This window comes from Phocoena phocoena, chromosome 11 (assembly GCF_963924675.1).
Source record: "Phocoena phocoena chromosome 11, mPhoPho1.1, whole genome shotgun sequence".
NCBI classification, from domain to species: Eukaryota; Metazoa; Chordata; class Mammalia; order Artiodactyla; family Phocoenidae; genus Phocoena; species Phocoena phocoena.
In genome coordinates, this window is record NC_089229.1 from 53,453,905 (window position 1) to 53,742,262 (window position 288,358).

General features: G+C 35.6%; 2 protein-coding genes and 1 non-coding gene across 6 annotated transcripts in view; 1 reads left to right on the forward strand and 2 right to left on the reverse strand.

The window, feature by feature from the left end:
* Nucleotides 1–12,384: 12,384 nt before the first annotated feature.
* On the reverse strand, nucleotides 12,385–135,157 carry MON2 (MON2 homolog, regulator of endosome-to-Golgi trafficking). 3 transcript variants are annotated; one of them, XM_065888023.1, is made up of 35 exons: nucleotides 135,047–135,157; nucleotides 120,483–120,546; nucleotides 111,701–111,828; nucleotides 111,059–111,190; nucleotides 108,195–108,324; nucleotides 105,794–105,891; nucleotides 104,564–104,689; nucleotides 100,135–100,329; nucleotides 88,811–88,935; nucleotides 88,285–88,421; nucleotides 87,341–87,494; nucleotides 78,238–78,473; nucleotides 75,965–76,046; nucleotides 74,645–74,829; nucleotides 73,746–73,858; nucleotides 73,296–73,400; nucleotides 72,862–72,942; nucleotides 72,710–72,783; nucleotides 72,529–72,619; nucleotides 67,454–67,555; nucleotides 66,246–66,356; nucleotides 64,595–64,770; nucleotides 62,618–62,780; nucleotides 56,631–56,924; nucleotides 54,167–54,365; nucleotides 49,246–49,874; nucleotides 45,141–45,284; nucleotides 44,509–44,526; nucleotides 44,092–44,220; nucleotides 40,549–40,739; nucleotides 34,361–34,421; nucleotides 33,110–33,233; nucleotides 29,770–29,977; nucleotides 27,213–27,295; nucleotides 12,385–12,548 (listed from the first exon to the last, which is right to left on the reverse strand). In XM_065888023.1, the coding sequence occupies exons 1-35, from the start codon at nucleotides 135,155–135,157 to the stop codon at nucleotides 12,385–12,387; spliced, it is 5,163 nt and encodes a 1,720-aa protein (XP_065744095.1). The 3 variants fall into 3 exon arrangements, with proteins under 3 accessions (XP_065744095.1, XP_065744097.1, XP_065744096.1); XM_065888025.1 differs by lacking the exon at nucleotides 44,509–44,526 and having other exon boundaries at nucleotides 74,714–74,829; XM_065888024.1 differs by lacking the exon at nucleotides 44,509–44,526.
* On the forward strand, nucleotides 127,264–127,370 carry LOC136131672 (U6 spliceosomal RNA). Its single transcript, XR_010656402.1, has one exon. It is a non-coding gene; the product is annotated as a U6 spliceosomal RNA (small nuclear RNA).
* A 56,784-nt stretch (nucleotides 135,158–191,941) lies between the features above and the next one.
* Nucleotides 191,942–288,358, reverse strand: part of USP15 (ubiquitin specific peptidase 15) — a 130,911-nt gene continuing 34,494 nt past the window's right edge. The window contains exons 4-22 of one of the 2 annotated variants that reach the window (XM_065887755.1): nucleotides 275,819–275,945; nucleotides 269,454–269,599; nucleotides 264,874–264,935; nucleotides 249,540–249,626; nucleotides 240,810–240,954; nucleotides 217,207–217,380; nucleotides 215,359–215,517; nucleotides 215,055–215,279; nucleotides 207,618–207,701; nucleotides 207,433–207,527; nucleotides 207,144–207,335; nucleotides 206,120–206,235; nucleotides 205,665–205,937; nucleotides 205,216–205,286; nucleotides 204,754–204,869; nucleotides 202,899–203,048; nucleotides 200,785–200,888; nucleotides 197,412–197,500; nucleotides 193,723–193,905 (exon numbers count right to left, since the gene is read on the reverse strand). In XM_065887755.1, the coding sequence (XP_065743827.1) occupies nucleotides 193,723–193,905; nucleotides 197,412–197,500; nucleotides 200,785–200,888; nucleotides 202,899–203,048; nucleotides 204,754–204,869; nucleotides 205,216–205,286; nucleotides 205,665–205,937; nucleotides 206,120–206,235; nucleotides 207,144–207,335; nucleotides 207,433–207,527; nucleotides 207,618–207,701; nucleotides 215,055–215,279; nucleotides 215,359–215,517; nucleotides 217,207–217,380; nucleotides 240,810–240,954; nucleotides 249,540–249,626; nucleotides 264,874–264,935; nucleotides 269,454–269,599; nucleotides 275,819–275,945 (2,598 nt within the window). Of the gene's footprint in view, nucleotides 193,906–197,411; nucleotides 197,501–200,784; nucleotides 200,889–202,898; nucleotides 203,049–204,753; nucleotides 204,870–205,215; nucleotides 205,287–205,664; nucleotides 205,938–206,119; nucleotides 206,236–207,143; nucleotides 207,336–207,432; nucleotides 207,528–207,617; nucleotides 207,702–215,054; nucleotides 215,280–215,358; nucleotides 215,518–217,206; nucleotides 217,381–240,809; nucleotides 240,955–249,539; nucleotides 249,627–264,873; nucleotides 264,936–269,453; nucleotides 269,600–275,818; nucleotides 275,946–288,358 lie in introns of both variants that reach the window. The other variant, XM_065887756.1, reaches the window with a different exon arrangement.

Consider the following 288,358-nt stretch of genomic DNA (forward strand, 5'->3'; position numbering starts at 1 on the left):
CCAACTCTCAAATATTTTATGCATTTTAAGATTCAACGTAAGGTTCTATACTGTCCTTCCCACAATGAGGCAGCTCCATCCAGATGAGATCAGATTGAGCAAGGTTCTCTCTCAAAGCTAAACCAAACCAAACCAAGGCATACTTATTAGATAACTTTTGAATTATGAAAGCATCAAACTCCTCCTGAAGGGGACAAAAAGGATTCGGTTGGCTTTAGTTTTTTTCTCCTTATATGTGCTTTTTTTTTAGTAAAGAATTGCCTTAGTTTTTTTCAATTATGCATCAAAAATTAAACCGCAGAATGTTTGTGATTACATCACAAAGCTAATTATTCTGCACAAATCAAAACCGGATCAGTTTTCTAAGAAAAGTACTAAAATTTACCACCAATTTCTCTCAGTGAAATTAAAATTTTAGAAATACAATCATCTTTTCCACCCAGACTTCAGGGTATTTAAAATACCGAGTAATTTCATTAGTTTTCCGAACTACATTTTCTTTATAAAAATCGGATCTTCCTGCTTGGCGTAGTGGTCCCTCACAAATCAAAATGGGCAATCTTAGATTTTAAACTCAAAGTATCCAGAAACCACACTTCTAGCTCCTACCTAGATCCTTTTCTCCCACACTGAAATGCAATGATATAAATGATTACAACATGAGAGTCAAAAGCCAAAAAATCCCACCACACCGGCAGAATCTGAGCCCCCAAAGTTAAACTAAAAAGAAAGGAAAAAAAAGCACAGCACACTGTAAAGAGAATTTATTTGCCTCATACATTAAAAAATCTCAATAGTGCATTTAACTATAAATTCAATCTTCTTATTCAAAGAGTTGCAAAGTTTAAACAGGAACTTTTAATTGCTTTGGGTTTACATTTTAAAAGCTCTTAGATTTAACGAGAGAACATATCAAAAAAAACAGATTTGAACTGTTAAGGCATAAACTTTATAATTAATGGGTCTACTATTCCGCCCCTCTGCACAAGATACCTCACACCACTCCGACCCACAGATAAAGAATTAAGTAAAATAGGTACAAACTAAATCTTGCATCAACTACTGAAAGAAGCGGTAAAATTATTTAGGGTGGAAAAGTTATGTGTCAATCTCTCTCACAATTTCATTCCTTCCTTTTCGAGCAAATAGCGAATCCAAAGACTTAGGTCTTCCCCAGCTTTACAAACGTCCCCGTCCATCCCTCTCCCCGCAGTCCCTTCCTCCCTCCGGGAAAATGTACAACTAACGGTTTCCGTGGTGGCCGGCCCTGCCGGGGCTCGGCGGGCTGCCCCCGCGCCCCGGAAAACAAAGGGGATTCCCAGCCATTGTCCTCCGCGGCGCTGAGCATCACCAGCACTAGCAAGGCAGTAGCTTGCGCAGTTATCTCCACAGCGGGCAATGTCACAACCCGACCAACAGCACAAACTACTACCTCAGCCAGGGCCATGGTGTCAGGAAGGCACCGGACCACGCTGAGGCGAGCGAAGCGGCTCCGGCGCTCCTTCGTCCATCCTCACCCGCCGACGTCGGCCCGGCGCCCCTGCCCTTCCCCGCCGCGCCCGCAGACCCCGCCCAGCGTCGAGCCGCTCGACCGCACCAGGCGTGCCCCGGGAGCTCCGGGCATCACAGCGGCGCCGGCGCCCGGGGGAGGCCGGGCCGGCGTCCTCTACGTAACCGACAGCTCTGGAAAGAGAAAAGGTGCGGAGGGGTCCTAGCGGAGGCAGCCGCTCCCTCCGCCGCCCCGAGGGGACGCCGTCCCCCGGGCCACTCGAAAGCATGAAATGGGCGGCAAAAACACAGCTGACGCCTACGGGACCTGGACGGTCCCCGAGAGGCAGCAAGCAGCGCTCCCGCGCTTCGCCCGTCGCGCTCCCGCCACGTCTCCGGGCTGTGCCGCCCGCTCCCCTCCCTGCGGTGGGGGCTGGGCGGCGGCTGGGCCCCCACCGTTGCCGCGCTCCCCACACCCGCGCGAGGCCGGCTCTCCGCCCGGGAGAACGCCGGAGCGCTTCCCGCAGAGGCAACACCGACTCCGGCGCCGCAACCAGAAAACACGGCACAGCCCAGAAGTCCCCAGGCCACCGGCTCCCCAGCACCCTTCGGGGAAATCTCGTGCACCTCTGCAGGAGGCGAGAATAAAACAAAAACCCCGTAAAACTGAAACCGGGCCGGGCGGCGGCATGGGTGGCAGCGGCAGCAGCCCGGCGAGCGCGGACACACGCCCCGTCTCGCGCTCCGCTGCTCCAGTGAGTCCGGACGAACCATAGAGATCACTTAAGGAGGCTCGCGCGCTACTCCCCACCACGTGACCGCCCCGCCAGGCCGCCCCCCGCGCCGCCATCTTACATCCGGGACCGAGGCGGCGTCCCTTTTCCCCGACTTGGTAAAACTTCGACGTGTCACTAGAAATCAGCCCCCATAGGGGGGGACCCCGATTCCACGTCACCAAAGTGCTGAGGCCGTGGGCCATTCCCCCCAATCCGCTTTACGGGGCAAAGTGGAGCCCCTAGCTTCTCTCAGTCTTTGCCCGCAAAGAAAATGGCGGCACTTACCGCCGTCTAAGTGGACACGTTGTCTTCTGGCCGGGGTTTAAAGTTTCTGGCACCTCCTTTCGCATCCGGCAAGGACACCGCCACATGCGCTCCACCCCGCGGCGTGGCCGCCGTGCTACATTACGCAGAAAACCGGCGGGAAAGCTGCTGCACTGCTTACTTTAACGCGCAGGCTCCTGGGACTTGTGGGTGGTTTCTTTTCTTTTTTTTTTTTTTTAAAGGCCAAGTTTGGGAAAAGGCCGACTGCCGTAAGCCCCATCTGCTTTGGGGCCAGGCAAGTTACTTTTTGTCTCCCATTTTGAGACTTTCTGTGAAGTTAACAAATCATTGTGAAGAAAAAGTAAACAGGGGTTGCCAGTTAAGATACGGAGCGTCTAGTTAAATTCAAATTTCAGATAAACGAATAGTTTTTTTAGTATATGTATGTCCCATACACACACACAAAATTGTTTATTTGAACTTCAAATTTAACTGGCGTCCTATATTTTTATCTGCTAAATCTGGCAATACTGTTAGTCATCACGCTCCTGAAAATCCAGACCACATAACAAAAGTAAGGAATGGAGGAAGTGAAGAGTGTGTTCAGATTTGGAACTGACTCTGCGTGGAGACTTTGATCCCTTCACGAAGGCCAGAGAGCTGAGGTCCAGACTCCAAACTATGCACAAGGGACATCCATGTGCTTTTTGGACAAGTACGTTTTCTATTCCTTTAAACCAGCACAATCTAATTTTGATAACATCCTCTCAGCCAAAGAATTTCATGCAAATTAAAGATTACGTAACACTGGGTTTTCATTTCTATTCTATATAGTATTGGTGATGGGACACAATTTCTTGAACAAATTTTCAAATTAAAAAGCATCCTGCCTGACATGTTTCAAAACAAAATTTGTAATATGCAAATTAAGAAAATAAAATATACTTGGTTTATTTGGGCTTTTTTGGCTGTGCCACTTGGCTTGTGGGATCTTAGTTCCCTGACCAGGGATAGAACCCAGGCCCTTGGCCTTGAAAATACAGAGTGTAACCACTGGACCATCAGGGAATTCATTAAAATATACTTGGGGGGCTTCCCTGGTGGCACAGTGGTTGAGAGTCCACCTGCTGATGCTGGGGACACGGGTTTGTGCCCCGGTCCGGGAAGATCCCACGTGCCGCGGAGCAGCTGGGCCCGTGAGCCTGTGCTCCGCAGCGGGAGAGGCCACAACAGTGAGAGGCCCACGTACAGCAAAAATAAATAAATAAATAAAAATAAAATATACTTGGGTATGCCCACTAACTGACCGATCTCAATGTCATGCTTGTACGCATTTTAAAGCAACTGCTAAAGGCAGTTTGCCTGCGATGTCCAATCTGAACTACTTCCAATTAACAATATGTATTTTTGTACATATTGAACATACTTGCAATTAAGTGCCCTACTTGACAAAGTTGACAAAATTGACTGCATCACAGTGATGCTTACCACAAAGTCTGTAGAAACTTCACTAATAGTTTATGATTCACACCACCTTGTTCCCATAAGCAATGATTGGGTTGCCATGGCCGTCATCCCCCACTGCTCATTCACTGTACACTGGACCACATTATCCTCCACCATAGCAAATGTCATTTGTCTTAATGGTCCAGATATTCAAATGGTCATCAAACAGTTATTTGGTCTACAGTATACAGATACATTAGAGCAATAAAATTTCCAAATAAATTTAGTCATTACACTAATTGTATCAGATTCCTTTCCACAATTAACCTGTTTTTGACAGTGTTGACACCAATGTACTCATCATCCAGACACAATGTGCTGTTATCAACTCTTTCTTTTCCTCTACCCATAATATCCAGAATCTGATCATCCTTTCCTTTCCTAATGTGAGCATGCTCACTTATCAATCCTTCACCATGACCTCACAGCAGAAAAATTGCAACAGCTGTAGCCTACCTTAGCTCTCCCTACTCTATATTCCTTCCACTTTATCCTGCTTATAACTGCAAGTTTATCTTCCTTAGTTTCATAATACACTCCTAAAAATAATCACTCCAAACTCCTGCCACCTCAAATCTAAATTACTCTGCTTGGCTTTCAAAGAATTTCATGAACGGGCCTCAATCCTTTACCATCAACCTTGTTTCACACAACACATCGAAATGTACTCTCTCAGTTTCCTCATATCTCAGATATATGCCTTGCTTGCATTATTTGTCTTTACCTGAAATACCCTCAAATATCCTTTGGACCCAACTAGCTATCAGCACCTGGAAGCCCCCAATGACTTCTGTCCATACAGCAAGGATACAGTTATGAATATACACATAGTAGGTTCTCACTATGCTGTGGTTGTCCAGTAAAAGACAAAAAAACTATCTTTTTGTGAGAAGGTATGGGTTTTCTGACCATTTCTTGAATGACGTGGGCCAAAATTTTTGTTTTATGTAACATCCACCAGTTACCGTGTGCCCTGGGACAGTTCTTCACAACACTCCTTTTTAAAATCCTAATAAACAACTCTATGAGTTAAACACTACTATGAACTCTATGTTACAGATGAGGAAGCCAAATCAGATTAATTAACCCAAGGTCACACATCTAGTAAGTAACAGTGCTGAAATTTGAATCTAGGAAGTCTAGCCCCAAACTCTGGGCTCTTAACCACTAAGCTATTGGTTATAATATAACCCTCTTATAACAAACTACAAATCAGTAAGATGTTTTAAACTCTCTTGAACCAAATAAAAACCCAGTGCAGTTCTGGAGGTCCCAGTCATTAGACAAATCTTTTTTTCACAGTACTTCATAGTTATGTTCAAGTGTTTTTGTCCCAATTCCTATTCATAGAAATAGTAATTGTCTAAAAAGCATTTTCAATTTACTTCAGTAAGGCTTGGATTTTAATGAAGTGCGGATCATTTTTGTAAAACGTGAATCTAGCATGGTGTAGAAAAAACTGCTTTTGAAATAAGAGATGCTTATTCAGGGACTTCAGCTATGTGTCTCTAAGTAAGTCACTTGACCCGCTAAACCTTGACTTCCTCCTCTGTAAAATGAGTAAAATTAATACCTTCCTTGCAGGAACTACTGTGAGAATTAAAAGGAATAATATAGGCAAAGCCCTGGCTGACACATACTAGGTCCTCCAGAAATGATGATTAAAGTTAGAAAAATTACTATAACCACACTTGACTTCTGTAAATACTGTGGAGGAATCTTTCAGAATACATTTATCACACAAGCCAGGTTTTCAAGAAGGAAACTTTAAAACAAATTATTTGTCTTTGAGAGGTGGAGGGATGGTCTGTCATTGCTATAGGTAGTCAGTTCCAAAATTAGCCTCACTAAATTAAAAATAAATAGGAGGGCTTCCCTGGTGGTGCAGTGGTTGAGAATCCGCCTGCCAATGCAGGGGACACGGGTTCGAGCCCTGGTCCAGGAAGATCCCACATGCCGCAGAGCAATGAAGCCTGAGCGCCACAACTGCTGAGCCTGCGCTCTAGAGCCCACAAGCCACAACTACTGAGCCCCCGTGCCACAACTACTGAAGCCTGCAGCCTAGAGCCCATGCTCTGCAGCAAGAGAAGCCACCGCAATGAGAAGCCCACACACCGCAACAAAGAGTAGCTCCCGCTCTCCACAACTAGAGAAAGCCCGCACACGGCAACGAAGACCCAACAGTCAAAAATAAATAAAATAAATTTTAAAAAAGTAATAAATAGGAGTGCTCATAAAACAAAAGAGATAACTGAGTCTAATCCAGATGAGGATTATATTCTTTACTTGACCTAAAATTTTAAGTTACAAATCTTTTTTCTAAACTGCTGATATTTCATAATGTCCTTCTGACTGTATATTCTTTTCTTCATTTTATATATTAATAGTTTCAACAAAGGTCTCAAAACACATCTCCATTATTATATTTTATGAAAGTTTTTCCAAGTTCATACAAATGTTTGAATCACTTATGAAGTCTTTAAACAGAGGCAATGACAGGGGATGTCACTGAAGTGTTGAACCTCGTGGGGATGAGGATGCAAACAAAGTATATGAAAGAAAAAAATGAATAATTTATCAGATCTGAAAGTAAATTCTCAAAGTGGTTATGACTTTAAGTTATACTGAGAAAACTAGTACTGCTGGAACATAATTTAAAACCTAGAATCACGCTGAGTGCTAACTGTAAAGCAAATTAAAGATCTATGTAATCACAGCCGTATCTATGCAGTTTTTGCGAAAAATCTATCCTAGGCCACAAAGAAAATTTGGGTTTGAAGCCAAGAGACTTTCGTGATTATAATACATAACTGATACATCTCAACAACATAAAAATTGCAAGGAGGAAGTGTAACAACAGCAGTATTACTTTCAAGAACTGTGTCGGGAACTAAAAAAGAATCTCACAAAATTAGATAAATATATCCAGTCTGACATAAACACCATATGGTAACTGCCTTAAGAGACAGGAGTTGTATGTTATGTGTTAAAATTATGACACAGAGGTAGTAAAAGCTGGAAAGCAAATGCAATTTGCACAGTTGGGTCTGAAGTCTAATATTTTATTTTTCTAGATAAAAAGAATAAGACTGCAATATTATAGCTTTGGAGTTTTTCTCCATCTAGTAAAAGTTCATGGAAAGGAGCAGTTGGTATTATATTGCAATAGTTTCCCACAATGGTGGCATGGTTTAGCAGATCTTCCCTGGTGGCACTATTTATTGAATGTTTAAAATAAAATTTAATATAGCCACACTTGCAGCAACTGAAAATGATCTCAAAATTCAAGGGTACAATCATTTTCTTTTTTTCTGAGGGGCTAGAATCAATCCCACAGTGTGATTAAGAATGTTTCAACTGACCTCTGTATCATTACAAGCATCAACCATATGGATACCAAATACACCCAAGAAAGACTTGAAGATGAGTACTATAACATTCCAGGTCTTCTATCAAAGAATACTGCTTTCAACAGAAAAATAGAAACAGCTGAAATACATGGGCAATATGCTGCTTCTAAGTCCTCCTTGAAAGTAGGCACCATGCAAATATTATAAATCAACGAATATTTAGATAACATAAATAGAAAATAGTTCAAAGTATCTGCCTCCAAAAACAAAAAGACCTCCCCCCCCAAAAGACAAAAAAACCAAAAACTCATGAATGAGTCTAAAGACTCCCTTTTGAGAAAAGTGGTATGATCTCTCTATTTACATAAAAGACATGATTGTTCCAAGTTTAGCTGCTGAATTCATCATATTTATAGCAATCTCATTTTGTGAGCATCCTGGCTGCCGAATCTTGTAGATTCGGAAAGATAGTAGGAGCTATAGCCACATATTACTTTAACTTGTTCAGCTAGTTTGAAATGGCAGGGGGACTCCACCTTTGCAAAAAACCAACTGTGGCCAAAGTAGAAGGTATTTCCAGAGTCTCATTTAATAGAAAGGCAACTGGCAGTGGCTCTACCACTAATAGCTCTGTTTCTTCTGAACAGATATAGGTGAAATTAGAAGAAAAGCTGGAGAAAAGAGGCAGAGAATGAAAGAGAAATGAGAGGAGAAAAAGAGAAACTAGGGGAGTGTATAAGAAAGGAAATAAGGTAAACATACAATTTAAAAAAGGAGAAAAGGGTAGAAAAATATATAGTCAAAGATCTCAATTGATAGTACAGTAATAAATTTATCAAACAACTACCCCAAGAATGTCATTACCAAATCAACTCAAAATTCAAACTATTTTGTTTTCTCTAAAGAATGAGTGAGTAACTCATTATCATCTGTTTTAGAGATAAGAAAACAGAGGCTTTGAAAAGTTAACAGGCTTGAAACTAAATAAGAGGCAGAGCCTCAGCTTCTCACAGCCTCACAATTCGTCAGGATTACTAAGAGTTGTTTATATTCACAAAAGGATCACAACATGCTCCTTATTTAAAGAGAGCCAACACTGCTAGACATTCAAAATTACTAGATTTGTTAGAAATTGGTATTTATCTAAATCCTCTGAAATAGTTTTTATATAAGATAGACATTATAACTTTCTTTCCCAATCTATAAAAACTCTTCATTCAAACTGAAAGCACTACTCTACTTAGCAGAGATTAAAAACAAATTTAATTCAAGTGATTTTGAAGCATTAAAAGCTGCTTTCCCATAGTATATAAATTGGTAACACACCAGGCGGTATGAACTCCTGGTTCTTCTCACAAATGGTTAAAAAAAAAAAAAAAAAAAGCAAAATTCACTCTAATAATGTAGATAAATACAACCCTGCAACACTAAGCATAGTAAAATGTGGTACTTTACACAAGATGAGCATATCTGCCCCAAAGGCCAAACCTGATAAGCAGAAATCTAAAGAACATACTAGGCTGCTGGCAATGCTTTCATGAGACCATTTTTGTCTACATTTGTGGTAGTTTTCCATTTACAAAAAAAGAGTAATCAACAATATTCTCGGCCTGGACATAGATTAATTCTTCAGAGGCTTCTAAATCTCCATGATTAATTTCTATAGCAATCACAGGTACTGTGAATCACAAGAGCTGTGCCTTGGCTAGCCAGATGTCACATCACCTACAGCAGACTCTTGAGGATTTGGTCGCTCATCTGAATTATTCTACATTTGAGAAGAATATATTAGTCATTATATAATAACTACACTGTCATTCATTAACACAGTGTAACAATGATAACCTCATTAATACTCTTGAGTTGACTCTTTGGCCCAATGGTTACCTAGGACTAGAGGTACCAAACTGTGGTGATGAACAAAATACTCTAAGGTTACAATGAGAAAGGACAACCTAGTTATTGGCCTGCTACAGAATTAAATTAAGTGAACGTTATTCATCACAGTAAAATATATGTGCTGAATTGTTCATCTCTTCCTTCTGGTACTAAATATAATTTAAGGAATATAGCAAGAGATGAATCATCATCACACAAGGGAAAAATAGGTAAGAAACAACATAGCTGTTAATAAAATTTAAAATGAAAGCAAGTGAAAAGTGGGTCTCTCTAAGCCAGACTTTTATGCACCTAACAGGCTTCTCAGAAATGAATGTTACTCACAAAAGTATACAGTAAAACTAACAAAACTTAACACTAGTTTTTATAAAGAAATACTAAATAAGAAACTACAAAATGACCTTTTCCTTTTTGGCATTATAGGAAACTAAAAAGTAAGTTATTCAAGTTGAAAATTAGTTTGTCTCCTTTTTAGTGGAAAAAATAGCTAGAAAAGGACTTTAATCCAATTGTTGGCATATGCCAGCTGTCCTGCAATCCATATAAGACAGGTACTGTCAGGGACAAAAGGTGATTACGTGAGGCTTAAAACTCATTGTATTTATAATATGTATCCCACAGGACATTATTACTACTGTTTCAAGGACCAGTCATAGTCTCAAATGTGCTATAAAATGATCTTAGCTTTGGGAGCTTCCTTTTTGAATCTTCTAGCATCTATCAATAGTAATCTCACACAGCCCAGTTCTTCTAGTAACTAAAGAAGGCAATTCATACCAACAAGACAAGGGCAATGTGTTAACCTCCCCAGGGATCAGGATATTTTAGAAAATGCAGCCTTGACTCAAGGGAATGAATTGCTAGTAGTGATTCTTGGGGGCGGCAGGAGATATTTATTCTGGGAGGAAACACCTGTCAAATTATACCACGAAGTGGGCAGCCCACTTTGCTTGTCACTAAGACTGGGATGATTACCATACTATATGGTATTTACAAATTCACTATATTTATGCCTTTTTTTCTCCTGTAGGGCATGGTCCTAGTATTGAAAACTAATACGGTGTTAGCTAAAACTACTCAGTTTATATAAGTATATGCTGCATACCCTTGACTCACATCTAACTTTCACTGGAGAATAATTATTCTGATTGCAATTGATCTGTTATTTCTCAAGAACAGACATATTTTTACTTCATGTAAATTCATGGCAATATTTTTAACGTGTTACTGAATTGGAACACTACCCTTCTTATTCAATTTCAACACTTTATCAGTGATATGCAGATTTTTCTAATTCCCAGTTTAACATATCCAAATACAGAAAATAAACTAAATACAGAGATTGAATTTTTTTTCCACAACTTTCTTTAAGGAAATGCTGAAGATAGAAACTAGGAAATGCCATAGTTTACCTTAATTTTAGGTGAAATTATAAAATAGAAATTCATTAATTAGTGTTAAGAAAAATAACATCCCCTCGGAAAAAAAAAGATCTTATCACATGTTTACAGATACTAGTGCAAATTAAATAAATACACAATTACAACAGCCTCAACATTGTATCTAATTCATTACTCAATTTTAACATCCTCTTGTAGTTTTATACTTATTCTAGAGAGGCTGAAATTTATAAATTCTATTAAAATTAAAGGCCTTCCAGAACACTAAAATAATACTAAGACCATCGTAATTTCTTGCGAATAATCATTTTTAAACATCTTTGAGTCTTCACATAAATAATTATGAAAATTTAACTAAGAAAAATATAATATCATAATCCATTAAAGAAAAAATACAGTGAGCTAGGCCAGTCAGTTTTTTAAGAAATAATTAAGTTAGTGTATTCAAGAGCACTCTTCTTCACTAAGATAGGAAAGTGAAACAAAATTAGCATTTTACTCCATGACAGAAAGTTTACTGTACTTCTAAATGCTTCACGTCTCTAAAAATACACTTCTCATTGTTTTAGAATACACACATATTTTATATTTGTGGGTTAGCACAGTTATTTGCTTCTTGAGAATATGTTACAAAATGAAGCACTCAAATGAACAAAACCTCACTGCAAAATTTTAGGAAATCTAAGATTATCTTGCCTGGGTCATATTTCAAAGACAGTGATCCATGTTGTTAGTCAGTGGGGGGAAAAAAAAAGATCAGTAGAAATATAAAATAGTCTTTAAAATCCAGACAGCAAATATAAAAAGAGACAGACTTAAGTGAAATCTGGGAAAGATATTTAAAGAAATGAGGTATGATGGAGCCATAGTGCTACAATTTATCTCAATATATTAAGTTTTAATAATAACCTATACTTCAAAGTTGCAATATCAGCAAATCATAAACTATCTGCTGTTGTGTTCTCATGACCTTTCTGGTCAGATGTTTAATAGTCACTAGTAAATACATTTAAAATAAGCATTAAGCTAACTGCATGATCATACGATAAGCATATCTGCCACTTAAGAAGGCAAATTATAAGTAAAAATGTAAGCAAACAATTTTGTATTAATAATAAATACAGTTTCAAGCATTTAACATTATCAATATTTTAAAAATTTAAATAATAAATGCAACTATTTTATACAGAACTGTACCATTTATTATACACACAAGTATATCAGTTCCCTTTGTTTACAAAGGCTGGTTATAGACAATATGGAATGTTACAGTACCATCTTGCATAAAATTTTAGTACAATTTTGTACTAGAAAAAGGGTGCAAAAACACCAGCCTAATAAACCTGACAAAATGAAATATCTTTTCTTTCTTTTTAAAAAGTACATCATTAACACATACACCACAAACTGTACATAAGCTTTTAAATCACCAACCGAAGATATGGTAGCAGGTATGTTGTAGTATTAACTATCTCTCCCATCAGTTTAATTTATTAAAGGCTTGCACTGCTACTCATTCAGGAACCTTTGTTGACATGTAAGCTTGTAATATGAATTACTTAACTCAGGTAAGTACAATTTAAAGGAGGCTAACAACAGCTGCCAAGAATTATTTGTAGTAAGAAACGTCCTTCTCACAGAAAATTCACTGAGGAGCAAACATTTTTGTATATCATTCTTCTTAAAATTTATTGTAGCTGGTCAAGATTCTCCATTTTGAACTTTGGATGCTGGTGGTTGCATGAAATCCTTAAAAGGAACTAGTGCCTCTTTAAGTGCAGAGCAGACTTCGGAAGATGAGCAGGTGATGCATTCTACTAAAGTTGGGTATAAGGCAATTACTTGTGCCCAGGTATTTCCATCAACTGTAACGCAAAAAGTATAAAACCTCAAAAAAGAGTGGATTGAAATGGCAGATTACCCAGTTAACATAAACACAATCCTTTAAACACAATGCAAAAAAAAAAAATCCAAAATATGGAAATTCCTCAAGCTTGTACCTTTTCTTTCTTTAAACTTTGGAAGACTTCCTGCAATATTTAATAAGGTATGAGTGAAAAATACACGATCAGTGTGCAGAATCATCAATACCACCAAATTTGACAAAGTACATTTAAAATGATACTTAAATATGTGAAGGTCTTGGAAGCTAACAAAACAACTCAGAATAATTCAAACCTTTGTCATTTTCAGTATAATAGCCAGAGAAGAAAGTGTACTTTTCAAGAACAATTAGAAAACAATTCAACTTTTTATGCAGTTATATGCTAAAAATATACATATATCTTAAATAATTTTCCTAATAATGTCCTCAATATTGATTTTAACTTCAAATGACCACACATAGATCCATTCTTCTCTTACAATGTTTGCTAATCTTTAATGTATCTGACTAAGTTTAAGCTGTAGTGGGGAGGGACATTTCTGCCTTCCTCATCACTATTATGAACAGCTAGTACAGTTAAATGTTATTTGGTGAATGGACAAAAGTGTTGTATTGGGCTTCCCTGGTGGTGCAGTGGTTGAGAGTCCGCCTGCCGATGCAGGGGACACGGGTTCGTGCCCCAGTCCGGGAAGATCCCACATGCCATGGAGCGGCTGGGCCCGTGAGCCATGGCCACTGAGCCTGCACGTCCGGAGCCTGTGCTTCACAACGGGAGAGGCCAAAGTGACAGGCCCGCGTACAGCAAAAACAAAAGTGTTGTATCACAATTACTTCGTGATTTCCTTATACTCTGAGATCACATATTACATTTCTATTTTCCTATAAGTACTGTGCGTATTGTTGAGAGTGCAATACACGATAAAACCTGATGACAGAGTTTTCTTAGAAAGTATATGTATATGGCACTTGGCAGAACAAATCTCAAATTGCTGAGGCAGTGTAGTATAAAAGAAAGAACACTATACTACGCATAATGAGCTTTGGTTCCGTTTTTCACTCCAATTTACTGAGTGTCAACTAAGTGTCTAAAAACCTTTCTGAAATAAGTTAGTGCTGGGTGCCCCTGAACAAGTCAAATAATTTCTCATATCTTGACTTTCACTATAGAATAAAGAAATGAGGTTCTCAAACTAGTGTTTTTCAAGTTACTTCTTTAAAAAAACTGATGGTCAAATAAGTTTGGCAAATGTTGTACATATAATCGTCCTTTTGGGGGATTCATAATTCACACAGGTTCATAGTTAAAGAATAGGTTTAACTCTTATCCAATCCAAGGTTTCCAAAATTAATTTGATTATGGAATTTTTCCCCATTCAATATCTACTGACATCCCTCATCATTAATATTCATTCCTTAGTACATATCTTGGGAAATGCTAACCTGCTCATTTAATCTCTTCGCCACCTCAACAAGGGCTTCCTCAGAGTGGAGGTGGGAAGAAGAAAAGGGGTGTGGAGCTGACGGGTATTGGTGAGGGAGGGAATGTCAGGCCAGAGCTGCTCTGCTTTTAGCTGTTTTGTATGTTGGAAATCCACATCAGATTTCATTTGTAAAAAGAATTTTGCTGCTTAATAGCAACAACAAAAAAGAAACATTAAAAAAACCAATGGCCTAAGTAGTTTTAAACAGTCTGCTCCAGCTGTTGTCTATAAAGCTTTCCACTAATCATTTAACAAAAGATTACATAGAGAGAATTCTGGGAAATGGCAAAGTAGTAAGTACCAGGAATCTGTCTGTCCACCTAGACAACAACTGAACTGGCAGAATTTGATGCAACTATCTTGGAACTCTGGAGTCTACCGAAGGCTTGCAACTTCCAGAGGAAGACCTGGATAGTATATTGCAGTTAAGTTTCGTCAATCTAAGCCCTTAGCACAGTAGCAGCTACCCATCCTCTATTCCTAGCCATGTGGTAAGCAGTTGTGCAGGTGTTCCTGGAGCAGCTTGCACGCAGCTTGTGGGAGGTCAGGGTGGGAAAACAGGATTCTATACTCCAAATATCAGGGGTCTGTGCTCTAATTGCTGATCACAGAGGTGCAAAGAGGCTTCAAGAACAAAAGAAAAAACAAATAATTCAAAAATGGGCAAAGGACTTGAATAGACATTTCTCCAAAGAAGATATACAAATGGTCGATAAAGCACATGAAAAGATGCTCAACACCATTAACCATTAGGAAAATGCAAATCAAAACAACAACGAGATACCACCTCATGCTTAATAGAATAGCTACTATAAAACAACAAACAAACAGAAAACAAGTGTAGGTGAGGCTGTAAAGAAGACAAAACCCTTGTTCACTGTTGGGGGGAATGTAAAATGGTACAGCCACTGTGGGAAACAGTATGGTGATTCCTCAAAAAACAAAAAATAGAATTTACCATATGACCCAGCAATTCCACTTCTGGTATATACCCAAAAGAATTAAAAGCAGGATCTCAAAGAGATATCTGTACACACATGCTCATAGCAGCATTATGCACAACAGCTAACACCATGGAAGTAATCCAAGTGTCCACCAATGGATGAATGGATATATAGATATACACACACACAATGGAATATTATTTGGCCTCAAAAAAGAAGGAAAACTGCAACATACTAAAATATGGATGAACCTTAACAACATTAGCTGAGTGAAATAAGCCAGTCACAAAAAGGCAAATACTGTATGTTTCAACTTATATGAGGTACTTAGAGTAGTCAAGATCATAGAGAGAAAAAGTAGAATGGTGGGCTTCCCTGGTGGTGCAGTGGTTGAGAGTCCGCCTGCCGATGCAGGGGACACGGGTTCGTGCCCCGGTCCGGGAAGATCCCACATGCCACGGAGCGGCTGGGCCCGTGAGCCATGGCCGCTGAGCCTGCGCATCCGGAGCCTGTGCTCCACAATGGGAGAGGCCACAACAGTGAGAGGCCCGAATACCGCAAAAAAAAAAAAAAAAGTAGAATGGTGATTACCAGGGGCTAGGAGAAGTGGGGAATGGAGAGTTATTGTTTAACAAGTACAGAGTTTCAGTTATAAAATGAAAAGAGTTATGGACATGGCTGGTGGTGATGGTTGCCAACACTGTGAATGTATTTAATGTCACTGAAAAACTGGTTACCATAGTAAGTTTTGTTACATGTATTTTACTGCAATAAAAGAATTTGGGGGGAAAAAAAAAGACTGCATAGATTGAAAGCTATCTAGATTGGCCCAGATAGTCAACTGACCAAACTTATTCTTGGTTTATTATAGGAAAACACAAAAATAAATTATTTAAGATAACACCTTAAATTCAGGGGAAGCTACTCAAATTTCTTAAATTAAAATGTTTTAAAAAACTAACCATAGGGCTTCCCTGGTGGCGCAGTGGTTGAGAGTCCGCCTGCCGATGCAGGGACACGGGTTCGTGCCCCGGTCCAGGAAGATCCCACATGCCGCGGAGCGGCTGAGCCCGTGAGCCATGGCCGCTGAGACTGTGCGTCCGGAGCCTGTGCTCCGCAACGGGAGAGGCCACAACAGTGAGAGGCCCGCGTAGATTGCAAAAAAAAAAAAAAAAAAAAAAACTAACCATAGATCTTCATGGGCACTTTGGATTTAACTATGAAAAACAATGAAAAAGCTGTATGTATTGATATAGAAGAATCTCCATGATATTTAAAGAAGTGGAAAATATGAAGAGTGTTCCGAACAGTAGGTAAAACCTGGGGCTATTATGCATATTAATTCGTGTTGAAAACTGGGGGTGTACTGGAGCACAGTTGACTTTTGAACAACACAGGTCTGAACTGTGTGGATCCGCTTATACACAGTAAATACTATAGTGCTACACAATCCCCAGCTGGCTGAATCCAAGGATGTAGAACCCCGGATACAGAAGAACCATCTAACTGCTTGGAAGGTCAGCACCCCTAACTCCTGCATTGTTCAAGGGCCGACTACATATGTATTTTGTATTTACATAATAAACTTATGGAAGGATCCACAAACTAATAAAAATGGTTGACTACGGTAATGTAAGAGCTGGGCAGATACAGAACAGGGGAAAGACATGTTCCCTGTACATCTTTCAATATTTTTGAATTTCTGAACCATGTATATGTTTACTACCTATTCAAATTTTTAATTAAAGATCAAGTAAGGTGATAAATAAGTCCAACAAATGCCTCCTCTCCCACTAGAAAACCCTAAAACAAATAAAAAATGTTCTAAACAAATGCTGGGTGAACACTGGTTCCAAACCTTGTAGCCATCCCCTAGAATTAATTTTGGACTGACTACTTGCATGTCCAACATATTTCTGCTGGGAAGGCCTGGACTTCTCTAAGTTGTCTTCTTCTTTTCTGTTTCTTAATGAAGCTTATCATACCATTTTAATATGTTACCATATCATCATCATCATTTATGGTTACATTTAAATCTTCACTTAATATGCCCAAAGGTATAATTCAAACTCAAACAATTTTTAACATTAATTTAGTTAGATCATCTATCATTACTAGGCTGCCCTACCCATGGCCCATTGACTTTGTAAAAAGCAGGTTACTAAGTTTTCCTTCCCTTTTCTTCCTTTATACAAATTCTGGTTACATTCTTGACAGCTATCTAAAGATCATAAAAAATAAAAATAAAAAATAATGCAAGTACTATGCACTGAAATACATATGCTGTATTTAATACATCTATAGCAATAACATGAAAAATAGAGAAGTTCCTGTTTATTTCTTAAGTATAACATATTTCTAAGAATCAAATTCTATCCTGTGATCTAATAAAGATTTTACTGGTCTCCAGGAAATCAATGCATGGTCTCCCTCTCTGAAAATTCAACCAGAACATTTTATTAAGATAACTCAAATTTGAACTTGATGGGATAAATTAAGGACACTGTTCCAGAATTTTTCTTAGAAATTCTACTCCTTCTTTTGGGTTGAATATACACAAGTCTACTGCCTCTTAATATCCAGTATAATACTCATGCTTTCTAGGCCAAAGTAACAGTCAGTGAATTTTGAAAACAGAAAAATATGTATTTAATTGTGTAACAACTGACAGGAACAAATATGCTGGGACTCACTTATTAGGCATTTATTAGGAACCTACTTTTTTCTTGGTTATTAAAAGTAATGCTGGGCTTCCCTGGTGGCGCAGTGGTTGAGCCTGCCTGCCGATGCAGGGGACGCGGGTTCGTGCCCCGGTCCAGGAAGATCCCACATGCCATGGAGCGGCTGGGCCCGTGAGCCATGGCCGCTGAGCCTGCGCGTCCGGAGCCTGTGCTCCGCAAACGCTGCTTAAAGCGCCAGTCTGCTAAGGTGCTTGTGCCTGAATATAAGTAAACACACTTCCTTCTATAACAAAGTCTTATATAAAAAGTCAGCTGAACCAGTGTTCTCAGTGACACAATTGACTTATACTCTGATGCCAGCTCTTTATCTTGTCCTGGACCAGTAGCTGGTCCAAAAAAAAAAACACACACACACACTTTGAGCAGCAGTCTTGTAAAGGATTCAAAATAGGATAAAACACGGTTCAAATAGCCTGTCAAGAAGTTTACACTTTAAGAGGCAAGAGTCATGTACGTGCATAACTATAATACAAACAGAGTGCTTTAAGACAAAGGCACACATAAAAGAGCTACAAGTTCGCCAAAAAAAGAAATTGCTCACCTTTAAGGAATAAAAACAAGGCTTAAAAGTGGTGTGATATCTGAACAGGGTGGATATGGGCAGGAGAATGGAATGAGCAAAGGACTAGGAATACTTGGATAGACTAAGAATTTTAGTTTGGTGAGAGAGTAGGATATATGAAGTCTAGTGGGAAATAAAGCATGAATAGAATGGAGTCAGACAGTAGTACTCTTTGTATTTGGTAGGTTATGGTTAATGAAAACGATTATTTTGTTTTGTTTTACAAGGATGGAAAAATGAATGACCAAAGCTACACTTTTGGAAAAATCATTTCTGGCATTAATGTAAGAATGGATTGGATAGAAATGAGTGACAGAAAGAGGAAACAAATGAGAAAAGGCTATAAAAATAATTCAAAGTTTCTTATATCTATATGATAAATCACTACAAATGCAGAAGCCTCCTACAACCCCAAAAAGTCAGTCATGTTCTACATTAAAAACATATAAAATATCGGGGCTTCCCTGGTGGCGCAGTGGTTGAGAATCTGCCTGCTAATGCAGGGGACATGGGTTCGAGCCCTGGTCTGGGAGGATCCCACATGCCGCGGAGCAACTAGGCCCGTGAGCCACAACTACTGAGCCTGCGCGTCTGGAGCCTGTGCTCCACAACAAGAGAGACCACGATAGTGAGAGTCCCATGCACCGCAATGAAGAGTGGCCCCCGCTTGCCACAACTAGAGAAAGTCCTCACACAGAAACGAAGACCCAACACAGCAAAACTAAATAAATTAATAAACTCCTACCCCCAACATCTAAAAAAAAAAATATATATATATATATAAAATATAAATTATCTATATTCAGACCAATTTAGTTTAAAAAAATCCAGCCAGACTGTGAAGTCAAGATCATAGCAGTGTGAGAAGCTCCCTTTGTCTCTTCCCTTCAATCTATAACTAGTAAAACATCCATAACTCAATAAAAGTGTCTCTGCCCAATACACCAGGATTCCAGAGAATTCCACACATCTGTACAACTATACATAAGAGTGGATGGACTACGAATTCTCTGGTGGTGCAGTGGTTAGGACTCCGCACTCTCAATGCCAAGGGCCTGGGTTCAATCCCTAGTCAGGGAACTAAGATCCCACAAGCAGTGTGGCCAAAAAAAGAGTGGATGGGCTGAAACACACAGAGAAGGCAGGACCAGGGAAACAGTGGAGGTGGTGCCTGCAGTCCTAGATCCCCAGCCACAGCAGCTAAGCCTGCAGCCTCAGAAAACCTGGTAGCAGCAGGGCAGGTGATGCACATGACTCCAGCTTCTCAGCCACAGCAGTGGCTAAGGCTACAGGGAACTAGGCAACAACAGGGCCTGCAACGTTATCCCTCCAGTCATGCAGGCACATATGACTCTGGCCCTTTTGCCCATAGCAGCAGCGTCCATGAAACTGATAACCCTGGATGTGGCAAAAGCACCCAAGACCTCAGCTCCTCACCCCAACCACTCTCTGTCCCCACTGCACTGGACCCAGAAGCATGGATCCAGGAGATCCCAGACATGGTGGACACACCTGCTATCTCAGTGCCATAGGCAGTGACACCAGTAACAACAGCGACACTGGCAGCAGCAAGGTACCAGCAACCCTGAAAGCATAAGCAGTGACAACAAGGGCACCAGACAACACCTATAGCAGAGGCAGTGGAGGATGGAAAGTGTCATTTCTCAAATATAACCATAGGCAACTCAGGTAAGAGACACCAAAAACTTGTACTATAGTGCCACCTACTGAAAAACAAAAGAAAGGCCTCTAATTACTAACCTGTTCAATTGTTAGAGTCAAATAAAAAAGAAGCCTTACTAAAGAAGAGGTGTGTGTTACTTCAAATATACGAGAGGAACAACTCATCAAGCACCATGAAAAACCAGAGTAATATGGTATCACAAAAGAAAATGAAAGTTCTCCAGAAACCAAACTTAAAATTAAACAATACTGCAATCTAACTGACAGAATTCAAAATAGCTGTTCTAAAGAAATTCAACAAGCTACAAGAAAACTCAGAAAGGTAGTTCGATGAGCTTAGGAATAATATTAATGAGCAGAGGAATACATTACCAAAGAAACTGAAACTGAAAAGGAACCAAACAGAAATTCTGGAGCCAAAGAACTCAATAAATGAGATGAAGAATGCATAAGAACATATGGGAAATAGAGCAGACCATATGGAAGAGAGAATTAGCTAGCTCAAAGATAGAAATTAAGAAATCAATACAAGTAGAAGAGGAAAGAGAGCTAAGATTTTTAAAAAATGAAGGAATTCTATAAGAACTATCCAACTCTATTAGGAAAAGCAACATCAGAATAATGAGTATCCCAGGAGAAGGGGACAGAGGGTTTATTTAAAGAAATAATAGCTGAAACCTTCCTAAACCTGGGGAAGGAACTGGATATACAAGTCCATGAATCTAAGAGAACAGCTAATTACCTCAATGCAAAAAGACCTTCTCCAAGGCATATTAAAACTGTGAAAAATCAATGACAAAGAAAGAATTTTAAAAGCATCCTGGGAAAAAAGAATGGTAACCTACCATTAGGTAACTCATTAGGCTATCAGCAGATTTCTCTTAAGAAAATCTATAGGCCAGGAGAGAATGGAATGACATACTCAAAATGTTGAAAGATTAAAAACAATCAGCCAAGCATACTCTATCCAGCAAAGTTATCCTTCAGATATGAAGGAGAAATAAAGCCTTTCCCAGACAAACAAGCTGAGGGAGTTCATCAACAAAGACCTGCCTTAGGAGAAATGTTGAAAGGAGCTCTTCTACTTGAAACAAAGAGGTAAAAGTACACAAAACATTGAATAAGGTGATAATACAGACAAAATCTTTTAAATAATTATAGCATGAAGGTTAAAGGGGAAAAAGCAGTAAAAAATAACTATAACTATTTTAATTTAGTAACAAAATCACAACATAAAAAAGGATAATTTGAGACAACAAAAAACGCAAAAGGGGAATAGGAAAAGGACAGAACCTGTATAGGCAAATAACATGCTATCAGCAGAAAAAGAAATATTTCATCTATGAGACATGTCATAAACATCAAGGTAAACACAAAATATAAATCTAGAGCAGAGATTCAAAACATAAAAAAGGAGAAAACTGATAAAAACATCATAAAAAACCCAACAAATGAAACTGGCAGAAACACAAGGAAAGAGAAACAATGGAGATATAGACCAACCAGAAAACAAAAGATAAAGTGGCAGTACTCAGTCCTCATCCATCAATAATCACCCTAAATGCAAATGGATTGAATTCACCAATCAAAAGACACAGACTGGTTGGATGGATTAAAAAATAAGGCCCAAGTACATGCTGTCTCCAGGAGACTCGTGTCAGCTCTGAAGACAAACACAGGCTCAAAATGAAGGGATGGAAGATGATACTTCAAGCACATGACAGCCAAAAGAAAGTGGATGTACCCATACTCATATCAGACAAAATACACTTCAAGCCAAAAAAGGTAACAAGAGACAAAGATGAATACTATATAATGATAAAGGGGAAAATTCATCAAGAAGACATAACAGTTAATATATATGTACCTAACAGTTAATACGTATGTACCTAACATAAAAGCACCAAAATATATAAAGCAATTATTAATACATCTAAAGGGAGAAACTGACAGCAACACAGTAACAGTAGGTGACTTTAACACCTCACTTACAGCAATGGATAGATCATTCAGACCGAAAGTCAACAAATAAATAGTGGCCTTCAGTGAAACATTAGACCAGATGGGCTTGATAGATTTATAGAGAACATGCCATCCAAATGCACCAGAATACACATTCTTCTCAAGTGCACATGGAACATTATTAAGGACAGACCATATGTTGGGGTACAAGTCTCAATAAATTTAAGAAGACTGAAACCATATCAAACATCTTTTCTGATCACAAATGGTATGACACTAGAAATCAACTACAAAAAGAAAGCTGGAAAAATCACAAATATGTGGAAACTAAAGAAACATGCTACTGAACAACTATTGGGTCAATGAAGGAAGCAAAGGATAAATTTTAAAAACACCTGAAGACAAATGGAAACAAAAATACAACATTCCAAAATCTATGGAATGCAGCAAAAGTGGTATTTATGGGGAAGTTTATAGCAATACAGGCCTGCCTCAAGAAACAAAAATCTCAAAAAATCTAACCTTATACCTAAAGGAACTAGAAAAGGACAAATGAAGCCCAAAGTCAGTGGAAGAAAGGAAACAATAAACAGCAGAGCAGAAATAACTGAAATAGAGACTAAAAAGACAATAGCAAAGATCAATAAAACTAAGAGCTGCTTCTTAAAAAAGAGCAATAAAACTGAGAAACCTTTAGCTAGACTCACTGAGGAAAAAAGAGAAGGCTTAGATGAATAAAATCAAAAACAAAAGAGGAGATGGACTTCCCTGGTGGTCCAGTGGTTAAGACTCTGTGCTTCCACTGCAGGGGGCATGAGCCTGATCCCTGGTTGGGGAACTAAGATCCCGCATACCATGCAGCATGGCCAAAAAAATTAAAAAAAAAAAAAGAGAAATAACAACAGATACCACAAAAATAGAAAACATTATGAGAATACTATGAACAGCTATATGCCAACAAAATGGACAACGTAGATGAAATGGATAAATTCTCAGAATCATACAATCTTCCAAGACTGAATCATGAAGAAACAGGAAATCCGAATAGACTGATCACTAGCAAGGGGACTGAAACGGTAATAAAAAACCTCTTAAAAAAACAAAAATCCAGGACCAGATGGCTTCACAGGTGAATTCTACTAAACATTCAAAGAAAATTTAATACTAATGCTTCCTAAATTCTTCCAAAAAATAGAAGGGGAGGGAATGCTTCCTAACTCATTTTACAAGGCCGCCATTACCCTGATACCAAAATCAAATAAGGACAACAAAGAAAAAAGAAAACTGCAAGCCAATATGTCTGTTGAACATAAATGCAAACACTGTCAACAAAATATTAGTAAACTGAACTCAACAATACGTTGAAAGGATCATACACAATCATTAAGCAGGATTTATTCCAGAGAGACAAATTAATTTCAACTGCAAATTAATCAACACGATACACCACATTAACAAAATGGATAAAAACCTTATGATCATCTCAACAGATACAGGAAAAGCATTTGACAAGATTCAAAGCCTATTTTTCTAATAAAAACTCTCAATAAAATGGATATAGAAGACTGTACCTCAACAATAATAAAAGCTGTATGACAAACCCACAGCTAACATCATACACAGTGGTGAAAAATTGAAAGCCATCTCTCTAAGGTCAGGAAAAGGACAAGAATACCCACTCTCACCACTCTTATTCAACATGGTATTGGAAGTCCTAACCAAAGCAATTAGGCAAGAGAAAGAAATAAAAGGCATCAAAATTGGAAAGGAAGACATAAAACTATCACTATTTCTGGATGACATGATTTTATATATAGAAATCCTAAAGACTCCACCAAAACACTGTCAGGAATAATAAATGAATATATTAAAGTTTCAGGGTATGAAATCAACATACACAAATCTGTTGCATTCTGTACACTAGCAACAAACTATCAGAAAGAGAAGTCAGGAAAACAGTCTCATTTACAATCGCAGCAAAAAGAATAAAATACCAAGGAACAAATTTAACCAACGAGGTGAAAGAACCTGTACACTGAAAACTATAAGACACTGGTGAAAGAAACTAAAGAAGACGCAAAGGAATAGAAAGATATTCCATACTCATGGATTGGAAGAATTAACATTGTTAAAATGTCCATATTACCTAAAGCAACCTACAGAGTCAATGTAATCCCTATCAAAATCCCAATGATATTTTTCACAGAAATAGAACAAAAAAATCCTAAAATTTATATGGAACCACAAAAGACCCTGAAGAGCAAAGCAATCCTGAGAAAAAAAGAACAAAGCTGTAGGTATCACACTCCCTGTTTTCAAATTATACTACAAAACTGTAGCAATCAAAACATCCTGGTATTGCCAGCAAAACAGACACACAGATCAATGGAATTCAGTTGAGAGCCTAGAAATAAACCCACCATATATGGAAAATTAATTTACATCAAAAGAACAAAGAACATACAGTGGAGAAAGGACAGTGTCTTCAATAAGAGGCATTGGGAGAACTGGACAGCCAGACGCAAAAGAATAAAACTAGACCACTATATTACTTATCTTACACCAGACACAAAAATCAACTCAAAATGGATTAAAGACTTGAATGTAAGACCTGAAACCATAAAAATCCTAGACAAAAACATAGGCAGTACACTCATTCACACTGGCCTTAGAAATATCTTTCTGGATATATCACCCCAGGCAAGGGTAAGAAAAGCAAAAATAAATAAATGAGAGTGTATCAAACTAAAAAGCTTCTGCACAGTAAAGGAAACTATCAACAAAATGAAAAGATTACCTACCAAACGGAAGAAGATATTTGCAAATCATTATACCTGATAAGGGGTTAATATCCAAAATACATAAAGAACTTATACAGCTCAACAACAAAAAAACAAACAACTCTATTAAAAAATGGGCAGAGGATCTGAATAGACATTTTTCCAAAAACGACATATAGATGGGGCTTCCCTGGTGGCACAGTGGTTAAGAATCCGCCTGCCAATGCAGGGGACACGGGTTCGAGCCCTGGTCCGGGAAGATCCCACAGGCCGCGGAGCAACTAAGCACGTGCGCCACAACTACTGAGCCTGAGTGCTGCAACTACTGAAGTCCGCGTACCGAGAGCCTGTGCTCCGCAACAAGAGAAGCCATCACAGTGGAAGCCTGTGCACCTCAACGAAGAGCAGCCCCCGCTCAACACAACTAGAGAAAGCCTGCGTACAGCAACGAAGACCCAATGCAGCCAAAAAATAAATAAATTAAAAAAAAAAAAAAAGACATACAGATGGCCATAGGCACATGAAAAGATTCTCAACATGACTAATCATTAGGGAGATGCAAATCAAAACCACAAAGAAATATAACCTCATGCCCATTAGAATGACTACTATTGAAAAGGCAAGAAAGTAACAAATGTTAGGATGTGGAGGGGAAAGGGAATCCTTATACAATGTCAGTGAAAATGTAAATTTGTGTAGCCACTATGGAAAACAGTATGGAGGTTCCTCAAAAAATTAAGACTAGAACTACCATATGATCCAGCAATTACACTTCTGGGCATTTATCTGAAGAATATGAAAATACTAATCTGAAAAGATACATGCATCCCATGTTCATCACAGCATTATTTACAATAGCCAAGAAATGGAAACATCAATGGATTAATGGCTAAAGACGATGCTCTATACACACACACACATATATACATATATATACAATGGGATACTACTACTCAGCCATAAAAAAAGAAGGAAATCTTGCCATTTGCAACAGCATGATGGAACTTGAGGGTATTATGCTAAGCAAAATAAGTCAGATGGAGAAAGACATATACTGTATGATTTCACTCATATGTGGAATATTTTTTTTAAAAAATAATAAACAAACCAAACCAAATAAAAACAAACACATAGATACAGAGAACAGAGTAGTGGTTACCAGAAGGGAAGGGAGATGGGGGAGGGTGAAATGGATAAAGGGGGACACCTGTACGGTGATGGATAAAAACTAAACTTTTGGTGGTGAGCACACTAGTGTAGTATATACACAAGTAAAAATATAATGTTGTACACATGAAACATATAACGTTATAAACCAATCGTACCTCGATAAATAAAATAATAATAAACCACAAGGAGGTGTCACTTCAAACCTGTTTGAATGGTGTCATCAAAAAAAGAAGAAATATTAAGTGTTAGCAAGGATGTGGAGAAAAGGGAAGCCTTGTGCCCTGTGCATGGGAATGTAATTTAGTACAACCACCATGAAAAACTGTATAGTTTCCTCAAAAAATTAAAAATAGAACTACCATATGATCCAGCAACTCCACTTCTAGGCATATGTCCAAAGAAAAAGGAAACAGGATCTCAAAGAGATAACCGCACCCCCAATGTTCATTGTAGCATTACTCACAATAGCCAAGACATAGAAACAACCTAAGTGTCCATCAATGGATGAATGGATAATGATGTGCTACATGTGTATATGTATATTTATATGTATTTGTAAACACACATATACACACACACACAAAACAAAATATTATTCACCCGTGAGAAAGAGGAAAATCCTGCCTTTTGAGACAATGGGATAGACCTGAGGGCATTATGTTAAGTGAAATGTCACATAGAGAAAGACAAATACTATATTATGATATCGCTTATATGTGGAATCTAAAAAAGCTGAACTCCTAGAAACAGAGGGTAGAATGGTGGTTGCCAATTCTGGGAGGGTCAGGGAAATGGGTAGATGTTGGTAAAAGGGTACAAACTTCCAGGTATAAGATGAATAAATTCCAGGGATTTAGTATACAGCATGGTGATTACAGTTAATAATACTGTGTTATATACTTGCAAGTTGCTAAGAGAGTAGATCTTAAAATGTTCTCAGCGCAGACAAGGAATGGTAATTGTGTGACATGATGGAGGTGTTAGCTAACACTTCCATGGTAAACATATTGCAATATAAAAAGGTATCAAATCAACAAGTTGTATACCTTCAACTTATACACGGTTGTATGTCAACTACATCTCAAAGCTGGGGGGAAAAAAGTCAGCAAAATTTGCTTAAAATAAAGAAAACATTACAAAGTAATTTTACTTAATTGACATCCTAATGGACTTGCTGCTTTGTTGTCATAAGGCCTGGAGAAAAATGTCTTATAGCTGTTATGTTCCTAAAACTCAGTTAACTTAATAGTAGTATAAAAGTACAACACAAATAGAACATAAATGTTATAAATTTAGAATAACTGAGTTTCCAAGCACTTACCATTCTCAGGCTGAGTTTTCTTAAGTGAATCAATGAGAGTACTGACTGCTTTTAAGACAAATATGATTTCTGTTACTTGTTGCCTAAAAAAAGGATGGGAAATTATTTCCATCAAGATTTCAAGATATGCCATGTGTGTTTTGTACTAAGTTATACAAATAGACATACTTTGGAAAACATTAAACACAAAACAATGCAAAGCTAATATCAGTTTTAAATTCTTATAAAAGAAAATCATTTCATTAACATGTACTTCAGTGTGCAATTAAGATTTATAGTTATTCTAAGTTATCAACATTAAAATGGGGGAGGCAATCTACTCATGCAAATCTAAATTTATTAGTAAGGTATTTCATAGAACTACTTCAAATTAAAACACTGTAAAAGATGTGCTTTTAAAACTTCTACAGCAGTTTTTCTTTTTTTTTTAACTTATTAGTACTAAAAGAGATTTGCCAAAGCTTAAAGGGAAATAAAGATCACTATCACCCCCTTCACATATTTTATCATGCTGTGAAAAGTATCTTTAAAATCACCATAGTACTTATTTAACTTTCTAAAAAAACAAATAAGAAATATGCTCAAAATCAACCCCAAGGTGACACTGTTTGGAGACATTAGCAATGAAGAATAAACTTGGAGTAAAGGACCAACAAGAGTAGTTTGATTTCTTTCTTTCTCCTTGCAGAAATATATCTCTTCTGCTCTGTAGTCCTCCCCCACACCCTACTCCTGGTATGAATCTGTGTTATCACTCAACAGATAAGATTTTCCTAATACTATGACAGGGTACTATTTCAAGCCTCCCTTTGTAAGTATACAAATATTTTATTGTGTTGCAGTGTAGCTTTTTAGAAAATAATGCAATAATACTGCATCAAACACAGGATGATACAATGTAACAACTATAAATAAGACTCAATTTAAAGCAATAAACACTTAAAACACAAAAAATGAAGGAAAGCTGCTTTCTGAAATCGAATAATATCTTATACTCCAATAAAAATATTCCAATCAAGGCAACTCCATTACTGCTTTTCCAAGTATGCTTCAGAGGTCAATTTTAATAAATCAATTTTCAATCATGACAATAACCAAATTATTAACATGTCTTTGGAATATTTTTGTATAAAATCCACTAGGAAGGTATAATTTATGTTCTAGAAATTCAAAATACAGTGGATGCTAGAAGTAGAAATACAAATGGCAAATAAGCATTGGTAATTAAAAAAAGAAAAGAAAAATTTAAAAAAAGCAAACTACTATGTGGATATTTCTTCATTCATCAAATTTTTAAAAAGAAAAAATAAGTGATAAAATGGCAAATAATTTTAAACTGCTAAAAATTGAGGGAAAAGATAGTCATATACTCCTGGGAGAACATAAACTGATAGAAGTCTCTAACAGGCAATTTTTAATATATATCAAAACCTTTTAAAATGTCTATATCTTTTGACAGGTCAATCCCAACTCTGGAGATTTATTCTAAGTAAATAAGAATGTAAACAAAGACTTAGGGTTACTGATTTACTGCCTTATGAGATGGGACCTGGAATGATTTTCCTAACTCTTTCCTGACTTTGATAACTTTGTCTTCCAATATTATTTTCTGTTTGCTTCTTTGATAACTTTGTCTTCCAATATTATTTTCTGTTTGCTTCATTTGCTTTGCCTTAACCTCTAACTTACACATTAATAAATAGATTGGAGGGGCTTCCCTGGTGGCACAGTGGTTGAGAGTCCGCCTGCTGATGCAGGGGACACGGGTTTGTGCCCCGGTCTGGGAAGATCCCACATGCCGCGGAGCGGCTGGGCCCGAGAGCCATGGCCGCTGAGCCTACGCATCCGGAGCCTGTGCTCCGCAACGGGAGAGGCCACAACAGTGAGAGGCCCGCGTACCGCAAAAAAAAAATAGATTGGCAACATAACTGCAATTTATGATTGTATTTTTTGATGAATTCTGATATATACCCCAACTTTGATTAGCCTTGGCTTAGCAGAAAGACCTAGATCCCCTTCAACTGGCATGGCATGACTACATGAGAAGCAAATCAGTTTAGGTACAAGGGCTTAATTAAGCAAATTAGATGAAAAGAAGATCTAAGATATGGCTAGATGACTTACAGAGAAACCTAGAAATAACTGTAAAACAAATTAGGAAGTTCATAAAGTATGATTTATCTATTATTTTCTCTCTAGAGAGATTCACGATCATGTGTTCATACAGATCCACAAGTCCTTACCCAGAAATCTTTGAGAAGATATATTTTAGAATTCAATTTTTTTCGAATTAAAATAAGTAATTTGGTATATATACCATATATTACTTAACCTCCATGAGCAGTATGAAAAAGCACCCCATAATAAAACACAGTAATATATCTGCGGCAAAACTTATGAATATTTACACTGTATGGGATAAATAAAATTATAAACAGGCTCAGGTTAAGTTCAGATCACTTATGAAAACACTTGATTTCCAGAGCTTTTTAAAAGTATTAATAACTATGACAGTGTATTTCCTTCTTTAATTAAAAAAATACATATATACATATACCTTGGAAGAGGGCATTTACCACTTAATCTTTCATCCTCTATATAACGATGTAGTACATCTTGAGACCTCTTTAGAAGCACTGAGAGTGCCATCCGTGAGATGTAGCCTTCTTGAGGTGTTGTGACTTTATTGCTGAAGGAAAACTGGAGCAGTGTTTCAAAACACATTTTAGAAAATTCTTCTCTCAAACGAATATCAATCTCTGCTTCTGTAGAATTAACAATGTTTGATGGTTAATACAAGGTTAAATAAATACACCTTAATGACACAATTCTTAGCAAACTAGGAATAGAAGGAAATTCCTTAACTGATAAAGAGCATCTATGAAAAACTTATACCACACACACACACACACACACACATACACACACGCACACACACACACACACACACAGAGAAACAGTTTTCCTCCTGGCAAGGTCAAAAAACAAGGTAAGACTATCCACTCTCATCACTTCAACATTTTTCTTGTCTTGGTCTTTTTATACACTTCTACAGCACTAGAGTACCTCTCAACAATCTTCTACATGGTCAAACTTGGAATAATCCGTTTGTCTGTCTGTTTCCTTTTTTCTCTTGGCAACATCTTCCCTGGACCCTGACCGCTGCTCCAGTCTGGACTAGTTGCTCTCTGGACATACTGTCCAGTTATATCCTGGAACTAGTCTTTGGCCTCACCCTGTGAGTTGTTTTTTTCCTCTCTTGTGTTATATCTTATTTTCTAGACCTCATGCTTTCCCTATTTTTGATTTACTCCTTTGTTTTCACAGGGCATATTCTGTAGTACCTGAGAAAGTGAATGGGAAGTAAAAATTTTGAGACCTTACATTTCTGAAAATGTCATTTTACTGTGGTACTCAAAGTGTGGTTCCTAGCATTATCAGCACCACCAGAGAACTTGTTAGAAATGCAAATTCTCATGCCTCACCCCAGACCTACTGAATCAGAAACTCTGAGGTTACAGTCCAGCAATGACTTCACTCCAGGAGAGGATAATGCACACTGACATTTGAGCATTACCATTCTACACTCCTCACTTGGCCAACAGTGAGCCTAGGTATAAAACGCCATGTTAAAAATCTTATCCATTTATGACTATGAAACCATAGCCTCAATGTCTCTCAGCATGCAGTGTTGCTGAGAATTGCAATGTCCTTTTGATACAACTCTTTTGTGTTTGAACTTTTTTCTTTTCTTTTTGAAATCTTCTCTTTATTTCTATTATTCTGGTATTTCATGATGACATGTCTTATTGTGAGTCTTTTTTCTTTCACTATTCTGGGTACTGAGAGACCGCTTTTAATCTGCAGATTTGTATCTTCAGTTTGTTTCTTTGATAATTTCCTTTCCTAGCTTTTCTCTATTCTCTCTTTCTGGAAGACCTATTGTCAGATGTTAGATCCCTCGGATCCATTTTATTTCTTTCTTCTCATACTGTCCACTTGTTTGTCTTTGCTCTACTTCTGGGTTATATTTTCTTAATGTTTTCTTCCAACCCTCCATTGAACATATTTCAGCTATCATATTTTTAGCTTCTTTGAGCTCTTTCGTGTTCTGATTGTCCCATTTTAATATCATTCTTCTTGTTTCATGAATGTAAAATCTTTTATCTCCTTAAGCATCCTAATTATATATTTTTTTAAATAAATGTTTTCTATGGCTCTGCATTTTATCTCTTTCCTACCAGTTTCTTTCACCCTCTCATTTGTTTTGGTCTTTCTCTTTTGTGTTGGAAGATTTCCTCAAACGCCTGTGAGCTGTGGCTGTCAAATCATACTTAAGAGCAGGGGACCAAAAATAATCACTGGAACCTCTGTGTTTATAGCCTAGTCTTGTTTATTAGCAGGAAAGACTTTGTATGTATATGTTTAAAGAAAAGTCCAAGTTAAAGCTGAGAAATTTGTGTCCAATGGTCAAGTCACTGGAAGAACATACATGTACCTTCTTTATCTTGGTACATTTAATATTATAAATGGCAAGAGGTATCATCAGAAAACTGCTAGAAAAGTATACATGGTAACTTGGTAATCCTTATTTAGCTTAGAATATTTACATATAATTATAAACATGGTTCTTAAAATGTATTTTATAAAAAATTTATAATTTTTAAATATTCTTAATAAAAAGTTGACTAAATTAAGATAAATGGACTTCAAAATTTGTTCTCTGAGGTGCTAATGTTTTCAAACCTGTACTTTACCAGATTAATTTTAAAAACTGTCTGGGCTAGGAAAAAGAACCAGTTTGTGAAGTAAGCAGTATCTAGTGGTCAAACTGTACATAGAAATGCTCTTTAAAGTGTTTACCACAGTTTAGTAGAATTTAGTCACAGCTCCAGTAAATTCTGGGGACTAAGGATATGCATGGCACAAATTTAGAACTTTTTAATTATCTCACCAAAAAAATCACATTATGGTACCACGATTACATTTAACACTTGAGCATAGGTTTAAAAAAAAGAAATAATAGCAAAAACCAACTTACCTCTCATCTCCCAATATGGTACATCAAAAGAAGCATGTGGTTCTTTTTAAGGATGAACTTTGGTCTCCAGCCTTAAGACTGTGGGCAATTATTTTCAACCTTTCTAAACCCATTTCCCCTCTGTAATACAGTAGAACCTATCCTCACAGAAATGTTGTGAGGGATGAGATTAATATTCTAGCATAATACCCTGCACATTGTGGTCATTCACTAAATCTTAGTTCTAACAAATGTTAAGGATTTTTTTTTTAAATGAACTAGCTCTGCAATTATAGTCCTGAGAGGTTGGTATTAATATCTTTATTTTACAGATGACAAAACTGACACTTAGGGGGCTTCCCTGGTGGCGCAGTGGTTGAGAGTCCGCCTGCCGATGCAGGGGACACGGATTCGTGTCCCAGTCCGGGAAGATCCCACATGACGCGGAGCGGCTGGGCACGAGAGCCATGGCTGCTGGGCCTGCGCGTCCGGAGCCTGTGCTCCGCAACAGGAGAGGCCACAGCAGTGAGAGGCCCGCGTACCGCAAAAAAAAAAAAAAACCACACTTAACCAACTACTAAGTGGCAGAATACACATTCATTACCTCCCAATAATCCGTGACTTCACAAAACTGGTGATTTATGTCAGCCTGCAATGATTTAGGTGGATTCCATAAGTGCTTTGCAATTTAATTCATCACAGAATATTTACCATGTTTTCCCCTCATAAAGCTTAATATTCTATATCACATTCTTAACCATTCTCCTGTTTACATTTACCACAATTGTAGGAGTAAACATTTCTAGTAGAAGTGAACTTCTTCAAAAGTGCTTCAATACTTATTAACATTAAAAAAAAATATATTGAAATAACATACCTGTAAATGAAGATGACTGAGAATGTATTGATCCCTTATTAAGCATAGTCATTATCTGACCAACAAATTCCTTAGGAATAAAATTGGCATAAGGTAGAATCTCAGTGCTGATAAGCTGAACTACCTAAAACAAAAGATGCAAATTCAAAGGTATTTTTTTTTCTTGAAAGAGACTAACTCAAATGATAATTTCTAGAGTACAATTTAAATTTTATTTTAAAAGAAAATCAGTTAAAGAATCTTTCTTAATAGAAGTATACAACCATTTTAACGTTAATATGCAGGATAATAAGTCTGTTTCCCTCATCTGTCTTAGTAAATAACTTTATTACAAAATAGTCAATACTGTAAACTGTTTACTGTACAAAAACTTCAATAAATTTTGATCTGCAACATGATAAATGCAAAGAGCGCTCTGGAGAAAAAGATCAGCATATGAAATGTATCCATGTTAGAATAAAGTATCTAAAACAGGGTTAAGAACATGATTTAAATCTCCTTTTAGAACCATAAAAATGAGCCATTAAGAAGTTATATTCATTTTTGTTAAATAGTTTATTTCTAACATACAATGTGTTATTTTGCCTTTTGAAGAGAAAGAAGAAAAGTTTGAGGAGTTTTCAAGAGTTAACATAGCAATGGGACAAAAGGCAATATTTTGCATCTATATATCGATATGATGCCTATGCTTTCTATGTAATTTATTTGATTTGCTTTATTTAAAAGTTCCCTTATCCCACTTAAAGGGAAAAAATAACCTCCCCCAACAAAAAAAATCCATAACCAAAAACTACTTCTTTAAATTCCAGTTATATCAGCAAAATATATTCTTTAAAAAAACATTCATTATTTGCTTCTACATCTGGTTAAAAATAAAAAATCTGAGCAACTTATTGATTAATTTAAATACAAATATCTGATTTGTCAAACTATAAAGTATGCTCTCAAATACATGCTCACTGACTGATGGATTTATTTTACTAAACCAACTGTTTAAAATTATTAAATGGACACAGCTAAGTATCTGGACAACATGCACACAGCACAAAGCTAACAAATATAAGAAATTAATTTTTTAAATGTCAGTGCTTTAAAAATTAAACTTTAACCTTTGTGTTTTAATGCTTTTAGGTTCAAGCTCAACCTATCACTTTACTTTTTTTTTTTTTTTAGCAATTTTACAGTTTCAACATTTCTACTATTTGGTTTTCATAAATGGTCACAGGAAAATGTTTTAAATAGCTTCCTCACCTCAACATCAATACTTTCATTTCTTTGAAATTCTTGAATAGAGAGGTTATCTGGAGGTATGCTAAAAGAAAAATAAATAAAAGACTTGATTTTTAAAGGTAAAATATCTCCTTAAAATACAAACAGAAAATAAACAGAATTCGAGTATCAAAAAAATATATTTTCTCACCCAAGTTAGAACATTATCAGTTATTTAAAAGAACAGTATTTTTAATTAATTAGTATAAATGACTAAGCTAATTACAAACATGAAATTCTAGCTACAAAAATAATTAGTCCAATCTTGAACTAAATAAAACCTGTAGAACAAAACTTCTTTTAATACTATGAATGAAAAACGAAGAAAAGTAAAGATACTATCAACTGGAGTTACAGCAAAAATTACCACTGTGACAAAAACTGAATTCACTTATATTGTCAGTAATTTCAGAGAAAGTTAAAAGAGCCTTAGTCAAGATGCTGCATTATTCATTCAGCAACAGCCCACTGAGCATTAATTTGTAATAAATACAATATACTAAATATCTTTACAGTAAAAGATAGAGAACATCTGGAAAGAAGTGGACTGATTCAGACTTTCTAAAACAGAACAGTGTTCCAACAAGATCAGAATAAATCAACAGTTCCGAGGGAACCAAAGCTAATTCTAGACCCTGTGGCTCTGAATAAGAATGAGCAGTATAGTTCTATTAAACTTATGAAACAATGAAATATTAAGCACTTAAAAACAGCTGAGAATAGGATGGTAATGATTATAACAATAATAATGACAGCAAAAATTAGAGAGCCAGCCACTGTATTATGAGCTTTATTTACATTATGTCCTATGTTCCACAGTAACCACATGTATCATCATGTAATTGACAGAAGAGGAAACTGAAGGTTCGAATGGCTAGTAATATGACCAAGAACACATCGTAAATAAATGACAAGGCCACAATTTGAACCTAGATTTATATATTTGAGCCTAAGTTCTTTTCTTTTATAAAAGTTATAAATGTAAAAACAGTATTATCATATTTAGATTTAGAGGTACAGTATAGAGTTTTGTATCTAGAGCTATTTTTGCTCTATTTGGTATTATTTGGTTTATCTAACCACAGGTATTAAAATACACACACACACAAAGACAAATACCAATTGGCTAACTATTGTACTAATAAAAAAAAAGCTTATCAGGAACATACAGTATTAATATTATTGGGATCACATATCAGAAACACTGAACCTTATTTTTTTTTGAGACTTCCAATTTTTAAAATAGATTTCATTTATTTATTTGTTCATTTTTGGCTGCACTGGGTCTTTGTTGCTGCACGCGGGCTTTCTCTAGTTGTGGCGGGGGTGGGGCTACTCTTCATTGCAGTGCGAGGGCTTCTCATTTCAGTGGCTTCTCTTGTTGCAGAGCACAGGCTCTAGGTGCACGAGCTTCAGTAGTTGTGGCTCACGGGCTCTAGAGCGCAGGCTCAGTAGCTGTGGCGCACAGGCTTAGTTGCTCCGCGGCCTGTGGAATCTTCCTGGACCAGGGCTCAAACCCGTGTCCTCTGCATTGGCAGGCGGATTCTTAACCACTGAGCCACCAGGGAAGCCCCTGAACTGTAGTTTTAAAATATCTTATAATGAGGGAAGAGAGTAGCATACAAAGCTGAAAGGTTCACTCCTCCTAATCCTAATGATCAATAAAATCAGGAATTTATTCCATTGTGCACAGGTTGAATCTTCCGATCTCAGAACTCACACTAATGTTTATTTATTTTAATTTAGAGTTAGTATCCTTTCTAGATACTGTGAGCATATCAAAAAACATTGGCCGAGCTTTTAAAAACACAGATGATTAACAGAATTTACCTATCAATTATAAAGTGGGATAGTCAATATTGTAGGTACAAATGGGCCATATAAGATCCGTATAGTCTCTAAGCTTGAGGAGTACAGTAGTTAGTAATTTAAAAAAATTTTTTTCATGAATCTTTATTTGAAAGAAAAGAGGCTTCAAACTGATAAAGTATTATGTGTATTTTCATCAGTTCTCTCTGAATGGTACATTAAAATTATTTTTTGAGATATAATTCATACACCATAAAATTCACCCTTTTAAATTGCACAATTCAGCTTTTTAGTATGTTCACAAAGTTGTGCAATGGTCACCTCTTTTACTTCTAGAACATTTTCATCACCTCCAAAAGAAACTCTGTATCCATTAGTAGTCACTCCCCATTCTACCCTCCTCCCAACTCTGGTAATCATGAATCTATTTTCTATCTCTACTGATTTGCCTATTCTGGATGTATCACATAAATGAGACCATATAATATATGGCCTTCTGTGTCTGGGTTCTTTCACTTAGCGTAATGATTTCAAGATTCATCTATGTTGTAACATGCATCAGTATTTCACTCCTTTTTATGGCTGAATATTCCACTGTATGGATGTACATATCACATTTAATCTATCCATTCATCAGTTGAACATTTGGATTGTTTTCATTTTTTGGCTGTTATAATGCTGCTACAAACATTAGTGTACAAGTTTTTGTGTGAACACGTTTCATTTCAATTCTTTTGGGTAGTACTTAGTGATTTTTAACTGAAGGTCAACAGACTATTAATTGTATCAATTCCCACTAGCCCACGTGTCTTCTAGAGGACAAGTACCGTGTTTTGGTACTCAAAGGGTGGCTGAATGAATTCCTAACAGACTTTAAGTGTCCACCAGGTTACAGTCCTTATGTTTCTCATTTTTAATTGTTTTTCTTTCACTCATTTAAACAATTCATTCACTTATGATAGTCCTCAGTGATGTCAAAAGCCTCCTGTTTCTTCTAGCTGATTTTGGTTTTATTTGTTTTCTTTGTTACTGTACTGTTGCTGTTACTGTATGAAAGCAGCTTGCAGACCATAAACAGTTGGGAAACATCACAGAGAAAGGTATGGTTATTCACACAGTCTTTGAGTATCAGCAATTAGGTTAAAAAACTTATAAATGTTCCAATATAAAAGATACTCAACTATTCATATTATCTAAAAACCTAAGTCATGCTATTCCAAACACTCTTCCTACTGTTCAAATACTACTACTGATAGATTTCAATTATAGAACATTGTGTATATGCGCCATAAAATAAAATTTAAAATCTAACAGTTTGTGATTTTCCAAAGTAATCAATTATTTGGGAAACAAAAACAAAGGCAAAATCTTCTCAAGAAACTGTGAAAGTGTGCATGGTTTTTAAGTTCTCTTAGTGAGCACTGCATTTTTATCATCAACTAATAAAAGCTTTCACTTTGAGCCTTAAGGTATTTTTGGACTATGAAATAAAAACTAAATTGGCTTTATCAATGTAAACTATTCAATTAAAAACACTGATTAAAACATTAAGTCAAAATACATAAAATAATTGTGGACTTTTACAACTAGTCAAATCAGTTAATTTAGTCTTACAATTAAGGACAATGATGCCAACTGAGAGGAAATGACCAGTTCAAGGTGAACAGAAAGTAGGTGGCAGAGTCAAGAGTAGGCCTCTCCTCTCAATCAGATCTCCTCTCAATACAGGGTATCTTTCTATTACTTGATGCAGTAGAAGGCTTAAATGTATAACTAGAATAACCACAACTTAGAACACTGATTCTGTGTTACTTAGTACCAGAATTTAGTACCTTTATTTTTTTTCTAGCCGTTTAAAAAAACCCCAAATTTAGGGGTAAATTTCCTAGTCCCAGTTATTTAAAGTTTTGGTCTTTAAGTTTTTAGTTTAAAATATAGCTGTTTCACGGTAAAGGATATGGATAATGTCAGTTTCTCTTAAGTGAAAGAAATAATGATTATGAGGATAATAGTAGGAGCAAGCATTTTAATAGAAGCACTTACATTCCAGGAACTATTCTAAGCATTCATTTAAATGATTTAATCCTCACAATAACCCTATGAGTTAGGTAGCATTACTATTCCTATTTAGCAGATGAGGAAAATGAGTCACTGAAACATAAATAACTTGTACAAAATATCACAGTTACAAAGTTGTACAGTTGGGATTTGAATCCAGGTAATCTGGCTCCTGAGTCAATGCTCTTATCCTCTATGTTAACTGTTTCTTAAACTGTGTGATTTTTCAACATACTCAAACCTTTAATGTAAGTAGGGCCTCCAACAGGCAAAATACTGTAATGAAATTATACTACAACTGCATGAATAAAAAATTACATAAAATGTTAATTACCTATTATTAGGCCTTTGTTTCTCTACCTACTTTCCTGTACACAAAGAAAGTACTTAAGAAACTGAATTTAATAAAATAAGAACAAAGCTTGGAAAATGAAGAATGTTCAATAAGAAACTTGAGAATAAGAAAGATGGTGGAAAGACTCAGTCATAGGAAAAGAAATTCTTAAAGAAGTTTTACTCATTTCAAAAAAACTGATCTAAGCTCATTCAACTTATTAATAGGGCAACATGCATATACAGACAGATAATTGAGAAAGAAAAAGAAAAGTTTAAATTTCTAAATCTGTTTGCTTCATACAAATTAACGTAGTGACTTAGGCAACAGAGTCCACAAAGGAACTCAAATACCCAGGGTTATTTTAAAAATGAAAACAGAATTTGCTTAGATATGCTTTGTGAGTCACTATCATTTTCCTGCATATATTCAATATAAAGAATATGCTTGCATTGGTATTAATAAGATTTCTAGAGTTGAGAAATATATAAGAAAGCAAAACAAAGTCTGACCAGTTATGGAAACAGAAATTACGATCACATGTCATTACTTCCAATTCTGAAATATCAGAGAAGACTTTATAGAGAAAAATGTAAGTTAACCTTCTGCACTCTACAACTTTTCTTTACTTAATAACTAAACCACATTAGAAAGATAGAAACTTTTCAGTTAAATCATTCTGTGTAGACTCATCTGATCATTATCAATATGCCAATGTAGGTTTTTCTTCAAGTATATGAAATTTATAATTTAAATGGTTTCAAACTAACAATTTTTAATGATTAAATAGCAGTGCATGACACATTCATCCTTCTATAGTTTTAAAAAATGATTAATGGGGCTTCCCTGGTGGCGCAGTGGTTGAGAGTCTGCCTGCCGATGCAGGGGACACGGGTTCGTGCCCCGGTCCGGGAAGATGCCACATGCCGCGGAGCAGCTGGGCCTGTGAGCCATGGCTGCTGAGCCTGCGCATCCGGAGCCTGTGCTCCGCAACGGGAAAGGCCACAACAGTGAGAGGCCCGCATACCACAAAAAAAAAAAAAAAAAAGATTAATGGATAAAAAAAAATAGAAAAACTTTTGTTGTCATAGAATTTCACCACTCTAGCAAAAAGGAAAATTAGATTGTAGGAGTACTGAAGACTACCTACCTATCACAGCTATTACTGGTTAAGTCCATCTTTAGTAAAATGGCACATTTGAGATTAGTGCTGCCAAACAGAACTTCCTGTGATGATGGGAATGTTCAATGATCTGCAGTACCCACTAGAGCAACCACTAGCCACACATGGCAATGTTGAAACGTGGCTAGTGAGAATGAAGAACTGAGTTATTAATGTGACTTAGTTAATTAAAAATTTAAGTTAACTGTAGCTAGTGACTGCTGTATTAGATAGTATAGCTCTAGAGAGACTGCAGCAGACTCCTCATTCAAAAAATTCCGTATTCTAATTACCTTATTCTCATTCAGTGAGGGGTCAAAATAGTATCCTTAAGATACACCCTCAGTTGGAATGTATACAATGAAAATTCCATTCTTCTTTGCAAAACTTAAACATCTTAAAGAGCTGTTCGTTATTACCAATGATTTTATTTATTCTAAAAAAACTCATTTTCTGAAGTTGTTTTTCTCTTGTAATGCTAAATGGGCATCAGATTTTTAAAATGGACCTTCTTAACTTCATCGAGTTAAAACCATGGCTCCTTAATTATGATGCATTCATGTGACCTTATATATAGACCCCTGTCTTACAACCAAAACACTGTAAAGAGCAAAAATCTCCACTACTCACAGATAATGTACCCAGTGGATAAATGCCTAATCCACTTCTTCTTTGTATACAATCTAGCAATCTTAAGAGTCAATTACTTTGTTAATGAATAATGAGAAATACTGTTTTTAGAGCAATTACAGGTATAATGTGTACTTCTTGAAAGACTGTCTTAACTGTAAAAATGAATAAGCTGACCTTTTAGTAAAGAGAAAGTCTTCAAAAGTGTTGGCTAGTTCTGGCCACATACTGTCAAATTTTCCAGAAGAAGCATGCTGCCGGGCAACAGGTAGCCCAATAGAAAGAACTTTGAGGAGAGAAGATACTGCTAGTTTCCATGTGCTTTCAGAAGGGCAGGAATACTTCAAGCTGAGAGGAACCCTAAGAGTCTGTGAAAATAAAGACAGTTTAAGATAAGTACTAATTAAAACAAACACACACAGCTTTAATTACTTTTAAAAAAACTATAGCTGAGAGCAAAAAATAATAACATAGGTATTTTCATTTTAAATAGGATGTTATTTTCTAGAAAGACCAATTCTCAGACATGGTCCTCAAATCATACTGCCTAGAAAGATATACTTTTTTTTTTTTGGCCACTTCCTGAGGCATATGGGATCTTAGCTCCCCGACCAGGGACAGAACCCGCACCCTCAGCACTGAAAGCACAGAGTCCTAACCACTGGACTGCCAGGGAATTCCCTAGAAAGGTATACTTTTAAGTCCTGTGTCAATTTTATAAACAATGACCCTGAATAAGGAGTGAATAATAACCTTTTCGAACCTCGGTTTCGCATCATAAAAAATAGAGATGTTTTCTGAAAAGTTAAGAGTAAGAAACTTACAATTTTGCAGCTTCTCCAACTTGATGTTATAAAATTAGTTCTCCTGGCAGAAAATAATTTGACTGATGGGGTTTCTCCCATCCAAGAGAGATCAATACTGCTTATATTTTTTCACTAATGGTTAGGTAAACATGGCCTAGAGTATCATTACTTTGAAGTCTTATACTTTATCTTTAGAATTCTTTGAATTTTATACTCTACACTAACATTTTAATGTATTTTTTTCCTTTTCCAAATATTTGAGAAAAGCTGATAATTCAAGAACTTGGTTTATTTTATCATTAACCCTTGAGAACACAGCACAGCATCTGAACTATGTCTAGTGACTAAAATATTGAGACTTTTTAATTGGTCAACTTCTGAGACAGGTTGCTGTTAATCATCAAAGAACTAATTCAGTGGTTCAGAATGAATTTCTCTGGTCATAGTACTATCCAACAACTAAGACTAGACTGACCAAACTATCACAGTGAGTTATCCCAGAGCACCATCAATAAATAGTTTCAGCATATGGTAGTTTGATAATGTGCATTAGACTGAAAATTCAGCTTTTATATAAAAATTCTAGTCTGAGAAAGATAAAGAGTAGATGAGATACATTTTCATATTTTAATGTTATGGAGTGAACATAAAACCTGATTTCATCATCCTCCACACAAATGATTACTGAATACTCACACAGTGAACATGTGAACCATTACATATTAGCATGAAATGGGCCTCCACTAACAGATAATTAGCCTACCCAGAATCTATTTATCTCTTTCCCCTCCCCACATCCAGTTGGAAATTAGGGTAAAGAGATGATTAGTTTATTAAGCCAATCAATCTACTCCATTTCTCTGGCCATAATCACTGATTCAAGACTGGGCATGGGACTAAAGCCGATTCACTTAATTTTAGTAACTTAAGAAGAATCTGATAAACACACACCTGCTACTGACATATAATCCCTTTATTAGCCTACAACTATGAGAAGAAACATAGTTAGGATGCAGTCAACCCCTTGGAAAGCAGAACAGGGAAAAAATTTTTGGTTTTTGGTGATAGTACTGAACCACTGGATCAACCAATCCTAAAGCCCTCCATCTCTGAATTTTCCAACTAAGCCTGTCCCTTTATTGTTAAAGCTAGTCAGAGCCTGAATTTGTGTCATATGCAAACAAAAGAATACTAAATTATACACCGGCCACTCTGAATTAACATGTTATAACTCAAGATTAGATAAATGAAAAGTATGGTTTACTACTAGATTAATATTTTACCAATGTCAAGGGAATATTAAGCACAGCAAATATATTTGATTTATACATTTATTTTTTAAAATATTTAAGCAACTAATACAGAGATTGGCACAGAGTATATACTCAGTAAATGTATATGGAACTGGAAAATTCAGTTCTTGCTGTCACGAAGCTCACAATTTCTGAGGAAGGAAAAGCCTTGTCCAATTAACCACAATGCAATGTAGTAAGTGGCATCAATGAAGTGCTCTGGAGTACAGAAAACTGATTATTTAATGCCTTAAAAAATACAAGCTGATTCATGTCATTCCTCCATGTTCAAACCTTCAATGGTTAAAGAATAAAATCTGATGCTTTACGATGGCTTGTAATACCCATAGCCACTTTTTTTTTTTTTTTTAATTTATTTATTTATTTTTGGCTGTGTTGGGTCTTCGTTTCTGTGCGAGGGCTTTCTCCAGTTGCGGCGAGCGGGGGCCACTCCTCATCGCGGTGCGCGGGCCTCTCACCATCGCGGCCCCTCTTGTTGCGGAGCACAGGCTCCAGACGCGCAGGCTCAGCAGTTGTGGCTCACGGGCCCAGCTGCTCCGTGGCATGTGGGATCTTCCCAGACCAGGGCTCGAACCCGTGTCCCCCGCACCGGCAGGCGGACTCCCAACCACTGTGCCACCGGGGAAGCCCCCATAGCCACTTTTTCAGACCTATTCCAGGCCCTGCCACCTCGCTAAGTGGGATTTCTCAACACTGCTTTAAAAATATACCATGATCTTTTATATTGCTTAATTGATCTATATCTCCTTCTCCCTTTTTGCTGGTACTCCTTCTTCAAATGTTACTTCTGTTAATCCTTGCCAAGATCCCCATGGCAGTTATTTCCTTGTCTATTGAGGGAAGGGGGAACCTAACTTTTTATTCAACACTGACTACTTGGCAAGTATCATTAAATGCCATATCTCAATTGAATCTCTTAATGGTTAAGACATGAAATTTGTATTGGTATTACCCTTCTTTTACAGATGAGGAACACTCTCAGGCTCATCTGCCCCAAAATCATAGAGCATCCTGTCCTAAGAAACAGGATGCTTATTGTCTTATGTGGCAAAATTTAAGAATCATAAAAAATCGAATTCACTCTTACTTTAAAATATTTTTCATTAAAAAAACTTTCTCATTTTAAAGAAACGGCTTCCTGGGCTTCCCTGGTGGTGCAGTGGTTGAGAATCCGCCTGCCAATGCAGGAGACACGGGTTCGAGCCCTGGTCTGGGAGAATCCCACACGCCGCAGAGCAACTGGGCCCGTGAGCCACAACTACTGAGCCTGCGTGTCTGGAGCCTGTGCTCCACAACAAGAGAGGCCGCGATAGTGAGAGGCCCGTGCACTGTGATGAAGAGTGGCCCCCGCTCGCCGCAACTAGAGAAAGCCCTCACACAGAAAGGAAGATCCAACACAGCCAAAAATAAATAAATAAATTAAAAAAAACAAAACAAAAACGGCTTCCTAAATAATATCCATGAATGTTGGAGAAGAGTAACTATAAATAATAACAAATTATATTTTCCATTTATCTCAATATATGATAATATATTATTACCTAAAGAGAAATTTCAATAATACATTATTAAATGAAAGTATGGAAATTAAAAAAAAATACCTTAATAATATTCTGGAGTACTTTCTCATTCACCACTGCTTTGTGACAGGCTGTTTTTTGGTATAAATCCACAACTACTTCTAAAGACCTTTCAGCAAATGGTACATAATTCAAGGCTACCCATTCCGCCTAGAAAGTAATATTTTCACAGAGTTAAAATAAAAATGAGATTAAATGAAATCGTATTGTTTTCAAAGAGAAAGCTTCTTTGTCTTAAAGTTTAGGCCTTGGTTTTAGGCCAGATTATATTATGTGCAAAGTTTTCAAAGAGATATGTACTTCATGAAAGAATAATTTTCAGCCAGGCAAAAATTAAAACTATCAGGAAAAGTACATAGAGCATTCTATCAAAAACTGGGAAAGATGTACTTTATTTGTTGCCAATAGGTTAGGACAATTTTAGGAAATTTAACTCACCGGTGCAAATAGTTGGATCTATTGTGATTCCATTGTGTTGCAAGACAAATAGAATGAGAAAAGTTAATACACATTAAAACTACGTTTCGGACCATGTAAAATTATAATTTTTATGTTGAGTGAACAAAATCAGCATGTGCATGCATTCAGAAATTTACTTTTCCCCTAAGCCAAAACAAAGTTAAAATTTGCCAACTATGGCTATAAAAATCTTTTATGTAAAATCCAACTAAATTTCACACCAGTAGTAGACTTATTTAGTACACACAGATTTCTTCATTTTGTATTGCAGATATCTATTTTAGATAAGATTAGGCTTAGGGATTTAGAAGCCATTTTATAGCGGAATGAGGACACAAAGAAGGGAACTATGAAGAAAGAGTAACATGCAAGGCCAAACTTTCTGGAGAACCACTTGGGAAAAGAAAGTAATAAACAAACAAACACACAAAAGGAACACAGAAAAGGTCTTCCAAATAGTGTTTCTTTTCAGCTTAAACTATTAACATACATATGAAAGTTTATTTGTGAATGAAAATTTTCTGGGGTAATCAAAGTCCATCTTAAGTGGAACTGACTATATCTATAAGCCATGAAATCTTACAGAGTAAATATAATTTATAGCAAGTTACCTGATTATATTTTGCATTTGCAATGTGTTTTGTTTCTAGCTGTCCATACTGTGGAGGCTTACAGGAAAATTCTACAAATGCCAATAACTGGTCAAATATAGCTGGATACATTATCTGCATGTTTTCCGGTCCTATACAGATGGCCTATAAAAACAATATATGAATAGTAGAATGCATAATCTGAACTCCATTAAGTTCTTTACTGTATATGCTTTTGTTTAACCAAAGAATCGAAAAGGCTGTCCTATTTTATGTTAAGTATTATACAATTTTTTATAAGCCCTGAAGGACATTTAAGCTATTTTAAACTATTATTGAATAAAGTGTAGGCTAAATGTATTAATCAGCTAAAAAACGTTTTTTAATTAAAAGTGTGGCTTATTACTCAGCAGACTAAACAAAGGGCAAGCACTTAAAGAGAAAACCCAGGCAGTTCTGAGGTTCCACAATCTGATCATTTGTTCAGTAATATACCCATCAGACCATTTACAATGCTTCACTGACTAAGATGATATTGACTTCTACTTAAGTGATGGCTTTAATTTTTTGAAACGACAGCTGATTCCTGTATCATGCCTGGTCCACAGACTTTAACAAATAATCATGTTCATTACAGTCGGGAAAATAAGTTATGAATAAAAATTTGTTTCTAAAAGAAATGTATACAGTATATTAATTTTTAACAGAGCAGAGTATATTTAGTGTCTAATGTATCTAAATGTATAGACTTGATTTAAAACAAGAAAAATTTAATAGAAATTAAACTTAATGCTACAAATAATTTCATAAAACAAAGAATACATATTCTGATACTGCAGATTTTAACTATTTCAAATACATTGAAAATACTTAAAAATAAATCTTATGTTTTTATTTTCTCTAGCGACAAATGTGTTTTCTCCTCCCATCCTTTCATATTTTCCTGTTTTAATGTTCGTTTCTCTCTGTGGGAAAAATATTTAATGATATGTTATGGAGTATCTAAAATATATTTGTGCTTTACAAAACAAAAAGCATGATCATTCTACACTTGAGGTACCCTCAAAATACAAAATCAAAATTCAAAGCATTTCAAAATTTTAAGGAATTTCTTTAAAAAGATGTGCACAACATTTATATTTTCATGCAATCATGGCTTTTTTAACCTGTCAGATAAAAGACTAGTTTTATTTTCCCTCAGAGAAGAGGTAGCCATTTAGCTTTAACTGGTGTTTTAGATAAAATTATCTTGAGGTACAAAGAAGATAAGCAAAGTGCTGCCCATTAGTATGTTAGATTATCCTATAATTACAATGTGAAAGTAGAACAAAGATATCTAATACCATCTTTCCCTACTTGGTTACTTTCCTCAGAAACAGTGAATCATGAACTTGAAAGGTATACAGCCTAAAAAGATTCTCTCTACTAACTACTTTTAATAGTTTCACTGGTCTTCTTTATTAACCCCTTGCTGAGTCTTAACTCTTACAAGTAAACAAGTAGTAATTACTGTGGAAAAGATATAATTACCCTAAAATGAATTCTTTTATTTTCAGTGACAAAGCAAGGGAGGGAGGGAAAAGTCTGTGTGAAGACCTTAGAAAACTAAGTATCAAAATTTTTCTGAAAATACCTTAGCAACAAATAATGACCTGGACTATATGTTTTGATTTTCAGTGGTCCTTTATTAAAAAAAAAAAAAAAAAAAACTAATAGTGTTACAGTTGAATTCTGGAATCTTAAAATGCATAATATGGAACCAACTCTTTTTTTCTTTTTTTTTTTTACAACAAACTTCATTCTAAGAAAAAGTTATTATTGGCTTTCTTCAGTATTCTGAAGTTTATCAGAAAAGCCTATATATAAATCTGGTAACAGATTTTAATCCAAAAGCTAAGAATCCATAAGCAATCTGGACAACAGTTCTTATTAGTCCTTGAAAACTGTGTACGTGAAAAAAAGAAAAGAAACTGGACATCTAACCTCTCACATGGTTCAAGGTTTCTCTTATTAAGTCATTTGAAATAATTCAATCCGTGTGGCAATAAATAAGATAGATGCAGTCTCCTGATCTCAGAACTTAGGGAAAGCAGATAATCAAATTCTCAGGTCCCCCATGTATGCCAAAATATCTCGGTCAAAAAAAAAAAGTTGGCCTACATGACTAAATCATTTTGGTTGTGAACTAGTGATTTGAAAACCAAGGAAAAGACTATGACCCTGAAACCCTAAACAATGTAAGGGTAAACATGAAATTAGAAATGAGTTTTTCCTTTAGGAAGGAAAACTGCTTTTAATCAATAAAATGTTTTGCAGAATAGCTTATTAGTTTATGAATAAAGTCCCAAAGCAAGTAACTTTTGCTTGTGAAAAAATTTTCTGACACCTGTGGGGGGAAATATAAAAGCACCCTTACTTGGAAAAAGAAAAAGAAAGAAAAAATAAAAACACTCTTTACTAATAATGAAATACGTTTTCTGTTAGGAAATATTAAAGACCCTATATATTTGAATCACATTCAAGTATTATGAAACATCATTTAGATAATCACATAAGTAATAAACAATGGCTAGAGTGAAAATTAGTAATGCAAAATGATATCAATTTATATAAATAAAACTTCCTAAGTTTCCAACAATAAAACTTCCTAAGTTCCCAATTGAAGGTATATATTGCTTTCAAAGCCATTAAAAGTTCAAAGCTTAGAACAAATTCCTAGTAGTTGGGATGAATGATTCTACTTGTTTTCTTATTGCGAAAGCAGCAGTTTTTTTCCTAAATAAAATTATATGCTTTTTTCCCTGGAAAAAAGTTTTGGGGGTTTGTTGTTTCCTTTTGTTTACTATCCTCTACACATATAAAAGCTTGAATTAAACATCTGAAAGTTTTAGATTATGGGTATCTCACAAGGCCTATGCTCTCTTTCTCTAATATATTAACTTTTCCATTCCCTCTAAGGCAGTCTATAAGCAACTTATGTTCACAGTCAGGGAGAAAAAAGTTATTATTGACAGGCTACTTTTCTTCCCCCACTGAAAATAAAAGCAGCTCTTTTGATTTCAATTATGGAAAACTGATATCCCTACAATAAAGTTTTTTAAATGCCAGATTCTCTTAGATTTTAAGTTTCTACACAATTTGTTTCTCTGCACAGTGTAACTAGGGGTAAAGAGATCAAGGAATTACTGCTCGGCTAGACTTCCTCCAGAGTCATTCAAGGCATATTATGGTGTAGTAGAAACCACCATTCTTACTTTGAAAGTTTTCTTCAATCCAGTTGCATATAAGGCAATCATTCAATTAGAAAACATGATCTTCAGTACACAAATGGCTACTGATAACACATGTGTAATCAGAATCTAATACTTCCATTCTAATTTTGTTAGAATGTCATAGCAACTTTGTCGAGATTGCTGGCTCTTCAGGTGGCATTTTTTTTGTTTAGCATTTTGGTTGTTGTGAATTGTGCTAATAATTACCTTGACAGTTTAAAACGTTCTTTGATTTTGATCTGGTCTTGCTTGCTAACTGGAATGTGCTCAATAATTTTTAGGTCTGTCTTAATATATATATATACATATATATTTTGCAGTAACAAAACACACATAGGTTAAAACATATCTTTTTAAAATTTCTGTGAGAAAAATACTTTATAAATTTATTCTTACTTCTTTTTTAAAAAATATGGGCTTCCAACAATTCCAGAGCTAAATTTAAGTACAGATGAAAAAACCAAAATATAATCCTATGACTTATTAATTTTCTAATTATAGAGATACTTTACTAAAGTTGTCATTCCAAAAGTACATCCTCTTGTGAAGAGTTACATGAACAAACCAAAAAAGGCTGGTGAACAGAAGCAAGAGAATGCAGGCAGTTTCTTAAAGACTCTCAAAATAAACCTGAAATACCTTTTAAAATATATTAGAAAAATAAAAGTTTTAAAAATAACTGGATCTTTACAATCTTCTTTTTTGATCTTTACAATCTTGAATTCATCCCAAAGTATACACACACAACAATCCTGATGATCCAGAATTTATCCCAAAAAATATATAGCAAAGTAAAAAAAAGTTCCAGAGAACCATATTCAATATTGCTTAGATAGCCACTAAAATTCTATTACCTTTTGGAGAACATCTAGAGCTGTAAGTACAGCTTCCTGTAAACTTGTCAAAACTGCTTCAGTGTAAGATGGAAGAATGAAAGGGGATGCATCTGAACTTATTGGGACTGAAACGGCACTGTGTAGTATGACTCCCAACTTTTGCAAATCATCCATGTTGAAACCAGTTTTTATGTGTTGGTAAAGAGCTGGAAATATCTGAATTAAAGCTGTAAGAAAAGGCTGGCTGGGAATGAAAGTTAGTTTATCAAAAGTAATAGGAGGCTTAGTGCTTTCAGATCCAACTCTATACCAGGTATTCCATGCAGCCCACCAGAGATTCAAATCTTCAAGCTCATCAGTAACTACAGGTGGCTCAGAGCTGCTATATCTTCCAAGTCTTTCTCCAATGGAATCTGTTCTTACAAATGGCCTGTTCAGGCCAGGGCCTGATATGGACCCTAAAAGGACAGGCACAGGGACATTAACTGCAGGTGGTGTCTCAGGCTTATCTGAGTCTCTGACAGGGGTCACAATCTGTAAAATTTCCTGGAAGCTTTTCAGCGCAGCCAGAGATACTTCGTTGTTTTTGCTGAGTGCTGCTGATTGTATATGGTCAAGAAGAACATCCCATGCTCTTGAAAAATCTCCTATATTAGGAAGAGGAAAACAAAGTTTATCACCATAAAAGAGATCAAATTTTCTCTTACTATTAGACACTTTAAAGTTTATTTGCTTTATTTTTCTGCTTAAATTCCTATAGAACTAGAAAAAATACGCTAAGGTACTAACAATGTGAATTAAAATCATTACAACCCAAAAACCCAGTAAAAAATTTTTGTCAGCTACAGGAACAAACAGCATCAAGAAGAGGATAATGAGTATATCAAACAAGGTTTTGGTCTTAAAAATAAAACTCTGTAAATGTATGTATACATGTTTCTATTCTAGTACTTCTGCCTAAGGAGAACAGAATAAAAACTTAAGAGGGTGAAAACAAAAACTTTTCAGTAACATCTTCAGTCTAACCATCTACCTTTATTAATGATTAAGTAGGATGTTCCCATTCTTAAGCATATTGGAAAAGTTAAAACAGAATGATACACGTTTTTTAATCTGTCTAAATGTTTAAAATAAACTGTAAATCATACTCCATAAAAATCTTAACTTTACACTTTGGTTTTCATATTTAAATAATTTTACAGTTGTGGAATTTTCTTAAACATTTTTCCCCCATCAGTGAGTTGCCAGGAGAAAATGCACCATAAAGATTAGACTGTCCTTTTACAATGAGTCTAAATTTATTTCTCCCATGTAAAACCGAGTCGACTGATCTACCATCAGCAGAACATGGGCTGAATGGTAGCTGTTGTTTCCACTAATCAATTCAATCTCTTGCTCTACTCCTGTGACCAACTAAGCACGTTTATAATGAAACTCTCTATGGCCTGGTGTGGTTTGTTCCTATAAAGCCCAGCAAAAAATTATCTTGTTCCTACAGACATCTAGCCCAATGGCTTTGTTAGTAGCATGGATTATTACCCACCTATTTGTATTTAAATAATGCAAAAATCAGAGGAACTGACATTCTGCAAAGGATAACATTAAGTAGGCTATGAAATAGAGATAATCGAGGTTTAAAGAATTTCACTTCACAAAAGCTATCAAAGACTAGATGTTTTTTCAAGAAGGGATAAATCCATATGACTGAGGAAGCATTCAGTTAATTGGAAAGCTGGAACTGAGTCTAGTATAAAACAGTAAGTATTGCTCTGCCTTTACAGGATAAATGATAACACTTGCCCAGTTATATGCCTCTTCCTCTCCATACTTTAAAAAAAAAAAATTGAAGTATAAATTACATACAATAAAAAACAGATTTTTCAGTAAACTGTTCAAAGAGTTTAAAAAATTTTTGTCTAAAAACTATCAAAACAACAAAACAAAATACTTCTGCTTGTTGCCATTCCAGTCCAAAAGTCAGATGAAACATTACGTTTCCCTACCAGAATGGTGACCAAGTCTCAGATTTAGAATATTCCATGCCATAGTTAGGAAAAAACCCAGTAATTCTTTCATTAATATATTCTATGTCTAGGAAGAAGTCTTCTTTCTAAAAGACTAGGTATAATTATATATTGCACGTGGTTATGTTAAAAATATGAACCGCATTATTTAAAAATATTTTTTAAAATTTTTATACAATTTTTAAAGGTTACACTCTATTTACAATTATTACAAAATACTGGCTATATTCCAGTGTTGTAAAATACATCCTTGCAGCCTATCTTATATCCAATAGTTTGCAGCTTCCAGTCCCCCACCCTTGTATTGCCCCACTTGCCCCCTGTCCCCACTGGTAACCACTAGTTTGTTCTCTGTATCTGCGAGTCTGCTTCTTTTTTGTTATATTCACTAGTTTGTTTTATTTTTTAGATTCTACATAGAAGTGATATCATATCAGTATTTGTCTTTCTCTGTCTGACTTACTTCACTTAGCATAATGTCCTGCAAGTCTACCCATGTTGCTGCAAATGGCAAAATTTTCAACTACAAGAAAAAAACTGCAAAAAACCACAAACATGTGGAGGCTAAACAATATGCTACTAAACAGCCAATGGATCACTGAAGAAATCAAAGAGGAAATCAAAAAATACCTAGAGACAAATGAAAATGAAAATACAATGATCCAAAACCTTTGGGACGCCAGCAAAAGCAGTTCTAATAGGAAAGTTTATAGCAATACGAGCTTACTTCAGGAAATAAGAAAAATCTCAAATGAACAACCTAACTTTACACCTAAGGGAACTAGAGAAAAAAGAACAAAACCCAAAGTTAGTAGAAGGAAAGAAATCATAAAGATCAGAGCAGAAATAAATGAAATAGAGACTAAAACAACAATAGAAAAGATCAATGAAACTAAAATCTGCTTCTTTGAAAAGATAAACCAAATTGACAAACCTTCAGCCAGACTCATCAAGAAAAAAAGGGAGAGGGCCCAAATCAATAAAATCAGAAATGAAAAAGAAGAAGTTACAACTGACACCACAGAAATACAAAGAATCATAAGAGACTTCTAAGAACAACTATACACCAATAAAATGGACAACCTAGAAGAAATGGACAAATTCTTTGAAAGAATCTCCCAAGACTGAACCAGGAAGAAACAGAAAATATGAACAATTATTGGTTATGAAATTGAATCAGTAATTTAAAAACTCCAATGAACAAACATCTAGGACCAGATGGCTTCATAGGTGAATTCTACCAAACATTTAGAGAAGAGTTAACACCTATCCTTCTCAAACTACTCAAAAAAAAACTGCAGAGGAAGGAACACTTCTGAACCATTCTATGAGCATCACCCTGACACCATCTTATTCTAAAATAATAAAAACCATTTCCTAGTGTTCAAATTATAAAAAATCATCAAAGCTACATGAACTGCATCATGTCTTCATTTAAAAAAATCTAAATCTATTAGTTCTTAGCTTTTAAGATAAAGTAACTATCACAGAGGTATTAAAAACGATGCTTATTTGTCAAAACTCAGCAAACATACAGTTAAGATTGGCACATTTCATTATATGTAAATTTTACATGAAAACAAAAAACTAAGATTTAAAATGTATATGTATGTACATTATATATATATATGTATATATATATGTATATATAAAATAGAGAGAGCCCTAAAGTGTACATGATGAACACCACACAAAAATGCCCACGAAAAGAGTAAATATGCTTATGCTTTAACATAATGGGGGGGAAAGCCAACCATAAAATAATAAATTAAAAAAATAATATGTACTTGTTCACAATTATGTACAAAAGTACTTCTGTTCACTTTTCTCAACCACTCCCAGCCCTACCACCAGAATTGAAGGAAGTTATTATAATCTACACCAGAGTTTCTCAATCTCAATACTACTGACATTTTGGGTTGGATAACTCTTTGTTGTAGGGGCTATCCTGTGCATTGTAAGATATGTAGCAGCATCCCTGGCTGTTACTCCCCCAGAAGCCAGTAGTGCATGTCCTTCCCCAGTTGTGACAACCAAAACTGTCTCCAGACATTGTCAAATATCCTGTGGGGGGAGGGAGTAGGTTGGGCAAAATTGGCCCTGGTTGAGAGGCACTGATCTACACCACCAAGTTTCCTCACCAGTCTAACAGTATCCTACCATTCTTCTTTGTGGCCATTCCATTCCACACATACCATCTGAAGTGATATTTCTGAACTGCATATCTGATCACATCACATCATGGATTAAAACCTTCCAGTGCTCTTAGAATAAAGTCTTAACTTTTGAACATAACCTGCAAAGTGTTCCATGCTCTGGCCTCTCTCTACCTCTACAACCTGATGTGGAATTACACTTTTCTGTGTTCTCTTCATTCCAGACCTTCAAACATGCCGGGGTCCTCACCATCCCCATCTCCTCAATCTTCTCCCATCTCTTTTACACATTCTCTCTGCCTGTAAGGCTCTTCCCAGTTCCTCCTGCCCTTGCCCGATGAACTACTACGCAGATAAAATATTGCTTTCTCAGGGAAGCCTACACATACCTCACTGGCCTGGTCGAATATCTATTATAAGCACACAACCTACTATAAGCTCCTTTTAGCACTGATCATTGTAGCAACTTTGTATTTATTTATGTAATTACAGTTCTTCCCTCATACCCATGAAATAGCAAGGACATCGCATCCCCTAGAGACTCACCCGCAGTAGGTGCACATTACATATTTTCTCAGTGAAATGAATGAAAACGTGCATGCTCATGCACACACCACACATAACACAAAGACTGGCAGTTAAGATGGATTATTCTTGGAAAGTAGCATTGTATATGAACTTTAAAGAATCTCCTGTATTTTCCAAATTTCCTTTAACATTAATTACTTGTATACTCAGAAAAAAAAAATGTGTATCTACCTAAAGGTTGCAGTAAATATCTTCTAGTGTTGAAGATTCTTGCTACTCCGGCCAATGTTAAAACCCATGTCTCAGCCCATTGCTTCTCTGCTGTGTCCCTTGAATGATGAATGAGAATATTGCCACCTCCGGACTCAATCTTTTCTTTGTCTGCAGTGGTAGAAGACTCTCGAACTCGGTCCAATAGATGAAAGAGAACCTAAATATTTATAACAATGCATATAAAAAGTATTGATAACACAGCTTAAGTAACAGCATAGAAAATTAGGCATTGTTACAAAGAATTACACCTGACATTCTGATCAATCCCCATATATTAGACGAAACTGACCAACAGAGGTAACCTTATATTAAGTTTATCCTTAAGGTCATAGAATATGAAAAATTAAAATAAATTGGATAGACTATTGTCTAAGACTTACTGAGCTGAGGTGCCAATGGAGCACCTAGGGGGTAATGTACAAGAAGGGAATGAAGTTAAGGAGAGGGATCCAGGCAAATATATAACTATGAGTGACATCTGGACAGAGGTTACTGCTGAAACTTCAGGACTGGATGAAGGTGCTTGAAAAAAATCAAGCAGGAGGCGGTTGGGATTTGGGGAACGTTTACATTTAAAATGTAGAATCAGAGGAAGTAATAGGAGCCCAAAAAATAAAATAAAAATTGAGTAGAGAAGCACACGCATGCTGTGGAACACAAGCCAAAGGAAGAGAAATTTCAAGGAAAAAATAATCAGCAGTATTAAATGCTACAAAAAACGAGTAGGATAAGGATTGAGCATGGGGCAAGAGCCTTGGCAATTAGAAGACTACCTGTAGAGTCTATGAACAATTTGTGTGGTTCTAAAAATATGGTCTCAGAACCATCAGCATCACCCAGGAGCTTCACAGACATGCAAATTCTCAGTCCCTGCGCCAGGGGAAAGAAATCAGAAACTCTAGAGGGTTGGGGACAGTGGCTCAAGCAATTTGTTCTTTATTAAGTCCTCTAGGAGATTCTGTCACATGCTAAGGTTTAAGATACTCTGAAGTAGAATAATCTGGATATCAAATTACAAGGGGGTAAGGGAATGCAGGGGAAGTGAGAAAGAAAAAAAATTATTGAGATTTAGGCAGCAAGATTAACAATGAAGCTGTCTGAAAAGAAAACAGAAAGCAGAGAAAATATCAGTTTGTTTTTTAAAACAATAAAGGACTCTTCAGCATGTTTGTGAACTGAGAAGCCAGGGGATAGAGTTGAAACAGAAGACACAAGAGGGGACTTCCCTGGTGGTCCAGTGGTTAAGACTACTCTCCCAATGCAGGGGGCCCGGGTTAGATCCCTGACATCCCTCATGCGGCGTGGTGCAGCTACTAAAAAAAAAAAAAAAAAAAAACGAAAAAAAAACAGAAGACATAGGAGTGGGGAGCAGGGCTTTTAATTATTTTTATTACGGAACATACATTATTAATTTTTTAAGAAGACATTCTGGGGTCTTTTTATTAAACTGAAAACACTGTTAAATACAATGAAGGTTTACCATTTTGCCTACCAACAAACTTGCTGATTTCAAAAATTCACAAAAGCAATGGAAGGATTATAAATAGAATTTTATTAAAATGGAACAGATTAAACAAAAAACAGAGAGCTTTTAGCAAAGAGGGGATGCTCACTAACAAGCTGTTGACTCTGTAAGAACATTTTAAAAAGAAGATAAAATTGAAAAATTAAAAAAATGAAACTGCATATTTAATGAACGAACATGGAATTTACAAATTGGAGGTGGTTTTTGTTTGGTGAGTCTGCAAGTAAATTTCACTACTGGTGAAAATTTTCATTTGACTATATTATATTTGAATTATAGGTAGTGGTTTAGCAACTACTAGTTCTATTACCACAGGGGAAAACGAGGAGAGAGGGAAGTGCAAAGGAGATAAAGAGATAAAAAGATGAGGCTTTTAGTATTTAATCCGATCTATGTGAGGTGCAATTAAAAATACGACAAAGCTAACATTTTCTGTTTTGCCAAATGCACAGACAGAAACTCTTCTTTAAAAATTAATAGGAAGAGGGCTTCCCTGGTGGTGCAGTGGTTGAGAGTCCACCTGCCGATGCAGGGGACACGGGTTCGTGCCCCGGTCCAGGAAGATCCCACATGCCGCGGAGCTGCTGGGCCCGTGAGCCATGGTCACTGGGCCTGTGCGTCCGGAGCCTGTGCTCCGCAACAGCAGAGGCCACAGCAGTGAGAGGCCCGCGTAACGCAAAAAAAAAAAAAAAATTAATAGGAAGAAAAAGAATATATATGTATAACTGAATCACATTCAGTGAAAGTGAAACTAACAACATTTAAAATCAACTAGACTTCAATAAAAAAACTAAAAATTAAAAAAAAATTTTTTTAATTAATATGAACAAGTTTAATTGAAAAAGTATATAAGCATGTCTCAATTAAGAACTGATAACTCAAGCTATTTTACAGTACCTTCCAAATAACAGTGTGCCATGTTGAGGGCTGTAATAAAGTTCCATGTGCACCAATTGTCGAAAATAGAGTTTGCCCTGCACTCTTCCTGACAGCAGGACGGGGGTCCACACATAGTTCACCCAATTTTGCATAAAGACACAACCACAAACAATCAAACGGTGGTGCAGGGTGGAACGGCCGATTTAAAACCACTCCTTTCTCTTCTGCCTGCTTTTGCTGTGCTGCTTCTTCGTTATTTAATTCTTTTTCAATAGTTTCTCCTCTTTGGAAAAAATAATCTGAAATATTCCACTAAAAAGCAAAGGAGAAAATATCAATTTATTCATAGATTTTATTTTAAACACATAGATATGCAACACATACTTTTTCAGAATTAAAAAAACAATTATTTCAGAAACTCCTTTTCTAGTAGAATGGATTTAATGAAAATATCTCCTCTTCTGTCAAGTGTCTCTAACTGATTTCAGAATTTGAGGGAGCAATCTTGTGCTAACATTAATAATTTGAAAAAATTGGTGCAGTCAATGTGGAAAACAGTATGGAGGCTCCTCAAAAAACTAAAAATAGAACTACCATATGATCCAGAAATTCCACTCCTAGATAAATATTTGGAAAAAATGAAAACACTAATTTGAAAAGACACATGCACCCCAATGTTCATAGCAGCACTATTTACAATAGCCAAGATATAGAGTTACCTAAGTGCCCATCAACAGATGAATGGATAAAGAAGATGTGGTAGCTAGATAGGTAAATAAATAGATTGTATATATTATATATATATATGTATATCTGTCTATCTCTCTCTCTATATATATATACGTACACACACACACGATGGAATACTACTCAGCCATAAAGAAGAATGAAAATTTGCCTTTTTCAACAACAGGGATGAACCTGGAAGGTATTATGGTTAGCGAAATAAGTCAGACAAAGAAAGACAAATACTGTATGTTATCATTTATATGCAGAATCTAAGATGATTCAAACAAATGAATACAACAACAGAGAAAGAGACTCATACAGAACAAACTAGAGGGGAGATGGAAATGGGAAAGGACAATATAGGAATAGGAGATTAAGAGGTATAAACTACTATGTATAAAATAAACAAGCTACAAGGAAATATTGTAAAGCACAGGGAATATAGCCAATATTCTATAATAACTTTAAATGGAGTATAATCATAAAAATTTTGAATCACTATGTTGTATACCTGAAACTAATATAATATTATAAATCAACTATACCTCAATAAATAAAAGAAAAAAGAAAACAAGTTGGTTCTACCTAGAAAGTTGAACATGCACATACATAAAGACCCAGCAATTCCAATGTAGGCTATGTGCCCTCAAAAAGTTCCTTGGACAAGTGCAAGAATCTTTATGACAGCATTGCTCATAACTGCAAAGACCAAGAAATAATCCAAATGTTCACCAAAGGTAGACTGGATCATTAAATTGTGGTATAATCATACAATGAAATACTGCATGATTAAATCACCAGGAGTGAATCTCAAAAATAAATGTTGAGCAAAGAAACAACAGAAGATTAAAGTATGATTCTACTTATTCTCTTTCATAAACAGGCAACTGCAAACAATATATTATTTAAGTATAAAAGCATAAAGTGATAAAAACTATAAAGAAAAACAGGGAAGCAAGTAACAGAAATTTCAGGGTACAAATGACTTTGACAGAGGAGACCAGTGCAATCTGAGAGGGGCATATGAAGGGTCTTAAGTAGGGTGATGTGCCATTTCCTGGCTTGGGTGATGGGTACTGAGGTGTCTGGGTGTATCTTTACTTCACAGTAAAAATTAAAAGAAATGAAAAAGAAACAAAATGTTTAATATGAAAAATTTCAAGAACATACAGAAAAGCAGGGAGAGTATATCAATATACTGATATAACCACCACATCTAGATATAACAATTGTTAACATTTTGTCATATTTTCTTCATGCCTATATTTTATAATCTCTACTAGAAAAGGCTTTAAAAAACATAACCATGATACCATTATTAACCTAACAAAATTATTAAACAATCCCTATCATTTAATAATATTTTGTAATTTCATACAAGAGTAGTTAACATCTCCAAACATGTCTTATTGAGTTCACTGTCAACCACAGTAAGGTATGTGAATTAATGAGAATTACATCAGTTGTAAAAATGAAGAGAATACAATACCTATGAACATAAATGTAAAATAAAGGACATGATATCTAGCAGTAATTTAATCAACACTGAATTAACCAACCACCCTTTGGGAGCAATTAAATACTCAACATGCCTATGTTTTCCCCCATGATTACATTTTTAATTGTAAAATATTAACTTATCTAGTTGTAAGGAACATTAAGTTTGACTTTAAAAACTTCTGAATTATAATATGCATTTAAAAGACTCTAAATAATTGCCTTTAAATAAATATATACTGTTTACTTCTCTACATGTTTAATGTAATATTAACAATACCTTAACATAGATTTTATTATTTCTATAATCGATAAGTGAAATGAGGCTCAAGAGGTCAATAGTTTAACAATGAACAAGATGTAGACAGAATTAAAATAGTACATGTATATCTGTTTCCGCAGTCTAGGCTCTCTCACTATTATATGCTATCTCCTAAACACCTAACTAAGCAGTGTTGACACACTACAGGACGATGTAAATGGTAAAGTCTTTATTGAAGCTTTACTTCCTAAATAAGTAGTACATAAAAATGTTACTACTGTCAGAAAGAGAAAGAAAAATACCATATGATATCACTTATATATGGAATATAAAATACGATACAAATGAACCTACCTATGAAACAGAAACAGACTCACACACATAAAGAACAAACTTGTGGGTGCCAAGGGGAAGAGGGGTGAGGGATGGATGGATTAGGAGTTTGGGGTTAGCAGATACAAACTATTTAGAATTGATAAACAACAAGGTCCTACTGTATATAGCACAGGGAACTATACACAATATCCTATGATAAACCATAATGGAAAGGAATATAAAAGATAATGTGTATATATATATATATATATATGTATAACTGAATTACTCTGCCATACAGCAGAAATTAACACAACATTGTAAATCAACTATACTTCAATTAAAAAAAAATGTTACTATGAAAATAACATTAAAAATCAGTTACCCTTGAGACAGCAGAAGCAAGTGTTCTGCTTCTTCTCAAGTGCTCATGGAACATTCCCCAGGAAAGATCATATCTTGGGTCACAAATCAAGCCTTGGTAAATTTAAGAAAACTGAAATCATATCAAGTATCTTTTCCAATCACAACGCTATGAGACTAGATATCAATTACAGGAAAAAATCTAAAAAATACAAACACATGGAGGCTAAACAATACATTACTAAATAACCAAGAGATCACTGAAGAAATCAAAGAGGAAATCAAAAAATACCTAGAAACAAATGACAATGAAAACACGATGACCCAAAACCTATGGGAAGCAGCAAAAGCAGTTCTAAGAGGGAAGTTTATAGCAATACAATCCTTCCTCAAGAAACAAGAAACAACTCAAATAAACAACCTAACCTTACACCCAAAGCAATGAGAGAAAGAAGAACAAAAAAACCCCAAAGTTAGGGCTTCCCTGGTGGCAGAGTGGTTGAGAGTCTGCCTGCCGATGCAGGGGACACGGGTTTGTGTCCCAGTCCGGGAAGATCCCACTTGCTGCGGAGTGGCTAGGTCTGTGAGCCATGGCCGCTGAGCCTGCATGTCCGGAGCCTGTGCTCCGTGACGGGAGAGGCCACAACAGTGAGAGGCCCGCGTACCACAAAAAAAAAAAAAAAAAAAAGGGGTGCTAGGAACACTGGACAGCTACATGTAAAAGAATGAAGCTAGAACCCTCCCTTACACCATACACAACAATAAACTCAAAATGGATTAGAAACCTAAATGTAAGACCAGACACTATAAAACTCTGAGAGGAAAACATAGGAAGAACACTCTTTGACATAAATCACAGCAAGATCTTTTTTGACCCACCTCCTAGAGTATTGGAAATAAAAATAAACAAATGGGACCTAATGAAACTTAAAAGCTTTTGCACAGCAAAGGAAACTTTTTTTTTTTTTTGCGGTACACGGGCCTCTCACTGTTGTGGCCTCTCCCGTTGCGGAACACAGGCTCCGGATGCACAGGCTCAGCGGCCATGGCTCACGGGCCCAGCCGCTCCGTGGCATGTGGGATCTTCCCGGACCAGGGCACGAACCCGTGTCCCCTGCATCAGCAGGTGGACTCTCAACCACTGCGCCACCAGGGAAGCCCCAAAGGAAACTTTAAACAAGACGAAAAGACAACCCTCAGAATGGAAGAAAATATTTGCAAACGAATCAACGGACAAAGAATTAATCTCCAAAATATATAAACAGCTCATGCAGTTCAATATTTAAAAAACAAACAACCCAATCCAAAAATGGGCAGAAGACCTAAATAGACATTTCACCAAAGAAGACATACAGATGGCCAAAAGGCACAGGAAAAGCTGCTCGGACTTCCCTGGTGGTGCAGTGGTTGAAAATCCGTCTGCCAAGCAGGGGACAAGGGTTCGAGCCCTGGTCCGGGAAGATCTCACATGCCGCAAAGCAACTAAGCCCGTGCACAACTACTGAGCCTGCACTCTAGAGCCCGCGAGCTACAACTACTGAGCCTGCATGCCACAACTACTGAAGCTCACGGGCCTAGAGCCCATGCTCCATAACAAGAGAAGCCACCACAATGAGAAGCCCACACACCGCAACAAAAAGTAGCCCCTGCTCTCCACAACTAGAGAAAGCCCACGTACAACGAAGACCCAATGCAGCCATAAATGAATAAATAAACAAATTTAGAAATAAAAAAAATAAGAAGCATGAAGGCTTAAAAACAAAAAAACAAAAGCTGCTCAACATCACTAATTATTAGAGAAATACAAATCAAAACTACAATGAGGTATCACCTCACACTGTGTGGAATGGGCATCATCAGAAAACCTACAAACAACATATGCTGGGGAGGGTGTGGAGAAAAGGGAACCCTCTTGCACTGTTGGTGGGAATGTAAATTGATACAGCCACTATGGAGAACAGTATGGAGGTTCATTAAAAAACTAAAAATAGAATTATCATATGACCCAGCAATCCCACCACTGGGCATATACCCAGAGAAAACCATAATTCAAAAAGACACAGGCACCCCAATGTTCATTGCAGCACTACTTACAATAGCCAGGTCATGCAAGCAACCTAAATGCCCATTGACAGATGAATGGATAAAGAAGACACGGTACATGTACACAATGGAATATTACTCAGCCATAAAAAGGAACGAAATTGGGTCATTTGTTCAGATGTGGATGGACCTAGAGACTGTGATACAGAGTGAAGTAAGTCAGAAAGAGAAAAACAAATATCGTATATTAATGCATATATGTGGAATCTAGAAAAAGGGTACAGATGAACCAGTTTGCAAGGCAGAAATAGAGACACAGATGTAGAGAACAAATGTATGGACACCAAGAGGGGGAAAGGGGGTAGTGGTGGTGGTAGGATGAACTGGGAGATTGGGATTGACATATATATACTACTATGTATAAAACAGATAATAAGAACCTGCTGTATAAAAAAATAAATAAAATTAAATTTAAAAAGAAATTAATTACCCTTCACAGCAGAGTCAACTGAACATTTCTCTTGTATGTACTATTATTTGTTTACTAAATTCTCCCATAACAAACCTTACAAAAGCCAAATTTCAGCTCAATATATCAAAATTATTCCAAATACTCTGCTTTTAAATAATTATTTCTTAAATGATATTATTTAACCCTTCATACAAGGTATAAGTTTGGTACTGAAAAGTCATTTAAATGACTCCTATAGAGTCAAAAGCATAGCATTAGCTTGGCATTCACTCTCAGTTGCAAACAGTGATTTCTAGATTATATAAGGAAGGCAATGATACTTACCAATAAACCTATTGAAGTTAAACTAATATTAAGTTCTTGGTTATGAAGTCCAAAGCTACCTGCAACATCTACAACTATCTGCAGGCAAGTGCAAGGCATTGTTGGTAAAAAATCTGTCACAACCAACTGAAGACACTGGAATGCAGTTCGTATCAAGGATTCTCTGAAAATACAAAAGAAAAGAAATTTATACTCATGCATTTAACGGAAATTCAAGGAAAAATATATACCTTACAATAATTTGAAGTAAAATTTTCTTTTAAAATTCGAACAAGAAAATTTTCCCTAACATAGATCATAGAGTACTTCATCATTTACATAAATGTAAAAACAGATATGCTTACTTAAAAATAATTAACAAATAAAAAAAAGTACTCACAGGAATAAAATAAAATAAGTAAACAAAAAAAAAGAAACTATGTACTAATGCCATATTATTTCTATTGCATCAATTAGTCAAACAAAACATAGACATTGAATGAAAAAGGGAAATTGGATACAGCTACTTTCTCACCACTATACCCTCAGTAACTAGCATGGTGCCTAGCACAGGAGAATACACACAATTCACTCACTGAATGAAAATGAGTTCCTTATTCTTTTATATCTATACTATATTTTATTTAAAATTCTACATCTAGTCTGTAAAAGTAAAGAGTAATTTTGTATTTCAAATGAAGACAATAAGAAGTATATGGTTTTGGAGAAAAATTCTGGTGGTGAAAAAAATAATAAAAACATTAAAATAGCTAACACTTTGAGCATTTACTATATCATATACTTTCTAAGTATTTTACATGTATTAATTAATTTCATCCTTACAACACACTCTATTTTATAACTGTTCGGATGATCTAGGCTTTGGCTGATATCTTTCCACTTTAATCATCTTGTATTTTACAGTATATAAGGAAATTTGTTATTACAAATAAATAAGAAAAATTAATTTTCCACAGGAGTCTCAAGCATTTCAATCATGTAAAACTCCTAAACTAGTCATCAAAACAAGATAAGTCCTGCCACAGAATTACAGACAAATATATCCAAATGTTTGCTAAATCTCGCCACTGCAATGTACTACCTTAAATTAAACAAGTCCATACATTTTCTCCAACTGTGCTCTTCCTTCTGTATTCCCTATTTAGTTAATAATACCACCATCCACTGAGCTGCCTAAGTCACAAATCTTGGAGTCATCCCTGACTCTGTCTGCTATTTCTGCCTTCACCCCAACAGTCAATCTATTAAGTAGCTCAACTCCGTCTCCTATTTCTAGAGAGCGCTGCAGGATTTCCCATTTACCCCTCAATGCTACTGACATAATGAGGTATCTCAAACACATACCAAATCACATCATTCCTCTGCTTAAAATCCTAAAATTCCTCCCAAATGTACTGAGGATAAGTCCAAATAATTTATAAAGGCATATAAGGTCCTTTATAGTTTTGGCTCTGCCCCACTCCACAGGCATATACCCCTCCCACTGGAGTCCTACTCTTTTGTAGCATAACAAACTACTCTGTTACTAGGGCTCTAGGCCTTGTTCCTTTTCCACAGGTTTCTACTTTCAGAGCAGGAACTACTTATCCATGTAATCAGACTAACTAGCAAGTATAGTATATATAGAGAGGTCAAACACTAAATGCTCATTTACATCTTACCAAATTGTTTACCAAAAGGAAACTCAACCTTTGGATGTGTTTCAAAGTTTGTTAGATTGATGCATTTTTCTTATTGTTAAGTAAGAACCTTGTATTCATGTATAAATGGCAAAGAAACAGCAATTTTTCCATCCTTCCAAAACAAACATGAGCCCTAAGAATTCCCTATAGCCACCTGAAGGTAGGGTAAGAAAAACTATTCTAGATCTTAAACTTAAGCAGGAAGGGCATACATAAAAAATTAACCATCATCCCAAGATTTTAGGAGGGATTCCCTTTCCCTATCACTTTTTGGATGTTAATTTTAAACACTTACCCTTGATCATTTCTGATTGCTCCCATAACTCCAAGCACTAACGGCCATCCAGGCCCAAGACTGTCTCCCTGACTCTGCAGAATCTGCAACACACATTCTAATTGCTTGAGTCGGATATCTGGATGGTTAACACTGGACATCTCCTTTAATGGGTTCAGTAAAAGCAACTGCAGCCTCTGAAAAGGACGCAAGAAGCTAATTAGAAAGAGAAGTCCCAGAACACGGAAAGGCTCTGCTATTGCCTTTCAAGTTTAAATTCACCTCCACTCAGACTGCAATGGTAAAGAGAATTTTTTTAGTAAAATAAACATTGAAAAAGATTTCTCTAACAGTAATCATTAGGATTATTTTGTCATCTATGTCTTTTTTTTTAATAAGAGAAAATAAAAATCAATCTTCAAGATGCTACATTTCAGGATAAATAGGGAGTGATCTTATGTTAAAAGGTATTAATTATAGACACATATAAATGAATCTCACTAAAGGAAATATATCTATATATACCTAGCTCTATTTGGAGAGAAGAAAACAATTCCCAATTACCTTTCATTTACTCTAGTAATGCATACCCCATGTACTGAAATTTAAAAGTCTCAGTACTCCTAAAAATGAACAAGTACAGTAGACAAAGATGACAAAAAAACCACAAAATTTTTTTACTGTTGCAAAGTGAAAAAAGCACTTTGTTCTATTCTTTTCAGCATTTGAAAGCACTTGCTTCATTTTTAATTTTCTCTCCAAGGATTCATTTATTTGGTTCACTGACTGAACAAACATTTATTAAGCTCTCACCATGTGCCAGGTATTAAGCTGGATGCTGAGGATATATACACAAACACGGCTTTCGTTATAAAAAACTTAAATTGTAGTAGGAAAAAAATATGAAATCATTAAAATGAAAGCTCTATAAAAATGATCTTCTCTGTCCTGTTCATCATTCTATTCCCAGGCAGCTAAAATACTGCCTGGCATAGCATGCACTCAATATTATTTGTTGAGGAAATTTGTAGACTATAACTACATACAATACAGTGAGATAATAGGGCAATGGGAATGGCTATTAAATGCCTCATTCCTACTCAATCTTCAAATAATAAAACTTTGGTGTACTTTTTAGAAACTGTATAAGATATATGTGAATGATTATGGGAGTCAGGACAAAGGATTCATGACAAAAGTAAACTCTGAAAGTATAAAATAACCTTTAAAAGTATTTAAAAATAAAAATCTATTTTATTGTGCTTTCCTCTTCTGCCACTTGTTTCTCCCAATGTAAGGGTAATGAGTGGGAAAAATAAAAATAGAGACAGGTAAGGACCAAAGGAAAAGAGGCTAATAAAGTATGGCCCCCAAATGAAGCCTTGGCACTGCATGAAGAGGAAAACTTCTAGACCAGGAGACCAATTCTAGGTAATTTATTAACTTAGTTCAGTGTTATTAACAAGAAAAAATTTTAATACAGATAATCCTAAAAATCTAGACATATCAACCTTCTGTAAGAGATCCATGGCCTACAAATAAAATAGAATATTAAGCAACAAGACCCACTTTTAGACTATCATCTATTTGATAAATTAAGAAAAGTTACACATGGGAGAGGATGATCTTACAGTAAGTACTTTTAAAAAAGAGGTAAGTTGTTTTTTTTTACCTGGTTTTGTGAAAGTGGAGGATCATGGTTAAATGTTAATCCTGCTTTAATAAGTGAAGTTAAAGCTTCTGCTCCCCATTCTCTCATTCGAGAGTTTGGATGCTGGCACACCTAAGGGTACACATGTGGAAAAAAATTAATATTTAATTTGTATACTTCAGCTGTGCATCACACATCAGTTTGAGAAAAGAAAAATTAAAACATCACATTTTCTATTCTTTCGTATGTAAAAAGTTATATCAAATGTGCATCAATAAAGATTGAAGAATATATGAAAATGTCCAAAAGCTTACCTTCTGAATAAGAGGCAAGAGGAAGCAATAGAGAGACAGAAGATAAAAAATGAAACTAAACAAGTCACAGAAAAGAAAGGATTTCATAAAGGTAAATGATGTCATCAGAATAAACAAAAGCAGCAGATACTCAGGTTCCTAATCAGGTCTATCTTCATAATCAAACACTGAGCTAAAATTTGAAAAAACTTATTTTTTGCCATTTGATGAGAATTACATAATGAAGAAATCTACATATATTCTTTAATAGCTCATAAAAGTAATCCCAATAAAATGGAGGGAAAAAAAGAAAGAAAAGACAAGCACATCTTTTTCCTATTAAGAATAATACCTTTCTCAGATTACTAAAATAATGTGAAACAATCACAGCAACCTAAACCTAAACTGCATATAAACGTGTATTCCATAGAAGCAGCTAATTCTTCAGATTCACCCCAGTCTGAATACGGGAGAAGAGAAATCCAAATAAAATTCCCTGGCACTATTTATAATTAGTGATACCAAATAGGTTTTTTCCCTTTGTAGAAGAGCTACCTCATAATCACAGGAAAGGCTGTAAAGGAGCAGTGTTTAGTACTAAGTCTCAGTGCTAACTGCCTTGAAGTTTCAGAGCTAGCTGAAGGTGAGGGGATCAAAAGATTACATAATAAAAGAAAGGGGTCCCAAGCTATCAGCTGAAGGAGACTTCAGAGATTTCATTGATGTATCACCCATTTTCAGTCAAAAAAGTCAACCTATTCCTTTACCAAAACAATTACTATAAAACTTTAGTTCCTGATAAAATATACAGACAGAAGTACAAGGAAAAAAATGTTAATGCTGATTTTTCTTATGGTTATCCACAATTATTTATTCACTGTGTATGTCTTTATCCTAAACAAAAAGTAAATATAATAATTAAGAAAAAGAGGTTACCTCAAGTAGATGGCCAGTTAGAGGTCTCCATAGAATTTCTATTCGGTGCATGTTAACTAGACCAGTTTCTAACAATTTGGCAACAGCAAAAAGAGATGGTTCCTAGAGAGAAAACATAATACATTTTTATATTATAAGGAGAATTTGAGTATTTCACTTGTAAATAAAACTGAGAATACTGTGAAGAGCATGACTATAATTAATATATGATTAATTAGCAGTAAATAGAACAAAACCTCAGTTATCATAAGACAAGCCTTTCTGCCCACCCTCAAGTATCTAGAATAGCTCCTAATTGGAAAATTTGATTGAGAAGAGAATGCTTTAGTGGGGAAAGAGTGAAAATTCAAAAATTATACCAGACACATAGAATGGCTAGTCTTCTGACCAGAAGGAAAGAATTTGCCTATGGACTGAATTGTGACCCCCACCCCCCAAACTTCATATGCTGTAACTCTAACCCCCAGTCTGATGGTATATGGAGATAGGGTCTATATAGAGGTAATTCAGGTTAAATGAGATCATAAGGGTGGGGCCCCAACACGATAAGATTAATGTCCTTATCAGAAGAAACACCAAAGAGCTTGTGAGCTCAGGCACACTTCTTTTCCCTTTTCTTCCCACTTTTCCCTCTCCCTTTCCCTCTCTCACTGCCATGTGAGGACACAGTGAGAAGGCAGTCATCTTTCAATCCAGGAAGAGCGTCCACACCAGAACTGATCATGCTGGCAACCTGATTTTGGACTTCCAGCTTCCAGAACTATGAGAAAATTAATTTTTTTTTATAGTTTAAGTTATCCAGTCTACAGTATTTTGTTATGGCAGGCTAAGCTGACTGATCTATATTCTTATTAGTGAAGTCTTCAAATGCTCAGGGTTTATGTGTTAATATCAGGAAATATGAAAAAAAAAAAACCAAAAAGCAGAAAGGAGGCAATAGAGATCAGGGGAAAGAAGTGTGGCATCAAGAAGAGGCAGAGATAAGCGTTGTCAGTTTAGACACTAACAGAAAAGTTGCAGAGACAGAAGACAAACCCCGTTCCTCAGTCGCTGACATTTCAACAACAGAAAGGGAGTCAGTGTATCTCATAAGTGGCTAAATTAGAGTACCTGGTCCATGTGTTATAAGAACAGTTTCAGTAAAAAGATCAAAGGGCAACTATCTCTAACCCAATATTAATAGAGGTAGTAAAATATACTTAAATGAAAACTAAGCTAAAACCATGAGAATTTTTTGATGAGTGGTTGTGGTACTTCAAAAGGAGACAATGTATTAGAAAAAACAAAAGGCAACTGAAATTTTCAAAGCAAATTAAGAGGATAATAGTTTTACAATTTTTAAGGAAAAAGATTACATAATTATTCTATACTCAACATTTTTACAGGGCTGATAAAAATCTATTATGGAAATGTGTGATATTATCTTTCTTTCCTAGTAAAAGCCATTGAACCAAGTACCCTGGGGTCTAAGATAAATATAGTCAGGTTGACCCTTCCTGCGTGTGCTAATGCTGTAGGTACCCTAAAAATGTTTGTGGTAGAAAAATTCACCATTCTAGAGACAATATGATACAGTAGTTAAGACTGATGTCTATGAACTTTTAACATGTCAGTACTACCACTTAATAGCTATGTAACCTTGAGTAATTCTTTTTATTGAGGTATAACTGATTTATGATATTAGTTTCAGGTATACAACACAGTGATTCAAAATTTTTATAGATTATATTCCATTTATAGTTACTACAAAATATTGGCTATATTCCCTGTGCCATACAATATAACCTTGTTGCTTATTTATTTTATACATAACAGTTTGTACCTCTTAATTCCCTTACCCTATTTGCCCCTTCCTCCTTTCCTCTCCTCACTGGTAACTACTAGTTTGCTTTTTTCAAATTATATTCAGTAGTTTTTTTGGGGGGGTTGTTTTGTTTTGTGGGTTTTTTTGATTCCACATATAAGTGATAACATACAGTATTTGTCTTTCTCTGTCTGATATATTTCACTAAGCATAATACCTTCCAGGTCCATCCATATTGTTGCAAATGGCAAAATTTCATGCTTTTTTAAGGCTACTAAATTTTTTTAATCTATGAAATGGAGATAATAATATACAGAAATGACCTCATGTTAGAAAGTACCTGGCACATAATAAATCCTCATAAATTGCCTAGTATTACCTCCTCCTTTTCCTCCTTCTTATTCTAATGAGGATACACAGAGGAATCATGTAGCATTTAAAAGAATGTATATGTCCAGACCTCATACTCAAAGATTCTTATATTCATGAAGCCTAGAAACTGGCCCTGACTTGTGCATTTTTAAAAAATGCCATACCTGACTTTGATGCACACAAAACTTTGAGCCACAAGTGAAGTGGTTAAGAATGGAGCTCTGGGGCTTCCCTGGTGGCACAGTGGTTAAGAATCCGCCTGCCAATGCAGGGGCCACGGGTTCGAGCCCTGGTCTGGGAAGATCCCACGTGCCGCCGAGCAACTAAGCCCGTGCACCACAACTACTGAGCCTGCGAGCCACAACTACTGAGCCCGTGCGCAACAACTACTGAAGCCTGCGCGCCTAGGGCCGGTGCTCCGCAACAAGAGACGCCATTGCAGTGCGAAGCCTGCTCACCGCAACGAAGAGTAGCCCCCGCTCTCTGAAACTAGAGAAAAAGCCTGCGTGCAGCAACGAAGGCCCAATGCAGCCAAAAATAAAATAAAGAAAATAAATAAATTAAAAAAAAAAAAAATGGAGCTCTGGAATGAGACATATGTGGGTTCAAACCCAAGCTCTACCAATTACTAAACAGGTGACCCCAGGCAGGTTATTTAAGCTAGTTTTATATTTCATCTGTAAAAAGGGGTTATTACTACTGAACCTGACAGAGTTGTCTTAAGTGATTAAATAAAAATACGTTAGTACCTGACATACAGTAAGCAAAGAATAATAGCTCTTTTATTATTTTTGTTGTTGTGATACTGAGTCTGGTAATATGCCTGCACAAATATCATCAATATTGCCCCCTTCTAAGAAAGAATTTGCAAGCTTTACCATCAGCTACCTCCTCAACACATTAGCACAAATTCCTGAAGTGAGAACCAAAAATGAGATGACTGGTCACTTTAAAGCCACACCTAAAGGACAATGATATATACATTTTAATTCCTAAGCTATATAACTCACTCAGAACAGCTGACATTGATAAACTTTTTAAAAAAGTAAAAAAATACAAACATTTCTACTTATTTTAACATCTGAACATTTATAAATTTTTATAGAAAGCACAACTGAATAATAAACTGTTTTACACCTCCATAAAAATAATTTTTATAAAGTTCATACTTGAATACTTCTAAAAACTTTTATTTCCATTCCTTATTCACTACATTACTTTACAAAATTAAATCCTAAAATGGAGAGATGTGACCCCATTCTCAGGGAAGTCATCTGTATTCCAGTGTATCCATTTTCTCAACATCTGTTCCCCCCAAGCCTCCCTGAAATATCACATCTACTCCTACAACTCTATTGAAATTATACTCCTCAAGGTGAACAATAAACTAATAATACTCAAATCTATTTTTTTCTCAATCCTCATTGATTCCGACTTCATGTAACATTTTTCTCTTCTGACTTCCATGAACCTGCCCTTTCATACATATATATCTCCTACTGTTCCTTGAATATTCAGCTCCAATCACAAATTTAATTTATCTTGATTAGTTTTAATTCATTTTAGTAAAAATATGTACTAAAAAATCTTATGTAACAAGTCAATAAGGATTCAGAAAATAAGTCTCATATCACTTACTATCTATACCATTTATTTAGACTCTCTTACCACCTTAACTGCCACTCATCCATGGGCCAAGTGGTTTACATGCTCTTTGAAAGTAGAAATCTCACATTTCCTTTATATTTTCTAGCAGAGTGTCATGTACATAGTAAACATACTGTACTTGTTGAGTGAATACATAAATTCTCAAGCCATTACCATATAAACTTGCTCAGATTTCATTAAGGTACTCTATTAAAAATATTATACTTTTGTGTTAAGAATTAATCTTAAGGATGTAGGATTATTGAAGGTATCAAGAATTTGATTACTTCACTGTGTTTCATATTATCCTTGCCTTGATTTGGAGTAAACTATAATATATATTTTCAAATACCTGCATGTTTATGTAATTCTCTATGCGCTTTAATATACAAAACTTTGTCCTAATAAGATCTTATTGGCTAATCTTTAAATGAATTACATGAGCCAAGATGACAAGCCACAGTACCCAGAATTATAATTAAGGACTAGGCAGACAACATAATTTTGGATCCTACAGTTGGATATTAAATAAACCATAAGCTGCATTCTCTGCTTTTCTAATTATTTTCTGGGTTTCTTCATTTATTTGTAAATGGTCCAAGTACTATATTTATTCATTTTAAAATGTAGAAAGTATTTTATTTTAAATAATTTCTAAGGTATAAATAAACCCATATATTCCCACGCTTTTCCAAGTTTAACAGAAAATGATATTTTGAGTATAGAAAGAAATGTTCTTAAAAGTACTGTTCTATTCATTTAGTCAACAAACAAAGTAAAAGTTTAATTTTCAAGGTAGGGAGAATCATTACCTTCAGAAAGAAATGATTAACACCTTATTTTCCAGCCCAACGAAGGCAAGAGAAACTGAGACATATATTCCTTGATTTAAAACTTGTACTGCTCCAATCATAAGTTGTAGTCATGAGGATTATTGTAACATTTTGTGGAACACATTTATAAATGTGGTGTTGAATTATTCTTTATAGAAATATTTTAAAAAATATTCAGTATATGAGAGAAATGGACACAATTTAAAATCATAATACATATTGGCACATACCATAAGCCAAAAAATGTCCTCTTTACTCCCCCTTCAACAAATAACAACCATAAATATAAAAACCCAACAGAACAGGGCTAGCCTACAAGGTATTAGTCCCACTTGTAAAACGCTAAGATCATAATGAATATACACCTTATTAAACAAAATAATATACCATATTTAACACAGAAAGGTAGAATATCACACCTTATTATTTCCATAGGCCATATCCATTGCTTCTAGGGATAAGGAACAAAGTGCATTTATTAAATGATGCAATGATACATCATCAAGATACCTAAAAAAAAAAAATGAAGCTATAAGACATTCTGATCTAAAATATACAGCTAACAATGATGTTTGTATCAATTAAAAAACTGACTCTTACTGTGAGCTTTCAAACAATCTTGAAAGTATGTTGGAAATCACTGGCAAATCTGTCATCACTGCTGTTGTTAGGACCTAAGAGGAGAATAAAATTAAATGTAACATATAAACATTTTGCGAAGTACTAATTGAGTAAGAATGACTAGAGCTTACTGTACTGGGTCCTTCTACAGCTCTCCCAGGTTTCAAGGCACCACCACTACTAGGCTTTAATCCCAGAATCCATACTAGATGCTGTAAAATTAAAAAAAAAAATCAAAACAAAGAAATTTATAAACCTACAAAAATTCCAGTAACTAAAACTAAAATCAGTAGTAGGTATCTAATAACTAAATATAAATTAGTAATTGATATTCATACAAAAAACTTATTCCACCAAGCATAGGCAGTAGAACAGGCCATTATAAGAAACATCCCATTGCTTTGTACAATATGAGCCATGTCTTTTTTCTTTTTCTGACTTCTCCTTTTTCATACTTACTGTCTATTCAGGCCTGCCCAAAGGACCGATAGGCACTGGTGAGTTTAACTGTTAGCATTTAGATATAAAAACAACATTGGCCTCTGACCCAGAGGCTACAACATACCTGTAGAGTTGCCAAGACAAGTTGCCATGATGTTCCAAGAACAGCCCCATGGCAGTGTGCCAAGTTAAGTAAAGTCCTCATACACTGGATATTTTTGGAAGTTAGCTATATTAAAAAAGGTTATATTTGTAAGAACTGTTATGCATTCTTGAAAATTATAAGCTTATAAAGAAGTATTAACGTATTCAAAGTTTTTTACTAAAAAAACAAAAATATTAAGAAAATAGGCTTGGATGGTTTTGTACAGAACAAATTCATTTGCTTAAAAGCTGTGTTATCATAGTTGGTTATAATAATGTCACTCCCTATTTATCTAGTTTTTCTAAAAGAATCATTCAGATAAAAGTAAGTATAATGATGAATTTTGAGAAACATTAAAAAAGGTATGAAAGATTTCCTTGATAGTTAATTAGTATTAATTGGTTACCAAGAAAAGAAAAAGTACTTTACCATTACTGTCCCTTGAGGCTGGACTGCTAGCGGTTGACCCACTGCCACAACTTGCTGGTGAGATTCACTTGATGGACTGATCATCATAACACTTTGGCCCTGAATGGAATATGCTAGAACACAAAGGAAAACCTAAATAATTAAAATATACTTTTCATGTTGTACTCAAAGTAATGTTATATTTTAAAACATTTATCTGATTAAAATAAGTTCAACTATGACATTTATTTAGTTACCTATTATCTATATGCAAACATTTTGAAAACTAAGGAGGTGAAAAAACAAAGACAAGTTAGGCAAATATTAAGTAATTTTATATATAACTTTAACAAATTATAAAACTTTGGCAGACTGCTTCACAAGCAAAATAGAATTTAGGACACTTACTATTTTAAACATGTATTCCCAGTAAACTTTTCTACTTAAAGTTGAAGAGAGACCAATACTCACATTTTCAGTTTGAAAACTGAGCATCACACTGAAATTTTTTTATATGACATGTAACACGTAACAAAGTAATCAACAAGAAAAAAAATTTTTTTGAATGTCAACTTAATCTAAGTGGTGGCAAACATTACTGTTCTACTAGTTCCATTAAAAACAAAACAAACTAACCACTCCCATTTCAACAGTATGCTAGAGTTTACAAAGGACTTCTAGATTTATCTTCTTTTATCCTCACAATCACTGTTTAAAATTGGTATTATTCTGCCCTACTCCCACCTCCACTGTTTTAAAAAGATGGAAGAAATTGAGGCTCAGGGACATTAACTTCCCACAGAGGTCAGAGACTCAGTCAGTGGAAAAGCAGAGGCTTGAACTCAGAATTTCTATAATCTCTTCCCTATGCCATGTCACCCCGATAGATGAAGAGAACTCAGAGGAAGCTGAAATCTTACATTTGTTGGAAAGTGTGGCTGCAGTGGTGGTATTCAATACAGTAAGAGCATAATGGGGAGGCAGGGAACCTTTGCATATTGCAGTTATAAAGGCATCTCTTGAAGTTACAAGGCCCAGTCTTCCACAAAGAGCAGCCATAGTCAGTTCAGCTTTTAAAATATTCTCAGTGGCAGCTTCATCTGTGCTGAAAAGAAAAAGTATTTTATTTAGTATGATTAATTTCTTTTAAATTATGCTGCCAAACATGATGTGGAATTAGGCAGTCAGTAAAGTTTTAAGAAAATCTATTTAAAACATTGTCAAAATCAGTCTACTTAAGAAGAACTTTTAACTAATAAACATCTGAAAATTTGAACTGGTTAAAAGCAATTTATGACACATACATTCATTAATGAAGAAAATGGTCAAGAACTCAAAGATATAACTTAAAAATATCAAGCATTTTAAAATCAGTAAATTCTATAATTCTGAAGAAAAACATAAAAATTGAAAAATATAATCATCATCATTGTAAAAGTAGTAGTAAAGCTTAAAATGAAAAAGGCATTCTGTGGATAAAGAAGATGTGGCACATATATACAATGGAATATTACTCAGCCATAAAAAGAAACAAAATTGAGTTATTTGTAGCGAGGTGGATGGACCTAGAGTCTGTCATACAGAGTGAAGTAAGTCAAAAAGAGAAAAACAAATACCGTATGCTAACACATATATATGGAATCTAAAAAAAAAAGAAAAAAGATTCTGATGAACCTAGGGGCAGGACAGGAATAAAGACACAGATGTAGAGAATGGACTTGAGGACATGGGGAGGGGGAAGGGTAAGCTGGGACTAAGTGAGAGAGTGGCACTGAGATATATATACTACCAAATGTAAAATAGATAGCTAGTGGGAAGCAGCCACATAGCATAGCACAGGGAGATCAACTCGGTGCTTTGAGTCCACCTAGAGGGGTGGGATGGGGGGGGGAGGGAGACGCAAGAGGGAGGAGATATGGGGATATATGTATATTGATTCACTTTGTTATACAGCAGAAACTAACACACCATTGTAAAGCAATTATACTCCAATAAAGATGTTAAAAAAAAAAAGAAAAGAAAAGAAAAAGGCATTCTATTATTTTAGGATTGTATTTTCCATTATAACATGTGACAATAGGACGGGGGAAGAGGATGGCAGAAAAATAATAACATTCCACGAACATAAAAACTAGTATTAGGAAATAATTCTCAGGATAAATTTAAGGAAACCATTTTAATGGTTTGTTGTTTTCTTTATAACTGCCACATGCAATATAAAACTTACAAAGACTTAATACCTGGCATCAAGAAGGAGTGAGAGTGCAGCAAGCAGACCACACCAGCAGGCATTCACCATTTCTTCCCAAACAGCTCTACTAACTTAAAGGAAAAACAAACAATATTTAATGATAATTATAGATGTCACAGCACTTGACAATATGTCAAACTCTATAATCCCCCTTATCACTTGGTAATATAGCAAATATTCCAAAAACAACTCAATTATTAAATAATAAAGCTGTAACATTTAATATATATCTGAATAAATGAAAAATTTAAAACCATACCATAGTTTCAGAATTCAAGAAGTTTTTTTTTTTTTTTTGGTTGTGCTGTGTGGCTTGTGGGATCTTAGTTCCCCAGTCAGGGATGGAACCTGGTCCCTCAGCGGTGAGAGCGCAAAGTCCTAAACACTGGACTGCCAGGGAATTCCCAAGAAGTTTTAAAACTGAGTTGTTTTAACATATCAATGATAAGATCTTTCTTACAAAAGTGATTTTCAAAAATTATATATATATATTTATATATATAATATCAGTTCCTATTCCCTTCCATTTCATTGGGCCAAACTTTCGGCCTGTATGACCAGCTGGCAGTGAGACACTGTGATAAGCAGGCTCAGCCACGAGACTGGTTACATACACTGTATATCATGCAAGTAAGTAAATACACAGAGTAAAATAGGATCAAGTTTCTCACTGTTGGAGAAGGAAATTACAAATATGGAAAGTTAAAAGTAAACCCTGTGGTATTAAACTGGAATTGAAAAAATTGGTGTGACCTCATGGTATTTAATATAGAGATATATGTTTTTATTTTTATTTATTTATTTTTTAAAGATCCTTTTAAAAATTTATTTATTTATTTATTTATGGCTGTGTGGGGTCTTCATTGCCGCGCACAGGCTTTCTCTAGTTGCGGCGATTGGGGGCTACACTTTGTTGCAGTACGTGGGCTTCTCATTGTGGTGGCTTCTCCTGTTGCAGAGCAGGGGCTCTAGGCGCTCAGTCTTCAATAGTTGTGGCTTGCAGGCTCTAGAGCACAGGCTTAGTAGTTGTGGCGCATGGGCTTAACTGCTCCGCAGCATGTGGAATTTTCCCAGACCAGGGTTCGAATGTGTCCCCTGCACTGGCAGGTAGATTCTTAACCACTGCACCACGAGGGAAGTCCCAAGATACATATTTTTAAAATGTAGATAGATGTGTGCTCATGTATGTGTGTATTTCTATTCACGTACCAAGAAGCATACCTAATGCCCATGTGTTAGTTTCTAAATACTATTCTCCACTAAAAGGAACTAGGGCTCCCTGGAAAAATAACTGACTCCTAGGTTAGGCAAGAAAAATCCAAGATGACCTTAGAACATTTTGCTGTATCAGACAGTAAGGTAGTGCTCAGAAAATGACAGAAGGACATGGGATGATAAAAGGACACAGGGGCTAGCTTGAAAGGGGTCCCAAATGGCCACGTCAGGGATAATGAGCATTAAACCAAATAATGATAATCAAAGATTGTAACTCTTTGAATAAAACAGGAATCCGAGAGTCTACACTAATACAAATAAATAAATGAAACAAAATAAATGAGGAAGAAGGGAAAGCTCTCTTTTACAGATGTCTCAAAGTATTTCTCCAGAAAAAGTTAATAATTAACTTTATACTGAAGAAACAAGGCACACATCATACTAACCAAATGATAAAAGTTAACATCACCAGCGTATAGCAAAGCAACATTTCTGTGGTAGCTCTGCCAAAAATGAATCTATTGAATCTAATTATGAGGAAACAAAAACAAACCCAAGTTGACTGGGCTGTTCTCTTCAAAAATGGCAAGGTCATATAAAGCATGGAAAAATTAAGAAATTGTTCCATACTGAAGGAGGGTATAGAGACATGCAACTGAATTCAACATGTAATCCTAGGCCATAAAGGACATCACTGAGGCAAATGGCAAAATTTGAAGGACATTTGGGATTCGATGACATACTGAATTGATGCTAAATTTCAAATGGTGACTATACTGTGGTTAAGTAGAAAACTGTCCTTATTTTTAGAAAATACACTTTAAAGTACTCAGGGGTAATGGGCATCATGTCTGCAACTTACTCTCAAATAGTTCAGAAAAAAAGTATAGTGACATGTATATAGAGAGAATGATAACGCAAATACTGTAGTTAACAATTGGAATATCATGGTGAAGGATATATGGAAACTATTATTTTTGCAATTTCCCTGTAAATTTAAAATTATTTCAAAATAAAAATTAAAAATACAGAATCATAATAATATACCTATTGCTTTATCCATTTGGTCTGATGTTGACTGTAATTCTTGCTGTTCTGATGACTGTGCTGGTGAAGAAACTGCTTCAGTGGTAGTCGTCTGACATTCTGTTTCAACCTCTCCTAACTCTCCTTCAATCATACTAGTGATTCCACGTACAAGGTCTAGCAAACAATGGAATGCCACGGACATAGCGTAACCTTCTGGTATAGTCGGGGGCTCAACTTTGTCCAACATCTCTAGGCTGAAATTATGAAAAAATCAGATGCTTAATGAGAAGCCACAATGATGAAAATACATATAACTATTTCCATAATCTGTAGACTACAGAAATTAAGATTAACAGAATAGCAAAAGTAAATGGTCACTACTGGGTTTCCTTTGGAGGACAGATCCCTTCATGGTATTCTAAGAAACTGATTAGAAAAATTAGGGCCTGACCAGTATGATAACTGATTATTTTAATAATTCACTTTTTGCCTCTCCCCCAAGTTGTGCCAGTATTTTCCTTAATTGTTGACATTAGAAAAAATACTTACATACAAAATAGAAAAAGACAGATTACAAGCCATCTCAAACTCTGACTTAGCTGCTTTTAAAATAAGCTGCTATATAAAATTGGTAAACAACAAGGACCTACTATATAGCACAGGGGACTATACTCAATATCCTGTAATAACCTGTAATGGAAAAGAATCTGAAAAAGAGTATCTATAAATATTTATGTATAACTGAAATCACTTTGCTGTACACTTGAAACTAACACAATATTGTAAATTAACTATAATTTTTAAAAGGTAATAAATAAGTAAAATAAGATCTTATAAAATCAAATCAATCCTATAAAGAGGAAAAGAAGCTTTCATACTACGGAAAATTATTACTGTGAGATATCCAGCTCATCTGTCATCCTATCATCTCAGATACAATCAGCCAACAGGGTAAGGTAATACTTAAAGCATCAGTGTGTCACGTTCAAATTTTAGAGCAAGTTATACTCCGTAATTAGGACAGAGCTTTCAGACGGAAAGACAACAAACCTTTTGTTTCAAATCATGACAAACAGGTTTTAAATTCCTTAAAATGGAAATCTGTCAAGATAATTCAATGGAGAAAGAATAGTTCAATGGGGAAAGGACTAATGGATATTCACATGTAAAAGAGTGATACTGGAGCCTTACCTCATACCATATACAAAAATGAACTCAAAATGAATCAATGACCTAAATGTAAGATCTAAAACTAAAAACTCTTAGAAGAAAACATGGGCAAAAATCTTTATGACCTCAAATTATGAAATGGTTAGGTATGATATCAAAATGCATAAGTGACCAAAGGAAAAACAGATAAACTGAATTCATCAAAATTAAAAATGATCGTGCTTCAAAGGACACTATCAAGAAAATGAAAAGACAATCCACAGAATGCAAGAAAATTTTTGGAAATCATATATCTGATAAGGGACTAGATGTTGAATATGTAAGAACTTTCACAACTCAATAATAATAAAAAGAAAACACAATTAAAAAGGAGCAAAGGATTTCAATAGCTATTTCTCCCAAGATGATATATAAATGGACAATAAGCACATGAATGAGATGCTCAATGTCAATTTGAAACACAGTAAGATACCACTTACCCACTAGGACGGCTATAATCAAAAGACAGTAACAAGTATTGCTAAGGATGTGGTGAAACTTAAACCCTCACACATTGTTGGTGAAAATGTAAAATGGTGTGGTTGCTTGGGAAAACAGTTGGCAGTTCAACAGAAAGTAAAACATAGAGTAACTACATGACCCAGCAATTCCACCCCAAGGTATACATCCAGTAGAAATGAAAAATATCTATGCAAAAACTTGCAGGCAAATGCTCATAGCAGCATTATTCATAGCCAAAAAGTGGAAACAACCCAAATGCCCATCAACTGACAATGAGATAAACAAAATGTGGTACTACCATAAGGTGGAATATTATTCAGCCACAAACAGAAAGTACTGGTACAACCTGCAACATAGATGAACCTTCAAAACATTATGCTGAATAAAAGAAGCCTGACACACAAGAATATTTATTGTATGATTCCATTCATATGAAATATCCAGAATAAGCAAATCAATAGAGAAAGTAGATTAGTAGTTGCTAAGAGGTAGGGAAAGGGAGACTGCAGAATGACTGCTTATGGATATGGCTTTTTTTTTCTCTGGGGTGATGAAAAAGTTCTGAAATTAGATGCTGCTTATGGTTGCCTAACGTCTGAATATAATAAAACAATGAACTGTACAATTGTAAAAGGGCAAATTTAATCCTATGTTACTTCTATCTCAAAAACAAAATTGAAATCACTAAAGATCATAATAAGAAAAGCTAATAAAAGTAATTTCCAAACTCAAATTCTAAAAGTCTCCTAATCATAATCAGTATAAGGCAGGAAATTTATAAAGATGTAAAACTCACAATAAACAATAAAAACACCTATGTATACCTATCATTTATTGAGCAATTTACTCTCAGCCTGGGATACTAAGGGTTTTTTTTTTAATGTACCTCATTTAACTCCTCACAAAAACCCTAAGAGATACAGATGATGAAACAGTGAACTAGGGTGACAGTTATCAGTCAGCAGTTTTTAACCCAAGTCCGACTCTAAAGCCTATCAGTTTAACCAATATGGGCCAACTCTCAGTATTTTTAAAATTTAGGTAACCAATACAAACATATTTATATTACTGATCAAGATATTTAAGCTCAAATGGGGAAGTGAAGTTTATGGGTTTAATCTTTGCCAGGCCAATTAGCCTTAAAGAGCCACATACTAAACCAATCAGTGCCAAGCATCTTGTTAGACAAATCTCTGTTCTCAAAGAATATATCATCTATTGGGAAAATGCATCTAAAACAGATAAAATACTCCTAAACATCACAAACTCTAATTCCCAAATTCTGTGGTACAGACTTTAAGCACCAGAATAGTTAAGAGAAAAAGGTAATTTATACCACAAACCTGAACAAACCCACACTTTCTTAACTGTTTCAGTGCTGCTTTATTGTAATTACTACACAAACTCCACTTTTAGATTAAAGGTAACCCATTTATTTAAATATTTTAAAATTAAGGTCAAGTTGAAAAAACTGTCACAAGCCCAACTTTGAAGGGAGCCATAGTATAATAAATCTGAAAGAATATATTGTCATTAATTATGTCAAAACAACTTGTCTATATGTCACTTAAGTTTTCAAATTATTACACACTTAAGAAGTCAAAAAAGAACTGTATACACAATTAAGATTTATATGTATGTCTTCAAAGAAAACAGTGAAAATCATTTTATACTAAAACTCACAATGAATAAAAGATACCAATTCAACAGGTAGGTCCCAATGTGAGCATACTAACCCATTTACAAAAGAAACCCAATATTTTCTGTCTATTTATGATTTCAGAAGTGAGTATCGATACATATCGATAACTACCTTAAATGTAAATGGATTAAATGCTCCAACCAAAAGACACAGACTGGCTGAATGGATACAAAAATAAGACCCATATATATGCTCTCTACAAGAGACCCACTTCAGACCTAGAGACACATACAGACTGAAAGTGAGGGGATGGAAAAAGATATTCCATGCAAATGGAAATCAAAAGAAAGCTGGAGTAGCAATTCTCATATCAGACAAAATAGATTTTAAAATAAAGACTATTATAAGAGACAAAGAAGGACACTACATAATGATCAAGGGATCAATCCAAGAAGAAGATACAACAATTATAAATATTTATGCACCCAACATAGGAGCACCTCAATACATAAGGCAGATGCTAACAGCCATAAAAGAGGATATCAACAGTAACACAATTATAGTAGGGGACTTTAACACCCCACTTTCACCAATGGACAGATCATCCAAAATGAAAATAAATAAGTAAACACAAGCTTTAAATGACACACTAAACAAGATGGACCAGACTGATATTTATAGGACATTCCATCCAAAAACAACAGAATACACATTCTTCTCAAGTGCTCATGGAACATTCTACAGGATAGATCATATCCTGGGTCACAAATCAAGCCTTGGTAAATTTAAGAAAACTGAAATCATATCAAGTATCTTTTCTGACCACAATGCTATGAGACTAGATATCAATTACAGGAAAAAATCTGTAAAAAATACAAACACATGGAGGCTAAACAATACACTACTAAATAACCAAGAGATCACTGAAGAAATCAAAGAGGAAATCAAAAAATACCTAGAAACAAATGACAATGAAAACACAATGATCCAAAACCTATGGGACGCAGCAAAAGCAGTTCTAAGTGGGAAGTTTATAGAAATACAATCCTACCTCAAGAAACAAGAAACATCTCAAATAAACAACCAAACCTTACACCTAAAGCATTCAGAGAAAGAAAAACAAAAGAACCCCCGAAGTTAGCAGAAGGAAAGAAATCATAAAGATCAGATCAGAAATAAATGAAAAAGAAATGAAGGAAACAATAGCAAAGATCAATACAACTAAAAGCTGGTTCATTGAGAAGATAAAGACAATTGATAAACCATTAGCCAGACTCATCAAGAAAAAAAGGGAGAAGACTCAAATCAATAGAATTAGAAATGAAAAAGGAGAAGTAACAACTGACATTGCAGAAATACAAAGGATCATGAGAGATTACTACACGCAACTATATGCCAATAAAATGGACAGCCTGGAAGAAATGGACACATTCTTAGAAAAGCACAACCTTCCGAGACTGAACCAGGAAGAAATAGGAAATATAAACAGACCAATCACAAGCACTGAAATTGAGACTGATTTAAAATCTTCCAACAAACAAGAGTCCAGGACCAGATGGCTTCACAGGTGAATTCTATCAAACATTTAGAGAAAAGCTAACACCTATCCTTCTCAAATACTTCTAAAATATAGCAGAGGGAAGAACACTCCCAAACTCATTCTACAAGGCCACCATCACCCTGATACCAAAACCAGACAGAGATGTCACAAAGAAAGAAAACTACACACCAATATCACTGATGAACATAGATGCAAAAATCCTCAACAAAATACTAGCAAGCAGAATTCAACAGCACATTAAAAGGATCATACACCATGATCAAGTGGGGTTTATCCCAGGAATGCAAGGATTCTTCAGTATACACAAATCAATCAATGTGATCACCATATTAACAAATTGAAGGAGAAAAACCATATGATCATCTCAATAGATGCAGAGAAAGCTTTCGACAAAATTCAACACCCATTTATGATAAAAACTCTCCAGAAAACAGGCATAGAGGGAACTTTCCTCAACAGAATAAAGGCCATATATGACAAGCCCACAGCCAACATCGCCCTCAATGGTGAAAAACTGAAACCATTTCCACTAAGATCAGGAACAAGACAAGGTTGCCCACTCTCACCACTATGATTCAACATTGTTTTGGAAGTTTGAGCCACAGCAATCAGAGAAGAAAAAGAAATAAAAGGAATCCAAATTAGAAAGAAGTGAAACTGCCACTGTTTGCAGATGACATGATACTATACATAGAGAATCCTAAAGATGCTACCAGAAAACTACTAGAGCTAATCAATGAATTTGGTAAAGTAGCAGGATACAAAATTAATGCATAGAAATCTCTTGCACTCCTATACACTAATGATGAAAAATGTGAAAGTGAAATTAAGGAAACACTCCCATTTACCATTGCAACAAAACGAATAAAATATGTAGGAATAAACCTACCTAAGGAGATAAAAGTCCTGTATGCAGAAAACTATAAGACACTGATGAAAGAAATTAAAGACGATACAAACAGATGGAGAGACATACCATGTTCTTGGATTGGAAGAATCAACATTGTGGAAATGACTCTACTACCCAAAGCAATTTACAAATTCAATGCAATCCCTATCAAACTACCAATGGCATTTTTCACAGAACTAGAACAAAAAATTTCACAATTTGTATGGAAACACAAAAGATCCCAAATAGCCAAAGCAATCTTGAGAAAGAAAAACAGAGCTGGAGGAATCAGGCTCCCTGACTTCAGACTATACTACAAAGCTACAGTAATCAAGACAGTATGGTACAAAAACAGAAATATAGATCAATGGAACAGGATAGAAAGCCCAGAGATAAACCCACACACATATGGTCACCTTATTTTTGATAAAGGAGGCAAGAATATACAATGGGGAAAAGACAGCCTCTTCAATAAGTGGTGCTGGGAAAACTGGACAACTACATATAAAAGAATGAAATTAGAACACTGCCTAACACCATATACAGAAATAAACTCTAAATGGATTAAAGACCTAAATGTAAGACCAGACACTATCAAACTCTTAGAGGAAAACATAGGCAGAACACTGTATGACATAAATCACAGCAAGATCCTTTTTGACCCACCTCCCAGAGAAATGGAAATAAAAACAAAAATAAACAAATGGGACCTAATGAAACTTAAAAGCTTTTGCACAGCTAAGGAAAACATAAACAAGACGAAAAGACAACCCTCAGAATGGGAGAAAATATTTGCAAATGAAGCAACTGACAAAGGATGAATCTCATGCAGCTCAATATCAAAAAAACAAACTACCCAATCCAAAAATGGGCAGAAGATCTAAACAGACATCTCTCCAAAGAAGACATACAGATTGCCAACAAACACATGAAAGGATGCTCAACATCACTAATCATTAGAGAAATGCAAATCAAAACTACAATGAGGTAGCAGCTCACACCAGTCAGAATGGCCATCATCAAAAAATCTACAAACAATAAAGGCTGGAGAGGGTGTGGAGAAAAGGGAACTCTCTTGCACTGTTGGTGGGAATGTAAATTGATACACTATGGAAAACAGTATGGAGGTTCCTTACAAAACTAAAAATAGAACTACCATACGATCCAGCAATCCCACTACTGGGCATATGCCCTGAGAAAACCATAATTCAAAAAGAGTCATGTACCACAATGTTCACTGCAGCACTATTTACAGTAGCTAGGACATGGAAGCAACCTAAATGTCCATCAACAGATGAATGGATAAAGAAGATGTGGCACATATATACAATGCAATATTACTCAGCCATAAAAGAAATGAAATTGAGTTATTTGTAGTGAGGTGGATGGACCTAGAGTCTGTCATACAGAGTGAAGTAAGTCAGAAAGAGAAAAACAAATACCATATGCTAACACATATACATGGAATCTAAAAAAAAAAAGTTCTGAAGAACCTAGGGGCAGGACAGGAATAAAAATGCAGACGTAGAGAATGGACTTGAGGACACTGGGTGGGGGAAGGGTAAGCTGGGACAAAGTGTGAGAGTGGTACGGAGTTATATATACTACCAGTGTAAAATAGATAGCCAGTGGGAAGCAGCCACATAGCACAGGGAGATCAACTTGGTGCTTTGTGACCACCTAAAGGGGTGGGATAGGGAGGGTAGGAGGGAGACCCAAGAGGGAAGAGATATGGGGATATATGTATACATATAACTGATTCACCTTGTTATACAGCAGAAATTAACACAACATTGTAAAGCAATTATACTTCAATAAAGATGTTAAAAAAATAATAATTATGTCTTTGCTCACTCTTATTTCCTCAGATATATCCTTTCTGTTCCTATCTTCACTGTGATCACTCTCTACACCCTTATAACTTGCTTTTTCTTCAAACAGTGAACCATTACCCAACGTGATACTACATGTTTATTTGCATCTTTATTGACTATCTCACTCACTAAAATGTAAGGTCCACAAGAGCAGCAATTTTGTTTTGTGTTGGGATTGTTTTAATTTAAAAAATGAGGTGGGGTAATGAATGAGATAATTATTAATGTCTCCTTCAGTGCTAGAAATCTGATTCTTTTATAACTTGATACTGTAGTCTACTCAATCATTAGCCTTTGTAGCAAGGCAAAGCCTATATGAAACAGTAACTTCAATCTTTTAAGTGACTAAGAATAACAATATTTCGGTCCTCCATGACTCTTTACTTTTATAATTTTAGGCAAAATAAAAAGCTGCACAGTAAAATATCATTGTGATGATACAATGCAGGCTGACATATCATACAAATTCATGATTTAAACTAGTCAGAGATTCTGCTTCCCAGTTTAAGCCTTGATTTACTGTCACTGGAACAGTGTTTTAATTATGCATATCAATTACTCAAAATATATTAGTTAACTGCCTCACAACTGTGGCAATGTTAAACACATGCAGTATTGGTTGCTTTATCTCTGTAAGCACTACAGTTCACTAAGACTTACTTAAGAAAAATCAACAATACACTGTTGAATATGTAGTTGTTAAACTGAAATGTCTCATGACAAATTTTTGTTTTGTTTGTTTGTTTGTTTGCAGTACGCAGGACTCTCACTGCTGTGGCCTCTCCCGTTACGGAGCACGGGCTCCGGATGTGCAGGCTCAGCAGCCATGGCTCACGGGCCCAGCCGCTCCGTGGCATGTGGGATCTTCCCGGACTGGGGCACGAACCCGTGTCCCCTGCATCGGCAGGCGGACTCTCAACCACTGCGCCATCAGGGAAGCCCCATAATAACAAATTTTTAAATAACACATGTGGAATCCATTAAACACTTTAATTAATTAAACTAAAAGTTCCATGTGTTAAACCCTAAAAATGTGATCAGCCAAACACTTAACTATTCACATACAGAATCCTGAAAGGTAGATATGTCACTACTCCCATTTTATAGTTGAGTACATTGAGATTTTTAAATAGGTAAACTAATTTGCTGAAAGTAACTCAGTATCAGAAGACCTAAGTGCACAAGGCCTGAAATCAAGCCACATACTTAAATCAAAAAGCCATACAGAACAAGTGGATAGGTCCTTGGGTAAAGAAATCACATTCTGTTTTGTTATGCTGTTAATAGTCCTCAAGTAGTACAAAAGAAAACAAACAAAATCCAGTCCTAGATAAAATTCTCAAAATATAACAAAAGAAAATTAGTTCTTAAATATGTTAGAAATAGGTCTAAAATTTTAAATATAATGCAGAGAGAAACATTTTACTATAAAATATAAACCCCAACAATAACATTCCTTACAAAATAATGCTACTACTACTTACTAGGTTGCTTTAGCACTGCCTTGTACTGTTACAGTCAGAATAGGTATCCAAGTTCCCCTATATTCAAATGCTGGTAGCAAAGTAACACCTCCACCAATCCCCAACATTCCTGAGTTAGCTGGTGCCGAGACAGGGCCACCTGAATTATTGTTTCCTGTTAGATAAGGGAAAGCAAGCAAAGACACCAATTTACTACTTAATTACAAATCCATAATATTCAAACACTTGGTCAAGTTTTAAAAATTATGCTATAGGAATGGATACTGCACAAATAAATGAAATTTACCAATCCTATTTTGGCTACTAGAGAGTCTCCCTGTTTCCCCAAAACACCATTTCCTTCTTTATAATAAAGGTACTAATGAGTAAAAATACTGACAAACTATGTAACATACCTTTTGTTAAATCACTTTTTAATCAGAGGTGGGATTAAAGGACAAAAGAAACCACTAATCAGAAAGTTAAAAATGGAAGAGAAAGAAGTTAAAGGGAACAAGAAGCTATACACTGATTTCCAAACTTAAATCACATTCACCTGTTTTGTTAAAAGAATGACTAACAGATCTCCTTAGTTACTACCTTAGTAGTAACCACACTCTTTAAAGAGAGGCACCAAATGAAGATTCTTCTAAAATGAAAATTAGCATCTAAACTTTTGTTCTTATGTGATGAGAGGAACTGAAAGTATATCAGAGAAGAAAATATATTCTGGAAAGAAACATAGTTACCTCAGTGAAATCAAATTATTCTTTAAGTGTAAATCTTTATATTTATACATAAAACTTAAAATACTATAAAGAAATATAATAAATTATAAAATAACTGTATATGTTTAGGTAACCTCAATTTCTCTAGTCACAGGATTTCTGTAAATATCCTCTCAGAATACTGAATATTGTAAATTATGGCAGAATATAAAAACCAAAATATGACTAAGCCTTTACCAGCTTGGTTTGTCGTAGCAGGATTTCCAGTCGGAGGGACAAGAAACAAGGACTGGATAAAAGATCCCAGTGCATTCACAATATCACGAAAAACCTTGGTAGAATGCTGTTTCATATCATAGGACTGACAAAATGACCTGTAAAATAATTTTAAATGTTTTTGGAGAAAATATTTGATTAAAAATTTTTAACTTTTTTTAATAGCAAGTAATGTTGATAAATCAGTCTCAATGCTATACTTAAAACTTCTTCAGCACACCTGAGTGATTTTACTAACTCTGGACAAAGGTTCAGAATGAGGTCCGTGTTCTAAAAAAATTATCTTGGCCATATTAACTCAGTAAATTCAACTGATGGCAATCCCTAACCACACTTTTTGCCCACACATACACCCCTCCATATACATACAATACCCAATTTTCTTTGTTTAGAAATTATTATTATTTGAAATAAATATTTAAGCTCTTCCTGTTAGCATAAATATTAACCTATCCATTTAACAAAGTACTGCTGAGTAAAGTTTTACCTCAATAGCTGAGGCTGCACACAGAGTCTGTGTATTGATTCCACTGCAACAGCTCGTAGCCACTGTGGTTTATCTCCATCCAGAAATTTCACCAGAAGTGACAGAAATATTTCACATTCAGTTACCTAAAAAATACAACATTTTTAATAATATTTCTTTAAATCTAAGAATTATAAATTATACTCTTATTCTTACTCCTACGGACAAACCAATAAAATCTTTTAATTTTAAATAAATTATGATCCTTAATGGGGAGTAGAGAAAAAGAAAAGAAGGGAAAAGTAGTTATATATGGAAAAGATAACAGTAAAAATAATCAGTGTCTCTCTAAATATATCATCAAAAACTCACACTAATGATCTTCTAACATGGTTAATCTTTTATACCTATTCTTTAGAAAGCACTATGCACCATCATGCCATCCTCATTCCTGGAAGGCAGCATGTATCATGTACACTCATGTACCCTTCATTAATATCACAACACTTTTTCCATATGTTCTTATGCTGCTTCAGAAACAAAGAGGCAATAAGCCAAAGAATGTTTGGCATATATTTTCTAGTAGGAAAACAAGAAGGAACCTGTAGCAGTTGACAGGTGTAAGATATATAAAGTACTGAGAACAAGGCTTGGTACATAGTTTTGCATTATTAACTATTAGTTATTACCTTTGGTATTAATATAAGCCATCTCCTTTGCAAGCTCTTTATAAATAAATAACATTTAAAGCATATTCTTGACATTATTCATTAAATGTCTGATAACTGAACGAATGAACAAAGGAAAAGTCACCAGTTTATTCAAAGGTTGTTTCTGTTACATATTTGTTGAGGACACAGCAGGACCTCTGGGAGGTAAGAATTAACCTGGCATTGTGATCGCTAGGCCAAACTAAATCATACTTCCACACCAAGGACAGCAGGTTATTGGACGTTTTAGCTGGGGGTCCTCCAAAATGAGTGAGCATAATGCGAGGCAAGGAATTATGAGAACAGAGGAGCCCTCAGGATTTTAGCCCAAAGTCTCAGCAGTTGGTATTTTCTAATGCCTTTTAGGTAGGTGCTTAAAAATAGGACATAATTATAAGGATAAAGTAGGAGGGATAACTAAAAATAGTTTCATCCTTAGACTGCTATGACTGGGTAAGTCATAAGGCAGAGCTTTGTCACTGTCCTAAACTTGATATGGTTGAAAAGCACTAGAGCAGAATCACATGGCTCAGCTTCTTTATCCATCAACTTTGTAGATGACAACAAGCTAGGTAATCTTCTTATAAATAAAGGATAAAAGTACCTGTACCTTCCTGAGAACTCAAATGAGAAAAAAATGAGTACAAAAATCCCCTAAACATGACAAAGTGACATGCAAGTGCACAGTGCTTACTATTTTTTATAAATAAAATTACCCCTTTTACTAAAGAACTGAAAAGAAGAGAATCATGCTAGTGACTCACTGGGCAACAGTTTTATCTACTGAAGAGTTTTAACATGAGTAGGTCCTTCAAAATGTGTACTATCTGCTTTAAAGTAAAAGCAGAATTTAAAATGGTGACAGAATTGAAGCTCACTGGTTAGGTTTTCAAGCCAGAAAATAAAGGCTCTCAGAAACATCAAGTACATCACAGACAAAGGAATTATTAATGTTATAAAACTTGCCTTTAAGAGTTTCCTTTTACTTCCTCTCCTATGAAAAAGTGACTACAGTACAAATCAATCACTCAATTTTATACTACAGCCACTAAAATCTTGTGATTTGGGTAAAAGAGAGAGCCTCTCTCCTGGGGTCTGGAGCTTTGCTCTTGCTTCTTCCCTCCTTGCCAAGTGTGAAACTCTGATCAGAGAACTAGTGTCTGAGGACAATGAATTGTCCTCAAGGGTATCTAGCAATGGAAGGTGCCTATTGTGAATCTAAGTTAAGCCTTTCCTCCAAGAGGTTGCACTCATATGAAACAGGTATCTATGGTCCAAGTCCAACTCTTGTGGCATAAAAGTACTCCGTGAACACCATTATACTAGCATGAAGGGTGATGAATGTTTCTGAATTCCTATAGTCCTTTGGTACCAAATAATAGTCAAGAGACAACTGATGTTTAAGATGAATCAAAGCCATCCTGGTGGAAATTTTCATCGAAATACCACATAGATGTCTGATAAGGTATAATGTACATAAGATAACTGTTTGCTTAGGAGACAATGAAGAAAGTCTTGTAGAATATTTAAATGCAGGAGTCTATTTCTCAGGAGCTGTTTAGTGCTAACAACCTTATAGCTAGTGGATTTGTCAGTGATAAGATTCTTTGTGAGAGAAATATATGTAAAGATGTGGAAAATTAAGTTGCACAAGTCAATTTAGCCCATTCATTCCTTTTTAAAAGCAGTAAGTCAAAGGCAGAAGAGAGATATGCTAGCCACTTACAACTAAGTTTAGTAAACTCCTTAAAGATATGTTCCTAAAAAAGACATCTGGGCATGGAGCCTAAGTGTATCAGAGAGCAGAAGAGCACCTAGCTCAGATGACAGAACGTGGAAAGAATATAGTGTACTACCTATATTATATCTGTACCTGAATGACGGGAGCATTCTAATTTCTTCTAATCACTCTCTATATATTAACAGAAGATTAGTTATCTTCTCCGCCCTGAGTTACTTGATAGAATAAGAGATAAGCTGGTGAATACTGGGGAAGAACACTGATTCTCCAGTGCAGTGGTTCCCAAAGTGTGGTCCCTCGGACCATTTCAGTACATCTGTAACATCACACTATTTTCATAAGAAGACTAAGATATTACTTGCCATTTTTAAAGTATTGACATTTGTACTGATGATTCCAAACAATGGTGGGTAAAACAGCCGGTGCTTTAGCCAGAATCAAGGCAGTAGCACCGAACTGTACTAGTGTCATTGTATTCTTCACCATCACACACAATTAAGAAAAGTAAAAGGGTCTATTTCACCTAAGGACCACAATCACAATGGACAAAAATAAAATAACAAATAAAATACAATTATTGATTTTATTAAAGCTGACCCATATGTGCATGTCTTTGTAATTTTCTGTGTGACAAAACAGGAAGCACACATGAAGTACTTTTGCTGTGTATCAAAGTACAATGGCTGTCTGAAGGAAAGGCACAGCTGGGAACTGAACTAATCACTTTTTTTCTCCTATGAGAACCATTTTAACTAAAAGAGTATATGGCAAACTATGACTATTTAGACTTGTGTATATTGCAGATATTTTCTCAAAAATTAACCAAGTAAGCCTGTCACTTTTGGGGAAACAATGGACAGTATTTATTGTCAATGATAAGATTCAAGCTTTCAAACAAAAATTAGAATTTTGGAAAACTTATATCTGCTGTTGTGACCTTGACGGCTTTTTAAAAACAAAAGACTCTTCTGATAAATGGTTGCTGATATTAACATGTGTGATTTTTGGTACTGTATAAGGTATTAACATTTGGAACATTTGCTCAACCATAATAAATGATGCATGGGTAAAGGATACAATTGAAGCATCAGATGAATCAATGAATTTTAACGTAACAGAGTATAAAAATGTCATTACCATGGTTTCATATTCTACACCTTTAAGAAAGAGTCACTGGTTCAGTTTGGTATAAGATCGAAGAAGAATATATACTATTACCTGAAAATGCCATTAAAATAATTCTGCCTTTTCTAACTATATATCATTGTGAGGACAGATTTTCTTCATATGCTTTGACCGAAACAACGTATCACAAAATAATGAAAATAGAAGAAGGTATGAGAATCCAGCTATCTTCTATTAAGCCAGACATTAAAGAAATTTGCAAAAAATATAAAACAATGTGTTTTTTTTCTTTGGAAAATATAGGTATCTTTCATGAAAATAAATTTTTCTGTTAACATGTAATGGATTTTAGTATCATCTCAGATTAATTTTTTTTTTTTTTTTTTTTTTTTTTTTTTTATGCGTTACGCGGGCCTCTCACTGCTGTGGCCTCTCCCGTTGCGGAGGACAGGCTCCGGACGCGCAGGCTCAGCGGCCATGGCTCACGGGCCCAGCCGCTCCGCGGCATGTGGGATCTTCCCAGACCGGGGCACGAACCCGTGTCCCCTGCATCGGCAGGCGGACTCCCAACCACTGCGCCACCAGGGAAGCCCCCTCAGATTAATTTTTAATACAGTAAATAATATTAGAAATAATCCACATAAATGAAAGGTCCTCAATAATTTTAAAGCATATAAAGGGGTCCTACAACCGAAAAGTGTAAGAAGTACTACTCTAGTATGTCCTTTAAGATGTATCATTTCCAGGTTTAAATATAGAAAACACAAGAGAAATAAGAGAGATGCATTCCACATCAATCATGTATCTCACCCCACAACAACCACACTTCTAACTTTTGCCCTTGGGAAACTAGAATGTTTGAACTGTTCCATCCTAATGAGTCAAGTCTCCATGTAACAAATTATAACACTAGGAATTAATGCCATATCTGAAGAATTCATCTTTGCAGCACAGTCCTAGAGCTGCCTTGTTATGAAGGGAAGTTTCACCAGTTGGTCATCACGCCCAATTGATAAGTGAAGAATAGAAGCAGGCTTTTCTCTTCCTTCAAACAGCAACATTCAATCTTTACTGTAGCTGGCTGTGCTTTTATCTCTCCCCATTCTGTCCCCCCCAAATCGAGGAGACTAAGATCAAAATATAGAGAATGGTAGAGGAGCAGTACAGGAAATGTGGCACTGGCAGCCTTGGAGAGAGGAAGAAATGAGAACTAAGAAAACAGTGAAGAATAAAATGCAGTGGGGTTAAGAGTGTGGGTTTTGGGGGTGTAAAAGAATTACTTAACATCGCAGCTCTGCAGCTTATAAACTGTATGATCTCAGGCAAACTACATAAATATCCTGAACCTCATTTTTTCAGCTGTAAAATAGAAATACAAAGGCCTACTTTATAGGGTTGTAGTAAAGTCTAAATGAATGAATGTAAAGTACTTGTTAGTATCCAGAATATATGCACTCAATATCAGCAATTTCATCTAAAACTGAAATTACTAAAGAATAAGATCTCTGTAGCTATGAAAAAGTCACTGGATGAACCGCTAGATAACAGAAGTGGTGAACAGAAACCAAATGCCTTAGTCTGCTTGAGCTGCCATAACAAAATACCATAGACTGGGTGGCTTAGAAAACAGAAATTTATTTCTCACAGTTCTAGAGGCTGGAAGTCTGAGATCGGGGTGGCAGCATGGTTGGGTTCTGGTGAGGGCTCTTTTTCTGGCTTGCAGGCGGCTGCCTTACTACTGTGTTGTCACATGGCAGACAGAGAGAGAGCATGCTCTCCAGTATCTCTTTGTATAAGGTCACTAATTCTATCACGGGGGCCCTACCTTCATGACCTCGTCTAACCTAATTATCTCCCAAAGATCTCATCTCCAAATACTGTCACAGTGGGGGGGTTAGGGCTTCAACATATAAATTTTGAAGGGATACAATTCAGCACCAACTATTATAAAAATAAAAGATAATTAAGTTGGTAATTCTTGATTTGGGAACAGAAACAAAATGTGAATTCTGCATTTGCCATGGTGAAGATGTAAGCATGCTGCATTATTGTGGAGAACAGAAAAAAGATGGGGTTCTCCATTTCTGATTAGTGGATATGAAAAGGAAAAGGAGAAATGTCTTCTCTTTCTATAGCCTTATGTTAATTTAACTAGTTAAACATGTATTTTAGAGAGGGAAGAGAGAGAAGCCCTCCCAAGACAACTCTGATAATACTTAGGGAATAAATAGTGAAGTGATATATATTCGGCCTAGTCACAGGTAATAAACTCTCTCGGTTTTTGTTCATCTGGGAAAGACTTCATTTCTCCTTCATTTTGAAGGAAAGTTTTGATTAGTATTCTTGATTGACAGTTTTTTCTTTCAGTACTTTGAATATATCACCCCATTTCCTTCTGGCTGGCAAGGTTTCTGCTGAGAAGTCTGCTGAAAATCTTATGAACACTCCCTTGCACATGAAGAATCACTCTTCTTTTTCTGCTTTAAAGATATTTTGTCTGTGACTTTTGACAGCTTGACTATAATGTGTCTTGGCTTGGGTCTCTTGAATTAATCCCAGTTGGAATTCTTTGAGCTTCATGAATTTATATGTCCACTTCCTTCTTCAAATTTGGGGAGTTTCAGCCGTTACTTCTTCAAATAAGCTCTCTGCCCCCTTCCCTCCCCATCTAAGACTCCCATAATGCATTGCGAAATAATAAGAAATATATATGTTGGTCTCCACCCCTGATTTTAGGAGAGCTCCTAAAACCCTTGTAAATAGGGGTGGCTAGGAGCATCCTTTGTTCTAAGAATTGACTTCTGACCCCAGTTCCTGACACATATCTCCTAAAACCCTTGTAATTTCCTGAATGATAGGAGCATCTGACACAGAGCTCCTAAATCCCTTGGAACTTTGTAGGTAACAGGAGTATCTTTTGTTCTAATGAGGCAACTCTCAATGGACTCTGGGATAGGGGTTAGTTACCAGAAAGAGCAAACCATGATTAGAAGCTTGGTACTTTCAGCCCCACTCTCCATTCTCTGGAGTGGAAAGAGGGGTGGAAATTGAGTTAATAATCAATCATGTCTACATGATGAAACCTCCCTAAAAATCGCCAAAATATGGAGTTTGGGGAACATCCAGGTTAGTCAACACATTTACATGACAGAAGGGTGGTATGCCCCAGCTTCACAGGGACAGAAGCTCCTGCTCTCAGGACCCTTCCAGAATTCACCCTATGTATCTCTTTATCTGCCTGTTCATTGATATCCTTTAAAATATTCTTGCTAAGAAATTGGCAAAAGTAAGTAAAATGTTTTCCTGGGTTCTGTGAGCCACTTTATCAAGTTATTGAACCCCAAGAAGGGGTCGTGAGAACCTCCGATTTGTAGCCAAGTTAGACAGAAGTTGTTGGTAACCTGGGGATCCACTACTTGGGACTGGCATCTAAAACAGGGGACAGTCTCGCGGACTGATCCCTTAACCTATGGGGCCTGTGCTAACTCTGGTAGATGTCAGAATTTAATCAAAATGTAAGACACCTGGCTGTCAGAGAACTGGTCAGTGTGGGAAAAATATCCACGTTTGGTTACAGAGGTATTGTGAGTGTGAAAGTAAAATACAGTGTGTTCTTCCTAGACATGCATATACTGGTCTACTTGAGGTGTCCCATAGGGTCTCTTCATTCTTTTTTCTTTTTGCTCCTCTGACTTGATAATTTCAAATAACCTGTCTTCAACTTTGCTGATTCTTCCTTCTGCTTGATCCAGTCTGCGGTCTACTTCCTCTAGTGAATTTTTTCAATTCAGTTATTGTATTCTTCAGCTTCAGAATTTGTTTGGTTCTTTTTTATAGTTTCTCTTTGTTGATATTCTCATTTTGTTCATATACCATTTTCCTGACTAGTTGTCTGTGTCTCATTTTCCTGACTAGTTGTCTGTGTTCTCTTTTAGCTCTCTGAGCATCTTTGTGATGGTTATTTTGAATTCTTTGTTGGGTAACTCACTTATCTCCATTTCTTTAGGGACAATTTCTGGAGGTTTATTTTGCTCCTTTGGTTAGGCCATGTTTTCCTGTTTATTTGTATGTCTTCTTATTTTCTGTTGAAACTTGGGCATTTGAAAAAACAGCTAACTCTTTTAGTCTTTATGGACTGGCTTTGTACAGGGAAAGATCTTTATCAATCAGCCCAGCTAGAGATTTTGGGGTCCTCTCAAACCTTTTCTGTCAATGTGTCCTCTCTGGGCTTATGTGTGTAATTTCCCAGCTAAAGACGTTTGCCGATTTCTACTCAGGAGCTCTCCCTGGTGTCTGTATGTAGTACTGCAGTCTGTGGTGCTGTATCAAGTCAAGGTATTGGTGCTTCCCCTGGTGTCTGTCTGTGTTACTATAATCTCCCTGGTGCTGTGGCAAGCCACAGGGCTTGACTTTGATCTCAGCAGGCCCCCAGGCACCCAAGTATGTTGCTGCTTTTCTTTTAAGCGTCCAAGAGTCAGCTGAGACAAAAATCAGTCCCTTGGGCAGTACCCCCAAAAGTCAGGACATCGGTTGCATATTTCACCCTTCTTTTCCACCTGAAGGAGAAGCCATAAGTTGGGAATTTCCCTTGATCATACCATGCTGTGCTGTGCCAGGAGTGGGATGAGGTACAGCGGGTAAGTGCAATGGGTTTTCCTACCCACTCTAATGAACCTTTTCTTGGCCTTGGACTTGCCTGGGGTGCTGTAATTTCTAAGCTGGTTTCTAAAGTTCTCACAAGGGCAATCTGTTCTGTATACTGTTAAGTTGGTGTCTCCATGAGGGGTAGAGTGCCTGGAGCTTCCTATTCTATCATCTTGTCACTCTGCTGTACATTTTTTTAAAAGTTTCTTTGTGGATAGAAACAGAATATAAATAAACACAATACAGAAAATATAACAACTGATAGGTAAAACCTTTCCATCTTTAGAGAAACTAATCTACCTTTCTTTTTTTTTTTTGTGGTATGCGGGCCTCTCACTGCTGTGGCCTCTCCTGTTGCGGAGCACAGGCTCCGGACGCTCAGGCTCAGCGGCCATGGCTCACGGGCCCAGCCGCTCCGCGGCATGCGGGATCCTCCCGAACCGGGGCACGAACCCGTGTCCCCTGCATCGGCAGGCGGACTCTCAACCACTGTGCCACCAGGGAAGCCCTAATCTACCTTTCTTAAAAAAGAACTTTAAAAGACTCTTAAACCCTTGGCACCAAGCCCTGATAGTTTACAGTTCCCTAAATAGCAACACATTCTTTTTTTTTTTAATTTAACTTTGTTTTTCTTATATAGCAGGTTCTTATTAGTTATCTATTTTATACATATTAGTGTATATGTCAAACCCAATCTCCCAATTCATCCCACCACCATCACCCCCCTCCCCGCTTTCCCGCCTTGTTCTCCATACGTTTGTTCTCTACGTTTGTGTCACCATCTCTGCCTTGCAAACTGGTTCATCTGTACCATTTTTCTAGATTCCACATATGTGCATTAATATACGATATCTGTTTTTCTCTTTCTGACTTACTTCACTCTGTATGACAATCTCTAGGTCCATCCACACCTCTACAAATGACCCAATTTTGTTCCTTTTTATGGCTGAGTAATATTCCATTGCATACATGTACCACATCTTCTTTATCCATTTGTCTGTGGATGGGCATTTAGGTTGCTTCCATCACCTGGCTACTGTAAATAGTGCTGCAATGAACACTGGGGTGCATGTGTCTTTTTGAATTATGGTTTTCTCTGGGTATATGCCTAGTAGTGGGATTGCTGGGTCATATGGTAATTCTATTTTTAGATTTTTTAAGGAACCTCCGTACTGTTCTCCATAGTGGCTGTGTCAATTTACATTCCCACCAACAGTGCAAGAGGGTTCCCTTTTCTCCACACCCTCTCCAGCATTTGTTGTTTGTAGATTTTCTGACGATGTCCATTCTAACTGGTGTGAGGTAATACCTCATTGTAGTCTTGATTTGCATTTCTCTAATAATTAGTGGTGTTGAGCACCTTTTCTTGTGCCTCGTGGCCATGTGTATGTCTTCTTTGGAGAAATGTCTATTTAGGTCTTCTGCCCATTTTTGGATTGGGTTTTTTTTTAATATTGAGCTGCATGAGCTGTTTATGTATATTGGAGATTAATCCTTTGTCTGTTGACTTGTTTGCAAATATTTACTCCCATTCTGAGGTTGTCTTTTTGTCTTCTTTATAGTTTCCTTTGCTGTGCAAAAGCTTTTAAGTTTCATTAGGTCCCATTTGTTTATTTTTGTTTTTATTTTCATTACTCTAGGAGGTAGGTCAAAAAAGATCTTGCTGTGATTTACGTCAAAGAGTGTTCTTTCTATGTTTTCCCCTAAGAGCTTTATAGTGTCTGGTCTTACATTTAGGTCTTTAATCAATTTGGAGTTTATTATTGTGTATGGTGTTAGGGAGTGTTGTAATTTCATTTTTAGCAACACATTCTGAAATGACTTGATTTCCTACAGTATTGCCAAACAGTGTATTAAATATATTCTAGATATACCTCACGTGGCCAGAAATAATTATAACTACAGTGCTTATAAAGACTAGTTCTAAATGCATTTTACATAAATAGACTTGGAATAGGAAAAGAACATCTATGACAAGTATAACATAAATATGGAAAAAACCTTTTTTTAAAAATAGTCTCCACAGAATTTAGTATAAACTACCTATACGGTCTAATAGTTTGTTATGTTGTTGGTTATTGCTAACATGTAGCAGATTGACTTTTCATAGATGATCTATAACCAATTTTTTTTTTTTTTTTGCAGTACACGGGCCTCTCACTGTTGTGGCCTCTCCCGTTGCGGAGCACAGGCTCCGGACGCACAGGCTCAGCGGCCATGGCTCATGGGCCTAGCTACTCTGTGGCATGTGGGATCTTCCCGGACCGGGGCATGAACCCACGTCCCCTGTGTCGGCAGGCAGACTCTCAACCACTGCACTACCAGGGAAGCCCTCTTTTTTTTTTTTTAATTCTTTTTTCTTGTGATGAGAACTTTTTTTAAAAATTTATTTATTTATTTATTTTTGGTTGTGTTGGGTCTTTGGTTCTGTGCAAGGGCTTTCTCTAGTTGTGGCAAGCGGGGACCACTCTTCATCGCGGTGCACGGGCCTCTCATTATTACGGCCTCTCTTGTTGCGGAGCACAGGCTCCAGGCACGCAGGCTCAGTAGTTGCGGCTCACGGGCCTAGTTGCTCCGCAGCATGTGGGATCTTCCCAGACCAGGGCTCAAACCCGTGTCCCCCACATTGGCAGGCAGATTCTCAACCACTGCACCACCAGGGAAGCCCTAACCAACTACTTTTGTTAATTAAAATTAAGGTAAAATGCTGAATTTGACTTAACATAAAATTAAAAAGAAACATACCATCATATACCATTTTCTCTGAAAAATATTTAAGAATCAATCATCACATTGAAAGAATTATGATCTGGAATATCACAACATACCCTGCATCCAAAAATTTATGCAAAATAGATACAATATTAGACTGAAAGTAAAAATTGATTTCTTAGGCTAGAATTCACCAAATCTGATAATAGGCCATGACTCTTCTTTACATACATTAAAAATGCCACATAAACATAAGAAAGGGAAGAATGAACTTTTGAGTACCTAAGAGAATACCTATAGGTACTCGAAAAAAAAAGTTTGCTTAACTGAAGTGAAAAAGCTAAATACATCATCTTCTCAGAAGAGACTTCATGCGATTACACACACAAACACATATAAAAATTAGCACTTACCAAAAGACTGTAAAATTGCTTAATCAGAACAGATACTACTCTCAGCAAACGCATGCAGATAGGAAAATATGGTTTTTCAACTGGTGCTGGAGAAGATGAAGTGCTGGAACCTTGTCTGAACTTTATATTTGGAGAAAAGAGCTTTATCACAAGAGGACATACCCTTTCTTTGAGGAGGAAACTAAATTCCTGATGCTATTTGTAAAGATTAAAAAAAAAAAGAAAAAAAAGAAGAATTAACTTAGTTTGTACTTAATGCTTATAAAACAGTCTCACAATTAATAATAATCTTTAATAATCAGTATGAATAATTTACCTTTATTATAAGTTTATACAGTTTATTATTTTACCATTTTACATACAATTCTGAAATTAGTATTGTTCTTTGAGAATATAAGATCAAACAATATTTCAAGAAGTTTTAAAAAGAATCTAAGTTGAACATTTAATAATTTTGGAATTAAAATGATGTTTATTACTAGGAATTTTAATTTTAGTAGGACACTAGCAATTAAAAACATAAAGAACAAAAGAAAGAAAATACATTACACAAATTCAAACAGATAAAGCATTTAAATAGGCAGCTTACAAAAAATCTGATTAATAAAGTATAATAAATTATATAATTCAGATTTTATTTTGCAAAGATAATTCTATTCATGCATAGAAGATTTACTAATTAATATTTTGTTCTACTTAGATTGCTTGAACAGAACACAAAAAGCTGATAAAAACACAATGACAAACAAGCAAAATTATTTTAAAGTCTGGGAATCTTGCAAAGAATTCTTAAATTTTACTTAGAATTATGGCATATTATGCAGAAAAGCTCCCTTAACCTATTAATGCCTTGACTATATTAGCCAAAAGTAGTCCCATTATACTGACAATACAAAGTCCAGTCTACATTTAATGTCTAACCTCAAATATATATTATTCTGTTGTTTTAAGCATCTCAATTTCATTGAAGCCACAAACAAAGAAACAGTAATAAAAATCTACCAATCTAATCCTTTAATCTTACCAAAAAAAGGAAAAATAAGGCATAGAGCAGTTTATTTGTTCAGAATCACAAAATTTGTAAAATGTATTTTTAAAAAAAAATCAGGTTCATTCAAGGAAAAAAATCAGCTTTACTAGAGAAAAAAAAAGAAAGAAAACACAGATAAGTAAAAAATAAAAGCTTTGCTTCATCTCACCTTCCAGAGATAAGTTAGTGAGTCATCATTGTTGACTCCAAATATATATCCTTCTTGTCTTTTATATCCATTTTTTAAAACATCTTTACTGGAGTATAATTGCTTTTATATCCATTTTAATGTACTTTTAATTCTTCCCCCCAAAAAATGGGATCTTAAGAGTAAAGTGATTTGAAATTCTAATCTCAAATCTACAGTAGTTTCACTGACAAAATGAAAAGCATAGTTAAGTCCGTTTTCATACTTTATTAAATAACCTTAGGTATTGGTTAATTCATAAATATTACAGACAACTCTGAAAAGTTTTATCTATTCACTTTTCCCCCTCACTATTCAACTAGCTGCAACTGGGTTTCCTCCACAACCCCCATCAACCACTCCATCTCCACTGAAACTATTCTCATTATACTCATGATCACTGTGGACAAACACGCCCTTTCAGTCTTACCAAATTTCTTTGAAGCACCTGACATAACTGATTACTTGGTTCATCTTGAAGCTTTCTCTGCTTTTGTCTTTTATTATGCCACAGTCTCTCAGATACATTCCTACATTTCTGGCCCCCATGTTCTTAGTCTCTTTTGTATGCTCATCCTCTCATGCCCAACCATTTAACAATGAGGTTCCTCAGAGCTCCAGAATATCAGGTCCTCACTTCCATATGTTATCGCCATAGGTGATCTCATTCACTTCCATATCTTCAATTAGCAACTATATGCCAGTGAAGTTTAAATTTATAACTTTAGCCCAAAACCTTACTTCTGAGCTCAAGATGCATAAATTAAACTACCATTTTGTGTACACTCAGGTGTCTCAAAATGAGTAAGTTCAAAACTGAATAAACTATCCTTTCTAGCAAAAGTTCTGCCCATAGAGTATTCCACCTTAGTAGCAAGCAACACACTGCTCAAGCCAGAAAGCCAAAAGTCATCTTTGATTAATAAGTATAATTAGTCCTATAACTCACTGATTTTATTTTGAAGAAGGTAAAAGACTGCTTTTTTTACTCACATTTCAATGATTTATTCAGCATTTACTTGCTGACTGTTTAATATGTACCAAGCACTGTGCTAGGTAAAGGAATTCAAGGTTAAGTTCGATTTTGTCCCTGCCCTTATAAAGCTTATTTTCTAAAAGAGAAGACAGATCCTTTCTTAGAGCCACTGCTCTGGAATATTCTTTTCCTATACTACCTATTTCCCCCAACTAACTACTCTTTATCTTTCAGGTGAAAGTTTCATAGCCTTCATTCATCACCAACTCTCCACCAGGTTTGGTACCTATGTTACTCATTTCCATAGCACTTTTTACACTTTTCCCTCACAGCACTCATCATGGCTTATCATTCAGTTAATGTTTTTCTTCCAATTAGATTGGTAAGTGCTGTAAGGGCAGGAATTTTATCTGTCTTATTTAAATTCTGTATTCTTGGCACTGAACACATGGACTAGCATATTGTAAGGGATTGGTAAATTTTGATTGGATGAGTGAACAATGAGTGAATGAAAGCAAATATTTCTCTCTTGAAGAAAACTTTGTAGGTGTAAATTTTAGGATCTTACACATAATAATTCTTTTTTCTCCTCTGCATTATAGCAGGAAGAATAAAGTAGAATAAATTTATTATGGGTACAATAAATCTGGAACATTTTTTCAAATCTTTTCCTACAAAATTAAAAAACATAATCCAAACTATAGACATTTCAAATTCAAATTCATTGTCTATGGCCATACCACCCTGAATGCACCCGATCTCATCAAATTCAAATTCATTTACAAATTCATTCACTCATTCATTTAAATATTTACTGAACACCTGTCATATGCCAGGCACCACTATAGGCACCTATACAACAGTGAACTAAGTCCCTGTCTCATAGAGCTTACTTTCCTGTAGGGGAAGTGAGATCAACTAATGTACAAATACATATGTCAGGAGGAAATAAGTGATACAAAGAAAAATAACAAGGAGTAAGAAAGACAAGGGTGCTGCCATGAAAAACAGCCGCCATTATACACAGTGGTGAGGAAAGTTTATCCGGTAGGTTGACCACTGAGTAAAGACCTCAAAAGAGTACGAGAACAAGCCATATGGGAGAAAAGCATTCCGGGTTCAGGAAGCAGGAAGTACAAAGGCCTAGGAGCAGGAGTCCACCTGGGTCATTTAGGAACAACAAGAATGACAGTGTGGCTAGAGGGTGAGGGCACTTACAAACTATGAAACCTTAGACAAATTATTTAACCCTCTTAAAGTCTTAGCTTCCTCCTGTGTAAAGTAGGGATAACTGGTACTTCTCAGGCACTTGTGCAGCTTAAGGAGGGTATGACATATAAGGAATTTAGCAAAGTCACAGCATGGAGTAAGCAGTCCAAAGTGGTAGCTGTTACAGCTATCAGTTTATACAAGATGATTAGTCGAGTTGTAGCTAAACTTATCCTATACTAATACAAGCAAGGGAATCATCAGTTAACATTGTTATCATTGAAAGCACTGAACAGTTGTCTAACACGGACCAAAAATTATGAACCATGTAGTAAAAGTTTCAGTCCCAACTCTTGGGCTAAAGGACCTTCTACTTTTTTCTCACTTGATTCACACATTTTTAGGTAAAAGCAAGGATAAAACAGATGACTTAGGGAGGGGCAGCATGGTAGGGAAAGGAGCTAGAGTAGTAGTTAAAAGTTCTAAGTTTTTGTTCAAGATTTGCTAATAACTAAAGAACCCCATGTAAATCACTGAATCACTTTTGGACTTTAGCTTCTTAAAGTAAAATGAAAAGTTTGAATTCTTTCTCACTTTTTCCCCTATTAACCTTCTGCTTTGAAATATTCTGTATAGCACATTAAATTTATTAAGCATTGACGACTTCTTTTTTCCATTTAAATTATGTTAAAGCACAAAGCTGCATATAAACAAGTAAAAAAATTAGTGACAATTTTTTAAGGCTTTTAAATATTATAAAAATAGCTCACGTACCACATTCCTCTGTACACCCTTAGATTGGGAAATGCTTGACTAGACACTCTAGGAATTCCTTCTAACGTTAAAATTTCAAACTGCTTGGGCACAACAAAAATTAAGATATCAGCAAATTATTATATGTCTAAAGTCTAAGGTTATAATTTTTTGCATTTTTTAATGTGGGGGAAAAATACATGTTACTCTCTTGAAAAGTATCTGTGAAAAAATTAAAGATTAATTTTGTTGCAAGATACTACAAATGGCTTACTTGTAAAAAGACTTGTGGAAAATCATTCAAGACTGACTCAAGTAATTCGAGGCCAAATGTTCGGGTCATTTCTGTCATGCCTACTAGCCAGTAAGGGGCATCAGCATTAACCAACTGACAAAGGTCCTGGGAAAATAAATCAAACAATGAATAAAAAATAAAATATTTCACATGCTGGAATGAAATGTCCTTTCATTTTATAGTTCACAAAAATTTTTTTAAAGTATCCCTTCTTAAATAATAGGTTTTACTCCTTAGAAACTAAGTACTGGTAATTCAAATTTTGATTAATTGTATAGTTGATTATGTAAGTAAACTAAATATATAGAGTGCACAGATAAGTGGTTATTCTAACATGGTTTTAATGAAAAACCACTTAACCCTTTAACCAAAATTAATAAAATTTTCAGTGCAGGTTAATCTTATTTTATTCACGACAAGTAATGTAAAAATCAGGTATTTGCATATCAAATTACATTAGGTAGAACAGAAATTTAGTACTTTAATTTTCCTATTAAAGGAAGTATTTTATATGACTAGTCATCCCTAATATATCTAGTTCAGGGTTTAATTCATTTTATTTCCTTAAAGTGAAACATAACATTTCATCATGCTAATTAGCTATAGATGCTCTTTAATGTTTTAGAATTTTTTTTAAATACAGGTATCACGGGCTTTTCAAAAGTTCGCTTTACCACTTAGCTTTTACAGAAGACCTACGTTAGCACCTGTTTTCTCTAACCAGAAGAAATCTGAAGAGGATTTTCATTTTTACAGAAAAAAAAAAAAAAAGGCAAAAGTGAAAATCGTGTCAGCACTTGCTTTGCAGCGAGCCCATAGTAGAGGCAGCACACACCCCAGGCAGCAAGAGTGGTACCGCCAAGCTCTTTCCCCGGGAACTACACTCAGCATCTCAGCATCAAGCTGCCATAGCTTTGAACTGTGTCTGTGAGCATCTGTGCTTTATCTCGATCTATTTTGTGCATTCATTAGGTAATTGTGTACTAAGGTAATTGCTTTTTCACTTTAGGCCATTTTGGCTTATGAAAGGTTTCACAGAAATGTGCTACTGTCAGATAGTGGGGGTAACCTGTACCTCTTTGACACTATAAAATTGGACAATTAAAAAAAATGACGCTTAAAAAATTGAATCAGATACAAAATTGCAAAATCAAAAATTCATACAAAACTATACTGTATAATAAAAATTATTCTTATCAACTGAAATACCTGGAAAAGCATATATGCATCTTTAGCACAAGGTTTGAGGGTACTGACAGATCTTCTGTTACTATTTCCTTGGACTAGTACTGGTTGTTCTACAACATCTGCAATCAAAATTAGAGGGGTTTTAGGAGTTCATAATGACCATTAATGAATCATATATACTGTCTAAAAGGTATCCTTAAAATCAATACTTATTTATAGAATTATAAACTTTAATAATAACTTCAGAACCATGCCTGCAAAATGGGAAGAAAAATTGGGAATCCCATTTTTATACAAAATGCCATAAAAATCACTCTTCACTATCTTACATTCATTTTAATAAACTTAGTATCTTTACACATACATTTGATTTTCTCAATACCTCTTTCTCCAGTCTGTTTATTTCATGGATTTAAAATCCACATGATCTTTGAATGTACCATTAAATATCAAACATATAAATATTTATCACATGGTTAATTTCTCTATCATCTCTCCATCTTCAAAAGAATTAACTGCTTGATCTGCCACAAGTACTATGTCAGTCACAGGTACTGACCAGCTAAGAGTTAACTAGAATGGGGCTTCCCAATTTCTTTGAATACTAAGAAGGTATCATTCCCTGTAAGCTATGACAGCCTGTTTTGAATAAATGTTGACTCAATGACTACTTGAAAAGAAAGAGGTTCTAAGTATTTTCTACCTTATTAGAAAGTATTAAATGAGATATTAGTCTTTAGAGACACACAGGCAAAACTACCAATCCAGAACTTATACTGAGATTATGAATATACAAGACATTCAAACTGGAGAACTGCCCTGTTTTATCCCTTAAGTTTAATTCCTTAATATTCCAAACTGCTAGAATTCCACCTGCATTTCCCCTAGGAAAAGTGACACAAAAGTCAGTGCGAATATTCTAATAAACCAACAGACTAAATGTCTGAAACTGAATGTGAAAAATCTGACCAATGGTTAATTTCAGGAAAAGTGAAGCAATTATTAGAGTAGGCACCATTATCATTACTTACTAGTATTGCCGTTTTTTACCAGTATTACCAAAAAAACACCAAATGATATGAAAGATTGCTAATATCAAGAGTTTAAGGGGAGGGCTTCCCTGGTGGCGTAGTGGTTGAGAGTCCACCTGCCAATGCAGGGGACACGGGTTCGTGCCCGGTCCGGGAGGATCCCACATGCTGCGGAGCGGCTGGGCCCGTGGGCCATGGCCGTTGAGCCTGCGCGTCCGGAGCCTGTGCTCCGCAACGGGAGAGGCCACAACAGTGAGAGGCCCGCGTACCGGAAAAAAAAAAAAAGAGTTTAAGGGGAAAGAAAAAACTATGTAAAAGGAAAAAAAAGTTTAATCTTTTGTTTCTTGACTCCATAAAACAGAGAGGTTGCTCTTGGTAGCACCTTATGATCTTTTCAACTGATCATGGGAAAAAATTTACTTTTCATCCAATAAGGGTTAACAAATGAAAAAAAGGTTAAAAGTTATCAAATTATAAAAATTATAACAGAAGCATAGTATCTGTAAGCTCTGTGACAGGACATGTTTCTAAGTTTTTAGGAAATGTTGTAAATCACAAAGAAAAAGATGCTAAAAATTACAAATATTTGATGAAAATATGAAAATATTAAACTTTACATTATATAAATAATCTTGATTAATACATGTTAAAAGGCAGAGACAAAGATTCACATGAAGGAAGCTCACTCTTGGGAATTTACCCTAAAGAAATAACTCATATGGAAATATATATGTAGGAAGACACTCAAAACAATACTAAACTATTGAACACAAGTAGTTCATTAAATTATAGAATAGCCACAAAATATAGTGCAACCATTAAAATTTCAATTACAAAAATAACATGAAAAATTCATATAATGTAATGTTTGGCTGAAAATACTTATAATGCAACATCTGGTGTGTAATTATCATCTTCGATATGAAATTATGAATATATTAGAAATAAACATGGAAAATAGAGTCCACTTCTTAGGGTGATAAAATTATGGGGGATTTATCTTTTGAATTGCCATTATCAATCATAATGAAGTTAAAATGAACAGGCTTTTTAAAATTTTTTTGTGTGGTACGCGGGCCTCTCACTGTTGTGGCCTCTCCCATTGTGGAGCACAGGCTCCGGATGCGCAAGCTCAGCGGCCATGGCTCACAGGCCCAGCCACCCCGTGCCATGTGAGATCTTCCCAGACCAGGGCACGAACCCGTGTCCCCTGCCTTGGCAGGTGGACTCTCAACCACTGCGCCACCAGGGAAGCCCTAACAGGCTTTTTAAAGTATTCTAATTTTTAGGTAGCCTAAGTTCATAGGGGAATGGCTGACAATCAATAAAAGAGAAAAGCATGGATGTTAGAGCCACCCACTGTCAAAAGGAAACAACTTTTTTCACTTTACCTCTGTGTCGTTCATCTTCAGCAACCATCCTCTCAAAAACAACAGTAACAACTTGTCGCACTGTAGCAGCAGCTGTATTATTTGTAATATTATCTTTTGTGAAGTGTAGTCGAAAACAAAGAACAATTGCCTGAAAAAACAATTTCCATTTAGTGTGAAATAAGATTGAGGAACATCGTTATTATCTTTATTTCATCTGATGTAACCCAAAATTAAATAATTTGTTTCGCTGCTTCAATCACCTACACTAAAAGTCTCACTCTTTCATATAATAAAACTACAAAAAGCTCAGCATTTTGAAATAATTCAAACTCTCAGTAAATACACAGACACATAAGATTGACCAAGGTAATGTGAAATACTCCTTTCACAATCTGGTCCTTTTAACATGTATATAATAATGTGTTGTGCTTTTATTTTCCCAGAACTGTTTTTTTTGCAAATAGCAAGTACTCAAACTTTGTTGTATCACTAAATCACCTGGAGAAATACTATATAAACTTGCTAAGCACATAAATGAATAAAATAATTTTTAAAAAAGGAATCATTTTTTCTTTTAAAATCAACTTTATTAAGGTATAATTTATATACAATAAACTGTATCCCTTTAAAGTATATGATTTTATGAGTTCTGACAGTTATATTCACCTATAGAACTACTGCCACAATCAAGTATAAGACATTTCCACCATCCTAAAAGTTTCCTTGTGCTCTTGCAGTCCATTTTTTCCTCCACCCTTGGCCCCAGGTAACCACCAATCTGCTTTTATCACTATAGATTAGCTGGTATTTTCTATACAAATAGAATCATTCAGCATGTGCTCTTTTCTGTTTGGTTTCTTTCACTTGTAATATTTGTGAAATTCATCTACGTTTTTCTTTGTATCAGTAATTTATACTTTTTTATTCCATGGTATGACTATACCACATTCTACTTATCCATTCATCTCCTGATAGACATTTGGGTTGTTTCAGTTTTTGGCTACTGTACAAAAAGCTGCTGTGAACATTCACATACAAATCTCAATGAGGACATGTATTTTCATTTACCTGGGTAAGTAAACACCTAGGAGTGAAATGGACAGATCACATGGTAAGTATAAGTTAAAATTTTAAAGAAACTGTTAGTTTTCCAAAGTTGCTTTACAATTTTATATTCCTGCCAGCAGTATGTGTGAGTTCAAAATTATTCCATGTTCTCAACAACACTTGATATGGTCAATCTTTTTAAATCTTAACTATTCTAATGGGTGTGTAATACTATCTCCTTGTGGTTTTAATTTGCTTTTCCCTGATAACTAAAGATTCTGAGGCACTTTCCACGTATTCATTAGTCAGTTGAATAGATTATTTTGTAAAGTGTCTGTTGAAATCATTTGTCCATTTTTTATTGGGTTGTCTTATGAATGAGTTGTAAGAGTGTTTTCAATAAATTCTAGATAAAAGTGCTTTGTCAGATATTTGTGAATATTTCCCCCCATTCTGTGGCTTCTTTTATGATTCATGGGTTTGTGCCCTACCTAAGAAGTCTCTACCTACCCCACCCAAGGTCACAAAAATTTTCTCCTATGTGTTCTTCTAGAAGTTTTACAGTTTTAAAAGCCATTCTTGGAGGAAAACATAATAATGGTATTTTTAAATACTATGCCTTATCATATTAATTATATTAAACATTTAAAAGAAAGCAAGCCTTTGATACCACTAACACTTTTAAAATTTCAACATAAAGGAAAAGTACATGTTATAGAGAAGCTTTCCTATTACCCAATTTTATATTATTTCTTTATACTTCATTTTTCATCCCCAAATATTACATTTCCAAATTAACCAAAATACCAAAATAAATCCTATATTTATTTATAAAACCATAATCAGTTCTTATTGCTTGGGTAGGTCAAATGATAACCTTTTATAAAATTTTAAATATATGTATCAGAACAATAATTTGATAGCTAGAAACCAAGAGGAACTATATACAACAAACATATATATATAAATACATTAAATATTTTATAAAGCAGGTATGGGGTAAAAGAATAAGCTATTTGCAATTAAGTAAAATCTCATTATATCCTAAGAACATCAAATGAATAACTAGAAAAGAGATATAGTCTCTATACAGTGTACTGTGATGGTATACTTTGCTACTTTACAAGTCAACCATTCTTAAAGGCATACAAATTATAATACAACTATTACTAAAACTCCAACAATTTCCCTAAATAGTAAATCATTAAGTAAAGACTGGTTTTTATATTACTTGCTGTACTTTCTGTTCTTTAGAAATATTTCTTAATTTTAAAAAACTTTTTAAAGAGTGAAACAAATAATAGAACAGCTGTTATATGTTCCTAAAGAGGGTGGGAATAAGAAAGGAATGAGAAATAGCCATCATACATGCAGCCTTACCTAGTATCAATGTATCAATGCCAAAAGGACATTTTTCCAGATATTTAAGGGATAGATTTAAACTATCTGGCTTACATAACATATATATGTGAAATTATTTTTAAAAGGGGGAAAGGGAGAGCTATCAGGAATACCCAAGGTAATTGTGGAGAACACTGATACCTCAAAACACATTTTTTTTCTTTTCCTCTTTCTCTATTCCTTTTCTTCTGCCACATCCTATTCATAACTAAGCCTGTCAGCTATATCCAAGGGGCTCTGCTTAATCACCCTAACCTAATTTCACTTCTAACCTGTGAAAAATAAAGCACCGATGGCTTTTAACATGCAATGTGCATTACTGCAATAGCTACAGGAAAGGTGCTGTTCAAACAGCACCAGGCTTTTCTCTTTCAGTCAGCTTATTCAAATACTGTCTCAAAGCACTTACGAACTTTGACAAACAGGCTTCCTACCTTTGAAAGTGCCTCGTCATGAACTACTGTATTGGTTGTTAAAAGAACAAGAACTGTTTGAAGCAGCTTAAGTTCTTCAAGACTATTTTCCATTAGCTGCCAAAGCATGTTAATTATATTTCCAGCTGCAGTCTGTAAAACAATGATTTTAATTATTGTCAACAAATAAAATATAGGTGTTTGGGTCCTTAAATAAGAAAAGTGATGCAGATTCATAGTGATGAAATATTTTTCCTTATTTTACTGTCATAAGGTCAGATACAAACAATAGCCTTAAGTTAACAAACAACAAATGATCAGTTCAGATAATCTAGCAAACAGTCATGATTTTCTCTCCTACCTTTTAAAAAATAATTTATGAATAATATTCTCCGTCAGTGATACTGAAAACTTGCTTGGTTCTTAAGATTTCATCTATATTAGTGAACTATGAATTCTTAGATTACAAATGACTTGACAAAATGTACTTCGTTCTTTATTCTGAGTGTTTAATAATGAGACAATTTGGTAACCTTTTAAAATTAAGCCAATGTCCTTCAAGCACTATTGTACATTAAAATATCAGGTATGTTTTATTCTCTCATTATGAAAACTCATGATTTGATTTGTAAGTGCACAGTTCAGATAAAATCTTCACATTACCTCAGACACAACTTCATGGGACATGAGCCTCTGAATGGCGGCTAAACATAGCTGAGTGATCTTCGGTTCCTTGGTTCCACAACCCATTAGAAAAGGCTGAACAACCTCTGAGCTGTTCTCTTTCAATGCTTTATTTGGAACACATATAAAATAAAATTTTAAACATAATTCATAAATAAGAATTTTAATATAATTACAACCAGTAATGACAATCTTAATAAAAAATCACTTAATGTAAAATAAATACCAAAATAAAAATCAAGCAGTAAGAGTTAAAATACTTCACATAAATACTACAGACTCTGTATCTAATCTACTCCCCCTTAAGTTCAGCTCTCCCATGCCTTTCTCCTGACACTCCTTTGGTTCTCCTCCATCTTCTTCTATAAACTCTTTAATGGCAATTTCTCAGAAGTTCTATCCCACATCAGAGAAAGACTCTATTTCTTCAATAGTGCAAAAGGGAAAACAGGAATAAGAATTCATATTCTAGAGCAGAAAAGTAATTAAATATAGTATATACATCAACCTCACCACATTTCTGAATGAATATTCAGAAAATCCCTAGAATTTTATTATATGCCTTGAATTCATTGGCTCTAATTTCTTCTTCAAGAAGTAAACTCATTAAAAACAATAAAATTACTCCTCTTATTACTGAAATATTGCTTTAAACTAATTGGATGCACATGCTGTAATTCCAAATCTTAAAATAACTCCTTCGACCAAACCACTACTTTCAGAAGTTTTAAAATGTCAACAAAAATGTAAAAGATTAGAAAATGCACAAACTGAATTATACATAATTAAATTTACAAAATGAAATTAAATCAATACACACTTACTGAATGGCTACACAAAGATGAACAAGACAGGTTTGTCATCCTCAGGGAATTTGAATAAATAACATAAAATTCCAAGTCAAGAGAACTTTAAACTTATGTGTTTGGTATTTGTTTCCAAATGTACTACATCCATCAATTATTTTTTGACGTTAAGAATTGTAATAAAGACACAGAAATCTGAGTTTTAACATGTTTTTCAAAAGAAATTGTGAGAAAGTCATCCAGAATCACCTTTAAAAGTGTAAAACTAGTGTTAACATTAATTTTATCACTTAAATCCCCTTCTTTCTTCTCCCAAAGCTCCCTTTATGGTATGGCAAATAAAGACTACTATTTACTACAGCATGCTCTGCAAAGTCCCTCAGTATGCCAGTATAAATCACTGATTTAGCACAGCTAAGAGAAGGCAAATATGACTGGCAAAGAAGTGTTTTCTAAAAAGCTCCCCTGCCTTATTTCCTTGTTTTCTTGTTCATAAAGATTTTGAATCAAAACCAGAGACATAAAATTTCCATAACAATGTCACAAAACATTTTACATGAGTGATTAAAAGATGACAATAAAGCTCAAAAAATACTATTCTGAAGCAGTAAATATCCTGCTATATTCAATTCTGCCAGAATCAATGAAGTATGAGGCCATCCTTAACTCTGCAGAACATTCCAAATTATTAAATCTTGTTCAGGCAAATATAAGTTTTCAATACTAACAAGTGGCACTTATAATTTTTATTACATTAACATGTGTTTCTCATTTGAGTATCACAATACTCATATAGAGTTTATAGGGTATGATTTGGACCAAGTAAAACAATAAGTAGGTGGTAAAACCAGAAACTGAAAATGTCTTCTAATCCCTGGTTCACTATTCTTCCCACAACATTATGCTGCCACTCTTTAAGGTAAACAGCATTTGATGCAAGTGGAAATTAAAAGAGTCAAAAGTGTCTAAGAGAAACCAATTGCCTGAAGTCTTCAGATGAGTGAAGAAAAAACAATGTACTTTCATAGAGGCTCTGATGACAATGATTTTTAAGACACACCCATATCGCCAGAAAGAAAATCAGTGCCAATTACCTTTGCCAATTAAACTATGATACGATGCATTCTAATCACTTATACTTTTTCCTCACAATTTCATACTCTAGGCGAAGAAGGCCATTGTTATTTCTTATCTTTTTGATAATAGCCATTCTAACAGGTATAAGGTGATATCCTTATTGTGGTTTTGATTTGCATACCCCTGATGATTAATGATGTTGAGCATCTTTTCATGTATCTGTTGGCCATCTGTATATCTTCTTTGGAAAAAATGTCTATTTAGATCTTCTGTCCAATTTTTAATTGGATTGTTTGTTTAGGATGCCTCATTGCTTGAGAGTACTTCACTACTGTCTCTGAGATATTCTTCTAAGCTTATGACACCCATTCTGCAGGCTTTGATGGTGGTGCTTTTTTTGACCTTACCATAAGATGTTAACAGAAAGTTTTTGCACAACAACTAGGGTGACATTTCAAATAGCAATGAAACTTACGTGATACCAACAATGCACATTAACTCAACTGATGTGACAGTATGAACAAGTTCACACATGCACTGAAAAAGACAACTACAACACTATCTGGCCCACAGTGAGTCTAAGATGCCATTAATTGTAAAATGCATACCAATTTGGGGAATATTAACATGTGAAAAAACTGTGTATCTTAGAATGAATAAAATAAGGTGAGTTACACTGAAATATTGTATACATGTCAGTCACAGTTATCCGGATCTATCAAGCTGAGTTAAGCTAATAATAAAAGTAATTTTTAACTCGATTTTAATGTAAGTCAAAGGTACCCTTCCTACTTTTTTTTCCTCCCAGTTTATATGAGAATATAATGGTCAAAGGAAATTTCTGTTATCCAGAACAGATGATCAAGAACAACCAAAAAATAAAACCTATTGAACTATTCTATTTTTTGAAGCATAATGTGAAAAACAGAAACATATCTACCATATCTAGATCACAATGAAGCAATATAAAGATCGTTTTTTAGAAGTTTCTAATTATTTTTCTCTTCTGTTAAATGTCATAATGGTCCTAAGAAACAGAAATTAATTCTACTCTTATAATTGAGCAATTGCTGCTTTCTCTTTATAAACAATAATTTTAATTACATGCACTTAAAGGTGGCTTTACATAAAAAGCTTCCTACGGGTTTAGAGTTTAGAAACCACATTGAGGAAAAGGCTGTGCAGCAATATAAAGACATCTTGCCTTAACCATTTTAAAAAAAATCATTCCATGGAAAGAAGAGGAAAAGGTCAACTCTTTTTAATCAAAACTTGGCGGGTGGGCGGTGGGGTGGGGAGAAAAAAAGTTTAATTTCTACCTAAGTCCCTTAAGAAGCACAACTCCTTTAACAGAATAACACTGTGTGTTTGATAAATATATTTTACTTCCAAATTTTATAACTGTGAGATCAAATGATGCACTTTCACACACCTGAAAGAGGTCCAGCAGGTCCCCATATCCTAGGGGTTTCCTTGCTCTGAGCAGTTTCACTGCAAAATTGCAGTTTTTATCCTGGAAAAAAAGAATTAAACTAGGATACCCCACTATGAATCACACTAACAGGGGTTAATAAAAGTTTTATTATAAATTTTAACAGTCATTAAATAACATATTATAATTCTTGTGAAAGAAATAAAATGTGATGCAGACATGATTGCTACCCTCAAAACCCTTAAAATCTAGTTATGGGAAACAATGATATTTCTAACAGTAAAAAAATTTTAATGGTTCAAAATGTCTGAAAATATTTTAAATGATTCAATATGAGGACAAATAAAAGTATGAGCAGCTTCATCTTAAAAGTACATTACAGGAAAAGGAAGAATGATGTTGGTACAATCGGTTAGTAACTTTGCAAAAGAAAAAAAATCTAGGTCCTCATGTCACCCCATATATTATAAAGAAAAAATCAAACCATAGAAAAACTAGAAGACAATGAAAGTGATTATCAACTATGTGGAAGGAGAAGGACTGCCTAAGTGGAAAGCAACAAATAAGAAAAATTAGTTAAATTATGTAAAAATTAAAAGCATCTAGATAAAAAATTAAAAGGTAAATGATGCAGAAAATATGATATAAACATGATGAGAAGTTAATATTTTTGCTATATAAATAGCTCAATTTGATAAAGAAAACACAAAAACTCCAAAAAAAGTAATAATAAAAAGAAAATAATTTAATAATTCAGAAAAAAATGTTCAACATTAAAAAGAAATGTCAATTAAAATGAGAAGCCATTGCTTGTTCAATTACCAAAAAGATTTTTTACAATAATAATCTGGCAAGGATGCTATAAAAATATACTCACATACTGTCAGTAAAGGCATAAACTTTTACCTTTTCAGAAAGCGGTATGATGACAAATTCTAAGAACATGTTCATGCCCTTTAATTTAATAATTTCATTTCTAGAAATGTATCTTAAAGAAATAATTCTAAATATTGAAACATGTCTAACATAAAGGAATTGTTAAATAAACTACAATCACTTGATGAAATATGGAACAATTTAAAAAATTAGAAAAGATGGCATCAAAAATAGTATATATACGGGCTTCCCTGGTGGCGTAGTGGTTGAGAGTTCGTGCCCCAGTCTGGGAGGATCCCACGTGCCGCAGAGCGGCTGGGCCCGTGAGCCATGGCTGCTGAGCCTGCGTGGACGGAGCCTGTGCTCCACGACGGGAGAGACCACAACAGTGAGAGGCCCGCATACCGCAAAAAAAAAAAAAAAAAAAAAAAAGTATATATGATATAATATTATAAAAGGCAGGATACAAATTAAAACTGTTTAATGTTTTTTTAAAAAGGGGGGAAAACAATAAATAAGAACACATTATATGGCAGAGAAATCTCTCTGACCCATTAGGTCAGTTTGTGAGCAAGGCATTAAGTACAGCCCCCTGTATCTTCTATCCCAGATTACAGGAATAGTCTACCAACAGACCTCTGTCTTACTGATGATACGCTGAAATATACCTTTCACACTGCTGTCAGAGTAATGTACAGAGTATAAAAATATTAATATGGATGTGTCACCTTCCTGATTCAAACTCTTTCCATCAAGCTGCTCAGGAGGTTACACAATGGCAACAGTCGGATAGTGTATCCAAATAGATCGAACTGTTTTATACCGCATGTATTTAAGTAACTTCCCTTACTTACAGCTTCTACACCTTATTTGCCTGGCTAACTCCTTTTCAAGCATCAAGACTCAGCTTCAGACTCCCAGGTTGGGTTAGAAGCCTTCCCAATGTTCTTGTAACAAGCCTATCTATACTTCCATCTTGGCATTTACCATACAGCCTCAGAATTTTCTGTTTAGGGTCTGTCTCCTTCATTACTCTATTAACTGGCTGACATGAACTAAATATGACAAAATTCATGTACTCAAATAATAACATGAAAAATTAAAGAAAGGTAGAAAAATATACTAGAGGCAGAGCTCAGAGACTTACTTGCATTTTGGAGTGACTCATTTATTAGCCTACATTTAAGGAGGGCTTACTATTTATTTCCCATGTAATGTGCTAACTACTAGCAATATAAGGGAGAATAAGATATTGATCCTGACCTCAGGAAGTATGTCATCTGGAAGGGAAAATTTCTGGCAAAGAACTTCAAAAAGTAAATGGAGGAGCAGGTAAGCTAAACAGAACGAATGGCACAAACATACTTTTCAAATATATTTCTTGTATTAACATATAGATTGCAGGTGAATTATATTACCCATCTTCGTATCTCCTCTAGTGATTCTTACATAATTATTTCTTTATTAAGAATATGTTATATGATATATTCTATAGATGTCTGCAAAATATCACAGGTATATGTACTGATAAAATATACTGAAAAAAATCAACAAATTACCTTTTAATGTCAGAAAAAAAATTCCAAAGTATATTTACTCACTGCTACTTAAATTAGAGACCTTTTAGTAATAAGACTATGTAGATATGAAAAGGATGAGGGAAACTGTGAGGAAAGAAGAACACAAATCATACATAATGATTATCTATGTAAAAATTCTCTATGCATACTGACAGTAGATGAAAGCAGTCATAGGTGGATGTAACTGTTATGGCTTTCAGTTAGGGGTTAAATATACAATTTTAAAATATCACAACTTCATTGAGCTCCTTGTTTCAAATATTTATTAAAATAGCAGATTCTCTGTTTATGTAATTTCTGTGTAACACAAGCCTTCTCAGTCAATTTCAAGTATATTTATTGTAAGCTGGGATAATAAAAACAATTTGTAATATATGGCAGTCAAATGTAAGATTAAGGCACCTGGACTTCTAAATGAAAAACTTTATGTTGCTTGCTATCTCTCATTTGCAGTTTTATCTTTAAAGAAAAAGGCAATGTTGAGATAATGATCTGTATATTTGCATCGATGCTGACATTACCTGGCATAGCATTCCCACTTATGTCAGCATTCATGACAGCAGTGAAAACAAAGAAAAATAAACATTAAAGGAGGATGCTTAAAAGAAGGGGAGATGTAAAACAAAGACTTATTCTGCAATGTAAATAAACTTTCCTTGGAAAATAAATCTAAGAAAACTAAAGTTGGTTAAAATCTATGCTAAGTACTGCTTAATCAGATTAGTCAATCCTAATTAAGGGTTCTGATTTTTATAGCAACCTTTTATATTTTCTGAATATGCAGAGATATCTGAGAATTCAGTATCTCATTTCATTTGAGACTCCTCAATTGTTTGATATCTTTAACATCCATTACAGCACAGAAGTAGTAACCTATAGTCTTTAGAACTACAGAGAAGTAAACACTTCTCAGGAAATAAAAAAGTTAACTAAGAATTTTTCTCGGTGTTAACTACACCTTGAATTAAGTACTTTAGAAATGACATATTGACTAATTTAAACTCTTTCCTTTTTCTTAGGAGCCTTTGATTTTTCAAGATGACAGTGGTCTAAAATCTACAAATTTTTACTTATCAATTGCTATAAATACTTGGTTAAAATACTAGAAAAAAGTTTAAATGCTAATATAGCTCCTCAAGTACATGGTTGGATGCTATGGATATTATAGCATGAACTATTAATTGTATGTGCATAAAGATTTGTTCTAACTTGATTTAAATAAAGCTAACTGAATTAAAATGAAATTAATAGCCAGCTTATATATTAAACTCATACTGAGACAAAATTTTTCTTACTTGTCCTTAATATGAATTAGACACTTTACTTGGTACAAAACTCTGTAACAGACAATGATTTTCTGAAGAAATCCATCTTTTTAAAAATTCTATCAACTACAGACTTAATGAAATTTTCTATTATTGGAGATTAAGGACTTACCATGATATCAGCAATGACAGTAGCAAACGTAAATATTTGTAATGATATTCTAATATGATTGGACTATGATGTCTCCAACTTAAAAATACCCAGGCCCATAATTTATCTTGAAACATTAATTTCCTCATGGTAGCTAATCAACCCAACATGCATCTCCCAAACCCACTTGCCCATCCTCCCAATCCAACCATACATACCTGTGCCTTTACCCACCACTTCACTATACCCCTTTTCTCAACATGCACACAGAGCATTATCCAACGCTGTGAATAATGTTATAAAACTCTTTGGTGTTTTGTCAGAATATTCAAAATCAGAGAAGCTGTGAAAAACAGATGCAACTCAACAGGGCTAACCCTAAGCTGACAAGTGAAATCCACTCTCACCTGTCACCCCTAAACTGCCCCCTAAGTCTTCATTACATTTTGTAATACTGTTTGAAATTCCACCATTTAGGGATTTACTGGTATTCTTTTAAAAATGTAAAGAGACTTAAGAGAGTTAAAGAGATTCTTTACTATTTGGACTTTGTGTAAATTAACGTAATAGGACTGCTTTTCTCCTATAACTAGCTGAGACCAATAGCACTACTGGAATTGGAAATGCAGATTGAAGGATCAGCAAAGTAAGCAATGGTTAAATATAAACACTTGGGAGAGAGTACATAGTGTCAAAACCTCACGATACCGTGGCAGCACACTGCAGCAGGAAGAACATGGGCTCTGAACAGCCTGGGATTTGAATCTGATTCCACCACTTACCATGCGACCTTAGGCCAGTAACTTAAACCTCTTTGCATCTCAATTTGCTCTATTATTAAATAAGAGTATTTCCCCACAAGGTTGTCATATAAGAAAGAGTGGCCCAAATGCCTCACATGTAACAGATTCAAAAAATGCCAGTTTCCTTCTTTTCCATGTTCATTATTGAGGCAAGAAGAGAAAGGCACCAAGGAAAAGAAAGAAGCAGACTGAGTATCAAAAGGGTGCCAGAGAGAAACTCTTGAAAATTCCTCCCTGAAAAGCAGGGTCAATCAAAAGAATGTTAAGAAAACACTTTTCTCTGTTTTTTCCCATTTTTTCTTCATGACCATGTTGTCTTAGTCTCAGGACTCAAAACTCATATAGTACTACTAAATTTTTAATGCTATATTATGACCTTATATTGTATTAAAGATAAAATAGGTCTTAGAAGGTGGTCTGAGAACCAATCTTCAATTCAACAAATATTAATCGAATGTCTCTTATGGGTAAGATGTATCTTAGGTGATTGATAAGAGGTGGAGGACAATACAAAGATGAGTAAGAAAGATCCTTTCCTTTAAGGAGTTAGTAGTTTTAAGTTTTCTGATTTCAGAGAATCGTACAGCATTCATCTCTGGGAAACCCAATTAGTTCATAAATTAGGGACTTTCACATGTTCTTTATTATCATGGATAGCATGTTGGGGCATAAGAAAGAGATGCTATAAAAAAACTTATGGGTTTTAAGATTCTACTTTTACTATTAGTCAAATTTTCATTAATTGTTGAAATTTTAATGCAAAAAAATTACCTGCCAAAATTTCGGTGTTTCGTGCAGCTATTGTTTTAACTTTTATTATTCCTGATTCAGCAGCCTGCAAGAATAAAAATAATTAGAACATAAAACTTACTATTAACATGAATTATCTAGGGAAAAGAAATCATATATGATAAAATCTCAAGCACAGAGTCAGTCACTATTATTTTTTTATTTTCCAAACTTCAGATACTAAAGCCTAGTAGTGAAACACACATTAAATGGGATAAAATGTGATTAATTTGATTATTCACATGTAAACTCTGCACTACAGCATGTTGCCTTTCTATGCCTTAAAATGCACCTGGAGGGCTTCCCTGGTGGTGCAGTGGTTGGGAGTCTGCCTGCCGATGCAGGGGACACGGGTTTGTGCCCCGGTCTGGGAAGATCCCACATGCCGTGGAACGGCTGGGCCCATGAGCCATGGCCGCTGAGCCTGCGCGTCCGGAGCCTGTGCTCCGCAATGGGAGAGGCCACAACAGTGAGAGGCCTGCGTACCGCAAAAAAAAAAAAAAAAAATGCACCTGGAATCCCTAGTCTCTCACATTTAAATCTTCAGAAAATAAAAAATAATAAACAAAAACAAAGCCTAATGAAAAAAATTAGGTTTCTCTTTCCCATTTCACACTTCTCTCTCAACCATAAAAAAAATTTGCAAAACACTGCAAAATCAAGTAAAACTGCTTTGAATTAGGAGAATGAATAACTAAGAACCGTCACTACTTTTACATTGCGTTTTTTTAAACACCCATTCAGTTTTCATAAGGTGTCTCAATCACTTCAACATAAGTATGTTGAGCTGGCAGTACTTGAAAGTCATATGACATTTTACACTATGCCACAGAACTGTGGTGTTCAATATGGGAGTCATTTGGCTACATGTAGCTACTAAGCACTTTATAAGTGGCTAGCCTGAATTGAGTTGTGTTCTAAGTATAAAATATACATGAGATTTTGAAGACTTAGTATGAAAAAAAGAATGTAAACTATCCCTTAAATATTAACATTGATTAAATGTTGAAATGATAATATATACTGGATTATATATGTACTGGTTTGAATATACTGGGTTAAATATATTATTAAAATTAAATGTTTCTTTTTACTTTTTTAATGCAATTTAAAATTACATATATGGATTGCATATTCAGCCCACATTATACTTCTACTGGACACTGTTGACATAAAATATTGATATATAACATCCATTACAGAAACTCAGAACATTTTTACTATCAAGAAATATGCCTATTTTATACTTATACTGATCTCCATACCTCCAAAAATAATAAATACTCATATATGTTCAAGTTTTCCTATTAATTTGCTTGCTACTTGTTCACTGATTTTTATCTCCTACTGTTTACTAAGGGACAAGCGGTAGCAGGCTCTAAAGGTTTAAAAATAATTATGGAAGAACCCAGTGTCCTTTGGGTTATTAGGTTGAGGACCAGTGGATTAATGCATAAAACAAATAACACACTATAGGCTATACGATGTATAGTAGACCTTTGTCATTTTGCTGGCTTCCAAGAACCTGAAGCCCTTGTCTGTGATCGGAGAACTCAACTTTATGAGTTTTGATGCAAGACAGAGCCTATCTTCCACTATTCAAAATTTTAAATGCCAGATACTTGTTTTCCCACATACCCTGGCAGCCTCCGATTATCCAAATAGGCACACCCGCCAGGAATTATGAATACGGAGGCTAGTGGCACAGAAAAGCAGAGACAAGATGGAATTCTGTCTGACAACAGCCACAGTGGAGCCAGCATCTAGTTTCCAAGGGCAGTGACGGCAGCAGAACCAGTGGTGGCATGGGGTGGCCAGTACAACCAGCAGTGCAATCTAAGGCACCCAGTCACTGTTCAGCAGAGACAACAGTAATGGTCTCACTGGCAATGAGTTTTGCTGTGGTTCTTAGCTGTTCAGCCTCCCTTCGTTCCTGTAATTTCTAAGGCTCACTCCATCCAGCCTTCTACCAATTCTGTGAGACTCTCAATGTTTTATCAGTAAACTTAATTTCTACTTAAATCAGCCCAGGTCAGCTTTCATTGCTCACAGCTAAGAAGCCTAACGGATATACTACAACTCACTTCTACAACTTTAAGAGACGGAAATGTCCCATATTAAACGAACATAGCTACTAGCAGGAAAATATAGTCAAAATAAATTACTCCAGGGAAAAATTATTGAGTTTCTGATTATCTGGGGGCAGTGCATATTAGAAACACCAGGAGCTTTAAAAAAAAAAAAAAAGCTTGATGTCCATGTTGCAACCCATTTCAATTAAATCAGAATGACTGCCAGTGGGAGTCAAGCACTGGTATTTTAAAAAATCTTCAGGTGATTCCAATACGCAGCAAAATTTAAGAGGCTACTGTAATAACATAAGCAAAAGATGATGCTGGATAGGCCTGAGGTGACAGTGACAGATGGTAAAGGAGTGGTCAGATTCTGGATGCACTATGAAGATGTACAAACCTTACTACTATAAAAGTTCAGTAACACCGAAATTATTATGTATACTTTGTTATACTCATACACCACCTCAAACTCTCTTAGGTAATTTTCTTACTGAGCCAACTGAAATTAATCTGTGGTCACTGAGCTTTCTTCCATCATCATTTTCAAATGTTCAAACTCTCCCCCTCCTTACTAAGGCCCTATGTACCCTGCATATGCTCAATTCAGTATTTCATTCTATTTCAGGATCAACAGAGACTGATCAAACTAAACCATCATAAATCCCAATGTCATCTGTCCTAACTTCCTGAATTCTAGTCAGTTTCCAAAATCAGCAGTGCAACATAGTGGATGCTAGATGCAGGTAAAGGATTTCAAATTTGCCAGACACTATTTTGATTTCCTCAGATAAATGAGAATTGACCCATGTATGAATCATAAACAAGTTATGAAAAATATATATTTAACAAATTTTTATATGTACACACAATAAGGAAAATAATGAGTGCTTTTTCCTTAAGTAGTTCCAAAGTAACAAGTGTTTTAAAAGATATATAACCAGTATTTTCATTCAAAGACTCAAGAAATCACCAAAAGGACTATTTGTTACCTCAGATATAATTAGAACTATCTCACAGCTCCTAATTTTTTACATCCAACTTTCTATTGTCAAACTTTGAAACTGAACGATCTTATTCTCATAGGTACCCTGTGTTGCTGGAAAGTTTCACTATCAATGTTTATTGACAACAGTTGTATATCACAGTCCCCCTAGTCACTGCAGTGCTACTTCATACCTCAGCCTAGCCTACATCTTTAAGTGTCCTGTATAAATGCAAGTATTCAGCCCAGATTTCCTTCTATTTATCAGAGACAGTCTGTGTGAAGAAGAGTCTTTAACTTCTTGCTTTAAAAGCAACCCCTACTCTGATTAGATACTTATATATCCATAGGGGAACTACTCAATTTTTTTAAATATAAATTTTATTTGTTTTATTTTTGGCTGTGTTGGGTCTTCGTTCCTGTGCACAGGCTTTTCTCTGGTTGTGGCGAGCAGGGGTTAGTTACTCTTTGTTGCGGTGCACACGCTTCTCATTGCGGTGGCTTCTCTTGTTGCAAAGCATAGACTCTAGGCATGCAGGTTTCGGTAGTTGTGGCATGTGGGCTCAGTAGTTGTGGCTCGTGGGCTCTAGAACACAAGCTCAGTAGTTGTGGTGCATGGGCTTAGTTGCTCCGCGGTATGTGGGATCTTCCCAGACCAGGGCTTGAACCCGTGTCCCCTGCATTGGCAGGCGGATTCTTAACCACTGCACCACAGAGAAGCCCCTCAATTGTAAATATAGTTATTTTTTTCCTGAATTGGCCCTTACGGAAAAAAAAAAAGTGTCAGTTCTGTAGACTTGAATAGGGATGATATAAGTTACGGTGGGTAACCTAAAATCTCTATTCCTGAGGGCAATCTATGAGTTGGGAAACAAAACCTAAAGTATTAAATATACTGCAGCATTTAATATTTGTTAACCTTAAAATTAATGTCTCTCAAGCAATATTTTTTTTCTCTTTCTCAAAATTCTTTGCTTACCCAAATAGACACACCCACCAGGAACTCTGAATATGGAAGCTAGCAGTATAGAAAAGCAGAGACAAGAGAGAATGCTGACTCCTCTTTCAAGAGCACACAGAATATGCTTGTCCTCACTTCTCAATAAACTATTCCTGGGCAATCTCAATCCTATGGTTTCAATTACTTTCTAAAGGCTGAAGAATCCTAAATTATATTCCTGTCCCTTAACTGTCTCCTAAACTATAGGATTCATTAACCTATATATTTTAAAGGCACCTTAAATTCCAAATATTCAAAACGGATGCTATTATCTCTCACACACACCCCCAACTTCCACCTCAGCCCCAGATAAACCTATTTCTTCTTCCTATAATCTTTATTTTTCCGAACAGCAGCAGCACCCATCCAGTCACTGACCAGACACCTGGGGCTTCTCCCTCATCCCACAAATATAATCAGCCACAAAGGCTATGTAGCGAACATCTCTCATACTCTTTTTTCTTCTCAAATGCCACTTCTACACCTTAGTTCAAACTTCTCATTATCAACCTAAACTAAGATATTTCTCTACTTCAAATCTTGTCCTCCACCCATTCACTGTCTCAAGTCTTCAACGGTCCCCCAGAACCCACCTCTACTAGTGTTTCTCAAAACTGAGTAGTGTAAGGACATCTTTTAAAAGTTAAAAAAAAAAAAAATCTCATGGACCTGTCCAGTCAGTGACAAATTTAAGTATTTATAAATAAAATTAGGAATAAACTCCTTATTTTTATAGCTCTTAAATTATAAAGCCAACACATTCACAATAAAGTGAACACTAAGGTAATGTGACAAATAAAGCTTTGCTGAAATTAAACCACTGCTAACAACATGAAGACAGTGCAGGTTTTTCTGATTTTGACACTCCTGTAGTACCATGAGCAGTGACAGAAATAATTTTTTCCACCACCTTCTTTCTATGGCAAGTATCAAAAAGCCCTTCCATCTTTGTGGGCTGTCTATGGTTTGTACCTATGGTTGATCCCATTCCTCCTATGACATGACTGTTTCTCTACTCTAGCTGTAAGCCCCATGAGGATAAGAAATATATTTCATTCATCTCCCCATATTACTAATGCCTATCACAGTGCCTAGCATACAAGGGCTACATAATGAACATTTCTAAATAAACAAATGAAAAGTTCTAAACAGAGGGAGGGACTTTACTACCCACTCACTGAAAAATAAAAATATGGTGGAAATTTGATCCAGAGATTGACAAAATGTCATCAGGACTGCAGTTTCATTTCTCTACCATTCTCTTGGTTCTGTCCTGTTCCCTGGGTAGGTTCATCCTCAGGCTGCTCCCAATCTTGGCAAGAAAATTAGTTCCAGCCATTCTACACCTCACAACTTCATATGACACTATCCAGAAAGAGAGAAAAGGTCTCTTCCAGTAGCTCTTGAGGAAGAGAGAGGAAGCTTTCCCTTTCCAGGATCACTCACTGGCATTATGTGACTTGGGCAGAAATAGAGGTGCGGATAGGGAGGGTTAAATTAGATTAAACTAATCAAGGTATCCTGGAGCAAGGAATGAGATTAATTCATCTAAATTCAAAGGGTTGAAAATGAAGGACGAGTGCAGCCTACCACTGAAAGAAGTAAGAGGGAATGAATGCTAGGAAGGGAATTAGCAAATGTCCACTACTAGAACCACATACAAATTTACAAAAATAATAATACGCTTCTCTTCACCAAAGCTTCTATGTTGTATTTTTTTAAAAAAACAAAAACATATTTGCTTTTTATAACATCTATGAGAGTAGAGCCTCAAAATTAAAACAAATTTACCAAAGCTCCAAATTAATTATTCACAGGATGTAGCATGAAACAAGAGCTAAAGAAGAAATGTGAAATTCAAGTTAATGGCAAGTTAAGGAGAATAATGTACTCAAAAGATACTAAGGAGGTATGAAGCTGCCTGTAGACTTATGATTTCAGATGTCAGGTAAAATCAAAAGACCTAAAGTCAAGTCCTCACTTGGGAATATCTAATAGATCTAGAACACTCCCTAGAGGACAATATCCTCATTAAACAATTACTGCATTGAAACCAATAAACTTTTCTTCTGTTACATGTAATTAGCCTAAAATCCCAAAGCTCTGAAAAATATATACCTATATGGCATCCTATTCAAAACCTCTGGACTAAAAAAATAAAAACAAAACAAACAAAGAGAAACCTCTGGCTTGGGGGCTTCCCTGGTGGCGCAGTGGTTAAGAGTCCACCTTACGATGCAGGGGACGCGGGTTCACGCCCTGGTCAGGGAGGATCCCACATGCTGCGGAGCGGTTAGGCCCGTGAGCCATGGCCACTGAGCCTGTGCGTCCTGAGCCTGTGCTCCGCAACGGGCGAGGCCACAACAGTCAGAAGCCCGCATACCGCAAAAAAAAACAAAAAAAACAAAAAAAAACCTCTGGCTTCTAGGAAACAAATTTCCTTTAAGATACATATCAAATGAAAGACTGAAGTGCAGATTACATGTGGATAGCTAAAGATATATATGTGGTACCCCTACATATATGGTATCCCTTTTTTTCCTTCTTTAAAAATTTAATCTCCTACAAGTATCTAGCACCTCTCAGAAATACAAATGCTTTGAATTACGATGGACAGAAGGATAAACAAAGATGCAAAACTGACCCTTAAGGAGAAATTTAGAAAAGAAATACCACAGCAGAAGGTAAAACATAAGAGTTATAAGGGTGCTCGCTTCGGCAGCACATATACTAAAATTGGAACGATACAGAGAAGATTAGCATGGCCCCTGCACAAGGGTGACACGCAAATTTGTGAAGCGTTCCGTATTTTTAAAGATGTTAAAAAAAAAAAAGAGTTATAAGGAAATAACTTATAAAGTAAGCTTAAATGAAAGTTAAGAAAGCAGAGGAAAACATATTAGCTTGAAAAGTCTGGGCAGGAGCTGCAACTGTTCTTGCCCCAGCACCAGCTAGTACATGGCACACAGCCGGTGTTCAAAAATTATCTCAGGAGCAAATGAATGAATATATGAATGAGTGAATTAGGGAAGAAATGAGAACATTATCTGTAAAGTTGGTTCATTCAGGCAACAAATTAATAAGCAACATGGGTTAAATTAAAGGTAGAATTTTAGCTATAAAAAAATGGAAGGAGGTGATTCCAGGACAGCAAAAGGAACCTCAAAAGCCACAGCACGGAAGAGGGAAGGAGTATTTGGAAATGGGCATATTTGGCATATGAAGAGAATATGGGCATATTTGGAGAATGAATAGCAGGCAATAGAGTTTGGCTGAATTATAAACACATTTGAGGAAAAACTGAGGGTGATGAAAGGTTGGGAAGATCAATAAGGTCTGAAATGCTATGCTGAGGAGTTCCTAAGTACAGAGTAGCCACTGAGAGTTTCTGACCTGTTCAGGTACATTATTCCGGTAGTAACATACAGAGTGGTCTTTTGTGCCATTAATGCACATCAAAGCTCAGTCATAAGATTGAAACCTGGAGCTAGAATAATAGCTAAGAAAATAGAAAAGAGGTGAGATATGTTAGAAATTACAGAGCTGGAAGGAACATCTGACAATGAATACAATGTAAAGAGAGTTGAGGGAGAGAAGACAGCCACATATAACTAAGGTAAGCAACAGTGATAAATACCATTAACAGAACAAGTGAAATGTGGGGACAGGACAAGTTTTAGGAAAAGTAAGTTCAATTACCAGAAGTTCTATCTGAAGTATGTGAAAGATACTCTGGTAGATGTGTTTAACAGACAGCTGGAAATACAGGTCTAAGCTCAGTAAAGAGAGCAGTTAATGAAGTAGACTTAGAAGTCATCAGCTCTGTAGTAAGGCCAGAAGCAATGGGAGTAGATGAGAGTGCAAAGGAGATGAGCACAGATAAAGAAGAGGTCTCAAGACAGAACTTGGGATACACCTATATGTAAAGAAAACGAGAAGGAATCCTGAAAGAGGAAGGAGAAATAGGAAAGTAGAATGTTACAAAAGTCAAAATGAGAATGACGAATAGCAACAAATAGCCATGTTGCAATAGAGTCAATGGATGCAACATTCCTAACCTAGTGGAAAGACAGTATTTTACGCAACTCTTGAGTTAACTTCAAGAAGATAAAGGCAGTTTCTCATTGATTTTTGTATTTCCTGCCATGATTTACACTTAAGAAACTAACTTCTATTAAATGATAAGAGTAATAGCAAAACCCTCTATTTTCTACACGGTTAAAAATAAGCTACACTTCTATAAAAGAAAAAAGGAGGAAAATAATTTCATTTCTGGAGACTGTCTTCCTTTTTGGTTTATTAGCCTGAAACAATGTCTTTTATTTCTTCTATGTCACCAAAGCACAATGCTAAGAAGATAATACATTCTTTTTTGACTAAACTATGTTTTCACTGTCCTTTGCTCTCTATTCATTTTCATGAAAGTAAAAATACAATGGTCAAAATCTTAGTAAAAAATAAGCTATGTATGCTTTACACTTTAACAATAAATTTCAGTTGGCTATGGTACTAACTTTCATAAATATATAAAACACGCTACAGACTAATCAAAAACTTTTTTAAAAGCTCTCATTGTAAAATGCTCTTAGAATACTGCAATAAGCTTGTAAAATTTTCCTAGATGTCCTAGTGAAAATGTTACTGCTTATATTACTCTTGAAGTTAACATCTAAAATATTTATCAGAAGAAGATGAATTTAATAGACCCTAGGAATCTAATGTACCTTTTCTGGAATAAAGTCAACAGCAGCATAAAAAAAAGAGTAGAGTCAAAATCTAAGATCACTAGCATGTCTACATAACTATGTAAAATTGCATTATACAGGAAAGTAAGTCTTGACCAAAATAATTTATAACTCCTTACCACACTTGTCATACTGCTCTGACTAGTGCTGACAAGTTTTTTGAATAAATTGTGAAAACTAATTTATTTCAGTGTATAAAACATGGATTTATTATTTATGCTGAGGGAAAGAACACAACTGGCTGTATCATGAGCAAATTTCTCTGACCAACGTCAACAGGAAGAAAACTATAGTACGTTATAGGATACTAAACAAAAACAGCTCCCAATTAAGCATGTATACATGATCCAGCCCTCATTCTTCACTGTCATAAGGTCCTGAAAATGAGATCTTCACCCTAGCAGAAGAGCCAGCTGACTTGGGCCTCAGTCCCCAAATAGCTGGTTGAAGGGAAAATCCTGTCATGGTAAGTAGAGGGATCTCTCTCACCAAGGGTCCCAGCTCAGCCAGCTAATGCATAAAAACAACAGACACTGAGGAACTCTACCACAGGAACCTTTGCTTTTATAGGCAAAAATCCCTGCCAACCAAAACTTAAATGTATAAGAAGAAACAAAGTACATAGCCTGAGAAGACTACTTGTGCTTTATTATATACACCCTTACTGATTCTACTTCATTTAAAAAGAGAGAGAAAAAAACCCATCCTCAATCCTAATTCTGACCACCTCAAGTCAAATGCCCTTCATTCCCTTTCCTCTTCTATCACCCACTCCCTGGACTTCATCATCCTCTAGTGCAGCACCACTTGGCAATCTGAAATCCAGTATCTCCACTTTTGTCCCTTTTGTCCTTATCCTTCTAGCTCTCTCACTCCCCAACACCACTATTCTTGGATTAAAGTGTTCCAATTCAATTAAATTGCTGCTAGTCCCTTAACCTTTCCATCTTGCAAGCAATCAAAGTTGTCTTGGATTGCCTTCTTTGGGAATCCAACCTAGATCTCATGATCCATCATCATTTCAACCACTTTTCCTGCGAAGACTCTTAAGTGTTCCAAGTCGATTTCTCCTTCACTTCTACAAAGTGATCCACTGCTCCCCTCAAACTTCCTATCACTATTTTCACCACAAACTACTCCTAGCAACAAGCTTGTTTCCTATCTTACCAAGAAAACAGAGGCCATAGGTCAAACGGTCCACAAATTCCTATCCCTCCATTATGCCCCTCGTTCAAATTTATTACATTCAAATCCATTTTTTTTCTTTTACCCTTCTTCTGTCAGAAGATAATGTGTCCCTTCTCAGATTGAAAGCCAGTTCATACACTTAAGCCCCTGAAACTCCAGCTTTCTCAGGGACCTTGCTCTAGCCAAGTATTCCCTTTCTCTCCCATATCCCTAACCTTAGTCACCCCAGCTGCCTCTTTCCCTTTAATGCTGTTATTTCCCAAAGTTCCTCCTGATATTCTCGTTCTATACACTCTTCCCGGGCCATTTTATCTACTCCTGTGGTTTCTACTAACATGTATAACTGACACGCCTAAATCTAAAATTCTAGACTTCCCTCTTAAGAGCCAAGCCATCATTTTCAAACACCTACTGATCATTTCCACTTAGATGTCACACATAAACCTTAAACTTAATATTCATGACTACTCATTTTCTCCAAAAACATTTTTTCCTCTTAGTGATTTACCCAGTTTCCCAAGCCAGAAACCTGGGAGGTATCACAGATTTCGCTTTCTACATTATAAAAAGGTCACTGTGCCCTGGTAATTTTACCTGCTAAATCTCTCTAATCCATACTCTCTCTTTCACCCATGTCTACCACAATGCAAGCCACTTTCTGTCTACCCCTACTGCTACCTCAGTGCAGACAATCATCTCTATAAAATTTGCTCTCTATGCCTCAATCTCAATCCCCTCTAATTCTTCCCTTCAGCACTGTTACTGTAATGTTACTGAATATAAATTTAATATTACTCCCTCTCTTAAAAAGCCTTAATGGCTTCCAATCACCTTCAGCATGAAATTTCTTTTACGTGGAACACAAACATGTGCTATTTCCTCTGCCTAGAATGACCCCCTTCTTCTCTTGGCTGGCTTCTACTCATCCTATAAAGACTCAGCTCAGGAATTACAAACTCACTCTGACCACACTTCTAGGCTCAATTAGATCCCTCTCATCTGTTTCCACAGAGTAGTGCCTGCAAATAGAAATGACCAAAAAGGTTTTATTCGTTAAATACATAAAACCTCAGAGTTTCCTGCCTCTGCAGGCCACTGAATATCAATTACACCAAAGTGATTTTACAAAGTTTTAAAGTAATTTTTAAGACAATGAAAAAAACTTTTCATACAAATATTCCAGAACAAATTAGCTAGTATGCCTACGCTAAAAAAAAAAAGGCTTCCCTGGTGGCGCAGTGGTTGAGAATCCACCTGCCAATGAAGGTAACATGGGTTCGAGCCCTGGTCCAGGAAGATCCCACATGCCATGGAGCAACTAAGCCCATGTGCCACAACTACTGAGCCTGCACGCTACAGCCCGCAAGCCACAACTACTGAGCCTGCGTGTCACAACTACTGAAGCCCACACGCCTAGACCCCGTGTTCCGCAACAAGAGAAGCCACCACAATGAAGCCCGTGCACCACAGTGAGGAGTAGCCTCCGCTCGTGGCAACTGGAGAAAGCCTGCACGCAGCAACAAAGACCCAACGCAGCCAAAAATAAATAATAAAATAAATAAATTTATTAAAGAAAGAAAGAGAGAGAGAAAGAGAGCGAGATAAAGAAAGAAAGAGAAAGAAAGTTATACTGCTGAAGCATGAAAATTCATATTTAAGGAAAATAAGGAGAAAAAAGAGGAAGGACTGTTGCTGTTATTATTTAATTACTATATTATAAAATGACAAAATGATATTATAGCCACTATAAAAACAACTTAATATGCAAATTGTTTTGTAAATGAAAACAATTAAGTTGGAGAAAACTGTAGAAAATCCAAAGATAAGTAATAAATATCAGTAAGTAAGACATTATCCTTTATCAACTCTTCTGTTTTTGTAACAGATTTGAAATCTTAAAAAATCCAGCTTATTATTAAGAAAAATATTAAAGCCAAGCACTATGGCCAAAAAGGTAGAAATTATTAAAACTTAAAGACTAAACATAGAATGTCTCACTTCATTCTACCTGGTTTATAAAGTAATGGAGAGGGACTTCCCTGGTGGCACAGTGGTTAAGAATCCACCTGCCAATGCAGGGGACATGGGTTCAAGCCCTGGTCTGGGAAGATCCCACACATCGCTGAGCAACTAAGCCCGTGCACCACAACTACCGAGCCTGCACTCTAGAGCCCATGAGTCACAACTACTGAAGCTCGCGCGCCTAGAGCCTGTGCTCCGCAACAAGACAAGCCACTGCTTGCCGCAACTAGAGAAAGTCTTTACACAGCAAAGAAGATCCAACGCAGCTAAAAAAAAAAAAAAAAAAAAAGTAATGGGGAAGGAGACAACCATTCCAAAGCACATGTGCAGTTAGCACTGTATTGTATTAAGTTCTTGAGTAGGCTTTTAAGTAGTTCAAAATGACTATTTTTCAGATAATGTTTGTGAAGATACTGGGAGAATGTTAACCAGCAAATCAGTAATACAGATGGAAAAGCTTCTTATACATAGAAAGGCTTTGCCTTAGGGTCTACCAAGCATACCTCTCCCCTGACCCCCATCCTCCTAAAAAATAAATACTACTAAAAACTTACCAGTTCTTTTAAGAACAAAAGTCAAAATACAGCACTGCTATCAAATTACCAGGGAAAATTTAATTCAACCAAAATATTTCTTGAAAGTCAAGCCTCTCTCCTAAAAAACCATCACTATTAGGCTAATGACTTCATTCTTGTTTTACACTTGTGACACAGTCAAGGTTTTTTTTTCAATTCCTAAAGGACTGCCCTAAGCATATTAAAAGTGCCACTGGTTAAGAAGTCAAAGTTCTTATATCCAACAAATTCTTGTGGAGCCTGTACTATACACAAAATTATGTATCAGAGATAATCACACCAAAAGTTACTTTTGCCATAACCTAGAAGACTAGGTGCAATTACTAAATACCTCTTTAGCTAAGGTTCAAGTAAAAAAAGCTAATGAGCTTTATTGAAAGTTCCTAGATTAGAAAGGGACTGAGTTTTAGAACTTTGTAAATTAGCTGTTTGGAGCTCTGAATGCATTTTCCAATAGAAATAATGTAATAAATGGCAATTAAATCCGCAAGCCAGCCCACAAAAGCCTACGATACAGAGGAATCACAATTTTTATATGGATTATAAGAACTGGGAATAGCCGGTTCTATAAATTATTGTTAAAATTACAAAACAGGATTTGAAATTTTCTAATTTCCTTACAATTAGAACAGCCTATTTCTTTAAAATTATTTAAAATGGCCAAATTGGTTTTTTGTGTGTTTTTTGGCCAAATTCTGTAAAATACTTTTTATAACTTTGAACAGATCATATAGAGAAAATAATGAAAATCGATATCACAACAAACTACTGACTGTCTGAAATAAAACTTATAATAGTCATCTTTCCAAAAGTGGCACATCTGGTTTCCATCATTGGGTAGGTAATATTTTCTTACTTTATTAAAAAAAATACTAGATGGAGTTTGTTGAAGAATGATGAGACCAAAGCACTTACAGAAAAGTTAAGGTTCCTTAGAAGTCTAAAATTCAAACTTTATTGGGTAAATTCTAATTATGAAATTGCAGGTACTCCAAACTACATTAAATAGGAAGAAATATAAAATAATTGCTTTTACAAAAATGTCACTGAAATATCTTATTTCAGAAACGTGAAAAGAAATTGAGTAGCATCTTTAAAAAGTTTAAGAGAAATAAAATAGCATCTTAAGATAAAAAGCCAATAGAGACTAAATGTTAATAATTTCAATTCAGGAACTATTTGGAGAATTTAATTTGTATATATTAACTTGAGCCTGTTTAATAATACGCTTTTTCCCTCTTAAGACTTTCTCATCATAATGTAATAAGCCCACTATTTAACCCTATTTTACATCAGAAAGAAAACTGAAGCTCAAAGAGGTTAAGTAAGATGTCTTTCTGTTTTGCTAGCACTTAAATTCAGGTGTATTCTATTTGACTCTAAGCCCAAACTTCTCAGTACAGTATTGCTCATAACAAGGCTTAAATGATTCCTGTGGCTCTTCACTGTTTGTCCTAAGTCACGTGTCTCTAGATAATTGAATACTTCATGAGATTGGTAAGAGTTAAGCTGCATGACCCATGACAAAGAAGGAAAGCTACTTCCAATTGAGCGATATATACTATAAACGCAAAGGGGCACAGACTGTACAACAACTATGATTATTAGTTTTTAGAAGCAACAAACATAAGTTTCTGAATCCTGCCGTGACCAATTTAGTGTCTGAAAACGGCCAGAAAAGGGGAGGGTACCATACACCTAGCTGAATTCGCTGAATCGGCTCAAGCCGCGAACTTCCTTCCTAATCTGGTGGACAGGACGGTAGAGAAAATGAAAGCGCCTCACACTCGCCAAAGCAAACTATAAAAACGCTTGTGGAAAAACCCACCGGTTCGTACATCTGGAAAGGTGGAGGGCCAAAGGGGAATCAGACAGGGCTGGAGGATGCAAGTGAAGGACGGGGTCTAACAGGACCGGCTATGCTCACCGTGCCTTCTCCCGAAGTCGCCCGAAGCTTACCTCCTTGACAGGTGGGAATTTCTTCTTGCATTCCAGGGACAGGGCCCGCAAGTCGCTCTGCATATTCTCCAGCAGCTTCTTAACCGCCTCGGGGCTGTTGGTGCCAGACATGATCCACCAAGCTCCGTGCCAATTTCTGAGCGGCGCAAACGAACTCCGGCACCTGTCAGCTCCGTGGGGCTACAGGCAGCTCCTTCCAGGAGCCTCCGGCCCTTGGGCTGTCCGCCTCTAGGGCTCCGCGGGGGCTCGGCCCAGCCTGGGCAGCGAGCCCGAGCGCCCCCGACAGCCTCCTCGCAACTCCCCCGGCTCTTATCCGAGGGGCCCCCGCAGTCGCCCCGCCCCGCTAGCCTCCGCCGGTTCTGGCAGAGGAGCCCACAAGGTGGGCAAGTCCCTCCCGCTGACGCAGGCTGGGCCACACCGGTTGTCACCAACCAAACTGGTGAGAAGCTTCAGCGATGTCTCCCCAGACCACCCTGACTCCCCGACGCCATTAGCCGAGTCGCCCACAATTCCGAGCGCGGCCGGGACACGTCAGCTGCACTTCCGGGCACCACGGCCACCGCCTCCGCCGCGGCCAACCCGGGCGGCGAGCCTCAGGCAAGGCGTGGCTAGGGGCGTGGTCACGCTCCGGGCAGACCCGGATCGGGCCCGGGGCGCTTCCCGGGGCCCCCGCTCCCGGCCTCCGAGCCGGCTTGAGGCGCAGTTTGCCTCGAGATTCACTTCCTTTTAGGTGACAGGTGTCTGAATAGAGCCCCTGGTACTCGTTGTTGTACCTCTTTGCGTATGTTTGTGTTAAATTGTATTTCGGTGTAAACAGTTTGCTTCCTTTCGGATTAATCTTCATTTGTCTTGTCCCTCTTCATTTCTGCCTCTTCGAATCTCGGGGCTAGTGGCCCCAAATCAACGCTTACCTTCTGTTAATTTTTTCCCCCTGAGGACCTAAATTGCAATTCCTCCACAGAGTTGTACAAAGCATGCTGGTGCACTTACTGCGGAGCACTTATTTTCGTAATCTGTAAAATGGAACATTAAACTGCCCTCTATTCCAAACCCTCCGCTGGTTTTCCATTTTGCCCAAAGTAAAAGCCAGAATTCCTCTTTTCACCTACCTGGCGCTCTGCGATCTGTCTCGCCTCCTTTACTGCGTGTCTGTCTCCTCGCTAAAATGAAAGTTTCAGAAGCGTTGGGTTTTTTTGTTTTGTTTTGTTTTTTTCTGTTTTGTTCCCTGCTGTATCTCCAGTGTTTAGAACAGTGCTTGGCGCAAAGTAGGTGATCGATTAATATTTGTTGAATGAATGGATACCCTACTAAAAACAGCATTTTGATGCTCAAATAAGGAACCCATATAAAAGCCTTCATTAGGTCTGAAGTGCCAAACACATGGGAGGCAAAGATAAACAGAAACGTCATCTGTGCTTCTACGAAGATCCAGGTCACTATACTTTTGTCCAAAACATTTTGCAGCTAATGAGTAGGAAGCAAAGAAAGGTAGAGGGAAAGCCTGAACCAGGGTAAAGGTAGGAGATGAAGAAATGAACACCTTCAGACAACTGAGCTAATGACACCTTTACAGGACGGAAGACAGGGACCTATGAGATTTTCAGTAGGCGGCAGTGTTGGTTGTAAAATAAGAAGGCCTTGCACCACAAGTAATTTGTAAACTAAGCAATTTCTTTTTCTTTTTTTTCCCCTGAGACAAAGCAAAGCAAGGGTGAATAAAGGTGGCAGATGAGGTAAAAGTAGGGAGGTCCTAGAACAGTAGCTTGGATCATTTGTGCCTATCACACAACTTCTGGGAAACTTGACAGCTGTATTAAAAGATGTGAATTTAGCTAAAAAATAAAAACTTTGGCAGAATTGTCACAAAGGCAGCCACATACAATATGCAAAGGAATGGGCACAGCTGTGTTCTACTAAAGCTTTATTTCCAAAGAAAAAAAAAACTTTGGCAGAATACAGGAATATGTGGCAGATGTTATTCTTGAGGTCCCAGGGAGCTTTTTAAAAATGAGCCTCTAATAACTGGCCTAGTAATCTATGACAAGTGTCCCCAACTCCCCAGGCCATGGACTGATACTGGTCCACAGCCTGTTAGGAACCTGGCCGCACGGCAGGAGGTGAGCGGCCAGCGAGCAAAGCTTCATCTGCCACTCCCCATCACTCCCCATCGCTCGCATTACCACCTGAACCATTCCCCCACCCCGTCCGTGGAAAAACTGTCTTCCACGAAACTGGTCCCTGGTGCCAAAAAGTTTGGGGACCGCTGCTCTAGGATTGAGATCCCATCTAGTGCCTTTTCCTATGTAGCCAATTTTTCTATTGAAATTTATTTGTTTTTTAAATAAATTTATTTATTTTATTTATTTATTTTTGGCTGCTATGGGTCTTCGTTGCTGTGCATGGGCTTTCTCCAGTTGCGGCGAGGGGGGGCTACTCGTGGTTGCAGTGCACAGGCTTCTCATTGCAGTGGCTTCTCTTGTCGCGGAGCACAGGCTCTAGGCACTCGGACTTCAGTAGTTGTGGCACGTGGGCTCAGTAGTTGTGGCTTGCAGGCTCAGCAGTTGTGGTGCATGGGCTTAGTTGCTCTGTGGCATGTGGGATCTTCCTGGACCAGGGCTTGAACCCGTGTCCCCTGCATTGCAGGTGGATTCTTAACCACTGCGCCACCAGGGAAGCCCTATTTGTTTTCATTATTAGTAACTTTGGCATGATTTACTCAAAATCAATCTTCCTAGATTCTTTTACATCTCTATTATATATAGTTGAGGGAATGCCGTTGGGATTCATTAATTAAAAGTGACACAAAATGATTTGAAATGCCAAAATTTTCTTAATGTGTAACAATTACCTATATCTAGTATTCTGTAAATTTCTTTAAAAAAAACAAAAACAAATAGTTTTCCACTTACATATGCCCAGAGAGGCTGTATTGCCCCAGGAACAATGCATGACTTTATTCTAAAACCAAGCAAGTTAGCAAAGGTAAAAACAATTTTTGGTTTCACAAGTTAAGAAATCAGATAAACTCAGGAGTTAGCATTCTGAAAACAGAATCATTTCTCTTTTAGTACCAAAAACAAATTTTTCAAATATGTATTATTGTTTTCAGGTATATCAGGAAGTACCTTTAAAATTGTAGCACACCTGTAAATGTTGGTATGAGTGTAATGTGCCTACAGAATCTGTCTTCATTGAAAATTACACTAATAAATGCCTGATAAATCTAACCTTTTATTACCATAAGTAATGCTTTTACAGCATTATTAAATAGTAGCTAAGCCTCAGGCTCTCAAGTCAAAAAGCCCTCCATTTGAATCTCTGCCCTGTTAGTTACTATCTGGGTGACTCCAGCAAATTATTTAACATCTCAAATTTTCAGTTTCTACTTCTTTATTTAGTTTTAATTTTTAATTTTTATTTTATTTATTTTTTTATACAGAAGATTCTTATTAGTCATCCATTTTATACACATCAGTGTATACATGTCAATCCCAATCGCCCAGTTCATCACACCACATCCCCACCACCCCGTGGCTTTTCCCCCTTGGTGTCCATACGTTTGTTCTCTACATCTGTGTCTCAACTTCTGTGCTGCAAACCGGTTCATCTGTACCATTTTTCTAGGTTCCACATATATGCGTTAATATACGATATTTGTTTTTCTGACTTACTTCACACTGTATGACAGTCTCTAGATCCATCCACGTCTCAACAAATGACCCAATATCGTTCCTTTTTATGGCTGAGTAATATTCCATTGTATATATGTACCACATCTTCTTTATCCATTCGTCTGTCGATGGGCATTTAGGTAGCTTCCATGACCTGGCTAATGTAAACAGTGCTGCAATGAATATTGGGATGCATTCTGCTTCTTTAAAAGAAGAAAATACAAGTGCCATCCTCATGAGGTAGTTCTAATATCTAAATGAGATATTGCAGGTAAAGCACAATACCTAGCACACATTAAGTGTTGAGTAAATGTTTTAAGTAGAAAAAGGTAACTTTTGAGGTCATTACTCACGCTAAGTCTTTTATTAACTTCTAAATAGACTTAATTATCAACAAGTTTTAACTTTCTAGTTGAAAATTAGGAAACCCATCTTTTTCTGAGCCTTTGTTATGAATCTTTTAGAAAGTTAATCTAACAATGAGCATGTATTCATGTGTAACAAGAAAACATCTAATATCATTCTGAAGCATCTATCTCAGTTTAAGGATGACATACAAATATTACAAAATCTACCTTGCTAGTTGTTCAATCCCTGAGATTTCGTCATCATTCATTTATTCTCCTCTTGGACTTTTCTCTCTTTCACCTACTCCATAAATATTAGTATTTCCCAGGACTCTATTCCCAGCTCTCTTTTCTTAATTTATCCTCCCAAGTGATCTTATACACACCATGACTTCAATTCCTACCAATCCATTGATATCACCCCATATAACCTCCATTTTGACAAATACCAATAGAATGTCCAGATTAACAGAAATACCACAATAGGGATAACACTTGGATTTACATATCTAAGGGATACAGAAAGGAATATAGTTGTAATATCAGCCAAGATATGAAAGTGCAAGCTTCTAGACCTTCCAAATACTCAGACCTTCTGGAATATATAACATCAGACCTTCTGGAAACTTTACTTCCCCTTCAGTCCTAGCCTTATATACGTAAAGCTAAACCGGTCCTATACATAGCCTTCTGAAGAGACTGCCTCACCTAGGCAAGGTAACTCATCAATTTCAGAGTTATACAATGTACAGTGTGATAGCTAAGGTGCAGTACAGAGGATATTCAGACACGAACAAATCCTATATTCTCAGCTTCCCTAGGCTAACACAGCCTAGTCCAAGAGCATCCCTAAAGTTAGTGCTAGGGAAATAAAACAAGAAATTGTTATTCAGATATCTCTGAAATTCATGATATCAAGCCCTTATACACAAGATTATAACTCCAGAGCTCTTGTGTGAGATCCAGATATGAACATTCCACTGCCTACTGGACTCCTTTACCTGGAAGTTTCACCGGCACCTGCCACTCCTCCCCATAAAGGAGTCGGTCCTCTTCATACGTCACATTTCTCAATGAAAGGCATCACCATCCATCTGGTTGCCCAGACGAGGAAACTAGGAATCAGACTTGATTCTTCCTTCTCCCTCACTGACTACATCTAAGCTGAATCAAATTCTGTTCATTCATCCCTCTTCGTAATCCAATTCATCGATCATCCATCACCATCTCTCGCTGATTTAAAACAGATTCCAAAGTATAATCTCTACCTCTAGTCCATTTTCAACTTATTTCCACATTGGTCCCAGGGTCTTCTTTCTGAAATGAAAATGTGAATCCCTTTTATAATTATTGTTTTCAGATTGAACTCCAAACTCCTTTTCATGGTGTACTAGTTAGATTATTTTTAGATACCTCAGGCAGTAGGGGTTCAAAGAATAGTGCATGAGAAAATGAGAGAGAAAGGAGTTTCAACCATAAAGCCAGGCCCCATGGGAATATAGGAAAAGCTTGGCTTCAAAGAGCCTAGAATGTAGTTTGAAAACTAGAAAAACCTTTGGTGTCCATACTGCTTGATTGATCTTAGCAGCAGATGCATTTTGCTTCCTTCTCCCTAGAATGCTCAAGTATTACCAAGACACAGCTACTCTATGTTTCTACTAATATTTCTCCTGCCTCTTCCAACCAGTTACCTCACTCCAATTCTACACATCAGTGAGATTCTGTTTTCTTATGGCTTCTGCTTCCCCGTGTCTTTTGCTACCTCATGGTCTTTGCTGCTTTTCTTATTTCTCTGTGTCTATTTAGCTTCTGTCTCACTACCCTACCAACTACATATATTCTCTTTATGTGTCACATTCATATTTCTAAAGAGAAAGAATCTAAGTAGTTCTGCAAATCACATATATATGGTATATTCCTATTTTGCTGTGCCTTTTGCTGAACCACCTCATAGGTCCAGAAAGATTACAGATTAACTATTTTTGGGGCAGGGGACACACCTGGTTCAAACAGCTGTGGTCAAGGGTGATGGATCTATGTGGTCAGGGGAAGGGTCTCATGTGGTGCAGAACATGGGCATCTGTGCTGAAGAAAATGTATCAGAGATCTGTTAGTTGAATGAATTAATAAGACATTTTATTTGCAAATGTGTTTGTAAGTGCTTTCTTATTCACTTTTTATCAATAATTATATTTTAATTATTGTTTATAATCTAAAGCATTTGGAGATTAAAACTATGTTAAACTCATAATTAATAGCTGTTGTGAATTTAATTTTAGTTTTATTTTAGTCTCACTCTATTCTTTTTCCTTTGTCATCATTAATTCTCTCTGAAGTATTTTTCCTGAAATCAATTCATTTCCACAGTTTTCTTTTTCAAAGAATTTTACTTAGTCCAGAAATGGTCTTTAATGCCTCTTGACACATACTGTCTGTGTACTTCTTAAAGAATATTCTCAAAGAATCCCTTAAGCTTTAATTTTCAGAATTAAAAATTATAACTTGCTGGCTGGTCAAAATTGCATACTACCTGAAGAACACAGATGATTTCTTTACACAATAAGAAAATGATTATGAAAGACAAATTGTGAATAGAGAACCTATAACCTACTATTTCAAACATCATGTTTCTAAACGTAAACAATAAGTTGTTTATATATTACTTATGCTTACTTTCCAAAATGATTTTTTAAACATTTTATTTTCTGTCTTTATTGTAACCTCTTTACGAACATAAAATGATTCTTACATATGGCCCATCAGAATTTGGTCCCTGTTGTGTGGAATGGCAGTAACAATGAAGTAACAATGAAGGAGCAAGTTTTTAAACAAGATAGCCATCTTCACTGCAAAACTGCTCTTAGTTGGTCCTTCCCAAAATCATTGTATCAATCAGCTACCAGAGTGAAAATGGTGCAGAAGTAGTTCTGCTTTGAGAAAGAAGAGGGAACAGTCACCTCTGATAGATGTCCTCCACTCCTAGCAGTTCACTGAACGTTTTAACCAGCCGAGGGAGGAGTGGCAGTATATAGATTTGCCGGGTTGTTTCTATATTACAGAGATTGAAATGCTCCACTGCACCGTTTTCAGGGTCCAGTGGATTAGACTCTTTCATCCTGTGATGATGAATTCTCTAGAGACATTTAATATTAACAAGAAACCATTTTAGAGATATTTCTTCTAATAGTTGTTATTTCTATAGCACCTTAAAGCCTTGTCCTTTATTCTTTCTTTCAATCTTGTTCCTGAGGCCAAGACCACACTATCTGGTTGACCCCAGCTCCTTTCAGTCAGTTCTCTCATTGCAGGGCTCACACTGGAAACCCATATGATGGGGGCTTCAGGCCAGCTTATCCTTCATAACCTTCATTCTGAGCTGCTCTCCTGGACTTGCTTCTCAAACCTGACTCTGTCCTTTGACCCCAGCCTTCCTGGCTATATTAAGCTGGGTTCCCTGGGCGCAGACCCTAAGGAGAGATTTGTGTGCAAGTAATTTATTAAGGACATGTTCTCAGAAGAAGCCAGTAGAGAGTAGAGGAAGCAGGGAAATGGAAGAGACCAATCAGGCAAAACCCCAAGGAGGGCAAGGGAACGTTAGGGAAGCCTCTAGGCAAGGGATCTGTCTCATGTACATCGGCCACATCAGCCGTTGGCCAAAGACTCTCCCAGGTCTTTTGGCTCTCCGTGTGTAGCAAAGAAACCAGAAGCCCAAGGGCAGCTCAAGACGCAAAAGCACACTGAAAGGGGAGTAGAGAAAACAGCACAGGCTGCACAGAAATGATGAAAGCGACAGATCTGGCAGAACGCCTCACTACACTGTCTTACTGGGCCACTGTCAGTCATTCCGTCCTCTAGAACAAACCATCCCTGAGACCCTCTTACCCCAGCCTCCACTGTTGGAGCAGTGCTCTCCCATCAGGCATATGCCAGCGCAGTGGTTCTCAATTAGGGGCGACTTTTCCCCGGCTCCCATCTCCCCATCCACCCTGCCCTGGGACATTGGGCAATGTCTGGAGACATTTTAGATTGTCACAACTTGAGGAGGGGATACTAATTGCATCTGGTGGGTAGAGGCCAGAGCTGATGCCAAACATTTTACAATGCCCAGGGCAGCCCCCCCTAACAAAGAGTTATCCAGTCCAAAATGTCAGTAGTGCCAAGGTTGAGAAACCTTGCATCTAGCATCAGTTTCGGTAGTTAGATCACTGCTTTGTTCTCCAGTGTTTGAAAACCTGGCTTGTGACCTGCCTGGTACCCCGATTCTCTAGAATGATTCTCATGAATCCCCAGACTCCTTCTCAAACTGAGAGTCAGTCCCTGAGCCCCAGCCTCATGTCATGTCCACCTGCATGCATGTCAGAATATTGCCTGCTTCTAGGTCCCTGTATCTAGGAGCTTTGTCTGACCACATGGGTGAACAAGCAGTTCCTCTAACTGGAACTTCTTGAAGTCAGTTATCGTCCCTGAATATTAATATCATCTGTGTTTTTTAATCTGTTCTTGGATATCAAATGCCACCTCCCTGTCTAGACTTCTTCCTATGGCCTCAGTTTCATTTATTCTCCTCTGGCCGATTCTTCCCACTTCTCACCCTACTGCTCTTTCATCAAAAGGGCACACACAGTTTCACACTCCCATCCTTCCTGGTTAGCCCAGCCTCACTGTAGTTAATACATCTGTGTCCAGCTGCTTGACTAGACGCCTCAAAATGTATTTTAGAGTTAGAAGATGTGTCCCATAGAGAGCTAGGAGATAGCATTGGTTTAGCTTAATATTTCCTAACTGGGAAACAGGGAAGAGGTGTCCATGCAAAGCAGCATCTAGGCTAGGTTTGTCTTGTAAGTCCTCCTCTAAGTCTGAAGAGAGAACAGTTCCCACTTCTAGAGCAACTGTGTGGGAATCTCTATAATAAATGCATTTACTTTTAGACCCACTGATTTTTTTTGCTTAGTTTAATATCAAATTAAAAAAAATCCCTCTTGAAATTTTTAAAGGACTCAGGAGCAATAAATTGGCTGTGTTCTAACACACTGCATGATGTGCATATCCTGCCCCCAAAACAACAAAATAAATGAAAACAATGAAATTAATTTATGTTTTATGATGTGAATATAAACTGACGAGAGAATTAAATCTCTCAGGTCAGTAATAATAAGTCTAACTTGCAAAAAAACATAAATGTATTTACTATCTCATTTAATTTAACATTTGCAAAAGAATCCTGTGAATTAAGAATTACTGTTTCTATTTTACAGATGAGGAAACTCAGACTCAAAGAGATCAATTCACTTACTAAAAGTCCTCTAAATAGAAAGTTGTGAGTCAGGATTCCCAGTCAGGGTTTTTTTTTGTTTGTTTTTTGTGGGTTTTTTGCCACACTCCACGGCGTGTGGGATCTTAGTTCCCCAACCAGGGATCGAACCCGCACCCCCTGCATTAGAAGGGCAGAGTCTTAACCTCTGGACCACCAGGGAAGTCCCTCAACTCAGGTTTTTTGACTATAAAATTTGCGCTCCTACTTCATCTGTATTTCAGAAATGACATGTTGTCCCGTGAAAATCTGGTAAAGCTTGAGGCGTTTCCCCCCTTAATCTATTTCCTGAAGATTTTGTTGATTATTCCTTTCAGATTGATTATTTGTTTAAAAAGAAAAAAACTTTAGGTTTGTCATAACACTCAGTACATTTCCCTGTGGAGAATAACATACGTTCCATTTAACTGCAAGCTTATTTTCCTGTCTCCCCGCTATACTACAAGTTCTTCAATGGAAAGGCCCTTGTATTATTCATTGCTATACGCCTGGCAACTGGCAAATATATACCTGGCTTCAATAAACATTCATTTTGGTTACGTGGATTCTTGTCCTCTATCAAATAGGAACAAAGATACTGAAGAAGTTATCAAGACAAGAATTCAAGCAAAGGACAACAAAATAAGGGATAGGGTATACACACTAGGCAATCTGATCCCATAGAGAGAACTGGGATAAATTTTGGAAGTGAGGGCCGCCATGTACCTGCCACTCTGCGTCTTTTCCCACATAGCTGTTTCATTCCCTCAAGAAACATCGATACTTGTTGCATGAGTGAGAGAATGAGTGATTGACTGAATAAATGAATGCTGCTACTAGAAATTCAGGTCTCAAATTTTAAGACCTGAACTGTAAAAAATATCTGGTCATTGTGGAAACAACTGTATGTGGCATATGGTGTGTGCCAGACATAATTGTCTCAAATCTTTGAAATAAAACTTGAGTAACAACCAAGATTTCTTTTTGAGATCAGTGAAAACAATGTAGATTCTTGATCGAGGTTTGGTTACTCAGCAGGCAGTCAAAGATGACTTTCAAGACTCTGGTAATATATCTGACATTTGATAAATCTTTTATAAATTACTGTGTTACAGGATTAGTGACTTTACATTTTTAAAATCAGTTTTACAAGAATTAAAATCACACCATAGCAGGAATACAAAAACAAACCAGTCCACTCACATTCCCACCATCTGATTAAATTTTTGGTCTTCATTTTTCTTGTTTATTTATAGTTCCTGTCTACGTTTATGCCTAATTTTTACACATTGCCTGGCAGGGTGCCAGATAGGTGAACAGAGGAACACTTTGTGTACTTTATTTTTTTAATATTTATTTATTCATTTGCCTGCGCTGGGTCTTAGTTGTGGCACGCGGAATCTTTGTTGTGGCATGTGAACTCTCAGTTGCGGCATGTGGGCTCTAGTTCCCTGACCAGGGATCGAACCGGGGGCCCCTGCATTGGGAGCATGGAGTCTTAGCCACTGGACCACCAGGGAAGTCCCCACTTTGTGTCCTTTTGATAATAAACATTATCTGTTTGCTGAGAAAGTCACTTGTTCCCTAGACTAGGATCTGAAGTTCATGTTGTTTGGTCCTAGAGTTATTAAATCACTCTAGTTTCAGTTTTGTAGCTTTTTATTCATTTTTCTCACTTGTCTCTTTTCATTTAATTTCAGACTACAAAAAAAGGGAAGAGATGGGGTAATTCAACAGCTCTTGAATCCATAAATACATTTAAGAAGCTCTTTGTCTCAGTCTACCACCTGCACTTTCCCCTGGCAGTTCTAACTCCCTTCTCTTTCCATCTTCTCCCAGTTTTCCCATCTCCAGCCCTCAGTACCCCAGGGCATGTTATCTTTTCTGCAGCCAAAAAGACAAGCAACAGGGAAAAAAAGAAAAAGCTTTTAAAAACAGGAATTTATTTATTTATTTGTTCCCTTCCCCCAACCATCCTGTTTCCCGGTTACCTGCTCTTTGCCTGACTCTACCATTAGCCAGACCGACATCTAGAAGCCCCATCTTCAGTCATCAGTATTACATCAGGTACAGCACTGCATTTATTTCTCAGCAGCTGATCTTTTCTTTTTTCTAACATGTTTCCATTTCAACAGTAAGTATACTCTGGTTCTTTTCAAAATACAGAGCAAGATCTTTTTAGAGTCATACAGGATTAGAGCTAGAAAGGACGTTAGAGATCATCTAACCTTCTTGTTTCACAGAGGCCGCAGATGACCCAAGCGTCAGTGATGATTTAATAAATATAAGATTTCTAGCACTGCGCTTGCAGCATGACCGGTACTCAAAAAGTATGCGCTCCATGTCCTCTTAATACAAAACCTAGAATAGTCAGCCAATGTATTTTCCTCACTACTTTTATGCACTGAATAGTATATATTTTCATTGTAAGGCATTTAGGGGCCACTGGCTTTATTTTTAAAAAATTCTTGGTGAGGCCAGATGTCAGTCAAAATGGTAGAGTAGGTAGCCTGAAGGACCTGTCCTTTCATAGAAACGCCAAAAAAATGAACGAAAACTGCCAGAATCAACTTTGTCAGAACTCTGGAATGTGGTCAAAGATTTATAGCAACCAAGAGAACACTGAATCAAGAAAAAAGCATCTAAAGTGTTTTAACTTAGCCTTGCCCCACCCCCTCCCCACAGAGCAGCGGGTCTTCTGGCCGGCAGCTCACGTTCCTGGTGTGGATACCTGGTTCTGGAGGGAAGGAGTGGGGGCCTTGTTCCCAGGGAATTGTGTTTGTCTGCTGTCATCTGTCTGCGGGTTCTCTGAAGGACTGACACAACACACTGCCTTTTGTTCGCCTGACTCAGAGCTCTCTCAGGGCAAAAGCGCAGCTAAAGGAAGGTAGTTTTTGAAAACATGGAAAGGCAAATGAACAAACTTAGGAATCTCTCTCTTGAACATATAACTATAGTCTAAGTATCTATAATCTATTTATATACACATATATGCAAATATATGTGTATATAAATTATATACATACTATATATACATATATATAACTATGTAAATGCAATTTACATATATATTTAGCCTGTATATTCATATATGTATGAATACGTATATTTAGACCATGGACTGCCAGAGATCTTTACAGAATGGACGAACAAACCTAATTTGTCACCAGCAGCACACGAGGGTTCCTGTATCTCCACCTTCCCACTAACATTTCACATTAATAGACTATTTACTTTTTGCTAATTTGATGGATAGAAAGTCTTATCTCACTGATTTAATTTGTATTTATGTACTTACTAATGGCTTCGTATATCTTTTCATGTGCATGTCAGACACTTGGGGTTCCTTGTCTGAGAGTCTGCCTGTTTCCATTGGGCTTCCTTGTCAATGTTGACTTGGAGGCATTTCTCATATATCCTACATATCAATACCTCATCGGTATTAGACAATACGAATGCTTTCTCCTGATTTTTTGGATGTTTATTAACTTTGTTCACAATGTCCTTCATTGAAAAGAAATCCTTAATTTTGATAAAGTCAAACGTTTTATCCAGGTCCTAGAGCAAGGGTCTTCATCATTTTTTTCTCATCATTTCTTCATCTTCAGGATTGTACTTTTTGTAGTCCTGTCCGACCTCCAATTTTCTTCAAGTTGTTTAAGTTGAAGAGTCAGGAGCTTGCATTTTGTGGATTTAATTTTATCAGCCTATGCATGGATTTTGGAGAGAGGAGCATTCTACCAATTAATATGTTTCTGAACAGCCTAAGTTCTGCACAGAGCCCATTAACAAACCGGTATCTAAAGCACATACCGTGTGGTCATCAGGGTTAGGCCTGAATAATCTTTCCAGATGTTTCCTAATAATATAATTAGATATGCCTATAATTAGAGACTCATTTACCTCTTTAGTATCTATACCCTTGAATCTTTGACCAGTCGATTCTGTAGGGATGAAATCTGAGTTATTCTCCACTCTCCTTAGCCCTATGATTGACCTAGGTTATATTTTGATTTAATTATGAGTCTTTGGCTTTTTCAGACTATAAGTGGATCCTGGCATCTCCAGGACCCACAAGAAGTTTGGCTAATTGATAAAGGTCTGGAAGCCCTGGAGAATATGCCTCTAAAACTAATCCGAATTATGTAGAAATTTTCTGCTTTTTCATGGTTCAGGAAAGTCCTTTCTCATCTCATTTAAGGCAGATTGAGACCAATGCTTAAAAATAACTTGTTGGGAATCCCTTGGCGGTCCAGTTGTTAGGACTCTGCGCTTCCACTGCTGGGGCCCCAGGTTCCATCTCTGGTCGGGGAACTAAGATCCTACCATGCGGTGGGGCCAAAAAAAAGACTTGTTGAGAAGGGGCAATTGAAGTCCTTCAACTTTCCTTCCTTGAAGTCCAAGTACCAGAAAAATAGGGCCAACGTCGTGAGTAACTATAGGGTAGTGGGGAGACAGCAAAGTGGACCAGGTTTGGCAGGGGGGTGGGGTGGGTAGATACAAGGAAGGTCAGGATGTGGTGGAGAGAGAGAAAAGAAGGAGTCTGAAGGAGCAGATGGATAAGGAGAGGAAAAGGAGGCAGGTATGAGTGTCTTTAAGGTTGGAATAGATGAAGGAGGAATGGGTGAGGAATACCACGGGAAGAGGATAGCTTTCTTATACTGTAATATACTAGTCCTGAGGATTAGATAGGGAGAGGGTGATTTTGCAGCCTAATTTTGTAAAGGATGCCAAGCATGGCCACATTCCTTCAGCTCATTCTCAGCACCATCAGCGCTACGGCTGACAGCTGCTATAATGAAAATTTGGCTGGAGTATCCTTGGAAAATAGCTTGTTTCATGTAATGTCACAGAAACGGCAAAATCTCTCAGCCTGCAAATATCTGATATGTAAGGTTTCAGGCACCTACTTCATATCCTGAATCCTATGTGTACATCCCAGCAACTATTTTGCCAACTCTCTTTGAAGTCATCACTCAAACGTTACTTCCTCACTGAAGCTCTCACTGAGCGTCCAATTTAAAATCGCGCATCTTCCAACTCCCCCATCTTTCTTCCCTGCCTTTATTTTTCCTTCGTAGCATCTAACATACGGTATGAATTTTATTTATGTATTCTGCTCATCATCTATCTCCCCCAACTGCATAGAGGCCCACAAGTGCAGTGGTGTTTGTTTTCTTCACTGCTGTATCACCAGTACCTGACACATAACATATGCTCAATAATTATTTATTGAATAAGTGAATTCCAAGGTGTTAAACAGACATCTCCCCGTCACAGGGGTTGCTGCATTCCTTTAAATCAAAAAACTAACTTTTATTATTCAGAAGCACCCCTCAATACCCCAAGCCACCCCTGAACTGCTCAGGCTTATAAGGAATTCCCATGGTGGAGGATCTATTCCTTAGTTTGAGTGATGTATGAGTCAGGAGACAAGCAAGAGATAGATGGCACTCTTAAGAGGAGTATTTGAGGATTGCTTAATAAAGCTGCTATTTACGGAGGTTTGGGCAGGCTTAAAAGAATCCTTAAAAGGGAGGTGAAACACCCTGGACTAAAATCCATTAGGAGCTCTTATCCACCCCCAAACCCGTCCCCTGCTTCCCCCTTGAAGAGACAAGGAGAAGGCCAGTCACTGGGAGCTGATGACAGTAGTTGTAATTGTAGGAGTTGTGGCCTGTGTATGGACAGCTAACCCGCAGTGAGCCTGCAGGCAGGGAGCTGAGGAATAACGCCTGGCCATGACCCTCTTCCCTCCTTCTGCCCTCCTGCCAGTGCCTCTCAAGCCCAGCAGGAAGCCTGAGAGTATGGAATCTTATTGATGCAGTCTATTAAATTCAATTTCCAAGATTACTGAGAAGAGAGGAAACAGTGGAGAGGGGACTTAGAAGAGAAAAAGGAAAATATCCAGTACAAGTGGTAATAATATACTGGTCAGTTATGCAATCTGTAACTCTTTTTTCTAGAAAACTCTTTTCTGCCATTGCCCAAGCCCCAAACTGATAAATTCCTGAAAGCCAACTGTATGTGACCCTGATTATTGTCATCAGGGTGTCTACGACCCATCAGCATCTCTACCGGGAACCCCTACACTTTAGCACACTCAGTACCTCTGTCTACAATCTATGGGATCCACCTGTTCTCAGCAGTAGTTGTAGGTAGCATGATGCCCCCCTTAATTAAGAACGTGTTTTAACCACAATCCACCCATTTACTGACTGCACACGTACCTAATGTACTTTTCCCCTTCAGCCTCTATGTCAGCAGACACTGGTAGCCAGTGACAGAATTAATAGTATTCTTTATTCTTTACTTAGGATAGTAAGGGCCTTTAACATCGCCTTCTTATAACTGAACCAAAGCATCATCTTTCTAACATCGAACTTGACTGCTACAGTATCATTGGGAAAGCTCGTGGAAATTAGGCATTCCCCAGGACTAAGTAATCAATGTATTTCCCTCACCTACCTGCTCCTGCAGGTTGTCATTGTATCAGATGGTTCCAATTGCTACAGAGGGTGATCTGTCCATCTTGGGTTCTGTCTAGGTTTCTGGTCACAAACTAGGAGTATCCATATTAATAAGTCTCACTCTGGCCTGGATCATTCCAATACAGTTCCTTTGATCGGATCGCAAATTCAAACCCCTGCTCTGCCAAAGCATCAGAGTAAAATAGGCAATTCTCCTCAGCTTTGCATCCCTGTCTCTTGTAGTCATTCCCCACAGATCAAAGTATGATAGAAACTTAGTTCACAAATCTCACCCAGTAAGTAGGGTCATATTGGTATCCTGGTACCTCCCAACTACATGACCACCCTAGGATGTAACCAACGTTCCTAGAACTTCACAGGTGTGTGTGGTAAACAGAAAAATGTTCCCCCAAAGATGTCCATAGCCTAACCCCTGGTAACTCCCTCCACAGCAAAAGGAATGTTGTAGATGTGATTGAGTTACTTAAGGATCTTCAGCTGGGAAGAGTATCCTGGACTATCCAGGTGGCCCCAATATAATCACAAGGGTTTTAAGGGAGATGTAGGAGGGTCAGAGTCACAGAGGGAGATGTGGCAGTAGACGTATAGGTACGTGACTGCAAGGGAGAGGGAAAAATTTGAAGATGTTGTGTTGCTGGCCCTACAGATGGAGAAAGGGACCATAAGCCAAGGAATGTAGATGACTTTTAAAAGCTGAAAAAGACAAGGAAACAAATTCTCCCCTAGAATCTCCCGAAGGAACATAGCTCTGCTAAAATCTTGACTTCAGCCCATAAGACCCATTTCTGACTTTGTATTTCCAGAATTTTAAAATCATAAATTTCTCTTATTTTAAGCAATTACATTTGTTGTAATTGTGTTACAGCAGCAATAGGAAATTAATATTGGTGCCACCCTATCTCTGGGTGATAAATAATGGAATGAAGTGGTTCCAGGACAGCAAAATGAATAACACGTGAGGTCTTGTAGTCACTCTTTCACTCTTTTAACTAAACTTTGTACCAGCACACCTCAAAGATATTGCAAGTTCGGTTCTAGACCACCACAGTGAAGCAAACATCGCAATAAGGTCAGTCATATGAACTTTTTGGTTTCCCAATGCATAAAAAAGTTTTGTTTACACTATATGTTATGTTCCCAATGCATAAAAAAGTTGTTTACACTATACTGTAGTCTATTAAGTGTGTGATGTCTAAAAAACAATGTACACATACCTTAATTTAAAAATGCTTTACTCGGGGGACCTTGAAGATGGCGGAAGAGTAAGACGCGGAGATCGCCTTCCTCCCCACGGATACACCAGAAATACATCCACACGTGGAACAACTCCTACAGAACTCCTACTGAAGGCTGGCAGAAGACCTCAGACCTCCCAAAAGGCAAGAAACTCCCCACGTAACTGGGTAGGGCAAAAGAAAAAACAGAGACAAAAGAATAAGGACGGCACCTGCACCAGTGGGAGGGAGCTGTGAAGGAGGAAAAGTTTCCACACACTAGGAAGCCCCTCCGCGGGCGGAGACTGCGGGAGGCAGAGGGGGGAGTTTCGGGACCGCGGAGTAGTGCACAGCGACGGGTGCGGAGGGCAAAGCGGGGAGATTCCTGCACAGACGATCGGTGCCGACCAGCACTCACCAACCCGAGAGGCTTGCTGCTCACCCACCGGGGCGGGCGGGGCTGCGAGCTGAGGCTCGGGTTTTGGTTTTGGACGGAGCTCAGGGAGAGGACTGGGGTTGGCGGCTTGAACATAGCCTGAAGGGGTTAGTGCACCACGACTAGCCGGGAGGGAGTTCGGGGAAAAGCCTGCACCGGCCGAAGAGGCAAGAGACTTTTTCTCCCCTCTTTGTTTCCTGGTGCGCGAGGAGAGGGGTTTAAGAGCGCTGCTTAAAGGAACTCCAGAGACGGGCGCGAGCCGCGGCTAAAAGCGCGAACCCCAGAGACGGGCGCGAGCCGCGGCTGAGGGCGCGAGCCCCCGAGACGGGCGCGAGCCGCGGCTGAAAGCGCAAACCCCAGAGACGGGCGCGAGCCGCGGCTAAAACCGCGGACCCCAGAGACGGGCGGGAGACGCTAAGGCTGCTGCTGCCGCCACCAAGGGGCCTGTGTGCGAGCACAGGTCACTCTCCACACCCCTCTTCTGCGGAGCCTGTGCAGCCCGCCACTGCCAGGTTCCCGGGATCCAGGGACAACTTCCCCGGGACAGCGCACGGCGGGCCTCAGGCTGGTGCAACGTCACGCCGGCCTCTGCCGCAACGTCACGCTGCCTCTGCCGCCGCAGGCCCGCCCCGCACGCAGTGCCCCTCCTTCCCCCATCCCCCAACCCCCGGCCTGAGTGAGCCGGAGGCCCCGAATCAGCGGCTCCTTTAACCCCGTCCTGTCTGAGCGAAAAAACAGACGCCCTCCAGCGACCTGCACGCAGAGGCAGGGCCAAATCCAAAGCTGAGCTCCTGTGAGCTGTGAAAACAAAGAAGAGAAAGGGAAATCTCTCCCAGCAGCCACAGAAGCAGCGGATTAAAGCTCCACAATCAACTTGATATACCCTGCATCTGTGGAATACCTGAATAGACAAGGAATGATCCCAAATTGAAGAGGTGGAATTTAGGAGCGAAATCTATGATTTTTTTTCCCTTTTCCTCTTTTTGTGAAGGTGTACGTGTATGCTCCTGTGTGACATCTAGTCTGTATACTCTAGCTTCCACCATTTGTACTAGGGCTCTATCCGTCCATGACTTTTTTTTAAAAATTCTTTTTCTTAATAATTAAGTTTAATTGTAATAACTTTATTATACTTTACCTTCGTTCTTTCTTTCTTTCCTTCCTTCCCTCCCTCCTTTAGAAAACGAATCACCCCAAATTGAGGAGGTGGTCTCAGGGAGCAGGATTTATGATTTTTCCCCCTTTACCTCTTTTTGTGAAGGTGTATGTGTATGCTTCTGTGTAAGATTTTCTCTGTATAGCTTTGCTTCCAACATTTGTCCTAAGGTTCTATCCGTCCCTTTTTTTTTTCTAAATATTGTTTAATTCAATAACTATATTATACTTTATTCTATTTTTACTGTATCATCTTTCTTTCTGTCTTTTTTTCCTTCTTTCCCTCCTTCCTTCCTTCCTCCCTCCCTCCCTCCCTCCTTTCTTTCCTTCTTTGCTTCTTTCTTCCTTCCTTCCTTTCCTCCTTTCCTTCTTTCTTTCCTCATACCTCTACTAATTCTCTCTACTTTTTCTCCCTTTTATTCTGAGCCGTGTGGATGAAAGGCTCGTGGTGCTCCAGCCAGGAGTCAGGGCTCTGCCTCTGAGGTAGGAGAGCCAACTTCAGGTCACTGGTCAACAAGAGACCTCCCAGCTCCACATAATATTAAACGGCGGAAATCTCCCAGAGACCTCCATCTTAACACCAGCACCCAGCTTCACTCAACGACCAGCAAGCCACAGTGCTGGACAACCTATGCCAAACAACTAGCAAAACAGGAACACAACCCCACCCATTAGCAGAGAGGCTGCCTAAAATCATAATAAGGCCACAGACACCCCAAAACACACCACCAGACGTGAACCTGCCCACTAGAGAGACAAGATCCAGCCTCATCCAGCACAACACAGGCACTAGTCCCCTCCACCAAGAAGCCTACACAACCCACTGAAACAACCTTAGCCACTGGAGACAGACATCAAAAACAACGGGAACTACGAACGTGCAGCCTGCAAAAAGGAGACCCCAAACACAGTAAGATAAGCAAAATGAGAAGACAGAAAAACACACAGCAGATGAAGGAGCAAGATAAAAACCCACCAGACCTAACAAATGAAGAGGAAATAGGCAATCTACCTGAAAAAGAATTCAGAATAATGATAGTAAGGATGATCCGAAATCTTGGAAGTAGAATGGACAAAATGCAAGAAACAGTTAACAAGGACCTACAAGAACTAAAGATGAAACAAGCAACGATGAACAATGCAATAAATGAAATTAAAATCACTCTAGATAGGATCAATAGCAGAATAACTGAGGCAGAAGAACGGATAAGTGACCTGGAAGATAAAGTAGTGGAAATAACTACTGCAGAGCAGAATAAAGAAAAAAGAATGAAAAGAACTGAGGACAGTCTCAGAGACCTCTGGGACAACATGAAACGCACCAACATTCGAATTATAGGGGTTCCAGAAAAAGAAGAAAGAAAGAAAGGGACTGAGAAAATATTTGAAGAGATTATAGTTGAAAACTTCCCTAATATGCGAAAGGAAATAGTTAATCAAGTCCAGGAAGCACAGAGGGTCCCATACAGGATAAATACAAGGAGAAACACGCCAAGACACATATTAATCAAACTGTCAAAAATTAAATACAAAGAAAGCATATTAAAAGCAGCAAGGGAAAAACAACAAATAACACACAAGGGAATCCCCATAAGGTTAACAGCTGATCTCTCAGCAGAAACCCTACAAGCCAGAAGGGAGTGGCAGGACATACTGAAAGTGATGAAGGAGAATAGCCTGAAACCAAGACTACTCTACCCAGCAAGGATCTCATTCACATTTGATGGAGAAATTAAAACCTTTACAGACAAGCAAAAGCTGAGAGAGTTCAGCACCACCAAACCAGCTTTACAACAAATGCTAAAGGAACTTCTCTAGACGCGAAACACAAGAGAAGGAAATGACCTATAGTAGCGAACCCAGAACAATATATAAAATGGAAATAGGAACATACATATCAATAATTACCTTAAATGTAAATGGACTAAATGCTCCCACCAAAAGACACAGATTGGCTGAATGGATACAAAAACAAGACCCTTATATATGCTGTCTACAAGAGACCCACTTCAGAACTAGAGACACATACAGACTGAAAGTAAGGGGATGGAAAAAGATATTCCATGCAAATGGAAACCAAAAGAAAGCTGGAGTAGCAATTCTCATATCAGACAAAATAGATTTTAAAATAAAGACTATTATAAGAGACAAAGAAGGACACTACATAATGATCAAGGGATCGATCCAAGAAGAAGATATAACAATTGTAAATATTTATGCACCCAACATAAGAGCACCTCAATACATAAGGCAAATACTAACAACCATAAAAGGGGAGATCAACAGTAACACATTCATAGTAGGGGACTTTAACACCCCACTTTCACCCATGGACAGATCATCCAAAATGAAAATAAATAAGGAAACACAAGCTTTAAATGATACATTAAACAAGATGGACTTAATTGATATTTATAGGACACTCCATCCAAAAACAACAGAATACACATTTTTCTCAAGTGCTCATGGAACATTCTCCAGGATAGATCATATCTTGGGTCACAAATCAAGCCTTGGTAAATTTAAGAAAATTGAAATTGTATCAAGTATCTTTTCCGACCACAACGCCATGAGACTAGATATCAATTACAGGAAAAGATCTGTAAAAAATACAAACACATGGAGGCTAAACAATACACTACTTAATAATGAAGTGATCACTGAAGAAATCAAAGAGGAAATAAAAAAATACCTAGAAACAAATGACAATGGGGACACAATGACCCAAAACCTATGGGATGCAGCAAAAGCAGTTCTAAGGGGGAAGTTTATAGCAATACAAGCCCACCTTAAGAAGCAGGAAACATCTCGAATAAACAACCTAACCTTGCACCTCAAGCAATTAGAGAAAGAAGAACAAAAAAACCCCAAAGCTAGCAGAAGGAAAGAAATCATAAAAATCAGATCAGAAATAAATGAAAAAGAAATGAAGGAAACGATAGCAAAGATCAATAAAACTAAAAGCTGGTTCTTTGAGAAGATAAACAAAATAGATAAACCACTAGCCAGACTCATCAAGAAAAAAAGGGAGAAGACTCAAATCAATAGAATTAGAAATGAAAAAGGAGAAGTAACAACTGACACTGCAGAAATAAAAAAAATCATGAGAGATTACTACAAGCAACTCTATGCCAATAAAATGGACAATCTGGAAGAAATGGACAAATTCTTAGAAATGCACAACCTGCCAAGACTGAATCAGGAAGAAATAGAAAATATGAACAGACCAATCACAAGCACTGAAATTGAAACTGTGATTAAAAATCTTCCAACAAACAAAAGCCCAGGACCAGATGGCTTCACAGGTGAATTCTATCAAACGTTTAGAGAAGAGCTAACACCTATCCTTCTCAAACTCTTCCAAAATATAGCAGAGGGAGGAACACTCCCAAATTCCTTCTACGAAGCCACCATCACCTTGATACCTAAACCAGACAAGGATGTCACAAAGCAAGAAAACTACAGGCCAATATCACTGATGAACATAGATGCAAAAATCCTCAACAAAATACTAGCAAACAGAATCCAACAGCACATTAAAAGGATCATACACCATGATCAAGTGGGGTTTATTCCAGGAATGCAAGGATTCTTCAATATACGCAAATCTATCAATGTGATAAACCATATTAACAAATTGAAGGAGAAAAACCATATGATCATCTCAATAGATGCAGAGAAAGCTTTCGACAAAATTCAACACCCATTTATGATAAAAACCCTCCAGAAAGTAGGCATAGAGGGAACTTTCCTAAACATAATAAAAGCCATATATGACAAGCCCACAGCCAACATCATCCTCAATGGTGAAAAACTGAAAGCATTTCCACTAAGATCAGGAACAAGACAAGGTTGCCCACTCTCACCACTCTTATTCAACATAGTTTTGGAAGTTTTAGCCACAGCAATCAGAGAAGAAAAGGAAATAAAAGGAATCCAAATCGGAAAAGAAGAAGTAAAGCTGTCACTGTTTGCAGATGACATGATACTATACATAGAGAATCCTAAAGATGCTACCAGAAAACTACTAGAGCTAATCAATGAATTTGGTAAAGTAGCAGGATACAAAATTAATGCACAGAAATCTCTGGCATTCCTATATACTAATGATGAAAAATCTGAAAGTGAAATCAAGAAAACACTCCCATTTACCATTGCAACAAAAAGAATAAAATATCTAGGAATAAACCTACCTAAGGATACGAAAGACCTGTATGCAGAAAATTATAAGACACTGATGAAAGAAATTAAAGATGATACAAATAGATGGAGAGATATACCATGTTCTTGGATGGGAAGAATCAACATTGTGAAAATGACTCTACTACCCAAAGCAATCTACAGATTCAATGCAATCCCTATCAAACTACCACTGGCATTTTTCACAGAACTAGAACAAAAAATTTCGCAATTTGTATGGAAACACAAAAGACCCCGAATAGCCAAAGCAATCTTTAGAACGAAAAAAGGAGCTGGAGGAATAAGGCTCCCTGACTTCAGACTATATTACAAAGCAACAGTAATCAAGACAGTATGGTACTGGCACAAAAACAGAAAGATAGATCAGTGGAACAGGATAGAAAGCCCAGAGATAAACCCACGCACATATGGACACCTTATCTTTGATAAAGGAGGCAGGAATGTACAGTGGAGAAAGGACAGCCTCTTCAATAAATGGTGCTGGGAAAACTGGACAGGTACATGTAAAAGTATGAGATTAGATCACTCCCTAACACCATACACAAAAATAAGCTCAAAATGGATTAAAGACCTAAATGTAAGGCCAGAAACTATCAAACTCTTAGAAGAAAACATAGGAAGAACACTCTATGACATAAATCACAGCAAGATCCTTTCTGACCCACCTCCTAGAGTAATGGAAATAAAAACTAAAATAAACAAATGGGACCTAATGAAACTTCAAACCTTTTGCACAGCAAAGGAAACCATAACCAAGACCAAAAGACAACCCTCAGAATGGGAGAAAACATTTGCAAATGAAGCAACTGACAAAGGATTAATCTCCAAAATTTACAAGCAGCTCATGCAGCTCAATAACAAAAAAACAAACAACCCCATCCAAAAATGGGCAGAAGACCTAAATAGACATTTCTCCAAAGAAGATATACAGAATGCCAACAAACACATGAAAGAATGCTCAACATCATTAATCATTAGAGAAATGCAAATCAAAACTACAATGAGATATCATCTCACACCAGTCAGAATGGCCATCATCAAAAAATCAAGAAACAATAAATGCTGGAGAGGGTGTGGAGAAAAGGGGACACTCTTGCACTGCTGGTGGGAATGTGAATTGGTTCAGCCACTGTGGAGAACAGTATGGAGGTTCCTTAAAAAACTACAAATAGAATTACCATATGACCCAGCAATCCCACTACTTGGCATATACCCTGAGAAAACCAAAATTCAAAGAGAGTCATGTACCAAAATGTTCATTGCAGCTCTATTTACAATAGCCAGGACATGGAAACAACCTAAGCGCCCATCATCGGATGAATGGATAAAGAAGATGTGGCACATATACACAATGGAATATTACTCAGCCTTAAAAAGAAATGAAATTGAGCTATTTGTAATGAGATGGATAGACCTAGAATCTGTCATACAGAGTGAAGTAAGTCAGAAAGAAAAAGATAAATACCGTATGCTAACACATATATATGGAATTTAAGGGAAAAAAATGTCATGAAGAACCTAGGGGTAAGATAGGAATAAAGACGCAGACCTACTGGAGAACGGACTTAAGGATATGGGGAGGGGGAAGGGTGAGTTTTGACAGGGCGAGAGAGAGTCATGGACATATACACACTAACAAACGTAGTAAAGTAGATAGCTGGGGGGAAGCAGCCGCAAGGCACAGGGATATTAGCTCGGTGCTTTGTGACAGCCTGGAAGGGTGGGATGGGGAGAGTGGGAGGGAGGGAGACGCAAGAGGGAAGACATATGGGAACATATGTATATGTATAGCTGATTCACTTTGTTGTAAAGCAGAAACTAACACACCATTATAAAGCAATTATACCCCAATAAAGATGTTTAAAAAAAAATAAATAAATAAAAAATAAAAATGCTTTACTAACACAGCATTGTAAAGCACCTACACTCCAATAAAAATTAATTTAAAAAATAAAAAAACGCTTTATTGCTAAAACATGCCAACCATCATCTGAGCCTTCAACAAGTCATAGTATTTTTGCTGGTGGAGGGTCTTGCCTCAATGTTGATGGCTGCTGACTGATCATGGTGGCGGTTTCTGAAGGCTGGGGTGACTGGTAATTTCTTAAAATAAGACAACAATGAAGTCGGCCACATCAATTGACTCATTTCACAAATGATTTATCTGTAGCATGCAATGCCGTTTGATAGCATTTTACCCAGAGTAGAACTTCTTTGAAAGTTGGAATCAATCCTCTCAAAACTTGCCACTGCTTTATCAACCACATTTACATAATATTCTAAATCCTTTGTTGTCATTTAAACAATTTTCATAGCATCTTCACCAGGAGTAGATTCCATTTCAAGAAACTACTTTTTTTTTACTTATCCATAAGAAGCAACTCCTCCTCTATGAAAGTTTTATCAGAGATTATAGCAATTGAGTCACATCTTCAGTCTCTACTTCTAATTGTATTTTTCTTGCTATCTCTACCACATCTGTAGTTACTTCCTCCACTAAAATCTTGAACCCCTCAAAGTCATCCATGGGGGTTGGAATCAACTTCTTCCAAATTCCTGTTCATGTTGATATTTTTACTCCTTTCCATGAATTGTGAATGTTCTTAATGGCAACTAGAATGATGAATCCTTTTCAGAAGTTTTTCAATTGACTTTGCCCAGATCCATCAGAGGAATCACTATCTATGACAGCTATAGCCTTATGAAATGTATTTCTTAAATAATAAGATTTGAACGTTGAAATTGCTCCTTGATCCACAGGCTGCGGAATGGGTGTTGTATTATCAGGCATGTAAACAATATGAATCTCACCGTACATCTCCATCAGAGCCCCTGGGTGACCAGGTGCGGTCAATGGGCAGTACTATTTGAAAGGAATCTTTTTTTCTGAGTAGTAGTAGGTCTCAACAGTGGGCTTAAAATATTCAGTAAACCATGTTGTAAACAGATGTGCTATCATCCAGGCTTTGGTGTTTCACTTACAGAGCACAGGTGGACTAGATTTAGCATAATTCCTAAAGGCCCTAGGATTTTCAGAATGGTAAATGAACATTGACTTCAACTCGAAGTCACTAGCTGCTCTAGCCCCTAACAGGAGCTGTCCTTTGAAGCTTTGAAGCCAGGCCTTGTCTTCTCCTCTTTAACAATGAAAGTCCTAGATTGCATCTTCTTCCGATATAAGGCTGTTTTGTCTACACTGAAAATCCGTTGCTTGGTGTAGCCACCAGCATTCATTATCTTAGCCAAATATTCTGGATAACTTGCTGCAGCTTCTACCTCAGCACTTGTGGCTTCACCTGGCACTTTTATGTTATGGAGATTGCTTCTTTCCTTTAACCTCAAAAACCAACCTCTGCTAGCTTCAAACTATTCTTCTACAGCTTCCTTGCCTCTCTCAGCCTACATAGAATTGAAGAGAGTTAGGATATTGTTCAGGATTAGGCTTAAGGAAATGTTGGGGCCGGTTTGATATTCTGTTCAGACCACTACAACTTTCTCCATATCAGCAATTAGGGTGTTTTGCTTTCTTATCAGTCCTGTGTTCACTAGAGTAACACTTTTAATTTCCTTCAAGACCTTTTCCTTTGCATTCACAACTTGGCTAATTGGCACAAGAGGCCTAGTTTTGACCCATCTCATCTTTCAACATGCTTTCCTCACTAAGCTTAATCATTTCTAGCTTTTGATTTAAAGTGAGAGATAGGCAACTCTTACCTGAACACTTGCAGGCCATTGTAGGGTTATTAATTGGCCCAATTTCAATATTGTTGTGCCTCAGGGAATAGGGAGGCCTGAGGAGAGGGAGAGAGACGGGGGAATGGTTAATGGGTGGAGCAGTCAGAACACACACATTTACCGATTAAGCTCACTGTCTTAAACGGGCGCAGTTTCTGGTGCCCCAAAACAATTATAATAGTGACATCAGAAGTCACTGATCATAGATCACCACAACAAATATAATGATAATGAAAAAGTCTGAAATATTTCAAGAATTACCAAAATGTGACACAGAAACATGTAGTGAGTAAATGCTATTGGAAAAATGTCACCTATAGACTCGCTCAACGCAGTGTTGCCACAAAACCTTGTTTGTAAAAAAAAAACAAACAAAAACACCCCAGCAATACCTGCCAAGCACAACGAAACATGGTATGCCTGCCTGTATTTGAAATAATTTTAGCTCTACAGAAAAATTGTAAAGATAATTTCAGAATATGCTCCCATGCAGTGGTGCCAGGGGCCAAGGGCAAGAGGAGAGAATTGTCTAAAAAAGGACATGGGGAAAGTTTCTGGGGTGAGATGTTACATTATGATTGTGGTGATGGTTATGGAACTGTATACATTTGTCAAGGGAAATTGAATTGAACGCCTAAACTTTGTTAATTTTATATGTAAATTATATTTCAATAAAATTAATTTTAAAATATTTAAAGGTGGCCAAAAAATACAAGATTTTATGTTTGTAGTTAATTTAATTTTGGCCACACTACATGGTTTGTAAGATCTCAGTTTGCAGACCAGGGATTGAACCTGGGCCCCAGCAGTGAAAGAGCTGAGTCCTAACCACTAGACCATCAGGGAATTCCCTGTATTTACTGAATTAATTCCTGCTAAGTATATTGTTTTCATAATTATGATATTATTTAGTTTTTATGCTCACCTTGTTAAGTAAAAAGAAACTGTATAGTGAAAAATAAATTATGAGAAAAATAGAAAATCAAGTGGAGAAATCTCTCAGGAAGTGGAACAAAAAGGACAACAAAAAAATATGCATATTTATCACATGGATGAAACTTGAGGGCATTATGCTAAATGAAATAAGCCAGTCACACACAGACAAATACTGTGTGATTCCACTTATGACATATCTAAACTAGTCAAATTTACAGAAAGAGAAGATCCCAATAGTGGTTGCCAGAGGCTGGAGGGAGGGGGAAATGCAGGGTTGTTGTTTAATTGGCATAGGCTTTCAGCTCTGCGAGATGAACAACTTCTGGAGAGCTGTTTTACAACACTGTGAATATATTTAATATTACTTAACTGCATACTTTACAATGGTTAAGGTGGTATGTTTTATCTAATGTTTATTTTTATATAACAGTTAAAAATATTTTTTTTTAAATCAAGAAAACAGGAATATCCTTTACTCCAAAAATTCCGTTTGTAAAACTTTATCCTACAGACATGCTAACAAGATCCCAGAGGCATATGTGTAAATGTATATAAATGTTTATATACACATTTGTGCATAAGTATATATAAATCAACAAGGAAACAACCTAAATGTCCATCAAGAGAAGAATGGCTAATTAAATAATGACATAGACAGCAAAATATCAAACTGTGGTGAAAATGAATTAATTACAGTCATACGGACAAACATGGGTAAACCAGACATACAATTTTTTTTTTTTTTTGCGGTACGCGGGCCTCTCACTGTTGTGGCCTCTCCCGTTGCGGAGCATAGGCTCTGGACGCGCAGGCTCAGCGGCCATGGCTCACGGGCCCAACCGCTCCGCGGCATCTGGGATCTTCCCGGACCGGGGCACAAACCCACGTCCCCTGCATGGGCAGGCAGACTCTCAACCACTGAGCCACTAGGGAAGCCCCAGACATATAATATTCAGTAGAGGGACTTCCCTGGAGGTGCAGTGGTTAAGAATCCACCTGCCAATGCAGGGGACACGGGTTCAATCCCTGGTCCAGGAAATCCCACATGCCGTGGAGCAAATAAGCCCGTGCCTGCAACTACTGAGCCTGTGCTCTAGAGCCCGTGAGCCACAACTACTGAAGCCCGTGCGCCTAGAGCCCATGCTCTGCAACAAGAGAAGCCACGGCAATGAGAAGCCCGTGCACCACAATGAAGAGAAGCTCCTGCTCGCCGCAACTAAAGCCCGCATGCAGCAACGAAGACCCAACACAGCAAAAAATTAACTAAATAAATAAATAAAATTTTAAAATGTGTAAAAAAAACATTGAGTAGATAAAGCAAGACATAGATGTACATATAGAGGAGGATACCATTTTCATAAAACTCAGAAGCCACAAACCTAAACAATATATGGTATGAGAATATATACACTCAATTCAATTTTGATTCAACAAATGTGTTTTAGGTACCTACTATATTCCAAGCAGAGTTCTAGACACCAAAGATAGAGGCAGCAGTAAACACAAAAGACAAAAAACCTGCCTTCATGGTGCTTACTTTCAAGTGATGGAACAGGCAACAAACAAGATAAGTAAATTAAACATGTAACAAAGTAGAAAGTGAATCTTAAAGGAAGGGGCTAGGAAGTGGTAGGGAGATTAATTAGATAGGGTGGCCAGGGAAGGCCTCTCTGAGAAGATATATTTGAGGGAAGACTTGAATGAAGCGAGGAGTTAGCTGTGCAGAGATTTGGGGAGAGAGCCTTCCAGACAGGGGACACAGCAAATACAAAAGCCCCAAGGTCTGAGTGTGTTCAGAGATGCAAGGTTGAGAGAGAGGGGTGGGACCAACCATGTGATATTGTAGGGTTTTTCTCTGAGATAGAGAGCTATTATGCAAAGATCTGACTTCATGCACCATCTGACTTAGGTTTAAACAGAATTACTCGAGCTGCTGTACTGAAAGTGGACTGGAAGGGGGCATGGATGGAAACAGGGAACCAAGTTAGGGGGCTACATTGGTAATGCAGGTGAGAGATGGTGGCTTGGAATAGAATGTTGCTGTGGTGGTGAATTCTGGATATGTTTTTAAAGGCAGAGCCAGCAGGATTTGCTGACAGATTGGATGGGAAGGGTAAGACTAATAAGAATTCAAGAGTGACTCCAATACTTTTGGCTTCAGGAACTGAGTGATATATATGTGGTAAGAAAAATAACAAAAAAGGGAGAGATGACAGCAACAAACTTGAGTGCAGTATTTTTCTCTGGAGGTTAGTAGGGGTTAAGACTAGGGAGGAGCCCACATGCAACTTCAAATATTGATAGTGGTTGAGTTCTGAGATTGGATAAAGGGACCCATGGTGTTTATTTTCTTCTTCTTCTTTAAACTTAGTCATATAAACATAGTCATTATATAAATATTCTTTTATAAGTATCAAACACTACATACTTTTTTCTAAAAATAACAATAAAATCCCAACAGTAGATAAAAGTGAAAATATAAAAACTAATCACATGTAGGACTATTTCCTAAAATAATTAGCAATGTGCACAAGGGTTTATATACAAGGAGATTCCCTCTTCCTCATTAGAAATAAGAGTAATACATTGGGGGAAATAGAGGAATGGTTAAACTATGACACCATAGAATATTATGCAGCCATTAAAAACCATATTTTCAAAGCTATTTACATGGGCACTGCTCCCCTATTTTAAGCAATAAAGCTATGTGGTAGGATGATACTTATTGTACTATATATATATATATATATATATATATATATATATATATAAAGAAAAGAGACTGGATATTTGAATGTAATTATAGAACTACATAAAGATCTAGCATACTAGTTTGAAATGAAGTGTGGCTGTGAGTTACAAAAATACACAAAAAAAGTGACTTTAACAAGATTGAGGTTTACTTTGCCCTCATGTAAACAGAATTCCAGCTTGGGATGGTTGTTCCAGGGTAATCAGAGACACAGGCTCCTTGCATGTGATTGTTCTGTAACCTTCAGCACGGGGCTTCTTGCAGTCTAAGCTGGCTACTCCAGCTCTAATCATTATGTTTGCATTCTAACTACGGGAAAGGAAGAGAAGGAGATGGAAGGGTATGTCCCTGCTTCACGAAAATCTGCTAGAACTTTTCATCATTGCACTTGTAGCCCATTGGCTAGAACTTAATTTGTATGGCCACACCAGGCTGCAAGTTGAGGTCATATGCTGAGCTAAAAACTTGAGATCTTACTATATAGAAAGAAAAGGAGAACAAATCCTGGGAGACAACTCTTAGTCTCTGTCACATCCAGTGTGATTCCACTTTTCTTAAAGACAGAGACAGCCAGACCAGAAAGTTGTAGAGCAAAATATGAGTGCTGGTTATCACTGGTTGGTAGAATGTTGGACAATTTTTCCTTTCAATCTTGTATTTTTCAAATTTTTAATATATAACATGTACTATTGTTAAATATTAAAAATAAAATACTTAGAATTAAGAAGAAACTATATAACAAAAACAAGGAAATTGAAGAGTATTCTTCTCTGTACCAAATCTGTTTGTTTTAAGGAATGTTTAGAAAGCACCAATAAAGACTATAGAAAGCACCTTGAGTGCTAGAGGATAATTTCCATGTTGAATAGAAACTCAAAACATATCTTTTGTAAAACAAGTATCAAACAAAGGGATAAAAGGTAAGTTCCTTGGAAACATTCAAGAACCCCAACTTTTTAACACAGTTGAGGTGGGTCTGACTTTTGGGAAGGCCCCTGTTGTGACAGCTGTGAGTGCAGAAAGCCAACAGATTAGAAAGCAAAGTCATACCCTTGGCTTAGCCTTTCACTGTCAATTGGACATGTCTTCCTAATGTCCACAGTCCCTGAAGTGTGTGGTTCCCTGGTCAGTCCACTATAGCCTTCACCCTGGTCTTTGCAAACTTCTTCAGTAAAAACTCAGGGAATTTAAATGAGAAGCCCAAGATTGCTGGTGAGGCCTGATGTCTTGGGAGTATAAGTTTTTCCATCCATCCCTGTCTCCAGTTGAAATTATCTGCTGAATATAAAAAGGCAGAAAATTTTGTTATTTGGATGTCTAAGGAGAGGCTAAATCCTTGTGTGAAAACAAAATCAACATTCATGATCAGTAGAAACTAATTCCAATTTGCCAAATTGGAATTGTTTTAACATGACAATACCAACAGTCATTTTTGCTATGTAACAACTATACAGCTTAAAAATTGAAAGAATTAAAAAAAAAAAAAATTGAAAGAATTCCACGGAACAAATTAAAAGAACTTTTTTTTTTTAAACTAACTTATGGTTACCAGGGGGTAAGGGGAGGAGGGATAAACTGGGATATTTGGATTGACATATACACACTTATGTATAAAGTAGATAACTAATAAGAACCTACTGTACAGCACAGGGAAGTCTATTCAATAGTCTGTAATGGCCTATATGGGAAAAGGATCTAAAAAAGAGTGGATATACGTGTATGTATAACTGATTCACTTTGCTGTATACCTGAAACTAACACAACATTGTAAATCAACTATACTCTAATAAAAATTTTTTTAAAAAAGCACTTTTTAAAAGTAGGTCTTAGAAACATTTGAGTAACTGCACTGATTTATACAGCTGGTCACTCCTGCCCCCTGCTGGCTAGAATTGCCTACAACCAGACTATCCCAGGTTAACTGTACTCATACAGTAAGTTCATCCTGTACTTTGGGAAATCTCTTAATTTCCTTCAAGAGGCATACACACAGAGACAGAGGAAGAGAGGGACAGCGTCAGACAGAAAAAGAGAGACAGAAACACAAAGAAAAGATAGACACAGAATACCTTGTGTTCCTGCCTTCCCCTCCCTCTTTCTACCTTATTGCACTGCAATAGCCTGCTCAAGTACTGATTTGTTTCATTATATTGTAAAAAGGGAGGGAAAATGCTTTTCTGATTCAAAATATAATCATCAGCCTAAAATAGTGCCTGGTACGCAGAAGGTGCTCAGTAGATATTTGTTGAGAGAATGAGAGGGAGCCAGAGAAAAAGTTGCAGAGGGATTGAGAGAGAGGAGGAAGAGAGACAAGACCTATTCTCTCAAGGACTCCTCCCACCTCTATTTGAGAGACAAATTTATATCAGAAATGCTAACGTCACAGTACATTGCAGACATAGGAAATAGGAACTCAATTAAGTTGGCACACACAGGCATTGACCTAAGCCTTTTACTATTATTCTTATATTTTCCTTATAATAATCCTATAAAATAAACACTATTATATCCACTTTAGAGATGAGAAGCCTCAGGCAGGAAGAGGTTAAGTTAAATTTCCCGAGGCTACTAAGTGGTGGGGCTGGGATTTCAACCCAGGAAGTTTGACTCCACAGTTCACACTTTTAACCAGCAGCAAGGTGCCTCTTCAAAGGATGTGAAGAAGAGGGCAGAGCAGAGATAGAGGAAAAATCTATCGTTGGGAGTATTGTACCACTCCTTCCATGTAAGTCATCTGCCTGCTGGAGAATAATTTTACCAGAGATGACATAACTATAGCAGAGTCCCAACTTCATCCATCCAGTGCTTCTTACACTTGATCACTAAAGGAGAACTAATAGCAGAGGTGGATCAGAGTGGTTTAAAGGACCCGAAACAGTCTCAGGGGAGAAATTTCTTGTTAGTTTCCTATTATAGCCTAAAAATTCATTAAGTCTTTCAACTTTCAACAACAGATAGTTTATCCAGACAGAAAATCAATAAGGAAATGTTGGACTTAAACTACATTTTAGGTCAGATGGACCTAACAGACATTTGCAGGAAATTCCATTCAACAGCAGCAGAATCTCCTTCTCAAGCACATGTGGAACATTCTTTAGGATAGATCACATGTTAGACCACAAAACAAGTCTTAATAAGTTTAAGAAGATTGAAATCATATCAAGTATGTTTTCTGACCATGATGGCATGAAACTAGAAATTAATTATAAGTGGAAAACTGGGAATATCACAAATATGTGGAGATTAAACAACAAGCTCCTAAAACCAATGGGTCAAAGAAGAAATCAAAGGGAAAACCAAAAAATATCTTGAGACAAATGAAAATGGAAACAACATACTAAAACTTAAGGAATGTAGCAAAAGCAGTTATAAGAGGGAAGTTTATAGTGATAAATGCCTTCATTAAGAAAAATGAAAGATCTCAAATAAACAGCCTAACTTTATACCTCAAGGAACTAAAAAAAAGAACAAACTAAGCCCAAAGTTAGAAGGAAGGAAATAAGGATCAGAATGGAAATAACTGAAACAGAGACTAAAAAGACAATAGAAAAGATCGGTGAAACTAAGAGCTGGTTCTTTGAAAAGATAAACAAAATTGACAAACTTTAACTAGATTCACCAAGAAAAAAAGAGAGTACTGAAATAAATAAATCAGAAATGAAAGAGACCTTACAAGTGACAGCACAGAAATACTAAAGATTGTAAGAAACTACTATGAACAATTATATGCCAACAAATGAAAAACCTTCAAGAAATGGATAAATTCCTAGAAACACGTATCTTACCAAGCTTGAATCATGAAGAAACAAACAATCTGAACAGACTGATTACTAGTGAGGAGATTGAATTAGTATATAGCATAATGAAAGAAGTAAGTCCTTCCTTATCAGTAATAATTTTAAATGTAAATGGATTACTCTCCAATGAAAAGGACAGAGATTGCCAGGATGGTATTATGCCAGATGGATAAATACACATGATCCAACTATATGCTGTCCGTGAGAGATTCACTTGAGATCTAAAGATACAAACAGGTTTCAAGTGAAAGGATGGAAAAAGATATTCCATGCAAATAGTAACCAAAAGAACCACTCCTGTTATGCTAATACCAGACAAAATGGACTTAAATCAAAAAAGGCTACAGGAGACAAGGAAAGACATCATGCATTAATAAAAGTTTAATACAGCAAGAAGTTATAACAATTTAAAATATTTACACACTTTATGAGAGACCATCAAAATATGTGAAGTGTATTGTTCTGTAACAGGTCTCTAGGAAATTTTTCATTTTGGAAAACAGAAATTCCATATACACTGAGCAACAGCTCATTGATTTTTTAAATAACCTTGCATTTCTGGGATAAACCCTACTTGGTTATGATGTACAATTATTTTTGTAAATTACTGGAGTCCTATGCTAACTTTGTGTGTGTGTGTGTGTGTGTGTGTGTGTGTGTATTTCTGCATTTATGTTTATTGGGTTTGACAGGTTTTAGTATCAAGTGGCCTTATAAAATGAATTGGAGGGTGTTCCCTTTATTTTCTGGAAGAGTTTGTGTAAGATTAGTGTTATTTCTTCCTTAAGTGTGTGATAGATAGAATTCAAAAGTGAAACATCAAGCCTTTTGTTTGTTTGTTTGTTTTTCTGGTCAGTTAAAAATTTTTTTTCTATAGTTAGGTATAATTTATATACAGTAAAAGTAACTTTTTGTGTGTATAAAACTATGAATTCTATGAACCTATTAATTAAATTAGTTTTCATTTCTCTCAAGTAAATACTTGGAAATGGGATTGTTGGGTTGTATGGTTAACTTTATAAGAAACTGTCAGACTGTTTTCCAAAATGGCTATACCATTTTTTCTGCTCTGTTCAATTTATTCTTTTTTAAAAAAATTTTATTGAAGTATGGTTGATTTACAATGTTGTGCTGGTTTCTTCTGTACTGACTCAGTTATACATATATATTCTTTGTCATATTCTTTTCCATTATGGTTTGTCACAGGATATTGAATACAGTTCCCTGTGCTATACAGTAGGACCTTGTTATTTATCCATCCTATATGTAATAGTTTGCCTCTACTAATCCCAAACTTCCAATCCTTCCCTCCCCCTTGGCAACCACAAGTCTGTTCTCTATGTCTGTGAGTCTGTTTCTGTTTTGTAGATATGTTCATTTGTGTCATATTTTAGATTCCACATATAAGTGATATCATATGGTGTGTTTCTCTTTCTGACTTACTTTTTAGTATGATAATCTTTAAGTCCATCCATGTTGCTGAAAATGGCATTATTTCATTCTTTTTGATGACTGAGTAATATTCCACTCTATATATGTACCATATCTTCTTTATCCATTTATCTGTTGATGGACATTTAGGTTGATTCCATGTCTTGGCTATCGTAAATAGTGCTGCTATGAACATAGGGGTGCATGGATCTTTTCAAATTATAGTTTTGTCTGGGTATGTGCCCAGGAGTGGGATTGCTGGATCATATAGCAACTCTATTTTTAGTTTTTTGAGGAAACGCCATACTGTTTTCCATAGTGGCTGTATGAATTTCATTCCCATCAACAGTATAAGAGGGTTCCTTTGTCTCCACTCTCTCTCCAGCATTTGTTATTTGTAGACTTTTTAGTGATGGCCATTCTGACTGGTGTGAGGTGATACCTCATTGTAGTTTTGATTTGCATTTCTCTAATAATTAGCAACGTTGAGCATCTTTTCATGTGCCTATTGACCATCTGTATATCTTCTTCGGAGAAATGTCTATTTAGGTCTTCTGCCCATTTTTCGATTGGGTTGTCTTTTTGTTTTTCAGTTGTATGAGCTGTTACTATATTTTGGAAATTAAGCCCTTGTTGCTTGCATCGTTTGCCAATATTTTCTCCCATTCTGTAGATTGTCTTTTCATTCTGTTTATGGTTTCCTTTGCTGTGCAAAAGCTTGTAAGTTTGATTAGGTCCCATTTGTTGATTTTTGTTTTTATTTCTATTGCCATGGGAGACTGACCTAAGAAAACATTGGTACAATTTATGTCAGAGAATGTTTTGCCTATGATCTCTTCTAGGAGTTTTATGGTGTCATATATTATGTTTAAGTCTTTAAGCCATTTTGAGTTTATTTTTGTGCATGGTGTAAAGATGTGTTCTAACTTCATTGATTTACATGCAGCTGTCCAACTTTCCCAGCACCACTTGCTGAGGAGACCTTTTCCCATTTTATATTCTTGCCTCTTTTGTCAAAGATTAATTGACCGCAGGCATGTGGGTTTTTTCTGGGCTCTTTATTCTGTTCCATTGATCTGTATGTCTGTTTTTGTGCCAGTACCACACTGTTTTGATTACTGTATAAAATGGCTATACCATTTTGCATTCCCACTAGTAGTGGTGTGTTCCACCTGCTCCACATCCTCACTAACACTTGGTATTTACTTTAGCTGTTCTAATAGGTCTATAGTGGTATCACACTGTGGTTTAATTTGCATTTCTCTAATGATTTATGTTGAGCATCTTTTCATCTGTCTATAGGCCATCAATATATCTTCTTTAGTGGAATAGCTATTCAAATATCTTGCCCTTTTTTAAAAAAAATTGAGTTGTTTCCTTCCTTACTGTTGAGTTTTGAGAGTTCTTTTTTATATTTTGGGTACAAGTTTTTTTTTTTTTTTACCAGATATATCAGTTGCAAAGATTTTCCTCCCAGTCTGTGGACTGCCTTTTCATTCTTTAACAGTGTCTTCTGCAGAACAGAAGTTTTGCAATTTTTGTAAAGTCTAATTTATCAAATTTTTTCATTTCATATTATGCATTAGCTGTCATAACTATGATATCTTTGCCTGACCCATAGTCAAAAAGATTTTCTCTTCATTTTTCCCCAAAGTTTATAGTTTTAGATTTTTACCTTTTGATCTGTGATCCATTTTGAGTTAATTTTAGCATAAGGTGTAAGTTATGGGTTGGGGTTTGCTATTTTGCATAGGAATGTTCCATTGTTCCAGCACTGTTTGTTAAAATGACTATCTGTTCTCCATTGAGTTGCTATTAAACTTATGTAAAAAATCAATTGATCAAATCAATTGATCTATTTCTGGACTCTATTCTGTTCCATTGATCTTTGTGTCCATCTTTTACCAATACTGCACTGTCTGATTATAGTATTTTTTTTGTTTTTTTGTTTTGCCGTACGTGGGCCTCTCACTGTTGTGGCCTCTCCTGTTGTGGAGCACAGGCTCCGGACGCGCAGGCTCAGCGGCCATGGCTAACGGGCCCAGCCGCTCTGCGGCATGTGGGATCTTCCCGGACTGGGGCGTGAACCTGTGTCCCCTGCATCGGCAGGCGGACTCTCAACCACTGTGCCACCAGGGAAGCCCTGATTATAGTTTTATAGTAAGTTTTACAATCAGGTTGTGTGAGCCCTCCAACTTTGTTCTTTTTCTTTTTCTTTTTGGCCTCGTTAGGTCTTTGTTGCTGTGTGTGGGCTTTCTCTAGTTGCGGCGAGCAGGGGCTAGTCTTCATTGCGGTTCACGGGCTTCTCATTGCAGTGGCTTCCCTTGTTGTAGAGCACGGGCTCTACGTGCACAGGCTTCAGCAATTGCAGCATGCAGGCTCAGTAGTTGTGGCACATAGGCCCTAGAGCATGTGGGCTTCAGTAGTTGCAGCATGTAGGCTCAGTAGTTGCAGTGCGTGGGCTCAGCAGTTGTGGTGCACGGATTCTAGGATGTGCAGGCTTCAGTAGTTGTGGCACGGAGGCTCAGTAGTTGTGACTCGTGGGCTCTAGAGCACAGGCTCTGTAGTTGTGGTGCAAGGGCTTAGCTGCTCTGTGGAATGTGGGATCTTCCTGGACCAGGGATCGAATCCGTGTCCCCTGCATTGGCAGGCAGATTCTTAACTACTGTGCCACCAGGGAAGTCCCCTCCAACTTCACTCTTATTCAAAATTCTTAGGCTATTTCTTTTGATTTTCTATATAAATTTTATAATGATCTTGTCAATTTCTATAAAAAGTTTTGCTGGGATTTTGATTGAGATTGTGTAGATTCTATAGATCTCTTAGGATAAAATCGACAGCTTAACAATATTAACATATCCATAAATGTGATATATTCTTTTATTTAATTGGGTCACAGATCATCAGTGTTTTATAGTTTTCACCATACAGTTTCAGCACATTTTTCTGAGATTTATTCTTGAATTTATACTTGATACTTTTACAAATGGTACTTTTAAAAATGATTTCCAATTTTCATTCCTTATATAGAGAAATACAACTGATGTTTTATACTGAATCTTGCGATCTTGTTAAACTATGTATAGTACTATTCTTTGATATTCTTTGGGATTTTATATGTAAACAATTATGCTCTCTATGAATACAGACAGTGTTATTTCTTCTTTTCCAATCTATGTGTCTTTTATTTCTTTTTCATGATTTATTACACAGGCTAGACCCTCCAACATGTGGGCACATTGAGAGGAGACATCCTTGATGTCAGGCAGAACACTGAACACTGGTTACCAATGTCAGGGGAGGTCTCCAACAACATGGAGGATAGCAAAGATCATTACTATGAAAATCACCAGGAATAGAAATCCAAATACTTCCACTCACTTTCACTCCACTATACTTGGTAATGGAGTTGCCAAGGAAAACATAACACAGTCAAACACTAGGTGGAACAACAGTTTTACTTACATGGAGAAGAGACAGAGAAAGATCAACTCCAATTGTGTGCATGGGTTCCCTATGGCCAGTGGGTCCCACCAGGCAGCCAACACAGGGCAATTAGCCTGCATGCACCCCTCTTGTGCTGTAGCAGAAGGATACCTCTTCCTCCTCCATGGAGTCTGAAATAAATGAAGGCTGGAGAGTGCCTGAGAGTCATTGACGCATTGAATATAAATACTTAAGCAGAACAAAGTAATACACATTGGGTCTGAAAAAGAAGATATTCCCATACAAGGTGATAAATCTGGCACTGACTATATGGGTTCCTTATCTCTTGGTAAAGAAGTACTCCAGGCCCAAGCCCTGTTCTTCTGAAACTAGATGGAGGGGGGTCAACAGGCAGTGCACGTTAGACTGCCTTTCCCAACATTTACCTTGTTAATCCTAGGGGGAAACCATGGAATCTTTGATCGTTAAGTATGATAATGACTGTAGACTTTTTGTAGATGTCCTTTGCAAAATTGAGGACGTTCCCTTCTGTTACTAGTATTAAGGATTTTAAACTCACGAATGGGTGCTGAATTTTGTCAAATGCCTTTTCTGCATTTACTGAGATGGCAATATAATTTTTCTTTTCAAATTAGTTAAAATGGTGAATTATATTGATTGGTTTTTGAATGTTAGACTAGCCTTGCATTCCCAGAACAAATCCCACTTGCTCATGGTGTGTGATAATACATCTTTATATATTGTTAGATTCAATTTGCTAATATTTTATTGAGGATATTTGTGTCTAGGTTCATAAAAGATATTTGTCTGTGGTTTTCCTGTATTCTTATTTTTCTGTTTTTGGTGTCAGGATAATGCTGGCTATGTGATTTAGGATATTTTCTCTTCTATTTTTTGAAAAAGTTTGTGTGTAATTAGTATTACTTCTTCCTTAAGTGTTTGGTAGAACTCACCAGTGGAGTCATTTGGACCTGAGTTCTTTTTGGAAGAGTTTTATATACTAATTCAATTCTTCTAGTAGCTATAGGACTGCTCAGGTTATCCATTTTGCCTTCAGTTAGCCCTTTTAGTTTTTCTTTTTCAAGGAGTCTGTTCTTTTTACCTAAAGTCAAATTTCTGGGTATAAAGTTGTTTGTTAATATTCTCTTATTCTTTTAATATCTGTATACTCTGTAGTGATGTCATCTCTCATTTCTGAAATCGGTCATTTTGGTTTTCTCTCTATTTTTCTTCATCATTATGGTTAGAGTTTATCAACTTTATTGATCTTTTCAAAGAATTAGCCCTTTGGTTTTATTTTCTCAATTGTTTTTCTGTTATTCATTTTACTAATCTCTGCTCTTATCATTATTTCTTTTCTTCTGCTTACTTTGGGTTTAATTTGCTCTTTTTTTTATAGTCTCTAGATAGAGGCTTGGATGACTTGACACTATTCTTCTTTAGTAAACATTTAATGTTCTAAATTTCCCCAAAGCACTGCTTAAGCTGCATCACACACATTTTGGTATGTTATGCTTTTTCACTTCCATTCAATTCAAAATATTTTCTAATTTCCCCTGTAACTGCCTCTTGGACACTTAGGTTATTTAGAAGTAGGTTATAAAATTTCTAAATATTTAAGTTTTTTCCAGATTAAAAAAATTGATTTCTAGTTTTAATTCTATTATGTTTACAAAACATACTTGGTATGATTTAAATTTTTAAAATGCCCTTAAGGTTGTTTTATGGCCCAGAATATGGTCTATCCTGGCAAATGTTCCATGTATACTTGCAAAGAGTGTATTTGGGTGTTGTTAGGTGGAGTATTCCATAAAGGTTAATTAGGTCAGTTTGGTTGGTAGCACTATTCATGGCTACTATATCCCTTTTGATTTTCAGTCTACTTGCTCTACCAGTTAGGGGTGATGGTATCTTTGGTTACAATTGTAGATTTGTCCACTTTGAAATTAATATAGTTACTCCAGTTTTCTTTTGATTGGTGTTAGCACAGCACATGTTTTCCTTTTAATTTCACCCGTCTTTATATATATATATATATATATTTTTTTTTTTTTTTTGCGGTACGCGGGCCTTTCACTGCCGCAGCCTCTTCCGTTGCGGAGCACAGGCTCCAGACGCGCAGGCTCAGCGGCCATGGCTCACGGGCCCAGCTGCTCCGCGGCATGTGGGATCTTCCCGGACCGGGGCACGGACCCGTGTCCCCTGCATCGGCAGGCGGACTCTCAACCACTGCGCCACCAGGGAAGCCCTGTGTCTTTATATTTAATGCAAGTTTCTCATAGGCAGCATATATTTAGGACTTGAATTTATCATCTATGAGTTTATCGTTTATGGGTTGAATTGTGTGTCCCCCAGATTCACATGTTGACATCCTAACTAGTACCTCAGAATGTGACCTTATTTGGAAATAAGGTCTTTGTGGATATAATTCGTTAAGATGAGACCATGCTGGTGTAGGGTTAAGCACCTAATCCAGTATGGCTGGTGTCGTTATAAAGTGGGTTGATGGAGAAAGACACACATACAGGGAGAATGTCATGTGAATATGGAGGCAGAGATTGGGGTGATGCAGACAAGCTAAGGAACACCAAAGATTGCCAGCTAACCACTAGGAGCTAGAAGGGGAGCAGATTCTTCCTCATAGCCCTCAGAAGGCTCAACCCTGCTCACACCTTGATCTCAGACTTTTAACCTCCAAAACTGTAAGAAAATTTCTGTTTGAGCCACTCAGGTGGTGGTACTTTTTTAACAGCAGCCCCAGAAAACTAAAACACCATCTAATCTAACAATCTCTATCTTTTAATTGGTATGTTTAGATCATTTATATTAATGTAATTATTGATATAGTTGGTTTAAGTCTTCTACTTTGTTTACTGGCTGTCTCCTCTGTATTTTGATCTTCTTTCTTACCTCCATTTCTATTATTTGAATACTTTCATATTCCATTTTAATTTATTGCCTTTCTGGCAATCTTTTGGGTTTCTTTTTTGTCTTAATGGTTTCTCTATGGATTAAATTACACATACCCAACTTTTCCTACTATATCCAGGTTAATATTTTACCACCTCAAGTGAAATGTAGAAGCCTTACAACCATGTAGGTTGCTTTACCCTGCCCTCTTTATGTTATAATTGTCATATATATCTACATATATTGATATTCCTACTAGGCAGTGTTAGTTTTGAGAGGGGATTTATTTTAATCAACTTTCAAGCTATTAAGTTAGCATGTTACCATTTCATGGATACTGAACACACTAGAATCCTAGGTAAGGTACACTAGACTATGTACAGTAGACATGCACACTAGACTCTGAAACTTATGGTGACAGCAGAGGCAAGAGTATTTTTATGCTGATTACCTGAGCCACAAGACCCACAAGGCAATGCAGAAGGCCTGATGAAGCCTGCAAAATTAGTGGATTTTTGGGCCACAGGAAAGGAGATTTAAGGGGTCTACCACTTTTATGGCAATCAGTAAGCAGATCAGCTTTTTATGTGATGGAAGATATTACCTCACCTTTCATACTTTCCAGCTGCAAAAACAATCCTGAGAAATGACCTGGATGAAAGAGTTGTCAGGGTCTTGCAATCCTTTACACACTTAGCAACATGTGTCAGAGTTAGAGAGACCCATTGACTATGTCCCAATCATTTTTTGCTTTCATCAGTTATGCATATTTTAAAGAATCTAATAGGAGAAAAATAGACTGTTAAATTTACTCACATCTTTACCATTTGTGTTGCTTTTCCTTCATTTTTCAACTTCTAAGTTTCTCTTTGGTATTCCTCTTTAGCCTGAATCATTTCCTTTAAGTATTCTTCTCGAATCAGTCTGCTGCTGATGAATTCTCATAATTTTCTTTCATCTCAGAATCTTTATTTATTCTGATGGATATTTTTGCTGGACATAGAATCCTGTGTTGACCACTCTTTTCTTTGAGCACTTTATAGATGTTCTTCCAGTGTCTGGGTTTCATGGCTTCTGATGAGAAATCCAAGAGCATCCCAATCATTGTTGACCCATATGTAATGTTTCATTTTTCTCTAGTTCTGTTAAGATTTTAAAAAATCTTTTTACAAAAGTCTTCAGTAGTTTCATTAAAATGTGTCTAAGTATTATTTTCTTTATCTTGTTTGGGGTGCATCAAACTTTTTGCCTCTGTAAATGTATGTCTCATTAAATTTGTGATGTTTGGGGCATTATTTCTTCAAATAATTTTTTTGGCCCCAATCTCTTTATCCTCTCTTTCTGAAACTCCAGGGCAAGTATGTTAGATTTTTAAAATATTGTTCCATAGACCCATGATGCTATGCTCTTTTTTTTCTCTTTCTTTCTTTTAAAAATCTTTCCCTGCTTCTGTCTTTCAGATTCTATAACTTCTGTTTATCACTCTTCAGGTTCATTGAGTGATTATATCTTTAATTTTTGAGAATGTTTTAATTTGAAATAATTATAGAATAAAAAGTTTCAAAGGTAATACAGAAAGGCACTATGCATCTTTCATCCTGTTTACCTCAATGGTTACATCTTATACAATTATAGTACAATATCAAATGACATTGACAGGAAATGACATTAATATTGTGTGTATATATAGTTCAATATCATTTAATCACATGTATAGATTTGTGTAACGACTACTGCAGTCAAGATACCAAACTATTCCATCACCACAAAAACCTCTCTGGTGCTATTGTTTTATAATTACACCCCTACATTTACCAACCACTGATCTTTCCATTTCTGTAATTTTTTTCATTTTGAGAACCATATATATATATATGGAATTATACAGTATGAGTTTTTGGAATTGGATTTTTTTTTTCACACAGTACAATGCCCTTGAGATTCAGTGAAGTTGTTATATGAAGAGATAGTTTTTTTCCTTTATACTGCTGAGTAGAATTCCATAGTCTGCATATATCAGTTTAACTATTCACCTACTGAGAGATATTTTGGTTGTTTCAACTTTGGGCTATTACAAATAGAGCTATGAACAATCATGTTCAGGTTTTAATGAAGACTTATATATTCATTTCTCTAGAATAAATGTCAACAGTGATTTCTGGGTTGTATGATACATGCCTTTAAAGAAAATGCAAAATTATTTACCAGAGTGGCTGTACTATTCTATATTCCCATCAGCAATGTACGAGACTGTTTTTCTGTATCTTCGTCAGCATTTGGAATTGTCACCATGCTTTATTCTCTTGTGTTATCTTCATTTAGCTTTATAGTTTTATACTTTGCTTTTAAATCTATGATTCACTTCAAGTTAATTTTTGTACCAGGTGTGAGTTTTAGGTCTAGGCTTATTCTTTTGCTTATGGATATTTAATTACTCCACACCATTGTTGAAAAGAGTGTCCTCTCTCCATCAAAATGCTTTTGCAACTTTGTCAAATATCGGTTGGCCATACTTGTGTGATGATGCTATTTTGGAGCTCTCCCTTCTGTTCCATTGATCTGTGTGTTTATTCCTCTGCCAATACCACCATCTTGATTACTACAGCTGTATGTCTTGAAATCTGTTGGTTGTCTTTGCCTGGTTAATTAGTCACTTTACTCATACTTTATATGCTAAGTAACTTTGAATTATATCCTGGAAATTGTGACTGCAATACTGTGTAGACTGTGGGTTCTTTTATAATCTTATGGAGGATGTTAATTTTTTTTAGCCAGTCTACCAACTCAGTTTAGACTCAGACCAAAAGTTCTGTCTTGCCATACAACCATCACCCAGGATTAGTCTGAGATTTGGGCCCTGGTTTAAATCATAGTTCAGGTCATAAAGCATTTGCCATATTGTTTTGGGTCCGACCTGCACATGTGCTTTTCAGGGGTTAGTATGAGTCTTGAGCAATGGTCAAAATGTTAAGTGTTATGATGTTTTAGATTTGTCCTGTCCATGCACAACCCAGGGGTGAGCCTGTTACGCCAGACTAGGTAATCCCCTTCCCCAAATCCAGAATTCTTGTTACACTTTCTGACCTGCAAGTTTCCCTTTTTGTGGTTCCTTTAGACAGGAAAACAAGGTTCTATTGGAGGCTAGCCATCTACATGATCACACATTTCTACAACTGAGCCTGCCCTTGGGGGCATAGCTATAAAACAGAAACTCAGAAAATTTACTCCTTAATGGATTGCTTTTCCAACTGCTGACTTCCTTCCACAATTTTCTGTTTACTTTTCAGAATGCTCAGGTAGTTGCTTATGAATATTCTCAAGAGATTTTAGTTGTAATTCAAAAAGAGATAAGCTGTAGTGGACTTCAGTGTCCCAATGGAACCAAAATCTTCCTTTTATCTCTCTGGGAAGGTTTTTAGATACAAATTCAGCGTGTTTAAGATGTAGAGCTTTTCAGAGTTTCTATGTCTCCTTGTGTCAATTGTGATAAGTGGTATTTTTGTTAAGTTGTTCTCTTTAAGGAAACTGTCCATTTAATTGAATTTATTGTCAGTTCATAATCTTTTATTATCCTTTTAATCTTTGTAAAATCTACAGTCATGTCCTTGCTTTCATTCCTGATATTGATAATTTATTCTATCAGTGTTATGGGCTGAATTGTGTTCCCCTCAAGTTGAAGGCTTACCCCTCAGTACCTCAAAAGTGACTGTATTTGGACTGTATTTTGAAGAGGTAATTAAGTTAAAATGAGAGCATTAGAGAGGGCCCTAATCCAATTATGACTGGTGTCCTTATAAGACTAGAACACACAGAGAGACACCAAGGGTATGCTGCATGATGACCATGTGAAGAGAAGGCAAGAAAGTGGCCATCTGCAAGCCAAGGAGAGAGGCCTCAGAGGAAACCAACTCTGCCAGCACCTTGATCTTGTACTTCCAGTCTCCAGAACCATAAGAAAATAAATTTCTGTTGTTTAAGCCACTTACTCTGTGCTCTTTTGTTATGGAAGCCCTAGCAAACTAATGCAATCGGTCTTGCTAATTTACTGCAGGCATACCACATTTTATTGCACTTTGCAGATATTCCTTTTTTTACAAATTGAAGGTTTGTGATAATCATTCATTGAGCAAGTTTACTGGCACCATTTTTCCAACAGCATTTGCTCACTTCGTGTCTGTGTCAACATTTTGGTAATTCTCACAATATTTCAAACTTTTTACATTATTATTGTATTCGTTATGGTGATCTGTGATCAGTGATCTTTGATGTTACTATTGCAAAAAGATTAAGACTTGCTGAAGGCTCAGATGATGGTTAACATTTTTTAGCAATATATTTTTAAATTAAGGTATACACATTGCTTTTCTTAGACATAATGCTAAATAGCACACTTAATAGACTACAGAATTGTGTAAACATAATTTTTATAAGATGTGTTAGCTTCACCCCACAAATTTTCATGCAGTTTTCTTCTCTGACCCATGTTAATTTTCTAGATATCTTGTATCTGCTGGGGATTGGTTTCAGGACACCCCCTCCCCACACACAGATATCAAAATCCATGGATGCTCAAGTCCCTTATTATAAAATGGTGTAGTATTTGCATACAGCCTTTGCACATCCTCCTGTATACTTTAAATCATCTCTAGATTACTTATCATACCTAATCCAATGTAAATGCTATATAAATACTTGCTGGTATGCAGCAAATTCAAGTTTTGCTTTTTGGAAATTTCTGGAAATATTTTTCAAATATTTTGGATGCTAGGCTGGCTGAATCCACCAACGTGGAACCCGCAGAGACCGAGGGGGCTGACTGTATTTCTAATTTAATTATTTGGTCGTGCGAGAGCATATTCTATAGGACATCAATCCTTTGCAATATACGGAAACTTAATTATGGACCAGCATTTTGTCTTAGAGACTATTCCATGTGCATTTGTTGTGTGTAGTGTTCTATAAGTGTCAATCACCTTGTATTAATATGGCCACACTAAATTCCCTATGCTAGGTGTATCATTTTCCATCTTTTTACTTATAACTTGTTTGGTCTTTATAAAGTGTCTCCCGGAAAAAGCATATGGTTGGATCTTTCTTTCTCCTGCCTTATTCAGAGTTTAGTCCATTACATTTAATTATTAATATGGTTGGATTTAAATCTACCATCATCCTTGGTTTACCATTTGTTCTTTGTTCCTTTTCCCTCCTTTTCTACCTTTCCTTTTTTTGTGTGTGGGGGAGGGGGTGGCATGAGTATTATTTATTACTACATTTTATCTGTTTTACTGGCTTTTAGTTATGCCTCTTGTTCTTTTTCTTTTTTTTGTGTGGTTGCTCTAGGGTTTATAGTATACTTTTTTTTTTTAAGATTTTTTTGATGTGGACCATTTTTAAAGTCTTTATTGAATTTTTTACAATATTGCTTGTTTTATGTTTTGGTTTTTTGGCCACAAGGCATGTGGGATCTTAGCTCCCTGACCAGAGATTGAACCCACACCCCCTGCATTGGAAGGCGAAGCCTTAACCACTGGACCACCAGGGAAGTCCCTATAGTATACATTCTTAATATATCATGATCTTTTGCAATCATATTATATGAATTCACATATAAAAACTTGATAACAGTATAATTTCACATAAACCATTCTCCTTTGTCTGATGTCATATATTTTATTCACACGTTACAAATCCCACAGTACATTTTCATTCATTTTGTTTTGAACAACCATTTGATTTTTATCTAAGAAAGAAAAAATTTTCTATTTATCTACATACTCTACTCACCATTTCCATAGGTTTTATTCCTTCCTGTAGATCTGAAATTTCCATCTGGAAATTCTTTGAGCATTTCCATAAACACTTCTGTATTATGGGTTACTGACGGACAAATTATTTTTAATCTGAAAATGTTTAATTTGCCTTCATTTTAGAAGGATATTTTCTTGTGTATTAATTCTAAGTCTGACAGGTTTCCCTCCTCCTTCCCCCACCTTAGCACCTCAGAGACGCCATTCCATTTTCTCCTGGCCTTTGTTGTTTCTAATGAAATGTCAGCTGTCACATTATTTGCTAGTAATGTGACTTTTTCCCCCCATGGCTGCTTTTGAGAATTAATTTTTATCTTGGATTTTTATTAATTTGACTATTTAAGGGTATGGATGTGGTCTTCTTTTCTTCTTATCCTGCTTGGGGTATGCTGGCTTAAGTTGATATTTTCAGTCAAATTTGGGAAAACTTCAGCCATCTGTTTTCAATTATTTTTTTCTACTTCATTCTTCTCCTGTTTGGTTCTCTCTCACAAGTCTTTGTGTCTCTGTTAATTTAGGGGAAAAAAAGTCTCTATGCCTTATTTTGGATAATTTCTAGACTTATTTTTAAGTTGTGTTCTGCATTAATCCCATCCAATTAATAGATTTTTGATTTCAGTTATTATATTTAGTTTTAATATTAACATTTGGTTATTTCTTATAGTTTTCATATGTATTTCCTGAAATTCCCTATTTCTTACTCATTCCATCTTTTCCTGTGGATTCTTTAATGTATTTATTATAGTCATTTTAAAGTCTTTGTTTACCAATTCTAACATCTGGGTTATCTTTGGATCTGTTTCCCTTTACTGTGGGTTTACACTTCCTGTTTCTTTATATTTCTAGGAATTGTGAATGATACATGTTATTTTCTATTTTACGACATATGGAGGCAATGTACGATATCAATGCCTCATCAAGGCAACTGAAATGAACATTTTAATGAATATCCTTGGAATGTATTTCTCATTTTTTTAATGATATACTAATTTTCATTGAATTATTTGGATCCTGACCTTTTTTCTCCAAGAACTTGGTTTTACTATATTTGAAATTACATGAAGAAAACAACAACAACGTGACAGTTGTGGAAATACATCCACAAAATATTTACTATAGAATAACATCCCTGATCCTTGAAGTTAACAGTCTAGTTACAGGGAGTGTAGTCTATTACAGTTTTCCTATGGGTTTCCTATGGGCAGATTTACAGAGTCCAAGAAAATATACCTTAGGCAAAGACAGAGAAGACAAAACAGTAAACTTGATTTTAGGGGTGAATCCCAACATTACATTTTGAAAAACCAAACCAAAACTGCAGAATACGTGCAAACATCAGAGTCTGAACAGATAAGCCATGCCCTTGGAAATCCAATGTAGCTGTGGAAACAGACAACAGTAACAGAAGGATGACTAGGTAAAAATTCAAGTTTACCAGCTAAATACCAGCTAAATGTAAGGGTAGAAACAAATAGGCCTTAAAAACTTGAAGTAAATAGAAGTGTCCCAGAATCTGGAAAGAGTATGTGTGGGTCCAGTGACAGGAGAGGGAGATATAGCTAGCATCTAAGACAAGGAGCTGTCTTCTCTCTGCCCTGGTTTTAGGTTGTCTCACATTTTGAGGGCAGGCTGTTAGGACTCACTGAACTCTGAAGCTAAATTCTGTATTTGCTAATAACTGTAGTATTGAAGTTGTTTCCAGAGTTACACCAATTTCGCTAGCACCAAAGAAAACACCTGGTCTTAACACCACTCATTGTGAGCCTCACACATATTAAAATTACACAAACAGGGCTTCCCTGGTGGCGCAGTTGTTGAGAGTCCGCCTGCCAATGCAGGGGACACAGGTTCGTGCCCCGGTTCTGGGAAGATCCCACATGCCACGGAGCAGCTGGGCCCGTGAGCCATAGCCGCTGAGCCTGCGTGTCCAGAGCCTGTGCTCCGCAACGGGAGAGGCCACAGCAGTGAGAGGCCCGCAGATAGAAAAATAAAAATAAAAATAAAATTACACAAATACTTCTGTACTATACTACTTATTTCTAGAGTATGTATCAATTAGATGGTTTGCCATGTGTTTCAAAAAGCAGATTTTGAACAAGCTAAGTAATTTAATTTTCCTTCTGGGTCTATCATTGGGGGTTTAAAAATCTTGTTAATGGATTGTGTACAAGTAATTCCGGTTGGGCTATTTTATTTTTACACAATCGCAATTGGTGTCATTATATAGTTCATCTTTTGTGTGCCGTTCTTAAGAAAAGTGGGAAGATCCAGGATGTTCCCAGTCTACCTAGTTGTTTAAAGGGAATTTTGAGGGATCTGTCCAAGAAAATATTTTCTTTAGAGCTTAAACCACCCACGAAAGGAAAAAAAACACAGAAAATCTCTCCTTTCCAATCAAACTTGACTATCTTCTCTTTCCTTAACATTTGGCTCCTTTTGTTTTCAAAATTAATTTATCCTGTTGGGAAACTGAGTCTTACCCTTGGCCATCAACAAGACTCTTTTTTTGCCTCAAAAGTGAGGTTTTTTTTTTCCCCCCCACATTACTTCTTGTTTAATTTAATTTTTATTTCTTATCGGAGTAAAATTGAAAAATGATGTCTTTTTAAAATGGGAATTCAAGTCTGAAAACTATGGACTGTTTCACTTCCCAAATTAGTAATCTGTACACCTATCTTTGTATATTCCAACCAAATATTATATAGTATTTTTACTATTTCAATGTGCTTGAGGGTGATTTAGGGACTTCTATTTTGGGACAGCAGTAACAACTCATCCAGGCTTATTAATACTATACAAATTGTGGGCTCTCATGGGGATGGGGTCTCAAGGCAGTATTTGTTTAAAAATAGTATCACTATACAGGTTGCTTGGAAGCAATCAGTAGGTAAACTCTCATTAGTATTTAATAACTCTGAGACCCTTCTCAGAAGATGCATGAAGACAAACTTGGTGACTACATTGTTGGTCAATGCAGAGGCATAAAGGATCTAGAGCTAACTTTTTTTTTTTTTTTGCGGTACGTGGGCCTCTCACTGTTGTGGCCTCTCCCATTGCGGAGCACAGGCTCTGGATGCGCAGGCTCAGCGGCCATGGCTCACGGGCCCAGCCGCTCCGCGGCATGTGGGATCTTCCCGGACCGGGGCACGAACCCGTGTCCCCTGCATCGGCAGGCGGACTCTCAACCACTGCGCCACCAGGGAAGCCCTAGATCTAACTTTTGATAGTTGGTAATTCTCCTGGAAAACCTTGGACTCAAGAAAAATGGACAATATTAAGGGAAAGTAGACTTCAGGATGTTGTATATGTGATACTAGATAAGGAGGCTATGAGCCTAGTCACAGAATGGTTACTTTGCCATGGAAACCAGACAAAAACTGGGTTGGAAGACAGATTTCTTTGCAATAAAAATGTCTTTAGAAAATATAAATGAAATGTTGCTATTCTTTACATTTAATCTTGAATATTCTAAGTTCCATAAATAATACTGAATTTATTATTCTTAATAATGCTGAATTTAGAATGTTACTGTATTTTAAACATATCTATTTTTAATGCACATTCATAAGGTAAATTTACTTTGAAAGCCTTAAAAATACTTACTCAGTAATACATCAAGGATAAAACAAAGTCGCAGTAATACAGTGATGCTTCAGATATTGAGGCAAATCCTTCATTTAATAATTATCACATTAGGAACCCATACTATACCCAACACCATCTTAGCATCTATGAACAAGACTCTTCCAACAGATTAATTCAGTCTATTGGGGGATGAGAGATACGCATAGCCCAAGGTGACAACTGATGTGTCAGGAAGAGCAAGTCATTGTATGTTGGGATCGGTCCTGAAGAAAGTGTGTAGGAGTTTGCCTGGTAGGAGATAAGGCAGACCATTAAACAGAATAGTATGTGGGAAAGCCCAGAGTTGTCAAATTGTATATGTTTGAGGGAAGGTGAGGAGTTGGATAAGGGCTAGCTCTCAATCTTTTCCCTCAAGGTGGTGCTTGAACAGGCAATCTGGATGGAATAATCGTTACCCTATTCTTTGTTCTCTTGCTGAAGAAAGCTTATTGGAACTTGAGTGTGAATGATATTGAATAATGATAATTAGTCTCATTTGTAAAGAGAGAACAATCATTCCCACACTTGGATGTACCTGTTAGTAATAATACCTGCTGCGTTCTTCATAATGATCAGGACACAATTTATACCTCACAATTATTCTAAAAGGTAGGGTAATACTCAGTGCCAGGAGTGGATGGCTTAGGTAGATGGGGAGTTTGGTTTCCTCACAAATATCTATTAATAGCCCTCTACAACAAATAAACTGTACATTCCAAGAAAAACCATGTGCTTGCTGAGCAAACATGCAGTTTTAAGAGTCTCACACTTCTTTCTACTCGGACTGTTCACCCCAAGCCCTCCTAGATGGAAATTCTGGAGCTGCTCTAGTTTGCAAATTGGGAGTCAGAGAGGTAACAAGACTTACAGAAAAGTGGTAGGCCCAGAACTCAGGTGGTTAAAGTTCTAAGCCTATGTTCTGAACCACTCTTTTATTCATGGAGGGTTTGGAGGAGGACTTTAAGCTAAAGAGAGGAATAGAATCTGACTTTTACTAATTATATCCCAACAATAAAAGTCGTAACCTCTGAAGTTTGGATTTTACTTTACTCAAATGATTTTAGATACTGATAAATAAAATTGGGGGAAAAAGACAACATAATCCATGATTGCTGAAGGCAGAGAAAAGGGTTTTAAGTGTAAAATGTTTAGTTATGCTCATAAATAGCTTTAAAAAACCAAATCTGTTAGTATGTAACTGGATTCTAGTATCCGTGATGAAATTTTAATTTTCAAGCTTACCATCACATTAAGACTTCTGCTCCAAGTCTTTTAGAGGAGCTAGGAGAACATCTTAAAAAAAAAAATGAAAAAACAAATATTAATTTGATCCATCCTACTGGTTATTCTTCTGCTAAAAATATATTCTTAGCAATAACTTTAAAAGCTGAATTTGAGGCTTCAATTGAAGAAGTCTTTCATCAGCAATGATACAGCACTCTAGTTGTCCATAATAGGAAATATGCGTTATTTTGCAAAACCTCAAAGTTTATACCTCTATATCCATTAACTCTTAATCCTCACAAGAAACTGGTATTTTATGGTTGAGAAAACTAAAATTCAGAAGCCAGTGACTTAAGAGCTAGCTGTGGTAAAATGGTTTTAAATACAGAATGTTTCCTACCCTATCTCACTGTCTCCCAACAAACATCTTACCCAAGTATTTGTGATTACTTATGTTTACTGTTTGAATTTGCAATATTACAACTCACACAACAGATACATGGCACAAAATTGAAATTGTTTTATAAATCGAGTTTTATCTTACTAAAGTCACTCAATATGAGTCCTACAGGAATAAAAAAATGTACTATCAATAATTTCTCCATATTTAGTTTATTTTTTGGTTTCCTTAAGTAAGGGCAATTCTAAAATAATTCATATATGCTTGGAGGTTGCTCTGTCTTAAGTAGTTTTCAGGACACTGATAATTCACTACAGGAGTTAGGGAGCTCAGGGGATGAACAATGATCTGGACGTCTGGAACTTCTTTGGGAAATGACTTAAAATGTCATGATGTGATTAATTCTGACGAACTCAAGAGAATTTTAAAATTGCCCACTTCATATAATCAAAAGATTATTTTCAGTATAGAGAAAATGAAATACTTTCACTACTTATAGGGAGAACTCAAGGTCAGAAGAAAAGCAGGCCAGATGAAAGAGTGAAGGCACACATGTTAAGGCCAGACTAAGAAGAACACTTTAATACGTGAGTCTAAACTATTCAAAACCTAGCATACCTAAGAATCAATGAATAGAGGAGGAATAAGGAGGTACAATGCCTGTTAACCTACAATATTCTTTCATAAAGTTTAAAAGAAAAACAAAATAAGTGTTAATGAGAAACCTTGGTTTGAGATATTACAAAGTTTAAGAATCCTGAAAGATTTTAACTAAGAATTAAAAAGCAAGGCAATACTTAAGGTTTAAAACAGTTTGGGAAATGTAAAGAATTTGTCATTACTGAGAAAAATGTAAGAATACACATTATGGGAAAAGACTGTTGGGATGTTTCCGTATTTATTGTTTTACTTGTATGTATGTAGATTTAACTCCTAGCAACGGATTTGAAGGTCACAGCAAATAAAACTATTTTTTTTGTTTCATCAAACTATATAGAACAAACTACAAGTTCCTGATAGGAGGGAAAACTCTGAGCAAAATGAGCACCAACTTCAACCATGATTTTCTACAGTAGAACATAGTTAATTACCAAAACAATTTAAACATTTAAAATATTTGATTTTGTGCATACTGAAAATGTGCAGTCTTATTTTTACAGCATTTCCATTTAAAAGAACAATTTCCAAAGAGATAGCTGTATTTTTAGCTGCTTTGTATAAGATTTAATAGGCATTTCTAGAAAAAAAATGACATCAAAACCCATTTGACTGATTTTTCTCTCTATCCTTTGAGACTCTAGTCCACAATATTATGTCAACTCTTGATTTTCCCTGAATGGTTTTCCACTTTCTGGATTCTCTTAATAACCCAGAGTCTCTTCCCTTTCACTATCCTGGCAATTTCCAGGCTTCCAAAGATAGAGCTGATTATAATTAGACCATGGTATGATGTAGTGTATGTTTCCCAATGCATATATTTGCCAAAAATAATTTTTGTACTGTCTGTTTTATATTATCCATTTAAAAATTCTTTACCCCATCATTAGTGCAAATAAGGCTTGATCAATATTTGAATTTTTACTATGTACGTTTTACATGTATATTTTATCTTCCTGATTCTGATATTTAAAAACCTATTCTATGCTGATTAAAAATTTGAATATACCTAATCCAGTTTTAAATGAAAGTGTTATCTGAGCTATTTTGAAATTCTTTTGCTTTAATATATGGTAAATATGAATTAAGCACATGAAAAATTATATAGAATTGAAATGCCCAACCTAGAATAATGCTTCTAAGAAAAATTATACATGTTTCTCATGAAAAAACTCTGATAATGAAACAATAGACTATATAGTTCTACAACTTAATATATGTCCGCAAGAATATAAATACACTCTCCTTCCCCCTTTTTCTAACCTCTGGCACTTAAAAAAAAGTATTTGTGAGTTATCAACATAGTTACCTTTTCAAGAGAAGCTGTTTCAAATAAAAATTTAAAAAATTACTTTATTGTAGAGCAAAAAATATGACCAAAGATTTCCACTATTCTTCTTTGGCTTCAGAAATAAAATTTATTTTCCTTTCCTTCTCACTCCTCTGAGATTTTAAAGACTTTTGGTTCCTTCCTCTTGTATACAAGAATTCTCCACATTTCTACCTTACAAACTAAACTGGAGAGAATGTGCTCATCTATACTGCACAAGCAAAGATCAGAAGCATAGCTACAAGTAGGGAGGATGGGAAGCAGGCAGTAAAGAAATGTATTGTCTGTAAAGTACTTAAAGATAATAAAACAGACTAAAAGTTGGCTTACTTTTTGTTATCACCATGTACCAGTGATAGTGTCAGAGACAGTACATTCTTCTCTGGGGTGAAAGGTTCCTACTGGCATGCTCCCCACCCCCGCAAACCACGCCCCCTCCCCCCAACTCCCTTTCATAAGCCACTGAAGGAGACTCTACTCATTTGATCTCATAGTCTCCTGGCTTATTTCTCATAAGATGTCCTCACCTCAATGAAGTTAGTTGATGAACAAGCACTGTCTTTATACTGTAGCAATGGCTTTGACACTTACCTAATTTTCTTCATACCCAAACCACTGTTTTGTGTGGCTTTATATCTAGCTGCCAGAAAAGCAAGGACAAATATAGGACTAAAAGAACACAGATTATAAGAGAAAGCAGGATATTTAAATAAAACATTAGGCTGCAGCTTTTTCATATAGATTAATTAAAACTAAATCATAGGTGAAGAAAATAAAGTCCTGAAAATCAGGGTTGCATTTGGGGAAATGTAAAGAAGGGCACAGTTGAGTTACATGAACAAGGAAAAAAATGCCACATTTAAAATTTAATTAAAATTGTAATAAATGTATGTAAGTTGAATGAAGTTAGTTTTAAAAGGGAATGGTTAGTCAGTGTTCCAGCTGGTATTTTTCTTATTCAGTACTCAGATATTCACCTGAAGTTACTTTTGGGAGCAAAGTTATTAGACTTCAAGATGACTTTGTATTCAGACTGAAAAAGTCAGTAATGAGTATACCACATAGCTTACAAAGCACCTTCCCATAAAATGCATTATCTTGTTTGAGCTCCAAACAATCCTGTGAGTAAGACATTATAACTAGTGGGAAGTAGCACGTGTACCTGAGGATAGAATATTGGCCACCACATAGCAATTGTGTGAACTTGGGAATATTGGTTGCTTTGTACCTTGGTTTCTCCGTATGAGAAATGGGGATGATGAATGTTCCTACCTCGTAGCTACTGTGGAATTATATGAGGTAATATATGTAACACTTTAATATAGTACCTGGTCCATGAAAATGCTCAATAAATGCTCCTATTATTATTATTATTTTACTGGTGAAGAAACAGACCAGGAGAGATTAAATTCAAAGTCATGTGATTACTGAGTAGCAAAGCTAGAAGCAGAATTCTAGACTGGATATATTCCTACTACCCTGTACTATCTATGAATATCTACTTTTAATTAGAGTATGGATTAGCCTTTGCACTATTTTTACAGTTTTCTTTTTTGCAGATGAAGATGCCATTTGAGTTTGACAAATTCAATGGTATTATTAACATCATTTTCTTTTCTTTCAGTGGGAATATAAGTTAATCACAGGAAAAAGGAATGGTCTCTATGGACAACTAGGATAGAGAGTACAATCTAGAGCTAGAAAAAATTTTGTCTTTTCTTTAAACCTCAGAAAAACAGAAATAAAGTTTGCTAGTTGGTAGGTAGCAGAAAGACTGCAAACTCTGTGAGCACAGGGATATTTGTTTACTGCTAAATCTCAAGACTCTAGATTAGTAGGTATACAAACACACATTTGCTCAATGACTAAATATTTAAACTGAAAACGTCAACTTTAAAACATGTCCTTAACAGTAGGATTTACTTAGCTATGACATGCTTTCCTTTCTATTTTTAACTGTATAACTAAAAAGTCTATGGTCACCTACCATAAAATAGAGGATTTTTATTAAAAGATTCAGAGTAAGAAATAAAACACTAAATAAGGCCTTGAATAGCTTTATTGAAATCTGTATAAATAAACATGCACATTTCAAATGTAAACGCAAGTGAACTCAAGTGCAGACAAAATTTTAACCTCTGTCATGCAGGAGGTTAGTTTACATTAAAAAAAAAAAAAAAAAGAAAGAAAAAAAGAAAAGAAAAGAAAAGAAGAGAAAAAAGGAAAAACCCAAAGCAGCTTTAAAAATACCAGGATGAAAAACCAGCTTTAATATCACGGTATAAAGCAAAGCCATGATCAACATACCTCATTTATCCTGGTCAAATGCATTTCTCTTTCACTTTTAAATGCTAACATAAATAAATAATTTACCAAAATGTGCACTCACAGAGTGAACTTTTATTTACAATACACAATTTATAATCTATTGTATTTGATTAGTTCAAGTGAAGAACATTATACTTTTTGCTTTAATAACAGTGGGACACAAAGCAATTTCTCAGGTAGTCGATATGTGAAATGTGCCCCAGCATTTATTTTCTATTAAAGGCAGTATTGTATGCCAACTGACAATACATTCTTTCAACTAGATCAAAGGGAAAAAGCAGCAAATGAAAAATGTTTCAAATGTTCACACATATTTTTGGCATCCTGGATCCTTGAATGTGGTGAACTAAAATAAAATTCAAGGTTTGTATACTTTATATACTGTACAGGTTCTGACTCTGGAACATGCAAATGCCAATTCTCTTGTAACAAGTTACCTTCTGAGAAAAGCTGTAAGGCTATGGTGAATTCCATCAGGAACACACAAAGAAAGTTAACAGACCTACCTGTAAAGCCAATTGTCCATTAGTGATTTAAAGGCCAGTATATGAAAAAAAAATTCTCATCTAAGCTTGATGTAATTATTACTATGGATACAGAATACTATTAAGTTTATCCTTATATTACAATACTTGGGAGAGCTGAAAGTTGCCAAATTACCAAAAAATGGGGTAGAGAAAAACAGACAGCCAAAATTTTAATTTTGGACCAACACCAGATTAAAGATATGCATTTTAAAGCAAGTCAAAAAGAATTTGAATATCTAGGGATAGATCCCAATAGCAGTAAAAAATACTTACATTTAACTGAAAAGTGACTTTCGATGAAGTGTGAAATCTAGAACCTGTTTCCACAGTAGTAATAAGATGAACATAACATTCCGGATTTTTTATGATACTACAAAAGGAAATAACTTTTTCAAGATTATTTCTTGTATCATGATTTGGTTTTATAACAGGCCCACATTGACTACCAGGTAAAGATTTGAAAATTTGGTTTTCCAAGAATACTACTGCAGTATTTATGCCACATGGATACCGCAGCTAAATATCATAGTAGTATATGTGGCAGCTTAATGCACATGAATTAATTATCCAAAAACTAAGTTCAGCCAGTTTTCTTGCAGTATTATTTGAGCAAAATAAATGACCAACATCCACAAATTTAACGTTTGTCATCAATTAACTCACATCCAAAAAATTAAAGAAAACATAATTCATCAAAACAGCAGCAAACTTAAAAGGGATTTATTTGTGATTTCCTATATATATTTAGCTTGTAAATACAAGACTGTAAATGTATTAAGAGACAATTTCTGTTAAAGTTTTCATTGTGTTTCACTTCAAGTACTGCACAAGTTAAAATCTGATAAAGGATTTACATTCAGTTATCTGAAACTCCCCATCTCAGACTTTTGTTTAATGTGGTGGGTAAATTCATCATTTTGATACCACCAGCAGGAAAGTCTCTCTTTTATGGCTTCTAGGACTTTCATTAGTTAGTGTGCATACAGTTTTCATTTTCTATATCATTGTCATTATCATTGCTATCTTCATCACTTTCTAATGGGATGCCTGTGGCAGCTGAAGCACCTTTAGTTTCTCGGTCAAGAGGAAAAAAGCCAGTTCCACTGAAAGTGTCTTGCCTCTGGTAGAAGAGTACATATGCTGCTTTGGACTGTTAAAACAAACAAAAAAAAGAATGTTAAAATGGTTGTGATTCTTAAAGGTAACATTAAATACAGCATGAATTTTTAGCTGGTAACCAATTTTGGTGACAGGACATAAATCAAGAAAACCACACATGGTCAAATGGGGGTTACTAAAACTGAGTAAATATAAGATGACTTCTATATATAAAGGAAAAATGGTCACTGGATTTAACATTTTTTATTCTCTTCTAAGTTAGCTGGATAGATAAATAAATCCAACCGTATCACAGATTAACCTAGTTACTCTAAAATGAAATAGAATTCTATGCTTTCTTCCCTCCTGTCTCTAAGAAAAAGGTAAGCTTCTTTCTAATAGTAATAACTTCATTCTGTATTTGCTCTAGATTCTAACTTTTCTTACCATCTTATGAATATTGCTCCATCAATCATCACTGTGTATCTTTAATGAGTCCTTATCTACTGGACTTTTGGGCATAAAAAATACTTAAGTCTTTTCCCATCATAAATCCCTCTCCATTCTACCTCTTCTTCTAGCTGCCATATACCTCTTCCTCTTCCTCACAGCCAGGCTGGAGACAGAAAATCTAATATTCATCATTCACTCTCACGTACACTCCTCAATTCAATGTGACTGCCGCAACCATTCTAATGAAATGGCTTTCACTAGGCTCAAAAACCTCCTATTAACAAATTAAATGGATGCCTTTTTTAGCTAATCTTTCTGTAGCATTTAATGCTTTATTACTCCTCTTTCCTGCATTAAAGCATTTTTGGCTTCTGTTACACCACTTTTCCTTAGATCTTCCATCTCTACAGTTTCTTCTACTTTTCTGTGGGCTCTTTAAATGCTGACCTTCAAAAAAAATCATGTTCTGTCCTCAGCCTACTGCTCTTTCTCAATCTGTATCTTCCCATAGGTGACTCATTCGAAACTATGGTTTTAACTGCTACCTAAGACAGACAATTCAGATTTATAACTGAAGCCAGTTCTCACCCCTGAGTTAACTCACCCTAGTTCTATTAGTCCCATTTCCTAATGGAAATTTCCACATAGCTATTATACATGTATCTCAAACTTCACAGCAAATTTTCTTCCTACGTTTACTACCTTAGTGAATGTTGAAGAGTCATCTTCATCTTCTCCCTCTCTACATCTTTATATCTAATCTTAATCAAGTTCTATTATTTCTATCCATTAAGTAGCTCACAAATCCATTCTCCCTTTGTCTATATACTTACTACCACTACTTTAAATTTAGAAGCTCTTGTTGCTTAACTTACATGACAGCCTCCTTTCCTCTGGAGACAATAATGAACTTTCTGCTTCTTTACTCAGTGCCCTCCAACCTGTCTTCTAAAATGTTTGTAAGACATGTTAAGATGCAAATTTAATAATGTTCTTCTATTACTTAACAACCATCCAATACTTCTTACAAACTTTAAGAAAAGGTCTAGGGTTTCCCCGGTGGCGCAGTGGTTGAGAGTCCGCCTGCCGCTGCAGGGGACACGGGTTCGTGCCCCGGTCCGGGAAGATCCCACATGCCGCGGAGCGGCTGGGCCCGTGAGCCATGGCCGCTGAGCCTGTGTGTCCGGAGCCTGTGCTCCGCAATGGGAGAGGCCACAACAGTGAGAGGCCCGCGTACCGCAAAAAAAAAAAAAAAAAGTCTAAACAACGAAAAATGTCATCTTTCTTGATCTGAGTGCTAGGTTTAGCCCCAGCCTAATTTCTGCTCCATATCCCCAACAAGAGTCTTTCCTTTCGGTAACACCAAATTATTTGCTGTTCCCCTAAATGCTATATTCTGTCATGCCTCCTTGCTTTTGTAGGTACTGTTCTTTCTGCCTAGAATACCTTTGCATCAAACACCACTTTCTCTATGCAAACTTCCTGCACTGGCCCTGTCTCCTTAAACCCCAAATCAGTTGAGACAGATGCCTCCAACCTATACAGCCAAGATACTTAATAGTAATTATCATATACAATTGTCAATTCATTTCTCATCACCTTTAGATTGTAAGCCTCTTGAAATCACAGATAGCTGTCTTTTAACCTTGTTTAGAATAGAGCGCTATATATAGAAGGTACTCAAGTACCTGTTGACTAAATGAAGAATTGTCATTGTTAAAATGTAAGGTAACATCAAATTCACTTACTGTATATAAACAAGATATATTATTTATTTGAAAGCAAGATTAGGGCAGTGTTGTCAAATAGACTTTGAAGGACAATGTTGGCAACTTCAGGATGTTTTGGTTGGTAGATTAAAAAGGAGAACAGAATTGAAAAGTGAGGGATATGATATGAGATTAGAAGTCTAAATATAAACTGAAATTGTAGTTAACTTAGGCATATACACATTTTAAAAAATATTAAAATATTAAGAGTTCAAAAGTCTTTTTGTTCTTTGTTACAGCTGTAGGGAGATAAGCAACGGTACATAATTTAATATATAAATATATATAAATTATATACACATATATAGATAAAAATATGAAACATCTACAGAGAAACAATTCAAAATAATTTCATATCTGTTCATCCAATGACCAATTAAAACTATGCCAGTAATTGGGCTCAGAAGTTTATTAATTTATTAAATTGAACAATTTTAGTTGAAGACCTTTAAAGCATTATAAACTAAAAAAGTAAAAAACTAGTCTCTGCCCTCAGGGAATATATAATTTGAATCATGAAATAATGTAAAGCAGTCAGTGCTCCCCCAACATCACCAGAAAACCTCTGTATAGGAAATATCATCACATAAGCAAATATCTTAATTCTCATACTTTGTAATACTGTCATCAATAAGTAAAATATACAGAAAGGCAAAATTTATAGAATAATAAAGTCCTATCAAGCAATTCTTAGTTTTCTTCTTAGAACATACCAGTCGTCTGTTCATCAATCCATATCTGACAATAAAAATGTGCTCTGATGGGAAACAAAACAAATGCCAATATTTTGGCTCCAGCTGTGGCTGATAAACTGATGCACGTGTGACTAGATGTTAACTTCCTAATTTTTCTACTATTCAGAAAACATCAAAGTAACAAATATACAGCATTAATTTTTTTAAAATCTGTAATTTGTTTTATATAACTATATCATTTAGAGTTTGAATATGTAATTGTCAGAAAGGATAAGACTTTAAAAATCTGAGGTATGGTAAGGCCCTTAAAGATTTGGTTTTTTTTCTACTTTAGCATTCTGACTTTAAGCAGTCAATGTCTAGAATGTCTGAGCCTATTATTCAGGGGAAAATGTAATATTTTCATTAGAACTCTCCAGTTTTCATGTTGAAAACCAGAAAAATTTTCATGTTTCAACTTATGCTTCTGTTAGTGGGCAAATTTAGTAGACAGATTTCCACTTAGAGGACAATTTTACGTTTCTTTAAAGCAGAGCAAGTCTCTCACCTATTAGAATTGTTAGAATACAGACTATAGTGTTTCATGGGCCCCTTTTAAAACAGTAGATTCCTTGATTTTCAGGAATAAAAGACACACTTACCACAATCTGGTCTTCAGATGCAGTTGAGACACTACTGTCATCAAAGTAGTACCATTTTCCATCATCTTTATTTTTTGCGAAAGCAGTATCTAATGAAAAAATATAATCACTTCTGTGACTTAAATGAGCTGTGGGTTTCCTGGGAGGGAACCCTCAAAACTTTAAAACCATCTAATATAGGGAATACCTATTAAAATTACATGATAATCATCTATATAAGGCCTGTCTATCATGTATTTAACTGATTCCAATGATTAAAGGTTTTTAGAATAATTTCCTACAAACTAGAAACCTACGATACTTTCATATAAGTTGAAATATGTGACTTTTTTCATCCCAGGGACAAACAGGACAGATTTATTATTTTTTAATTCACAGAATAACAATACTAATGACAATAACTTGTGATTAACATTTATGTAGTGCTTCTGGTGTATCAGGCACAGTGCTATGCACTTTACATGTATTATCTCAAAATAAGGTACTATCATTACTATTCTTCTGATTTTAGAGATGGGGAAAGGGAGGCATCAAGAGAAGTTTAATTTGTCCAACAGTATAGCGGTTAGGTAGCAGAGTCAGGATTTAAACTCAGGCCTGTTTCTGATTCCAAAGTTTGAATTTTCAACCAAAATTTAAATTTTCTATGACTAATATTTTTCCAACAATATTATCTCATTGATTTGTAGAGGTTTTTACACCAGAATCTTTTCCAGTCTTTAACAAAAGTACAGAGCAAAGGAAAGGTAAAAAACGATCAATTGATTTGCACAAATTTTTAAAGATCTACTTTATCTTTAAGTTAAAAAAAAAATGCCCACTGCTCCCATCCATACTTTGTATAAACTATACAGTAACTGAGGAAACAAAGTTGCAAAATGTACTCAAAACAATTATTTGCTGTCATAGTTTCTAAAAAGTGACTCTATAAGCTTTGTCTTCTAAATAGTTCTACCCCTCTTAAACAAAATTATTGTTCTTTTGGGTGGAGCCCAATATGGGTTATAAATTTGTCAATCTGAAATCAAGACCACCACACTTCCAAATTTAAAGAAACATATTTTCAGACCAATAAGTCTGAAAATAAAAAGATAAGATTTAACAATAATATAGATTTATAAGAGACAAATCTAACAAAAAGGCACACAGAGTTTGCAAACGAAATCATGGTATCAAAAGAAAGCTAAATTAATATTTGTAATTCTGAGAAAAAGACAAAACGAAAAATGAATATCAAATTCTGGTAAAAGGAACAATAGAGAAAGAAGAGCTACCCATTTTAAACATAAATGCAAAAGAATTAATAAAACTGTTAGAAGAAACAGATAAATCAACACTTCAGTAGGAGTCCTGACAAATTCCTCTCAGAAAAAGAATGAACATCAAAAATAACCAGAGATAGTAATGATTTGAATATAACTGATCAGATTAACTGCAACGGAAATATAGAACTCTATGTTTAAATGGGGAATACGTATGCTTTTCAAGTACACAAACATTTAAGGAACAGACCATATATTAAGCCCCATGGAAGCCTTAATAAACTCCTAGGATTAATATAATATAGATAATGTCCCTAAATGCTATGAAATAAAATTAAAATTAAGAAACAAAGGAGAGCTTTATAAAACCATATATTTGAAAAAGCATATGATGAGATAATCTTGGGATAATCAGAAAATTATAAAGGAAACTAAAGACATATATAGAATTGAAAGACAATGAATACTACATTTCAATATTTATGGAATAGTGATAAAGGAATATTTAAAGGGAAATCTACAGCTTTAATTATAGCCTTCAATAGAGGGGAACAAAAGGAAAACAAAAAGTTAATAAGCATTCAACACAAGAAGCTGGAAAAAGAGAAACAGAGCAAACCCAAATTAACAAGAAGAAAAATATACCAAAGGGAAGAGAAGAAATCAATGATAGAATACATACATGTATAACAATAAGAAAAATGTAATAAAATAGAAAGCTAATTCTTTGACAAGACAGAAAAGAACAAAAAAGGGACAAAAATACAGCACAAGGGCTTCCCTGGTGGCACAGTGGTTGAGAGTCCGCCTGCCGATGCAGGGGACACGGGTTCGTGCACCGGTCCGGGAAGATCCCACATGCCGCGGAGCGGCTGGGCCCATGACTCATGGCCGCTGAGCCTGTGCATCCGGAGCCTGTGCTCCGCAATGGGAGAGGCCACAACAGTGAGAGGCCCGCGTAACGCAAAAAAAAAAAAAAAAAAAAAAAAAAATACAGCACAAGAGTATTACAAACAGCTACTCTCAAATATATTGGAAAACATACATTTTTAGAAAAATGGAGAATGCCAAAATGTACACATTTTAGAAAAAGAAAACTGAATATACTTCAGTAAGCATGACATAAATAGAAAAATTTATGACTGTAAAGCCCAGATAGTTTTACAGGTGAATTCTACTAGACTTCCATGAATAGTTAATTCCTATATAATACTAGCTGCCCCAGGAAATAGAAAAAGAGTAAAGTATCCCAGCCTGTTTCATTAGGCTAGACTGTAATCTTGATTCCAAAGTAAGAACAATATAAAAAAATTGCAGTATCATTTCATTTATGAATTAAATTTTAACAATCCTAAATAAAATCAGCTAACCAAATCCAACTGGGTATACTAAAAAATACTTCAAGACTAGAATTTATCCCAGAATGCAATGCTGGTTCAACAGAAAAACCTATCAATTGGAGAGCACAGACTGGTATAACCGTCCTGGAGAGCCATCTCACAGTACTTTACTCTATAACCCAGCAATCTTACATCTGGGTATGTAGCTCAATGAAATTCTCACGTAGCAGATCATAATGATGTTTATTGCTCTTGTGGTGGTAGAAAGTTAAAGATAATCTGGATGTCCACTATGAAGCGAATAGAGAAATAAAATATGGTAGATATATAAATCATGAGTGGTTAGAAGCAATGAATTAAATTGACACAAAGTAATATGGAGAAGTCTTAAGTGTCAAGAGAGAAAAGTAAGATCCACAGCAGAGTAACAATCATGTAAATTAACAATGATGCACAATTCAGGAGAGCTCATACATCAAACAAGTTAGAAACGGAAGGGGAAGGAGAATGGGGAAGGACAGGAGCTCTGAATGACCAGTGATTTCCTGTGCTTTGAACTATGGAGCATGATTTACTCAATCCTCTCTACTCTTGATGTTAAAAAAAAAGGTTCAAAAGCTGATTCATTCATTAATCAATATCTATTGAATGACTACTATATGTAAGACACATCTCACATTTTCCCTTTAAGAAGTAATAAATACCTTAAGGAAAAAAGTCTGGAGTTATCAAACACCACGATTTTAGTGAAAAGGTAAACTATCAACTTACAGTGTCCTCCTCCCATCCCTCCATAGTGGTTGGAAACAGCAATCAAATTATAGCGGCAAGGACCTGCATTTGGATTAATTAGGAATTCCGACATATCCAAATCACTGTTTAAAAAAGAGATCAAGTTAGTTTTACGTTTTTCCCTAAATGTAATGAATTCTACTCTCCTTTGTCAGTGTTGTTTGACTCTCATTTAAGTGTATTCCCATCTATCTATCTATCTATCTCACTAAAGAAATTACTAAGAGCCAAATAACTTTATAAAACAAATTATATACATACCCTTGAGATTTGAATGTTTTGGCAAAAATTTTCTTAGGGATTGAGAATTTAAAAATTCTCCAAAGATTGTTGTTATTCAGATTAATGTTTTCATGCTAATACATTTCTCTCTTAGTATATGAGGAAATACAGACATCACCATTTACCATTTGGGTTCTTTTATTTTTTAAAGTTGTTTTCAGAAATGATTTATTTAAGGAAGAATAAAGGGACAGTGAAAAACAACTTTTTAAGAAATTTTATCATAATTTAAATATAAGTATATATTTAAATATTACCCCAATATCTATTCTATATTTTTCAGGTTTTGATGACCTCTGTAACCTAAATGGGTAACATTCTCTGCAATACAACGAACTGTTTATATAATCTAGCATGCATGAAACTGGAATATGACCATTTTATAGCTTATCATTATTTCTGGTTATTCTTCTTGTATTTACATAATTAAAAAGCAATTATGATTCTAAATTTCAAATACAGCTCTAAAAGGTCCTAGCTTATCATTACTTTTGTTTCATCTTGTACTCACATTTTCAAAATGCTGTATTCTTGAAAACTTTGATGGCTCATAATTTTGTTTTGTTAAAGAGAAAATTAGCATTTTTTTTCTATAATTGCAAAACGTTTTCAATTTTAAATTTATAAACACCAATTAGAATAAGCAATCCAAAGAATGTTTTCAATATTACATCGCCTATTTCCTTCTAATCACCTCTGCATGCACACACACCTGCCTTCAGTATTTGTTTACTTACTAACTGTGTTAAGTAAATTTGGTGCACAAATATCATGAAATATGAAAGAATACTACCAATTTTTTTTAGCGAAATGGGAGAGTAGCATGTTCTTGTCACAAGATAGCATGTGATAAAGTCCTGGACTCCATGAATGAAGATACACTATTCCCTTTTTGTCCTTCTGAATTCTCAATTATGTTTAGTGAAGGCTTAAAAGAAAAACAAAAAAGGCTACCAAGATGCTGTCTCCAGACTTCTTTACACATTTTTACAAATAGGATGTCATACTCTGGACGCTGCAATAAGAATACTGAAGGATGACAATAGGGATGACTTACTACACTACTGCATCACCCTCCTTCTAAGCAATTCCGTTATTCTGTTTTCACATTAGTCTTTTTAAAAAAGCATTTAGAAATAATTGAGGATTAATGATGAAATAAGTCCTGGGAAAAAGAAAATCACTAAGATCCCATGAAGTATCTTAGATTTATAAACAGGGCCAGTGAACTCATAAGATAATGTAACATAGAAAGAGTCTTACTCTGTTTTTTTAAAAAATATATTTTCTCTTTGATCTTTGAAAGACCTCTTAAGAAGGAATAAAAATTGTTACCGATCCACACAAATTGTCAGAAGTACCCCAAAATACACTCAAAAACTGAGATTGGATGCTAAAAAAACAAATGAGCAAATAAAACAGAAACAGACTCACAGATACAGAGAACAAACTGGTGGTTGCCAGAGGGAAGAAGGTGGGGGGATGGGTGAAAAAGGTGAAGGGGATGGGTGAAAAAGGTGAAGGGGATTAAGAGGTACAAACTACCAGTTATAAAATAAGTCAAAGAGACTTAGTATATAGCACAGAAAATATAGTCAGTAGTATTATAATAATTTTGTATGCTGTGTAAGGTATAAAAACATCAAATCACTATGCTGTACACATGAAACCAATATAATATTTAAAGTCAACTATATGTAAAAGTAAATAGACAAAAAAAACCAAACACCTAAAATTTGTGTGCAAAGTTACCTAATGTCTAAAAAAAAGCTAGAGGTGCCCAATGTTTATGAAGCACAATCAGAACTTACTTGATAGGAAAATCAACTAAGGTATCCAACTTGTCTCTCATGTATCGACTGTAAGAAAATCGCTTGAGATGTACCACAAGTACTGGAGGCAGGGACCATAAATCTAATTTCTTTGTGGCTTGCTGATGTTCTTTACAATTTGGACAATACCTAAAAATAAAGAGAAATATTTAAAGCTTGTTAGAGATAATGTTAGAGGTAATATTAGGTAATGCCTAATATATAACAGATAGGAACTTCTATTATTATTTTTATCATCAATACATTTTCCAAATAGATTTAACTATTAAAAATGAATTGTAAATAAGTATTCAAAGAAATAATGAGGGCTAGATTATTTACATTAGAGTATGCTAAAAAGACAGGGATGTATTATAAAACTGTGCTGAGATACAGGCATTAGAAACATCTCAAAACTTCTGGACTCTAATGGAATTAGTAATACCACAAAACATATTGTGATTTTCCTAAAAAAGCTTCTCTTGAAATAGCTGCACAGCTAAAAGTTCTTGGGAAAATGTAACTAAAATTACTTATTCACAGTAAAATGGCTATTATGGAAAATATAGTAACAAAATTAAAGCTTAACATTACAATAATATTTTTAAAGACATTTTCATCCCTCTTAATACATTATTAGCAGATAAAGAAATGCTTACTGTTAAAAAATCAAAGGGAATTTAAATATCACTTTTTCAGTTTGATGTACCACATACCTCAGTATAAATCCTTAAAAAATAATTAGACTGACAAAGGATTAATCTCCAAAATTTACAAGCAGCTCATGCAGCTCAATAACAAAAAAACAAACAACCCCATCCAAAAATGGGCAGAAGACCTAAACAGACATTTCTCCAAAGAAGATATACAGAATGCCAACAAACACATGAAAGAATGCTCAACATCATTAATCATTAGAGAAATGCAAATCAAAACTACAATGAGATATCATCTCACACCAGTCAGAATGGCCATCATCAAAAAATCTAGAAACAATAAATGCTGGAGAGGGTGTGGAGAAAAGGGGACACTCTTGCACTGCTGGTGGGAATGTGAATTGGTTCAGCCACTATGGAGAACAGTATGGAGGTTCCTTAAAAAACTACAAATAGAATTACCATATGACCCAGCAATCCCACTACTGGGCATATACCCTGAGAAAACCAAAATTCAAAAAGAGTCATGTACCAAAATGTTCATTGCAGCTCTATTTACAATAGCCCGGAGATGGAAAGAACCTAAGCGCCCATCATCGGACGAATGGATAAAGAAGATGTGGCACATATACACAATGGAATATTACTCAGCCTTAAAAAGAAATGAAATTGAGTTATTTGTAATGAGATGGATAGACCTAGAGTCTGTCATACAGAGTGAAGTAAGTCAGAAAGAAAAAGACAAATACCGTATGCTAACACATATATATGGAATTTAAGGGGAAAAAATGTCATGAAGAACCTAGGGATAAGACAGGAATAGAGGCGCAGACCTACTGGAGAACGGACTTGAGGATATGGGGAGGGGGAAGGGTGAGTTTTGACAGGGCGAGAGAGAGTCATGGACATATACACACTAACAAACGTAGTAAGGTAGATAGCTAGGGGGAAGCAGCCGCAAGGCACAGGGATTTTAGCTCGGGGCTTTGGGACAGCCTGGAGGGGTGGGATGGGGAGAGTGGGAGGGAGGGAGACGCAAGAGGGAAGACACATGGGAGCATATGTATATGTATAGCTGATTCACTTTGTTATAAAGCAGAAACTAACACACCATTGTAAAGCAATTATACCCCAATAAAGATGTTAAAAAAAAAATAATAAAAAATAATTAGAAACAATTATTTAATATTGTCTCTTACCAGGGATCTTCAGCACCCAGCTTTTCTTTTGTTGTAAAAAGCTCAATGCAATCTTTTAATTTCACAAAGGGTTTTTTAGGAGGTTTGTATTCCACACTTTCATGTTTTTCAAAATCCTAAAGAGAAGTATTTCTTGAGTTAAGAAAACAAATGAAACAAAACTCATTTTAGTGATACCATATTACTATGAATAGTAATGAAAAACTCCTAAACGTTCTCAAAAAAATCAAAGCATATTTCAGCTGAGATTTACACTACACTTCTAATAATTCCTGTGTACACACCTATATGGACAACCAGGAAGTTTAAACAGAAAGCAGTTTCAAAACCAACAAGCCTTTTCTCTTTTAGCACATAACCAATGTTTTACTGCAAAATAAACATAGTTGGTAGAAGCAAAAGAGTGTAACAAAACAGTGTGATCAACAGGGAAAGATAAAGAAGGAATGATTGATGACTTACCTCAGCAGCATTTTCATCAAAATATCTTTTTTTCAAATCAGGATCCCAATCCAAAGCAAGAAAAGATCTTTCTAAGGTGGAAAACATATTTTTTCTTTAAGATTTAATATGCCTTAATGTTAAAAACTAATATATTTTAATGTTAAGATATATACCAGAATAAACAAATAGCCGTCTCTTCTACTTGCACTAGGTGATCAGGGTAAATAGCCGTTTCCAAGCCATTAAGATACTTTAGAGCTAAAAAAAACTTAAGCATAAGTCCAACCTTCATTTAATAAACACCGACATGTGTTTTAGTATACTTCGAAATGAAGGCTTTTCATTTTAAAATGTAGATAGATACATAAATGTTATTTTTCATGATAGTGTTGAATTTCATGGTTTCACCTAAAAAAAGTAACATGTGCTCAAGTTTAGTGTTTAAGCCATTTTCCACAAATACTTACCATCTAGCCTAAGCTGCCTATCATCAAATCTTATATGCCTGGTATCATCTTTGATGTAGTTGATATCAGTATTGCCTAAGTTGTTGAACTGGAATGTAAACAATCGTTTTTTGTGTCCCATGAGTTGACCTTTGCAAGTTTCCTCAGTACATAATCCATTTTCAGAATCATTATCTCCTCCAACTGAATCTTCAGACTGACTGTTTTCATTCTCAGAGGGAAGTTCCTGATCCTGGCTGGATTCATCATCTGGCTCATCTGTTTCCATTTCACCTAAAATTAGATATTAGAAATCTTTAAATAAACCCAATGTTACATTTAAAACTTATTAATACTAACACTATTTTTCCCAGGCTTGCAAATATTGTTTAGTTCCTTAATCCCCATCCTCTTAATTTTTCTCTGCAGCAATAACCCAAGTGAAAAGTTTTTACAATTTAATAGGGAAGTCTTACTTGGTGAGCCTTCTTCATGTATGCCATTTGGGCCATTCCCATTAATATTTTGGTCCTTACAGCAGTGTAGGGATCCTTCGGTTTCTTCAGAGTCAGTAGATATTTTGACATATCGGCTTAAATAACATCAGAAATCAAACAAGTTCAGTTCTATAAAGGCAAAAACTTAAAAAAAAGTTTTTCATTCTTTCAATAAAACAAAACCTCTAAATACAATTAACAGTGGTCATTAGTGGATTCAATGATAAATTCAAACTCAAGATATGATACTGTAATCATTTGTGTTTGGCTGTCTTTATAAAAATAAGTTAATTTGTTACTTCTAGGGTTTTAACATCTTTTTTTATATGTTAAAAGTTTGTGGCAAATAATTTCTTGACATAAAATTATTTTATAAAGATCCTCATTTAGATGATACGTATATATTATTGCTAAGACCACTTATAGTTTATAATGTCATCTTTATGTATGGTTTATGGGACTACAATATTAAAATAGGTATGCAAGAAAGAAAACTAAATATGTTAGCTATAAAGGATAAAAGAAAGGGAGCAAATGGCATTCTTGATTACATTATAATTCAAATCAAGGTTTTAGGAAAACAAAAAGGTGTTGCCTTGCAAAAGGATCAACCATGAAAGTTTATCCTTTTAAATAAAAATATTTATTAGTATGAGTTCTTGTTATCAGTATGAGCACGGTGTATAAAGAAATGAAGCACATGACATTTGTTATGATTTCAGAGTGCAAACATGATAAATTCCTATTTTCTTCCAACTGTAAACTTTTGGTGTAAAACAACTAAAAGAATTTATGCTTCCTGGGTTTAAAATTACCTCAGTAATGTGGTTTACATGATCAAGAAACTGGATTAGACTATAATGTGATTTCTTACATTGCTACCCATCTAAACAAAGCTGAAATAATACAGACAACTAATTATATTCTGATAGTACCTTGCATGTTTACTTTTATTAGCTATTTAGTATTTTTTTTTGTTAATGTAGACCTGTTTGGCACTTACCACATTCTCACAAGCAGAAGATTATAGAGTTTATCTTCAGTGTTGTTTCGTGGTACAGCCATAAGAAAAGGCTGACCAAAAAGTGAAGAACCAGTATGGTGGGTGTAACTTGAGTGTCTAAATTTTTCTCTCAGGCAAACAGGAATAATCACATGCTCTGTATCTTCTGTTCTATTGATGTTAATCTCAAACCTACAAGGATAAAATTGACTATAAACTCTGAAAATTTTATGATATTTCTTTTCAATTTTTTCTCAAGTAATATTTGCAAAATAGATTTCATACTTACACATAAATATCATCCCGTTCCATGATACTACTAAGGTTTTCATCCATTGCAAATATTCTGTGAAATCTATGATTGTATATATCAGTAACTATCATCTAAAAGGAAATAAATTTCTATTAAGCTGGTTTTACAACAGTGAAAAACTAAACTCCAACTTACATACTTTAAACCCAGAAACATCCTACCTTATCTGCAGGTACTCCTGACAAAGCAGACAACGCTGTACAAAGATCAAGTATGTTTCCAATTTTGGGGACAACCACTTTGTACTAAAAAACAAAAAGAAAATAATACATTTATTACTTTGGAAAATATTCACTAGGTGAGATGGACCTTTTGGTTGCTTCCTCACATTCACGGTGGCATCTGGCTCACCGTGTCTTGTCTCCAAACTTGGCATCATCCTGGGTGACAAAGTCCACATGGATGGTTTATCTTATTGTTTCCTGACTCCTCAATTCAAAGACCTACACTTGCTTCAACTGTAGTTCACTTCTTGGACCTTGCCATCTCCTGCACCACTTCTGACATCTTAGACTCTTAACTGTTTAATCACTATTTACTTTTCCTGGAAACTCATTCTTTCCTATTCTTGGCTTGCACTGAGATATCTAGTCCTCCTAATTCTCAATTTTCTCCTAGTTCATCCGTTCCCTACTATGTCCATGCCCTTCCACCCCCATGATTCATCCCTTCAACCACTCATTGCAAAAACTTTAATTACTTTGTTATTCAGTTTTATTCTTGCTGTACTTTCTCAGAGTTGTTTAGAATGCTGGAGTAAACTGCTCAGCTTCAGAGACTGGTGTACTACAGACTCACAGTGCTCAATCTCAGCTGATCCTTCAACACCAGCCAGAAATTCTTCTGTGTAGCCTTTATTCGCTTATTCTCTTATTTTTCTCAATAACTATTTAAAATCTTCACCATTTCTTAGGCTTTTAATTTTACCACTTCTCCCCTCACTATCAGCAGAATACCTATTTCACTGAGCAAAATATAGGCTACTGGATAGGAAAATCTCCAACTTACTGTTCCCCTTACAAACTTGTGTCTAAAAGGTCCTTTTCTCTGTCTCTTTTGACACAAGGAAAGAGAATCAGGTGTTACTCTTCCCCATTCAAGGCTAACACTGGCATCTATCCTTTTCTGCCTCCTCTAGAACAGGGGTCCCCAACCCCCAGGCCGCAGAGCAGTACTGTTCCTCAGCCTGTTAGGAACCGGGCTGCACAGCAGGAGGTGAGCGAGCGAAGCTTCTTCTGCCGCTCCCCATCGCTCCCCATCACTCCCCATCACTCACATTACTGCCTGAGCCATCCCCCACCCCATCCCACCCTTGCCTCTGTTCCGTGGAAAACCTGTCTTCCATGAAACTGGTCCCTGGTGCTAAAAAGGCTGGGGACCGCTGCTCTAGAACATAAACCCAGCAATTATCCTTTATTTCATTTTATCTTGACTTATAAAAGCACTGAACTGTATACAAGTCTCAAAAAACAAAACAGTCTCTCACTGTTTTCTAATAATTTTCCACTAATTATCTCCCTTTCTCCTCTGCTTTATAAGTAACCTTGTAAAGTAATGTCTACACTGACTATTGTAACTTCTTTATCTCTCATTCACTTATTTATCCACTCCTGGCTTTTGCCTTCACCTCTTTATTTAACCTGTTACCAAGGCTGTCAATACTATCATTTAACTAAATCTTTACCAGTCCTTACTTTATTGAACTCTCTGCAGCATTACTGCTGACCACTGCCTCCTTCAAAATTTTCCTCTCCCTATGACACTACACTTCTTATTCTTTAATGTCCTGGTCACACCTTCTTTTGAGTAAAGAACTATCCTCTAGCATTAGCCTTCAGAGTTTTATCCTCAGCCTTCTTGATTCTATACGCTTTCCTTAGACTAGGTGACAATGTATCCCAGTTTGCTTTGGCGAGTCCTAGGTTAGCCTGATGTCCTGGTATAATTATTAATATGGCCCTTTTTTTTAAAAAAACAGTTCTGATTTAGATGATCATTTGGGTGATCTCATCCTTCTAAGACATTCACTACCATCTTCATAGAGCTCACCACCCAATTTATATCTCAAGCACAGACCTCCCTCCTCTAGTCTACATACATAAAGTCAAGGCTTATTGATATCTCTCCTAAATTTTCCTCATGAATCTCAACTTGTCCAATACTAAACACAGATTTAGGTCATGTTAGGCCAACATATCCAATACTAAAATAGGTTTCTTCTTAAACCTTTCTTCCTATATCTCCCATTAAAACAAATAGTACCATTCTCTCTCAGTTTTCCAATTCAATAAACTTGAATACTCTTAATACATTTTCAACTCCTATATTCAACTGGTTCTTCTATCTGACTGCCATCCTGACACTTAGCTTAAGAGTTCAAGCCCTTGTCCTCTGTCATCTCCTCACTGCAAAAACCTCCTACCTGGTCTTAGTACATCTGATCTAAGCCCGTCCAATCCAATCTCTGCACTAGCCAGAATGTTCTTTCTGAAATACAAATCTGACCACACAATCTCTTTATACTTAATACACTTTAATGGCTCCTTTAGTCTTTTAGGATGAAGTCCAAACTTGCTCTGAAAGCATCAAGGTTCTTTGTGACCTAGCTTCTGCTTACCATATTATCTATTTGTAGTTTCCAGAAGTGGGCCACATTCTCTTTTGCCTTCAGCCCTTTGTACGTGTCACTCTCTTGTTCTATATAATACTTTATTCCCAACTTTCATGTGATTAATTTTAAAACCTAATCACCCTTCAGGATTCAGCAAAGGCATCATCACCACTTTGGGTAGGTTATTCCTTCTGTATATCCCTACAGCACCCTGTCAGAGCACTTTTCACACTGTATGAAAAGCTTCTTGAGAACAATGACTAGGAACACCCTTGTACTTCCAGCATCTTGCACAGTATGTGAGTCCAATACATAACACATGTTCAACACAATTACAAATAAACGTCCATGACTCAAATCACCTTCAGTGATGGGTAAACTCATCAAGTGGGCCAACCTAGCTAATTCCCTTTTCCTCTAGAGCTGGTTAAAGCACAGTGTTAATGAGGTGATCGTTTTGTATTTGAGTTGTTACTGTCTCCAAGAGGAAAAAAAAATCACAATTCCTCTGTGCTGATCACGGCTCTAACCTCCACAAATTTACGTTTCTGGTCACCAAGTGAGAAAAGAGGTAAATTAGTGAAATTCACATTGCTGGAAAAATAATTTAAAACCCAAATTACAGAAGACCATTCAACACATACTTTCCAGGTTAATGTGTAATTTGATTTCAATTTGCTTCTACATAATAGATGTTATATTATTGGCATGGGAAAGTACTATCTTTAACAAATGAGTATAGAGAAATAGAGTACATTTATTTTATGTTGCAATAAATTTTTACTCATTTTTTATACTCCTCTCTTATTCCATTATACTCACTGGCATATATTTGTAAAGTTACAAACTAGAGAGGTTAAGGATATAGTTTAGTATTGCTATACCTTCTCTCCATTCAAAAGAATGTTAAAAATCCTATACTTCTAAACAAGTGAATAGGTGAGTATCTAAAGGATGTGATTTTAGACATGTGAACATATATGCCCCTGGCCAAAAATAAAAGCAGGTATTTATTAACCTTGCTCATGGATAAGGGCAAGTGCCATGTCTCTCTTGTTATCTAAAATATTCTCAGCACTGCTGGATGAAATACTGACATGAAGATACCAGGTTCAATCAGTTCATGAAGCAAATGGATAAATAGCAAAAGAAATGGGTGAAATTTGCATAACTGAGTACATGACTAGTCTCTACCAACTTTAATTATTTTGGATGAAAGTACTATATTTTTATGAATACTTCATATTCTGTGCCCTGTTGACAGTAAACCCAAACACTTCCACTAAATGAATGGTACGATGACAATTTTGTTCAAAGCATACCTTTCATAAAGATTTCATGAACACTGCTCTGGACTGAATTCTGTCATCTCAAAATTCCTATGTGAAGCCCTGACAACCAATGTGATGGTATTTGGAGATGGAACCTTTGAGAGACTTAGATAAGATCATGAAGGTGGGGGCCTCATGATGTGATTAGCATCCTTGTAAGAAGAGACACCAGAAAGCTTGTGCTCCCAGTCTCTCTCCCTGCACTGTGAGGACACAGCAGAGGAGGCGGCCATCTGTAAGTGAGGAAGAGTCTGCACTAGAAACCACCAGGCTGGCTCTCTTGTCTTAGACTTCTAGCCTCCAGAACTGTGGGGAGATAAATTTCTGTTGCTTAAGTCCTTCAGTCTATGGTATTTTGTTATGACAGCCCGAGCAGACTAATACGACTAACAGGCTCTAACAAACTGCACTTCTGGCTAGAACCCTAAACTAAGATCTTTAGTAAAGAATCTTCTAAAGTTGGAACTATGTCTGTTTTGTTTACCAGAGCTTTACAGTCAGTAGGTGCCCATTTGAATGAATAAAATTTTTGAACACTTCTAAGTCATGAGGGTTGGGAATACAAAGATATACGAAGTCCTTTTCTTCAAAGAATTCATGGTCTGGGGACAAAAGTTAAAGTAAACCAAAGGTCATAATAAAATTTGGTAAGTGCTATAATAGAAATTAGGGTAACAGAAGGAAGAAAAGGAACGAAATATTTTATTAGGGTGGGTCAAGCATCAGAAAACGATTAACTGATTAATAAAAGGAGAAAATATAGTGTTTTGCTCCATAAAATATAAAATAATCCAATTATAACACTAGGCAATGGAATCAGGCAGACAACTGATATTAAGGTCTAGCACAGGGCTCTTGCATAGACTAAGTGTTATTTGATAACCCAAACTGTTAAAAGATTAGAACATTATTGAAACAAGTATTTTTAGCCTAACTAAATTTCCACTTCTTTTCCAGGTTCTTAAGATGCCTAAAAATTACAGGTATTTGAATATACCATTATCGAAACCATTTCCTCTAAGATCAGGAATAAGGCAAGGTTGCCCACTCTGGCCACTATTATTCAACATAGTTTTGGAAGTTTTAGCCAGAGCAAACAAACAAAGACAAAGAAATAAAAGGAATCCAAATTGGAAAAGAAGAAGTAAAACTGTCACTATTTGAAGATGACATGAGACTATACATAGAGTCCTAAAGATGCTACCAGAAAACTACTAGAGCTAATCAGTGAATTTGGTAAAGTAGCAGGATACAAAATTAATGCACAGAAATCTCTTGCATTCCTATACACTAATAATGAAAAATCTGAAAGAGAAATTAAGGAAACACTCCCATTTATCACTGCAACAAAAAGAATAAAATACCTAGGAATAAACCTGTCTAAGGAGGCAAAAGACCTATATGCAGAAGACTATACGACACTGATGAAAGAAATTAAAGATGATACAAACAGATGGAGAGATATACCATGTTCTTGGATGGGAAGAATCAACATGGTGAAAATGACTCTACTATCTAAAGCAATCTAAAGATTCAATGCAATCCCTAACAAACTACCAAGGGCATTTTTCACAGAACTAGAACAAAAAATTTCACAATTTGTATGGAAACACAAAAGACCCTGAATAGCCAAAAGCAATCTTGAGAAAGAAAAACGGAGCTGGAGGAATCAGGCTCCCTGACTTCAGACTATTTTACAAAGCTACAGTAATCAAGACAGTATGGTTCAAAACAGCAATACAGATCAATGGAACAGGATAGAAAGCCCAGAGATAAACCCACCCACATATGGTCACCTCATCTTTGATAAAGGAGGCAAGAGTATACAATGGAGAAAAGACAGCCTCTTCAATAAGTGGTGCTGGGAAAACTGGACAGCTACATGTAAAAGAATGAAATTAGAACACTCCCTACTACCATACCCAAAAATAAACTCAAAATGGATTAAAGACCTAAATATAAGCTCAGACACTATAAAACTCTTGGAGGAAAACACAGGCAGAACACTCTATGACATAAATCACAGCAAGATCCTTTTGACCCTCCTCCTAGAGAAATGGAAATAAAAACAAAAATAAACAAATGGGACCTAATGAAACTTTAAAGCTTTTGCATAGCAAAGGAAATCATAAACAAGACGAAAAGACAATCCTCAGAATGGGAGAAAATATTTGCAAATGAAGCAACTGACAAAGGATTAATCTCCAAAATATACAAGCAGCTCAGGCAGCTCAATACCAAAAAACCAAACAACCCAATCCAAAAATGGACAGAAGATCTAAATAGACATTTCTCCAAAGAAGATATACAGATTGCCAACAAACACAGGAAAGGATGCTCAACATCACTAATCATTAGAGAAATGCAAATCAAAACTACAATGAGGTATCACCTCACACCAGTCAGAATGGCCATCATCAAAAAATCTACAAACAATAAATGCCTCACAGGGTGTGGAGAAAAGGGAACACTCTCGCACTCTTGGTGGGAATGTAAATTGATACAGCCACTATGGAGAACAGTATGGAGGTTCCTTAAAAAACTAAAAATAGAACTACAGTACAACCCAGCAATCCCACTACTGGGCATATACCCTGAGAAAACCAAAATTCAAAAAGAGTCATGTACCACAACATTCACTGCAGCACTATTTACAATAGCCAGGACATGGAAGCAACTGATGGAAGTGTCCATCGACAGGTGAATGGATAAAGAAGATGTGGTGCATATATACAATGGAATATTACTCAGCCATAAAAAGAGACGAAATTGGGTTATTTGTAGGGAGGTGGATGGTCCTAGAGTCTGTCATACAGAGCGAAGTAAGTCAGAAAGTCAGAAAGAGAAAAACAAATTCTGTATGCTAACACATATATATGGAATCAAAAAAAAAAAAATAGGCAGGGGCAGGACAGGAATAAAGATGCAGATGTACAGAATGGACTTGAGGACACAGGGAGGGCAAAGGGTAAGCTGGGATGAAGTGAGAGTAGCACTGACATATATACACTACAAAATTTAAAATAGATAGCTAGTGGGAAGCAGCTGCATCGCACAGGGAGATCAGCTTGGTGCTTTGTGACCACCTAGAGGGGTGGGATAGGCAGGGTGGGAATGAGACGCAAGACGGAGGGGATATGGGGATATATGTATACATATAACTGATTCACTTTGTTATACAGCAGAAACTAACACAACATTGTGAAGCAATTATACTCCAATAAAGATGTTAAAAAAATAAATATACCATTATCTTATCATTATATGAATCAAAATGTATAGCAAGTATTAGTTTCTCTTCCAACAGCCAGTAGGAAAAATATTACAATGAACATTAAAGAAAGTTCAAGTTGGAAAACTGGGAAATTACTATGTTATTAATCTTTGTAAGCTAATATTCATACCAATATTGTAAAATCAAACCACCTCTCATTTTTCTTTGATAAGAAAAAGTCTTTGAGAATTTTGTTTTTACATGACAAATAATGGTACTTTACACATCCCTCACCCTTTCAAGATTCTGAAAAGTTGTACTAATTAGTGTATAAAAATCTCTTATGCAAAACAGCTTATTATCGAATTGTACTTGAGGCATAAGGACTCAACATTAATCTTTTATAAAAATAACAAATGCAAAGAAATTAATCACTTCCTACCTGCATAGGTTTCGTAAGTGGATCCATTCTAACTAAATAAACTTCCAAGGTACGTTCCTTTTTCATGGGCAATGGAAGTGTCAAGTAACAAAAAGGATCAAATGTTACTGAAATCTTAGCACATTCAGGACAAACTAAAGTTGATTTAAAAAGGCCATGAAATATATCTACTATGATAGAATCATTTCTTTTTAAATGGTTTTCCCAGGCTTCTTCAGCAACTACCTGTAAGGAAAACAGACACATATTACAAAGAGATACCACATTATTATAACAATGGTGACAATAATATGGTTAAATTTACCTTATCTGGTCTTCCATCAGCATCTTTTAACTGTATATATGGTTTTTTCCTAATTCTATTCAAATCCTCATGTAGTCCATCTAATAGGAAAGCTAATAGTTCTTGACAGTCTTGTTGCTGGTATCCAGAGAACTGAGGTGCAAAACGTCCTACCTGTGTCTGTAAGAGAAGCAAAACTATAAAATCAGTTCTAGGGACAAGATTGATTTAAAAAATATATAGTCAATTTTCATTATTCACAGATTCCATATTTGTGAATTCACCTACTTCCTAAAATTTATGTGTAACACTCAAATCAACTTGTGGCACTTTTGCAGTCATATGCAGATATGATAATTACATATGGATAAATACACGTAAAGAATTACATATCTAAAAATATTTTAATAATGATAACTAATCTGTAAAATAGAACAGAAATAGGAGAGAACATTGAGAAAATATGGTATAGTTTTGTACGAAGGATTGGGAAACACTAAAGACTTAAAATTCAGTAACATTTCTGGGTCACTTGAAAAAAGTACAATGCAAAAAAAAAAAAAAGTACAATGCTCTCATTTAATTTCTGTGTGTAAAGAGAGGATAAATCTCATAGAGATAAAAAGAATATTCATGTTCATATATAATTTTCCTAGTCTTTGCAGTGCTAAGTATTTTTTTGATGAAACTGAAAAGAAATGCAAAAGAAAAAAGTCAGATATCAAGGACCTATTTACACATAATTGCGAACATCTTGTAAAATGAAACTAATTGGAATCATGGATAAGGGTTGAGAAATGACTTGTCTGAACTAGGTTGTCCTAAGTTTGGAAAGTTAAGGAAGATAAATGCAGGACTTCTTTTGATTTGTCTTTTATCTTTTAAGAACTAGTACATAGTTAATAAAATGTGGCCCAGTCCATGTTCTATATGAACATCATTTAAGTTGTATAAAAAAACGGTTGAGGGCTTCCCTGATGGCGCAGTGGTTGAGAGTCCGCCTGCCGATGCAGGGGACACGGGTTCGTGTCCCGGTTTGGGAAGATCCCACATGCCGCGGAGCGGCTGGGCCCGTGAGCCATGGCCACTGAGCCTGCGCATCTGGAGCCTGTGCTCCGCAACGAGAGAGGACACAACAGTGAGAGGCCCGCGTACCGCAAAAAAAAAAAAAAAAAAAAAACGGTTGAAAACTGCTTATTTTCTTCAAACGTTTAAAATTTCTCATAAATCTCACCCATATAATTAATTAGGAAAACTTCAACAATATAAAGCTAAATTTCAGTTCAATTCTTATTTGAATGACAAACTAAATTACTTGAGATTTTGATTCTAAGAATTAACTACTTCACAAATAAGAAAAAACATAGAAGTTTAAGAATTATATTGAAAATATATTTAATTAATATTTAGTGCTCACTTTGCAGACCAGTTTCATTTCAATAATTTTTCAAACCAATAATGACTCGCAAAATAGAGTTCTTAGAGTTTAATGACATGCCCAAATTTAGTCTACATTTGTATAAAATATTTATGTAGGTTTCTTAGAGATGTGCTGTATTCTAAAACAATCTGCAAATGCTCACTGCTGTCTGTAGTCATTTTGAACCATACCAGTGTTTCTCAAACTTTATTTCATTATTTCCTTTACCAACCTCCAGAACTCTTTTTGGACAGTTTAAATTAATCATCTATTATGTGCCCCACCCTGAAAATTTAATACCATATATGCCGTGTATGTATTTATGTACTGAGTCCCTTTGGAGGGCCACAAACCATTGTAATAGCTATGATTTTTTACCCCTTTCCCAAAGATTTTTGTCCTCTTGGGTGTGATATAGGCCTTGTTGAAAATGTATTTACCATACTAACCTTAAAGGCTCTTGGTGTGACGTAGCTAAATTTTCCAGACCACATTTGCTTGATCAATTCAGCGTAAGATTTAGCTATTTCACCTCTCATTCCTAAGGGATTGTCAAAATTCAGTTCTTCTTGATACTTATCATTCAGGAAATATTCAGTAAGTGGAGGTGTATTGCTCAAACACTGCAAAGAATAAAATATATTTTCAAGTAAAAGAAACCACACGTTAAACATGTTAAAATGTAGAGAGAAACAAAGTGATAATATACAGCAAAAACTTTACATGATGGCCTCTTGCACTAATAAGTAACTGATCAAATAAGCACTCAAATGATGTACTCAACTATTCATTTCCCAAATTTCAAGTCAATTACTTATAGTAAATGAAAATGCTAATATTTGTTGCTGTAAAATCTGCATTAATTTTAACCACAGCAAACTACTGGTTAACTGGGAGAGAAGCTCAGAATTTTCTTTCCTTCATTTACTTGACTGGTAGAAATTATGGATTGTCTAATCGTCCCAGGCATCTGCAAATTAGCCTGAGTAGGTAAAAACTGAGAAAGAGGGCAAGCAAGAAATGAACTTTAAAGAGGTATTTACTGCTTCCATTGTCAGTTCCTTATCATGAAAGTGCAGCCTTCTAAACTTTCCTTTTGGATCAACCATTTTTAGAAGGGAGAGTACAGATCAGCTGAACCTCAGAAAACAAAATTTATGTGAACTCTGGCTGTGTTCTTACTTCTTCTAACTCTTCTTTAATAACAAAACAATCCAACTTTCCTTTACGGCAAGATTAAAATTATGAATAAATTAATTCTCCAGCTCTGTTCCATTTTGAATTAAATAATTTAGGATTTAAAATAAAATAGACGGCGGAGGTAGTTTTTCCACAATATTTTATCTCAAGATGAAATATTTTTTTAAGTTGATAATACCATAAAATGTGACTTCATTTTGAACCGAATGTTACTTTATCAAGTAGATGTCTAGAGCCATTAATTAGAACATGTAATGACTGACACAGACATACGGTCATATAGGTTAACTTTTTTTTGGCTGCAGGAAGGTATTTGTCTTGGAGTAAAGTGACAAAGTGCCTTAAGTGAAGCTAGTTGCTTGCACATAGAGTAGTAGAAACCTGTTATTATAACAGTTCAGACTTATATTAACGGAAATAAAAGTTTTTCAAAGCTTGCTTACCACTCATATGGAATAAGTTAAATAGTTTTGGTAACTATGAAAGGTTCAGCCTGCTGAGTTCACGCTGATAACTTGGATGCTATAAACTATGACTATATGTCATATACTGTTTGGCTAAAACTCCAGAATGAAGCATATTCAATTCTTAAAAATAGATTACGGCGTTATATTTTGTGGTTTCAATTATAAATCAATTTATGTGTACTCATGTAACTATGATATCTATTTTGGAATTTTCTAATAAAAATAATACTGTCCAAACTGGTAGTCTGGCCCCTACCTCAAGGTAAAAGGGAGAACCCTTTATAATATCATGGAACTTGTTATTGTATTATTCTTAGGCAATGAAAATAATATCAACAGTTAAAAAATGTTTGAGGTGGGCTATACAGCCTGTAAAGTTATTTACATGTCTTTTTCAACAGTAAAATATTTTATGTGAACAAGAGGTAAGCTACAGTGTAGGAAGTAATTAGGGAAGGGACTTTTTTTCTACCTTTCTTCTTAATTCCTTTTATATCTCAAACTTTCATAATCTTACAGGTCTTCTGAGTTTCATTTTCTCTTTTCTTTTTGTAATATATGTCATTTAAATTATAAACCCAGCACTGGAGGTAGGGCCAGGCAACCTAGAATACACCATGACTACATAGGGCATAAATGCCATCACTTAGCAGTATCATCTCATTTAGTACAAAAAGGACCAACACTAAATAGTCGCTGAGGCAAACTGGAGGTCAGACAGCATTTACAACAATTATTAATTAGTTTTCAAATCCTTATATTTGATCAGCTCAGGGTTATACTAAGAATATAATATTCTACTACTGCGTGTAACAATTATATAAAGAACCTAATGCTTTACCGTTTAAACACTTCAAAAAATCAAGTTGTGCAAACATGAATAATTCTTGAGCTTTGTTTTTACCTAATTATTCATGTTTATCCTTATCTTGCAAAGAGCTTCCAACTATAATTGAAAATCTTTTTAGCTTTCCATAGCATCCAGAGTGATCTTTCTAAAATTTGTCACTAAAATTTATGACTTAATTATGTCACTTCCTTGCTACAAATCCTTTAATAGCAATTTCAGATTAAAATTTCAAATCTTTAGAAGGGTCTGTCTTTTGCCCATCTATTTAGCCTCATCCCTTGTCAATAAAATACCTTTAAAAAAAACAAAAAACAAAAAAACTTCCATCCCAGCCTTATTTGATTACTTGTGGTTCTTTGACCTCCATGCATTCTCTCACTTTTTAAGTTCTCATTACTCTACCTATATGAAATATACCTTCTTTGCCTTACTAACTTCTACTAAACCATTCAGGTACCCTGTCTGGGAAGGATTCCCAGGTTCCCTTATAGCGTTTCCTCCTGTATGTTTCCTTATTGCTTAGTGCTTACTTTTATTACAGCATTTATTTTATAATATAGTGTAACTTTAATTTTTAGGTTGTCTGTCTTGCCAAATAGACTGAGACTTCCACGAGAGCAGGAATCATGATATCCTTTAAATTCATGTCTCTAGCACTGAGCACAATGTCCCTTGGCATTTAGCATGTATACAATAAATGCATGCTTAGTTAAAATGTTTTTTGCCTATATTTACTAATGTGTTTATCCTCCATCTCTTCTTCTTCTTTTGTTTTAACTCTTTTCTTTCAATGTTTGGCACAGAGTATTCAAATTTTGTTGAATGAAATATCACAAAGTAAGGCAAAAATATTTTTGCTTGTAATGAATAATTTCAAAAGTTTCTTCAAGCACTTCTACCTGAATACTAAATCCAAAAAAGACAGCACCTATTAAAAACTCCCTGGTCCCCTTTTGTTTGACTTTCATTTAATCTACCATCTGCTTTGTAGTGGGCCTCTACTTGGATTTTTAAAAAGTCAATGACACAGAGACCAGTGCTTATTTTCATAGTGACTCATGCCAGTTTGAAGCTGATTATAATTCACTGATAACAAACTAAACAACAAAGCACAAATAGCCTTAGTAAGTAACTGCCTGTATTTCCTGTCAAGATATCATAACCAATATATTTTGAGACAAACTTTATATTTAAATGTAAACTATTAAATCCTAAATGGTCCCCCAAAGCATCTTATTTGCTGAACATAATGTTTTAAGGAACTCACAACCTTAATTTTTATAAAAATTTTCTGAAACACAAATACAGAAATTCAATAGCCAGTTTAACTGTTCTACTACATAGATCATAATAGTTTAAAAACTAAACTGATGTTAGACTTTTTTTCCTCATCTTGAAAATACCATAATTTTCTCCTTCACCTTGATGTAATGTTATTATAGGAGTCACTATATTCTTGAAATAATATGAAAACCAGTTAAACATTAAAAGTTCTCTTTTGGTATAAATTTCAAGGAACTATTGTAATAGAGCTCAAACAACTAAAATATTTCCTCCAGGTGACATCAGTATTCAATGCCATCATTCTGGGAGAAGAAAGAAGCCCATTTCTTAAATTTGGTCATAATACAGCTTGATTTTTAATTTATGCAACTCATTATTCAGTCTTTTAACATGAGGCTATCTTAGAAACATGAACATCTTCGACAATTACAAGAAAATTGGATACCTGGACTGGCTGCCATTAAATACAATGTTTTAAAGAATAAAGATAACTTTCATTAGTTCAATAATAAAAACTATAACCAGAGTTCTGAAGCATTTCTCTCAAAGATTCTTCTATTATAAAAACATCACTTTCCTATCTGATTGGGACTGTTCCAGAACAATTCCTTTCTTAAGGCATATATATATATTAGAAGTCCTACATATGTAGACATAGGAAATGTCCTTTTTAACTCATGATACTTTACTCCAGTAATGTAATATGGACTAGAAATCATACAACATATGTTGTGCCTATGTGGATATATCTCTTATTCTCAATGTTTCCTGAACTGCAAAAAAAAAAAAAAAACAAAAACCCTCATCCTTAACATACATGGTTATTCTTAGCAAAAACTGAGAATAAAACCCCCCCCCCACAAAACCTGAGAATATATATGAATGTATGATAAAAACAAAAAGGATTATATAAACAATATTAGTATGTCATTTTTACAGCTACTTATGAGTTTTGTGACATTCTAATAGTCACAGGCCATTTTGAGCTTCACCTGTTAATTCATTTGATTTCAACTGCCTGACACTAACAAATGCCAACACTTTCATAGTTTAAGAACTACCTCTTACAAGTCATCACCAAAAAAATGAGGTCCATATATGAAGTAATGTGACTGATCATAAAACATGTATCTCAAGCCACATTTTGTTTGTATTATAATTGTGTCTAGAGTTGGTCCTAATATTGGGTAGAATTCTATCAAATACCATGTTAAAAATAAAGCAATAATCAGACTGAAGAAAAAGATTCTGTACTAGTAGTTTCAATTCTTGATGCAAGAGAGAAAAAGTAAAAAAGCTACATTAATCAACAGGCAAATGCACTCGTTAACTAGGCAAATTATTTATTTAAATGTTTTTTATGATCCCTAGGCAAGTTAATAGTGTGCAAAACTGACAAGAGCATTTGAAGGTCTAAGGATTAAAAAACTAAATTTCACATTTAGTATATGGTAATATGAAATACTAAAATTTCATATTTAGTGTATGGTAGACTTTTGGCATTCATTAATTTAGCCTTTGTGATACAGCATCTTCACAGCTGGCTAACTGGAAGGTTGAGGATATAAGCTAGCATGAAAAGATATTGATCCATGAGGAATGATGAGAACGGTGTATTATGTGCAAGCCAATCGTTTTGTGAGCAAATGTATCTGTTCCTCAAAATGGCTTTGTAGTTCTCTACTTGTGCTCACATATGCATTTAAAATGGAAATTGCAAGTAAGAGTATTCTTGAATGTGAATTTGAATAAGGGGTCTTAAGATATATTCCTTAGTTTAACCTATTAAGACTGAGCCTTAGCATGTACTCCTCCCCTTCTTAGAACATTCTTCCCCTGTAAGAAATTCCTATTTATTCTTTAAAACTCATCTCAACATCTCAGCACCTCAAGGAAGAACTAACATTCCTTCTTCTGGACTAATGCTGTACCTTGAACTCACTTAGACTGTCCTTATCTTGAGAGCAGAGTCCATGTCTTATTCACCTTTGTAACTTAGCATCTAGCACAATGCCTGGCACATACCGTAATAAAGGTGTGATAAATGAATAAAAACGTATACAGTAAATCAGTCCTTAGAGACTGAGAACAGTGGGAAAACACTTGACTAAGATCTGAATTTGCACCCTGTTATATAACTATAACCTATTTAAAGTTCTACAAATTCAAAAATAAAGTCCAAATAATGCCTAAAGAGGCTTTCTTAATGAAGGAAAAATAACTATTGTGAATACTCCAAAAAATAACTGTCAAGATAAATCCATATAAGTAAAAGATATGTGAAAGAAAAATATTTGGTAATATATTTTCATGAAGACTCTTTTTCCCAAATCAACCTGGAACTAGACACCACAATTCTTAAAAAAATTCTTCTAAATAATCAAGTATCTCATCCAGTGGACATTCTACATGGCTCAATGTATACAGACCTTTAATCACTGTCACCATGAAGAACTTTTTTAAAAAGAATGCATATACCATTGGACTATTTTATAAAGTATTAATTATCTATGAAAAACTCTCTGGTTATAAATTTCTGCCCTTAACCCAACATCTTAAAATTGGAGTATTATGTGAAGTATGATTCTCTCTCATTTCAGGAAAGACTACAATGTTTTGTACATAACTTTTCCTTACATACACATGCAAAAATCCTATTCCTCTTACATTACTTTCAAAAAGTTCTTCCATTAAATATGTTCTGATCAGTAAGACTGATGTTTCTCGAGTTCTTTGAAAGAGTGACTCATGTAAGAGTCTCAATTTTGTATTTCACTATAAATTTCTATATATTTTTAAAAAATTGATGAATTGAAATAAAGTTCTATATAACCAAATCTCAAGTCTATAATCAACATATTTTAGGAAATGAATAATTAATAGCCATCCCAATAACTTGTAATGAATCTGGAATTTCCCCAGTACCTGGAAAATAGTCAAAGTAATCCCCTTCAAAAAGAGAAAGTTGTCTTTTGTAATGCTGAATATGAACCACTCCCTTTCTGTTCAGGTGCTCCAGAAGCCCAATTTTCAAGTGATCATGTATGCTCACTATTTTAGTAAACCGGTAACTAGAACAGGAAAGAAAACAAACTTAATTTTTGATTACCTAAAGCCTTTGAGTTGTGTAACTCATTCTGTAACTGATCAAAATGTAACGCCACTCACAACTCTTAAAGTAGCTACACTTTCAAACTGACCAATACTAAAAACCCAATCTAAAATGAGGAAACCATTTTATTTTCTTATGATTTAAAAAATAAAACCTAAAGTAATCCATGGTTAAAGTAATCTTAGAATTCCCCCAAACATCTTATTTTGGATTTTAAGATTAGATGGATAAAGAATTTTCGAATTTGTCATGTTATTTTTCAATTCGTCATGACAAGAGTATAAACGTTCTAAAAAGGTACTGTATAACTCCAAAGCATTTTATTAAAACTGGGATACTGGCTCAAGTTCTGTAAAAAAGTAGTGGATAAGACAGAAAACTATGACGTAGACTTTTACAATGAAGAACTACAAATATAAGCCTGGCCCCTCACCACGGAGGTTTGGAAAATGAGATATTTTTAAGACACTTCATGTTTTATTTTTTTTTTCCTAGGAAAGGCAAATCTCATTATATTTGAGATCAATTCTGAAGTTTCTCCATATATTTTAGGAAAACAAATACAACTATAGCTCTATTTTGCTTTACATTTCCATTCTCTCTTCAAGTTTTCTTTAAAGGACAAATTTGTGTAAGTAAAATATAAGTGGATATAACTTTCTTTTTATTTATTTAGTTTTAAAAACTTTAAGTATGTTTTCTTCCCTCTCCCACCTAGTTAGTGAAGAGAGAACTGCCATACACTTGACTTAAAATATTGAAATTTTACATAAAGTAGTTCTAAAGGCAGTATTTTTGAATTGCACAAAGATGTTCTAACATTTTCATGTTTATCATTAATCTGGTCACTATGCTTTGCACATGAATAAAATTAAACTTCATTTAAAGTCCCTGCTGTCACCCTTTCTTCAAATTCTATCTAATCTCTCTTCACACGCTACTTGAATTTAATTAAGAATTATTATGAAAGCTTGGGAAGTATGAGAACTAATGGGAAACCTTTTGGCTAGCAAAGAAATGTCAATGCCTATCCCCTCCTCATCTACGGGATTGAGGAAGGAAAATTTTGTCAAAAGGACTACCCTGTTACTTGCAGTAAGTCCTATAACTAGAGGTGTCACGCTTAAGAAAACATGATTATATAAAGACCAGTGATTTTTTCATATTAAAAGCTAAAAGTAGAAACTGGATAGAAGATCCACTTGCAATAGAGAGAAACTTGAAAGTTTCTGGGATAATGATTAGATCAACAATTGATGCTAAGGTAAGCTTAGGTAGTTGTATGATGCTTTAAAACTACTAGATTGTAATAGCAATTGTTTAATTTTTTTTTTTAAGTAACAGGCTATTTATTGAATGATTTTTATGTTTAGATATTCAGTTTATGGGAAGCATGCTTAAGCTAAATGGTTCTAATAACATTAATAAATATTAGCGTAAGTTATATTTATTTTAAAGAACTAAAGCTTATTAGTTCAATTTTAATGTTTAGTAGCTTATTACCTATTAATTACCCTATTAATAATTTAAAACTGGCTCACAATGAAATGAATGCCAATACTTTAAGCAAGCAAGATAGTGAAAGGTTTTAAGAAAAAACAAGTGTTTTAAAGTTTTGTTCAGTCCCCTGAACATAATACTCAGTAAAGAAACATTTTTGAATAAATTAGTATTAAGAATTATGTGATTTGTTCATCTTTTAGTTATCCTGCTAAGGCATAAAGAAAGGGACAGCAGAATTTTTTTAGAAAGTTTAACTGACTTACTACATTGTTTGAAAGAACTACCAAGTCATATACTTCTCTGCATCATTTCATTACACTAGGCCCATAATTGACAATATTAATACTTAAGCTGAGTTGAAACAGAAATTTAAGGACTATGTGATAACATAACTATGAAGGTTTCTAATTATTTTCATAATAAAAGAGAACTTTAAATTTATTTGATTAATCACTCAACAAATATTAAGAACAGAAGACCATTATGTTAAGAGACTAGAAATACAGAAATACTGTTCTAAAATGTTTTCATGCCATTCACTGTGAAATCGTTCAAGAAACAATTTGCAGAGTAGTAGGGTATGTTCTGCCAAGCTGTGATTAACATGGCAGCCCAATTCAAGTACTATCAGACTGGCTACATCGGCAGAACATAAGCTGTAGTGTTTATTAGACTTTATATAAATTGGTAGGTCTTTGCAAGAAGTAAATATATATATTAAAAGCTACAATTCTTTTAAAAATTATTGTGCTCTTTGACATTTAGACAGCTCCAGAAATATCATTAATCTGGTACAGGTCAAGTATTAAATATTTCAGGTAAATTTTCCTAATGCAGTGCTTCTCAAATCATCTATGTGGAAGGACTAGTATCTTTTTAAATTTTCAAACTGTCACAGACTGATACTTCTATAAAGTTTTTTAGAAAATAAAAATGAACCACTAGAAAAATGAAGTAAGAAATAACATACAGAAAAGAAAGACCCATTTTAAAATTATTAGATTTAATAGATATGAAACTAACCTAACTGCTATAAAAGTTCTGGATCACTCACTTATGCTTAAGTTCTATAGTTATTTTATTGTTGACCAGCACTGTCTCATCCAAACACTGTGAGAAACACTGTTCTAATGTAGTTACTATTATGTGGCATTATACCAAACATTGGGGATATAAAAGAAAACCAAAGATAGCCTCTAATTTCATGATTCTTACTGTGTAGTAGGTATTTGTCCAGAAGAGATAGAGGAAAAGGGGTGTGTGTGTGTTTGTATGTGTGTGTGCATGCATGCATGTGTGTGTGTGAAAGGCAACTAGGGAAGAGGTAACATTATATATAAAGAGACTTGAAACTTAATGAATTCCAAGAACTTTTAGTTTTGGTTAAAGAGCTAGGTAGGGTCCGGTTTGGATTTTATCCTTTAGGTGATAGGAAATGAGGTTTTTTTAAAAATAATTAATTAATTAATTTTTGTCTGTGTTGGGTCTTCGTTGCTGTGTGGGCTTTCCCCAGTGGGGGTGAGGGGGCTCCAGGCGAGCAGGCTTCAGTAGTTGTGGCACGCAGGCTCTAGAGTGCAGGCTCAGTAGTTGTGGTGCATGGGCTTAGCTGCTCTGCGGCATGTGGGATCTTTCTGGACCAGGGCTCGAACCCGTGTCCCCTGTATTGGCAGGCAGATTCTTAACCACTGTACCACCAGGGAAGTCCTGGAAATGAGTTTTAAGCAAGGAGGTATTTGCTTTTAAAAACTGACTCTGGGAGGAGTGTACTAAATGGATTAGAAGAGGATAAATGATGGAACAAAGAGATGAGTTAGATGAATTTTTCAAAAGTTCACTTAAAAGATGCTCAAGTGTTAAAATACTGTACTGACAGGAAAGGAAAAGATAGATACAAGTGACACTTAAGAGGTAGTAGAATGAATAGAACTTGTGGTAAGTCTCAGGTTTTGACTTGGGTTAATTAATGGTTGCACCTATAAGGGAGTGTAATAAATAAAAGCATCGGGTTTCTAGGAAATATGTTTAGTCATACACATGCTGAGTTTGAGTTATCTTTAATATTGTTTAGGCAGAAATGTCCATCTAATAGTTATATTTTGGAGGAAAACTCAGGAGGGAGAAGTATGGTGGAGACAGATCTGGGATTTGTCACTTTTAAGCAGATGTCAACTTCTCAAAGGTAAAGGGGCTACAAAGAGCCTAGGAAACAGAGTCAAGAATGACCTTACCAAAAACAATTTCTGTGGGGTGGTATGATGGTCACAGTGATGATATAACAGCAGTTGATACTTGCACGTTGTTTGTTATGTGCCAAGCACTTAAGCATGTTATCTCCATTTAACAGATAAACTAAAAAGTTTCTTATCCAAGGTCACACAACTTACAAGTAACAGAACTAGGATTTGAATCCAAGCAGTCAAGTTGCAAAATCTAAGCTTTAACTACTGTGCTAAGCTGCAGACATGAGGGCTATTGAATGGGACATGAGAAAGTAGGGAAGACAGACCACGCTTTTCAAGGTCAAGGGTACTACTCCTCACTCCATCTCCCTCCCACCCCATTAAAAAAAAGAGTTGACCATGCATATACGAGGAAAGGAAGACAGTGAAGAGGTGAGGTTAAAGATATAGAACAAAGAAGAGACAATTAATGGAACAAGTCTCAGGGAAGGTAAGAGAGGTCTCAGGAAGATGGTGGCATAATTATGATGATATAGATACTTTTGGTATGGTATTCAATAAATGTAAGAGGAATCATAAAGTATATTATACCTTGCTATTAAGAATTTCCTTATGAACAGTTAGTAATATTTTGGTCAAGAACTTGTTTTTAATTTCTTTTAAAAACAGTTACTGAAAGCTTTCTCTTGGGCAAGGTACATAATGCTTAGAAAAGCCGTGGGCAATTACTGAAGAATTACACAAAATACCTTAATGATATACCAAAACTATTTAAAAATATATGTATTCATTCATATATGCATAATAAATATGTACGTGTGTATGTATATTGGCGTGTGTGTGTCAGTCAATGATTGAGTTTATATTCAAAACAAAACCTCTCTAAATAGGACTTCCCTGGTGGCACAGTGGTTAAGAATCTGCCTGCCAATGCAGGGGACATGGGTTCGAGCCCTAATCTGGGGAGATCCCACATGCTGTGGAGCAACTAAGCCTGTGCGCCACAAGTACTGAGTCCCTGTGCTGCAACTACAGAAGCCTAAGCACCTACAGACCACGCTCCGCAACAACAGAAGCCACGGCAATGAGAAGCCTGCACATCTCAACGAAGAGTAGCCCCCGCCTCGCCACAACTAGAGAAGGCCTGCACACAGCAATGAAGACCTAAAGCAGCCAAAAATAAATAAATTTATATATTAAAAAATCTACATGAAGACATATTTTTAATTATACATGGGACTTGATTATAAAGCAAAGAGTGATTTTTCCAGCAAACACTTCAAATTCATATGAACATCATTTTTGACTTAATTACTTTAGGAGACTATGTTTGTTTCATTGATATTGTCACTGCTCAAAATATTTAGGTACTTCTCTTTTTAGAGTTGGCAGACGTATGAAAAAGCATTGCTGTCTAGCACCCAGGAGGTGTCAGTATGTGTTTATTGAGTGTATGAACAATGTGGTTTTTACTGTGGTAAAATATGATTTTTTAAAAATATTTTTATTGGAATATAATTGCTTTACAATGGTGTGTTAGTTTTTGCTTTATAACAAAGTGAATCAGCAACACACATATACATATCTCCACATCTCTTCCCTCTTGTCTCCCTCCCTCCCACCCTCCCAATCCCACCCCTGTACGTGAGCACTAAGCTGATCTCCCTGTGCTGTGCAGCTGCTTCCCACTAGCTATCGGTTTTACATTTGGTAGCGTATATAGGACCAACCACCTCACTACAAACAACTCAATTTCGTTTCTTTTTATGGCTGCGAAATATTCCACTGTATACATGTGCCACATCTTCTTTATCCATTCATCTGTTGATGGACACTTAGGTTGCTTCCATGTCCTGGTTATTGTAAATAGAGCTTCAATGAACACTGTGGTACATGACTCTTTTTGAATTATGGTTTTCTCAGGGTATATGCCTAGCAGTGGGATTGCTGGGTCATACGGTAGTTCTATTTTTAGTTTTTTAAGAAACCTCCATACTGTTCTCCATAGTGGTTGTATCAATTTACATTCCCAACAGTGCAAGAGGGTTCCCTTTTCTCCACACCCTCTGAGGCATTTATTGTTTGTAGATTTTGTGATGATGGCCATTCTGACCGGTGTGAGGTGATACCTCATTGTAGTTTTGATTTGCATTTCTCTAATGATTAATGATGTTGAGCATCCTTTCATGTTTTTGTTGGCAATCTGTATATCTTCTTTGGAGAAATGTCTATTTAGGTCTTCTGCCCATTTTTGGATTGGGTGGTTTGTTTTTTTGATATTGAGCTGCATGAGATTCATCCTTTGTCAGTTGCTTCATTTGCAAATATTTTCTTCCATTCTGAGGGTTGTCTTTTCATCTTGTTTATGGTTTCCTTTGCTGTGCAAAAACTTTTAAGTTTCATTAGGTCCTATTTGTTTATTTTTGTTTTTATTTCCATTTCTCTAGGAGGTGGGTCTAAAAGGATCTTGCTGTGATTTATGTCAGAGTGTTCTGCCTATGTTTTCCTCTAAGAGTTTGATAGTGTCTGACCTTACATTTAGGTCTTTAATCCATTTTGAGTTTATTTTTGGGTATGGTGTTAGGGAGTGTTCTAATTTCATTCTTTTACATGTGTCCCATTTCCCAGCACCACTTATTGAAGAGACTGCCTTTTCTCCACTGTATATTCTTGCCTCCTTTATCAAAAATAAGGTGACCATATGTGCATGGGTTTATCTCTGGGCTTTCTATCCTGTCCCATTGATCTATATATCTGTTTTTGTGCCAGAACCATACTGTCTTGATTACTGTAGCTTTGTAGTACAGTCTTATGCCAGGGAGCCTGATTCCTCCAGCTCTGGTTTTCTTTCTCAAGATTGCTTTGGCTATTCGGGGTCTTTTGTGTTTCCATACAAATTGTGAAATTTTTTGTTCTAGTTCTGTGAAAAATGCCCTTGGCAGTTTGATAGGGATTGCACTGAATCTGTGGATTGCTTTGGGTAGTATAGTCATTTTCACAATGTTGATTCTTCCAATCCAAGAACATGGCATATCTCTCCATCTGTTTGTATCATCTTTAATTTCTTTCATCAGTGTCTTATAGGTTTCTGCATACAGGTCTTTTGTCTCCTTAGGTAGGTTTATTCGTAGATATTTTATTCTTTTTGTTGCAATGGTAAATGGGAGTGTTTCCTTAATTTCACTTCCAGATTTTTCATCATTAGTGTACAGGAATGCAAGAGATTTCTGTGCATTAATTTTGTATCCTGCTACTTTACCAAATTCATTGATTAGCTCTAGTAGTTTTCTGGTAGCATCTTTAGGATTCTCTATGTATAGTATCATGTCATCTGCAAACAGTGACAGCTTTACTTCTTTTCCGATTTGGATTCCTTTTCTTTCTTTTTCTTCTCTGATGGCTGTGGTTAAAACTTCCAAAACAATGTTGAATCATAGTGGTGAGAGTGGGCAACCTTGTCTTGTTCCTGATCTTAGTGGAAATGGTTTCAGTTTTTCACCATTGAGGGCAATGTTGGCTGTGGGTTTGTCATATATGGCCTTTATTATGTTGAGGTAAGTTCCCTCCATGCCTATTTTCTGGAGGGTTTTTATCATAAATGGGTGTTTAATTTTGTTGAAAGCTTTCTGTGCATCTATTGAGATGGTCATATGGTTTTTCTCCTTCAATTTGTTAATATGGTGTATCACATTGATTGATTTGCGTATACTGAAGAATCCTTGCATTCCTGGGATAAACCCCACTTGATCAAGGTGTATGATCGTTTTAATGTGCTGTTGGATTCTGCTTGCTAGTATTTTGTTGAGGATTTTTGCATCTATGTTCATAGTGATATTAGCCTGTAGTTTTCTTTCTTTGTGACATCTTTGTCTGGTTTTGGTATCAGGTGATGGTGGCTTCGTAGAATGAGTTTGGGAGTGTTTCTCCCTCTGATGTAGGGATTTTTTTGGTGGAAAAATGTGGTAACAAGCATGAGCTATAATGTTATAGTTGTACCTCTGGTAAGTCACTGCTATTTTTATGACCAGATGAACCAAACATAAGTCATAATGAATAATATAGTCGATCAAATGAAATCAAGACCCAACTCAAGTGTCACCTCCTTGGTGAAGCCTCACTTATTTCCCAATGGCTCTCTTTTCTTTGCTTTCAAAACATTTGGCTGATCATGCTTTCTATCATGTCACATATTACATCTTATTTATTTATATGGCTATCTCATTCACCACAGCACGACATTCAAGAGGATAGGCACAGTCTTGTTCAACTCTGTACCACCAGTGTCTAGAACAACACTTGGCACAGAGTAGGTCTCAGTGGATGTTTACTGCATTAGCTAAATAAGAAAATTAGTCTAGTTGCTCTTAATTCCTTTGACCTTTTCTCTCTACAGCCCTAGATGAACCCAATCATTTTACTGTATGAACCCATCTATTTTATGTACCATGTAGCTAAACATTAAGGTCTCAAACAATGAGATCTCAACATTGCTGAGCAATCTTATTCTTTCTTTCTTAGCTTATGATCTGGTCTCGTACTTTTAGGATAATGGAAGTCATTACAAAATCTAGAAACTACTTGCATCCATAATCCATTTCTTTTTTTCCTGTTGCAACAGTAGTGTCTTTCCGCCTTTCAAATGTTAGATTCAAATGTTATATTCAAATGTTATATTGTAAGGCTTAGTCCTGGGATCTCTTTTTCACAGATGGCCTCACTTCACAGATGCAATCATTTCCCTTATTTTAAATACCATCTACAGTCATATTTTTATTTCTAACCTAGGCCTCTGGTCTATATTCCATACTAGAATATCCAACTGCCTATGATATATCCACTTGGATGTTTCATTGGTATGACAAACTGAACATGACTAAAATTAACTCATAATCTTCTCCTTACCCCAAACCTACTTCTCCTGTGTCTCTCCTCCCACTGTTACCATTATGTTCTCATTATGATGTACAAGCCAAAAACCAGACACACACTTGTGATTTCCTTCACTTTTCATTAATTTGAATGCCTTCTACAATACATGCCAGACACTCTTTGAGGTAATGGGGCTATAGCAGTGACTAAAACAAAACTCCTGTGCTCATGGAGCATGAGTTGGGAGTAGAGGGAGGCAAACAGATAAACAAAAAAACTCAAATATATATATACAGCATATATCAGGTGGTCATGGAATGGGAGAGGGCAGTTACCATCGTATACAGTGAGTGGGGAAGGATCTGACTGATTAATAGAGACCTAAAGGAAGTGAGAAAGAAAGGATATAAACATTTGGAGAAAGAACATTCCAAGTATAGGAGATTATAAGTTCAGAGACCCCAAGGCAGGAACATTCGTGCAATATGTGAGGGGGGCTACTGAGGATGGAGCAGAGTGAGCATGGAGGAAAGTGGTAGAAAATAAGACAGAAGCCAGATCATACACAGCCTTATATGCCTTATATCCTCTTTTAAGAACTCTAGCTTCTGTTGAGTGAAATAAGAAGGCATTTAGTGATATGGACAAAGGGTGACAGGTGCCTTAAGTTTAAAAACATCGCTCTGGCTGTTCTTGTGAGGACAGACCATAGGAGTTAAGGGTATAAGCAGAGAAATCAACCAGAAGATAAATGCAATAAACCAGATGAGATGATAGCAGCCTGGAACCTTCAATGCCTTTTCATACATTACAGTCCATATTCCCCCTACATAATCTGGCTTTTGCCTATTTCTCTGAACTCATTTTATCCCACCTCCATTTAAATATTATCTCACAGGTTACTCATCTTTGGTTCCTCAAACTTGCCCACCTTAGGGGCTCTGCACATGCTGTTGCTCCATCTGACTTCAACTCTCACCTGCCCAACTAACACCTATTCTTTGGTCATAGCTAAAAGGTTACTTCTGGGGAACATGGTATCCAATATAAATTAGGTGCTCTCCCAGCTCTTGTTATACTCAGAGCACTCTCCATGATTTTTTCTTTTCATGATGCTTAAAATATTCACAATTTATTTAACGTTTATCTCCCCTACTAGACTACGATCCATGGAAATAGTACTGGTTTTGTTCACCATGGTATAGTTATTGCCTATCAGAGTGAAAGGCACTTAGTGGGCCCTTGATGAATATTTGCTGAGTAAATGAATGGATGACTGCACAAGTATATTTTTTGAAAAAAAATATCTAGTTTGATCACCTATAATATTCTGCAGATAATGCTCTGAATAACATCAGGTTTTTGAAAAATCAACTTTGTCATCAAAGGAAGAGAAATATCCATCAGTGAAATTCAGAAGAACGAAAGCAATTCCAAAAGGAGTTCTTAAACTATTTCGAACACACCATCAAATGAGTAAGTGTGTAAATAACCTCCCAGGGAAACTGTTTGAATCGTGCAAACAGTTATGGGAACACCTTATGGGAACATCTTGTATTATGGGGGCCATATATTTGGCATAAACATAAAAACATTTTTAATGGTTGCACAACAATGTGAATGTACTTAATACCACTGAAGTTAAAAATAGTTAAAATGGTAAATGTTATGTTATGTATATGTGACAATAAAATGAAACATTTTAAAAGCATTTCTTACAAGCTAACTAGTATAATAATGAAAGATACATTATCTCAGGATATCTGAATAACAGCCCAGTTCTAACTCATTTATTAACTTGTCTTAGTGAATGACAAGTCACTTAAACTTTCCTTGCCTCAATTTCCTCATCAGTGAAATAAGGATAACAGATGCCCTAACCCAGGGGTCTCTGTGAAGAGGAAATTAAGAAAGTGACAATGCTAGGAAAAACAACCTTTACTATGCAAAGAAGGATACTGTTACTATCAGATACTGCAAGTTCATTACTGGGCTATTAATATTTTAACATGAATTTATGAGAATTAGTAATTTATTTTAAATATTATTATTAATTAAGCAATGGTTTTCAGTAACCAACTCACTGACACTCTCGCAGTATAGTATAGTATAGTTTACAAATTACTGTAAAGAGGTGATTGGTAACACTTAGCAATTGGTTTCCATATATACACTACTAAAAAAAAACTACTGAACTAAGCATCCGTTATTGGCAAAGTGAAAACACTAATGAAGTTGATCATTGGTAACATGCATCACCACAAACTATTTTTACTCACAAACTAATATAGAAAGACGATCTTAAGTGTGATATTAGAAGCAAAACATCTAACAGACGAGGGTCTTTCAGTAATTAAAACAGCATAGCTGCAATTGACCAGAATTTAAATGTATACGTTAGAACAGGCAAAAGACAACAAACAAGGCTTTAAGAGAAATTTAGCATGTCTTTCTCCTTTGAAAGGCTCTATCAGTCCAATATCTTATATTTTCTAGTGACACTATTCAATAATACCAATTTATAAAATTTAGAACATAACCCTGATATACTTAAGAATATTCCAATCATAATGTGTTGAATGATATGCATACCTTTATTAAAGGAAGAAAATGTATTTTAGAAAAGATTTTGACATCAAGAAAATGAACTGTTTTTGATTTTTAGGTAACAGAAGTAAATCTGGAACCGCTTTTTCTTTTGTTTTGCTTTGTTAGAGGGGGCAAATTTGTAGTTACCATTATATATTAAAGATTAACATTTCTTATGTTTTCAATTACAGATACTTTGAGTAGTTATTCAAATCAATACAAGATACTTCAGTGTGATTATATTAAAAACTGCTGCCATAAATGTTAGCACTGCAAGTAATTCTACCTAGTGAATATAATGTAAAACAATTCTGTATTAAAATCAGATGTAATTATTTACAACTCCTTGAAATAAGCCTTTCCCCTGTAACCTGTACTCCTGTCATTTCCTATTATAGAATTAGGGACTGACAAAACATTAGAAAGTTTTTATTAACAGAAATAGAAGCATTAATCCTAGAGAAATTTGTATATTAATTTGGAAGAATGTGAAGAACAGACAAGTAAGACTGTTGGTTAAGAAAGGCATATATTTTCATGACTAGAAATCATTTTAGCCAAGTTACACAGGTACAAGGCATTCTTTCAGAGATACCGTTTCTGCTCCATTTATGAAAACTAAATACTTACAGAACTTTGCTATATATACTCTTTCCACAAATAAGCTGCCTGAGAACTCAGGTTCTCTTTTCCCAGCCCCTTTTCTTTTTCTAAAGGGAAGGGATACTTCTCCCTTTCCCTGCAAACAAGGGAGAAGTAGAAACATTGGTATCTGTGATGGGAAAGTGAATGGTTCTAATACAAGTAAGGCTGTTTCCATTTCTTTACCTTTATCAAATTGGAAAGATCTGACTGAGTTGTCATTTGATAATTAAACATATTCTTGGTGCTAGTTTGCCATGTAATTTTTGGCACAGGGTATGGAAGAAACTCAAATAATGGAGTTTAATTGCTTGGATAGATAAAAGTCTGCCCTAGGAATATTATTTGAACTTTTAATCAGCCACATTCTCAGTTTATCGGAAGTCATTTTCTTTAAAATCCTAAACTGTTTTTTAAAATCCTTATGTCTCAGGGGTTAGGTGTTTCTTTTTGTGATTGAAACTATGTTCATTTATTCAGCTGTAAGTTTGGTTAATTTGAATAAAATTACAAAGCTTCATGTTAAAGTGTGTTTCCAAGAATTTGTTCCAATAAATGCAAAATAAGAGTCTCAGGTAAGTGTAGAAAAGCATTACACTTAGTCACAGTCAAAGCTATGAAGTACTAGAACACAGAAATAATAGCTTTAGTAAGGACTTTTTTACTGTTTTACATTATAATGAGAATCTAGTTTCCTAAAAGAATATTATTTCTGTGTAGTATCACTCATTCTCTTTAATTAAGTCTTATAAAAAAAAACTTTCTATATTCTTCTGAATTTACAGAAAGATTTTTTTCCCTAACCCAACAGATCACAGGAAGAAGCTGACCTTAAAAATGCCTGGAATTTCAACTGACTTTGCATTGTGTGACAGGGATAATGAACAGGTTCTTGATTACTATCAGTTTTTTCAGTGAATTCCTAGAGTCTATTTAAGGAGACCTATTACTTCCAAGTAAAGAGTTTGAAAACAACTATCTCATGCCATGCAGCTTTCCAGTGAAAAAGACCATATATCACTCCCCTGCTTCAAATCCATCTGAAGAGTTGCCAGTCATGAGCCTCCTAGGCCTTGACAATGAAAAAGACAAGGGTTGGAGTGCTCCTGAAATCTACTCAACTAATGCTAATTAAAATTACCTCCAATAATGCAAATTTCAAAAACCAGACATTCTCTCAATGGAGTAATATATTTAGGGCCCTAGAAAACTACTTTGTTAACTTATTTGTACCACTGGGACACGGTGGTATATGCCTGTAATCATAACTACTCAGAAGGCTGAGGCCAGAGATAACCTGAACTCAAGAATTTTAAATTTCCTGCAGATTGCTTATTCATCAACAGTTCTATGTTGTTATATCCCTTGCCTATCAGTATGCCTAGGAGAGCTAAGTTAACACAGCTCAGAAATGGATAATACTGATTTATAATGATAAATACCACTATTGTAATACTACTAAGCAAAAAAAAATTAAAAGTACATTCAAGTCTTTCTTCATTCACTAGGTCCCGACAAAGTGGAATAAGACTTGTAGGAAAGGAGAACAAATAAATACAGGGACTATGGATGGTAGAATTTTCCCAAAGTCATTCTGCTTGACTCCTTCAATTTAAAAAGATAAAATAATATCACAATCTAATACCTATTCGTTTACAATATGCCAGTCACTATCCTAAGAGCTTTATATTCATCAACTCACTTAATCCCCACAAAACTCCTAAGATATGGGTACTATTATTTTCCTCACCTGAGGAGAAAAATGAGTTATAGAAACAACTTATACAGGGCAGCACAGGTGATCAGTAGTAGAGACGTTTTCAATCCAGATAGTGTAACTCCATAGTCTGTGCTTCTAACTTTTATTGCTAATTTCTAATGTGTTGTTTTCTTTTCTCTAGCCAGAATATGGTTTTTAAACTGTTCCTCAGAGTCCTGGGATCCCATGAGAATGCTTCTGGGGCCACTAAACAGAAGAAAGCAGATGGGACTCCGGGCACTTCACCCAACCAAAGCAACTTCACTACATCTGTTTAAATATTGAGGATACAATTAAACTTTTCAAAGTAATAATTAAAAAAAAATTTTCATGCTAAAAGTAAAACGTGAAAAATCACAATATCAAGACTATACTCTTCATAAGTCAGGATCTATGTCTGAAAGTATCTCACATGTTTGCCATTCAGTAAATATTAACTTGATAAATTGAAACTGTATGGCAGTACTGTGCTAATTAGAAAAATTTAATACTCAGTTGTACCATTAAATCAGAGAAAATGTTGAATATCAATATAATTAAATTGAATAATAACAATAATGATATTAAATTACACTCAGATTGGTGCTTCTTAAGTTTTTAATCACAAGCTATCAAACAATTTCATCATCTTAAGGCTACTGATGGGTTAAGCATAACCCATTCTCACAAAGAAAAAATAGGTATGTTTTCACATCCATATTGTTAACAATATATCAATAATTACACTGCCTGATGTACTAAAGACCACTCATATTTTTAGAATTATTGAATTAATAAAAGGAATTATATTAAAATACAAATTATCAGATTTTTAAAAATAATATTTTCTGAAGTTGATGAATTATCTTCAGTTTACAGAAGTCACAGAAGTCACTTGAAAAAAAAGCATAACTGAGGAAACAGTATCTAAAAACATTATTTTAAAAAATATACTCTATTAACTATCTTTTACCCTTTTCATCTGTGGACGTAAGAACTTACATGGTGTTCATGAAAAAGAATAACATAGGCTACTGCCACCATTTTATAGTCCCTCCTATGGTGAATTTTCAACTTGAGAGCTGACATCTAAAGCAATTAAAAATCACAGATGCTTTCAGAAAATAAAACTGAAGTACTAGCTTTTCTAATTCTGGATTTGGATTAAAAGTCAAAAGCAGCAAAAATTAAAACTAATTTTTTCTCTTCTCCAACTTGATTGGAGAGTTTTATTTTAGAAAAAGTACAGTTTCCAACAAGATACAGACATAAAATAATATCCACTGCTTAAAATACTTTGCTAAAATTTTCATGAAAATTTTTTCTTACTTTATGATATTATCAGAAAATTACAAACTATCACCCTAACAAGCCTCACCCTCATGGCTATATCTCAGTTGAAATGAAACATGTAAAGGTGAAATATATTAAGAGAGACGGTCAGCATTAGACATACCTATTGTAATAAAATTGCTTTGAACAGAAGCAAAAACTAATAAATGAAGTTTCTTATACCTTAAACATACACAAAAAAGTTCAACAAATGCCAAATCTAGCTCAACATAGCTGATTAGAAGATTTCATTTTAATACTTGTTTTTGAGAAATTGAGTTAATCATAAGGAGACAACACTAAATAGACTATAACAAAGGCACAGGAAACTAGAATGTAATATTGCCCTAGAAGGAATTTAGTTTGAATGTAAGCTAGAGACTACCATGAATGATTAGCAAGAACACTAACTCTTGTTCTAATAGACTCAAATTTTTTATGCTTATGCTATTAAAACTTTTTGAAAATCCTAGTCTTAATCCTTATGAAAAAGCACCAAGACTGGTTTTCCATACTACAATGTTAAAAAACAAAACAAAACCCAAAAGACCTCAAGAATATCAAGCCTCCAGAACCAAAGTAATTTTGGTAGTGCAAGGATAAGCAGTTGTATAACAATTAATATGATTGGTGATATGAGAAAGGGTTTTCTGATACTGATGTAACCACCGATTATATAAAACATTTTTCAGAGGTGGTGCTGAAGATGATTTTTCAATGATTAGGCAGGGTAGTCCAACAGATATACAAACAAAATTACAATATGTCTGCCCTGTTCCTACTCTGAAAGCTCAGCACCCATGCACTTTACTTTGTTATCTAAATAACTGCCAGGATATCAGTATGTTTTGGCTTGCTCTTCTCAGATGAGTTCCCTTTCTCCTCTTCCGGAAAATAAAATATTTCAAAATTTAATTGTCTAACTAGTGCTAGGATCCTAGAAAAAATTTTTGGATAAAGTAATTCACATTAAAGTATAAGCAATATTACTCATCAAAGAAAGTTTATAAAGGAATAGTTTATTAACCTACACAGTATCTGCTTCAGCAGATAGGCTATTTCCTGAGTGGCTCAACTCTAAACCAAGATATCAGGAATTAATCAATTATACATCCCAGTGCATGTCTAAGAAAAGTTGCCAACTCCTGGTCAAGAGTTATGACAGTTAAATTTCTAGTTTTTCAAGAATGCTATAAAGACAATGGTTCATTTAGGAAACAACTGGATTAATGACTATGTACAAAGGATTTATTTTGAATTTTGGATGATAAAGAGTCCTATACTTTTCTCAGATAGTCAAGATTTGCAATAATGTCCTTATCAATCCATATCTGTATTTAATTTATATCTTTGGAGGGTGCCTCCTGGGCACAGGAGATTCAGTATTAAAATATAGAGAACAGAATACTGCAGATTTAAAAATAGAAATTCAGAATTGCACACACACAAAAAAAAAGGAAAGAAAGAAAAAAAAAGACTTCCAAAAGAAGGTTAAAATTCAAATATCAAAATAGTATACCATTATTTTGGGCTTTTTGAAATACAGAATTTTATTTGTAAAAGGGGAATAAAATAACCAGCTCTAATTTTATGCACAGTAACAGTGATATTAAAGTATACATGGATCTTGTTACTTCACAATCAATCAAAGACATAAATATTTCACAAGTAAAACTGGAAGAAGGTACAGACAGAGCAGGAAGAAAAGGGAAGCTCTATGGAGAGACAAAGGGAAAAAAAGGGCAGTGATCTGTTATATCCCCAAATTGAAAGAGTACTAAGGGAAAGTGATTTGTTAAAAATATGTATACAAAAGGTTCATAAAAATTTCTGATTTTTACAAATCTTAATTTCACATTAAGGTAAAAAAAGATTTAAAATTAATTTTATTTAGAGTTAGAACACTGGTGACCATAAAATAATTATTCTCTGAAATTCCCACCAATGTCTAAAGAAAGCAAGAGACTTCATATAAAGGAGAGATCTCACTAGCTTTATTTTATTCTCAGAGAGCCTAGGTTTTCTGTTTGGAATTATATTTTTTGTATGAACTTATATTTAATCTTCTACTATATGATAATCAATCACATGCCACCTAACCGAGAATCATGATAAGATATTCTTAGAATGAATGATTCAAATGTGTATGCTTAAATCTTCCATGAAAATACAAACTCTCCAAACACATATAATACTCTATTCTGACAAGTAAAACCCAACTCTATTCCTCTTATATTATTGATTACCATAAAACATATGAGTTTCACTTTGTTTGGAAAGACCTACCTGAATAGCTGAGTTCATGAAACACGTATTTCCCAAGTTACTTAGGCCACAGAGGCCGGGCTGTTCATTGTTTCTTCCAGGTTCTGAATAATCATAGTTCTTATAAGCAGTATATGATGGGAGACAATAATTTGAGTTTTTCACACTGGAAGAAAACAAAAAATCTTTTTCATAATGCAGCCAGTTATCATCATATAGTTATAATGAACAGAGTACTTTAAACCTATTTGAGATACGTGGTCAGTCATTAATTTTTTTATAAAGCACTTAACTCAGGTACTTTTAACACGGACCTAAATCAAAATAACCCCCTTAATTAATATACTCCTCATTCAATCAAGAAAATCACGGCATCATATACCACACCAACCAATACAAACCACATTACGTCTTTCTACCCTTGATTAACTGGAGCAGCTTCACAGCTTGCTCCATTCTTCATTGCTCCATCAAATGTAAAACATTCAGATTTTAAACACCACCCACAGCAATAAATCATCTCACTGATGTCCCTTTTACATTCTGCTACTGTAATAGAGTGAGAACAGTAGAAGCAGGAAGAGTTGTGCTTTAGTTACAGGTGAGAGCAGAGATTTCCAGGGCCTTTGTGACATCACTGTTCTGATGCACTGAAGATTCTATTTATAGTATTCTACGCTAGACCAGCAAAATCTGGTATTCAAATGCAGAAAACAGCCTGGGGTGATCAGCAATGCAAAAATGAAATGATTCGAAGCGAGTACACACTTCAGTATTATTATTATTATGGAAAGAATCTTCTAGTTTGTCAGATTAATGCAGTTTATTTAACTAGGTAAATACAACCTCAGGATAATTTGTACTATGAGTATAATAAATATTAATCTTAAAAAAAACCCTACATAATATTCAACCTTAGAGAATCAGGGTAATTTTACAAAGAACTAAGAGAAGTCAATAAGTTAGATCCCTCTTTCTTTTTACATGTAATTTGTTTGTGGAAAAGGATAGATTCTTCCTTAATTTTTAATAGGTTATCTTGTAAGATATTTATGATGGATGCTTTGGATATAATTCAAAAGCATACTTTCAATCATTATTTTTTTTATTCACTAGAACAAACCTGAACAAGAATCAAGGTTATTTGCTAAAAGCAAATAATGATGTAAATAAATGAATACAGTGTTACAAATAAACATGGTAAATCAGTAACTCTGACAATCTCAATTGGCTATAATTTATCCCTGGTATTATTTTTTTTTAAGTTTTTACTTATAATTTCAAATACTTCCTACTGTAGCTTCTATACTCTCACTTTATAACAGTTAAAATGAACTGTACTACTGCTTGTTCTAACAAAGCCTTTAGTAAACATACACACCCTAACAAACCAACAGGTAAAACACACAAAACCATATCAACCAAAATTTACACACACAATGCTATCCCACTAATATTTTTGTATTTTTAAGAAAACACCCCCCTTCATCACAAATAAAAGATCAACTCTCAGACTGAAAAACCAAGCTATCCCAAAGTTAAACAAAAAGAGCAGGCTCCAAAGAAGTGCAACCTTGAGCAATTCATAGACTTGTAGCTATTTACTTGTTTTAAACTTAAAGAAAAAAAAAAAAAAAGGGTTCAAGCATCTTTTGGATTTTGCAGATCACTAGCCTTATAACTCATATTTTATTTTATATTAGCAGTAACAAAGTTCAAGGCACCTATCAGCAATTCCATATATAGTCACTCAGTGACTGGATTCTTGAATCTAACTTTGAGGACATGTAACAAGAAACTGAATCCTGGTTTTCCTTTTACCCCTTTAAGAAGTGCTTAGGGGGCTTCCCTGGTGGCGCAGTGGTTGAGAGTCTGCCTGCCAATGCAAGGACACGGGTTAGAGCCCTGGTCTGGGAGGATCCCACATGCCACGGAGCAACTGGGCCCGTGAGCCACAACTACTGAGCCTGCGCGTCTGGAGCCTGTGCTCTGCAACAAGAGAGGCCGCGATAGAGAGAGGCCCGCGCATCGTGATGAAGAGTGGCCCCCGCTTACCGCAACTAGAGAAAGCCCTCGCACAGAAACGAAGACCCAACACAGCCAAAAATAAATAATAATTAAAAAAAAAAAGTTAAAAAAAAAGAAGTGCTTAAAATCAAGGTCTCCTATATATTACAAAAATGCAAGGCCTACACATTTTCAACATGTTAAAAAAACCCCATATATATCAGCTGTAAAATTATAATAAAACTTAAGTCAGAGTACAGAGGGAAAGTATGCCCAAATATATGCTCATGCATACACCCACACCCACACCAACACCCATGCAAGTGATCCAAATCCTTAAAGGGTATCTACATTTTAGTTTAAGTGACAGGGTAAGTATAAACCTTGGCCAAAGAGTAAGATGGCAGTCTACATGCTCAATGATAATAAAGAAAACTAACAAATTAAAATATTTTAATACTATCTTCATTGGTCACTTATAATCCACATCTTATGTGTTCTTTAAATCAAATAAAGTCTGTCGTGGAAAATATCAAAACCAACGGCTCTTTAAACACTTCGACAAAGTACATGTAAACATAAACCCGAAAGACAGCCTCTGTATCTTTCATGACTACTGCTGCTATTTTTTTTTCTAAAGGTTGTAAGCTAGTCCTTATCCCATAAGGATATGTTACTTTGCAAAAACAAATAAATTTGCCAGTAATCTTAATGGGAATTTTAATGCTATGCTAGATTAATTCATTTTAAATGAATATACATTTAAAAATATAACATTTTTTAGTAAAATCGAGCCCTTATCTTTCTATAAATATTTGAAACTGACTTTTTAAAATTTAATTTTATGTATTTTTATACAGCACGTTATTAGTTATCTATTTTATACATATTACTGTATATATGTCAATCCCAATCTCCCAATTCATCCCACCCTCCTCTCCACTTTCCCCACTTGTTGTCCATACATTTGTTCTCTACTTCTGTGTCTCTATTTCTGCCTTGCAAACTGGTTCACCTGTACCCTTTTTTTGATTCCACACATATGCGTTAATATACGATACTTGTTTTTTTCTTTCTGACTTACTTCGCTCTGTATGACAGTCTCTAGGTCCATCCACATCTCTACAAATGACCCAATTTCGTTCCTTTTTATGGCTGAGTAATACTCCATTGTATAGAGGTACCACATCTTCTTTATCCACTCATCGGTCGATGGGCATTTAGGTTGCTTTCATGACCTGGCTATTGTAAATAGTGCTGCAATGAACACTGGGGTGCACGTGTCTTTTTGAATTATGGTTTTCTCTGGGTACATGGCCAGTAGTGGGATTGCTGGGTCATATGGTAATTCTATTTTTAGTTTTTTAAGGAACCTCCACACTGTTCTCCATAGTGGCTGGATCAATTTACATTCCCAACAGTGCAAGAGGGTTCCCTTTTCTCCACACCTTCTCCAGCACTTATTGTTTGTAGATTTTCTGATGATGCCCATTCTAACTGGTGTGAGGTGATACCTCATTGTAGTTTTGATTTGCATTTCTCTAATAATTAGTGATGTTGAGCAGCTTTTCATGTGCCTCTTGGCCATGTGAATGCCTTCTTTGGAGAGATGTCTATTTAGGTCTTCTGCCCATTTTTTTGATTGGATTGTTTGTTTTTTGATATTGAGCTGCATGAACTGTTGTATATTTTGGAGCTTAATCCTTTGTTCTTTGATTTGCTTGCAAATATTTTCTCCCATCCTGAGGGTTGTCTTTTCATCTTGCTTATAGTTCCCTTTGCTGTGCAAAAAGCTTTTAAGTTTCATTAGATCCCATTTGTTTATTTTTGTTTTTATTTCCATTACTCTAGGAGGTGGGTCAAAAAAGATCTTGCTGTGATTTATGTCAAAGAGTGTTCCTCTTATGTTTTTCTCTAAGAGTTTTATAGTGTCTGAGCTTACATTTAGGTCTTTAATCCATTTTGAGTTTATTTTTGTGTATGGTATTAGGGAGGTTCTAATTTCATTCTTTTACATGTAGCTGTCCAGTTTTCCCAGCACCACTTATTGAAGAGGTTGTCTTTTCTCCATTGTATATTCTTGCCTCCTTTATCAAAGATAAGGTGACCATATGTGCATGGGTTTATCTCTGGGCTTTCTATCCTGTTCCACTGATCAATATTTCTGTTTCTGTGCCAGTACCATATTGTCTTGATTACTGTAGCTTTGTAGTATAGTCTGAAATCAGGGAGTCTGATTCCTCCAGCTCTGTTTTTTTTCCCTCAGGATTGCTTTGGCTATTCGAGGTCTTTTGTGTCTCCATACAAATTTTAAGATATTTTGTTCTAGTTCTGTAAAAAATGCCATTGGTAGTTTGATAGGGATTGCAATGAATCTGTAGATTGCTGTGGGTAGTATAGTGATTTTCACAACATTGACTCTTCTAAGCCAAGAACATGGTATATCTCTCCATATGTTTGTGTCATCTTTGATTTCTTTCAGCAGTGTCTTATAGCTTTCTGAGTACAGGTCTTTTACCTCCATAGGTAGGTTTATTCCTAGGTATTTTATTCTTTTTGTTGCAATCGTGAATGGGAGTGTTTCCTTAATTTTTCTTTCTGATCTTTCGTTGTTAGCGTATAGGAATGCAAGATTTCTGTGCATTAATTCTGTATCCTGCAACTTTACCAAATTCACTGATTAACTCTAGTAGTTTTCTACAGTAGTTTTCTAGTTTTCTGGTGGCATCTTTAGGATTCTCTATGTATAGTATCATGTCATCTGCAAACAGTGACAGTTTTACCTCTTCTTTTCCAATATGGATTCCTTTTATTTCTTTTTCTTCTCTGATTGCCATGGCTAGGACTTTCAAAACTATGTTGAATAACAGTGGCGAGAGTGGACATCCTTGTCTTCTTCCTGACCTTAGAGGAAATGCTTTTAGTTTTTCACCATTGAGAATGATGTTGGCTGTGGGTTTGTCATATATAGCCTTTATTTTGTTGAGGCAGGTTCCCTCTATGCCCACTTTCTGGAGAGTTTTTATCATAAATGGGTGTTGAATTTTGTCAAAAGCTTTTTCTGCATCTATTGACATGAACATATGGTTTTTATTCTTCAATTTGTTAATATGGTGTATCACATTGATTGATTTGTGTATATTGAAGAATCCTTGCATCCCTGGGATAAATCCCACTTGATCTTGGTGTATACTTTTAATGTGTTTTTGGATTCTGTTTGCTAGTATTTTATTGAGGATTTTTGCATCTATATTCATCAGTAATATTGGTCTGTAATTTTCTTTTTTTGTAGCATCTCTGTCTGGTTTTAGTATCAGGGTGATGGTGGCTGAAACTGACTTTTCAATTAGCATTTACATTTAACATTATAAACACTATAAATTTATAATTTAATCCTCATAACTGTAATTATGCTCACTTTGCAGTTAATGAAATGATACTTTCAGCAACTAACTTGTCAAAAGCCAGATGGCTAGTCTCTGGCAGTCTCCAAAATCCAGTTCCTTTTCATCGCTTAATCTCTTACAGGGAGTCATTTCCATTTCAAATAAAAGAGCTTTAAATGAATTAACAGAAAAATAGAATGTGCCCCGACGTGGAATGCCAAGAGTTGAGACAATAAATACATTAAAGAGGTTTTTTCAGAGGAAGTATTATAGTAAAGCCAATGCAGCAAGACAGAAGAAAAATGCGGGGAGTGAAAAGATTTTGGTACATATTAAAAATGTACTTAAATTATAATTGAGGCAAGAATTAATATTGTACGGATTAACAAGTAAAACTACTACACAGGGTGAATGAACAATATTCTGGCATCTGATTCTTCATAATATTAGTCTTTAATAAAAACTTAAACTTTATTAAACTTCAGTGAAATAATTCCAAGTACATTTTGTTATTACTTTTATAACAAATATTCTTATTTCTGGAAATGAAAACTTTATATCTTAATAACGTATCAGTTTAAGTCTTGAATTTGTAAATAAATGCCATATAAACGTTGTGTCACAACTACTGATTTTAATATGCAGTTTACACTTGGAGTATTATCTCCACATATATGAAGTTTCATAAACGTATTTAATCTTAAAAGGTCATTACCCATTTTACATACTTTTAAAGAAACTATGCTATTTCCATCTGAAGTCTTAAGCAGCTACTTATTTCCAGAAGTCGAAAAGAAAGTCAAGAAATAAATTTTATGTGAAATAATTGTTATGATAACATTAATTCAAGTTTTTTAAAGTAAAAAAGAACTCTTCATTTTGTAAATGTTTAAATTTTGTTCCTTACTAAGAAAGGTTAAGTTTTACTTTTAAGTAAGGTGGTACCAGTAGCTGTTTGCTATTAAAATTTCCTAATATGAAAGGACTATTTTAGTGTCTAAAATAGACAAATATAAATAGCTAACAATATAACCTAGTCATAGGAGTAGAATCATTAATTAATCATGTTCTAAACTTTTAAGACAACACTCCAATTCCTCTCTTAATATTTTCTGCAGTCAGAGGTTTTGAGATCAGATTGTACTGTCATATTTTTACTGTGAGAGGGAAATAAGACAAAAACAGAAGCACCAGATCACATATACTAATATGGCAACTCTGGTCAAAATACAGCCTATGGTCAATACAGTCTATATACAATGCTAAAAAATCCCTCCAAAGAATAACTAACTATAAATACATGTTATACCTGGAACCAAATTCTTTTATAGTAAATGTGGGAGCCATCTGCAATTAGTAGAAACACAGATAATATTTTATCTCATATGAGAAAATGACTTTTAATGAATTACATTAAAAGATACCATGTAAAATACAAACCAGATTATAGGAGGATATTTCCCTTTACTCTTTTGCCTGTGGATATACGTTTTTAAATAGAAGAGAACACACTACACTGCAATTTTGGATATCCAGTGTCTTCAATATTTCACCATTATACTACAGTGCATGTATCTTGTTACTACTGAAGTAAGAAATTAGTGTTTTAAATCTTCTTGATATATATAGCAAACTCTTTTCTACGTAAGTTGGACTAATACTCCAACCACTCAAACAGAATCCTTACAATAACAGATACCATCACTTAACTTTTCCCAATGAGACTGAGGTGGGGGAAAGTGGATGGAGTTGCTTATGTTTTTAATTTACATATCTCTAGTTAGTAGTGAACTTGAACATTTAAAATGTTTGTTTTAATTCTCTTATTTTCATTGCCCAGCTGCATCATTTACCTACTTTTCAAGTTGTCTTAAAAAATTTCTCACTGATTTTTATGAGCTTGATATACTAAGAATATCTGCCCTTCCTTTGTCATTTGTAGCAAGAATATTTTCCATTTATTTGCTGTTTAATATGCCTGACAATTAAAATTTTAATTTAATTTAAAGTTTTAAAGAGAAATAGCAATCCAATTTTTCCAATAGCATTTACTGGATAATCTGCCCATTCTCCATTAGTCTAGGATACTTTCTGATCACATTACATTCTTTTATATATAAAGGTCTGTTTCTGGGCTCTCTTTTCTATTCCACTGATCTGGAGGTATATTCTTGGGTCAGTACTATGCTGTTTGAATTATTGTATCTTTATAACAGGTTGTGATATTTAGTAGGATTAATCCTTTCTCATTGTTTTTCCTTTCCAAAGTTATTTTGGCTATTATATATTTATAATCCAAATGTATGTTAAAATTAGAATCATTTTGTCAAGCCCCACCTCTCCATATGAATTTTAAGGGAACATTAATTAAACCTATAAATTCAATTAATGGTGCTTTTTAAAAGATTATTTCACGAATAGCTTCAGTCCTTTTGAATTTACCCTTTGGAATAATCAGATGCCATTTATGAACTGGACAAGTAGTGTAAATATTTAACTACATAAATCCTGTAAACCTAATACATAAACTACAATGTATATCTCCAAGAAGTAAAAGGACAATAATCATCTCTGGATTAAAATTCTTGAATGGACTAATAATAAATAATTATTATTTATTTAATTTAATTAAATAAATTTATTTATTTAATTTAAATATTTAAAAATAAATAAATAAAAAATAATTGAATGGACTAATTATAAATAGAGTTTTCTTTTTATCCTTTTATATAAAAAAACCATGCCAATTTTCAAGGTAATACATCCATGTCAGACGTTATAGTGAATCCCAAGTGACTTTGAATCCTTTTTCTTATAGCAATATGGCACACATTTTCATGTAATTTTTGTAAATCTTAAGATTCTGAATACTATTCCTGATGGAGCAAGGGAATTGTTTCTCCAAATTTTTTCAGAAAAAGTAATTGCCTTTTTGATAAACATAAAAATTTGTATGTTTTCCAGTTGAGAATCACTGATAAACACTTTTAAAAAACACTATGTGTTGTCTGTGATTACATGTCTAGTTCTAAAATGACATCTGAAATTTATACTGTTCCTAAAAATTTGAATTCTAACAGACTTGTATATATATTTCAATAATTAGTATTTAGAATATGAAATTCTGAAAGTGCTTTATTTCTCTTTTAGTAAATTATTGTAGTATATATATTAAATCAAGAAGTTTATACCTCTGCTTGCTTTCTTGTGAAGTTACTTGAAGAACTGACCAGTGATTTAAAAGAAAATCAATTTTAATGCATTAAGACTTTTATCCTAAATTTTAGATACAAGAGATTTTTTGCAACCACAATAGGGCGATCAATTAAACAAAGAGTTTTTAAGATTCAGTGCTTACTTTCTGTTGTTGATGTTGTTATAATTATTTGATAGAGATGAAGGAGAGATCTTTGGTAAAGTTGAAAAATTGGATGCACCTGGGGACCTTTAAAAATATGAAAATGTTAAATTAGATAAAAAATGCTGAATTTTGAAATTAATTATGAAATAAAGAAAAGAACTACAGATGACAATGTATGTAGTAAATGAATGCTGGAAAACAGATTTATGAGCAAAATCACCATATACCCTTTGGTTTTTAATTTCCAATGTATTTGTTCATATAAAAAGTAATAGTATATAAGGGAACTATTTTCAAAGGAAATTTATCAAATTAAATATAAAACTTGATATTATTCTTATAAATCTACTAATGCAATACACCCAGTTCTGAGTTCAGGTAACCATTATTAATATTTTACAATCAATAATTTCCTTAAATCAATGGAATTAAAATATTAATTTTTAAAGGAAGCATGTAAAAGAAATCCACTCTGTGTCTCAGTAGGTACTATGGCATTCCAATTATATACAACACAGACACAGATATCATAGATTTTACCAATTTTTAAAACTGTAAGGCAAGAGGGATGAAATAGCAAAGAGAATTCCAAACATAATCCTGAGAAGTAATTTTTGGCCAAGGTTACCCCTGCAAAAACTGAACAGATATAAATCTCACTATCTATTACACACCTCACTAATTCAGAATGTTTTTGGAGAAATCTAAATTACTAATGGCTTTTAATCAACAAATATGCTTTATAGGCATGATTTATAGTAAACAAATCCATTATATAGGAATGATTATTTTAAAGTAGTACTTAAAAGTCTCTAAAAGATTTAATTTCCCTTGTAATTTTGTATACAATTTTAATTTACTAGGCAACATCTAGGCCACGGGCTGTAAGAGGCTAATACTTTCAGTCCAGTATCTCAGTCATCATAAATTCTAAATTAGTGAGGCCCAAAGTGATTACTGTTTAAAAATTATTTTATTTCGTCTACTCAGGTGCTAATGAACAGCAAAATGGTCATTGGGCAGGAAAGTGTAACCTACAAAATTTGCTTTTAGGTAATTTGGATTTTGCTAAATTAAGTGGTGGGTAATAAAATTTCTTACATATAAAATTTTATTTAACTTTTGAAGTTTTATATATTATGAAATATTGGTAAAATTTTTTTCTTCATTTTAAAGGAGAGTTTTTTTGTTATTGTTGATGCAAGTTATATACAAGTAGATTACATTAAGTGGGACTTCTATTTAGCTGCCTTTCTGACAGAAGACCCTTACAAGATTTTATTTAACTGTACTACCCTCAAATCCAAAAATACAAGCAACCAAGTTTTAATATAAAACAATGTCAAAAACAAATTTAAAAGGTAATTTTAATATACTAATATTTTAAGGTACTAATTTTAAGATATTAATAGAATTAATATTAATATAGAAGTATTCTGGCATTTTCTGCCTTCACATTAAGAATGCTAACTTAGGAAAACAATCTAAAAACACCAAGACTGACTTATAATCAATGAAGGAGGTTATTTTTCAAAATGTATCCATCTGACTACTATTTAATTCAATTCACTACAACTTTTCAGGTATACAGATAGAAACTGAAACATTCCCTTGAATTTTACTTATAGTAAAAATTATGAAAATAAAGATTATTTTATTTATAATATGTATTATATTTATTACATATTATATACGGCTGAGGCATATATATATATTTTTTCCCTTTTTCTGCCCATCTGTGGCCTTTTTACTATTCATTAGCAACTCTATCCCAGAACAATATTAGAATTTTCTATGAAATTCATTAAAAACACTCAAACATTTATTAAATGATTACATTATGCCTTGCCCTTGTTAAGTACTAGGAGTACAAAGAGAGAGAGAGTTCCTGATCTAAAATAGCTCATACTCTAATAGGGGAAAATGATACAAGCAAAATAACTATAAAACAGTATAAGTCCTAAAACAAATTTTAAAATTATAACAAAAAGGGCTTCCCTGGTGGCGCAGTGGTTGAGAGTCCACCTGCCTAATGCAGGGGACACGGGTTCGTGCCCCGGTCTGGGAAGATCCCACATGCCGTGGAGCGGCTAGGCCCATGAGCCATGGCCGCTGAGCCTGCGCGTCCGGAGCCTGTGCTCCGCAACGGGAGAGGCCACAACAGTGAGAGGCCTGCGTACCGCACAAAAAAAAAAAAAAAAAAAAAATCAAATTTTGTGGGTACTAACATGAAGTGATTTTAAAACGATGTGCACAGTTGGAGGGGTAGTTGGAAACTGGAAAGTGAGAGTACTCCAGGTGGAAAGAATAGCATGTGAAAATGTGTGGGACTACAGAAAGCATGATGTGTTTAGGGAATTACCAATGAATTGGCTGAAAGACTAGGGTGTAGTGATCGGCAGAGGTTATTAAGGTAAGTATCATAATGAAGAACCTTTTTATGTTCTCTGAAGGAATGTGGATTTTATCCAATTGTGCTGTGGCATGTTGAAAGATTTTAAGAGTATCAACATAATCAGATTTGTATTCTAAAAAGGTAACTCTTGAGGAAGAGAAAGAGACTGAAGATTGGAAGAGCATTTAGGAGACTATAAAAACAACATGGGCTTCCCTGGTGGCGCAGTGGTTGAGAGTCCGCCTGCCGATGCAGGGGACACGGGTTCGTGCCCCGGTCTGGGAAGATCCCACATGCCGCGGAGCGGCTGGGCCCGTGAGCCATGGCCGCTGAGCCTGCGCGTCCGGAGCCTGTCCTCCGCAGCGGGAGAGGCCACAACAGTGAGAGGCCCGCGTAACGCATAAAAAAAAAAAAAAAAAAAAAACAACAAAGGCGAGAAGTAATAAAGGCTGGGACTAGGACAGTGGAGTGGGCAAGGGCAACATGTCTTGGAGGCTTAGGAAGCAGTTCTCAAAGTACAGTCCATGGACACTGAGGGGGAAACAAGATCCTTTCAGGGTAGCTGTCCATGATCAAAACTATTTTCATAAAAACACAGACGTGTTATTTATTATCTGACCTCCTTCACTATAAAAAAACAATGGCAGGTAAAACTGCATAGTGCCGAGGAGGTAGCCGTGAAAAACTGTGGTATCATAGATTCAAAATAAGAGAATTTCTTTAGGAGATAGTTATCAAAAAGAAGTATTAAAGAGAGGTCAAATAAACTAGGTTTAAAAAAAGTTAAATAAGGACTTCGTTAAATTCTGAATATTTGGTAAGGAATGGTAAGCACTGCCTTTTTAAAGAAGTTGGCTATTAGAAGAAAAACTAAGTGGTATTCAGAGGAAGCTGATGGTCTTGTTTTAAAAGATGGGAGAGATCTGTTTATATCTATAGGTTAGCAAGGAAGATGATACTGGAAAAGAAACAAAAGCACGATCTAATGTTAACTGAGTGTCTACTATACATGTGGCAGTATGCTAGGCATTTATATGTATAGGAGAGAGGAGATAACGAAGGAAAAACGAGGTCTAGGAAACATTGAGATAAATACTATTGGTAGAGAGATTGTTCTTAAAGAGCATGGAGATCAGAGAGAGCAGGATGGATGTGGTGATCCACAGCTAAATAAAAGTATGATAACACTTTTTACCTCCTGTTACAGACATTATGGTTAATAGTTAGATCACTTATCTATTGTGATTCCAACTTCTGACCGAGATTACACATAGCCCAACCTAGCTAACATTTGTGGAGTTAGTGCAGGGGTTGACTAGTCAATCTGTGGATTATAACCTGAGTTCTTTAACTCTCTTTCTTTGATATAACTTGGAAATTACACTGTTTATTAGCAACTTCGCACTAGTAGCTTTCTGAAGAGACAAGTGAAGAAAATGCTTAGAATATTATACATAAACTAGATATTAAGCCATTTATCTAGTGTTAAATTAATTTTGGCTAGTTTGGGCTAAGTGTAACATAAGGCAGTGAATCGTCTCTTAACAAGACAGAAGGTAAAACGTGAGTTTAGCTGAAATGATTTCATGAAGAGAGAAAATTAAACTTCATCCCTGACAACTGAATGCAGTATTTTAATTTCCCTATTCCCAATGTTTCAACTAAAAGCCTGCAATTCAAGGCTAAGCTGAACTTCTTACTTGAACAGGAAAATACAGCTTATTCTTTGTAAGTTACCTACATAGTCAACATACATGGAAATCTAATACCATACTGAGCAATCAAAATATAGAGAAATTAAGTCTGAAGGCTGACATAGCAAAAATAGTTATTTAAAACTTTTTATAGTTATTTTCAAACCTGATATAAAACAACCCGAATTTGTAAATTTTGACATTATAAAACAAAAACTATCTTATTAAGAAAAACAAGACCAACCTTAAACTTTCCCCATTTCTAACAATCATCCTAGGGTAAGTTCTTAGAGAAAAAGAGAAATTTAAATCTCTTGAAAAATTAAGCACTTTTACTCTTGTGAGATACAGATTAGTTCAGTTCTACAAGCATTTGCTACATGTCTCCTCTGTGTCAGGCAGGGTGTTAAATACTTAAACAAAAGACAATTTAAGGAAATTTATATATAAAGTGTTTCTCACAACCTGATTTTTGTTCCTCGTTTTGACTGCTCTATATGGTATTTGACAAAACATTCCACTTAAAAAAAATAAAATTACAGTTACTCTTCTTTAGCCATTATCAATCTCAACACCAAAACTGCAACCCATTTTTATTTTTGCTGTTATTACAGATATCTCCAAACATACACAAGTCCTCATGTACCCAATATCAGTCATTCAGCTTCAAAAATTATTAACATTCTACCACTCTTGGTTTATTTATAATCTCCTTGGCCTCCACATTCCTTCATGTTTTTGCTGGACAATTTTAAAGCAAATCCCAGACATTTATAATTTCACCTGTAAACACTACAGTATGCATCCCCAGCAGGTAAGAAATCTTTTTTGATACTACTGTCCGTCTTAATCTAATAGTCAGTTCATGTTCACATTTTTTCCCCAGTTGTCTCAAAAACTGGGTAGTTTGAATCAGGATCCAAAATAAGTTCATACATATGCAAATTAATTTTAGTAACTTCAAAAGCCCTTACTGCTCCCTACCAGCTAAGTTCTCCGGTTTCATCTTACTATGACAATTGTTTATTTTCCATTTGTCCTGACTTTTGTATCTATTCATATAGTTAACTTTGACTTACATGTGTTACTATAAATTGCCCAAATCTTTTTTAGAACCAGGGGAGAAAGGAAGAAATAAAATAACCAATAATTATTTGTGAGTACCTCTGAATCAAGCATCTATATGAGAACTGAATACTTAAGTTACATTCATTTATGCATGAAATATACTATGTAAATGTCTTAATTTCAATTAAATTTGGATACGGCTTTTAAATATTGAAGCTAACACTAACTAAGAAGCTTGACTGTGACCATGCTATCTTTGGTAAAACTTGGAGACACAGTACTAGGTTATACATTATCTTACCACAACAGAGAGTAGGTAACAGTGTTTACATGAAGGAAAGATTTATTTAATCAATGTGCATTTTCAGCATTTCAAAGGAAAATCTGCATACACACTCAAGATCTTAATGAATATTAAATTGAGGAACCTCAAAGTACAGAGTTATGTGAAGTGTGTGTTTATGTACAAGCACAAGCTTTTCCAAAAAAGATTTGGAGTTTGGACCACCAAAATAAAATAACCAGAAAAAACCAGTTTATCGGTAAATAACAGTACACAAGAACTTTATTCTACCATTATGCTGCCTTCATCGTTAGGTGACAAACACCCAGGAAAGGATGTGTATATTTAAATAACAAACAGATCTACATACAGTTTCCTTTTCTCTCCAGGAATCCTGCCTTTCGAACCAACTACACCTTAGTTATCTTTCTTCTTTCAGTACATTACATGATGAATGATCTATACCAGGTGTTCCACTTTCTGACTAGGTATTCATCCCCTCTTTTCCTACTATTTGTCATTCTCATCATGCTGACATCATTTGTCAAATACACCGAATCTCTTCTGTCTCCCCCCAATTTCTGCATCGTTTACCACTGCTTACCATTCCCTTTCTTCTAGAAGCTCTTTTTTCCTTTGGCCTCTATGACAAAACAGAATCCAAGTTTTCCTTAATCTACACGATTACCTATTTGATCTTTGTTTTATATCATTACTTAGGGATACCCTTTAAGGTTTAGTGTACAGTTCTTTACATTTTTAATTAGATAATTCACATATGCCTAATATTTCTCACTTCTAGGAATATAACTCCATACCTGCAGTTCTCATTACTCTCCAAGCTTTGGCTCCCTATATTTAACTTCATCCTAGGCAGTTCTGTTTTGGCTGTTCCATTACCTCAAACTTTATAGAGTCTTAGAAAAAAGTCATTCTATGTCTTTTTCTTTAAAAAAAATTTTTTTTTGGAGTATAGTTGATTTACAATGTCGTGTTCTATGTCTTTTTCTTAATGAGACCAATAATAATAAGATAAAATGAGATGAAGCATGAAAGAAAATTTATAGACTCAAAATGTCTTTAAAAATGACAAGAAATTGCAGGTTTTAGAATGTTACCCTAGATTTATGGCTCACAGGTTGCATTTCAAATTGAAGACATGTTATTAACTTAAAATATATGAATATGCATGAAGGACAAGAAATGAAAAACTGGCTCTTGAGCCATCCTCTCGACCGCTACATCCAAAATCACTCAATCCCCCATTTCCAGTATTTGAACAAGGTGAAAATTGGTAACAAATTTGTATACTTTCATAGAAACTTTAAGAATGCACTTTCTGTGAACTATAATAACCTCTGTTCTTTTAGTACCAAAATAAAACTGTCATAACCAAATCTAATCTTTTAAATAAGCAGAGACTATCATGCTTATAAATACTTAAAAAGTCTCTGTACAGTTTATTGTTAAAATGAAAACACTTTATCTGACAAGAGCTTCCTAATATGAATTTTCAATCTAATAGGTCTATCCACCATTTCTGAATCCATTTATACAGTTAACTGTGCAATTACTATATATGCAAATTGGGCTTAATAACTCTTTAAAAAATTCTAAAGTATATGCTAAGTTTTTCTACCTGTATTTAAACAGGTACAATAGCAAAACAGCTGGTGTAAAAAAAACAAAAACAATACTGCAGAGTCACCTAGATGTTTATTATTTATCCTAACTGAAAAATAGTATGCAATGGTTTTATTTATAAAGTGCTTCTTCTCTCCAAGAAGAGCACTCAGGGACAGAGTGCTGTAAAAATACTAACATGCCACTAGATTAAGTTTACACTTAGTGCTTCAATCACTAATTTGGAATTCTGTTAATCAGAACACCACAGACGGCAGGGGGACAACATATGAGTTAAGAACTGACTTAGTTTTCTATTTGATTTTTTTTTAGCCTCTCATGCCTTACCTTGTTGATTTTGGATTCTTCTCTGAATATTTTCTAGCCCATAAAAACTGCCTCTTCAGTTATCAATGACGCTTATCTTCCTCCACCAGATTTTTACTCACATGTCTCGTCAATATTTTTGAGCAATTAATGAAAACGTCTGAATTAAAACAACTTCTCATGTTACCCTCACAAGAATTTTTACTTATTTCAGGAAAACAGCAAAATTTGGACCTTTTTATTTCCATAATGTTAGTAATCTCAAAGTCATTCTTTGAGACAGTTATACCTAAATGAAACCATACAGAAAAAAATTAATAGTACAATTTAGTCAATTAATGAAGTTGTACTGCTTCTAACTGAGGAATAAGGTGTTAACATTAAAAAAATTTTCTGGAAAGTAAGGGATAATCTATTGATTAGGTTTCTCCCCTCTTCAGGAACACCCAGGATTCTACAATTATTCTACTTTAAAATAATTTAAAAAAACAATACAGGATGTGGGCTTCCCTGGTGGCACAGTGGTTAAGAGTCCTCCTGCCGATGCAGGGGACACGGGTTCGTGCCCCGGTCCGGTTAGATCCCATATGCCGCGGAGCGGCTGGGCCCGTGTGCCACGGCCGCTGAGCCTGTGCGTCCGGAGCCTATGCTCCGCAACAGGAGAGGCCACAACACTGAGAGGTCCGCGTAACGCAAAAAAAACCAAACACACACAAAAAAACAAGACATAACTAGCCACACATCTCCAACTGAATAATCAGACTATCCACCCAATGCCAACATCTTTGGAAAATAGTCAAATTTAACAGAATAGAAAAAAAGTTAGAGTGGTTTAAGCTTTTCTAAGGTATCATTAGAAAATATCACGTTTTTGAGAGGCTTTAAGAAATGAGATGCTTAAGAACTAGATTAGAAATGCACGTTCTTGGGCTTCCCTGGTGGCGCAGTGGTTAAGAGTCCACCAGCCGATGCAGGGGACACGGGTTCGTGCCCCGGTCCGGGAAGATCCCACATGCCGTGGAGCGGCTGGGCCCGTGAGCCATGGCCGCTGAGCCTGCGCGTCCGGAGCCTGTGCTCCGCAACGGGAGAGGCCACAACAGTGAGAGGCCCACGTACCGCAAAAAAAAAAAAAAAAAGAAATGCACGTTCTGATTAACAGAATAGAAAAATAGAGTGGTTTAAGCTTTTCTAAGGTATCACTAGAAAATATCACGTTTTTGAGAGGTTTTAAGAAATCAGATGCTTAAGAACTAGATTAGAAATGCACGTTCTGAAAAAAACTAAGCATTTTAATATTTTTAAAATACAGCATGAATATAAAGATGAAAAATTCAAGTTATAAATTGATAACTAGCAGAAAAATCCAGATGGAAAACTTTTGAAAATTTTTTAGGTAGGTTCTTAGGTTTCTAATATAGATTTTGGGTTGTCTTAGGGTATATACATTTTTATAAATAGGACTACATGTTTTGTTTTTTTTTTGCGGTGTTGTGGAGCACAGGCTCCGGACGCGCAAGCTCAGCGGCCACGGCTCACGGGCCCAGCTGCTCCACGGCATGTGGGATCTTCCCAGACCGGGGCACGAACCCGTGTCCCCTGCATCGGCAGGCGGTCTCTCAACCACTGTGCCACCAGGGAAGCCGAATAGGACTACATGTTTTAAACAAAATTATATTTTACGCCTGACATTTTTTTAATATTTAGTATTTCTTCAGATGAGGCTATATGGTCTCCGTTCTGATAAAAATGGGCCTAGGGACTTCCCTGGTGGCGCAGTGGTTAAAAAATCCTCCTGCCAGGCTTCCCTGGTGGCGCAGTGGTTAAAAAATCCTCCTGCCGGGCTTCCCTGGTGGCGCAGTGGTTGAGAGTCCGCCTGCCGATGCAGGGGACACGGGTTAGTGCCCTGGTCCGGGAAGATCCCACATGCCGCGGAGCAACTAAGCCCGTGCACCACAGCTACTGAGCCTGAGCTCTAGAGCCTGCCAGGCACAGCTACTGAGCCCGTGTGCTGCAACTACTGAAGCCCACATGCCTAGAGCCCATGCTCTGCAACAAGAAGCCTGCGCATTGCAGGGAAGACCCAACGCAGCCAAAAAAAAAATAAAACAACAACAAAAAAACGGGCCTAGTATGATTTTAGGGCCTTCAGAACAATTAATTTCTTTGTTTTCAGTGGTACAGAAAAGTCAGACACTTAGATACTAACATGCTTTCTCTTAGTGAACATATGCCTACTGTAGTGGTGTTTTTTTTTTGTTTTTTTTTAACTGGTATTATTGTTTTTATTTATAAAGAATTATTTTTATTTGGCTGTTTGGAAAACCACTAACATTTTTCACTTTAGAAAACATTAAATAATAAACAAGATGTTATACAGTACTTTGGATAACTTCTTCCATCAGTGTAGTGCAATGCATCACTGGCACCTAAAAGTGAAACTTTCTATTATTTTCCCCTTTCATCTCCAGTTGTGCAGTTATATGACCAAAAAGAAAATGAATCATAAAATTCAGATTCCTGAGTCCCCTCATAAAGATTTATATTCTGCTGGTCTGGGGGAGGACTCTGGAAGCTGCTGCCTATGGGGGTTCACATAATACATATTAAGAAACGTTACCTACAGAATTTCTCAAAGTGTGATACTTAGACCAACAGTATTAGAATCACCTGTGAGCTTAGTAGCAATGCAAATTCATGAGCCCTGCCCAGATCTACCGAAACAGAAATTCAGGGGATGGGGCTGAGGAAACAGTGTTTTAACAAACTGAACAGGTGATTCTTCCTTCTATCACCATATTATAGCTTTTAATGATTTTTCCTTGGCTTTTGACAGTCTAGGTAGGAAACGGTTATGTGCTAAGCAGTATGAGCACTGGACATACCCCAGGTTAGTGATGTTTATTAGAACTAGCATCTTCGTACCATGTTGAGGACGAGGGGTTGTCTCCTCAGATATGATGACAATTATAAGCATATAAAACAGGCTGTTCTGTATCTTAATAACTTGAAGTTTCTTTCTTGAGGAACTTAAAATTACATGCCTTCTGCTGGAGTTGAATTTGTCTAAGTTACATCTGCTTGTAATGTAACTTCAATGAACACACACAGAATTCTTTTCTTTTAAAGTTGCCATTTACCCCAAAAAAAGAATCTGCATCCTTACTTCAATTATATACATATAAATAAATGTTAATTCCTCACTTTATCTATAATATTTTCCTCCACTACAGGTGTTTTCTCAATGTTCTTGAATATTATAATTTTACACAGTATGTTCTAAGTTTACCTAAATGGTACTGAGTGAAATCTCATTTCGTTTTTATTTTTTCTCTCAACTCTATGTTTTAAAGTTTATCCAGTTTCAAAGATCTTACCACTGTTACTACTATCTGCTGCACTGGCATTCCACAGTATATCACCATCATTTTTCTTATTCACTCTACCAGAGATAAATACTTAGCTAGGCTGTCTTCAAATCCCCACTACCACAAACAACGCAGCTACAAAGATTGTGTATTCAGGGACCTGTGTGAAAAATTCCACTGAGTGATGGGTCAGAGGGATTAAGCATTCCTGATTTAATTAAACACTGATATATAGCAGGGTAGTAGTTTGTACTCCCACCATCAGTACATAAGACCTCTCCTACAACCCTCCAAACACTTATTAGCATCCTTTTAAGTTTTTGTCATTCTGATGGCTATTAGATTGTATCTCATGCTTTAATTTTTCTGATTACTAGTGAGTTTGTGTATCTCCTCAGCTACCTGTCAGCACTTGGGCTTCCCCTTCTTTAAACTACTTATATCTTTTATTTTTTAAAAGCTTGTTTGCTTTGTTTCTGTTAATTCACAGCAGTTCTTTGTACACTGTGGGTATTCTCTTGTAGGTTTTAGATTTTCTAAAACCGACATTTGACTTTTAACTTTGTATATGGTCCCTTTAACAGAAATACTTAATTTAATGCAGTCAAACATTAATTTTCGCAGTATGTTCTGTGATTCCCTAAGTCACAGATATTTTCCAAAATATCTTATTAGCTTTAAAGCTTTACATTTCTTATTTGAGTCTTTAGTCCTTCTGGAGTCTTTGTATGTAATGTGTAAGGCAGTGATTCTGCTTTCTTTTCTCCAAATAGTACTCCTAATAAAATCTAAGCACCTATCTGCTTTAAGCAACCTGTTTTTCACTGCTGAGCAGTGCCACTTACCATACATACAGAAGTTTTTCTTAGCTCACTAGTTTATTCCAGTCTATTTGCCTTTCTTTTGCTAGTGTCATAGTGTTTTTATTACCATAGCTTTGCAGTAATCCTTACTATCTAGTAGGTAAACACTTCCCTTCCTCCTCTTTGTCAAAACTGACTTAGCTAATCCTGGATCTTTATTGGAATATGTTAATTTTAGAATGAGTTTCTGAAGTTTCTCACACACACAAACAGAGGGGAAAAAAAGGTCAGGATAGAATTTTCTTTCTGTGTTTTAAAATTTATTTTATTTATTTCTTTTTGGCTGCTATGGGTCTTCGTTGCTGCATGCACGCTTTCTGTAGTTGTGGCGAGCGAGGGCTACTCTTCGTTGCGGTGCGCAAGCTTCTCACTGCAGTGGCTTCTCTTGTTGCGGAGCACAGGCTCTAGGCGTGAGGGCTTCAGTAGTTGTGGCACATGGGCTCAGTAGCTGTGGCTCACAGGCTCTAGAGCGCAGATTCAGTAGTTGTGGTGCACAGGCTTAGCTGCTCCGCGGCATGTGGAATCTTCCTGGATGAGGGCTCGAACCTGTCCTCTGCCTTGGCAGGCAGATTCTTAACCACTCCACCACTAGGGAAGCCCCAGTATAGAATTCTGAATAGGAGGCACTGACATGATAAATTTAGAGAAACAGGCTAGGTTAAGCCATATAGTACACAATAATCTTTTGTCTTTAATTAAGTTAGAATTTTTTTCCATGAAGGTTTTATGCATTCTTAATTAAGTTATTTTTTGTTATGCTATTTTCTAAGTGGGTTACTAATGTTATATAGCAGGGTCAGGAATCTATGGCTCACAAGACAAATCCATATTTTTTTAAATAAAGTTTTACTGGAACGCAGCCACACGCATTTGTTTACACAATGCCTACTGCTATATCAGTAGTTATAGGTGAGTCAGAGACCCTATGGCCCATAAAGCTAAAAATACTTATCTGGTTCTTCATAAAAAAGAATGCTGACCTATGGGTATGGAAAACACCTATTAATTTTTACAAATTAATCTTGTATTAGATAATGTTGCTGAATTCTCTTAGTACTAGTAGTCTGCTGATTGTTTTTGGATTTTATGTAGATTGCATCATATGTAAATAGTGAATTTTATTTCTTTGTAAAATTCTAATCTTATTTGGTTTGTGTTCAAAATTTCTCAATTAAATGTTTGCTACAGATTTTGGGTTTATAGGCTTTAACAAGTTAGGAGAATTCCCTTTTATTCTTAGTTTTTTGAGAGTCTTTTCATACACTAGATACTGATTAAAATTTTTTTTTGTATTCTAATGAACTATCACTTGGCAATTTAGTTTATTAGCTAGGTCAGCAATTACTAAATTATTTATTTATTTATTTAAGAATCATTATTTTAAGGTTTCAAAACACAAATTCACAACCTCTTATCAGAAAATCTGAAATTCCAAAGTTTCTGAAAACTTAAAAAATTTTTCATAATTCACTTCAGGGCAATCTAACCTGAACTGAAATGATGCTATTTACACTCCTTCTTTATCTTACTTAGTGTGGATACTTACTGAATATTAATGTGCTTAACTATAAGAGTCCCCCTGGACTCTACAAAAATAGTAAAATAATAGGTGGCACACGTACCATATTACTTCTCAGAGGTTTAGAAAGTTCAAATATTGAAATACAACTAGCCCTAAGTGTTTCTGATAATCCTAATACCCTTAAAAATATTTCCTCCCATTCGGCATGTTGCCTTTTCACTCTGTTGATTGCTTCCTTTACTGTGCAGAAACTTTTTAGTCTGATGTAGTCCCTTTTGTCTATAATTGCTTTTGTTGCTTGTGCTTTTGGTGTCATATTCATGAAATCACTGCCTAGACCAATGTCATGAAGCTTTTCCCCTAAGATTTCTTCTAGATGTACAGATTCAGGTTTTTCTTTTTCTTTATTGGAGTATAATTGCTTTACAGTGGTGTGTTAGTTTCTGCTTAATAACAGGGTGAATCAGTTATACGTATACATATGTCCACATTATTTCTTCCCTCTTGCATCTCCCTCGCTCCCACCCCCCCTATCCCACCCCCCCCATCCCACCCCTCTAGGTGGTCACAAAGCACCGAGTTGATCTCCCTGTGCTATGCGGCTGCTTCCCACTAGCTATCTGTTTTACATTTGGTAGTGTATATATGTCCATGCTACTCTCTCACTTCGTCCCAGCTTACCCTTCCCCCTCCCCGTATCAGGTCTTATTTTTAAATCTTTAAACCACATATCTGGTAAGGGGTTAATATCCAAATATATAAGAAACTCATTACAATTCAACAGCAAAACCCCCAAATAACCAGATTAAAAAATGGGCCTGAGACTTCTTTGAATAGACACTTCTCTAAAGAAGGCATACAGACAGGTAATAGGTATATTAAAAAGATGTTCAACATCAGAAATCATTGGGGAAATGCAAATCAAACCACAATGAGATACCACCTCACACCTGTTAGGATGTCTATCATCAAAAGAACAAAAGATAATAAGTACTGGCAAGAATGTGGGGAAATTGGAACCCTTGCATACTGTCAGTGGAAATGTAAGATGGTGCAGCTGCTATGAAAAACAGCATGGAAATTCCTCAAAAAATTAGAAATAGAACTAGCATATGATTCAGAAATCTCATTTCTGGGTATATATCCCAAAGGAAATGAAATCAGTATCTTGAAGAGATATCTGCACTCTCAAGTTCACTGCAGTATAATTTACAATAGCCCAGATAATGAAAACAACCTAAATGTCTATTGACAGATAAATGGATAAAGAAAATATGGTATATACATACAATGGAATTTTATTCAGCCTTAAAAAAGCATGGAAATCATGCCACATGTGATAACACTGATGAACCTAAGGGACAGTATGCTTGGTAAAGTAAGCCAATCACAGACAAATACTGTATGATTCCACTTATATGAGGCTATGTAAACTAGTCAAACTCATAGAAACAGAGAGTAGAATGGTGGTTCCCAGTGGCTGGGGGAAGGGAGAAGTGAGGAATTACTCTTCAACAGGAATAAAGTTTGTTATACAAGATGAATAAATTCTAGAGATTTGCTGTACAACAATGTGCCTACAGTTAACAATACTGTAAGTGCACACACTTAAAACTTTGTTAACAGGGCAGATATCAAGTTATGTTTTCTTACCACAATTAAAAAAAAGTTAAAAAGGTTTCTAATCACTCATTTACCATCAAAAGCAATTCTTATACTCCTTTATCTCTACTTGTGCTGTTATATTCTAAAACACGTATCTAAATAAATAAAATATTGCTTTCACGATTAGATTTAAAATATGTTGCTTTCACATCAGATTCATTTTCATAAAGAGCATTCTTTTAACAGACACTTTTAAAAATACCACAAAATGCTTGAAAAATATTAAATAAAATGTTTAATAGTGATTTGATTGTATTAAGACAATGCACCATTACATTTATAACGTATTTATACTGTACCTTATTCTAAAAGAGATTAGAATTGGAAGGCTTTTTAAATTACAGCATATTCATTTAAGTGCAAACTTAGATAACTTCTATACGAGAATAAAATATTAAAATATAAAGAAGTTATATATATTTACAATTGCAATATACAATTAGGTTCTTCTATCATTCTGGATTTTATTATCTGAAATCAAAGCTTCAACATCATGCACTGAGCCATAAAAACTGGGAGCACTTACTTAGGAGTAGAAGGACCCCTTGGCCATGTTCCGTCTTCATTCTTCTGTTCTATCACTAACACCTGCAAATAAGACACAATAAAAGAGTGTTTTTCCTTAACCCTGAAGTTAAAATAGTTTTAGAAGATTAGCTGTATATGCTAAGAAACTAAAGTAACTCTGCGATGACTTAAAGGACACAGTAGACAAGGTGAAGAGGTATTTGCATTTTGATTCCAAAGCTGGCCAAGGGAGATAAAGAGACCTTAAATATAAGAAGTCAGCAATGACGGTCAGAAAGAAAGAAGGTAAAACACTACAAGGAAAATCATTGGTTCTATGACTTTAAGTATAAAAAACTAGATGCAATATAAGTTTCTTGAGTTTAGGGCACACTTTCTTTTTCTTTTCTTTTTGTAGCTTGTAAAAGTACTGTGCAAAAAACAGATGCTGAATAAATGGTTATAGTTGTTGTTAAACATACTGATGTATGATCTCAGTCAGCTATTATTATGCAAATACTGAGGAACAGTGGCAAAGATAATCCCAAATTACAGAGTATACATAATTACACATAATTTGTTTGGGGCTTTGAAATTTGTCTTTATTTACATTATAAAATTATAAAATCTTTTAATATAGAAACAACAGAGCCATGTGTGTGAGAAGCAGACTAAGTTCCCTACCGCAGCATGGTCAGGGTAGACAAAACCACCTCTAATAAATGAAAAGTACAGGCTAAGGTGAGCTATACTTTATTTTAAAACATCCCAGAATCTTTTTTCATATGTTTCAGTCTAAAAAAGAAGGCTTTCTTCTAGTTTTTACTAGGGGCAAGTCTGTGCAAAGAAGAAAAACTAACCAAAATAATTAAGTTAACAAAAGAAATATGTGATCATCTCAACAAGTTAATATCTAAATTTCCATAGGAAAACTATAATATAGAAAACATGCCTTGAAGTAAATTCAAGGCATTAAAATTTTGCATATATTCTACATATTGTTTCATTAACTCTTGTTTCTTAAAATTGCAATTTTGTAACCTGTTCTGTATACTCTTAGTAATATACTTTTGAGTATATGTTTCAGGCAATTTATAAGCTGGCATTTGGATCATAACCATGTAAAATGTAAGCCTGATTAAGAACACATATAACAATGAAATAGCGATTTAAAAAATTCATGGAATCTTGCTGTTGAAAGAGTATGCTAATTAAAATACTAAAGTTGTCTTTTAGAAGAAAAAGTTATTTCCTACATTCAAAAAACACACATGAGGGACGTCCCTGGTGGTCCAGTGGTTAAGACTCTGCACCCCCAGTGCAGGGGGGCATGGGTTCAATCCCTGCTCAGGGAACTAAGATTCCTGCATGCCACATGGTGTGGCCAAAAAAACAAAACAAAAAAACACACACACATGAAGTATATGTAACATATAATGAATAAGTGCACTGTATACCTGCCATCCTGATCCCTCCCTGATCATATTTCTCTCCTTACCTACCACAGACAATTAACCATTATGCTCAACTGGCATCATTCTGATATATATTTACATATTTATAAAATTAAATTTAGTGAGTAGTCTTTAACTTCTGAAGAAAGGTTTTCCTTTGCTACAACTTATAACTCTATAGACATCTACATAGAAATTATATTAAAAAAGATATATACATACATACAAACTTTGTCTCTAGGAGGACTTAAACCAGTTATAAAACAAAAGATTTTACCTACAGAAAATTTCAAAGTTATGCATTTAATATCATTATTTATGGCTTGTTTTTTAAAGGAAGTTCTTAAAGCTGAAGAATCAAGTAAATATTTAAAGTTCAACTGTAACCTTTAATTCCTAGCAGTGTTTGTACTTTAAATTCTTTTTGTCTTTTTTATCTTCCCAGACCAGGGCACGAACCCATGTCCCCTGCATCGGCAGGCGGACTCTCAACCACTGTGCCACCAGGGAAGCCCCAAATTCTTTTTGTCTTTACAGTCACAGATATTGATGTTGAATGCCACCAGAAATGTTAAAACTCACTTGTTTATTCAAATGTATCATTTTCTGAATAAAATTTTGCTCATGGTTAAAACTTTAACTCAAAATGAAATTATTTTTTAAAAGATTTTAAGATTTAATTAAATTGAACACACACATACAAGGGAGAGAGATAAAGACCACCCATTTTGGGAGATAAACTCTTCAATAATGTATCTTCGAAGACCACCCATTTTGGGAGATAAACTCTTCAATAATGTATCTTTGTTTCACTTTCTAATGAGGATACTTTTGATTTCAGTAAAAAAACAAAACAAAAAAAACCAAACTTCTTTTAAGTCTAAGATAGTGTTTAGTTCATTTATCATCAGTCAGAAAATAACTGGTACAAAACCTAGAAAATTTAATCCATGTTCTTTGATCCATTCCTATTTCAAAAGATCAAATGTCCCTAAAGGTATTTTATAAGAATAATATATTTAATAAGATAATCTTATTAAAATAATTTATTCTGTCATCTTCATTCTGATAAATGCATTCCTATCAAGAATAACAAATTAAATTCTCTAAGCCTTGGTTTTCTAATGCACATGATGAGTAGAATAATTGCCATTACTCAGAATCAATTACTGAAAAGATTTAAAGAAATAATCCTATATATTTTAAATTGTACTCCTGGAGCTACCTCAAGGCCTGATGGATGGTAACCAAGGAGAGAAGTGTATGTCTATTTGGAAGACAGAAAGAGGAAGCTGGCTGGCTAAGGAGGGGAGTGTTGACTAACCAGTAGAGTTCCAAATGTCTCACATACTCAGCTTCAACTGGGTAACTTTTTTTTTTTGGCGGTACGCAGGCCTCTCACTGTTGTGGCCTCTCCCGTTGCGGAGCACGGGCTCCGGACGCACAGGCTCAGTGGCCACGGCTCACCGGCCTAGCCGCTCCGCGGCATGTGGGATCTTCCCGGACTGGGGCACGAACCCCAGGCGGCAGGCGGACTCTCAACCACTGCGCCACCAGGAAAGCCCTGGGTAACTCCTTTTAATTGTAATACATATTATTAGATTTCATAAGATTTCACGTAAGAATATAATGGCTAAAATAAGTCTGAAAATCACTGTTTTATAGCCGAGTACAATACTTGATATATAGTAGGCATTTGCTAAAAAATTAATTTCCTTCTGTTCCTCTGAGTTTTTTTTAATAACTTACATCATGTATCAGTATCAATTTTAAATAAAACAGAACAAAACAAAACAAAAAACTTCCATATACTAGAGTGGCAGGCTCTGGGTTAGGTACTAAAATAAAAATAAATAGGACACAAAGTCCAACTAAAAACAGGACCTCACAGTCTAGCTGGGGAGCTTAATATATAAATAACTTAATGAATGATACAAGACACATATGTAAATCACTACGGAAGTTAAGGGAGAAATTTCTTCTCCAAAGTAAAACAAATCCTATACCTCAACTAGATACTGAGATAAATAGATCAGGAAAGGCTCAAGAAATGATGTGACAAATTTTGAATTGGAATTTGAAGGATGAATAATCTGATCTGGTTAGATTACATGAAAGGATGGGATGCTTAATTTCAATATTTGGATGTTTAAAAGGACTTTTTCTGGATGAATGCAGGCACTGGGGAGAATGGTACAACAGGCAGATGGAACAACATATATGAAAGCACAGGAGTATGGAAAAGCATAGCAGGCTTAGGGAACTATAAGTAGTTCAGTTTGGTATTATTAGAGTGTAAATCCAAAGGCAAGGATAATCGAAAGATGCTGGAAGACTAGGCAAAAGGATAAACCATGACTTGCATGCTGCGTTAAAGTGCCTGGACTTTATTCTACAATTGTTAAGGAGCCAGGAAAGGTTTATGAAAAGGAAATAATAAGGTTTACATTTTAGAAAGAGTATTCTGACAGAAATACGGAAGACTGAGAACGAACATGCAAAAGACTGGAAACAGAGGGATTTGTTAAGAGATTATGGAAAGATAAGGGGTGAGAATGGGATACAAAGATTAATTAAAGAGATATTTAGAAGGTGGAATCAGTAGAACTTGCTGATTGTGTCTAAAAGTCTTCATTTCTCAACACATTCATTTCTTTAGATTCTGTCATAAAGAAAGACCAAATTGGGGGTTGATACCTTCTAGCGGGGGTTGGCAAACTAAGTTCACTTAGCTCACTGACTGCTTTTGTAAATAAAGTTTGTTGGAACATAGCCATATCCATTGTTTACATATTGTTTACGGCTACTTTCTTGCTACTACAATGGCAAAGTTGTAGTCGTGACAGAGACCTTACAGACCACTGAGCCAAAAATATTTATTTGATCCTTTACAAAAAAGTTTGCTGACCCCTTATTAGCTATTTTTCAATGGAAAATAATTTCTTTTTAAAAAGTAGGTTATTCTCAAGCTCAAGGAGAGAAGCAAAAGTTATAATTAGTGACCAGCAGGGACAGAGAAGAGTTAGAAAGAGGAAACCAGAAACAGTAGAATCCATTATAGATTGTCAGGATAGCCATAAAGTTTGTGACTCCCAGAAACGTCATGTATAATATGCTTAAAATAAACAGTATTGCTAAAAAATACCTGTCCTTGGTATAAACCAGCATCCTGAATGGTGCTGTCTGGTTTATTCAGTGGTTCAAATGTATTACTCATGTATTTGTTCCACAATCTGGTCTCCTTTTCATCTGGAATACTGAAGATTTTTCTTATTTCCTTTTCAATTGTATCTAGATTTAAGGAGGAAAGATACGTAAATATAATATTTAAAAATATACCACAGAGAGTTAAGTGCTCACTAACATAAAAATCCTAAATTTAAATTACTGATATAACAGCAAGAATAGATGAACAAATATGTAGGAAATACATAAAAACAATAAAGAAAAATTTTAAGACCAGGTATACTTTTTAGGAACAAAATGGTAATTATAACTCAGATGATTACTTTGGGAAATTAAGACCTCAAAAGGTAAGAGTTCAATAATATAACACTAAAATATAATTTATGTTATACAGGATGAACTTTAACTTTTTACACATTATAAAATCAATATATTTTCTAATGATATGTTGGAGTTAGAAATTAAAGTATGACTCAGAGATACCACAGATAAAAAATATTTTAAGTTATAACCAATTTAAGAATAATTTATATTAAGTTGAATACAATTTACAGTTTAAATAGCTAACTAAAATTAAACACAATATAGGGACACAAAGAAAAGTGCCTTCTTTGAAGAGAGGTCTGAATTGGTCAAAATTTCTTGTTTCCAAGGTAAAGCCATATATTTTCTTTATTTCTAAGCCAATTATCTGAACGGAAGAAGTCTTTCTTTTAAAAAACTGGAGCAGCTTAATCTGCTGTAAAATAAGATATAGGAGTGTCCACATGTTTGAGAATAATTAAGTTTCAGTACCATATTTAGATGAATCTTTTAAAGCACATAAACATTAGAAAGAGATATTAGAAAATACTACTATATCTATCAAATTCTGGTCAATAACTTACCTAACTTAGACTCAAGAAAATTACACTTAATATATTTTATGACATATAAAGAAATATGAAATACTTCTAAATTTTAGAATACTTGATTAATTTTGGAAAAACCATTATTTGTAAAATACTAAACCTAAAAATACATGTTCTCTTAAAAAATATAAAAACCCACATCTATCCTACATAATTAAACTTAGTCCAATAACACTGTTTATGTTCTACTTAGCAGCTAATGTTCTTTAATAGTCTTTTAGTCAATGACAGTTTGATTAAGGCATTAAATAAGTAGTAAATACTATAGTGTATTTCAAAACTTAATGCAAACTAGCCAGAACATTTAAAAAATTACATTAAAGAAATATAAATATACTGTAAGTACTGCTTTCTATTTTGGCGGCATTAATTTTTTTTTATTGAACTGTAAATGTATATGGAAAAATGCACAAATTGTCAGTATATAATGATAAATTTCCATAGTGGATACACCTGTGTAAGCAGTACCCAGATCAAGAAACAGAAAATAACATAGGAAGGACGACAGAGGAAGAAGCCAAGGAAGGGAGGTCATTTTAGTCTTTCTATAAAAATGAATACTTCTTTCCTGATTGAAGAAATAAATCTTGCTCATTGCAAAAATTCAGAAAATACAAGTACAAATAAAATGTCCATCTAGAAATAACCACTGTTAACATTTTGATTCTTCTTCCAGGCATTTTTTTCTATTAATACATACATATTTATATACATAATATAATATATACCAACACATATGGAAATGCCCCCTTTATTGAGTTTTGAAAAGGGTAATGCAAAGACCCTGAGATGGGAATGTATTTGGCATGTTTTAGAAGAGAACGGTGCACCAATGTGGCTAAAGTGGAATGAGCAAGGTGGAAATAAGACCATAAAGGTACATATGTAGGATCATACAGAATTGAGGCAGTTATGAAAGTATTCTATTTTATCTGATTAAGAAGAGAAGTCATTTAGGAGTTTTGAGCAGAGAAGTGGTATGATCCAATTGACACTTCAAATGTTCACTTTTGCTGCTAGTGAAAACAAACTGCAGGATGTCAAGGGTGAGAGACTAGGCTACTACAGAAATCCAAACCAAGGTGGTAACAGTGGAAGCAATGTTAAGTGGTCAGACTGGGAATAGATTCTGAAGGCACTGCTTAGAAGATACATTGCTAAATTATATGCAGTGTGAGAAATACAAGAGAATCAGAATGATACCAAGGGTTTTGGCCTAAGCAATGAGAAGAGTGCAAGTGACGATTACTCAGATGAGGAAAAATGACAGAGTAGTAGCTTTTAGGGGGAAGGGAGAGAGTTTAGTTTCATATATGTTATCTTTAGATTCTCATCAGACACATGTGAAGATATGGAATGGTTGAAACTGGAATTAAGGGAGAGTCTGGGTAGGAGATATAAGACATCAATATACAGAAAAGTATTTAAAGCCAGGGGACTAGAGGAAGTCATCAAGGAAAAGAAAGAAGATCCAAGGACTGAGCATATCACACTGATGTTCTGAGGTCAGAAATATGAAGAGGATCTTACAAAGGACTCTGAGAAGATGCACCCAGTGAGAACTTGTGCCCTGGCAGCCATGTGAAGAGAAAATATTTCTAGATGGAAAAGTCAGTAAGTATGTTAATTTTTGCTGGCACATTAAGAAATGGAAGACTTCGACCACTGGATGTATCAAGGTAGAATTAGAGACCATCACAGAAGCAGAACCAAGGAAATGGTTGGTCTGATTTAGTGGGTTCAAGAGAGAACGGGAGCAGAGGAAGTGGTAGCCAGAAAGCAGTTTGCTTAAACTGAAATTTGTCAAGTGCATTTGTAGATAATGACAGCCTAGGGTATATCTATGGGAACTGGTGGTTGAGGCTGGATGCAGATCAAGATCACTGGAGTTGAGAATGTCAAGGTATTGAGAACATGTGCATATTTTTCTGTATATTAATCCGACTCTATTAGGCAGTTAATGAAAAGCATAAAGAGATAAAAAAATATTAACACAGATAACAGAAATAAAATTATTGTGACAAACATTTCTAGTAGGAATATTTAATAAGAAAGTTAAGCAGTTCTATTAATAAATTTTATAAACATAAAGCATTTTTCAAATTTTATAATAAAATTATTTTTCAGTGGTATCTTTAAAGAAAAAATAAAAAGTTTTATCTTTCTTATTGACACATGTTCAATACCCAAATATATCAATTTAGAGACAAAAATATTAAAAAGGCAAAGTATTTAGGCTCTGAACATGGTAAATTATTTAGATCCTACCTATGGCTACTATCATTTTTATTATAAATCAATGTAGGCATTACTAGCTGAAAATGGAACATTTTATTATTTGGTAAAAACAGAAAACAGGTGCTTATATTTCTTAATTCCATTTACAGAATTTGTATACTGTATTTCATGTACATAGCTATTTTGATCCTTTTTAATCAAGATTGAAAAAACACACAGGGAAAAATATACATCTCGTATTTCCTTTCTTATCAAATTCTTTGTTTCAAAACTCACTTCCTAAAGAAACACAAAATCAATCCAATTAACATTTGCACAGATTGTATAAGGCAGCAAATTAAGAAGTGAGACTCTGGTATAAGAGGCTGGGTTAAGGAGTTAAAATACTGGCTCTATCACTTGGTACCAGGGTGAACCTATGTAGGTTACTTAACCCTTCTTAGCCTAGGCTTTATCACCTTTAAGATGAGGGTACAGTAATGTTGAGGTTTAAATAAGAAATTTCCTGTAAAGTGCCTAAAGCATAGTAAGTATTCAATAACTGCTAACCATTATAACCATAACAATGAAGTTTCTAAAATTCCTGACTTGATTAATTTTTGCAAAAATTTTTGCTTAGAAAGCAAACTTGCTCTAATATAGATTTTCAAACTTTTAAAACTACAGTAAGGAATTGTGACCCACTATACACATACATGTTGATATTTTCTATTCTGATATTTTCCATTCCATTCTCTTTACTCCACAAACTGCTTAATGACCACGAAAATATAGACAACACAGTTTGAAAAAACTGTTCTAATAAGAAATGTTAGCTATATGAAAAAATTTATTCATATACAATTTTAAGGCATATAGCCAATGTATGTATTTAAGCTATGCTAATTAACATCTATGTAAATCATAAACTTTTTGAAGCAGAGATTCTTTACAAATCATCTTGATAATTCTTACCTAGTACTTAATGTAAAAACTCCAAAATGCTTGTTTTGAGTTCAGAAATTAAACCTTAGATCTTCATATAATGAGTTTTAAAATATTTTTCAGTGAACTAATGTTCTAAAATAAGTTTCTTATTGTCTCATATAACATATATATATTTATATATATATATATATAAAATTTTCCTATAGAAATGAGGTAAGAAACAAAGAAACTTTAATACCAAAAGTTTAATACCAAACTTTAACTAGAAAATACCAAACTTAAAAATAACTAGAAAACATTATCTACATCAAGCATTTAAGAGGTAGCTTATTTATATTCCAATTGGCTGAACATTTCAGAAGTTAGTCTCTGAATTAATTTTAATAGGTTATCTTTGTTGGACAGACTTACAGATTCTTAAAGATTCTTATTGTGTACATTTTAACATCATGATTAATGTAATTTTATACATTTAAAACTTTCAGTTCTTAGGATATAGAAATGTTTTACTTTCCTGAATATGTTCCAAAAATCTAGAACTGAAAAAGTTAAGTACTTTATCCATAATAATACTTTACACATAATAATGTAATAAAATGACATTTATATGGAGTTCCTAACATTTTAAGCATTCATTTTAGAAAGATGACTGTGTGAGTTTATTGAAATTGCATCTCAACTTACAAATGCTCTAGGTAAATAAAGAGAAGGAAAATAAAAAATCCATACATAATGTCTGGCAAAAACATTAGGATTAACCAAGCATTAGAAATTGAAGAATGGTACTATTTCATGAAAATTATGAGTTAAAAGCATTTTCCTGCAGTGAAATGGCTATGTGGTGAAAGTCAAATGTACTTAAGAAATTCAGAAATATTTTTATTTACTTTTAATAAAGTGTACTTAATGACTGGTTCCAACAAGAAAAGCTATATGGTGCTATAATTCATAAATTTTCTAATCTTTCTTTCTAAGTTCTACATTAAGTGTTAGGTCCTTCTCCAGTGTCCATTTGCACTTTCCAACAAGATCAATGTTATTGCCATTAATCTTCTGTTCCAAAAACTTTATTTGAAAATAATAACCTTTTATAATTTTTATTTTGAGTTGTGTCTTATCAAAAAGTACTGCAATTCTGTTAGTAAATGCATAATCATTTATTTAAAAAACATTTTATTCAATATATTCTTTTTTTAAATTGAAGTATAATTGACATACAACATTATATTAGTTTTAGGTGTATGACAGAATGGTTCAACATTTGTATACATCACTAAGTGATCACCACAATAAGTGACCATCTGTCACCATACAAAGTTAGAAAAACTTTTTCCTTGTGATGAGAACTTTTAAGATTTACTTTCTTAGCAACTTTCAAATTTGCAATTCAATATTATTGACCATAGTCACCATGCTGTACATTATATCCTCATGACTTACTGGAAGTTTATACCTCTTAATCCCCTTCACCCTATTTCACCCAACCTCCAAGCCCCTCCCGTCTGGCAGCCACCAATCTGTTCTCTGAATCTATGAGTTTTATTTTGTTATTCAATACATTCTTGATCTTAAATTAACATGTGGCTTTTAAACAGAATTATAAATTTACATGTATTTAAATATACATTTATATGTGTAGATAGGTAAATATATAAAGATATATAAATACATAGAAGGAGTTAGGCACACTTATATTTGATATATAATTCTGTAACCTACTCATTATTAAAAAAAAAATCAATGAGTCATATTAATGCTAAGCCCGCTGCTGTAAGTAGCTACTTAATTTTGTATTTATAGAGTCCAAAGAATAAACTGTGAGAAAAAGAAAATAAATGGTCATTTTTCATGTTAAGTATGGTAAATTATCATTATTATTATTGATATATATATTACATTACCTGACAAAGTTTTACCTAAGCAAGTTTTTATTTAAAGTTCTACTTCAATTTACAGTCATGTTACAAACATGATATGTATTTTCAAATGCTAAATTAAAACAATTATTTGATTTTTTTAAAAAAAGTAAAATGGCAGAAATATTAAACTCATTTAATAATGTAAAGTAGACCTAGAAATAATAAATAATTCAACTCTAAGCTAAGACATATTGAATGATGCTTGGAAACCTGTAATGTCTAAGGATAAACCCTTAAAATGGTTATCATCTTCGTAGCATATAACAAATAGAATTTTAAATAAATTTCTAATAGCAATGGTTTAACAAAGAAACAGGATCTTGCATTACCTATTGTGTCAGCTTTGCTAAATCTTCGAGTTACAACATTGTTCATGTTTCCATTTTCACAGAGCTTCAATTCTGTGAGATATACTTCTACTTTGCAGTGCTTTACGAACATACCCTGTTCAACCACCTAAAAAACAAAACAAATTGGTATCAGCTATAGCTTGATATATTTCACTGTTTTGAATAACAATACATTTCTCTAAAGAGGCTTTAGAAAAAAACTACAGATCTCCAGTGAGAAACTAGTAACTATTAAAACCCATCAGTAAAAAATAATAGATATTGGATAGCTGAAAAAGAAAGGAACATTTTTGGAAATTTTAATATTTAACAGAATATGAATAATCATGACACAAACATTAACAGACAGTTTAGAAAGGCATTCTACTACTCTATGAAGATACTTTGGTATACTATAAATAATGAATACATTTAGTATTTATGATGAGAAAGTGAATGCAAAGTGTAAATACAGCTCTGATTAAAGATACAGACATACTTTCAGCTTTTAGTACTTGATCTCAAGCAGAAAACCTTTAAAAATTTTAAGTTTTATACAATTTCAGTTAGCAACAGCTATAATATCATTCTATACGTTAAAATAAATCTTTTAAAACAATAACTACAAATTACTGTTGCCAAAATATCCAGCCATGCCCTGTAACTGATACGTTAGTTTTCCATCCTAAGATGACTTTGTTTGACCTTTAAATACATACTCAGTAATTCTATGCAACAAATGAAAAAAAAAAAAAAAAGCTGCTAAACATGCAAGCAATAAGGCAGAAAAAGAGAAAATATGTATATATTAGGTTCACCTTATTAATAAGTATATTTCCTTTTGATCTTCTAAAGGTTAACTGTAGGATTTCAGCCATGAACACTGTTTCTGAAAATAGTAATCGGCCTGATATGTGATACATTAGACAAATATGGCAAAAGGGAGGCTCCAAATGACTGTTGTACTCACACGCTTTGCATCAATTCAATAAGGGACTCATAAATTTGTCTTTCACTTGCAGGGAATTGTTTTAGCTCAAAAAGGTCAAATGTAGTTTGTCTAGTATTTAAAATATCCAATCCAATGCTAATTTTTATGATACTTTGTCATATATATTCTCCTAATTATACTTGTTACATTCACATTTCTAAAACAACCAACAGCATGCACTTCCCGTGTTAACTTAACCCATTTTACAAACTAATATACAATTGTTTAATTAAATTTGTTTTATACTTTATTTGAAGGATTTTGCTTTATGCTTAGTTGAAGTTACAAAGGAAGCAAAGGATATTACATCATTTCTAAGATTACTTGAAGCTGTAAAGCTAGGAGTCAAATATTCTTATTAATCAGAAATTTCTGCTCTGGGAGTCAATATGTGAGTAAGAATCCTAAAATAATATATCAAGTTAGTTACTAATCATCGGTAGGTTGCCAAAACTGAGGTACCTACAGGTCTCATTTTATTGGCTGGGGGGCGGTTGGGGGGGGGGAATGACTAACAATACAGCAGGTAATGGGATAAAGAAACAGGATAAAATAACAAAAAATAATAAAATCCCTCACTATGATTTATATTGAGGTATATATTTTCTAAGTAAGCATAGTTTTTTAAAAAATGAGAATCTTCATAAAACTAATAGATATTTTCCTGGAAAGAATCTGGTGATTTAACTGTCAGAAACTCACTGTCAACAATGAAAACAAAACATCAGTTCACTATTTCACTATTGTATGTAAGACAGATAACCAACAAGGACCTAAAACAAGGGCACTCTACTCAATATTCTGTGATAACCTATACGATAAAAGAATCTAAAAAAGAATGGATATATATATATAGGTATAACTGAATCACTTTAATGTACACCCGAAACTAACACAACACTGTAAATCAACTATACTCCAATAAAATTTTTAAAAAATCAATATTTCAAAACCCATTCTTTATTGGGATTCAGAATATTTCTCATTTTTCTTCTTTTCTCCAACAGTATCTTACATTGCTAAAACCCTCATTAACATTACTCAGAATACTACTACTGTATTTATAAGATATTTTACTGTTTCCAAAAGTAATGTATTAAAAAGCAGTTCTTTTAAGGAAGATACGAGTTTGTTTTCAAACAATTTTTACTTGAAAGAACCAGACTGTATGAATGATTAAAGCTTGAATACAACAGCATCACAGCAGAGAAAAATAATTAGCATATTTATGTATGTGTCATAATCATATGTATACTACTTGTTCATATATAGCAACTCCTTTATATTTGTTTATATAAAGTATCCTACCTTCATTAAAAATGTTTGTGTTGAAAATAATCATTTAAAATGATGGCTATTAAGACTGTAACAGGAAGAAACAGGCTTAGATAAAACAGGATACAAAGTTTTACCTAGTTATAACCATTAAGATATACATTTGAAGTAAGACAGGAAGGTGAATATTCAGAAATAACAGTTATGTTTCAGAATTAGAGGTGACAGCTAAAGTGTTTTTTTCCTAAGTGAATTATAATGTTGTTGAAATCTGTGCTTGGATTCTATTAATTCATGGCCACAATGAAGGTCAAGTTTTTTTTACTAAGTTAGTTAGGGAAATATGTTTATGCTAAATTAAAATAAATATAATTTCCATTTGTTCATTTTGCTGTGAATATTAGAGAGCATTTTGACTAAAGCTATGAAATATACCTGATAAAGCTAACGTAGTCTACTCTTTATATTGGCATATGACTGCTCCCCCCTTGGAAACAGAAAGTAATTTCTAAAGAAATCTAGTACTTTAAAACGATTTGATAACACTGGGCCTAAAAGACACATTTACTATTTTTGAGGAGTTAGCTACATTCACTTTGGCAGCACTTACTGAGCATCTATGCTTAGCGCTAGAAATACACAGGTGAATTAGACCCAGTCCCTGGAATCAGGGTGAGAACACCCAGTGGTAAAGACAGAGAGACTAGTAGAGAAAATATAACACAACTATGAAATCACAGGTGTTAACGTACAACAAACAAATCCTACTTGTGATATTTTATACAAATATTTCAAGATATATTTCTTCAGAAACAAGGACTCAAACATAACCATAAAAACATTATCACACCTAAAATATTAAAACTAATCCCTTAATATCGAATATTCATTACATTAAAATTAATTAAAATCATTTTTAATATAGATCCAAATAAAACCCATACACTTGCAAATGAATGATAAGTCTCAAGTATCTTTTTTTTCAAGTGTCTTTTAACTGAAAAGTTCACCATCAATCTTTTTATTCTTGCAATTTTTAGTAAGACTAATTCATAGGGATTGTGAGATATATTCTAAACAAGATGCAAATAATATCTAGTCGCCCCTCTTTTTATGTTGGTAGACATTAATTAACCAGCACCTAGATCAGGAGTGGGCTAACTATGATCCATAGGCTAAATCTCGCCCATCATCTATTTTTGTAAATAACATTTTACTGGAACACAGTTATTCCCAATCATTTACGTGTCATCTATGGCTGTTTTTGCACCCAAAACAGCAGAGGTGAGTAGTTCCACAGTGACCATTCTGGCCCACAAAGCTGAAAATATTTGCTATCTGGCTTTTTACAGAAAAAGTTTGGTGACCCCCTAACCATTAACTCATTAGGTCTTCTTTAATTTTGCTCAGTAATGTTTTATAATTTTCATTGTAGAGAAGTAATTTTGTAAGATTTCTATGTACTTTGATCTGTTGTAAACATTATTTTAAAATTCAACTTTATTTGTTGCTGATAAATAACTGGTTTTTCTATATTTACCTTATATCCAACCACCTTGTGAAACTTAATTATTGATTTTAATGGTTTGTTAGTACAACTTTTGGAATTTTCAACATATAAAATCATGTCTTCTAGAACATTACAGTTTTATTTCTTTATTTTCAATCCTTATTCTTTGAGTTATTTTGCCTGCATTACCACACTGGCTAAGACCTCTAATATAGTTATCCTTGTCTTGTCCCTGATCGGAGAGGAAGAGCTTTGAATATTTTACCAATAAGTATGTCTGAAATAGGTTTCTATTTCTAGCTTTTCTTAAAAAAATCATACATAGATATTGAGTTTTATCAAATGCTTTTTATGCATCTACTGAGATGGTTTTTCTACTTTACTCAGATAATACAAAAATTATAATAAGTGATTTTCAAAGTAAAACTAAAATTGCATTTGAAAAAATCCAGCCTGGCCATTTTTTAACTCCTTTTTTGTATACTGCTGGGTTTGGCTTGCTAATATTGCATAAATTATTTGGTATTGTGTTACTAAATATTTGGTTGAATATTTACTGGTGATGCCTTCTGGAGCTACAGTTTTCTTTGTGAAAAGATTTTTATTTAATGATTTAATTTCTTTATTCAGACAGGGCAATTGAGATTTTCTATTTATTTCAACACTGTTGTATTTTTCTAGAAATCTGTCCACTTCACCTAAATTTTTAAATTACATAAAATTATTCAAAATGAATCTTTTAAAAAAGTCTTTAGACTCTGCTATGTCGTCCCCTTTTTCATTCCTAATATAGGTGATTTGGGCCTACTTTCCTTTTATTCTTGATCAGTCTTGCCAGGACTCATCTTTATTTTACTGATCTAATTCGAATGTTCTTTATGATGAGCCAACTTTGTTCATTTAATGTAAAAAATTTTTTTCTATTTTATTAATGTCTACTTCATATTATTCTTTCTTTTTGTGTGTGTGTGTGGTATGCAGGCCTCTCACTGTTGTGGCCTCTCCCGTTGTAGAGCACAGGCTCCGGACGTGCAGGCTCAGTGGCCATGGCTCACGGGCCCAGCCGCTCCACGGCATGCGGGATCCTCCCGGACCAGGGCATGAACCCGTGTCCTCTGCATCGGCAGGCCGACTCTCAACCACTGTGCCACCAGGGAAGCCCTATTATTTCTTGATTAGGCTTAATTTCCTTTTCTTCTCTTCTTGAGAACAGTCTTTCTTCTTTTTCCAGTATTTACATTTAAGCTATAAAGTTCCTTCTAAGAATGACTTTAGTCATTCTTTTATGATGCATCATTATTATTCAGTTCAAAATATGTCTAATTTTACTTTTTATATCTTCTTTGACCTAAGGATTACTTAGAAGTATATTGTTCCATTTCTAGGTAGCTGAGAGATCATCTAGTTGTCTTTCTGTTACAGACTTCTAAATTCCCCTGAGGACAGAAAATACACTGAATAATTTCTATCATTAGAAATATATTGGAATTTGCTTGATGGCCTAGCATGTGGTTAATTTTAGTAAAACTTCCACTTAAAAAATTTTTGTATTCTGCATTGACTAAGTGCAACGCATGTCAATTAGGTCATGGTGGTTAATCATGTTGTTCAAATCTGCTTCCAAGTTCATTCGTGTGTTGTTGGCAGGCCTCCGTTCCTCTCCAGCTGTTGGCAGAGACTTTTAGTTCCTCATCATGTGAGTCTTTCCATAGGCTGCCTGCATGGCATATGGCTTCACTCAGAGTGACTGATCCAAGAGAGAGCCAGAGAGCACTCCAGTATCTTTTACAAACTCAGAAACAACATACTATCACTTCTGCCATATTTTACTGGTCACACAGACCGACTCTGGTATGATGTAGATTACATAAGAGTGTGAATAACAGGAGGTGGCGATAACTTGGGAGCATCTGTGAGGTTGTCTACCACAGTAAAACCTCTGGTACCCAAAAAGTCACAGACCCTCCCACCAACATGCAAAATACACTCCACCCCCCGCAAAGGCCCCCACTAGTCTCATCCTATTACAGCATCAACTCAAAGTTCAGAAACTTGTCATCTATATCTGACTAAGGTACAGATGAGGATCCTTGGGCATAGTTCCTTAAGCATCTCGGGTATAGTTCCTCTTGATCTACAGGCCTGTGAAATAAAAGATAAATACTGAAAGTTCCTTGGTTAGGGCTCACTTTTGCCTTGACATGAAAATGACTCTTCATAACATTTGCTTCTGTTTTCTGAGTCATCCTTTTTTTCATGTAAGTTAGCACATGTTTGCAGTTGAGTAAATTCTCAGTCTGATTCCTGCTTGTAGCAGTCTGCAAGGGCAAAGGCCTCTTTAATTTTATACTGTCTCTGCAGTCCAAGATGGCAGTGGGTCTTGAAAACACTGTGCGTCTCCAGTGGATCTCACTGGAGTTCAACCTAGTAGGCAAAAGTCACAACCACAAATGTCCTCTAGCTAAGTCCTTTCTACCTTGGGTTTATACTGAGAAGGCTCAGGGACATTGCCCTAAAGCTTCTTAGAAGCCCTACTGTTCCTAGAAGCCACATATTGAAAGACGGTATAAAGTACACCCTGAAATCCTTTAAAGGGCCCTTTTTTCTGAAGAGTATTGTGAGGCACCACCTTCAACTTTTCTGAGGTCTTAACAAAGAAATTTTACAGTCACAACCTTGGCTTCAACTTTAGAACTGCTTTCTTGAGAGTGCCTTGAGTTTGATCTTTGCTTGGAAATATTTCTTAGTTTTAGTGTTGTTTGTCATCTGGAGAGGCTAATTTTCAAAACTAGCAAGTCTTGGCTCTTTTTTATTTAACAGTCCTTTCTTTAGCTTCTCTTTTCTCGTATCTAACTAAAGGCAGCACAAGAAGAAAGCCAGCAGTACTTTCAACATTTTGGCAGATCGTTTAGTTCATAAATATATTTTTTATCTTTCAGTTTACTGCAGATTGACACATTGTTAAACTTTCTGCCACCTTATAACAAAAATCACTGGGTTCCAATAAGATTTTCCTCACTTTCCTTTAAGATCTCACTGGCAGCCTCCTCAAAGTCTAAAATTCTACTACCAATTTATTCAAGGCATGTTAGGCTTTCATTAATACTCTTAAAATTCTTACAGCTTCTATCCACTGCCCAGCTCCCAAGCCACCACCACATCTCAAGTTTTTGTTACAGTTGCATGCAACTTCCAGGAACCTACTACTACTATTAGCTACCTACTACTGCATAATAAATTACCCCAAGTTGATCAGCTTAACAAAGCAAACATTATCTCACATAGTTTCTGAGGGTCAAGAATCTGGAGCAGCTTAGCTGGACTGTTTGGGCGTGGGGTCTCTCATGAGGTTGTTGTCAGGCTGTGGACTGGGACTTCAATTATCTGGAAGCTCAAGTGAGACTGTAGGACTCACTTCCAAGCTCACTCACATCGTTAGCAGGCCTCCATTCCTCTCTATTGGCCAGAGATCTCAATTCCTTAACGTGTGAGCCCCTCCAGAGGCTGCCTGAAAGTGCAGCTGAATTTCCCAGACTGAGAAATGAGGAAGAGCAAGAGGGCGTGTGCACCCACGATGGACGCCAAGGCGTCTTTTACAATCTATTCTCTTTTAATAAGATACAACTGACATACAACATTACATTACTTTCAGGTGTATAACACAACTATTCAATATTTGTATATATGGTGAAATGATCACCACAGTAAGTCTAGTTAACATTCATCACCCTACATAGTTACACTTTTTTTTCCTGTGACGAGAACTTTTAAGATCTTCCAGAACTCATAGCAATTTTCAAATATACAATATAATATTTTTAACTATAGTCACCATGCTGCACAAATACATCCCCATAACTTATTTACTTTATAACTGTAAGTTTATCCTTTTGACCTAAAACGTAATCTTGAAAGTGATATACTTTACCATTACTTCTGCTATATGTCACTGGGCACAAAGACCAGTACAATATCAAGATGCTGGTACAAAGTGGATGGGGACTATCCAAGGCTGTGGACATGAGGAGGTGGAGATAATGGGGGTTGTCTTGGGGGCAACTATCTTAACGTATATTCTAATATTGTTATACACTTTAATTTTATACATATTTTCACCCTCATAAGGAATTATTACTATTTTAAACAGCCTGCCTTAACATCTATTCACAGTACGTGCTTTTGTCAGTCAACATTTTTTCCTGTGTCTCCAAGATTCCATACGGAGTAATTTTTCATTCTGAAGACTGTTTTCGTATTTCCTTTAGTGCAAGTCTGCTGGTAACAAATCCTATCAATTTGTTTATCTGAAAACAGCTTTTGTCACCATTATTCTGAAGGATCTTTTCCTTGGTCATAGAATTCAAGGTTAGCAGTTATTTTCTTTCAGCACGTTGAAGATACACTATTATTTTATTGGCATTCATTTCTCTTGAGAAATCACTTCTTTGTCTTACCCTTACTTTGAAGGTAATTTATCGTTTCTTCTGGCTACTATCAGGAATATCTTTGTTTCTCAACAGTTTTACTGCGTATAGTTTTGTTTGCATTTTTTTCAGCTTGGGATTCACAGCATTGCTTTAATGTGTAGCATGATACCTTTCACCATTTTTGGAAAATTCTCAGCTATTACTTCCAGTATTATTTCTACCCCATTTTGTCTTTCCTTTTCTTTGAGGAGTCCACTTGTATGCTAATCTTATTCACTGTATTCCATGTGCCCGTCTGCTTTTTGCTTTATTTTCCATTCTTCAGTGTCTTTAAGCTTTGGTCAATATATTTTCTATTGATGTTATCATTTAGTTTACACATTCTCGCCTTATTTTTAGCCTAGTATTTCACTCAAATAATATGTCCTTAATACTTAATATTTTCATATTATTGTTCAGTTTTAGAATTATATTTGATTCTTCTTTTCAACTATCTTTTATTTTTTTGAATATAACAAGCACAGGGTTTTAAGGTTTCTGTCTGATAATTCCATTATCTGGATTCCTCACGTGTCTGTTTCTATTACCTATAGTTTCTCTTGGATTTTGGTCCCATTGTACTTCCTCCTCATTTACCTGTTTTGTTTCTGTTTTAAATTGAACGCCTGACATTTTAGGTGAGACAGTTTAGTGATGATTTTAGGTCCAGGAAGATGGTTAACTTTGTTTCTACATGACAGTAGGAGCACTAACAATTCCAGATTCCTCAATGCAATCAGAGATTAGTAAAATTCAAAGCTGGGGCTTCCCTGGTGGCGCAGTGGTTGACAGTCCGCCTGCCGATGCAGGGGACACGGGTTTGTTCCCCAGTCCAGGGAGATCCCACATGCCGAGGAGCGGCTGCGCCCGTGAGCCATGGCCGCTGAGCCTGCACGTCTGGAGCCTGTGCTCCGCAACGGGTGAGACTGCAACAGAGGAAAGCCCGTGTACTGCAAAAAAACAAAAAAAACAAAGCTGGGCTTCAGACTCTAAAAACCAGTCTATTCTTTTAAGTAAGTTCCACTGGCATAAGAGTCTGTTCTTTGAGTTCACTGGCATCAGAAATATATCAAACATGGAAATTCCCAGACTTACTGATTTAATTTTGGAGGAAGACACTTTTTAATAAGTACTCTAGGTAATTTTATACACACTAAAGTTTTTTTTTTTTTACATCTTTATTGGCGTATAATTGCTTTACAATGGTGTGTTAGTTTCTGCTTTATAACAAAGTGAATCAGTTATACATATACATATGTTACTATATCTCTTACCTCTTGCGTCTCTCGTTCCCACCCTCCCAATCCCACCCCTCCAGGTGGTCACGAACCACCAAGCTGATCTCCCTGTGCTATGCGCCTGCTTCCCACTAGCTATCTATTTTATGTTTGGTAGTGTATATATGTCCATGCCACTCTCTCACTTTGTCACAGCTTACCCTTCCCCCTCCCCATATCCTCAAGTCCATTCTCTAGTAGGTCTGTGTCTTTATTCCTGTCTCGCCCCTAGGTTCCTCATGACATTTTTTTTTTTTTTTAGATTCCATATATATGTGTTAGCATACGGTATTTATCTTTCTCTTTCTGACTTACTTCTCTCTGTATGACAGACTCTAGGTCCATCCACCTCATTACAAATAGCTCAATTTCGTTTCTTTTTATGGCTGAGTAATATTCCATTGTATATATGTGCCACATCTTCTTTATCCGTTCATCCAATGATGGACACTTAGGTGGCTTCCATCTCCTGGCTATTGTAAATAGAGCTGCAATGAACATTGTGGTACATGAAACTTTCTGAATTATGGTTTTCTCAGGGTATATGCCCAGTAGTGGGATTGCTGGGTCATGTGGTAGTTCTATTTGTAGTTTTTTAAGAAACCTCCATACTGTTCTCCATAGTGGCTGTACCAATTCACATTCACACCAGCAGTGCAAGAGTGTTCCCTTTTCCCCACACCCTCTCCAACATTTATTATTTCTAGATTTTTTTGTTTGTTTCTAGTTTTTTGATGATGGCCATTCTGACTGGTGTGAGATGATATCTCACTGCAGTTTTGATTTGCATTTCTCTAATAATTAATGATGTTGAGTACTCTTTCATGTGTTTGTTGTCAGTCTGTATATCTACTTTGGAAAAATGTCTATTTAGGTCTTCTGCCCATTTTTGGATTGGGTTGTTTTTTTGTTATTGAGCTGGATGAGCTGCTTGTAAATTTTGAAGATTAATCCTTCGTCAGCTGCTGCATTTGCAAATATTTTCTCCCATTCTGAGGGTTGTCTTTTGGTCTTGTTTATGGTTTCCTTTGCTGTGCAAAAGCTTTGAAGTTTCATTAGGTCCCATTTATTTTTGTTTTTATTTCCATTTCTCTAGGAGGTGAGTCAAAAAGGATCTTGCTGTGATTTATGACATAGAGTGTTCTGCCTATGTTTTCCTCTAAGAGTTTGATAGTTTCTGGCTTACATTTAGGTCTTTAATCCATTTTGAGCTTATTTTTGTGTATGGTGTAGGGAGTGATCTAATCTCATACTTTTACATGTAGCTGTCCAGTTTTCCCAACACCACTTATTGAAAAGGCTGTCCTTTCCCCACTGTACATTCCTGCCTCCTTTATCAAAGATAAGGTGACCATATGTGTGTGGGTTTATCTCTGGGTTTTCTATCCTGTCCCATTGATTTATCTTTCTGTTTTTGTGCCAGAACCATACTGTCTTGATTACTGTAGCTTTGTAGTATAGTCTGAAGTCAGGGAGCCTGATTCCTCCATCTTCATTTTTCGTTCTCAAGATTGCTTTGGCTATTAGGAGTCTTTTGTGTTTCCATACAAATTGTGAAATTTTTTGTTCTAGTTCTGTGAAAAATGCCAGTGGTAGTTTGATAGGGATTGCATTGAATCTGTAGATTGCTTTGGGTAGTAGAGTCATTTTCACAAAGTTGATTCTTCCAATCCAAGAATATGGTATATCTCTCCATCTATTTGTATCACCTTTAATTTGTTTCAGCAGTGTCTTATACTTTTCTGCATACAGGTCTTTTGTCTCCTTAGGTAGGTTTATTCCTAGATATTTTATTCTTTTTGTTGCAATGGTAAATGGGAGTGCTTTCTTGATTTCACTTTCAGATTTTTCATCATTAGTGTATAGGAATGCCAGAGATTTCTGTGCATTAATTTTGTATCCTGCTACTTTACCAAATTCATTGATTAGTTCTAGTAGTTTTCTGGTAGCATCTTTAGGATTCTCTATGTATAGCATCATATCATCTGTAAACAGTGACAATTTTACTTCTTTTCCGATTTGGATTCCTTTTATTTCCTTTTCTTCTCTGATTGCTGTGGCTAAAACTTCCAAAACTATGTTGAATAAGAGTGGTGAGAGTGGGCAACCTTGTCTTGTTCCTGATCTTAGTGGAAATGCTTTCAGGTTTTCACCACTGAGGACGATGTTGGCTGTGGGTTTGTCATATATGGCCTTTGTTATGTTGAGGAAAGTTCCCTCTATGCCTACTTTCTGGAGGCTTTTTATCACAAATGGGTGTTGAATTTTGTCAAAAGCTTTCTCTGCATCTATCGAGATGACCATATGGTTTTTCTCCTTCAATTTGGTAATATGACGTATCACACTGATTGATTTGCGTATATTGAAGAATCCTTGCATTCCTGGAATAAATCCCACTTAATCATGGTGTATAATCCTTTTAATGTGCTGCTGGATTCTGTTGGCTAGTATTGTGTGGAGGATTTTTGCATCTATGTTCATCAGTGATATTGGCCGGTAGTTTTCTTTCTTTGTGACATCCTTGTCTGGTTTTGGTATCAGGGTGATGGTGGCCTCGTAGAATGAGTTTGGGAGTGTTTCTTCCTCTGCTATATTTTGGAAGAGCTTGAGAAGGATAGGTGTTAGCTCTTCTGTGAATGTTTGATAGATTTCTCCTGTGAAGCCATCTGGTCCTGGGCTTTTGTTTGTTGGAAGATTTTTAATCACAGTTTCAATTTCAGTGTTTGTGATTGGTCTTTTCATATTATCTATTTCTTCGTGATTTAGTCTTGGCAGGTTGTACATTTCTAAGAATTTGTCCATTTCTTCCAGGTTGCCCATTTTATTGGCATAGAGTTGCTTGTAGTAATCTCTCAGGGTCTTTCGTATTTCTGCAGTGTCAGTTGTTACTTCTTTTGTACTTCTTATTCTATTGATCTGAGTCTTCTCCCTTTTTTTCTTGATGAGTCTGGCTAATGGTTTATCAATTTTGTTTATCTTCTCATAAGAACCAGCTTTTAGTTTTATTGATCTTTGCTATCA

Coding starts and splice junctions, on each gene's coding strand:
- MON2 (XM_065888023.1), bottom strand. CDS start 135,157: ATGTCTGGCACCAACAGCCCCGAGGCGGTTAAGAAGCTGCTGGAGAAT. Junction 74,830..75,964: donor TCACTCCTTCTTGATGCCAG/GTATTAAGTCTT, acceptor TTTTCTTTTCAG/CACAGATGAAGCTGCCACTG. Junction 72,943..73,295: donor TTGTCTTGGCAACTCTACAG/GTATGTTGTAGC, acceptor TTAATTTTACAG/CATCTAGTATGGATTCTGGG.